This window comes from Melanostigma gelatinosum (genome assembly GCF_949748355.1).
Source record: "Melanostigma gelatinosum genome assembly, chromosome: 5".
Lineage (NCBI taxonomy): Eukaryota > Metazoa > Chordata > Actinopteri > Perciformes > Zoarcidae > Melanostigma > Melanostigma gelatinosum.
This window is the reverse complement of record NC_136638.1, coordinates 13,604,482-13,892,839: the sequence shown is the minus strand read 5'-3', so window position 1 is coordinate 13,892,839 and position 288,358 is coordinate 13,604,482. Positions and strand designations below refer to the sequence as shown.

The following is a 288,358-nucleotide window of genomic DNA, read 5'->3' as shown; positions in this document are numbered from 1 at the left end:
GCCAGCAGCCGACTAACTTAGATCAGCACGACTGAAAACAGGGGGATACGGCTAACCTGGCCCTGTGGACGCAGCTTCCAGGAGACCAGCGAAGACTACAGGAAGTCATTGGTCTTGGACAATAAATAGTCCGGCACACAGCCTATCTAAGGTGGCCCAGAGTGCACACTGCAATTTAAGAAAACACATGCAAATCGACAAAACGTAAGCAAATAAAAAAAAAAAAACACCTTCACCAATTTGACAACACAAGTTCAGCACTTAGAAACACTGCAAATACAGAAAACACAACCGAATACAGACACCAGGGGAAACTAAAAAGTGATGCAAATGGATAGAATTCCCTTGGCGCTACACCATCCCACTCGATTAGAACCACGACGAAGAGTAATCAAGGTGGAGTCACAGAGCAACATCGGGAGTGCAGAAGCTAACAAAGTCTTTCAGTGACCATCCACACAGATGTTGCACCGATCAAAATACCAGCACCAACATTGTCGGTCTGGAACACAATAACGTCGGGGGCGCAACCGCTGTACACATGTGAATAAAACGTAAATTTCTTCTTTTTTGGCAATAACAAGTTTCACCAAAAAGGTACACAAGCCAAAGAAAACACCAAGGAGAAGGCTAAGGTTAAAAACAACATTGCACACCCTGGAGGAGACATTTTGTGACGGAGAGGTGCTAAACCCTGGCTACAGTGACACATTAGAGTGGCTAATAGCAGTAATGAAGGGAGGGATGTGTCACACTGAACAGATGGGAGAGACCGAGGGAGAGCGCGAGAGAGGAGAGGATGTGTGAGAAAGTGCTTCGGCTTTTGCATATATCCCGGGGAAACGGGTTGAGTGCTCTCTTTCGCTGTTCTCCTCCGCAAGGCTTAGTGGTGGAGGAAAGCAGGGAGCCCATCCCCCAGTGGATTATTGCTACGACACTGCTAAACCCCCGTACTCCCACGTCCAGGCGACCCTTAAACACATGCATTCATTATGAGAGACATTGAATGCACGGAGGCGCACAAACACACACAGTGGCAAACATGTGTCTGCCAATCCCCCATCTCCTTTCTTTCTCAACGTCTTTATCTGCCCTTCTTTCAAATACCAGTACATGCCCAGAATATAACGACACACACACACACACACACACACACATGCAAACACCCACACCTACACGTACAGTACGCACACACGTCCTTACGCATGCATGCACAAACACACAAGATTCACTTGCTCTCACACACAGGCTTGTGCCCTTTCTGTCACAAACACACACACACACACACACTCACTCATACACACACACACATACTTGTATTCAGGTATCATAGAGCCAAGGCAGTGGGAGAATATTCGATGCCGCCTCCGTTTGACACAAGCAGCTTTTCCAGTTATATAAGAAGGTTTACCGTGACGATGAGCGAAAGAGCGCAGGGCCTTGTGCGTCTTCGTATGTCTGTGCACGTGTGTGTTTGGGTTGTGTGGCATATTGTGCCTGCATATCTCGGCATGTACTGCATGAGGCTGCTTCCCAGTGAGAGCGAGCATGTCTGACTGCTAGACGATGCCGTGCACGAGCAGTGGCTTGCACAAGGACTGCCATATAACTTGGTGTATGACCACACGCAATCTGGATACATTTGTTTATGTTTCTGTGTTGGAGTTTTTTGTGTCCACAGAGGTTTTTCTGATTGTTTTCTGAAAGTTCATCGCCCAGATTGAAATGCCACAACAACAAAAAATGGCTGCCCAGATCTCTTTTGTTCGGTGTTTGTAGCCGTAAAGCTTTGCACTGTTTCCACCAGAGGCTTTTCTGGAAATGCTGTTTATTGTTTACATAGCAGGCATGAAGACCAGAGGAAGTGAACATTTTCCTAAATGGATCGTATTTACAACACAAAAAGGGACATTTTCTAGGTTTTGTTTCTTCCCGTGATGTAAAACCCAGTATTAGTGAGTTAGGAGGCCAAAAACATTCAAAAGAAGCCTTTTAAAAGTATCCACTTTAGTGTGGATATGAGTTATGCTTGTTGTGACTTGCTCAGCCAATCTGAGGCCGTGTACTGTCACATAGACAGTGAAAATCAAAGGACAGCGAAAAGAGCTGTTTGTAAAGAGAGAGGGGCCGATTCAAAATGGTTGATGGGTTTTCAAATACCAAGAGCTGCAGAATGTGCATGTACCACTCCAACGATTCTAAGAAGTCGCACCACAGAATCCTGCTCTGTCCTCACACAGAGATGAGAGGAAAAATCAACATACCATGAAAAATGGCCTGTCAAGCTTCAGTCAGGAGGTTTCGCACCATTCGCTCAGTCACAGTATTCCTTCTTGGATAATGTACATTCAAGGTCATTCGGAAATGAAAAGAAACTGTCCTCTACTCTCTTTATCCCTCATTTCCTTTCCTCTCCTGCTGAGCTCCCTTTTCTATTCTAATTTATATTTCCATGGAGCTCCTAGACGCTCTTTTGCCAGCTTGTGTTTATTTTTGTACTCTTGGAGACGAGAACTGTGCTGCTCAAAGCTGAGGTGCTTGTTTCTGCGCCAGCCACACACTACTGACACACTTTGATAAGGCAAACAAAAAAGAGAAATGTAATCAATTCCTGTGTCAAGCTCCACTGTTTTGTTCGGACCTCAATTCAAACAGGCCGGCCACCCGAGTTATCCATTTTTAAAGGAATAATTTAACATTTTGGTGTTATGGTGTTAATATTTGTATGGCGAATAGAAAGCATCGCTGGTAGCCGGCTGGCTTAGCTTAGCACAAAGACTGGAAACAGAAGGAATACTGTTAGCCTGACTGAAGTTTAAAAAAAGCATTGCTACCAGCACACTAATTAACACATTATATCTTCATCTATACGCAATCAAACCCCCCAAAAATTGTGGTTTTAAAGGGAGTTATTTGGAACAGTTTAACCGTCTGCCCAGCACTTCTGTGCCGTGATGACACAACTGCAGGAAGTGACTACGACAGGCTGTTGTTGGGTAAAGAAATAGATCCACTGTGAGCTTTGGACAGGCTTGTTGTTTACCCCTCCTTCCAGCTAAGCTAAGCTAATCCATAGCTGGCTCTAGCTTCATATTTGATGCCGCACATTTGAGTGGTGTTGCTCTTCCCCTTTCAATCTCATCAAGAAAATAATAAGCATATTCCCCCAAAATGACAAACTATTCCTTTAAGTATTTGTTACTCTCAATAAAATGCAAATTTGAAACACTTTAATCTGTAATTATTTTCTCCTGCTGCAGGTGGTTCGTCAGTGGTTTCCAAGTCAACGACCTCTGACCCCCCAGCTCTCACTGAAGTGGTGACTTCTAAACCTGATGCTGCTCATACTGGATCCTCCACAGTGGAGCCCGACAGCACTGGCCGATCCCAAAGCCTTCCAAAAAGCAGCTGCATCACAACACTGGACATACGAAACCCTCTGTCCCTGGACGATCTTCCTCTTCCTCCTCCACCTCCTCCTGTTGCACACTGCCCCGCCCTCCCACCTCTGTCACCTCCAGTCCTGCCTCCACGTCTACCGTCATCCAAACCTTTTTCTACCTCCAGTCCCTCAACACCGCCTCCTGCTGAGAGCCCCCAGCGTCCGACCACCCTCCACCTAAAGACGCTCAGGGAGAACGGTGGCGCCCCGCCGGGGTTGGATGAGGAGGAGGAGGAGAAGAAGATGCTTGAGGAGGATCTGAAGAAATGCATTGAGGACTTCAAAAAGATCCGCTTGCCCAGAGAGTTTCCAGATCGCAAGAGACACTGGCAAAATAACTTGCTCAAGAAGTACAATGCGTAGAGCGCTTCGCTGCAAGGATTTTATAACTATGTTGTGAGCAGTGGACTCCAGATTTATCTTCACGTTGCTCTGAGTCAGCAAGTTTACTTTAAGTTCTAATGTAGTAGCTTTTGCATGTCAACACATCTAACATATTTGATTGAGCGTAGTACTAAATTAGGCTGAGCTCGCCTACACATCTACGATGAAAACACTGAGACTCGTTTTTTCCCATCATAGATTGTTAGTCCACACTTCTATCTGGAGACATTTAAAACATATTTAAATCATTTTATATTCACTCAGTCAAAGGATAATATATGTCGTGTCGTTGATTAGAGATGTCTGCCCTGCTCCTGTACTGTATCCACTGATCAAGCTACTGGTAAATGTAAGTGTGACATTTTAGGCATTTGACCTTGCTGATGCAAAATAAAAGAAAGAAGTGAAATCTCTGTTGCTCATGATCTAAAACATCTCACCTCATCAATATGAACTGTACGACTTCAAAGCTTTTCTTCTCCTCTCTGCCTGCGATTCAAAAGCTCTGCAGTTTGGTTCATTTTGTGATTACATTATCTCCGAGCCAGCAATGGAAAGAATTCAGAGGGAGACTGCGTGCACCGGGAAGTGAAGCGTAATTACAGACGGCGAGCTTTGTGGAATAATAATGACGATAATGACTACATGAACCAGTGCACGGTGCCATTTGTTCCTCTATCTGCTCTGCATAAACTGGTCATCCAGCTTCACTAATGAATTACCAGGCGTGTGTGTGTGTGTGTGTGTGTACCTGGTTCTAGTCGTCATTATTGGATACATGGGATTATCGGTCACCTTGTGAACTAATTATATAGTATTCACCCACTTAAAGTAGTTAGTTGGGAAATAGGCTTTACCTGCTCTTTTTCTTAGAAACTCACGACTCACGACTGTGCGTTAAGTACAAAGCTGGACCCAGGAGGAGGTTAGTTTAGCTTTAGCCGAGCATGAAAACTGGAAACCCGGCAAACAGCAAACCTGACTGTCAAAGGTTTTAAAACAATCCTACAAGCACCTCTGAAGCTCTTTCGTAATGAAAGTTATATCTAATTTGTCCCCACAAAACCTTGTGTAGAAAGTGTAGAAACAAGTATTCATGGTGGGAGTTATGTTTTGTAACTGTTTCTTGGCAAAATACAGCAGTGATATATACCCGAACACAGCTCTCTCAAAAACCACAAGTTATTGTTTCTACTTCTCCTTGTGCACAGAGTAATCATGATGGGAAGTGTTGGCAGCTGTATTTTTGCACTTTGGAGAGATGCTCGCTATTCCCCCCTGCTTCCAGTCTTTATGCTAAGCTAAGCTAATTGTCTCCTGGCTCTAGCGTCATAGGCTACTAAATGGACATGATAGTTATATTCAATTAGTATGTTCAAAAGTTTCTTCCTGACTTACCAGGTTTCCAGTAACAATCCATCATCTGCCCCCCCCCACCCAAATAACTGAATCCACCCGATCGTCAAAACATATTTACCGCAGTGACTCTTTCCTAATTACTTTCCTTCAATTTGAGCGTTAACAGTTAATGACAGATCAAGATGCAACCCAAAGTAGTTTGAACTGTTGAACCCTGTTGATAATTTTTCCCTTTGTGTTTCGACCAGCAGCCTCCTGTTTCCACTCGAAATCATAACTGAAGCAAGAGACCGTCAAATCGATGTTTCACTCAGACTTACACAAACAATCATGTGTCATTTTGGCTTCACATCAAGTTTCCAGAGAGCAACAAATATGACAGAGACACTAGACAAAATCCCGAGATAAATAGAGTGCTGCCTTATTGAATGCAGTCTGGCTGTCTCATTATGTCTGTTTTGGTCAGTTTATTTTCTCTATCTGTCTCATTTGAACAGAGCAGAACCAAAGACCAACCTCCCGCTCCCCGGTGGTCGTCCTAGAAGTCCTGATGATGTTGTCTCATCCCAGAGCTTTCTGTCAGCCCCGTGCCTGCAGGCCTGATGCAGTTCAGCTCAGTGTTGGCCCGGGTTAATATTGAGACATTAATCACCCAGTGTTGGCTGAGAGGGAAGCTTAATCTTGTGAAACATCAGATAAATAGAACAGTTTTACCAGGCACACTGGTAACCGCTACAAAGCAATGGAGATATCCTCTTGCTCTGACAAGAGGATTAATAACAGATGAGGGTTTGTCACAATCCTAAAGAGTCTCTAAACGGCAGGCTATTCCTCTCTCAAACTACACCACAGTGACAATTTATACCATCCAGTCAGTCTTGGCTGAAACATTCCACAACGTCATCAACACTCAGGTCGTTTTCCAACTGCCTGCTGATGGCGGAGAAATCGATAGAAAAGATTCTTCTTTGCAGCTCATTAGAGAGTATTGCCTCATCAGCTCCTTTTCTCGTATTTCTCATCTTTCAGCGTTGGCTTGGACGGCGACAGCGCGCTGGCTGGACTTCAGAGCGTGTCTTCAGAGCGCGTCTGAGTCAGGATGCATGCAAAGGATTGAAACAAGTCTTCCCAACTTAAAATTCCTGTTTACTGTGGCAGAAGCTGTGCAGTCTGCTGTGTTGGAGTGCTGTTAGACAAAACAAACATCCCTGTCCAAAGCCAGTGCTTGATTTGCATTTGTTGCCTCTCCGTATGATCCATTCACTTCTCACTGCTCTTTCACCCTTTGTCTTTTTCTTTTTTTCCCCCCGGTATAACCCTCTGAAGCTGGCCTTTTCACTTATTATGGATGCACTATGAGGATTTGATATCAGCAGCCATTCAATAAAGGGAATACGTATGCTTTGAAATAAAGAGGTAAAGCAGATAGTGGGAACAGGGCCGACATAAAAACTTCTTTGACAGAATATTTAAGCATGAGAGATCAAAGCTACGAATTGTAGCTGTGATGATTATCACTGGACGTAGGTGGAGCTAGCCATGGGGTCTGTCTTTATTCAAGTCACTTCCTAAAGTTTTCACTGGATTTGCAGCCAGGGCACAGATGAGGAAATCTAAATCAAGCCCTTCCCCTACGAACTGCTGCATCCGAGGCCGTGTCTTTGGCTAAGTTGTTTTCGGTGTCACTCGTTGAAATTAAATGCATAACTCTGAGGACTGACAGAGCAAGCCCTCCTTTGTTTCCAGGTAATGCCCTATTGACCACACTAGCCTTTAGAGAGATCGGGATGTCAAAGCAAACCTGCCAAAAGACATCCTGGGCACAGTCTCCTCGAATGGACTCCTTTTTTGCCTTTTTGCTGACACACAACACCTCGCAGATTTATTTCGAATGGCCAGCCATACATTAGCATCTCATTTCTTGGGGGCAGGAGTTATCTTCAGTACTGTCAGCCCTCCTGACAATTAAAGCTCGGCTGAAAGTGATCCTTGTGAAATACAGTGCTGCAGTTGGAGTCTTGGGATGTTTTTGTATTTCAGCAGTCAGGAAGAGTTTCACACTTAAAGATACACTTTGTATGCATGTGTTAATGGAACGGGGGCTTTGGGAGAGATAAGATACCTGAGGCCTAATTATTATGCCTGCAATGGGAGTGGAGAGCGGGCAGTCAAGCTGTCTAACACACTCACAGGTTCATATTGGTGTAAAAATGTAGCAGCCTGTAGTTTTCTCATCATCAATGGTTTGGTGTGACCGACTGCTTTGTTATAATGATTCTAAGTGGTGATTCACTGCTAAACTGTTATGCGTAGAACATATTAGTGAAGATCACAAATGATAAAAAAGTACATTTACATCCATTTGTCTTTTTTTTATATTACAATTGATTCAATTCTTCAGTTACTGCAATATTATTAAAAGCTTAATTCAAGTTAAATCCAAGTCACAACGACACTGTGTGCACCGTCTGCTTTGGTGTTGTGGATGCTGCTCAAAAGTACTGAATGCAATGATGCATGAGCTTCCTTTTTCATCTAAAAAAGGATTTATAAAAATAATTGTTGGGGAAATCGTTTTGCTGACAGAAAACTTCAGCTTTCATTTTTACGGCTAGCAAGCCACATAAATAATTTGAAAGTGTTCATAATAAGATGTCTCCAGTAAGCGACCACACAACCTTCCAGACGTTAAGCTGATCATGTAAACCCGGGTTATTGTGGACGTCGGATGACTGTAAATCATGTAAATGCTTTACTTTTACCTTAATCCTGTAATTTACAGTGTTTGAGTTATGCCTGCGAATGCAAACGTGAAATTTCCATGCATGTGTGTTTGTGTGCGCTCGCACGCAAAAGTGCACAGGCAAAAGCTGTGAACGTGCACATGCCAAACGTGCAATCCACAGAGCAGCTCGTTGCTTTTGGGAAACATCTGCTTGCACATAAATGTTCTTTCAAGAATTGCATGCTATTTAATGGAGAGCAGTGCTGGCTCTTCCCGGAGGCCGTGCATGCAATCAGCAGGAGACACATGCTCTGGAGAGAGGCAGTGGGGAGGAGAGGAGGGCCAGAGAGAATGTGTCAGACTCTGTTTGCAGCCTTTCCATTTCCATCATTAAAACCTGCGGCCTAATCCTGCAGCTACTTTAATCTCCTAATTCTGCACCCTGCTCTCTCTATTCCATTATCTCTCTCTCTCTCTCTCTCTCTCTCTCTCTCTCTCTCTCTCCCCCTCACTGATTTAAAATCATGTGTTTCCGAGTGAATAGATTCAGAGTGAAAGCTTTCAGAGCCCCTCCACCACAGACACACACACACACACACACACACACACACACGCAGACACATTTCCAGTATTTCAGTTGGGTCACTTTACTTGCTTTTAAAGCCTTTACACGCATTTGCCTCAATGTAATAACTGAGCATGGAGAGTTTTCATCTCTGCCGTCTCTGTGAACCCCTGATCGTGATTAATGGTTTGTAAGAGGATATACGGCAGCAACACGGGTAGTGCGCTATAATGGCGGGGAAGCAGGCATGTGGAGATGAGCAGTAGCATGAGGTAGATGGAAACATGAGATGACTTGATTACCAAGCGTCACAGAAAGAGTGACGATGTGGGATGGCGCGGCAGATGGCCTGGCAGTCCGATCTGTGAGCCAAGTGCCTGGCCCGCTACTTTCCTCTCTGGAAAATATGACATCTGAATGCGAGGCGCATTGCCTTGTTGCTGTTTTGCGTCACTGGAACAGCCTCTCTTGCTCTACATGGGAATTATAACCAAATATAGAGACAAGTATCAAACAGGCTAAGCCTCCTTCAGGGGAGTAGTATTACCACGCACGGTCGAGATATAATGTTCCTCACAGCTTTGATTACAATTCAGCCACGTCATTCGACCCAAGCTTTCTCGCTGCACATCACTGCTCGCTGTTGTATATTATTCTCTTCCTTTTTGCAGGTGGTTTGTATTTTTATTCATAGCAGTGGGTGCCCTGCTGCCACGTTACCCATGCAGGCCATCTGCTGTCAACGTGGAAAGGAGCGGCGCAGGGAACGCAGCTTGACGTGAGTTTAATCTACAGCATCACAGCCGTCTGGCTGAAAGGAGAGGACGAAAAATGATAGTATTGCAAATCACGTTTAAATCTGGTCTAAGCGTGAACGTCTTTTCAACGTCTACAAATAGTCGGCGAAAAAACTTTCACTTTTGAACCAATTCTGAACGTCTTTTCAACGTCGGGCATAGACTTTTAAACGTCTTGAACCAAAAAATGCTCACTGGGGAGACTTTGAAAAATACATTTGAATGAGTTTGTTATAAAGTAAAATCTCATAATTTCATTTGACTTGTGACAAGTTCTTCCTTCTGATCTTCGCCAACAAGTTCCCTCTTTAACAAACATGAAACACTGCTGTCACCTGTCACCTATGCTGTAGCATCCCACACAAATCCTTAATCGCACTTCATTAATTACTCATTCATATGCTATGAAACATTTTTCGATCATAAGAAATAGAAGAGTGGAGCATTAAAATATGGAAATACTTTACATGGCAATTGTTATTGTTTCAGTGAACATTGAGTCTACCCAAGAAGCAGAATTCATGCATTCTTTATGTGGCCCAAATATTTTAGACAAACTGAAAAAGCGAGCGATAGAAAACATTGCCTATTGCTGCGGTATTCTCAGACGATACTGACCTTATTGTCTGAAAATCCCCAGTGTGCAACACTGACATTATTAAAAACTTAAGTAAAAGAATTCCCAACGAAATGTCAGAGGCATTCAGCGCAAGCATGAAAAAATGAAGAGATTATTAGCCTCTTAGGAAAAAAACTCAGAATTGCAAATGATCAACATTCAGGGACTCAGGCAGCAGACAGACAACATCAAACAACATTACCATTAACAATGAGGCCAGGGAGGCTTTGAATACTGGGCTCAAAAAAGCTGCAAAGCGGCACTGTTTTCTGGCTGAGGAGGAGTTGTGGTGCACTGGGAGTAGATAGAAGTTTCCTCGGCCCTACACTCCCGCTGCGTCAGCCTGAGTCACTGTGCTCTCCTGGCATTGTGTACTGCTGAGGAGGCTCCTCAACACACCGAGGCTGTACATCATCATCAGTCCTTACGTATACTGCGTGTGTGCGTGTGTGTGTGTGTGTGTCTTGTCTGCGAGTCTCTCTTGAGACTCCACATACTCCTGAGCAACAAACAAACAAACACGCTGCAGCAACAACAGAGTCTGCTCAAGTCCCCCCGCTGTGCCTGAATAAAGCAGGAACATCATTGGCTTCCTTCCTCTTTTCATCCAAATGGGCCTCATGCATTAGGGATGCTGCTCCCTCTCTGGCAAACTGCCAGTCACACACTACACCACACCATAAGTTCACACCTCAAAACATGTCCTGGAAAAACCAAAACCACAGCTCACAAAATAGACTTTACTTAGTGCTTTGTTGAAATGTTAAAGGGGCTATGATTAATACATTCATACCAACAAAGGATGAAATTATTTCCACTGCATGGCCTGGCTCGACTAGCTTTTGGTACTTTTCCTCTTTTTAATTGCAAAACAGTAGTGAATCCAAATTGGTGGGGTTCTTAGCAGATGGTCAAAGCAACGCCACGTTAAACATCTTTAACGCGACACAAACACACAAGCACAGTTTGTTCTCTCGCTGGATCTTTTTAATCGGCAATCAAAACAGAGGGACGTCTGTGCTTCGTCCAAAACATTGCGGTCGCTGTTGAAATCCTGGCTGTTGAAAAATGTCCCGTTTGTCCCGTGTCGCACAAGTGACAATTTTAGTGACGAGTCTCTCCGACCGATCTGGTTCTGCGGGGTTTTAACTCCACACTCGAGTATCGTCTCAGCTCGCTTTGGAACCTGACCGAGGTGGTACCAGGTGCGATGCACAACTTTAGCCAATGGAAAACAAAAAAATAACGGCACAAAGCGAGGCCAGTTGAGCCTCACCACACAATGAAAATCATCACCACACTGCAGCTCCCCTCAGGACAACAGTAAACAGGCAACTGTGTCACCAGGGTTATCTCGGATTCGGCTTAATACAGAAAGCCTGTGATAAGAACATGGGGCCCAAGACATTCGTTCATTCGCCAAGCATGGGCGGTTGCAGTTTGGGAACTGTAGAATCCGGTGTTTGTGGAGCGTTAGTCATTTCAGTTTTTCCTCCGAATATTTATGTGCATGGTAAGAGTGTCGGCAAAAAGAGTAAGATTGACAGTGTTGCAGAGTAACACAGTGACTGGCATGTGAATGTCTCTAAATCTAGCAGTAGCAGCCGCCTCTCTAAGGGGGCCTCTCATCTTATTAAGGTGCCGAAGGAATAATTACCTCTAAATTAATTGGGAGGGAAGAACAATGCACTTCAGAGCGGACTGCTCTTGTGTCATCCATTATGTATAGGCCCTCCGACGGCTTTGAAGTGATCATCACACTGCTGTATTCTTCTCCCAGAGTTTTCTGAGGTCTCCGGTGGCTGTGTGTCTCTGTCTCCAACACATCAAGGTGAGCAGAGAGAGAGAGCTCTGCCCTGCAGCCACGGCTATTACAATGTAAGGACAGAATTCAATTAAAAAGCACCACTAACAGAACACGCTGGAGTTATTGAGATTCAATCAGTCCGTCGCACTGAAACCCTCTTGCCGAATGCAACCAATTAATGGAGGGAAGAATGAATGATGATGCGCACAAGAAAAATCCACATTTGAGGGCTCGCACCACATAATGGTCAAACTAACAAACTACCTGGTTGTTGTTGTTGTTGTTGTTGTTGTACAAGCGTTTTATGCATCTCTCCAGACTCAGGGGGCCCCAAAAACTCCAGGTTCATTTGTGCCATTTGTTTTTTTTTGGTTATTCATTTTTAGTTTTTCGGTCATCACAGGGACCATGGAGCTACCTAATCTGGCCACGATGGCAAGTCATGTCTGCTGTAAGTTGTTTCACACAGTCTGCAGCATGGCTGATGCAACCAGCATGAAACAAAGAGGCAAAGAGCAAAATATCGAAGACAATTTTATTCATTTTTACATAATATCTCCTAACTTTATTCATAAGTCCTTTGTCCCAGTTACATTCTATAATACAAAATGTATACTTGTTGTACTGCTGTTGACAGCTATGCCCCAATAGACATCAGTCAAACTGCGATGCTGGAACATTATAATTTCCAATTTAAAACTTTTCCAAGAAAAGATGTTTTTTAAAAGACTTGATTCATTTGTTGCTGAGCAGGAGAAATACTTGCACAGTCAGTATTTATTATGCAGATGCAGAAACAAGATATTGATCTGTTGCCTGAGCCCTGTCATATTTAATTATCTTTCTAAAGTGTCTGTTTTTCATTGTGTTGCAGGAAAATAGTGTCCCACAACGCTGCACTCAAAAACAGAGCGATTTTATCATGCTTGCATTATTAATAGTCCTTCCAGTGTCAACATTGCTCAAAAAATGCTTAAAATGACATTCTGGTTGTGTACATGCAATGCTGCTGCAATACGTCTCTGCTCAGCGACCTGTGCAGTGAGTCACAGCGTGTTTCAGACTTTTCACACCACATTTATCCGAGGACAAGGTTGTCGACAGAGGACACAAGTCTTCCTGAACCCGTTCATTAGCCCAGTGAAGGCAAACTTGATCTGTTGATCCTTATCTCGAGTCACTCAAAATTTCAAAAGGCCCATTGAATCATGTCAGTCATTTCAATATCATGGTTCTCCTGTGGTTTCAGTTGAGTTTTTGGGGCGAGCCGAGATAATTGGATTTTCTAACATCAGCCTGTTGGCACCGCCAGAGATGTTTCGGGAAATTAAAATCTTCCCTGTGCAGTGAATCGATATAAAAACAATCCCCACTCACTCTTAAAATGTGCTAGACATGCACAAAAAGCAATTAACCCACTGCAGGAATTGATTTGGTCCACTTCAGCTTCTATGTTTTGGCGTGGCCATGCTTTTACGTACCAGCTTGGAAGATCAAAAGTTGTTCTTGTTTCGAAACCTGACAACATCCTCGGATTAGCACTGATTTCTATCTTCGCCAAGCAATTACCTGCTATGGTAATCAATGCAGGGCTGCTGTCTTTAACAGTCTGTGGTATCGCCTCCTCTGCAGGCTGCGCAAATTGCAGTGATTCATCACCGCACTGCACTGGCAGCAATGCTGAATCTATACTGTATACACACACACAGACACACACTGCCACGTTGCTGTTGCTACTACGTTAGCCGCTAACTAGCTCTCGGTATCCTGGTGGAGAGTTCGCTGAGAGATAGTCTTTTAAAAGGAGGTGTTTCACAAAGACTATTTCAGCCAGGAATTAACACATAAGCAGCTTAAGTGGAGACATTCACAAGTTTTCTATCTCACAGCAGCAAATCCACAGACCCACAAACAGCTGACAACAGCAGTAAAGCATCACAGTCAAGCGGCTTTCCAAATTTCCAACAATAAAATGTACAATCCTAGAGTGTTAGCTAACATATTTTAGCACCTTAAAGCCAGTGTCTCGCAAACAAACGTAATCTAGATCCCACTGTAATCATTAAAGTGAACAGATGAGGAAACTATTTGAGAACACCATGGTTTTATTCGTGACTGCGTTTGGCCACTGCAGAGCACGATTGGTCTTAAATTCAAACAGCAACAGACGTCTTCATGAGATGGAGACTGTGAAAGAGGGGGGCCTCTGGCTCGTTGGATGGGGTTGGAGGTTAGAGCAGCAGCCTCAGAGAAACCGATGAACTCCAGGACAAGAGCTTCAGCTCCAATGAGCTGCAATGAACACATCTGGCCATTCTGCCGAATCGCTCGCTCCCTTAATCTTTAATGCATGTGCACCAGCTCACGGGAAAAAAAAAATCAATGGCAATCCCACCTGTTTCTGTCTCCAGGCAACACTTGCCAACTCCTGCAAATGTAACATCTCACATTGAGACATTTTAGACAAACACACAGCCGTTGAGCAGTGCTCAACAGGAAAGAGCAGAGACAGAATAGGTCCGAACAGGAAAAGATCTGTGTGCTTCGACGTCTGACAGGCTGGATACGTGGGGGAAGTAAGAGGGGGGTGCAGAGAGCAGTGCCGTGTGCTTTGGGAACAGGATGGAAGGGTGGGAACGAGACACTTCCTCTTCTGGTGTCACAACGTTATCTGGGTTATTCATGAGCCAGTGATGGGGAAAAAAACAAAAACAATTTAAAAACATTATAAAGCTTTGACACAATATGGCACGGACTGTGTTTTCAGATCAGTGAAGAGTCTGCACTGCTCTGCAGACTGTGTATGGGATTAGATTTCCTTGCCAATGAGCCTCAGACTTGTAGGTCGTTACAACTCTGTCAGCAACAGAAATGTGAACGACATGCAATCTGTGAAAAACGCAGTCATTATATGTGTGATGCTGAGTCTTACATCCCACACTAATTACTACAATATATACCATGTATTTATACTGTAAGCAGTAACAACGGGTTATTATTACACACTTACTGCATTTATCCTGTGAGTATATTCCCCTAAGAATAGAATAGAATAGAATAGAAAAGTACTTTATTCATCCCCAAGGGGAAATTTGTCGAATAAATATTACATTCATATTTGCATTTCTTTTTTCCTATAATATGTCTTTTATTCTTGTCCCACTTTTTCACACGACATGAGTTAAACTATAAGAAGTGCATCTCTCCTTTACCACTACATCACAGAGATTGGTAAATATTCATTTTTAATTCATATTAAAACAAAATGGTGCAAATATCCCCCCGTGCCCCTTCTTACACATATTTCTTTCCCATTTGATAACTCGCACGCCCTCAGACAGCAGTGACTCCATGATGAAACTCGCTCCTTGCTGCTTCCTGCACGGCTGGATTAGGCACATCTGGATTCCTGTCCTCCTCCTCCTCTGTGTGCTGACATGGGCTGAGCATGCAGACAGATGCATCTTATTCTGAGCTTTGTTGTACCCAACAGGGAACCGCATCTGAACAATATCCTCTGTGATGTTAAACAGATAAACAGACTAAATCCGTAGCTCACGATTGCAACATCTTCTTCAGTTCAAGCCCCAAGGGCAAGGGATCAGATGTGCGTGCATCAGCAGCCCAATTTGTTTCTTTATGAGGCAGATGCTGCTGATAAGAGGCACTTAAGATGCCCACAGGTTGTATGTCTCAGTATCACAGTCAGTATCACATGTATGCAGGGAAATTAATAGAAGGGATGGTTTGTTATAAACGAGGGACCTTTAGTGTCAAAACAGCTTTAACTCTTCTGTTTTGGACATAAAACGAGACTCTCGGCTGCCGTTAAATTGAAAATGGAGTCGTTATGATTGAGTGCATCTCCATGAGCAGAATGTAACTTCAGTTCCTGGAAGAAAAAAAAGTTTTAAGATCAGAATAATCAGATTGATGGTGCAGCGACATCAAATCATGGATTAATTTAATGACTAAATAGGTTGTGATTTGGACGATTTATTGCCTTGTCATTTGTTTATCCTTGTTGTTACTCAGCTCTCGTCTCAGACGCAGCCACTCCCTCCAGCCAGTCTTCTGCCAATAAAATCACCTCACCTGATTTACCACACTCACCTGGTTCTCGTTCCCTCATTAGCTCCTTAGTGCATATATATCGGTTCACTTCTTTTGATCGCTGCCAAATTGTCTTTGAGCCTTGTGGAACAGCTTTCTCGCATTCTGGGTTTCTTTTTTTTTTTGATACTGTGTCTTGACCCAGCCTGTTTAATTTGGATTTTGCCTCTGTTCATTTATACATTTGTTACCTGCTAGGATATTCAATCATTTTTCAATTAAGACTATTGCACTTACCTTTGCCCCTGAGTCATGCATTTGCGTTCTATTGTGATTTTTGTAAAAAAGTAACGGTGATTAAACAAGCTTTCAGATATTTTACTTAAGTAAGAGTAGCAATATTATGATGTCCTGCATTCAAAATTGACTGAAGAACCAGTACAGTTAAATGTTGCCTGGTTGATATGGATTGTAGATGTTTAAGCACTTTGAGGACTTCTCATTCATGTTGACATCTGCACAAATGAAGCTCCAGCATAAGTTCAATCAGGAAGACTACTCTTGCATGCCTCATACATCTGCCATTCACTTCTCATGCATGCTCACTCATTATTTCATTGCTCGGGGCTGTCAATCATGATATCGGCTGTTTAGAGCCAATAGCACAACGAAACAATTACATCGTTAGCCCATCATCTTGCTGCTGTCTCTTTTGAGTACGATTGTCTCTCTACCTTCAGTATGTTCGTGCTGCTGTTACGCGCCCCTCCACCTCCCCATCTCAGCCTAGTCTTCGCAGATCCATCAGCTTCATCAACTCCTCATCCTATGAGCCTCGTCAGCCACCACCACCAGTGTCTGGACTCCACGAGGGAGTATCATCACATACCATCTGTCAATAATAAACGATAACCTTTTCTTCATCTGACTTGTCTCTCCTGATTGAAATGCCATCTGCTGAGGAAGATCATGTGATGAGATCGAAAGCACCAGAACATAGATCAGCTATTTAATCAACGTTGAGTTGATCTGTTTTCTCAGCTGTTGTCCCCAAGGCTAATAATGAACTTTGAACCTTAATATACAGCATGTGTATTATGACATTCATATCATATTATTGGTTTTGTACACCTGATGCCGTAACATAAAATCAGTGATTTAGTTGCATCTGGTTGAGCTGACTGTCCAATTACACCACATCCTGTTGGGTTATTTGTATTGATCACTATAAGCAGATGAATATTATAACCCCCCCCCCCCCCCCAGAAAAACATTTTCCCTTGTTGCTCACGCAGATTACCATCTTAATAAAATTTGTATATTTAATACATAAATTCTAAAGCAGTCAAACGGACAGCTTCACGGTTTACAGGATTTTATTGACTGTTTCAAAATACAGAACAGCTGTTTCAAGCTTCAAATAGATTTGATAAGACCCCAAATGAATACTGTACTAAGTGGACTACTTGACTGCCATAATCAAAAATCGGCGGCCCAGAGGACACTCACAGGAATGCTAATATATATGCATCGACATGCACATTATTATATGGGGATGCAGCAGAGTGTCCAAGGGTCCTCAGAGTGTCCTCAGAGCCCATGTTCAACCCTTCTTATCTCCATATCACAGCTTGTGGATGAGAGAGTCTGTCGTGAAGTCAGTGTGTCCCTTTATGGGCAGACCTCGTTGTAAAAAGGGAACTAATTCTTGTTTTACTAACAGAGTTTATACTTCCTGTCAGCCAGGAGACAAACAAGAGGTTGAAAGCAGCTCTTAAACCTCGCCACAGGCTGAAGCACCTAGCCACTGTTTACAGAGACTCAGAGGGCCTTTTCACTGTTTAACTGTGGATTTCCGCTTGGGAGAGACACATTTGCTACAATGATAACATTTACTTTGCTGCAGGTGGGGTGTTAGCGAAACACTGTGAACAACGCTGCACTAAAGGAAAACTAGGAAACTGAGGATGAGATTTAATGGAACAATTTGTAATCGCATGGCATCACATCCGTTCCATGACAGGTGGCTTTGTGGGACTTTGTTTGAAGAACTCTGCGGTTCCGTCTTTGCACACAAACACCAGCATGTTCCGAGGCTTTCGCATGCCAGTGGGGATGTGTTGAGTGCTCAGATAGGAGCTGAGCATATGTCAGATCCTGCGCTGGATCAAAGCAGCCATCACTCCCGCTCTGCCAGGGAAGACAAACTGCAGACTGTCACATCTGGCTCGCTGGCTGCTGCTGCTGCTGCTGCTGTAAAAGCTCAAACCCGCTCCGACATCTTTGTTATCTCACTCATCATATACATGATTTCCATGATATGCTTCTCTGCTACGCTATAGCGCCTCTATGTCTCTGTCTGTCTCTCTTTCACCATGAGCTGCAGGGTGAACCTTGAATAACTTGTAAGCCCCACAGGGAGGGAGAAGGTGTGTCAAAAACAGGATGTCGGTGCCTCGTGTGTGTGTGTGTGTGTGTGTGTGTGTTTACATATTCAGGGTTGTGAATTCATACTGAATAAGGCCAGAGGTTACCTGAGACAGAAAAGAATAGCTTTGGACAGATTAAAAGCTTCTAAACATAAGGGCTCTGTTTGTTGAATTAAAAGACAGACAGCGTCCTCCAGCACTGTGATGTTAGTGTGTGTGCAGGGAATGTGTTGCGTGTAATACTAATAGGATTTGATTGCTCCTGATCTCACTGAGGTGGCAGAGTTTCTCCCTTCAAGCCAAGTTAATATTTCTTTGTTCAGTAGATGTGCATGTGGATGAACAGCTGACAACTGTCCCTCTTTCTTTCCTGGGCCACGCTCGATGACTCCATGGGAGCAGGTTTTTTTCGGGCTGTAGAAAAACATATAACAGCACTTTGGCAGCAACATGCATTCCTCCGCTTTTCAGTTTCTGCATAAAATGTTTATACAGACCACTGAAAAGCCACAAAGAAAGTCAGCATGGCTTATTTCCTGGCGAAATCATGTCCAGAAATACTTTTTAAAAATGTTCGATAATAGAAAGGTGACTTCATACTCGACCAGTCTCAGGGGCTCCGGCGACTGATGCATGAAACAAGCTCGTATTTGTTTTTGTTCGATGCAGGCAGCCTCAGTTCCCACGGGAGGTTTGCCGTTAATGACTTCTCAGCTGAGAAAGAGCGTGGGTGTTGGGTGGGTTGGGATTAAAGGAGAATGGAATAAAAGCACAAGCAGAAGCTAATTAGTCTTTCCATTTATGCAAAAGTGTTCGGGTTTGTAGTCTGGAGAGATTTTATGCAATCTGTGGGATTTCAAGGTAACTCAGGAAATGCCAGTTTGGTTTAATACTGTCAAATTATTGTTGCATCTGATTCCTCAAGACCATTTTAATCTAATGTGTCAAATGGTGCTTGAGGCTTTGGTTGAACTATTTCAAGGAATTTTGGGAAATCAACTGATTTGCTTGCTTCTCGAGAGTCCGATAGATGGATACTACTCCCACATCTTATTGTGAAATGCTGTGTGAAGCTGGAGGCCAGCGGTCTGTTAGCTTAGCTGGGCATGAAAACAGGAGGAAACAGCTTTTCCTAAACGCATCAAAATATGTGTTAATTAGTTTAATATAAAGACTGAATGTAAAAACGACACTTCAGCGTTTTACGGGCTATGTGCCAGACTGTTTCTTGACTGGGACAATTAACTTCCTTAGGAGTCTCCATTAAGAAAAAGCAAATGGTGGCAAATAGTCTTTTAATCTTTCCCTCGACAAGAAAGCCAATAAGGTTATTTCCCATAATATCAAATGAATTATATAACCATTCTTCATGTACTGTGATGTACTATTGATTTATCAATATGTTTGTAACTTAAAACCGGCTCTGCGCCACATTTCCAGCATGTGTTGTCTGTGACTTCATAGCTGATATTTAAGACCCAGGCCTTGTATTGCTTCTGGAGTCCATTCGTGAATCATTCTCAAACCATAAGCTTTAAACACGGCTTGTTTCCCCCAGATTGAATCCCTACCCCGCTTGTCACCTTGCCCGCCAGCCATTCGGGCCCCACTCAATCCTCAGCATCTTTATGTGTGTCAAGGCTGGGATGAAGTGTGCCTGCTCGCAGACAGACAGCCCAGTGGGAAAGCAGCGTCCACCCAGCTCCGGGCTTTATTACCTCCATCTGTTTCCTGTGAGCGAACTCCAGCTGTGACAAAATAACAGCTGTGCATTTGGGAAAAGCAGCAGCCTGATTTAGTAGTCGCAGCACTCCCTTCCACTCTCCGTCATACCGATGCTCCCTTTGCTGCATTTCACGTAGGCACAGTCCTACATTATTGGACAAATTACATCTCTTTCATTCTTTGTCTCGGTCTTCCTCTCTGCTTGTGTCTTCCTTTCATTTCCTGCTTCCATCATGCATCCTCTGACCTCACTCATCATGCTCCTGTTGCTCTCCTCCACCCTCTTCTCTCCCATCACCTTTAACCCTCTCTCAAGAATGCATGCTATTTGGGATGTTGCTCTATAGGCCCGAGAGACGCCCGCCCTTGGGCTTCGTTTCCTCTGACCAGCCCTTTATAGATTGGTAAACTTCCCGTGAGCTCATTTGCTTGCACACATGCAATAGAGAACTCAAGATCTGTCCCCCCCCGAGTTTTTCCTACTTCTCCTCTCAGTCTTATCAATAATTCAAGCCTCACTCATGGCGGCCCAGGCAGGGTGAGGTGGTGGAGGCAGCTCGGGGCTTTGAACAGAAGGTCAGACCTCACCAGGGCCTCTGAGATGGCATTAATTAGGTACTTCCTGGTGCCCCCAAAACAAACATCTCCGCACAACTGTTCTCATTACCCTTCTCCTCGCAGCAGGTCCTGAAGAGTTTGACATATCCACACAATAACACAAAACGCTTTCGCCCTTAACTGCTCTCCTTGAATTAAACACACACAGATGCATACTCACACAACCCGCCCTCGATCTGTTACCAAGCCCCCTGTAGCAGCTATTTCTGTCTCCCACTAATACCACAGTGCTTATGCTCTTCCTCGTCTCGTCATACCTCTCCGTTTTGATCTCCAGGCTGACCTCTGATAGGTTGATCCCTCCCCTCCTCCCCCTCGCCACTACCCACTCACCCTAGTTTGTGTCCCAACAACTCATTACAAGAGTGATGGCTCACTCACGCTCCCCATCAGGCTGCCCGAGGTTGCCGCCTCCATCCTGATCTGTGGCCGTCCATCTCTCTGGCACAAGGGAGAGGAAGGAGGAGGACTATAACAAGGAGATGTTAAGGCAGACAGATATATTGAGGGAGAGCTAAAGCGTTGGCCTTATAGCTAGACAAAGTCTTGTTAAGTCAGTCTTGTTAAATGGATGGTGGAATAGAGTATCTTTGCCTTTTTCTGTGACAGGCTATTTCTGCGTTTCCTACAATATTTCCCTTTGGAGTACTGAAACACCACAAATTCCACTGAAAATGTAATGCCTGTAAGCTGCAAGAGTAAAAGTCTGTGTTGCAACATTTCTGTTCTGCCTACATTAGGTCTTTGCTTTTAGAATATGCATCATTAAAATGTCTGCATCATGCTGGTTGAACAAGATGAATAGTCTCCAGCCATCACAGTGGCTGTGTGAGGTTGTACTTAAAGATAGAGCTGGTAACTGAAATAAAAATAAAAATATTACCATAGCTTTATCATATTTGCTCAAACTCTCACCTTTTAGTGCTTCTAATTGCATTTGCAAGAGTCCACCGTGGCTGAAGAATAACGACCAATCAGAGCCGAGGAGCTGCTAACGCTGCTGTCAATCACTGCTCATAAAGGTGATCAAATAACATATTTAGGTGTTTCGCTGTAAATTAAGAACGGTTTCTCTGGGGCTTGTTTTTTGGCTCTATACTGTCATTTTAGCTCAGCATGTTAGCATGCAAACATGTGCTACCCGGCTCATAGCTAAACATGAATGAGTATAAAAATACACATTTTCTACTCGTTTTTTCTTCCTTTTCTTCCAGAAGCATGACAGGGCTCAGGGCCAAGTTTGACACTGGAGGTCAAACCACCTGGTTTATTGACAAGACAACAACAGTCTATCTAGACATCTGACCAAAATATTGTCACACCCATAACTCCACCACAGGGTACGCACACGGTTTATCGCTGAGGCGGCTAGGTAGGAGAGTGCAGAGCACACAGTTTGCTTTGAGGCATTCCTTGGTCTTGTCTCTACAGCAAGATAAAGGATGACTGGGTTGTCATCCTTCGCCGCATAGTAAGTTTGATTTAAAGGGGAAACGGAGAGAAGCCAAGATACCTCTCCCTCCCCTGCTGCTTCTGATATTGATTGAAGACTAGCAGGGGGAATCAGGCGGCTGGCTATCCATTGGTGTGTCATCAAGAGCCAGACGGGAAGCTTAAGATTGGAATCTTCTGTTTGTCCAAACACCTGAGGCCTCCGGCATACTAAAGACCTCTCACATCTTAATAAAAAAACACCGAGGGTATTTTGCGCTCGTTTTCTTACACTCATTTTACTCACAAAGGCAATTTAGACCTGAGCTCTCCAGTCATTTATCTCTGACCTCAAACAGACAATGTCACAACACTAAATATTGGTTTTCATGATTCAATTCCCCCCGGAGCTCCTCATTTCTTTTTAAATCCACTACGGAAAACAAAGGCTGGTGGAATTGGATATTAATTGCGTTTCATCAGAGTTGATTACGATGGAGGTGTGCGCTTGTTTGTTTGTTTGTTAAGTGTGTGTGTGTGCGTGTGTGTGTGTGTGTGGGCTGGTGGATCATAATTCTATTTTGGTATCGGAGAGAAGAAACGCTGAGCATATAATTACAGTCATCTCTGTCAGTGACGGGACGTCTGATGGAGACCAGGACACGATGGGCCCGGCAGGTTGATTGAAACACACTCATGGAACAAAAAAAGCAATGAGCAATTACTTACATCTGAACTTTAACACAGGCCCATACGTGCACAATCATATAGAGAGTAAGACTCTGGCAGAGCAAACTAATTTCAAGATTCTGTTACCAGGGAATCCAGTGGGAGACATGAGGTGAAAATTAAACAAGATCCTGGCTTCTCTTTCAAGGTTTGCCCTCCAGGGAACTGCATCTCACCCTCATCACACCAGAGGCTTCATGATGAATTCCTCCTCATTTTTCAAAGTGCATTTCACACAATAGGTCCAAAGATGCCTTGCCCGTTATTAATCTTTGGTGACGAGAGACTGTGAGAATACAGGCCATTTCACATGGGAAGGAAGGCTGCTTTTGAAAAGTTTGGTCGCTTTCTCTAGATTATTCACCTTGAAAACCCCGCTTTTAAGTGTCAGGGCTTCTTCACAGGGATAACCCAGCACCAGGCACTACATGATACATAATGTAGGACAGGACTTATAGGGGAGAGGAGACTTTATTTCTTTAGCCATGCAAGCAGCTTGGTTCTAGGGATGGTATTGTCAGTTGTTTTTTATGATAAAAATTAATTTCTTTCATCTGAGTTTAGATTTCTGTTGTGGAATATTTCTATGAATAGTCGGGAGAAGAGTGTCAAAGTGTTATCAAATCAATGTCAAATGAAACAGAGTCTGGATGAACGATCAAAGTTGTAATAGTCAATTTATTTGCTTGCAAGCAAAGAGAACACAGTCTCACAGATACAGCACCGTCATCTGCAAGAGGTGATCTGACAACACATTCAAATGCATGGACATTTATACCCAGCAGCATGCTGTTATCTTGGTTGGCAAACAAGAATAAACAGAAGAAGGAAACCAGTCAAGGCAGATGTTTTTCTTTGAAGCATAGTGTCCTGTCTTTACGATACCCTGAAGGCACTTTATGGCCTGTTTACAAATCCCTTTGTTATCAGTTTGCCCCACAATAAACCATAGATACACCCAGTCAGATGCGTCCTTTGACGTCACTGTGACCTGGTCAAAGAGTTAAGTCACAGTATTGCAGAGACGGAATAAGCCTGTGAACCATCACACATCATATATGCCTGCAGAGGGTCATGCCCTTCAACTGATGCCCATCAAGGGAAATACTGCAATCAAGGCCTCTGTGTGTTTCCCCGTCTTTAAAGACAGAAACAATGCACAAGATGACATTTCACAAGATAACAGATAACAAGACACCTGGATCCGAAATTTACTAGAATCATTTAGAAGAAACAAGGTTTAGTGTCTGTTCTTCTAAAACTTACATTCTTTAACCCTAAAGCAGTAGACTGACATATTTTCCCATAACATTTCTTTTCTCCATTGTTTTCTGGTGCCAGCACCTGCATCTGAAAGTACGCATTAGTTTATGGTGAGTGTTCTCGTGTTCTATTGATATGTTATATCTTTTTAATAATATGTAATGTCAATAAAACCACTGTGTCCTTGTGGTCTTAAAGGCCGACAATGCCATGCAAACAGCCCTGTTTCAAGTTAGCCTTTGTGGCACGATATCCCTTCTCTGTCTCTCGTCATTTCCTGTCACAAAACTGCCAGATAACACAATAAAATCAAGAGTATATCTGTGAAATATTATTTCAAAATTTAAAAAAGAATCTGCTCTTATACACACACCGATAATACTTTTCAAACACATGGGAGCAGAGGGCACAGTGCCAGTGTCTTAAAGCGTATGAAACCGACTTAAAGAGTCCTAATAGATTCCTTTCTTGGTCCTCTTTTTACTTCTAAAGCTCAGCACTGTGGGCATTAGGGATTCTCACTCGATGTTTTATTCAGTACGAATCTTGTTCATTTACCAACGTGCTTTGTGCCAAGTAGACAGTGTTGTCTCCTCTCTTCAGCTGTGAAATTAAAACTGTGGAGAGAAAAAAAAGAAGACCCTGGAGGGGTCACGGAAACGCTTTGTGGGGGAAAAGTGTCGCTGACCTTATAAGTCCAAGCACATCCGTGTGCGGTGATGCATGCAAAAACAGCATGTCTGTGTCTGAGCAAATGTTTAATGCATGATGATTCTATACAACGTAAATACAGTGCACAGTATGCACTGTGGCGCGGTGTGTTTGCATTTGTTTTAGTGAGGCCTCTTGTTGTCTGAGTGAGCGCTGTGTGTGTGTGATTCCGTGTACGTAGTCATCCTGACCGTCATTATGGGAACAAACTGAGAAGGCAGGCAGGGGTCAAACACAACTGTGCCGGGTGGTGGCGGGTGGGGAGTGGTGGGGAGGAGGTAGACTTTATTAGCGATTAGTGCAGAGCCCCAGGGGGAGCCAGCTTCAATTACTGCACACAGCTTGCTTCCCAAGCCATCGAGGGAGCCTAACTGCACACTGCTAATCTGCAGACATCACATCTGGAGGAGACATCTCTCTCATCGAGCCAACCGGACCTCTGGTCGACTTCAGTAGAGAGGAGGAAGAGCTCGATCAGGAATTTAGCTGTGATTTGAAGCAAGGGTTGCATTGTGGGTTAAGCTCAAAACATGTTTCTGAGGGAAACGCAGATAGAAATGTCAACATGTGAAGCGTTATCTCTCATTTTAAAGTTTTTTTCTCCATCTCTCCTCATCTCTCCTCCCCTCTCGTCTCCTCCCCTCTCCTCTCCTCTCCTCCCCTCTCCTCTCCTCCATTACGCTCTTTAGGAAGCGAGTGTCTAAGTGTCAGCCTGCAGATTACCGTCGCCTGTGGACGCGCTAATTTCCCGTTTCCATGGTCACAGAAAGAGCTGTCAGTCTCAGTATGTCAGATGTTATGAAAGCAAACCATCTATTAGAGCACTTGAACATGCACTGTCTACACACGGCTTCTCGGGCAAACATCAACACAGAAAGAACACACGTTGAGCGCATCGCAGACAATCTTTTGCAAAGATTGTGACGCTGGATAAGTTGGGCCCGAAGATGTTTCCTGTTTACGGATTGCGAGTCAATGTTTCAGCAGATGTGCAATTTGTCAATCTCAATTAAGCGTTCATGTATTTAAGTTGAGTTATTCTTCCGACTCCAGCTTCTGGAGTGTGCGCGCGTGTGTGTGCATTCGAAAAACATTTATGGAAAACATGATATTTCACTTTTTTGTACAGATAAAACCAATATGGAGGACATGAGGCGGATCTTATCACAGTGTTCATCAGGACTTTCGTTATGAAACCACTGAAATGCTTTGGTATGGATATTTGCATAACATGTCACTGTCAAAACACATCAACAAAAGCCATATTTATATACAAAGTTTACAATTGTTTGTATTTTGTGCTTATGTGCATCAATCAAAACATTTAGTTCATATATTCTAACACCCTTAAATGGTTTTCTGAGTTTCTTGAGGTAGAAATGGACCGAGCTGCACAGAGCCCGGAGCTCAGAAAGCAGTGACCGACATCAGTAATGGGACGGAGTCACTGCAGCCAGTTTGTGATTGTTGGTGCACATACTGTACTTTATACTTTTTACAATTTAAAGCAGTTTTAAAGTAACTTCAGTCTTCAGTCTCTATTAGCAAACTGCACATTTGTCTGATCTGCCTCTTCCTCAAGGAAACTTCAGAAAGCTTAATTCTCCTGCCAAGTTCTTGTCGACTTTCACAGAGGAGCAATACAAAGCATCCTGATTGGAAGCATAACAAACGGGCATGGTCTGTGCATGGTGCAGGACAGAAGGGCTCTACAGTGACTGATTAAAGGGTCCCAGAACATCATTGGTACCCATCTATACCGAGCATGGGCGAGGAGCCCAAAAGAGCCTGTTCACCCTGCTGCTGTCTGGCAGAAGTATCATAAGTCATCCTTTTCATTCCACCATAAAAAAATCGTTTTGTTTTGTTTTTTATCGTGCATCATAAAGGTACTGCAGCTTGCATTTGTGCAATCCTGTGTTTTAGAATGAAAATAAATGAACTTAATGCCACTGCAAATGAACATTTTCCTTTTAAAGCTGCGATATTTCTTTTCCTTTTTTACATAATTGTCGCCAAGTTCCTTCAGTGATTACGCCTAATAATTTAATATCCAAAGTATGTGGAAATCAAATTCATTCTTCATTGTTCAGGCATTCAAAATCTCGAAACTACCAAGTCTCAAATCAAGTCTTCAGTTTAAGACTTGGCGCTCCAGCTTTATTTTACTTTGTTGGGGAAACAATCTTACCTTAAAGCTCCGTTTATAGTCATCATATCACATCATCTTCACCAGCAGATGGATTTATCGTGGAAGTGAAGACTTTCACTCATTCTTAACTTGAGCGCTTGAGGCACTGCATGTTGACCTAAAAGTTGAGTCTCAAAGTTAGTTCCTGATCTTTCTTGTAAGCTCTACTCTGACTCATTTTTAGCCCAACAATGGTTCGTATCACCCCAAACTTTTCAAAATATGAATCCCGCGTCTACCAAGGAGGATAGAAATATCCATCCATTCATGTCTGGATCCTTTGGGTTCAATGACCAGAGCCAGATGTAAATGCAAACATTTCTCCGCGGATCCATTGGAGACAGAAACAAAGAGGACAGGGCGAGATAGAATAAAGGAGGGAAGAGAATATAGAACGTCTCCATGCTTACTTGAACAGAAGCTGCTACCCCCGCGGGGAGAGTTTGTATTTTTCCTTTATCAGATATCGTCCTCACTGGCTACCTAATTGCAGCTTGAGCAGCCACTAATGATAGTCACAGTCGAAGCACTAGCTGCTGTATTCTCAACACAATGAGACCAACATCAGATATTACGCCTTGCGGGGGGGGGGGGGGGGGGGGGGGACAGCTTTTTTTAAATCAGCAGATCATAGTTCATTTGGTCTTTTTGTTGAAATGCAGCTTCCACACTGTCCAGAAGAGGCTCAACTGCAGAGAATGACCTCTAAAGTAATCCATAAAGATGTCAGGGAACACAAACACACTCACATGCACACAGAGAACCCAATCCCCTTTTCCTCACATGGGACTAAAGACAATCGGATTAACACTTGGACTGTGAGGACTCTTTCCTCCACAGCTTATAGCACCTGAAAGTGCCGTGACAGTGTCATCCTCGATGACAACAAAACCCTGACAGATGAAACCGAGCCAATGAGAGATGCAATGAAGCATCGAGACTCCAGAGGAACAGCCATCAGGTTGCACGCTCATCTGCCTTTATGTGTCGGTACCGGGCGGCCTATGTTACCGAGTGACCTTCTGATCGCTGCCTGAATTGGCAAGTTTGTGAAAAGGTTCTGCTCCGTTGCTGACAGATCCCGGGGATAGCTGACGAGAGAGAGAGAGAGAGAGAGAGAGAGAGAGAGAGAGAGAGAGAGAGAACGTGGAAATGTGGCTTGTTTAGACTTAACAGTGTTTGGTTTCACACTGTCTCGTCATTTAAGCGTTATGACAGCTCCGACAGAGCATAAAACCAAAGTCATAGCTGGTAATTGGGAAGGGCAAAAGGCTCTCTGTGTGTGGTCCGTCATATGTCCCATCCAATATTAATGAAGAGCAGCGAGGCTCATACTCCGCTCATCGGCTTCTGAAAGGTGTCAGAGTTGACTTGCTCAGGCACCCCGTGCCATCTGGCCTGTGCCCGCTGTGGCGATACAGACATCGCTGAATGACAGCGTGTGAACAGCCTCTTGTGTATTTAGAGGGTTTCGCACATCAACAATGGCCACATAACACAGGACATCAAATCAGCCCGGTTTCATTCTGCGTTTGTTTTCTCAGAAAAACGGGTTCGAGCAACAAGAACGTGAAGAGGGCACTCGAGGACTTTCTGTTCCCAACGCTGTTACTTCAGGACCTCGCAGACGCCAATTTACCACCTCCGAGCTGCAAGCCAACATAGTAGACCTGTGTGCCTGTCCTTTCTCTTCTCTCTGTTCGCATCTCTCTTTACTCATCATAGTTCAGCGCCTGCAGGTCTTCATTTGAGCTGGTTCCACTCTGTCCCCAGAGCTGTTGGCAATATTACAGCAAACATTCACATAAACTGCTCAATTATAGTTTGATGTTTTAGGAAATGATCCACTAATCCACTCTCTTGCTGGGAATAAGATTAGGAGATCGATGACACTGTGCGTTCAATTTGAAGCTACAGGCAGCAGCGGCTGGTTAGCTTCGCTTAGCATGATGGAACACAGGGGAACAGCCTGCCTGGCTCTGTAACAAAATCCACCAATCAGCACCTCGAAAGCTTGTTATTTGTATATATATATAATATATATGTTATTTGTTTTTAATCCATACAAAAGCTGAGGAGTGGAAACAACAAAGTATAGTTTTAAAGGAGGTTGTGTGCTATTCCTCACCCGGACACAGTGACTTCCTGGAGTCTTGTCTTCACAGTGAAGTTGCCAGGAAATCAATTGTTGTTTTTAATGTTTCGGCCTCAGGGGTGCTGGTTGTAGGCAGATTCCGTTATCTTTGGACAGAGCTACTCAATCATTCTTTCGGCCCATTTGCTGTCTTTCCGTGTCTCGGCATCACACTGTTTCTCCTCCGCTGAGTCCTATTTTGTTGCGAACACAGCTTACGGCCTTTACCCGCCTCTGTGTTCTTTTTGCAATCACATTTCCCCTCTCCCACTGCTGGAACAGTTTGATTTGAATGCAGAACTGCAGCTTTCGCAGTCCCCAGTCTTGCTGCGGGCCGTCTGCTAGATCAAGGCCTTTTGCTTTTTCGTCTTTAGACAAGCAGAAGAAGAGGAATCTTCACAGCTCCTTGACTGAATAATGCCGAGAGCTGCCCTTCCTTTTTGGCTTTGCCCAGAACATCATCAAACGGACAGCGAGAGGGAGGAGAGATAAAGGGAGATTCAGGAGCCATAGACGGAGCTGAGATCAAGGTCCCGACGGAGGCCAGCACTCCCACTCGCTCCACGCTGATGACTCACAGAAAGCATATCTGCTGGTTGTCTCACCCTGCGCTGTATATTTCTATCAACCAGGCGGAGATGCAGCACAGAGAAGAATCTCACCTTCTGATACATTCAAACACAAGGTTCGCGGTGTGACTATGCGGCATGGAAAACATCCACGTTCATCGTATATACAGTTGCACACCGTAAACTTAACGCCCTTTCAGTGTGGCGTCTGTCACAACACTGGGTTTGGTAGCAGCACATGAGAGTAGAGAGGCGTGTGTGTAGAGAGGCCTCTAGGGAAAACAACTCATGGACTTAAGTCTAATCGTATGTGTGTCCCTGCAGTGCTAATGCTATGAGTGTGTATTTCAATGCGCTCCATAATGTTTCCATAGTTTGCACACTTTCACGACTGACATAGAATTATTTACTGCGAGCCAATGTCGTCAGATCGTGAGCGATGTTTGTGCTGGATAGGCGAGCTTGTCTCTAATTTAACAATGAAGCAGCATTACTTACAATAAAAGCTAGCTCAGCTAATAGACCTTCAAGTAGCCGTATTTGATTATTCCCATCCAGATAAGTCTTTTATATAAAGATTAAATGATTGATTGTGAAGTCCAACAACATACAGCCTGCAAGTGAATGAACATGTAATACATTTTAGTACTGACAGGACAAAGTCCCCTCATAATGCCCTGGTTACATCCTATTTCCTTCTTGTTCTATTGGTGTTTTAATGGTTTGCTAGGTAATGTCTTTTTGCTCAGAGCATCCAGAACTAAATGTATATTCTTATGTACTTTGTCATGTACCGGTCATTTAAGTCTGTATTATAATTATGTAAGATAATTACACCACGTAGATGGTAATGGTAATTTCTCTCTGAAAAGGGGCGGTTGATGTCTGGGCTTCGCCCTCAACGGTCTCGGTCATGATCCACCTAACTGTGAATAAGGTTTGGGCTAATGGTCTTGTTGCTATGACAACAGTTTTGAAGAACTGGAGAAGCCAGGCTTGTGACAAATTATCAACAATGAAGTCAAGCTCCCTAAAAATATCCACGTAGACAGAATGAGTCTCAGTTCTCATTTAACCAGTGCAGACAAAAAGGAAAGCAGGAAGCTCAGAACACACACCTTTAAAAATGGATGACCTCAACCGGCCCGAGGCGCACTAATCCGCCTTAGTTAAGCACATTGCAGACAGCAACAGTAGCTCATCCTCTCATTTTATTTACCGGTAACCACCACACTGCTCAGTTGTGCCTCCTGAACGCCTTTTACTATCATTTCATACTTGGCAGAGTTCACTGAAACAATAGATCAAGGCGGTTAAAAACATTTACGGGCTGCAAATATACACTCAGCGTTGACTTGGTTGTAAAATAATTTGGACAAATCTCAAAATAAACGGGCTCTAAGTGTTGCTGCAGTGATTTTGTAATGAACCTTTGGAGGAGTTCAACACATCTGTCATTTGTCACAGCCACCACCCATAAAGGTCAAGGGAATCTGTCAGAATAAGCAGCACGCTGGGTTCTTAAGCTCCTGCGACTGATTGGACTTGTGGGTGTCGCTAGTTGAATGATGGCCCTGAAAACCTGGATGGGTATCGACCATTAACGCCAAACGTATGGAAAGAAAAAAAGAGAGAAAAAAAAAAAACTCTTTGAAAAATGGCACTGGTTCTGGATAATATGGAGCTGTGCCCATCTAGTGTTCGGACATGGTAATTGAGAAGACAGAGACGGGAGAGGAAATTAACTAAGTTACAATCAGGTTACAATATGTACGCTAGAGGAACGTAGTGTGGTTTGAACTGAGCTAAAAATACAAGTAGCTGTGAGTGAACGTGTGACTCAGTTCTCAGCATGAATGTTTTCTTCCATTGTTATCGTAAAGCTGTGCAGTAATGTGCTGATTATGCGTATTACTAGAGCTCTTTTGTCAAGTCACCAAACAGCAAGGAAATAAAACAATTAACATATTTAAATACAACTGTGTCCGGTTTAAACCATAATTTTATTTGGCATAATTTAAAATCATCTCACTGTTAGTTCATTCATACAAATATGCTTTTGTTATATATAAAACAATTACAAACAGATTTCTACAAATCAAGTTCCCAGTGTAAAAGCGTAGTACCACGCACACGGCAGCATACAGCTCCAGGACACAGACAGAGAGCCCACAGGTGTATGTTCCACTTCAACAGCACTTTCTGAGTGAAATCAGGACATGAAGAAAAAAAAAACAAGCTCACCACCGTTGACAGTTTGACATATTGTGCACTTACATTCAACCCTCCACACACACACACACACACACACACACACACACACACACACACACACACACACCCCCCCCCCCCTTTGGCAGATCTCAAATCACATCACTGTTGTTCCACAGAATCTCCCGCTCGTGCTGCGCTTCGGTTATGCTCGACTTTACACGGGCCACAATCTCGGTTGACTTATGAAAAAAAAAAGTAGTAAAAAGGGGATGCTGGTATTACTGGCAGCTGAAAGCACAAATGAGCAACCAGTCATTACTAAAATATTTTATTTTATATTTTATAAAATGTATTAAAAGAATCTTCAGATGTGACACGGCACGTTGCACCAACGCAGCTCTTGCTAACCGTATGTGCAAGTTGCGCTGGTGCCTTGCCTTCACTGCACCATTGCAATGCAGGGATGTAAACCACAATCTGTGAAGAGCTGCGGGCCACGAGCACTGCGTTTCATGTGCTCTGTTGTGTCAGTTTAACACCTGTGTCTTACAAAAGGGTGAGTGTGTGTTTACTGGCATAAAGTAGGGTGGAGAGCTTCAGAAAAAAAAAAGAAAAGAAAAAAAGACAGAAATGAAAGCCAGAAATGGTTGGACCTGGAATTGAATGTCTCGTGGCACCTTAATCACTATGAGAACTTTTGGGTTGAACAAAGGAGCACTGCTATGGTCTTTGGTTTGGATAAGGCACCTGACCAAATGTAGGGCTCCTTGTATATAGTAGATAACCTGCTAGTACAAGATGAAATGATTTAATGCCAGTTAGAACATATTCTGCTGTTATATGCTATACTGAAACAATTAGGCAGTGGTCATAGTCTGTTGAACTTAAATGTAAGGCAATGATGTAAATGACATGGGGAGCATTATGGAGTTCTGGTTTATCAAATATGAGTATTATCTATTACACACAAACATCTTACTGATCAAATAAACACAAGCTATTACAAAAAATATATTCAACTTTGGCCATAATCGCACTCGTAGGTTAAAAACATTTGAGGAAAAAAAAAAAAAAATCATTTACAGAGTAAATTCAACATAATTAGACAACATAGTCTTTTTGACCCCACCCTGTCAAAGAGACATTCTTAGGCATGTTTTAATGGCACTCGGTGTGAGCCTCAAGAGTTAAGACGTAGACAGAGGAGAGCTGTGCTACAACCTGACTTCCTGATATGCCAGCTCAAGAAATCCTGTACCAGTGTGGGTTAATTTGGCAGAGGCCTTATGACACCTGCTCCTCTATTACTGTAGAGGGCAAACGGCCAGCTGCTTTCAATGGGTCCCGCTTATCTTCAAAGGCCTACTGGCTCCTCCGTGCGTGGCAGTGAGAGAGAGCAGTGCAAGATCCTGGAAGGGCAGCCTGCCAGACAGCTCCAACATGCCAAACTGAGCACAAGGGGAACTGCAGCTCGAGAGTTTAACTTCTAATCTGTGCATATTGGTTAAGGGGTACTGGCATTTGTCTGGGAGTCACCACATCATGTCTGGATTCAAGCTGCTTGAAATTAAAAACTTGGTCACCCTCTACTTGGCCGTTTATTACATCTAGATACGCAAGTCAAAGCATTTTGATGGCGACGTTGCTTGATACTTATGAGATGCGGCCTAGGTGAGAGTATGAGGTAGTCATTATTTCTCCACCTGAACAAAAGGCAGATCTCTTCTCTCCAGTCAGTCAGGGTAGCTTGGTAGGTTGGTTCCGATGTTGTTATGGCTTGTGACAACCACGATCAGCATTTATAAGGCAAAGCAGCGAAGCTATAAATCTAGAACAGATGTAAAATTGGAGAAAAGTGTAAATATCAAAAGTTAAAATGTAAGAAAAATAGAAGGAGATCCGGTCTATTGCCCCCATTTTAGCATAGTCACTTTGGTGGTGATGGCAATGGAGTGAAATCCTCCAGGAGATGAATCAGGAAGAGAGGAGTAACAGAGGAGCTGAAATCAAAGTCTCAACTGCTGGAGGTGGTATTGGAGGCAGCCAGATGACGACGTTCATTCCTCAGCCTTTGCATCTGTGGATCTCCTTCATCCCTCTCCACAGTCCAAATCGGGGAACCGTTTATTACAACAGCACACACTTCTTGGGGTTCTTTTTCGTGACTGGATACAACACTGCCCTCACAGCTTCGGCAAAGACCTCCCTGACTCCATCCTGCAGCAGAGCAGAGCACTCCATGTATTTGACAGCCCCGATCTGCTTGGCCAGGGCGTTTCCCTGCTGCTGGGTGGTAGGAACCAGGCTCTGCTCCTTCAGCTTCTTCACTGTTTCTGCATCGCCCCTCAGGTCCCTCTTGGTGCCTACCAGCAGGATTGGCACGTTGGGGCAGTGGTGAGACACCTCAGGGTGCCACTTGTGCCTGACATTGGCATGGGAGGAGGGGCTGCCGATGGAAAAGCAGATGATGAAAACGTTGGTCTGAGGATAGGAGAGCGTGCGCAGGCGGTCATACTCCTCTTGGCCTGCTGTGTCCCACAAATTGAGGCTGACGGTGCGGCCGTCCACGCTCATCTGAGCGCTGTAGTTGTCAAACACTGTGGGAATGTACTCTTCGGGGAAGGCATTGGTGGTATACGAGATGAGAAGGCAGGTTTTACCGACTGCCCCGTCACCCACCACCACACACTTTATGGTCTGCATCCTGCCTACGACCACTGGGGCTGCAGCACCTGACAACAAGAAGAAGGCACCTGGGTAACTTATATTATTCATGCACCGATATGCTTAGTTACATTTATCAGCACCACTGTATGAGCAGGATAAATATTAATCTTCAAATAACAAAAGCTAAAATTGCCGCCATTAACTTAAGAAAGCTGTTTTCTGACAGTATTGCAACTTTTCACCCAATTAGCAGACGAGCTAATCAGCGCCAAAGTTAGCTTGTCGACGTAATTAACGTTACATTTGTAAGCTACAATCTCAGCCGTCCACAAATAAACATCGTCTAGAAAGTGTACAGAGACAACTATAGTCCTTGAACCAAAAACAACTAGTGAATCAGAAGTGAGACACTTGTTTACCAGCGTTTGTTATTTCGCACGGTTCACTTATGATACTAGGCGTTCCCCCGGTGGCTAGCATCAAGCTAAGGAACTAGCGCATTCAGTGGCTAACCAGCTAGCTAGTTAGCAAACAAGTTGAAAGTTTATTTGAAAGCCACTTCTCATAAAGGTCTGGTCCCAAAAACATACCACAAGTAACTCTAAAAATTACATTATGTTCCAATTCAAATGTTAGAAGTAGTTACTTGCAGTAACGGAGACATTTGAAGTATTTTTGTGACTTACCGCCACTTGGCTTTCGATCTCTTTTTGCCTGGTATAGTCAATCACAGCCGCATCCGGGGAGATGTCCATTACGTAAAAATCGCCGTACGGAAACAATGCAAACTGGTAGTTGTAGTTTCATTTTGTGATCGTTGTTTCCGTTACACTCCATGGACGCTAGATGGCGATGTTAAGCTGTTCTGTTTTCCTGGGATTTGTCTAACTTCTATGTGACCTGGGTTGACAACAGTCTGTGCAGAACCCAGGACCAGCACGAAAAAAGTCAAAGTTAAATATAATATTTATATTTGGCAGTAACTGCAAGTGTGGTGACATAATGTCAGGATAACAGAACAGGTTTTGTCTTTTCTGGTAGCTTAAATAGTGGCTTCTTGGTGGAAGAAGTATTGAGAATATTGTAAAAATGTTTGTGCAGAATAGACTCTTTGAAGGAGTTATATTTAGGTTTACTGATGTATTCAATTTGTAAACTGCATATTAATTCTGATTGAAGTGAAGCCCATATTAATGACTTTATATACTGTTGAGTAGCACTAACAATGCTTCATGTTTTATATATCTCAGATTTTGTATTTAGAATATAAATCTGCAAACAGCTGTCAAATAAATGAGGTGTAAAGTACAGTATGTGATACTGAAATTAATACTTCGGTATAAGAGTAGCAAGATTTGGAGAAACTTAACAAAAGTAGGCCTATATATACCCCAAAACTGTAGTTAAGTAGAGTACTTGGGTAAATGTACTTACTATGCACCACTGTCCCCAGTCACACACACACACACACACACACACACACACACACACACACACACACACACACACACACACACACACACACACACACACACACACACACACCTTTGCCTGTCTTCAAGGTCATAACTGACAGATTTATGAATATAGTTTGGCTTGATATTTACAACTTCGTTTTCCATGAATGTGACCCCTTGACCACAATTATTAGGTCTTTAAATACCGATATTACACCTTGCAAAAACCAAATATACTTACTGCTTCTAAATTTTACCGGCCTGTTAACATTTCAAAAGGAGTGTAAATGCATGAAAATACTTTTTGCTCTGACTTCACCCCTTCTCTTGAAATTGCCACATTCTTGCCCCTTAAATGTGTCACTGTGTGCATACATACTTCAGACAAGTCATTATTCTCACTAAGCCAGTGCTTTCAGATCAATGCGGGATACATGAAGGCAGCTAAAAGAGGGACCACTTCAGACTACTCTGTCCTGCACCCCTGGAGACCCGTTGATGATGTCACCTCTAGACACTCGGGCAGGTTAAGAGGCCAACGCTGGCCGACAACCGGACACTCAGAAACACAAAGAGGAACCGGTTTATTGCCTTTCCCAAGAGGTTCTGGCGTCACTGCAGCTTACAAAGAGAGAATTCCCACTGGGACCCTACACCCACAGTCACCCTCCACCCCAACCCTTGCACCCCACTATTCTGCCAGGAGATTCCCCGGGACGTCTGTGGCATTTCCATGACAACAGCCACTGACAAGAGTTGGGGGTGATTGTGTCAAGAGATGCAGCAAGTGAGAGTTCAGAGACGAGAGGGAGAGAGAAAAGTGGGGGTGACAGGAAGTCAGGACGGCAAGATGCAAAAGCAGAGCTTGAAAGTGAAAGCTCCTCACAGCAAGCGCTCGTCTGTATGCAAAGACTGAAGAATAGATTTGAGAATATATCAAAAAACACACAGGTACCGTTGAATACCATCTTTATTCATCGTCTCTTTTTTTTATAAATCCACATAATACAGTGAACAACCAATGCTATTCAATTAAGTTATAGAATCTTTTGATACAAAATAAAAACGACAGTAATCATCTCCTCGCAGTTTTTTTAAGTGCATCAGAACAATGAGGCCCCTCACCAAGAGAATAAACAGGTCAACGTTGTACCGAGTTGATTGTTGAATTCAGTTCGGACTGTACAGTAAGATCACTTAGCGGAGGGGTCACAGTATTCAAAACATTTGGACAAAACTACTTTTTTCAAGAGATTGAAACAGTTTCTCAAATAAAATAAAGACTCCGCAAAGTAATGTCAGTTGGTTGCATTTTACTGACCGATTTGCTACTGTTTTACTGGTGTTCTATCACTATATATATATGTATATATATATATATATATATATATATATATATATACATATATACATACTGTAGATATGAAGAGTTACTGTAAGATGGCTGGTCCTGTGGTGTCCTATTGCCTGCAAAGGACACAAATGTGTATAAAAAGGAGGTAGAATTTATTCTGCTATTGGGTGAAGCACATGAGATAAATTGTCCCCGGTGCTCCCAGTGCAGCTCCCTCTCACAAATGTAGAACATAAGCACTCAGAACTACATACAAATTTCATAAAAGTTGAGTTTTGACGACCGATATCTAATTAAGACCATAAATCTGACTGATGACTCACACTTTTCATGAACACCCACACTTTTTATATTAGACTATAATCCATGAAAGCGTGAAAAGGCATTTACAAGCACTTATTCATCATCACTTCCACAATGGCGAGGCTGCAGAAGCTCGCGGCATTTTGGAACCAGGTATCCGTGAAACTGTGGGGATTTTCGAGCTGGCAGGAGACGTGCTTGTTGTCTTGGCAGTTTTATTTCGGGCAGCAGAAATGACAGCCGTGCGTATGGTCTTGGCCGTGGCGGATGACGAGCTGTGGGCGGTTCGAGGCTGGTAGGGCGCCTGAGTCGCCGAGGTTGGGGCGACTCTTTTTGACACACGGAGAGGGGTTCCTCTGACGAAGGCTGGCTGGATGCTGCCTGAGACCTTCTCCGGTACGGATCTGTCTGAGGTCCTGCGGGTTACGGTGGGCTTCCCTGTGGTCTGTAACTCACTTATAGTCCTCTCCCGTGTGCTATTGCTGCGTTTCACATCTGTCTGAACCGCTGCAGGCCGCGTGATAGGCGACGAGCGCATGGATATACTGCGAGGACTAGGCAGCCGGCTGGGAGGGGATGGGTTAGCGGGGGTGGGGGCTTCATTTGAAGGCTCAGTCTTGGAGCGCACCCTGGGAATGCTTGTGCTGTTGGAAGATCCTGCACGTGACACGAGTCCCCTTTTGGCCCCTATTCCACTACGCACGGGGATCTTCACGGTTCGAGCCTCCTCCTTTGATGTGGGAGACCCTGGAGTTGCCCCCGCTCGGAGGTCACCCTCCCTCTCTTTCCTCCACTTGGAGCAGAGGCTCGGTGCGGGTCGTGGGAGTGGGGAGGTTGGGGGTGACGAGGCATCATAGGATCGGAGGCTTTTCACCAGAGTGTGGCACTCCAGTGTTTCGCCCACGCGGGAGAACGGCCTTGCCGTCTCCCTCTCGGGACATGGCAAGTCAGAGTACTCCTCTCGCTGTGATTGGCTGAACTCCGGTAGACTGGAGGGCATCCAGTTTTCCTCCACGGGTGTGGATGCCACCTCTGTGTTCGTGGGCTTTGTTAAACCTACATCAGGCAAAGGCATCACAGCACTTGCTGTTACGGTGGGCGTCTCTCTGGCCTGTGGTTGGGACTGGATCCTCTCCGGAGCATTTACACATGATTGCGGTTCACTCTCAGATCTCTGGTACCCTAACGTCCCAGTCCTGGTGTCACTGTGAGGAAGTATTCCACTTGAATGAAGAGTGTGAGGCACAGACTCATTCACAGGAGAGCTGTTAGATTTACTCTGAACTGGTCGAGTCTTGTCTGTACCTGGCAGGCCAAACCTCTGCCTGTGAGTGGGGGTCTGGTTTGTAACACAAAGGGCGGGTTTATCGGTAGGTATAGCAGCAGCGTTTTTACAAGATTCAGCGGACGTCGAAACCACGTGCTCATGTGGAATCTCAGCTTCTTTTTCAAGTCCTGTTGTCTTCGATTGGCCTTGCAGCACATAAGAAATGCTCTCAGGCCCGAGCTGCTTGACTGCGAAGTCACGTCTGTGCTGAAAGTGACCAAACATGGCGATGTGCGAGTCCTGAACTGCATCTATGCTCCTGTTCGTTGCTCGCCTGTGCTGAGACCTGCTCCCTTGACCCAGACCAGGTTCTTGGTCGATGGGGGAGCATGTGCCGTCAGTCTCTGGGGAGCTACAGAGCACAGCGGTGGTCTCGTGGTCGGAGGAGCTGTTGGAGTGATAACTGGTGGACGTGGGGCTGCTGCCCAGCTCGGGGAAGCTCTTGAGCACGGATGAGTTGTGGGGGTGGGCGTCGTTGTGGAGGAAATTGGAGTGTCTGCGGGACTCGGAGCTTCTCAGGCTACGTCGACTCCAAGTGCAGCTCAAGTTCTTCTCCAGCAGCTTCTCCAGCTCTCCTTGGTTCTCCTGACTCTGAGGCTCTCTGGCCAGGCTGGGAGTCACGTCCAGCCCCGTGCAAACAGCCAGGGAGCGACGCTTTTCCACCATCTCATGTTGACGCTCCAGACGTTTCTGCTCCTTCAGCTCCCGCTCCGCATTCTCCTGTAGAAAGGGGAAGGAATCAGTGCAGAGTTAAATCGATACTATGTTTGACAATATACAGGTTTTTAATCAACAGATATTTGCTTCATCTAACCTGGACAGCTCTTTGGAAGCGGAGGCAAAACGAATGGAAGACCTTGCACGCCTCCTCTAGTTTGAAGGTGCTGTCATCTTCACAGAAGAATTCCACCAGAGCCTGGCTCGACATCCTCATGCCCTCCACCTCATCCTCCGCCTCCTTCAGACGCTCCTCAGCCAACTGCACACAGTTCACACAGTCATCTTCAGAATTTAAGGCATTCGGCGACGTTTTCGACATACAGACTAGGTTTCATACCTCGAGGAAAAGTTTTGTGTGCTGCAGAATCTCTGCCTCAGTCTGGATGTGTGCTTTGAGGGCCACCACTCTGCTTTTTAACTTGGATAAGTCCTCCAGCACAGACTCCTCACTCAACCTGCAGAGTGAGAGAGAGAGAGAGGACATGTAATACACAATTAGAACAAGGACTGTAGAGAAATAGCTCTGTAAGATATCATGAGAGAGGTCTCGTGAACAAAAACAGTTGATAAATACATACAAATCATTCAAAGTGTGCAGGAAATCAGTACTTTAAAATGGACTCCATGAACCCAAAAACGAGATTTCAGTGGCATGCAGGAAATGCTTTCCTTTATAAAGTATAAAAATAAGGATGGTCATTCCTTAGCACCTTGCAGATAAACTCTCCTGCAGAGTTTAAATATTGGCTTGGAGTATCAATGTTGTCATGACCCACTTTCTCTCAGGCAGCTAGCTATTGCCAACAGCTGGGCTCCTTGTTCTGATACAAGAATGCAATAGATTTACGTTATGTTTGTTTTGTTGGGGTGTACTGATGTTGTTAAGCAGGGCTTCGATATTCCCTCGGACACAGTTGCTGTAGGATCTGAATTTTGGGAAGAGACTGACCTGGAGGCGGAGCCAACATGGCCTATTTGGCTGGGAAATGACAGTAAACTCTGGTCCTTTTTCACAGCTTCCTGGGGAGATAAACACAAATGATTATCCAGCTATTGTTTCAAAAGAACTAGCGCTCATTTGTTAATGTTGACAAAATAATGTGCTTGGCGAAGCAGGCTTGACAGGCCGCTGTTCTCAAAAACAATTGCAAAAACGGTGCTGTAATGAAATTCCCCCAAATGTTTTCAACCAGAAACACCTTTTTACTGTAAATGTGCAGCTTTTCACAAATACCTTTACACACAATATACAGTGTTCAAATGTCATAAAAAAGATATATTTATGGCACATTAATAGCTCTCTGATTGGATACTACATGTTGTTCATCTTTCCGATCTTACCATTGCAACAAAATGCAGTAGATTCATCCCCGGCTTGTTGGCTTTGGTGTCAGCCAGTTTCAGCAGAGATGAAATTCGGAAACCAGCAGCGTTCCCCGCATATCCTCCCTAAGAGGCCAAATACAAGATCAGAATAACACACACACACACACACACACACACACATACACAACATGGGACAACTTTAAACAAACAACGATACAAAACCCAGGTGCACAGTCAGAGTGACGCCCCTGAACACACACCCAGACCCAGACCTGCATTGTACACAGACAAAAAAAGGACTGATTCTGCTTTGTTGGGTTTAAGAAAAGAAAAGTAATGAAGAAGCGCTCACAGCGTTCATGTAGTTCCCTGCTTTCAGCACCAAACGAAGGATGGAGTGTAATTCAGGACAGCTCAGCAGTTCTAGGAGAGAAGACAGAGATTCAATATTGTGCCTCAAGGTTGAGGCATAATGAGGATGAACGTGCATGCAGCTGGCACCAAGGCCTTAAGATGAGTCAGCAACTTTGTTTTGAAGAACTGACACTAAAGCTGACTGGTGAATTCAACTTTTAGACCAAACAACATATAACTGATCGCAGGTTTCTCCTTAATCAGTCTAAAACTATTCTGAATACTAATTGCATTTGTATTCCGGGGACAAACTTTACCACTCTAGACAAATTCTGAATAGGAGCATTTAAGAGGGACCTAGGTCTTTATAGTGGTGGTGTACACAACTCCCTGCTGTTAACTTTACCTCTGGCCGCCTCCCTCAGACATCTGGCTGCCACACACAGAGAGGTCACAGCTGGGTCAAACTCTTGTTGCAGGATCATGGCATCCAGACGAAGCCGAAAACTAATGGAGGAGGAAAGAGGGGGACGGACGGATAGATGGACGGATGAATGGACAGGGGAGAGTGACGATGGCGACAAAATGATCAATCATCAGTTAAACAAGCACATGTCACCACAAAGGACTGAGCAGGATTAGTGTCACATAAATAAATCTAATGCTTAATACAAAAAAAAAATGTTGGAAAGTACTGGGGCTATTTCTGGTCACTTTATCCAATCTAGGACTAAGGGTGTACCTGGGGACTTCCACCAACAGCAGTAGGAAAAGATCAGGCTCTCCGAGCCAACTCCGCTCCCCACTGAACCTCCTCAGGCGGGACTCCTGAGAGAGAACAGATGCTAAGTCAAAACAAAAAACAAGCAGCTTAAATTGTAAAAAAAAAGAAAAAACATGCCAATAACAGTCAATTCCAATATCTTTCAGCGCGATCCTTCTCCGGAAACAGGCCACATCATACGACATGGTGTAATGGCAAACTTTTGATCATCTAACCAGAGCCAGATGACGAGTAAGAGAAGTGGAGGGGAAGGGAAAGCGGCTTGTCACTGTTGTATTTGTATGCAAAAGGCACTTTACCTCCTCATTGTCAGGCAGCAGTTTGCAGAGCTCTGAGAGCTTCTCTGCTCCGTAACGGTCCCCAGCACCGTGCCTGATATCCTCAACTATCTCCTTAGCAGGCCTGCGGAAAAACGATAACAGACATGTTTTTGGTATGACATCATTGTTAACGTGCAATGGGGATTTCAGCCCAGGACACCCCTCAAGAAAACCCATGTTATGAGCAGTGTCGGCTCTTTGTCTCGCCTTGATCGCACGGTGTTTAGGCTTATCCCATTCTTATCAGTCAAAGATTGTTGGGGAGTGAGGCTTGGTTGACGCCACACTGGCGACACAAGGTGGCATATCCATCCAGTGGGCAAATAAAAGGCAGACATGCAGGGAAAGCGTCTGAGAGGCCTTGGGATGTCAAGGTGAAAGAGCAGAAACAACTGACTGACCTCTGACTCACTTCCTCTGAGTGACACATCTGTCCAGCAGTTGTCCATTATCCTCTCCCCTCCCCCCTCATCACATATGCTCATACTCCATTACGCTACTGTGTGTGTGGCTTACTCTCCTCATTCATAGCTCAACGTTCACATCCATAGGCATCCAATCCTGTGACAACAGCACTTCTATCGAGATGTCCTTATAGCTCTTTCTAGAGAGATCCAGATAAATTATTCTCATCAGAACTCGCTTTCAAAACTGGAGCGTGGTTTAACACTCTTATTTGTGTGTTGTTATCTGTCCCACCTAGTTTTCTGCTGAAAACAAAATGCGTCAGGAAATAGCCTAGTAACTAATAAGTGACGACTACAATACAAAACCATATTTTGTTTGAACTACACCCACAATTCAGCAGCAGCTCTGTCTGTGTTTATAACAGCAGGCAAATAAGCGCTCAACAAGACACACGTTTGTGTGCACAAGACGCTCTGTTCACATAATGGCTTTCCCTACAAGTCTTGACAAATCTAGATTTAAAAAACAGAAACGCTCTTCCGTTAAGTCTCTGTGAACATTTCATGAACACATGACAACATAGCCACTCAGCACTTCTTTTCCATGTCTTTGTATCATTGTTGCAACCTGCAGTCTTCAGACATTGAACTACATGTAAGTGTGCTTTAACGATTATTAAAACAGCCCTATTCTTGACAAGAGGAGAAGCTTTGTTTGAGGCAGGCCGGCGTGCTAAACAGGCGTTAGGGGATGGGTGGATATTACAAGCCACCTGGGGTCTCTTTCTGTAGGGTTGCCTTAACATAAGACACTCTTTAGGGGCATCAGCAGGTGTCAACTGTGACTCCTCGGGCTATACTCGGCTACTTACCCCCCACCCTCCTACAAGTCCCCCAGTCCTGCTGCTCAGCGTGCACCCTCCCCTCCACCTGTCCCCCTGCAATATACTTGTGTCCCCTCTCCGACACCAGACATCCTCTCTCCTGATGAGACTTCACACTTCTGACACACACACTAAAATCTTTGATTTATGGCCACACACACTCGTTCAACTCAAGTGACGTACTGTTCCTCAGGCCACAGTTGTACACACTTCTGTTTCCTCCTCTTTCATTTTGACTGACGGTGACTAAGGATGCACTGATTCGACCTTTCCAGTCCCGATGACGACACCAATACCAATATATGGGCTTTTAAATGAAAAGTTGAGAAAAAAATGTCCATAACAGTTTCTCAAAGCCCGATGCAACGTCTTCCAATGTTTTTCATTTGTCCGACTAACGGCCCAAACCCAAAAATATTAAATTTACTATGATACAAAACAGCAAAAAAACAGCACTGAAGCTTACATCTTAAACTGCCGTAGAAATATTCCAATGTTCATGCTGCGTTTGGAGTCCAACAAGGAAATCTGTAAAAAAAAAAAAAGGCAAAGGGCACAATTAAGACAGGAAAAGTGCAAGAAATCTCCCTGTCTTTATAAAGAGCTGAACAATATCACTGCCACCCTAATGATCTGACCTCTTCCGAACTGTCCTGCGGGGATCTGCAGCGCATCAGAGAAGACCGGTGTCTCAGGGTGCTGGTTCTGTCCCGAGGCTTACTGTCCTTCTGACCAAACAGCTCATCCAGAGAATGGAGGTCTATGGGGAACTCGTCCTCGCCCGGAGCCGCCCCGTTCCACACACTCTTCCTCCCCTCCACCTTCTCTTTGGGGATGCGCTCCCAGTTCAGCTTCCTCAGCCGGCTCCGACGGGCACTGTCGGCCCGGCTGAAAGGCGAGGAGGACCCAGGAGGTGGTGGTGGCGGCGGAGGGGGTGGAGGTGGAGGAGGGGGAGGTGGAGGCGGTGGATGTGTTTGGGGAGGCGGTGGAGGGGCGACCAGCAGCGGACGCGACTCCATGGCTGTCACTCCCACAGTGTCAGGGGCAACGGCGGGGAGGGCAGGCTGTGTTCCATGAAAGGCACGAGATTCCTTGATGGCCACCGTCAGGTTGATGAGCATTGAGGCGGTATGGGTTTAACAGGGAGGGGGGGATGGCGGGTGAGCTGTCTCTGTTCAGTCGGTCAGTGACGTCTTATTCCGGTTTTCCAGTGAGTTCAAAAACCCATCAATAGTGGCAGCCTAGGAGACAGGACAACAATACATCTTATCTCAGGCAGTATTGAACACAGACACGGGAAATCCGTGTCATCCCAGAGTCATGTATCAGCAAGACGGCTGATGACCTCAGCAGAGCTCGTCTGACACCTGGCCTCACTTCTCCTTTCATTATCATGACTCCAGTGCATTGACTGGCCCAACAAGTGATTGGAGGTAAAAATGTAACTCCTGGCTCAACCTTCGGATGAAGTTCATGGTGTTTTGGGGAAAGTACGAGCTGAGCTAGAATGAGCTCTCCCCCCTCTGTTTGAACTTCATGTCCCATCCTGTTCAGCTTCACCTCACTGCACACACACTTCTCCCTTCTAATTAAAATACATGGACCTTGACACCACAGGCAAGGTAAGGTGCGCAGTTAATCACAAAGATGAGAAATGTCTGCAACATCCGAACCGTGACTTTTCCTCGTTATGGGAGGTGGACATCTGAAAGCTGGTTTGCACACACTCTTGCGCAAACAAGTTTTAAACAGGATTAGTGATGCAGTTAGGGTGACTCAGAGGTTTCAGGTGTCTGGTTCAAGGAAAAGTCTTTAAACACGACATGGATTAGCATTTGGCCAAAAACACAGCTCGTTCTGTCTCGCGCTCGTAGCATGAATCAGAACTTATGGGGAACTTTTCAGGGATGCGCGTGATTGCCGTGCTGTTCTGCCGAGCGCCGCACGAGCGCGCTGCTAAAACCGCCACCAGTGATGTCACCCCGCATATTTTAATGAGATCTGTATCTTGACAAGCGAAAACATTTTTTTTTTTTGATAAATCATGTTGCCCAAGAGTTCATAGGAACTGTAAAAAGTAGCGGGGAAAGTGACTTATCAATTCGATAAAAACTGCAGAGTGATAACTTTTAATTTTTTTTTACAATAACATTTTGTTTAAGATTACAACACCGGTTCTCATAACCCGGTAATTTATACCTGTACATTTTAAGTGTACCTTACAATAAAAGTTAATGCCGCAATTAAAGTTTGACATACGTTGTTCAAGTAATTCTCATGTCAGGATAACCCAGTCAAGTTATTTCACTTACCTGCCGTTACGGCTAAAGTTACTCTTCGTGGAGGTAATCCCAAAAACACAAACAAGAGCTCGCGACCTAATTGTATGGAAGACTTTGACGCATTTACGCTTCAATGCCAGGTTTTTGTTTCCTGTATCCCCTTTATCTCAGTGACCTGTGCCGCTCCACTCGCTGCAGTCCCCTTGTCTTTCTCAACTTGCAGGGAAACTTCCACACAGTCCACTGGGAACGCGCAGACGCGCGCACGCGCTACGCATATGCCTCATTGTACCCTCGCAGTTTTCCCATGGGCGGATTTAGGGGTTTTCAGGTGGGAGTATACTCGCTCTTAACTCCCTTTACTCCACTTTTAGACTTTGAAGATGTTGTGATGGGACTGAATGTATGGTATGTTTGCAATGTTGAATCATAAGTCCCTCAACACAATCAATAAACCTAAAATTGTAATTCCTGTGTTTCTTTCATCTTTTAGAGCAGGGATTCCCAAAGTGGGGTGCGCGCACCCCTGGGGGTGCGCGAGCTGCCTCTAGGGGGTGCGCGAGAGGAAAAGTGTAATGGCGGTCTGATGGTGTAATAATATTAAATATAAAAAAAAATGTAATTTTAATTTAAAAACTGTCAGGTTCATCTGAAGCTATCAGTCGTAAAAGAGGAGAGGGACAGAGAGAGAGAGAGGAATCGGAGGCGAGGGGAACGGAGAGGTGCGTTGGGGAGAGACCGGGAGAAGAAATCGAGCCAGAGTCAGAGGAAGATGAGACAGAGGAGACCGAAAAGGAGGAAGGGATAGCACAGACAAATCGGGAGCACATCGGCCCATCGCGGAGTCAAGGTGAAAAAAGAGGAAACGAGAGAGCATCAGACTGGGAAAAAAAGAGGAAATATGATGAAAAGTATCTGTGTCTGGGCTTCACTTGGATTGGCAACGCAGATTCCCCAAAGCCACAGTGCGTGGTGTGCAGTGAGGTTCTGGCTAAGTCTGAAGCTCTTATTTACGTCGCCACCTGAACACCAAGCATGCCAGTGCAAGTCAAAGGCCCCTTACATCGTTTATATCGAAATTGGAGGAGTTACAAAACAGCCAAAAACAACTGGAGTCTCATTCATGTGTTGGGTCTATAAATGACGCACTACGGGCTTCATATCTGGTTACAGAACAGCGAGAAAGGGGCTACCGCACACAATCGCCGAAGACGTGAGCTTGCCAGCTGCCAGAGTGATGGTGGAATGTATGATTGGGGAGAAAGAAGCAAAAAAGTTGGACATGATCCCGGTGTCCAACAACACTGTGTCGCGCCGCATCGATGCTTTGTCCGAAGACATCCTGGCTACATTAGTCGCTCATTAATTGTAAATTAAATGTGATAATCTGCCTCTGAGCCTGTGCGTGTGTGCTCGCATCCGTATTGCTCTTTAAAAGTGACGCCTTGTGTCACTGAAAGTTATTGAAACTTTGTTGCAGTGTTTCAGGGCGTTTTCACACCTTCAGTTCGTTTGCTTTGTTGCAGTTGCTCCTTTGTTCGGTTTGTGTTCACACTGCAACATTTAACAGCGGACTAAATCTTGTAAACAAATGCCACGCGCAAGCAAACTGTTCTCTCATTGGTCCGATTCTTATGCGGCTATGAAGGCTTAAAATGCTCTGTTGCTTATTTATTTATTTTTTTTATTAAGGGGGGGGGGTGCGCAAACCCGGTCGGGATGTAGAAGGGGGTGCGCGTCCTAAAAAGTTTGGGAACCGCTGTTTTAGAGGAATTGTTTTGATGGCAGTGATTCCTCATCTATTGTCTTTATAATAATGTTTGTCCAGATAAGATTGTGCATGAGAGCTTGCTGTCAGGAGCTGTACTGACAACATGACATGTCTCTATTTCAGGCTAATCATCATGGGCAGGACTCTGATCTGTAATTGGTGCAGAAGGCCTTGATCAGGCTATAAAAGGAGTATACTGAGAACCTGAGAGAGGGAGCAGATGGCTATCAGACATGGGAAATCATGTCTGCAGCTCCTCCCTGTACCATGAACGAGGCATATGAAAGCCGAGAAGACCAGAAGTCCCTCTGAGGTGCTGAAATGGCCCAGGTTCTGGGATGTAGACCCATAACACCGACCTTTCATCCGAGGTGCTGGAGCGCTCCTGGCCGATGTCACCTGGTGCAATCGAGTCCGGCGTAGGTAGCACATTTCACAGGCCACGCTGACAGGCAGTTGTCATCACTTCTGGGTTCTGCGGTAATTAGGGGGTTACGACCCCAACGATCTGGTTATTATTGTGCCTGTGCAGCAGGGCATGTTATAGTGTACCCGTGCCAGAATAAACCTCTCTCAGGAAACTTCACTTTCTATTCAGTCACTCACTTCTCGGAGTACAGTGCACTTCTCAGAATACAAGGAAATGCCAATGGTGAGAGAGGGCAGCTTTATAGTCCATAAAGGCTCCGAACAACCCTGCACGATTCCACATATTATGGCAGCATTCATGCAACACGTTGACGTTGTGACGTTGATTAATGAACGGTAAGGAGTTAACTTGGCAACCCTCGCATGTTTCACCAAGATACTTACATCGCAAGGAGACAAGACAGTCTGTGATGTGTTTACAGGCCCACTCCCAGATGGTACTTGATCTCATTTCTTGGATTCATTTCAAGTTTCACTAATGGTGCCTTGATATCTGCCCTCGGCCGAAAAAGCAATATGAATTTCTCATGAAAATAAAGGCATTACAATACAAGGTTGTCAAGTGGAAATGTCATTGTTTATTTAAAAGGTTCAGGTTAATATATATGTTGGCACAGTTCAGGCCATCACATTGGCAGCCTGTGTGGGAGAAAAATGTCTTTGTGTCTTGATGAAGAATCCACATTGTGGCCAGACTTCCTCGCCTATGAATCAGATCAGCTTTGTTGTTGGCATAATGAAGAGACCTCAATGTCCAGGTGGAGAAATGAAGCTGGAACCACAGCAGGCTCAGGTGTGGCTCAGTAGCTGATGACCAACATCCTGAAAACATTTTTATTGCATATGATATATTTCTTTGACATATGATACGACATTTTTACAACATATTTATGACATACTAGACTATGATATTTTTATAACTTATTATGCTAACAATTTTTATGGCACACTATAGTATGATTTTTTTATATTTGTAGAACGTTTTTATGGTATACTATGATATTGTGTATAACATTATTATTGCATACTATACAATGACATTTTTTGACTCATTATGCTCTGACATTTTTATGGCATACTATATTATGATTTTTTATTGAATGTATACTATGACATTGTTTATAACATATTATTGTATGAGATCTTCATAGCATACCATACTAAGCCATGTTGATGTGCGAGCACATTTGAGCTAACATTAGCTTTCAACTCGGTCAGGTTAGCCCTCTGCTGTTCGGTATTTCAAGACACAAAAACAACTGGAGTGTATGTTGAACAACAATATTAAGTTATTCTAATTATTATTTTCTGCTGAAATAAGTGATTTAGAGAAACTTACCACAGTCTGTCGAGTGCAAAATGGCGCGGTAAAACTCATGATCCGTTTGAAAGGAGGAGGTGGGCGGAGCTTTCCAGAGTACAGAGTACTTTCCAGAGTACACTTGTAGCAGTGAACAATGACATCAACACTGGGGGGGCGTTTTACTCTTGCTGTTGTTGTAATAACTCCGAAATAGTCAATGTACTTTGACACTGTATATTATACACTGAAAAGTTTAACTCTGATTATTTTCACCAACACTGGCCGATAAATTGGTAGTAATTACTCTGGCCGTTGTGGTAAGAACTCTGAAAGACTCCATACTTTGTACATATTTTGACACTGCATATTTGATGCTGGGGAATTTACTGTGTACCTTTGCAGAACAGTGAGCTTCAGAGTCGGCGCTTCACTCAGCCCATTCTTTAGTCAACGAATGTGCATGAGGGTGCTCATGTATAAGATTTGTGTGTGAACCTGTGTGAGGGGGAATCCATGCATGCAAGTTGAATTATGCTGCGTAGACATACGTTGGTAAGAAATAGCAGTTTTTCTTGATCAAGGATTTAAGTAAATGTCCAGAATTGGTAGTTCATAAGCATGAAGGAAGGTAACACCCCAACAGCAGCAAGTCCGTAGGAGCTCAGCCCTTAGTTTGGTGGGGTGGTTGCAAGTGTTAGCCCTTCTTAATGTCGCTTTGAAGTCCAGGAGGGGTTTAGCTCCCCTCCCCTAACTTACACACACATAATCAGAGCTGGACAAAAACACACAACAATTAATCTGATGCTGTACTTTTGCTACGGGTGTCAAATTCTGCGCAGTGGCCTCTGCTACAATTGGCTTTTCACACTGCAGAAAATGAATCCGGATGTTGAGAAATCAATACAATCGATTTTTTGCCCAGATGTCCCATTTATATAGCGTGTAAAAGAGGCTGTAAAACTATTCCATGTAAAACTATCGATATAACTGTATGGGGGCCTAGTGTTACTCTGCCACTCTGGTCGGCCTCTTGGGTCTCCTGGCCATTTCCATGGTTGAGTAAATAGGTCAGTGTGACTGCTGCTCTGCGGGGGTATTAAACACAAAGTGTGTATGTGTGCGTGAAAACAACATGCATGCATACCTACACCTGGGTCTGATCCCAGACTGGGACAGTAGGTCTGGGGAGGTATTCCTAATCGAACCCAGCTTCCTTAGATCTCTCTCGGTTTCACAGCTGCACTCAGATCACATGCATTTATCCAGAACAGCCTGACAAGGATCTCTGGCTTTGGTCAGACTGCCGGCCTGATAAGGAGAGACAGCAAGAGACAAGACAGCACAGACACACTGTCAGCGTCTTGCCCTCCTTTTCCCAAATTCTCTGGCAGACAAACACACATACGCACTCACACATGGCTGCTCCATACATGGGTGCTTTGAGTATATCCACTCCCACATATGTTATACATGATAATAAAAGACACACACTGCTGCTGCACAATGTGACTTTAGGGGTTCACAGACACAGGCCATTGGACCATGATACAAACATTATGGAGACAGAAAGATGAAAGGGCTGTGAGTCAAATCGTGGAGAAAGGAAACCACGCTCTGAAGAGCTATCTGTGGAAGCTTTCACTTGTTGAGCTTTTCATCTTTTTGTCTGAGAAGGGCTGTGTGTTGAGACGTCTTTTCTTCCTTTTTTTAAGGTGTCCTGTACATTTTGTGATTTTGTAAAAGAGTAAGTATTGAGAGAAGTATGACTGCACCTCACTCTGTTTTTGTCTTAAGTGACGCTTTGCTATATTTACCAAGCTTTCTACTATCACAACATTTTTAGCATTGGATGCATATGTGCACTTGTGTGTCTGCGTCTGCTGTGTTGTAAATAAGTTTAATTCCCTCAGGTTGGATGGAGGGGAAGCTTGTGGAGATGCTTGTGGTCAGTTGTCCTTGCATATTGTGTGTGTCTAAGTGTGTGTGCTGTGTTTAAATTAAACTCAGCAGGGTGGCAGGGAGGCCGCAGTGCTTGTGGTCAGTTGGGGGTTGGGTCGACTCTGTTTGTCTTTGCACATCTGGCAACTAGAGCCACTTCCGACTCCAATTAGGATTTCCTGAGACTCAATAAAGGGGATTATTGGCCTGCAAAAACACCAGCCCAGACTCTCCCACCCTGCGTCGCCTTCCTGCCCCAGCTGCTACGGTCATTACACGAGCCAGAACTACAGTCGCACTCCACTAGAGGCTCGCAATGACACAGTGACATACAGCGACATAGACAAATCAGCCCTTTTCTTCCCCTCCTTTTCTTGAATCTTTTTTGTCTCTTTTTTGTGAAATGAAAGACTCCTCTCATATTTGATCCGTGCTCCATAAATGATGTCAACGAAGCAATGGAAACTCAATGTCTCCCTAACTGGCTGATGAGAGACCACAAGAGTCTGTATACCAAGCTGTGGTTGGGCACAAAGCCCTGGAGCAGAGTGCAGGGGAGCTGGGCTGCGCTGATAGGGGGTCCTGAGCGGCTGCTTGTGTGGCAAGAGTGATCACACAGTTAATATTCAAAGGGCCAGGTCTGTTGTAAAGAAGCCACTAAATAGAGGTTGACAAAGCGCGTCGTACAAACAAAGGCTTCTCCTTAAGTAGGCTGTGTATATAGCACCAAGGGCAGTGAAGGGATGGGCTTTGCTGGGGTGGTCATGTATGGAGTCTATAGTGAGTTATTAAAGCAGGGCCTCCTGCTCTTCCTCCCCCACCATCCAAACCACACATTCTTCATTTCATGCCGCTCTGGCTTTAATGCATTCTTATTTTTTTATTTTGTCACAACACTAAACATTTTGCTGTATGAGAGAGCCACCTGTATTGCATTTTGTCGCATCAACTCAGAATTTGCTTATTAAATATGAACTGCATTATTTCTTTCCAATTAGAGCATTCAGATACATATTTCCCTTGGCTTCTGTTGGAGTAGCAATTGTAATGTCTACGTGCTTCCTATCGAGTAAACCCTTGCAAATTCCCTTCTACATCACCACACACACTCAAGATGCACGTATACACACACACACGCACGCACACACACACACACACACACACACACACACACACACACACACACACACACACACACACACACACATATGGTTACTTCAACCATCGAAACCTAATTATTCTCCCCCTGCTTCTCGGTGCCAACCAGTGATGTCACCCACAGAGAGACAGTGGGACGGTTGGCTTGGTGCCTGAGGGTGCCCCGATTTTTGGCTGACCCTGGAGTTTGGGCTGCAGGGATTAACCAGCCTGGTCTGCTGCTGCATCCACAGAACCTAACCTCCTCCTTTCTGCTCTCTCTGTGGCTACGACAGACATTCAACCAACACATTTAAGGCTGAATGGAAAACAGAGGAATTATGAGGGCCAGGCCCCAAGGGGACTCCCTCTTGGATTAACCTAGCTGCTCTTCCCATCATTTCCCCTGGCATTCACTGGGACCTGTGCTGGAACCTATTCATTCTCACTAAACTGTTGCATAACAATGCAGCCGGCCTTTTGCTGCAGCACTGGAGCTGTTGGTAAAACAAGGCACCCTTGGGCCCCCAGAACCCCCGAGCCAAAGGCCCAGTTTCTTGTGTTGTGTGGAGAAGTTGTGTGAGCGACTGGACATTTAGGGCACACGTCATAGAGACAGAACGCAATGCGTCATACTCTGAAAACCACGCCCACCGTGGCACCACAATATGCACCCAGGGGCTGAAACGCAAACAAAAACCTCAGATTTCAGCATGTCAAAGGATTATCTTTGTCCCATATCAAACACAGGCTATCAGGGGTGCACTTGATAACTACAATTGTGATGGGACAAGTTAGTTGTTACAAAACTACTGTAGTCAGCCAAGGCACTTGCAAACATAATACTGCATAGCTCTCTGATATAGCCACATTCTACCAAAACAGAAGTTGCATACTGTCAAAATGCTTCACCTCAACTTACCGACGTTTTGTTACCCTAAAATTGTCTTTGGATAAAAAGCTTGCTGCACATGTAGGCATACTGAAGTTCAGCATCCTGCCATTTTCCCATTCTTCCTGCTGATGCCTCACATCTGAATTCCTGAAGGCTCAGTTTTTTTTTTCAGTTTGGCATCTTATAAAAATTTGTTCTGGGTTCTTCCTGTTGGTAGTTATGTTATTTGCCAGCAAAATTGAAAAGAATTGCTTTCCCCTCCAGTGTGGATGGGCCTCTGTCTCTAAAGTGGTGGCAGGAAATAAGGAGATGTAAATTGTGTAATTGCTGAAAGAAATAGCTTGACATTTGGTAAATAGACTCTCATATCTGTCCATTTAATACAAAATGAAAGTGATCAGCCGGTTAGCTTAAGTGCTCCAAACAGGCCAATGAATGAACTGGCACATTATCCAGTAAAACCACAGATTTAAACATCAATTTTTGTACATATTAAACAAACAAGATCTAACATTTTAATCAGTGAGCTTAGAGGTGAGAGGGCAGACCAGACTTTGCTACCTTTGGACAGAGCCAGGCTTACTGTCTTCTCTTAATTCCAGTCTTTATGGTGCGATAAGCTGACCGGCTGGCTGTAGCTACATATTCAGCATAAAGACATGGGATTTGTATCGATCTTCTAACTCTGAAAGTGAATAAGCATATTTCCCCAAAAATCAAGGTATTCCTTTAAGTATTGCTGAGAGCATGAAGTCTTCTTCAACACAAAGGCCCACAGTCACCTTAAACGTGATAGTAACAGGCATCATCTGGTAGAACAGCAGTTATACGCATTTAAAATGACCAAAGCCGGTAATGGAGAGGAGCAGAATGAGGGAGAAATGACTTAATGTGGGTCAGATAAATGAGAAGACAGCATGGGGTTTATTCTGCTCTCTGGAAACCACGTGCAAACCCTCTCTCCCTTCCTTCCTCTCTCCCCGACACATGGAGATCTGGCATGTTTGGCAGAGGCAGAAAAGAGAGAGAACAAAAGGATGAGTGACCAATGTAGAGTTGCGATGGCCAGCTGAGTTATTTGGTCAAAACCCAGTAAAATGGAAGGACAGGCTGTTGCTAGGCTGTGCTGTGAGACAGAGAGAGCACTCTGGCAGAGCTCATTGAAAAGAACCAGGCCTCTGTTTACTCACACAGATATAGCACTTTAGAACCACTGCAATCACCACCAATTAGCATTATTACTCCCTCCTATCACTCTCACTGAGCCTTCATTAACAACTTTACATGATGAACAGGATCTGAAGGACTTACAAAGATCCTGAGACAGAGCCTACATAGCAGTGAATGATAGGTGGAAATAAACAATACAGATGGAAATTTACTGTGCCACGAATATATGGAAAGGTACGGCATCTCAACTGCTCAGGTTTTGATAGTGATGAATCAAAGGTCAAAATCAGGGTGTCAGTAGAATGGCTTCTCTGTCCCTGACAACCAAAGAACAACACACCAAAACACACACAACGCGTACATGGAACAAATCACACCCTTGTTTTGCCCAGGTAATTCTGACTGCAGTGGATTGTAAACATGAATAGTAACAATGGTAAAAACCCATATAAATATCGAATAATCTGGTTCTGCATGGAACCGAGGACTGATGTAATGATGAATGCAATTACGAACCACACACTTCATATTGTTTTATTGTATTTCATGAGTATTTTGTGCACATTTTTGCAAAAATTGTGAAAAGTTAGTAAAATGAATATCTATTTTGTGCATGACAGTTTTGTTTCTTCTCATTTCCTACCTGAGCAATAAGCTGGTGACCCACTAGATATATGTAGTGATGGAAATACATAGAGTCAGGGTTGGAACTTCACTTTTAAGCTCTATTTTTTTTATTTGTTACACACGACCATTTCTGTCACATTCCATGTGAAGTGGCCGAGTGCAACCATATGAATGTCTTCCAGGAGATCCACATATATAGATGATTATAACATCGACTCCCTCTCCCTCGATTATAACATCTATGATAACCTTTGCAGCATTTTTGCCTTCTGACATGGTTGGACAACACGACGTACAAACGAGTCCTTTTCTTGTATAACGCAGCCCAGGTTTTGGTAACTTTACCAGAAATAAAATATTAACCATCACCCGCCTTATCCTTTAAATGTTTCAAACCTGCTTTGTGTAATTGTCAACAATGGAGAAAAATTAAGCAAACAATTAAAAACTATTTCATCAATGACTGATATCTAGCATGAAATAAGGGAGAATCAAGTTTTTAGGTATCAGTTGTAAAAAAAACTATAGTGTGTACACAGGAGAAGTATCGCCCAGCCCAGAGAAGCTTAGATAAACGGATCTAGGCATTTTTGTTGTTTACTCCTCACGTGTACATCACAGCAGCCTCTGGCTCTGTGTTGTGAAAACTCAGGATGGGATCTGAAGGAAACAGGCTCAAAGGATTATCTTGGGCCAGCCTTAAACGAAAACCAGAGGGAGACTGGAGAACCAGAGAGAGTGTGACCCAAAGAAGGAGAAGGCAAAACAGAAAGAGAAAAAAGAGACCCGTTAAAGATATGTGTGTTGAATCCCTAGAGGCCAATGTCTTGTTTGAAGAGTCCCGAGGTTAAGGTCAGAGGTCACAGGTTAGGCTCAGGGGTTATCAGCAACTGTTTGGGGTTAACTACAATTGTCTGAATAGATGAACCCTCCTACAGTTAAATGGATTACCTCAGTGAAGGTATTCAGGGATTAAAACCAGAGTGCAAGCCCACATCTACTCAGACACAGAGCATATACAGTGACACTGTACACTGGCAGACACACTGGGAGTTGTGTGGCTTGTTGCTCTGGGTGTGGTTGAAAGTGGATCTGGGGCGTGAGAGGAAGTCAGTGGGGAGCAGAGGTGTTGAACCCTGTCATCCTGTTGTTACTGGTCACACCTGCCTGTTGTTCCCAGAGAGCGTAAAGAGCTGCTGCGTTTGTGTATTGCGACCAATGAAATTCAACAGAGAGGAACCACTTAATTATACCATAACCTAAATAGGGCATGGAAATAACTCATCTTGACTGACCCAAGGGCTTGGCAGAGTACACACAACCATAACAGACACAACGATCACCCATCACCCCCTGGTACACATTGAAATACACAAACACACATTTATGTGAATGGTAATGGCAGGGATCTTGTTTAACGCCCCCTTCATTCGGCATGCTGGGATGTACTATAGTGCATTCTCAATGGTCTTCCAACTGTGACCCCGAGCAAGAGTTGTGGAGGATGAGGAAGAGGAGGAGGGAAGGGGGGTGTTAAGAAGAGAGGGAGGCAAAGTCTATAAAAACAAAAAGCGTTGGCTCAAATCTGTGTCCTCCTCTGGTCTAATTCCAAAAAACAGAATATTCTATTTGCTCATTTGTTGATTGTCTTGGTTTAAATCATGAATCAAAGTTGTTTGTTCATATACTGCATCTGACTGAAGCTTGTTTTTGTGTATTTTCACGCAAAGTATTGCTTGTCGGTTGACAGAACTGCTGTCACTACACACTACATACCCACACAGCAGCTCTGTCCATGTAGGACATCCCCATCAGCTTCGCCTTGGCATCATCATTGTTTTGGTTGTTGTTGCACAGGAGGCCCCACAGTGAATTCTGTGTATCTCAGGCTGATCTCAGTCATCTCCAGTGACCCGCAGAGGAGTCTCATATGAAACACGCCGGTCGTAATGCCCTGCTCTCGCGGGTGCTGTGATCAAGCATAAACTGAGCATGCCTGATTACTTCCATAGGACTCAGTGACAATGTGGGCATAACAGTAAAGAAGGGTGCCACTATGGGGCACATCAGAGCTGCAGGGTCCAGGGGCACCGATCTGGGCACAGAGCGGGTCTTTCAGCGGCATTCTGAACCCTGACTGACATGGAAATTCCTTTGAAGTGCTGTTTGGTGAGGCCTTTACTTCAAAGCTGGTTTAACATGTTGAAATGGATCCTTTTTATTCCCACTCGATGACCACAGATGACCTTGTATGTTGTTTTTTACTGATCAAAGTAAAATGTATAGCAGAGAGGCATATACGAGGAATTTTAATGACATGTTGTCTCCTTAACGTTAATTCTTAGCCTATTTCCAACCAGAGCTTGATATGTGTGTAAAAATAGGAGAGGGACACACATTGTGTGCTCCACAGGCATAATAACATAGTGCTCCCATAAAAATAGCAGATAAGCTATAAGGGTACTTATTACAGCTGACAGCCATGATAAAGTCTACTATGCAGAGCCGTGGTATATGGTATTGCTCTTGCAGAGTATATAACCGAACCATGACCATTTCCGACTGGACAAGCCGTCCAATATTTTTTTTATTCAGTATGTAGAAGACCACAAACATATTTTATTTTATTTTTTATTATTTTTATTTTTTATTTTGCTCTGTGTATGTAATTTATTGACCCTAGGGTCACATTGTGGTTTTTATGCTTTTAAATGTCTGCTCTGTTAAGCACTTTGTGATGTTATGTCTGTGAAAAGCGCTCTATAAATAAATTGCATTCATTCATTCATATTGTGAGGTGGCAACAATCAGGCAAATCGCATTTATAACCATTCATCCATTTGTCCCTCTTCCACGCCCATATCCCCAGGTGCACTGGGCAGGTCTTTGCCAAGCAATGTTAATTATGAGCTCGTTGGTTTCAGCATTGTGTCCCACACAAAGGGGATTTGCTCCAAAAAAAGGCCATGCCAAAAAAAACACGGCCTGCACCCAATGCATATAAACCGCTGGGATGTCTGAATTACTGGTTCTGTCACTACATCATTTTTTTGTCCCTTCTTTTAACAATAATAACTACAGCTGGCAATTATTAAAAAAACATTGCTTTACAAATATTAAAGCAATGCCAGATAATAGTCAAACATGCAAGCAATGCAATATTACAGATAGAACATACTATATTACGGTATGTATTATTATTAGATTAGATAACAGTAAAGTATATTAGAACAATGATTGCAAGTCTTTATTATGGCCATACGCCTATATCATCCTGACAACTGCTCTGTTACCTAAAATCTATTCTCTACATCCATATGCCTTATGAACCTGTCTCACTCTGTAGGAATTCGTTAGAAAGAAAGCCAGTCAACCACACTGTAGCAAACGTTGTCCTTGAACTAAGTGTTTCTTATTTTGTTTTGGCCTGAAGATTGCCATACTTCAAAGGGACTAAACATGTGGGTCAACATTTGTTATCCGTCCTTTCCACATTGCTGTTGATATATTATGTTCTCATGTAGAGTTGCTGGAACAGCCAACATCCTTCAGATCTTTCATATGGTTGTGTTTTTCTCTTATTTTCAGCAGAAAAAGAATGGCCCTTATCTGGAACAAACATGCTCACTTGTAGTTGAGTCAGTGCTCTGTGCCAATATCCATTTCATACTGTATGCACTTCCCCTCTTCAGCACTCTCGCACCTCTGGGCCTTCAAAGCCTCACCCAACAGCCTGCTGGTGCAACAGCAATGTTGGGGCAGGCCCATGACAAATTGCCTCTGAGTTGCTGCCTTTATCTCACATTTTGTTTCCAATAGGTAAATTGACAATCGCTCAGACACAGGCTAGTGTAGATGTCCTGGCTATGCTAACATTGCTAGCCAGCTACATTAGCCAAACTGTTAGCAAACATTACAATTCTCCTCATGTCCCATTCCACCTTATTGTCCTCACATTGTCATTACAAGTGTGTAGCTAGTCAAATGCTTGTTCCTTGTGTAAAAATAAAAAAAGAATTGGAAAAATAGCTGCCTCAGGGTAGGAACAGGACTCGCGTTAGCTCGTAGCTTGAGTTAGCTAATAGCTACCTTGCAACTTTTAGTCAGCTGTTCTGCTGAAAACAGTGCATTTCGAGTGCACACAGTCTTTATCATATCTTCTTGATTGCATGAATTATATGTCTTAATTTAATTCAACACAGCCTTACATTAGTTCCCATGCTAAAGGTCCATGTCACAGCTATAACTTAATGTCTTGACACAAGAAAACAACATGGGTAGCCTACTTTTGTTTTCATTATTTCTTTATCATTTTACAATATCAGGATATCTGATCAATGTTAAATGCTGAATGTAGGCTAGCCTTAGTTTTGACTACGGCATTTGGAAATGTGACTGACAGTTCAAAGCATGAAAGGCACAGGTGTAATAAATAACATTAATAATGTTCATTTTAGGTGTGTCAGTTCCAGGGTCAATTTGACCTATGTTGTGTACACATAGAGCCATCATACATTTGCTGTACCTGCCAAAACAAATCGAAACGTCTGCCACACAAAAATCTGCCACATTTTAGCTTGATGGCCTTTATGCTACGGTGCAGTGGACTGATTATCACACATGACAAACTAGGTTCATTGAGTTCATTGAGTGCTTGTAAACTACATATATATTAAAATGTAATATACTAGAAATGCAAACATATAGTGAGTCATTTTAACATGATTGGTGGCCCAAGATTTGGAGACTGCAACTCTCTGCAGTTGTGATGTCAAAGGTCACCACCCCATACACTCCCTCACTGAACCTTGTTTCTGCATCAGAACCCCTGACCTTTCACCCCCATGTTTCCCCCCGGTTGGTCCCGTCTCCCAGCGCCTGTCTCTAGGGAGGGACCCAGAGCTGTGGAGAGAGGGTTAAAGATCATTCAAGAGTACAGAGCTGCTTACAAGGGAGGTGAGATTTTAGTACAACACCTGTGACGTTACATAGAAGCACACTTCTCAACACTTCCGTCAGATTTCGAATGTCACACTATATATTCACCATGGGTTGGACGTTTAGATCATCAATTATACTGCTTAATAATAAATCTTTATATGCAAAAGAGTGCCTGAACTTGCAGCTAGTTTTAATTCTTTCACTTTTCATTCAGTGGGACAGAAGCTCACACGATTCCTGTCATTGTTTTGCAAGAGATAACACAGGAAAAAGAGAGATTGTAATCCCCTGAATCTGAACAGCTTCCAGAGAAATAGAGGAATTATTCACTTATATTGTGACATTCCAGAAAATAACTGGATGTTACAAAGAGAAAAGCTTGCCTTGCCCGTACAGTAATTCAACAGTAGATTGCGCTACCCTCTGCTCTCATGGTGGCATTTGACCTAACCGCTCAATTTGAGGTGAAAACAGGGTGTGATCAGTGCAAATTTGAGGTGAACATCGTAAAAGTCTTCTTGTGCTTAAACAACAGTAGCCCGGTCCCACAAAGATTTGTAGTTTTACTCCAATTATCCGCTTAACTTCCCGAGAATTCACATCTACAGTTAAACCACAGCCAGCACTCTGTGGAATCAGCTCAAAAATATCCTTGTCATTTTTGCTGCAACATGACATTTTATAAGAGGAGGTCAGAACACGTACAATAATGGTCAGCTTTGTACTTTGTGATTATGGTCTCCCTGTTTATGAGTGTGCATAAGTGTGTGTGTGTGTGTGTGTGTGTGTGTGTGTGTGTGTGTGTGTGTGTGTGTGTGTAAGTGTGAAATCGTCTGGAGAGTGTTTTATTGCACCCTGTGGTAAGGGCAGTGAAATCGGTGGACGACAGGCAGCAGTTACGCCTTTTCCTCCCGACTCTTTCCCTGTTCCTTCCACAACCGCTGTGGTCCAACCCGTTTCCGACCTATGCTGTGCGCACACAGATACAGAAACACAGAATAAATATACAAATTGGCCAGATATGATTGCACATGTACACTCTTGTACGTGCATAAAGTAACACACGCGCATATTCTCAACAAAAAAGAAAACACTGTAAAACCCTGACAATCTCTTTAAGATCCAACTCGACAAATGGAAAGACAAAACCCTGAGCAAAGTGAGATTAGAGTGACAATATTTACAAAATATTGCCTTCATACACAAACTCAAATCAAGTGTGTATTGTATCGGGAAATGAGTCCCGGTTTCCGCAATATTTCTACAACTGTGTGTGTCAAACAGGATACATAGAGAGGAAAAGAACAGGGTGGGAAAAACTGACTGAGATTTTAGGTACACTGTTAAAACAATTGCATGAAAAAAATAATTGGACAGTTACTGTATGAATAGAAATAGTGAGTCACCTCCAGGGAGATGGGCAAATAAACTGAGCCATATGAGAAGAAGAATCCAGACTAAACTGCTTAAACTATGAATTATGGCTGGACTCTGCCACTGGTGATGGTGCATGAGATTGTAGATCAAACATAAACACCCCAGAGTTGAGAACACCGGCTCTGTGCTGCTACTGCTTATTATTTTTATGAAGCTTATCTCCTCAAAGTTGGTCTAATCCTTTATTGTGGCATAGTGTGCAGTTACATAACTTGGAACGGCATCAATAAGGCAGAGGGGGAAAAGTTCTCACACAGAGTGGAGGACCATAGTAAGTTGGTCATGAAGTCTGAACTGTCAACTTATAAAGCGAACAGGTGCAATAAGTACAGTTCAAACACGGGGGCTTCCTCTTTAGCAGCTTACACGAAGGTGGCAAGCGGAAACCTTTGGTTTTAGGGTGAACAGTGGTGTATTGTGCCCTGATCCTGGTCAGAGGCTGATTTCTACTCTCCGGCAGTGACCTTCTTTCCGGACAAAATGTTCCCCCCCGTCCATGGCTGACTCACAAGGTACGGCCGATTACGCAACCAGTGGGAGGAAAGGGGCTACACCAGGGGAGTGAGGTTAGTGATGGATGATCCATTTTTCTGGATAAAAGGTTTGACAAAGTGGATGACTTCTGCGTGAGAATGGGGCACACACCACATGTCCTATTTGCTCAAGGCTGGCCACAGGTCAATTATGCTGTAACTGTCACTGGTGAGGAAAGCCATTTGAATGATGCAGAGTGAAACTGAAAGAGGCAGTAACGGCAAGGTGAATGACAAGCCCCATCAATCTAAAGAGAGAGGACCATCGTATAGCTGGTGGGATATGAGTGTGTGAGGCCCACAGAGCAATCAACCTGAGATTACAGTGTTTGTGCATGTACAGTAGATAATTATAGGTTAACCTCTGACAGCTTAGTTGTGTTTTTCATGTCAGTTTCCACCTCCATTTGATCTTAGACAAACAAAGAGACAGGCCACAACAAGTGCTCTGTTTACAGTGGGAAAGAGGAGAGACGTCACAGAGGAGTAGGCCAGTGAGCATGTTCCCAGTGTTATGTCGTGGAGACGGCTGGTTGGTGCAAAGTCAACTTAATTTTGGATTAGAACCGGCAATAAAAAACTAAAAGGGTATAGAATAAATGCTGAATACCTAAACGAACAAGTTAACAACACTATAAAACAAATTGAGGACAAATCATGGAGATACGTTTTTTTATGTAGAAGTGTTTTAACAAGCAAGTGAAAGAGAACGTCACGCTCATAAAATACATTAAAGCAAGACTGAAGAAAATAGCTGCAGGATGAAAAAGATACAAAGAGTGTAAAACAGTAAAAGACTTGAAAGATAAACGATTAAAAACGAGAGTGTTTCTGCTAGTCTCAAGCTGTCTGATCTAAAGCTGCACGCTGGTTCAGGGTAGAGTACAATATCAAACAATCATCTGCACAACACACAGGCAGCCAGGGGGAGTCTCCTCTAATCCTTCCCCACCCCAGACATCCCGTCTCTGGGATTGCACGCCACTGGATGCCCCCTCAGGTGGATCTAAATGAGATCTGGCAAAGCCGGGATCAGTGGAGTTTTCCATCCGAGTAGACTTCTTACATGGGAGATTTAGTCTAAACCCTTGAAGATGTCACATATTCGCCATTAAAATGCACTGCAGTGCTCAGCGTATCCAGTGACTTCCTTAAAACATTACTAGAGGAAAAGTAATATTTGACAATGCACTGCTCTCCTGGGGTAGTAGAGGAAGTCTTGGAGAGAAATGGGGCTCTGCATTAGCGTGGCGATTACGCCAGAGGTGGTTGCTGTCATAATTGGTAGAGATTTCCAGAGGGTGAATGAAAGCCAGGATCAGGGTTGGAGAGGGTGTCAGTCAGCCGGTGTAATTGATAGCAGAGACTGACAGCTGCTGTCATGAAAGGTGTCACCAGGTCCTACACACTGCCAGTCGCGAGGGACACATAAGAAGAGCGGGCAGGGTGAAATGAGAGGGGTCAGGGAGTCAGAGGGACGGCAGGTGATGAATGCAGAGATTTGAAGGAGGATCCAGGCAGGCCCTGGCACCACACCAGCCCTGACCTGTCCCGTTCCTGCTCTCTGACACTGACGGACACAAGAGCAGACAGGGTTAAACCTTGTTATGTGACTTGAATGATGACAAACGATGATGATGTTCCAATATGTGTTTTCCCCCGTCTGCGCTCAATACCTTCAAATGAATGCCACTGGCAGAGATTAGTGTGAAACTGACTTAAAATAGAGACCATCTGTATTTTTCCACCTGCATATAATCACTTTAACCAATAAACCCGGAGAGATAAAATGTAACTTCAAACAGAAAGAAACATTTTACAGCAGTGCATTTTTCGAAGTAGTTATGTTGTTCAGACATAACTTCCAACCACAAAATGTGCGGCCATAAAACCTCAGTCTGCACCTGACAAATGTCTTAAATAAAGGCCTGGAGCATGAATCAAACTGGTAGTACCTGATGATTAACCTGGCTGGCAGCTAGAAGTCCAATATCTGCTTGCCTGTTTTCCACAAAGTGCTGTCATTCTTAGAACACAAAATAGGGATAATAATAACCTTAATCACAATATTTGTTGTAGCTTCACACATTTAAAAGTGACTCAACTTTGTCTCACTGTGTTAGTGTGTCAACAGTCACGATATGTATGCTGGTCCGTACCACAGCGTTAAAGATGCTCCTGAGGAAATGACTTTGTTCTGTCTGTTTTAAAGAGAGGAAGCTTAGAGTGACAAATATGTGCATTGCTGCAGGCTGTAAAGCAATAAAGTGTTGCACTCATGCAGGCACGATGGTTGTCTACGTTTTGCCACTGATGTAATCTGAACTTTCTTCTTGTTTACCATTTATTGACAATCTTGGAAGTGCAGCCATTAATGTTTTTTTGTAATTTTTTTTCACTGAATTCTGTGTGAAGACAGCTGATGAATTCAAAAAGCACACAGGCCCTTTCTTGAAAGATGCACTCGGTGCAATTTGATCAGTTATCATCGTCAGTTAGGTCCTGCCAAGTCAGCATCATCAAGTGAAATTCAACTTCATCATGAATTTCTAGTTAATGGTCTGTGACTATCTATATCCAGGAAATTAAATAAATACGTTTTTATCATCCTTATAGAGCTGAAGCATGATTTCTGTATTATAGTACCTTTGGAAAACACTAAACACAGCATAAAATCAGGAGGACTCATTGATCAGTATAGGCCTGAAACACTGAGATCCATGATGGCTGTTCCAGATGTGTGGCAGCAAGAGAAAATTCCCCCATTACAGTGAAATATGTTTTCACTGATCTCATGCCCTGTAAGACAGCTTTCTGTTATGAGTCACCGAACAGAGAAAAACATATATAACTAATGAACAAATAACTCCCTCTGTATCCCAACGCGACCCTATTCAGGTATTTTGGAAAGCATACCAAAACACCACAAACAATGTGGGTCATCAGCTTGCATTGGATCTTCTCCCAAACTAAATGGGCAGAAATAATTTCGGCCACTCATTTAGCAGCAGAATTTTCTGGCCTGGCAATTAAACGGCACAACAAACTCCCAATATCTCCAGGCTGTGCTGCGATTTTAATAAAGCCTAAATTGACCTGTGAGTGAATGGACCTCTTGCTCTCACATGCTTCCTAAAATAGCTTGTGTGAAAGCAGAGCTGTTGTGGAGAGCTGTCACCGACCCTTTAGGCAGGGGAAGATGAGTTCACCCTGACCGCCTTCCTAGTGACTGTAGCCTGCAAAAGGATAAAGCATGTCAGATGCAATTGTCATAGACACACAGTGCCCATGACATCATTCTGTGCACAAGTGACCGCTAAGCAGTGTGAAGAGTGAGGGCAAAGGAGAGGAACGCGAGGAAGAGTACACAAACCCTGCACCATAGGCATGCTTTGAGCACACAGAGCAAAGCCAACATGGGCAATGATGTCAACTACTTTCCCATAGAGGGACTATGGGAAAAACTGGGATGCAGCAAGCAGTAGCCCCCTTTTCAACATCTTCAGGGCAGAATGGCATGTTAATGACTATCACTTCAGGGGCCACATCCTTAAAACTGACGTGTTGACCATAAATGAATTGAGACCATACTGTGCATATGGTAGAATAAGATGAGGGCCTGTGTTGCCTTTAATTTGGGTTTCAAATTAATATCGACTGAGGTCTTTAATAAAACTGTGACATTGGCCAACATTTTTTATTTTATTACCAATGTTTTATTAACAAACTGAAGAAGGGTCTCTTTCAGTGGTATGAAATGTGCAACAACTATTTAATAGTTGAATACAAACCCCATATTATAACACAACCCAGGGTATTATATTGCTAACGACAGACAAGTAAATACCATGGATGTAGGACCTGCAAAAATAAGTAAATCTAAGGCAAAATCATGTTCAGAGCCACTTTGCATGACTCCAGAAATCTTTCTTTCGTATAGGTTTACAGAGGCTGCCCTCTGTTGGTGATTCTGAATCTTGCATACCATCTGTACAGAGGCCCACATACAGGAGGCCTATACTTTCACTGTATGCTTCTACCAGATACACATTTGGTCAAGCTACAAATCCCTGATACTAACGTCAATAACAGATCAAAAAAAATGTTACTCTCAAGTAGGGTTCTGCATAACTGGGCCAAGGGGATTGTTAGGAAATCTTTCTTTTCTATAATTAAATCTGAGAAATAATTTAATTGAAAATACTGTATTTCCCTGGCCATTGAAATGGCACATGTGCTACACAAAACGACACAACACAATTAAGTAATTACATTACCGTACAAAATGTATGAAGATATGTTCTCATTAATTGATTTGTCCTGTTCCGCTTGGTAAAAAAATGCATGGTTGGAAAAACAGTATACACTACAAGATGTTTGCCTTGTTAACTGTTGGTACTGTCTTGCATTCTTGTGCTGTTTCTCATAAAAAGTATGGTGCAATCTCTATTCCGGTGCTTTAATGCGTACAGCTGTATACTTAAGTGTTTAAAGGTAATGTACATTTTCCAGCTTGATTGTACAGCACACTTCAAGTTAGTCTACAATACAAGCCTACATACATTATTAAATCATAAAGTTATCTTGTATTATTCGACCTTATATAGACTGCAGACTTTGTGCATGTCAGACATATTTAGATGTCATGCCATGTTGTATTTGATAAGCAAACGCTGTCATGAATCGTGGAGGCACTGATGATGCCTCTCTCAAGAACACTCTGATATGGACGTGATTTGCACTCTGTCTCACTGCACCAATGTGTTCTTCCGCGCAAAATCATTTTATAATATTTTTTATTTTCCGTCATGAAACGTACAACACACGATTAGCACACAATACTTCAAGCCCACATCCTATGAGTTATTATGTTGCTAATACGACATTTATTACAAGTGTACATGCATGTTTCCTCGTAATGACGATGCGCGGAACTAGTTTCTCTCAAAAACTAGTTCCACCCATTCCGCCATTTTATGTTCCATAGCAGCTTTGTTGTGAGGCGAAATCACCTTCAACCATAAAGCAACAGCACATTTAACTCCAGTAAAAAGTTAGCTGTTAGGGATTGTAGCGAGGTTAGATGATTAATAATCACTCGGCTGAACTATATACAGACCACTGCAAGAGCGTCATTAAGTGCTGTACGGAGAATCTAATATTAGGGTAACGTTACTTAGCTTGTCTGGCACCGTGATTGCTAGTCGCAGCCGACAGAAGACGACTGCTCGTCGCATCATTTTTCTCTGAAACGGCAATCGACCAGGAGACGCATTGACGACCACCGTGCGAGACACGAAGACTGTGGAGATGGCGACCTCCGTGGGAAACGTGGCTGACAGCACAGGTTGGTTGATATAATTTAGCTAAGCTAACGGTAGCGAAATGGCAAGTAAGAAGACGTTATCGCGTGTTAAAATGTTAAGCTAGCTATTTCCAGCGACTCCCAAGTAGCTCATGTTTATTCAAATTAATATCGCGAATGTACTAACGGCTGTGCTTTCACCAATTTAGTCTTTCTCGTCACATATCGGAACATGATTTTATTGGTAATGTAGGCCCAGTTTATGCCTCTCCTGTCATATTATTGCTTTAGTCTCGAGCAGGTTGTAAGGGATATCCTAAAATAGTTAACGAATTTCTACTTGACGGCCTAAATTACCGGCAAGTGTGCTAAGATAAAGGGGTTTGCCCTTATATGTATTTATAGTGTGTGGTTTTGTCTAAAACTGTTTGCTTTTAAGCTAAGCTAGCTAGCATGTATGCTAGTCCAAACGGCCTTTTAAGATTCCGTTGTATTTTCTGATCAGTGAATGAGAGAAACATGTCCTGTGTTGAAAACGCCTCCATCTTTGGTTCTGATGACTGTTAACAGCTACGAGAGAAAGGTACTCGTCTTGACAACCACCGTAACGTGGGCCGTGCAGCGTCATGCTGTTAAAAATGAGCGCGTACACATCACTGCTTTGTTAAAACCACGTTAGAATGAATCCTAAAGGAGATCACTGATAGTACATCTTAATGTAGTCCTTAACGGCATTTCGCGTAGCCGAACTGATAATGTTGCAATACGACAGGGAGCTTTATGTAATCGAAACTATCCATCCTACATGCAAGTATTATTACGTAATGGTCGTGGAACCTGATCTACTGGGATCTTAGTGGGATCTTAGTGTGCTCTGGCATCAGTTTGCAGATGTGTGCATCCACTGTACGACAGTTGGAATGTCCCCAAAACATGAGAGCTTCGCCACCCTTGTGTTCACCATGCATGCATCTGTGGCATGTTGTTGGTGCCACACCCCGAATAATTTGACTTCAAGTGACTGTAGGTTCATCTGATATTGACTGTTTAATCTCATTTAGCATAGAGCCTTTAAAAATGTATATATAATATGTGAAAAAGACAAATATAACACGTTAAGTAATGAATACCATTATTTACAAGCGAAAGCTGGCTAATCATGCATTGCAAAATGAAAAGTAAATCAATATTTACAACCAACATATCTCTTATAATAAGACTATAATATTGAACAGCAACTAAAAGCTGTACTGTCAATATTTTTTGTTTATCTTTTTAAAATGTGAAAGCCAAAGTGTCGCCAGAACTTCTGAAATTCTGCCGGTATATCGTACCCTCCCTGTTTGTTTTTCATCTCATGCATCTAGTCAGGTTTACTTGAAGGAGTATCTCATTAATCTTTTTTTGTGAATCAGGATAACATATTGGAACTGAGCCAGGTACATAGCACGCTGTAACGCAGCCCTAGTTAGTCTTTCAGCTGAGTGTTCTTGTTTGCAATCATTATCCCGCTAAAACATCTAGAAATTAAACACAATATAGTGTGTGTGAGTATGCAGTTTCTTGTCTTCATAGGAGATACATTTTAAACTAAGCAGTCGTCTTCAGTCAAGGAATGTAATTTTGTGACCTTACATTTTGTCATACATAGAAAACAGTAAAACTGCAACTAGATTTGTTGAACAGAGAATTAATCTTCAATCCAATCTATGGCTTAAACATTGCAATTGTGAATTCTCTAAGAGTTGTCTCGATTGCAACATTTGATCTGAGTGCTCACTTTATTTTCCCAATTGGTTTGCTTCCAATTGAGTTCAAATTGATCGCTATTATTTGTCATTGACAGTATTAGCTTCACCTCTTTTTATTAAAATTTGTTTTCATTTGTCTGCTTTAATTTCTTCATCGCATCTAACGTGTTGTTTCCCCCCCCCCCTCCCCCTCCTTGGGATGTGTTGGTTGGTGCTCCAGAACCGACAAAACGTATGCTTTCCTTCCAAGGGTTGGCTGAGCTGGCGCACCGGGAGTATCAGTCGGGAGACTTTGAGGCAGCCGAGCGCCACTGCATGCAGCTATGGCGGCAGGAGCCTGATAACACAGGCGTACTGCTGCTCCTGTCCTCCATCCACTTCCAGTGCCGAAGACTCGACAGGTGAGGTGTGGGGAGCTGACTCGACGCACACTGAGCATGTGGCAGTGGCAGACAATAATGGGTCGTCTGTGACTTTAAGTGCACACAGCCGGTCTTGGGAGTCACTTGCAGCAACTGAGCGGTCCTCTGGAAATCCTTTTTTTGCTTGATCTGGTCTCACTCAGTTCCCTTGTGATTCTAACACTGTTTCGGTGGTGGCCATACCCTTGCTTTACAGGTGCCATGGTTTCGGGTCTTGCGAGTTACAGGTTTAAACATTCCACTTTGTTTACTCTTTCCTATTCCTTCAGAAATGTGGTGCATAGTCTTCGTCATAGATGTACCACTTACCTGGGCAAACATGGTTTAATTTGGAGTATACTGCAAGCGGTACTAAACTTTGTGTCATGTGCACTCAAATAATGGATTCTGTTAGAATGGAAGTTTGTGAACTGTGTATTGTATGTCATCGATCAATGTTTTCAGCATTTTAAGGCTATTCATCTTGAAGTGCTGTTTGAATATTTACCCGCCTCCCACCATCGAGCAAACACTGCCAGCCACTCCCTTCAGGATTCTGACCATTCTGTACCCGTTCTGGCTCTACAGGTCCGCTCACTTCAGCACCTTGGCCATCAAACAGAACCCAATGTTGGCAGAGGCCTACTCCAACCTGGGGAACGTGTACAAGGAGCGCGGGCAACTGCAGGAGGCCATAGAGCATTATCGCCATGCTCTGAGACTGAAACCAGATTTTATTGATGGCTACATCAACCTGGCAGCGGCTTTGGTGGCCGCAGGGGACATGGAGGGAGCAGTGCAGGCGTACGTGTCTGCCTTACAGTACAACCCCGTAAGTGCTGTGCCATTTGTGAAAAACCATAAAGAGTAACTTAACACCGACTGCAAAGCAAAGTGTATCTGCCCTCTCTTATTTCACCTCTGACCACACCCATCACTGTCATGTCATTGTATAGTGCGGCACAAAACAAATACGCTACCCCTGAAATCTTAGCTAAATATTATAATGGAGTAACAAAATATGCTCCCCATATTCTGCCAGTACACTGACCCCTGTTTGTAATCAAATCAATAGACTAGCATTTAGACAAGGCAGCATACATCTTCATAACATACCACTTCTATGTAACTGCAGCGCGAGTACCAGACAGAAGCATACATTCAAATGAGTGGCATCCCATCATGCCAGGTGACTTTGCAGATGTGGTGTGGGCGGGGCCAGGGGAGGCTCCGTGTGCATGAGAAGCTTTAACTACTTCTTCAAGGGAAATTCTTTAGCAGCTCCAACGACAAAAGATTGACAAAAACAAATTCTGCATAAATTTATAACTAATGTCAACACATTAACGTCGTTGATTACTGGAGTACAACTGTATTTCACTGCAGGAAGGTGACAAGTTCAACCACTGGAGGCCGGCAAAGAGGTTTTCAGGGGTGTTGAGTTACTCTTTAAATTTACAGCAATCATATTTGGACTGAAAACATTGATCTGCAGTTTATTGTAGCAGTAACATTAAAATGTTTTTGTTTTACCCCCCCCCCCCCCCCCCCAGGATCTCTATTGTGTGCGCAGCGACTTGGGCAACTTGCTTAAAGCCCTCGGACGTTTGGAAGAGGCCAAGGTATGTTACAGCGCGTTGCCCTTTGTATATATGTGTTTGTGTTTTATTTTTTTCCTTTTTCTAAATACTTTTTTGTTTTTAGTGCCCCCCCACAAGAAAAGCCAGAGATATTGTGCCTGTCTCCACTTTTTAAATTTTTAGGCCAAATCCAGTCCTTTCCCTTTAACCCCTACGGCCCAGTGAGGGGCGGGACATGGATGCGTTTCTCTCTTCTCTGAGTTGCAGTAAGCTTCTCACTCCTCACCTACTTTTGAAGGTATTGGACTAAGAGTTGACACCCGTATGAGGCAACCAATTTTACCTTATTAAAACAGAATCTTTTTCATAATCATAAAACACACTTTCTGGTGATTACTTTTTTAACGGCTCGATCAATTTAAAAAAATTTATATCTCATATTATCACATTTGTCCCCGACCTGTATCGCTTTTAGTACTGTATCCCCTTTAAGCCTTTGCTTTACCCTTACCGTTTACCAACGGTCAGCCCCTCTCCTTTAGGAAGAAAGGCTGGAGCTTTTTTAATCTAAACATTTGATCTATATTGTCAATTTTGAACCTCAGCCCGTGCATTTTCATATCGATTTTGGAGGGAAAATGCTGGCTCGGTCTTTGAAGAATATATGAACTGATGAGAAGCTAGTTTATCTTTGCAGTGCAAAAGGTAAGATGGTTTCTAACCTAACTACTACACTCCCAAAATGGTTTATCAAGTGCCCATTGACAAGCTTTTGGTCTCAGTTTGCTGTCAGCACAGTGGCTGCCAGTGTGGGTTTCACTTCCCTTTTGTCATTTTACGACTTCGGTCTGTGTAAAGGGGCTCCCTGGGTTGGGCCAAACGTGGAGTTGTCAGTGGTTACAGGCCATCTTATTTCGTGCTAGAGGGGGGTAAAGGAGTGGGGAGGAGCATCAGGGAGTCACAAGCTCCCCTGCTCTGTCGCTCCACCCCCCGCGCGCTCGCAAAGGATTGGTGGAGTCTGCGCGCTGAGAGCTGCCTTCCTGACCCTTTAGCTTCGCCCTGCCGGTGCTCAAGCACACCGCGACAGTGCTTTTCGTGCACACATGCATTAGTTATTTGGGCTATGGTTGGTAAAATGAAATTGCACTCAGCTGGCTATCTGACTGATATCCACTGCTGTTGAATAGTGTGTTAAACTGAGTGGGGTTATGAATGAGTGCTCATTCTCAAGTGCCATAAAATGGTTCCAAGTGTCGTCAGGCAGACAGCTCACAATCTGTACTCCACCACCTGCGTCAGATGCTGGGTTAAGAAGACAGGCCCGCGCAGCAACAGCGATGACTTCTTTATTTCAGAGCTTTGGAGGCTTCTAGATGCCAATAATTACACCACAGACTTTTCTCCCCACCCATTGGCCAGGATTCCAGAAAGCAAGCCAGGAAAACGAAATCCAAGATTCAAAAATATTTCATGACGATGCAAAAAGAATGACCGAAAATGATTAATACTTCTTCCCTTTTCCTTCAAATATGTAATACTATTCCCAAAGAAATGGGATCCGTTCATTTGGCCAAGATCAAGCCAGTAACTGCCCTCCTGTAGTTTCATATGAAACCTGAATTGATGAACAGCTGCAAATCTGACTTCAACCTATATTTTACTGATAAAACTGAACACATCAAAGCCTTTCTTCCCTCCCACGTACCGAAAGCATTTATTTTGTTTTCTTTGAAATGAACCAGTCATTGCATGAATGAAAGCCTAAGTATAGTCTGTTTGTTGTGTTTTATTTCCATATTTAAAGAGTATTGTATTGTTTGAAGACTTTTACTAACGATCTTGTTTTCTGATTTTGTCTCTTTTGGTTTTTCCACAACTGATATTGTTATTTAGAAGGTTTCAGGTGGGTGACAGTATTCCTGCGTAGGTGCCTGGCGGAAAGGAACACTAGGGCAGCCTCAGTCCTCTCCTCTTCTTCCAGCCAGCTGCGGCCACAACTCTGACAAAGTCCAAAAATATGGTAACGGGTTTGTAACTGACAAGAAAAGAAAAACCACCTCACTTCATGCTCCTCTGTCTTGTGGCTTCCTTTGAAGAGCAAAAGGAAAAAAAAGTAGCAAAAATGAATTACAGTAAGCATTCCCTACAATATGCTACACCAATAACCCAATTCTGTATTAAGTAAAAAGAAACTAGGATTTGGAAGCAATAATCGTGCAAAACAAGTAAGAACCCTCTAACTCTTACGTGTTTATTTTTCCTATTTTGTTTTGTTTTTCCTTCTTGATTTGGAGTTGCAGCGTTCTGATGATGATGCAGATAGTGCGCTGTGAGTCTACAGTAGCGCAGGGGCCGCGCAGCGATATCCTCCAAGAAACCAAAAGGGCGGAAAGCGCAAGCATGCGACCCACACACCCTCACTCCTTTTGGCCTGTTGGTTGCGGACCTCTCCCCACTCACAACCAGCCTCGCTCCCAAATGCCCCTTAATCTCAGACCTAATTGGCTGTTGAAAAACACAGATTTGGCCATACAGTAAAACCATTTTACCACTTCAATAACGAATGTTATTGTTTATTGGCTGTTCATTTCCAAATTCCCCCTGTGTTAACATCCCAGTGTAGCCACTGGGTGACCCCCTCAATTCTGAGATGTGATGGGTGCTGAGTGTGTGCTAGTCTGATGTTTCAGGCGTTCTGCCCGGGGTTGTTGGTCTGCAGCATCCAGCGAGCGCAGCAGCGATAAATGACCTTTGCCATGAGCGAGGTCATGCGAACGGCATGATATTGGGCGTTGTGGTGGGGGTGGCAATAGACACGCCATGCGCTCGCGTTTGTTGCGCACGCATTACAGGGACCATCACTGGCACGAACTGTCCAGCATCCCAGGTTGTGAGATATCATACCCACATTAAATTTGGGATTTCTTTTAGATCTTAGTATAATAGGTTGTACTCTTGGGGGGTTTAACTAAACAGCGTTGATTTGATTAAGGACAGCATGCTGTCCCTGATGTGGGGACCACTACATTTGGTGAGAATGTGGTTATAACTGAAGGATGCGGGCACAAGTGTGGGTTTTGGTTGGATCGGCGCAGCGTAGGAAAAAGCTATGCAGCTTAGCGCGGCAGAATTTTGCGCACGCGAGCCCATGCTGTAGACTCACTTTTTGCCATGATGGAGAACAGTCACTAATTCTGCTTTCTCTGCCCTTTTTGGTTTTTCTTGCTTTTATTCTCAATCTTCTATTTGTTTTTTTATTTTACCACCCCTTGTCCTCCCCTCTACACACTATACCTCTCCCATTCTACCTCTTCTCCTTTCCTATGGTTTTTCATTGTACACCCTTTGAAGGCTTGCTACCTGAAAGCCATAGAGACTCAGCCCAACTTTGCAGTGGCTTGGAGCAACCTGGGCTGTGTGTTCAATGCACAAGGAGAGATATGGCTGGCCATACACCATTTTGAAAAGGTCAGTTCCACACTTTGTTTTGTGCTATTTTTAGGGTTCCCAGTTGTCCCTGGACAACAGTTGACCCGTTTTCCAGTAATGGAAAACGTGGTAAATGAGAGAAAAAGTCAAATGTCCTAGAGAATCTTGTGTTGTCCTGAAAAATAGTTTGAACATTCTCTTATTTTACAGTCAACTACTAGTCTATTTACCAGCGATCACTGTAATTGTGGTAGTTTTTATGAATTATTCTATGATCAATTTGTCATCATTTCTAGGCATGTAAGAGATGATTTCCTTGACACGTTATTGCGATTGACGGCACGTCTTTTTAAATCAGACTTCCACAGAGAGGAGCGTACAGAATAAAGCGCGATTATCACTGAGAATGTCCTGGAAAATTATCTTTAGTGAAGATTGGGAACCTTGATTTTTGCACCCTGCTACACTCTGGTCTATATTCTTGTTGTCGCATGTTTTTAAGCTTGGTTTCAATTTTCAGGCGGTGACCCTGGACCCAAATTTCCTTGACGCATACATCAATTTAGGAAATGTTTTGAAAGAAGCCCGCATCTTTGACAGGTGAGTTCAAATGATGACATGGTAGACTGTATGATACTCTCTTTATACATTCATGTCTGCTCCTTTGTCCTCTGCCATACCTTGTGGAAGTTCAAATGAGTCAAGAACTTTTGTTCTGTCCATTCCACTACCTCCTCGTCGGTGTTGACCCCGGAGATGTTTAGGCAGGGTACATTTATTGCACCATCGTGGTCATAGCTGTAACTCAACTGCTGTACAGTGGGTTTATTTTTAAAGCAGAATTTGTACTTTAATAGTAGAAATTAAATATAATTGTGTAAAATGTAGCAGTTTGACTGTTGATGGCTTGTGAGAAGTTATTTAAAAAAAATGAAAACTACAATTTATACGCCCCTTATCTTTTGTTTCCAGAGCTGTGGCCGGATATCTGAGGGCCCTGATTCTGAGCCCCAACCATGCGGTGGTCCATGGAAACCTGGCCTGTGTCTACTACGAGCAAGGCCTCATCGATCTGGCTATTGACACCTACCGCCGAGCTATTGAATTGCAGCCCCACTTCCCCGATGCTTATTGCAATTTGGCGAATGCCCTGAAGGAGAAAGGCAATGTAAGGCAGCACATAGTTGTGAGGTCTCTATAATTCAGTCAGCACTAAATTAATTTCACTTTTTAAAATGCCAATGTCTTTCCCAGGTGTCTGAAGCAGAAGAGTGCTACAACACAGCCTTGCGTTTGTGTCCAACCCACGCAGACTCTCTTAACAACTTGGCCAACATCAAGCGTGAGCAGGGCAACATTGAGGAGGCAGTTCAGCTCTATAGGAAAGCACTAGAGGCGAGTTCAGAGTTGACTGATATGTTCTGCTGTGACTAGGTCTGTTTAACATGTTTGCTGTGAAAGTGAGCATGGCATTTCTTGTGCTGTTCTTCTCTGTAACCCTTTTTGTTTTCCCTCAGGTGTTCCCAGAGTTTGCAGCAGCTCACTCTAACCTTGCCAGTGTCCTGCAGCAGCAGGGGAAACTCCAGGAGGCCCTCATGCACTACAAGGAGGCCATCAGGTTTGTAGCTATATATTAGAGCTACCTGCTGACTTAGTTTGGATGAATGTAATATTATGTTACAATAGCTGAAGCAAAACCTTCCTAATGATATTGGTGTGAGGTCACGTCACTCAGATATTCCATCAGTTGGTGAACAAGTACACTTTCCATGCTCTGTATAGTTTAACCTGTGATGATCTAAAGTAGATCATCATAAACTAGCTACAATATTTACAAGACGTGATGGTGTTGTACACGTTTTAAACCGATTTCCTGTTTGGTTTTAGAATCAGCCCTACATTTGCCGACGCCTACTCCAACATGGGCAACACACTGAAGGAAATGCAGGATGTACAGGGAGCGCTGCAATGCTACACCCGTGCCATCCAGATCAACCCGGCCTTTGCTGATGCTCACAGTAATTTGGCCTCTATCCACAAGGTAGGAAGGATTCTTTGATCTTCGGTAATATTCCCTTGTTGTTTGCCGTTATGATGACGTTGAGCTCTACCTCTCCAGGTTCAGCCAGCAGCTCGAACAGCAGTGACATTGCAATAGTTTTTTCAATATCACTCAAATTATATTTGTACATATCTAGAGCAGTTGGAATTAGTCAACAACAGTGTAATGGCTAATTGATTCATATTAGATTAAATTATATACAGTATCTAGGATTTCACTTGAATTTCTATTTGAGACAACTGATGATGAACTTCTTGCTAGGGAAAGGAAGAACATGTAATGATTATTTTATGGAGTCACATCCAGATTACGCACTTGTGCATACGTTGCCACCTGTTTATGTGTGATGTAATGTATTTTTACTTCTGTATTCTAATGTTTCTCTTGACTCTTAGGATTCTGGAAACATCCCAGAGGCCATTTCATCTTACCGCACAGCCTTGAAGCTCAAGCCGGACTTCCCTGATGCTTACTGCAACTTGGCACATTGTCTGCAGGTCCATATATGCCAATGCATTTACAGTACATACCACAGTTATTTCTTTTTTTTGCTCCGGTTGAATTTAAGCACATTTTCTAATGACTCTTGTTTCTGTCACTCTCCCAGATTGTGTGCGACTGGACAGATTACGACGAGCGGATGAAAAAGCTTGTGAGCATCGTGGCCGACCAGCTGGATAAGAACCGCTTGCCCTCAGTGCACCCACACCACAGCATGCTGTATCCACTCTCCCACGGCTTCCGCAAGGCCATTGCTGAACGCCACGGAAACCTTTGCCTGGACAAGGTACACGCACTGATCAAAGCAAGTAAACTTTAATTCCTTTTTTTGGGGGGGGGATGGAAGGTGGCTGGTGATGGCAGTGGCTGTCTGCAGGGATATGGGGAAGGTAAGGGATGGACAACATACTGGATGTATTTAAGCTTTGTAGAAAAAGAGGTGACTGTTTGTGGTGCATGGGTTGCTTGCAGGCATAGGGGTATGGTTTTAAAGTTGGACATGACTTTAAATGAGTTGATGGTTGTTACTCTTGGTTCAGTATTAGTCCAACATTGCTGCAGTATGTGCAACTCAGTCAAAGTGGAATTGGCTATCCTGCTGTCGTTGTATTCTTACACCAATGTTAATTCCACAGATCAATGCGCTGCACAAACCTGCTTTTGAGCATCCAAAGGACCTGAAGGCCAGCGGTGGTCGTCTGCGTGTTGGCTACGTCAGCTCCGACTTCGGCAACCACCCGACTTCCCACCTGATGCAGTCCATTCCTGGAATGCACAATCCGGAGAAATTTGAGGTAGGAGGCCTTTTATTGTAATTTCTAATTTAGGAATTACAAACTTGACCTGACAAGTTGAATATAATGTGTTTTACAGAGTATGGGCTTGCCGGTAATTGACTGCTATAGTTGATAGATTGCGAGTCAAAGCTGTTTTTCTCCTCAAGGTGTTCTGCTATGCGCTCAGCCCTGATGACAACACCAACTTCCGTGTGAAGGTGGTAGCAGAGGCTCATCATTTCACAGACCTCTCACAGGTAACTGACCTGGGGATGCTTCTTGTGTGTCTATTAACCTTAAGGATCATTTGAATATAAGCGTCGCTGTATGCAATGTCAAAAACAAACTGAAACTGGTGCCTCTGTCCTGCAGATTCCTTGCAATGGCAAGGCAGCTGATCGTATTCACCAGGATGGAATCCACGTTCTGGTCAACATGAACGGATACACCAAGGGAGCCCGGAATGAGCTGTTTGCCCTCCGCCCTGCCCCCGTTCAGGTGATCAATACATATGATTTCTGATAGACACAGAGTTGTAACTCTGGGGGATAAACGTCGCCTGTACAAATGAGTAACTGCATCTTCACAGTCCCATTAATCTGATCTCAACAGACTATGTGGCTGGGTTACCCTGGAACCAGTGGGGCTCCCTTCATGGACTACATCATCTCTGACAAGGAAACGTCACCTTTTGAAGTAGCTGACCAGTATTCTGAGAAACTGGCCTACATGCCCCATACTTTCTTCATCGGAGACCACGCCAACATGTTCCCTCACCTCAAGGTTTGTCCATTCCAACAATTCTGCTCTTTGTCGGTGAGCGGAGAGTCTTGTTTAAATAGGAAACACTTTGACTGATTATATTTTAAACATTTGTTTTATTTTTTTGGCCCCACAGAAAAAGGCTGTGATTGACTTCAAATCGAATGGACATATCTTTGACAACCGCATTGTTCTTAATGGTATTGATCTGAAGGCTTACTTGGACAGTCTGCCAGATGTGAAAGTGATAAAGGTGTGTTAATGACAAACTAGGGAACTAGTGAATCCCAATTTTAGAGCAAAACAAAACGATATATCTCTTCCTTATGTTCAAGTTTTCTGGGGAAAATGTTTGCAATAAGTGAATATAAATTCTGAACCGATCATCATATTGTTGAATGATTTTAAGTTGAAACTGTTCTCTGTGACCAGATGAAGTGTGACATCAACCAGGAAGCTGTTGGGGACACAAATGGTGCTCTGACCATGCCAGTAATCCCCATGAACACAGCAGCTGAAGCAATCATCAACATGATCAACCAAGGCCAAATCCAGGTCACCATCAATGGCTTCACTGTCAGCAATGGCCTGGCAACCACACAGGTATGTTCAACTCGGACACACTACTCCATGTCAATCCAAGTCTTGATGGGTATAGCGCGGGTACAAAACATCAACAAGTGCAGAGACGAGGCGAGAGCAGCCATTTAATTTAGCCCGCTGCTTTTCCAGGTCCTTTCAGCAGATGAGCTTTTAGTCTCTGAGACTTTGGCCTTGCAGGTATGACGGCTTCATGACAGTAAGGTGGAGGTACAGAGCTGTTGGTGAGGGAAATGGTGGCACAATGGATTGGCTGTAAAATGATTAATGCGATCTTGGCTTTCCAAACACCATATTATCACCAGTAGGCTCGTACCATTGAGTTAAGATCTGTCACACTTGGTAACTCTTCAGGATGAAAGCATTACGATTACTCCACCTCTCAGCAATACTGTTTTGGCCCCCATTTTAGATCAACAACAAAGCTGCCACTGGGGAGGAGGTGCCACGCACCATCGTTGTGACGACCCGCTCCCAGTACGGTCTCCCAGAGGACTCCATTGTCTACTGCAACTTCAACCAGCTCTACAAGATTGACCCCCCTACTCTTCAGATGTGGGCCAATGTAAGTTGGATGAACTTTGGTTCTAGCTGCGTTGGGTGTTCCTTTTGTGTTCTGCTTTTAAAGCTCCCCTCTCCCTGCAGATCCTGAAGCGTGTGCCCAACAGTGTGCTGTGGCTTCTCCGGTTCCCGGCCGTCGGCGAGCCCAACATCCAGCAGTACGCTCTGAATATGGGTCTGCCTGGCTCTCGCATCATCTTCTCTCCTGTGGCCCCCAAGGAGGAGCACGTGAGAAGGGGCCAGCTGGCTGATGTGTGTCTAGACACTCCTCTGTGCAATGGTCACACCACAGGCATGGATGTCCTCTGGGCTGGAACACCCATGGTCACCATGCCAGGTTAGGAAACTAGGGTATCGAGGGGCGGGCTTACAACTGTTGGTATAAATGTTTGAGTCAATCTTACTGCAGTACTCAGAAAATACAATCATTTTACACATTTATAAATGCTGGATTTTCTCTGACAAGATACCAAGTACGCAGAGCACATTTCAAGTGAAGGCTGCTTTTTAATTGTAACACCTGGTTTTTAAGGTGAGACCCTTGCCTCCCGTGTGGCTGCCTCACAACTCTACTGTCTGGGCTGCCCTGAGCTAATAGCGCAGAGTCGCCAGGATTATGAGGACATAGCAGTCAAGCTGGGCTCTGACATGGAATAGTAAGTAGAATTTGATCGACTTCTTTTGAAAACACATCTTTGTTAAACTCTGAAGTCTTGACTATTTTATTTTGTCTCCTTTTTTTAGCCTGAAGATGGTCAGAGCGCGTGTTTGGAAGCAGCGGATCTGTAGCCCTCTTTTCAACACCAAGCAGTACACCATTGACCTGGAGCGGCTCTATCTGCAGATGTGGGAGCATCACAGCAACGGCAAAAAGCCCGAACCCCTGATCAACATCCATTCAGTAGAGGCCAGTGACAACGCCTGAACTGGAAGCACGCTGAATTCTTGTCCCTTTGTACCCCAAATCCTATCCAGCCCTCCCCACCGTCTTTTTGTTTTGTGAAACCATTGTTGACACTCTTGCTTGGAATGGTCAGTGTCCACTCCAGCCCTCTCCCTCAATGATTGTCTCCATTGCTCTCCTCTACTATAAATGGGACTCTAATTTGTGAAGGAGCCTACAGATGTACACATTTTTCCCCGTCACACCCGTTGTTTCCTCACACATCTGCATTTCCTGAGCCAGATGCAGCCTGAGACTTTCAGGCATCTCGTCTGAGACTCTTGTCCTAAAACACAGTATATTTGGTGAGCATGTGAATGCACTGCTAACCCTTCTGTACTTTGATCAGTGGATTTTTTTTTTTCTCCTGTGTGTGTGTGTACAGGATTATCTGCATCTTGTGGAGAAAATGCTCAGCTGTCATTTCTTGTTGATCTATTTATAAATGGATTAAGAGTGTTGTGTGTTTTAAAAGGGACAATGTTGCACCATTGAAATTGTAACTCTTAAGTTTCATCAGCTTTAACATGCAATTGTAAAACTTAGATCGCAACGGAGATTGCTCTTTAGTTTGTCTTAAACTGTTTAATTACTACAACGAGTAGATGTGGAAGTTTTGAGGAATGTGTTCTTCTCTTCACCAAATGCCAGATTTTATTAATTTTGTCAGTCCAGGAATATGTTCAATGGCTGTTGTCCTGTTTGATGTCACACCATGCTTGTAAAAATGATTCGACAAAGTTGATCGTGGGAGCTTCAATTCATTGGAAAGGGCCTAAATTTCAGTTTAGATGTCAAATTGAGCTTGTTTTTTTTAATCACACAAACCAGGAACGGCCTAGGTAAGTATTTTCTAAGCGTTTTTTGTTTTTGTATTGTCCGCTAACTGTATGCTGTCAATAATGCCGCGAGGTTCTAAATATAATTAAAAAGAATAAAGAGATGGCAGAACTCTGATACTGTCTTTTGTGCTTGATTCATTCAGTTGTTTGGAAAATAAACCTTTTTGTTGTTTAGACAGCTAGCATAGGCTTGCTTTGCTCTTTGTGGCAATAATTGTAAAATAAGTGACAAATTGAGTTGTTTAAATAGATTTAGTCTTTTTGGTGCATTGTAATGATATAAAAGATGTTTAATCTGCTGTGGGTTGCCAGGTATATGTGCTCTCAATGGTGAAAAAAAGACCACTAAAGGAGCATGTATTCATATCTTTCAATGAAGTAAACTTCGAGGTTTCACAATGCCAAAGTTCTGAGTAAAAGTTCTGAGTTCAACATTAACAAATCCATGTGCTCAAATTGAATAGTTCAGATGCTAGTGGTAATGTTGCGGCACTGTAGTGTTTGCTAGGGTCCGGACCTTTGAATGCGCCCATTCTGTCTGATATCGACAATTTTTACCATAATACAGTTGAGTAATTCCGCCAGCAATCTAATATTTAAAATATATATATTCACGCGTTTTCTGTATACAAACGTTAACTGTAGTCGAGCGCGCTTTGTATCTTTTTTATGTTGGTTTTCACACTAACAGCGGCGCTGTGTTACTGTGATGGTGGGCGTGGACATAACGTCCCGTTGTCCTATAAACCCGCTCCGATTGGTCGAATGTCTTCCCGACAACTTCCGGTCTAATGGAGCACAATATTTGAATTTACCATCGTTTAGCTTGTCGTCTCTACGTCTTTTATTTACAACAGCAGCCGCGATTTTGGTAATCATCTGTTGAATCAAATATATATTATTTTAGCAAAACGATTAATATTCAGTGTGAGGTTCATGCATACTAAGGGAAAGTCTGAACCGCTTTAAAACTGTTAGCTCGAGCCCACAAATAATGTTAGCTAGCAAGTTGCTAACAGTGACGCTAGCGTTTCTTTCTACAGTAAGCGCGTGTGTGGATTTAGAACCTGTTAATAGATTAATTGCATTAAAACGAACAGGTTAAATGGTTGTTTTAACCATAATTTAGCCGCACTGAATGTTTATATCGTTAGTTAATTATATTCGAAAGGTTTTATGTCAGCGCTGGACTTTAAATGTTAAATGTCGTGTTGACTTGTGTACCGTTTTCACAGAGCAGGGGAAACAATGAATGATGATACCCGCAAACTATTTCAAGGAGTTGCTAAGAAGATGGACTGGGCTGACACGGTTTGTTTCACGATATTTCAGCTATGTGTTTTTGGGTCCCTGGGATAAATATTATTGCTAGTATACCAGCATATTAATTGATAAGTAGAGTGAAAGCTATTAAATCTCTAACTCTTTTGAGAATGGAATCGTTTTAGTATTTTTTACAAGCAAAAGCTGTTTCCAGCTTCTTATATGTGAGGATATTGTGCTTTTATTGTCATCTATCACAGCAAACGGAATATATATATATTTATTTTGGACTCTTGGTCGACGAAAACAAGTAATAAAAAATACTATTTTGCAATTTCATTAACAAAATGATTAAGTTATCAATCAAGAAAATAAACCGATTCATTGATGATGAAAATAATTGTTAGTAGCATCTCTATTTAAATGTTGGGCGTGTTTATTTTCTGTCCATTATTTTTTGTAGCTGATGAGCTCGGTTGGTAAAACTCGACATACTGCCACGAATGGGCATCGATCGGTGGATCACTCGGCCTCTCCAGTCCAGCTTTCCCGCTCTGATAGTGAAGATAGCTCAGAGAAGGAGAACCAATACTCCAAGAGCAACAGCTACCGAAACAAGCCCTTGATTGAGTCCAGCGATGATGATTTTGACCAATGTGAGTTAAAGTGTATGAATTCATATTGCTGAATTGAATGACTCTGTTTATAAACACACTGTGTTCATTTGACCTTTTTATTCCTTAGTTCTTGTGGGAAGGGCTACACCGAAGACTAAACCTGCCTCACTGAAGCCACGTAGTGTTGCAAAGAAAGTCAGGTATGAAAACGGAAAATGTTTTCATGAAGCAACATCTTTGTGTTTTTTCTGGTTTCACTTTTACCATTTCATTTCTCTCTTTAAAGTGGTCTGTTTAGTTCTATGTTCTAAAGCATTTTGTTTGTTTGTTTAGTTTAAATGTTGTGGTGGTGAGCTCGGACGATGACGACGGTTTCGAGACATGTAAGGAACCTTTTTTCTTCTGGGTACAGTTCTCTGTATCTGTAACAATAGATTCATCACTTCGATGATGAGGAAAATATTTTTTACACAAATCATTTCCTCGCTTTAATTCTAATTTTGCACATTGAAGTTCTGCAACGAGTGAAAACTCCTAATGTCAAGCCTAAGAAAATATCAGAGAGTGGGAGTGAAGACAGGTGAGTTTTTTTTTCTTTCTTTAAATGTATTTTTCTTCTACTAAATCATTGTCAATGTCTGGACAATTCAGTTTTTAAAAATATGTTGTATCTTTTGTTTATGCTTAAGCCTCAAAAAGTTCATAGCGGATGACTACTCATCAGACGATGACTTTATTAAGACCAAACTATCTTTTAAAGGTAACTTTGAAAGACCCGATCAGTGCTGATGTTCTGTTATATTTCAAAGAAAGGACACTCAACACTATATATGTAACTGTGATGTTTTTGTGTCTACTCTCTTGCAGTGCCTAAGAAGAGCAATACTCCAGCAGCCCTGCTTCCACCGAGGAGACCGCTGTCTCACTGTGACTCCCCAGTCTTCGTTAGTGACAGTGATGATGATGATGATAATATTGTGGTCAAGAGCACTTGGAGGACTCGCCATTTAAAACCTAAAACCCTGCCGAAGGCTAACAAGAATAATGCTCTGCGGTGTGATGAAGAGGACAGGTCGCCACCGCTGCCTTTCCCTTCCGTCTATTCTCATTTTCCTTTTCCTCCCCACAAAACTCTAACATCCCTGGCCTTTCCAAAATGCACTCTATCTGCACCTTCTAAGCTGAATGAATCAGACAGTTCTGAGGAGGAGTTCACATCCCTGCTGGAGAGACTGAAAAATAAGAACAAGTTCACTGGCACGACATTCTCACCAAAGAGCACCCATGGTAACTTGTTTTGTTTGGATTGTCGCATTTTAAACAAGCTCTAGGTGTTGTTTTTGTATTCTAGTTGTTGATATCTGTTGTTTTGTGATTACATATTTTCCTGTGTCAGTTCCTCCTGTAAAGACACCTGTAACGCCAGCCTCTAAATCATTTGGGGAAACCCCTCTGAGTGTGAAGACACCTGGAAAACCCAACATCTTGAAGCCCACAGTGAGTCAGACAGAGCCCAGACACGGCCCCACCAGCAGGTACATCTACTGAGCAGCTTTCACATACAGACTCGAACGTCGCTCACTCCAGTTTGTCTTTCATACACAGACGTTTGTCTTGCGTTCAAGTGTTCTTTCCCTTCTAGGGTAGCACCGTGTAAGACCCCCGGGTGCTTCTTGCAGTCATTGTCGAACCCTGGCTCCAGCTATGGCCGCAGTTTTAAGCAGAACAAGGAAGAACTCACCAGTAGACTGTACCAGCTGTTCAATACCAGTGTGTTTGACAGTAAGGTGATGAACAACAGTGTTTTCCCTTCTTTTGATTCTGTCAGAATTTTCACCTGATTTTGATTGTATTCATATTTTACATTGTATAATTGCTTTAACATGTAGAATGTATTATTTTTCCTTGTCTGACATGACTTCTAGCTCCCCATCGATATGTCAGTGACTTGGAATAAGAAGATGCGGAAAACAGCCGGTTACTGTGTCACCGGTCAGGAGCGAGGTGGAGGGAACCGCTATGCCCGCATCGAGCTGTCGGAGAAAGTCTGTGATTCTGCAGGTAAAGCTTTAGTAAGACAGATACAGTAAAGTAATAAACTGTCTGCTTGAAAGTCCCTGACTGTAAATGTGTGATGTCATGCATAGCAGAATCGTCTTGTCTGTTTATGCTGGATTGAATCTTTTCATCACAATCTCCTCGTTGCCCCTTCCTAGATCGTCTCAGGGACACGCTGATCCATGAGATGTGTCATGCTGCAACCTGGCTGATCAATGGCGTGAGGGACGGCCACGGAAACTTCTGGAAGCTGTATGCTCGCAAGTCCACTCTGGCGCATCCTGAGCTACCCATGGTCACCCGCTGCCACAGTTACGCCATCAAGTACAAATTCCAGTACCAGTGCACCCGCTGCCAGAACACGTACGTCTTGACTCTTTGCACATTGACTAAAACCATTCACCTCCTGTCGCTCTTCACTAGCCACCTTTTGCATTTACTGAGTTTTGTGCCGCTTTCCCACCGGGTAATATAATTCATGATTCTTCACAGGATCGGGCGTCATTCCAAGTCACTGGACACGCAGAGGTTCATGTGTGCCCTCTGCAATGGAGAACTTGTCTTATTGACGTCTGCCAAGCCGCGGGCCCCCACACCTTTTGCCAACTTTGTCAAAGAGAATTACAGGACTGTACGACTGGAGCTAACGGGACAAAGCCACGGCGAAGTGATGCGTAAACTCAGTGTAGACTTTGCCTCCAAGACTAAACTAAGTCAAGGCCGTGTCAAACAATGAAATGCATCCCTGGTATCTAATATTTGCTGGAATCTTCCAGTGATTGGCATTGTACTGTACGGTAAACGTATGATTTTTATCCATGTATTTGACTGGTTTTATCTTCCTGTTAGGAACTCTATAAATAAAAATGTAATGGTTTGACATTTTGATTTTAGTTGCGTGTTTGTTCATGTTTGACACAGAAAACATTATAGATTTTGGAAGTTACTTTTACATACAATTTGTAATTTTCTGAATCCTGTTTGGTTATAGAGGGTTCATACTGATCTACTCTTTTACGGGATTGTTGGGTTACAAAATTACTTTTTCTCGTCCAAGTTTGAAGCATCTTTTTAAATATGTTACAGAAATGTAATGTGTGAGAGGATGGCGTTATGTTTTCCATGACTGCACCTCTGCTGTCGGGCAAATATTGACCGGTAGAATACAATTCTGTACAAACGCGTTAATATTGTCCCAGACCATTTCAATAAATAAGCAAATGTGATCCTGATAACAAACACTAGCTGTTGCCACATGGCCGTCCACAGGGATGAGGTTGATGTGGTGGAGCTGAGCAAATGGACAGCCTGTGATGCTGGCACATGACGAGAAGATTCAGTCTCGATCAGTCATTAGAATGAAACTGACAGTTGACCAGCAAGACACCGATGTGAGGGTGAGTCTATAACATCTTTATTTACTCATTTGCGCACATGCGATTTTAATTTGGTCTTTAAGCTACGCAGGTGCTGACGCTTGTATGTTTTATTCATTTTTTACAAGACTATCTGGAAGGCAGATCAGAGGGAGCTTCATGTCATGGATATCTCCTGCGATGTGACCTCACTAGAGACTCTGACACGGATCGACTCCACCGTCTACCACCTGGTGGAGATGGTCAGCATGTGTGTGTGAGCTGCACCTTGAAAGAGACTAGCGGTATCTTCCTGTTCAGCACAGCAGCTTATCCACATTTATTGCATCACGCTTTGAATTTACTTGATTGTTTCTAACAGTGGGGTTGGATAGCTGAGTCAATATGCTGTGGTAAGGTAGCAGCATCTTCCTGTAAATAATTTAACGGCAGCAGTACAATGGATGATGTGAGTAAAAAGAAAAAACAGGAGTCAAGCTGTTCAAACACTGATAACTAGATGAGTGATGAGGGATGCTTATAATAATAATAAATCATAAAAGACAGGACAAACTGCTTCAAGGTATTTAATTTGTACTGTAAACACTTATATGCTGTTTATCTACTCATTAAAGTCACTATGCATCTTACAAAACATTCAAGAATACGGAGTATTTTGTATATTATACATTAGTTCTACACAGAGGGATACATAATCAATGCTACAAGAAAAATGCATACAATCAATCATATTCTAAAGATAGTGGGATCACCCGTTTAAAGCGGCACACATCCACAGGTAGCACTGAGGTGAGACAGCGTTTACACAAGCTAAAACATGAAACACTGGAGTTACCAGTGCAAACCAAATTGAATGCGCATACTGTACGATCAATCAAAGCATTGGAATGTAGTGTGTTTGTCACCGTATTGACATAGGCACTGAGATTTCTTGACAATGAATAACTTACATATCCTTAATACAACAAATGTATTCTCCATGAAAGTATGCAGCATTCCAAGCAGGAAAGAGAGTGATCTCTTTCGTTTTTTAGGCAAATGTAATGAAGATTATCATGTAAGTCAGAGGATGATGTTTTGGCAATTGACCACGAGTCTTATACAACTTTCTTTCAGTGACAGTATGTGACAGTTAAACCTTTTTGTTTGACTGTAAGTGGAAATGAAAACAATAATAAGGAAAGGTAAATTAGATACACGAGCAGCATTACATGTGACACCACTACATCAACAAACCTCAATGTCATGCACTTCCTTCAGTACAGGCAGGTTTTCTTCATAATGCGCAGGAACTCCTGCTGGTTCACTTCTCCATCTCCATCCCTGTCTGCTTCATCTATCATTTCCTACAGAGGCGCACAATATAACAGGAGATGAAAAGAAGAATGTGGGAAGCAAATCAAGGTAGTTTAGAAGCATTCATTTGCACACTTGTGTGTTGACCTGATCCAAAACCATTGTCTTGGAAACACAACCGGCCTGTGAGCTTCAGTAGTCTGCTGTGAGTCTTCATGTATCTTAATATTGTTTAATTCCATAATGGTGTGCTTTACCTGCAGCTCTTCATCTGTGAGGTTCTCTCCGAGCTCTTTGGCAACTCTCTTCAGATTCTTGAATGAGATCTTGCCCGTCTCGTCATCGTCGAACAGGCGGAAAGCTTTCAGGATCTCCTCTTTGGAGTCCTTCTCGGCCTAATATCAGAAAAGATGGAGAGTAGATTTACCACAAACAGCCATTCTGCAGGAGGTATGTAGTCGTCAAAGAACAGACAACAGAAATGTGGCCCGTTTGTGTGTGCCAATGAAAAGCAATACCAGTTAACGGTCAATCTAAATGTGGCTAACGGTGCAGTTTGTGGGCTCTAATAAATAAACTGGTTTAAAATCTACTTTCTGCAGACTGCAGGACAAAGCCAGTAACTCCTTTTGAAAGTAAAGACAAATAAAGGACAGTTGGGGTTGCAGATTTAGTATATTTCATGACAAATATCTACCATTTTCTGTGTCATGACAGAGAGGAAGTCAGCGAAAGAGATTTTCCCTGTGCTGTCCTTATCCACGTCGCCAATCATCTTCTTGATCTCCTCTTTCTTTGGTTCAAACCCCAGAGCTCTCATTGCAACCTGGCACAGTGTGAGAAACGTGAGAGAGTGAAGCACACATACAAGCTCTCCCCCTCTGACACCACACGTGAGGTCGTGATCAGCGTCCGGGCACTTTTACCTTCAGCTCCTTGACATCGATGTATCTGGATCCATCGGTGTCAAACAGCTCGAAGGCCTCCCTGATCTCCTGCTTCTGCTCCTCGGTCAGCTCTGGTTTGGGGGTCGTCTTCTTGCGAGGAGGTGGCACAGGACCCTGCAGGGATGGTCTCTTGGCACTGGTTGCCTGGTGGGGACACAGGAGGGGAGGCAGAGGGAAACAATTCTTAATGGTTGTAGACTAGACACAAGAGCCATTATGATGACAACAGAATCAGAGAGGTGCCTGGGTAAACAGTGGCACCTCCCCAACCGATAAAGGAATAATGTGTATTCCCATCACCTCCAATGCAACACACTAACAAACATTCAGGTTAGAATGAAACATTTGAACTCACCATCGGTTGCTGTTTATTTGATTGACAAAAAGGAGCTGCAGATCTATTAGGCAATATGTTGTCCTCTGGTCTATGAAGCCTTCCTATCATTTAGGGAGGAGGAGATGATCAAACGGTTTGTACTTTGCATCAGTTGCTCGCATTACCTGTTTAATTACCCGGACAATAAGATCGTCTCCTATTCCTCAAAACCTTCTATTTATTTCGCAGGAACGGCTGCTAAAACGCGCGGAAAATTGACGTTTCTAGCTAAAAACATGCACAGGTTTGACCGTCCAGGAGCTGCCGTTATGGAGCCCCAGGCGTTTGATTTGTTCACCCTTTGTGCCAGAAGACAAGCCGATTATTTTTATCTGCATTGAGCAATTAAAGCAGGACACAATCAGGCACAAGCGGGAGTAAAAATCAAACGCACCAGTCGGGTAAAAAGATGATTGGCTGCTGAAGATCACGGGGTGCAAGGCACGATCAGAAAATGCAGAGCTGTTGGAGACTGAAATGAAACCTCCTTTGATTTCCTGTAGAAGTGTAAAACACTGAGACAGAAAGTATTTGTTTCATATTTATTGCAAAATACATCATATTACACATTGCATAATATAAATGGTGCATTTGCTACATCCGGTTTTCAAAATAAGATGTCAAATAAGCGGGAAAGATTGCCGTCAGACAACATCCGGTGTTCAAAATAGGATGTCATCTAAGCGTATACAAATTGCATTTGTGGAAATAAGATTAAATTAATTTGATCAACATTAAGTATATTTCTCGTTCACCCTCTGTGTCATTGGTCTGACGAATACCAGGGGGCGTGGTCTTTGAGCGAGGAGGTGGAATGAACCATTTTGTGGGCTCCGATTGGTTTAAATTGTGGCGTTCTTTGACGTATCCTGTACACCATTGGCCACTCTCAAACACATCCTCGTGCTGAGCTTTGGCTCCACCAATCACAGACCACTTCTCACTCAGCTCATTTAGACAGTTCATCATTTATACGTGTTTTCGTTGCACGCGCAGGTAAATACAGTAGCCTATTCCGTGCGTCTTGTGTTAAAAGTTGTCACATTTAGGTACTGCGTTTTATATAATTCGGAAAACTCTTCGCGACTTCCTATTCCACTTGTAAGGGAACATATTTTCACCACGGTGACTGACACTTTCGCTCACCTCATCATCATGGCCACGCGCGTGCGACCGGTGAGTTGAGACGTTTCTTTTAATGGTGCAAAATCAGTTTGAACTTTTTCATGATGCCAGTGCTGTTTGTTCGCTTGACATGTGTCAACCGGTGTCATACAGAGCAGTAAGCGGTGTGCAGTCATCGGGGGCTCTGGTTTCCTGGGCAGACACTTGGTGGAGAAGCTGTTGGATCGAGGCTACTCTGTTTGTGTGTTCGACATCCGCCAGAGCTACGAGCTGCCTGGCGTCACCTTCCACCAGGGAGACCTCTGCGACAAACAGGTGACACTCGCCCCCTTCGAGTACCACATCAGTCACACAAAATGTGGACTTGACACATGTGAGACTTGACCTGACTAAACACAAGACCAAAAACTGGCAACATTCTGGAACAATATAGATAAGACGGGGACATGTAGGTCTTGCATGGCACCTTGAGTATTTAATTAAGGGCCTGCACATTTGACCTCGTGTATATTAGACATGGAACAACAGTCAATAGCTGTACGGTGTGTGTCACATTCTGCTCCAGGCTCTGCTGTCAGCTATGAAGGATGTGTCCCTGGTCTTCCACTGTGCCTCTCCTGCCCCTGCCAGCGATGACCGCGGGCTATTTGAGAGGGTCAACATTCAGGGCACACGCACTGTCATTGAGGCCTGCATCGAGGTTGGAGTACAGGTGAGGCAGTGGGGGGGAGATGCTGGGCTGTTCTTTTTTTGTTTGTGCCTGCTATTCACTGTTCAGGGATGAGAGATGCCATTGAAGTGGCTTAACTGTTTTGTGATTTTTGTTGCCAGAAACTGGTCCTGACGAGCAGTGCCAGTGTGGTGTTTGAGGGGACGGACATTAAGAATGGGAGAGAAGATCTACCATACGCCAAGAAGCCCATCGACTATTACACAGAGACCAAGATTGTGCAAGAAAAGGTTGGAGAGTGGTATTTTTAATATGGGTTTCACCAGTGTAGCCCAGTGTGTGCTGTTGCCCCACAACACTTTAGTATATGTGACCTTCCTCAAACCTCAGTTTGAAATGGAGCCTCTAAATTGCACATCGCCGTGTGTTTTAGCCCTGTGATATACTGATCCAGTGTCTTCAGCTCTGATTTTGAAATGGAATAAATACATGTAATTAATCAATGATTTAATAGTTCTTACAATTTACTCCTTACTCACGAGTAGCAGATTTAGTTTTGTACACTTAGCTTTATTTTTTTATCAGCGTCGTACAACAACACAATATAATCTTCAGCAGCAGTGAGTACATCTTTCCAGGACTTCCTCTGTTGTTTGCACGTCATCTGATCCATGCTCTTCACAATCAGCCACACCCACGAGAGAGATGAGAGGAATAAGGATGCAGAGTTGGAATATTTTCTACTGTCTTTGTGTTTCAGCTGGTCCTTGAGGCTTGTGACAAGGAGAAGGGTTTCCTCACAGTTGCCATCCGGCCTCATGGCATCTTTGGCCCTCGAGACCCACAGCTGGTTCCTATTCTAGTGGACGCGGCTCGCAGGGGCAAGATGAAGTTCATCATCGGGTAAGTCGTAAGGGTTTAACCAATGATGCCAATCCAACTGGTTTCAGCAATAATCACTGCAAATAGTAAAAAATAAGAATACGTATTGAGGTACACGCTGTTGAATCATCAATGACGTGTGAGGCTCCAGTATTCAGAGGCTGCAGCTTGTTCTGCTAACCTTTCTAACATGTTTTTACCATAATACTTGTCTAAAATCATATTTGGATAAATTTATGTTTTCACGCTGTAGTCAAATACTGGATTCAGACTTTTTTTTAATCTCTCAAACCTACTTATACACCTCCACTCTCCCTCCTCTTAAACCTCTCTCTCACTCACTCACTCACCGGCCACTTGAAAAGTTTAAATTACTTTACAGATAGTCGCTCAGACCCACGGACTGCTGTACCAGTGCGCTGAATGATTAACCTCCTTTTTTATATTCTTAAGTGTATTTCTTAAATTTTAATTCTCTGTCTTTGTTCTCTGCAGTGACGGGACCAATCTGGTGGACTTCACCTTTGTGGAGAATGTAGTTCATGGCCACATCCTGGCTGCTGAACGCCTGAGGCCAGACTCCCCCATATGTGGACAAGTGAGTGAGAATAAAATCAAACACAGAGCCGGTTTAAACAATGCTGTCCATACAATCATGTTGCGAGTCACACACCGTTATCATTTAACTTGTATCTTCCGCTTTACTTTCAGTCATACCACATCACCAATGACGAGCCAGTTCGATTCTGGGACTTCATGTCTGAGGTGTTGGTGGGACTGGGATACGCCGCTCCTCGCTACCAGCTCCCCTACACTCTCGTGTACGGCCTGGCCTTGCTGCTCTGGCTTCTGGCCCTGATCCTGCGCCCTCTAGTGTCCTTTAAACCCACTTTTACACCAATGAGAGTGGCTCTGGCTGGAACCCATCACTACTACAGCTGTGACCGGGCCAAGCAGGACCTGGGCTACAAACCGGTGGTCGGTCTGAAGGACGGCATAGCGCGCACAGTGCAGAGCTACCCTCACCTCAGACAAGGAGCTTGAAGGGAGATGAAGACTGTTGAGACACGTAAGGCTGTGCAGTTACACCCACTCTAGCAATAAGGGGACCCTGAATGGACAATTCAAAATGAGGGGACAGAAAGTTTAATTTAGTCTAAACCTCCCAATGTGAAGCATATCAGTGCCTTTTCAGCAGCAGATGGCAGCAAGTTCCTCTGATTTTGGTCCACGCACTGCAGTCTGGTCTAGCCAACGTTTCAAAGCACTGAGTGAACAGTTAAAACCACCGTTTGTGACCACATAAATGTTCTGATCTTACACTGGGAAAACTGCAAAGTCTTGTATTGGTGTATATTTTCATCTTGTGCTGTACACACATTGAGATGCTGCTGTTTATGTCAAAATGCCTTAATTCATTCCACTAAACCAAAATTCTCCCACAACTTGCCTGACAATCGTGTTTATATGGTCATAAGTATGTGGACAGAGCTATTACTGCCCATGGGTTAGAGTGTAGGCTTACATTCTTCAAGTGTGTCCTAAGACAACACATGTATGTATGCACATTAAAACTATTTTTGGTTGCTGTAACTCTGCCTCTTGTCCACACTGACAATGAAAGGATCTCTTCCTAATGTGATTTCTAATGCAAGAAATGGGTGACAAATCCACAGTCTTCATTCATTATATGCACAAATTGATATCAAAGCCAATATGAGGCAGTTTTTTTTTTTAGATCGACACATCAATGGGTAACATCCAAAGCTACTGTGTACAAGTACAAAATTCCCTCTTTGGGTGATTGTCCCTCGAAGGAAGCTAAAGAAGGAAACTCTTTCCTAAAAACACTTGCTGTCCTCATACTTTTGGTCACAGTGTTTTTCCATAGATACATAATTGACACACTTTTTTTCCACATGTTCCAAACACATTTTACCTTCACACCGATACTGGAGTCTCTCTGGTATACTGTATGTCATCCTAATGGCATGTGTTTCTAAGTGTTAAAATACTATTCAAGGGCTGTCATCAAATACAATAATGGGATGGGCCATGCAAATGAATTGGAAGCTTTCTTCACCTTTTTACATGCCAGCTGTCATTCTGTTGTTTTAATGAAGACAGAGTTACGAAACGGACTAACTTGTGACTGCCAGAGTGCTTCATTTTCAAAGTATTTGTGTCAAATGTATTCATCAGCTGCCACACCTATTTTGCCTTTCCGAGGTGAAGCATTTTTGTCATTCCGTGTCTTGATGTGGTGACAACAAGGTGGGGGTTACGTTCAGATAGTTTGAATTCTCGTTTCATATCTGCGCCAGCAGCACGCGCATGATTCACTGCTCGCGTCACAGGCAGGGCCGTCTGACTGGTTTCTTCAGGGGAGCGAGAGATCATCCAGGTCGATAATGGAGCCGAGCTTCTCACCACAGTGAAACTTTAGACTCCCCGACATGCAAATCCTTTTGCACTGAAACACTGGTCGGCCAATCCGTGCTTACTGTTGGTTGCTGATCAATGGCAGGAGCGGAGACGCAGTCACTCACATTGATCAAACATTTACTTTGTGCTGCGCTTTGTCTGCCCTCCGCCCTAGAATATGAACTAGAAAAGGTGAAACTAGGTCATGATTGACTTTACTACACTGTGATTATGTAAGATATGATATACTTTAAGGTGGTGGTTTCAGTTTTCTTCGTACAAAAACAAATGAAAGTACTCATTTCCGATTTCAAATATAAAATTAGAATTCAATACCATCCAAATGAGATTGGCTTTGATGTTATTTCTTATTGACGTGTGGCTCTCTGTTTCTGTTTGTCTCACTTCGGTTGTGTGTGTGTGTGTTGTTCTTGATCTCATTTTAATGATGTGTGTGCGTTTGCTTCCTGGGGGTTTGCTAGCCAGTGAGCACGAGAGGAGCGTTCCCACAGGACATGTTGCTTCCTTTATGTCTGCTGTGCACCTCGTCGCCCTCTTCCCGTTGCCTCGCGCCTTCTCAGAATTGAATGTCAGCCACCTTGTACGACAGGTATGTGCTTGCCTACTCCCATGAACACAGTGCAGGTGTAGTAAACAAATGAGCTCTTAGCAACCTCTTAATTACGCACACACTCGCACAGATAAACACGTTCTGCTCCACCCCACATCTATCTTCCTTGAATGACTGGGCTTGGTGGTGCTCACGCCCGTACCTGTTTCATAGCACAGGGACCGAGACACCTGTCACACAGAGAAAGCCTTCCCCTCTGCTCGCACCAGCCACACTCACAGCGACACACTAGTCGCAGACTCTCGACTGAGCTTGGTGGCCATTTCTCTGCTGGATACAAAGTGAAAGCAGGTAGGTGCTCCGGCTGGCAGGTGTGCTATTATTCACAACATGATTTAAAGTACATGGATAGATTCTGTATTCAGAGTGTCAGTAATCAGCAGCTGTAACAACCGAAAATCTAAAAGTAATCAATCATGCGACACAAACTGTTTGTTCAGAGTGTTAACAGGCGGTTGTCAGTGTTTGCCCTCTCCTTTTCTCTGGGTGTTTCCCTGTCGTGATTGCTCGTCTATCCTGCTCCTTGTTTGTCTTAAGTGCTATTGCTCTTCATCAATCATTTATCCTCCGTGGACCGATGTGCTAAACCGAAGATAAATATGCTTTCTGAGCCCTCGGCGTATTTGTTCTGTCACCATTATTGTGGACAATATTCTCCAGATATCTCTGGAGAATATTGTCCATATTGTGGCGACATGATTTTGAAGGAGTGAAGTTCCAGCCCCAGAAGTTTTACTCGTTATATATTTGCATCCTGAATTTGGTTTTACAAATTAGCATGAGCTGTAGTCTGCGTCTACTTTCTTCTTTAGTTCCCAGGGGAAGTGGGTTTCCCCCTGAGTAGTTCACTTTTGACCTTTTTAAATAACTGAGTGGTCATTTCATTTGCATATGTATTGAAAGAAGCAATATTTACCGCATAAATCATTCTGTGCAAATGTTTTTTGTCTCCAAACACACAGGATCATGAATATATGTCGTGGTCTGAGTCCATTTGTATTTAGGCAACACCAGTATTTTTGCGAAAGTGGTCAGACAGGAACATCTACATGTCTAAAGGATGACACAGCACATGTCCTTCATTGGGAGGGAACATGGCGTGGGAAGGGCCATTTTGAGACAAGACTGTCATGATCAATTTCAATTTTATGCAAATCCAAGATGTGTTTTTTTCCTTATATTTGTCAGGTGGCTTGTAGAGATAACAGAACAAAGAAGAGAGAGACTCAGCTAGAGCAAGCATGTCACAACGTGAGTAGGCTGACTGGTGTGATCTGAATGCGAGATGACGTGTTTCCTCCAATGAAAGCAGAGCGCGTCCGCCTGCGTACCTCAGCGCCAAGCTGATGACTCTGTCATCTCTGATCTGTCATTGCCTTGAGTAAATGCAGAAATACAAGTGGTTGGTTATGTGTTGTGTGTTTGCCCAAAGGGGACTGATTATCACGCATGCTACCAAGCATACAGTGATAAAGATGTCCTTATGATGCAGCCTACCGTGTGTGTAATATCTCAGATGGTGTGTGGGTGATATGTGACATGCACGTGTTTGTGTCGCAGTGGTGGGAAAAGAATCTGTGTTCCGAACCACCAAAGTGAGGACCAAGCTGAAGGGAGACGGCAGCTGGTTGCAGCGCCGCAGTGAGGCTGAGCCTGAGGATGAAGCCGACAAGGAGAAACCATGGTGAGACACGTGTTCAAGTCGGGTTCTGTATGCATTATCCATTACTCGGTCACTTGAATAGACAAAAACCAAGTTCCTGTGAAAACATGCAGGTTAGCAGAAGTCCGGGCCAGCCGCTTGAACGGAGCCCCCATTGAGACCATTCCAGTGTCGTCACCAACAACACCCACACCGCCAGCCACCAAGTCTGACGCTGAGAGGTAAACACAGACTTCTAATGTCAGAGTTATCTAACGAGCACTTGGAGACCTAACCCCAACACAACACCATTGTGCTGACATTGAGTTTCTGTTTTGAATTTAGAGCACCGTCATCAGGATACCTGATTAGGTAAGAATAACACTTGCACATTTAGAAATCCAGTTTGGAACCAAAATGTAGATTTATCTGAGTGCTTAAAAATGGGACCCAAATGGGGCGTTTTGTAATTGAACTATATGTTACAATGATGAAAAAAGAATGAATTTAGTGCCATTTTTCTTTCAGAGGGGTTTTCACTGAACTAGACAAGCCTGCTTCATCTCCAACAACTAACAGCTTTAGGTAAGCGCTTCTTCTGCTTAAACAAGCAAAGTGAGTCGTGAGACTCGACATTCCGGCTTTAATGAGAGCTGTTTTTTTTGTTTTCACCACAGTCGACCAACGACACAATTTATCAAAAAACCCTCAGAAAGCTACAAGAAAATGTGAGCAAACACGAATCAGATTCCCAGTTGACCGCCAGGCAGATGAGTGAGAGCGTATTTTCACGAGGTGTGTGTTTTGCGCTTCTGTTCCTTAGAGCCCCCTACACTGTGAAGCCCACTCTAGAGAACCAGGAGGACCAGCTCAGCAACGAGGAGCAGGCGAAACGGTATGACTGTCCTCACGCAAAAGCACGCCATCCAATTTGAACTCGCACGCCCCGGAAAAGAGATTACATTAACATCATCATGACTCATTTTGTAGGACGGAGGCTGCCAGTAATGTTCTGAAGAAGTCTTCAGTCAGGCAACGGTCTTATGTGCTTTCTGCTGCTAAGAAATACGAGTATGTATGTCTTATGTCACTCTCCCAATGCTCATCTTAACACTCAAATGGAAGTGAGTTGCGTGTTTTAAAAAGACATTGAGAAATTGTGCTTTTCACTCGCACATGAAATATTGGGCATTTCTGGAGGAATTTATGACAAATGTTTGTTGAAAAAACCCGCAGGACTCAAGAAACGGAGCCCGAAACCTCTTTGGTCGACAGCATTCCAGCATTCGTGGCTAGAAGGTAAATGCTCCCTCTATCCCCCCTTTAAAAACAACAGACAAACCCGTTAGTCAACGTTTTCAAATGTAACTCTGTCTGTCAACAATGTGTGTGCACGCCCAACTCCACACACGCATTCATGTGTGTGCGCACTTGTGCTTCGCTACAAATGTGCAGGGTGGAGACTACTGATGATGATGTGAGCGCTGCGAAACCAGCACCTGCCAGCCCTCTGTCCCCCTCCCCCGGCGTGCCCGTCACATCTGTTGCCTCCGAGCATGAGGCCAAGCTACAGAAAGTGTAAGCCCTGCGCCGTGTTTCTACATCCAGCGCAACCAGTGCTTTCTTCAAACTCATCGATTGCCTGTGTTGTTTACAGAGTCGACGCCAGTGTTAAGACAGCTGTTGACGTTGCTGCTAATGAGCCGGTGGCACCAAAGGTGGTGGAGCCTGCCCCAGAGCCTGTGAAGGATGACCCCCCACCAGTGTCTGTGACAGAAAAGGACTCATTTGAAGGCATGGAACCAGGCTACACCAAGGAGGCCACTCCTCTCCCTGTACTCATCCCAGAGTGTTTTAAAGCAGCTCATACAGAGCCAAAACCAAAGTATTCAGACGTTTCTTGGCGGGTTAAGCCCCCTATGGTTGACCTCGCCCCAGTGTCACCAACCCCAATATCACCTACTCCAGCAGCTCCTGCCCCGGCTTCACCCGTCCCTCTGTCATCTGCCCCAGAGCCTGTGAAGGATGACCCCCCACCGGTGTCTGTGACAGAAAAGGACCCATTTGAAGGCATGGAACCAGGCTACACCAAGGAGGCCACTCCTCTCCCTGTACTCATCCCAGAGTGTTTTCAAGCAGTCCGTACAGAGCCAGAACTCAAGGATTCAGACGTTTCTTGGCGGGTTAAGCCCCCTATGGTTGACCTCGCCCCAGTGTCTCCAACCCCAATATCACCTACTCCAGCAGCTCCTGCCCCGGCTTCACCCGTCCCTCTGTCATCTGCCCCAGAGCCTGTGAAGGATGACCCCCCACCAGTGTCTGTGACAGAAAAGGACCCATTTGAAGGCATGGAACCAGGCTACACCAAGGAGGCCACTCCTCTCCCTGTACTCATCCCAGAGTGTTTTCAAGCAGCCCGTACAGAGCCAGAACTCAAGGATTCAGACGTTTCTTGGCGGGATAGTCCCCCTATGGTTGACCTCGCCCCAGCGTCACCATCATGGCGGAGCATCACCCCCCCGGCTTCACCCGTCCCTCTGTCACCTGCCCCAGTGTCTGCTGTAACAGAGATCACAGTGAACACCGCACCAGAACCTGAAATGGCACCGAAACTTTCTCAAAAGCCAAGGTCAGATTTCCACTAAACAAAATCACTGCTGTCAGATATTTTAACATCGTATCAGCGGTGGAAAGTAACGAAGTACTTTGTGTATTCATATATTCAATACAAACTTCAACTAAATACACACTTTTACTGAAGTAAAGGATCTGAATACTTCCACCACTGCATAGTGTTTTCATCAGTATACTTTATCTCTAACTCAGTGGTAATGAGCCTCAAACATCAACATAAAGTCTGCCAAGATATGTTTCATACAATACAATGAATACATATCATAATTCCTAAGCAAAGCTTTGAATATGCCTTCATGTGGTTTTCTTTGTGCATGTTTGCTCTTGTTCTTTTCACGTGTATGATTGAAAGCTGACCTGGAATGGCATGTGTTTGTTCTCCATATATTTTCACAGCTCCAGTGTTGACACGCGCACCACCTGGTCCGACACTCTCATTTCTTTCGACTCAAGTTCAACCAGGTACTGGAAACCAATGTGGGGAAAAAAATAGATTTTTATGTTCCAGCCTCAACAAGCATCTGATAATAAGAGTGTATTTCCTCTTAAAACCAACAACTTCCTCATTCATAGCAGGATTGGCAAGAAAGGAAATAATGGCCAACTGCCACTGTGTTCACTTTAACGTAATCACAAAATATTCCACATCTCTATTTCAGGTGCCTTAAACTACCTCATACAAGAGGGTCTCCCTAATTAGACTTGATTACACGTGGTACTTATGAATGTAATATATAGAGATGTACGTGCCAAAGCAGTTGCACTCATTTGTTTTTCTCTTTCTGTCAGCAGTGTTGAACAGGAGCCAGCTCCAGCGCTGCGCTACGGTATACCATTGACAGATGATCTCCTGGCTCTCACCAACGGGTTAGTTAGAAACGCATTCTTGCCATTTTGAGAAAGCCTCGCATTAGAAATGCTGTGAATATTACCCACAAGGTGGCACTGTTGGACTTCTAATGACCCCCCCCTTCTCTCCTCTACCTCAACTGGCCTGTTCTTGCCCTGAAATCTCCTCTGAATTCTAAACCCCCCTTTTGTTCATCGCCACCATCTCCTCTTCCTCTCATCCTTCCGCCTCTGCAGTCCAGAGGAGTCCGCAGAGCCCGTCCCCCCCAGTACAGGAGGCTGGAGTCAGGATCTGCTTAGTGGACCAAACAGGTATAGGAAGAGAGCTATTTCCCACCCAAGCCCCAAATACAGATGTTATGCAAAGAATTATCCTTTCATCAGTAGAAAATCAAGAGCTCCCTTGTCCGTAGCATGCAGAGGCATTACCTTAAATTACTTTGCCAGAGTTGCACGGTTTAGAGGAAGCGTGCGCACAAACTCTGCTCTGTATTTGACTTTTGTGTTTGATATTTTTAGTGATTCAAGCCCAGCAAAGACAAGTGGCACCCTGGATCTCCTGGCTAACGATTTCATTCCAATCTACACCGAAGCACGCAGGTGAGACAGAGACAGGCTTGTGATGGCCTCTGCTCCCCATACCTCCCATCTTTGTGTACCATTAATTCTTACCGCAGATGAAGGAGCCAAGCGTCCCAGCTCCCTGAGGTGTAAGATTTTTAATAAACCCCATCCGCCTCAAGTTTGATCCATAAATCAGGGCTCCTCCACTTCCAGCGTTCTATTTTAACCCCTGCACCGTGTTAGATGGAAACAAAGTCGCAGATTCCTGAAGCAACCAAGTAAAGCTTTGAAACCGAAAGCCACGTCTTATCTTCGAACGCGACTGGAAATAGAAGAGAATGTTCTGTACTGATTAGTATTGCTGCTTTGTTTTGTCTCCGCCAGCCGCAGCGTGCAGCGAGAGGAGAAACCGACAGATGAAACACAAAGGTAGAAGGCTGCTCTTAAACAATAATCTATCAATGCAGAGCTGTTCCTGCTAAGAACTGCATTCTATCCAGATATGCCTTGTAATGGTTTATACTAACTCTGTCTGCAACTATGCTGTGGCTCTCTTCCCGCCAGCCTCACAGAGACCGTCACTATAACCACCAAAACCGTGATCATTACTGATAAAAGGTATGAGCACACACACACACACACACACACACACACACACACAGAAAGTCTGCTCTGTGCTATATTCAGATGTTTTTCATGCTCGTTAAATTGTTCATTGGGTTCCAATCTTTTCTAATGGACTGGCATTGTAAATAGTGTATGAGAAGAACCACACTCACCTTTACTTGCCCTCTGTTCCCTTCCCATCTCATGCCATTCATCTGTACCACTCTCCTTACTTACATCTCGCGCCTCCAAGCAGCCAAGAGGACAATGCAGATCCGTGGAGCTCACGCGAGACGACCACAGTCACCCAATCAAGGTAGTTTATTTGCTGCCATGTCACATCTGGACTGGTGTTTTAAGAGGTCTGTGTTAAAGTGGATGCTAAATGTGTTGAGGAATAGTTTACTCCACTGATGCTGCTTAAAAATAGGATTCAATTGTAAAATAGATTCTCATTCCAGTTAAATAGGCAATTTAATGCCATAAATGTTTTTTGATTAAAAAAAAATAATCATTGTTTAGGAAATCATTTCATGTTTGTAAAAACATCAGAAAACAGATTTGATCACATTAATGATCTGTTTAGTTTTCAGCAGTTGGTGTAGACTGAAGTCAGGGTTCATTTTGGGTGAAAGTAGCTTTAACTACACTGGTTTTGCCATTCAGCAGCAGAATAGTCTTTCCATTTGTCAAAGACATTCAGATTTTGATTGCGTTTGCCCCCCCTGGTTCCTCTGTGTGTCTGTTTACCATTCAAACTGCATTAAATCTTGCCATTAGTCAATGTGATCAGAATTCCTTTGGCACAAGATGGGCCATGCTGACAATTGCGAGTGAAATCAGTGTGAAATTGTTTTTCAGCTCGGCTGATCCGTTTGATCCATATCCGATAGGGACCACATCCTCCAACAGGTAATCATATTGGTTTGGAGCTGTGACTGTTTTCCAGCCAGCCAGATAGCATCTCGGCATGCATAATGCAGCAGTTTCTGATTATGAGCCACTTTTCTCCATTGCAGCTCTTCTGACCTGCTCCAGCCTACCTCTGATATTTCCAGCAACAGGTACTGGAATGATAATGCAAATCCCCCTTTTTCTATATTGCAACCTTTTGCTTGTATTATCATGTTGTGACATAATATTAGAATATGTTGTGATCCAGCTAACTAGGTGAAGTGGAGCTGTAACTTAACAATTGTTTTCTTTACCAATTCACTTTTTAAAAATGTGTTCTTTTTTAAATTAATTTAGTTTGAAAATCATAAAAATAAAATAAGGCCTCTTCAAATTGCTTATTTTGTCGGACTAACTAATGTAAATTATGATATAAATCAGAAATTATCACATTTGAGAATCTGGGCTATTTTTGTTCGATAAATGACTTGAAATTTTGAATCAACCAGCAAAATTACTGGTAATTCATTTTCTGTTGATTGACCTTAAACTGTAAATGCTCTTTATATTGAGTGTGGCAGTGACATGTTCCCTGTGTGCACCTGTAGTTTTGTTAGTGTGTTTGGGCACATTATGTCTTTATTAGAGAGTTGAGAGATGACAGAAAATGGGCAACGACGATCCCTAGCGGGGTATTGCGCCTCATAGTCGGCGCTTTAAACCCCAGGGCACCCCATTTCCTGAAATTCTAATGTTTTACTTCACGGCATTGTCCTCTTTGTGTGTGTGTGTGTGTGTGTTTGACAGTATTAGCAGTCATGCGTTGGAATCTCCTGCAGACAGCGTCATCCCTATCAACGCTGACGCCACAAAGTATTAAACTGAGTTTAGTGCATACTTGTGTTATGAATGTATGAGTGAGACGCATGCAGGGAAATGGAAATGGTTGTCTCAAAGTGCACACATTACGGTCTAATATGCTTGATGTGTCATAACTTCTACATCTCTCTCGCTCTCCAGTCTCAGCACTCGGCGGTCATGGGCACGCACATGGGAAACCAGCCCACCTCAGCAGGCTAACACTGAAGAGAGGTGATGAAACACCTTGACTTACTCTTATACTTCCACACAATATCGCCCACTACTACACGCGTCCATCCATGTCCATTATGTGCTGAAAGCCTTTCAATGCATGTCCCCCTCTCAGCCAAGAAGCTGCACCAGGTGGCCAAACTGTAGATCAACAGACGATGGTCATGTTTGAGAGAAAGTAAGTCGTCTTTTTTTATGAAAAGTCCTGTGTGTGTGTATCTGTTCCTTTTAGTCCCATAACCTCCTAACGAGGCTTTTGCAGCAACTACTCATTGAGCCAGAACACATTGTGCACTGGTGCCGATGAAAATAGGTCAGACGTATATTTGTTACCATTTTTCTTCACAACTGCGGTAAACAGATCCCCTTAAAGGCTTTTATGAATTTGTTAACAATATTAGGAGTGTAAATTAGTCATCTTTTCATGCTACAACATGATGTCTTTGTTTGTGCTTAAGGTCCTCTGAGAATGACTCCCCATGGGACAGGTGGACATCACCCACTGTCTATACTACCACTACAGGAGAAGAAGAAGAGGAGGAGGAGGAGGAGGAGGAGGAGGAGGAAAGGTATCTCCATGGTGGCTGGGCTCATTAAATGCATATTAAACCACTTTATTTTTCACAATTCCAGCAGGAAGTCATTACAGCATCTTAAAAGTCGAGGCCTGTCAACCATTTAATTGAAAGCAAGCTCAATGCAAGTTAAAACTTCTTCACAGCTTAGTCTGAGAATCATCAACTCCTTTTCAACTTGTTCTTTTTTACTTCATACCGTCACTTCTTCACCTGTCCTGCCAGACTTGTTTTTATAATACAGGATTGTCTTCTGTTTTGCAGCACAGGGTATACACAGACGGAGACCGTCACAACCGTCACCACTATCAGGTTTGAATGATTGGTTTGATTCTTAAAACTCACTTCTTATGATGAAAAACTGTGGAATTAAGAAGGAATTGACCGGGTGAGAAGCATTTGGGTGATGTCATTTGGGTGATGTTTGCAACAACAATGCATGGGAAGGAGAGGGCTCAGAATGAGGCAATGCTGCAGTACAATAGAAGGGAGACCACACCTGGTCAATAAATCCAGCAGAGAAAGAAAGATCAGCCTTGTACATCTATTAAAAACTGCACAGTTCTTGCTCACTGGATTGAGTCCGGCTTGTTGACTCCTCCAGCCTACACTTTCAGTCTAATAGAGTTTCTTTACTTTCCAGGGACATATACAGTGACCAGCAGCCCGCTACGGATCGGTAAGTTTATGATCTTAATGTCAGACACATCATAATGCAAAGATACTTTCTCCAGAGTGTTGTTTTCTACTGGTTGGTCTGCTGATTTTCTTGCTTTTGGATGGACAGTCTCCTTCAACTGGAGCTTTTTGTCTTTCGTTTTAAGCAAGGATGTGGTACTGCATGGATATTTAATGTATTTACAAACACGAACCATCTAATATTTAGGCCATCTGAGCTTGTTTTTACACTTTCACCACCTTTTCTCTGTGTTTGCAAGTTAGGGAGTGAGGAATTTAGGCCGAACCCTGTGGGAATGCAGCTGTATCTGCATAATACTGCAGTCTGGGCCTTATGCTACCTGCAATTCCTGGTTAGACAGACGCCTGACTATTACTGAAGTTAAATGACAAGATCGGCTCTCCCATTGTCTTTCAATTTGCCCTCATTTCCTTCCCTCTAATTATCAGTCTCCAGATGTCAGATTAATGATGTGTATTAGGGATGTCCTTTTGTCAAATCACAGCCCGTTAAACAGCACGCCATTAACAAGCGATGGCAGAACATGATTACCTCCTGAGTTACATTTGACAGATGTAGAGTCCTTCTGTACAACCCATCACACTGCTGTTGTCAGTGAGTGAACGATGAGGCTTACGCTGCTTGCACTCTGTCTCCAGTTATGAAACCTATACCAGGGCCGAGACAGAAGAAGACCAGCGTGTCCAAACACCAGAACCTGGGGCCAAGAAGTGAGTGATTTCAATGAAAGTGACAGCTAATATTTTAACGATCCATATTAATTAACTCAATCTTTCTTTCATCTGCCCACTGCTCAAGGGGTTTCGTGTACGTGAAGGAGTATGTCAATGCAACAGAGCTGTCCTTACATAATGCCAGAGACAACACCGACCGGTAGGAACGATGCACGATCGTTTACACAATCAAATAACAAAGTTTATTGAGAACAAAATACGGCTCAATAAACCTTTCAGCACTGCTCTTACGATGACTTTACTAACTGCTCCTTTTACTATAGTGGGTCAGATTATTTGACATCCAGCTCCACCAGTTACTCTTACGGCAGCCCCTCCACTTACTCCAGGTAATAACACAATTCCCTAAAGGATTATTACACCTGCATTCAGCTACTTTCATCGCTTGCTCTTTAGATGACGATTCAACTGACAGTTTGACTCCTTTTAACCTTTACACTTCGACACACACTTCAAACCTTTTTACATCTTCACCTTTTGGAAAAAAAGAACTTCAGCTCTTCTAACTCCCACAGCTGCCCTTGTTTATACACAAGTTACTTAAACTGCTCAGTTACACTTCAGTCGACACTTCTAAGCATTTTCACTTCAACCTAAAAACTCAACTCGCCTTTACTTTTCAGCACCAACACTTTAGCACTTCTATTTTAAAGTGTCATTTCAATTACTTTCAACGGTTTTCTTGTGACTGCCACATCAGCTATTTTCAGTTTGTATTGTGACTGCCAGTTCAACTTTAACTTCAGCTATTTCAAATGATTCAAATGCAAATTCTCAGCGGGGAGAATACACACATTGTCTTCAGATTTTTTCTTTTCTAGTTGCTCTTGTTTTAGTGAGTGAGATTATTTGACATTTCTCTGGCGCAGCTTCCTCCACTTACTCCTGGTAACACCACAATTCCCGAACCTGCTTTAAACCAGCCATAAGCCCCTTCTCCCCCTGCCTTGTTATTTCCACTTCTGCCGGAACTAGATATGTGGAAGCAGTAGGGCAGAAATTCCAACAAGTCAGCTCATTAGGAGGCAAAGCGGGGACATCAAAGGATTATTTACACTTATTAAGTTCCCTCGCACAGGACAGAAAGGGCTCGCAGGTTATTTTTCCACACAGAGCTGCAGTTGCATGAGAGCTGCTTGAGTCGTGCCCAAAGTAACTCGTCTCGATCGCTGTGTCTCCCCAGTGGCCATCTGTCATCCACCTGTAACTTCTGCGGCGAGACGGTGGGTAATGATGCCAAGATCACCATCGAGCACCTCAACATCAACTGTCACCCCCACTGCTTCAAGGTAGTTCATCCGTCTGCTCCTATGAAGATGCAATTTGGTATTTATTGGACTATAAAAAGTCCTTGAAGGGTCTGACCTGGAGGAAGTGAGCTTTTGTTCTCCTTAAAAAAATAGTTTGACATTTTGGTAAATGTGTTTATTTGCTTTTTGTCGAGAGTTAGAGGAACACGTTGAGACTACTCTCTAATGTCCGGAGAGTTGATGTGATGTTACAGACGGCAGCGAGCTATAGCTTTAGTCAGTGTAAACACTATCCGTGTTCAAGAATCCACCTACCAGCAGCGCTAATGCTTCATAAATGCTGTCATCTTTCCTCTATTTATGCTAAGCTACGCTAACCAGCTGCTGGCTGTAGCGTCGATCTTCTGATCTATTTCTTGGCAAAACAGCCAATAAGTGCATTTCCCAAAACTACATATAATACTACATATATATAACTACATATATATATTATATAATAATATAACTTAAATGTGCTCCTTAATACTTTTTTTACTTGTACGACATTAATACTCTACAAGTCTTGAATACAAATTATATTTAGCTATTGCATATTGCCAGTGTATGAGTCGAGTGTTGGACCAGTTTATTGTGTATATTGTGGAGCAGTAAATTATCATGAGATAATGTCAAGGATAAAAACACTGCTCTTCACTGCCTTTTCTCACGAGTACATTTTCTTTTACGTTCTCCCAATGTTTCAGTGTGGCGTCTGTAGTAAGCCAATGGGAGACCTTCTCGACGGTATGTTCCTACATGGTGGGAAAGTCCACTGCGAACACTGCTACAACAAAACCTTTGACTGATTATCGAAGCCCTTCTGCAGCCGCTTGTCCTCGTACCCTTGCCTTCATGTTCATTTGCATATAAAGTGGGAACTCGCATCTTTCTCATAGTTTGGACTGTGTTTGGTTTGAACTCAGGGATAATGTGGTTTAGGGTGATCATAAAGGGTGTAATTGTTAACAATATGACTATTTGATGTTGATTCTTACTTTAGGTTAACTTTCTCAAACATGTTATACAAGCTTGTGTTTTGTTTCCCCCGGTGGTGGAAGCTGTATCTGCCTAAACTATGAAGGATATGTATTGTGAACAGACTAATACTGGCTAGTGGGCAACAACAACTTTAGCCAGTCGTGCAAAAAATGACTTTATGACAACATGTTTACTTCTTTTTCTCTTCTTGATACAAAATAGTGTGTTCACATGTATGATGCTTTGTTAAAAAAAATTAAATGATTCATATAATCCTGTTATAAACGTGTGATGCAAAGTCAGTGTGCCAGCAGTACACACACAGGACTGTCATGGGAGTCTCAAGCAGTTCAATGTTTTAGAAAAGCATTTTGAAAAACTATTTCACATAAATCTTATCTTAGCATCATGTAACAGAAAACAGGTCGGCCATGTTGTAAAGTAACCGCCAAAGAACTGCATTAGATGAGATGTTCCTGAGCAAAAGCAGTGGTGAATTCCCATAGGGGAGTTGGGCGTAACTTCACATTTGCCTTTTTCCACTTCTTGGTGAAATAATATTTTCCTTGCATAGACACTTAAAGTACTTTAAATGTGACTTTAGCTAATAACCATCAGCAACCTGCTGAGTAACTGTAAAAGAAGCCAATGCACTTCATTGGCTACTGTCTTGATGGTCTTCACACACAGTTAGGCAGAGCTTCCTTGGCTCTGCCCCGGTCCAATGAAAGTCTGCCTCCCGTGAGAATGAGCCTCTGTGGAAGAACTGCACTGCATCCAGTTAATGTTAACAATGCAAGGCGCAGTAACGGCACCTCAGTTATAGTAATAAAAAGACTTGGAAATATTAGCATCTAGAACATTATTTCCCCATTAACTTGAACTTGGGATAAAGGACAAACCTATGATGTCAGCTGAACAAAGTCTATTGTAGTATAACTAAATTGCTCATACGGGTAAAGACGTTTTTGGCTGAGGTGCTTCATTCAAACAGAGGATGCATAATATGGGACACCTCGGATTATAATCCTGGATGTGCTCCAGCCTCCCGTTTGTTTCAAGGCCTGTGTCAGTGTTTTCCTCTGGCTCTGCTCACAGCAATGTTTTGGATGTGCTTCCACAGCAGCGACGGGTCTGACTCGTTATGTCTTATCAAAGACTCCAGCCCCTCTGCTTGGTCCAGGCTCTGCCAGTAATCCTGAGGCCATATTTGCAACCATCTGCAGACAGATACACAAACAGATCAGCCTCACCACAGAGGATATTTTAATTAGACCATAAAAATAGACTGATGTCTCTCCCCTCGGGACATCGTTATTCACATTAAAAGTACAGGAAGTAGAAGGCTTTCACACCTGGCACAGTGAATAACTTCAGACAAACTCACCCATCATCTGCAGGTAAGTCTTTGACATTTCCGTACCCCGGGCTGGGCAGGGGGCACCCCATGTGAGAGTTGTTGGCCATTTTAGACTGAGGCTGTTGGTTCTTCTTAGGGGCTTTCCTAAATGCTCGTTCTGCTGCCAGCCGTGCATTCTCCTGGTCACACACGTAACATTCAAATCCATTTAGGTAGTTGGGTTTACTCATGTCATTAACCCCCCACTCACGGGTCTCCAGAGCCTCCAACAAACGGGGGTTGGTAATGCGGCTGGGGTTTTTGAACTCTATATATTTAGCATATTCACCGTCGTTCTGGTCAAGATGTTTGAGGAATTCCCCGAGAGCTTTTGGCGAGGGGAAGTTATCGATGATGATTGCGGAGTGGTCGTTGGGCATCCAGTCTGCCACCACAGGGGAGCCTCGATAGACCGGCACACAGCCCTGGTGGAGAGGCCGCCACAGCTTCTCTGTCATGTAATCTGGACACAGGCCGTTCTCCAGCGCCAGGTGGAACTTGTAGCGCGCAACAAAATTCATAAAGTTGGCCTCTTCGCCGGTAGCTGTGGCCGTGTCCTCCAGATGTGCAGGCAGAGGTTTGTTGTTCAAGCATTTCCCGTAAGAGTCCACCTATGGAGAGAGAAATAATGAGTGAGAAAGGAGAGCGATGGGGACCATACTTAGGAAACATTCAGGAGATCACAAATGCGATACTCTCACATTCTTAAATGGTCTATTTTTCAAGAAATCCTGATTAGACATTCCTAATTGAAATCTAACATTTCATTCCTCAATGGGGATTCACAAAAATCACACACGGGCTATATTTACGAAGCATTTACAGGTGTTACTGCAGTTGCATGCGTGAGGATTCATATTTTTGACCTCTTAACCTTTGTGCACAAGTATGTGCAAGTGGAGACGAAGAGCTACAGATTTTCAGTGCATGTGATCCAGTCGAGGTTTAACATAAAGAATAGCTATGGCAAGGTTCAAAATTGAGGAGACGACTGAAAATGGTATTTAGCACCAAGCAGCAATGTGTCATATGTTTTCATAACGGGTATAGAGGCAAAAAAAATACCAACAAAAACATATTTGAGAACAAATGTTGGAGGATGAGAGCGAAATGAATAATACTTCAACAGACCTTACTTTTAGTATTTGTTTCCTTTTTTAAAATGAAGGAATAACAGACCATGGAGATGTGCCTACCAATACTTTATATACAGCAATGTTACAGCGTGTGGATGGTGGAACTATAATCCTCCTCGGTTATGATAATTGGAAAATTGCTGCTCACTATGCAGCATACAAGTTTGATTTAGGAGTCTTAAGCCAGGTGCTAAACTGGAAACGGCTTCACTCTTCAAGCATGCATCTCTGTACTGTACCTGAATATACTTCATGAGCTCCTGGACATATCTGTTCCTGTCTGATGGTACATCGCAGTGAGACTGCATGTAGAGCACAGGACCCAGGCCCTCCCTCCTCAGCCGGTTCTTCTCCTCCAGGGACACGACCACCGGCTCCAGCAAGTAATCCAGAGAAGGCAGCCACTGCAGGCTCAGCGGATAGTCGGACTCCCTGCGAAACGTGGCAGTGTAGTTGAACAGCCTGATTCCCGGTCCATGGGAGAGGATGTAGTTATTCATGGGTGACTCCTCATGGAACAGCGCCCAGGTCTGGTGGCGGAGACGAGGGAGTGGCGCCTCATATGCCCGGAAGTCTGTTCCATAAAAGATGATGGATGCGGTCCGTTTGTACAGCTGGACCTTTCAAGATCAAACTCAACGTTACTGGCGGTCAGAACAACGTCAGATCGTGATTATTATTAATGTGAGCATGCATCTTCTCTCCGTCTGAGCCAAGAGTTTCATTAAAAGGCTTCATGAGGTTATACATCTCTGGTACCTTGCGGTTGCTCGTGACCAGGCAGGAGGATGTGGCACAGTCGATGCGTTCAGACTCCCCAGGGAAATGTGGGAACAGACCTCCACTCCACCAAAGGAGGATGGGCAGCTCCTTGTTGTTGCGGCGGTCACTGTTGCCAGGTCCTCTGTATGGACCGATGGAGGCAAACTCCATCTCTAACAGAGCACTCTGAGGCTGAAAGGCTCCTCGGTCAAATGCATTCAAGGCCTCCAGGAGATGTTGGTCATCTGGATAGGAGGCAAAAGAGACCCAGACCCAGCACAGGACACCGAACAGCCCCAGACACGCACAGGGCACGAGCCTGCCCCTACCCGCCATCTACAAGGGTGAAAAGAGCAACACACAATACAGCGATTACAAGTAGGTCACCATTCAAAGGAATAAATCAATTAGCTTTTTTTTTATGTGTTTAAAATAGGCGTGATTCATAAGTGTCGCAAATAACCCCATGCTGTGTTTTGGCGCTCATCATAACCCACATTAAAGTATTGTGGATGTTATTATTTATCCTCGCAGCTAAAGTCGTTGAACAAACATTAGAAATATTGACTCTGACGTTTTAATTATGCGTGTCAGTGCTATCTGAGCAACTATCGAACCAATATCGAAACATAAACACTGTTTCCTACCATCACCGCTGCATCAAACACATGAAGGTGCGTTATTCTTGATTCTTCAAACAGTAAAACATGCAGCTGTTCTCCTTTTGAGGAGCAGGGATAACAAAGTGTAGACTGTTCAGCCAACAGTACAGAGGGAATGAAAACAGCTGGATTCTTCTTCTACGTTTCAGCTTTTGTTCTTCTTCGGGGAGCAAACTAACCCACGCTGCACACCGCCACCTACAGGCCCGGAGTGTGTACTGCTCTATTGAATGTCCGGACACTGCAACCTGCAATTTGTTCTATGTTCAGTTTGGACAAATTCAACCCTAAATGTACCAGAACACGATAGGCACGTAGGGTGTGAACATAATACAAAAGATGCTCATTGTAAAGCTATGACAACAAATAGTTCACCAATACATAAACTTTATTTTTAATAAATCGAGCCATAAGTCAAAACAGCTTTGAAATGTACTAATGCAAACCAGTCTGGTACATTTATACTACCAATAGAGTCACATCCGCAGAAGTAAATGTCAAAAGCCTCTAATAAAAAGTATCCATGTCATTCCATCATTTGATTTCCCTAATTGGATTGAACTAAATAATGCAAATGATATGATTTGTCAATGTATGAAAGTTGTTCGACTAAGTTGTGTATAAATTATGAATTTCGTATAGGTCGAATACTTTTTTCACCCTGTGAGTGTTGGACCCTATTATTATAAATTGTGTTGAGGTAGATTTGATCTATGCACTGGTGGGTGGTTTATAACAATACATCATATCTTATTAAGTCAAGATCTGCTTTGCACACAATCTTAATCTGAAAAGTGACTAGTGGCAGCTGTCACATAAATGCAACTGAGTAAACAAGTACAATATTTCCCTCTGAAATGTAGTATAGCAGTATATGTATATAGAAGTATAAAGTAGCATAGGTGAAATACTTCAAAATGCGCTTTGTACAGTAACCACACCTCACAGTGACACTTTGTTGTCATCGTTTATTTAAAAAAGTGAACTTTACGGGTTTTAGGACCTAGGGTTTGTGTGGGCGATGTGCACGTGCAGCTTCTCGATTTGGGGCGGGCACGTCACGACACTAAACCTCGGTCAGATGTAGGGTGGACCACGCGATATAAACAATCAGGAACAGGGTGAGGTCACATACATGCTTTTTATCCGATTTGTATTTAATGCATTACATTATAAATACATCTCCTCACTGCAACGTGCGTTCTTTTGTTGCTTTAAATATAGTTTTGAGTCGCAGATGCACTGAAGCTAACTGTTAGCCTGGCCAGGGCAGAATGTCAACAAGCCGCCACACTAGCCGGCTAGCTTGTTAGTTGGCTGAGATGCTTGCTGAGCCGCTGCACTGTTAGTCTCTGCTGCATTGTAGTTTTTTTTAGAAGCCTCTCACTTGTTTCGGTTCCTAGTTAACTTCTGTTCTGAAGCACTTCATGAACAGTTTTCACAGAGACTCTCGACGGAGCAGTTTAATCAGAGTTTTCGCCGCCAGTCACAACAAGCTTGTAACATGTCTGTGGTCTGCGCAGGTGCAGTGGTCAGCCCATTAACTTGACTCGCCCCTGTTACTGTGGCGTAGGAAAAAACTAGGATGAAACTAATGTATTAAGTTCTGTACGATAATGTTCATGTCCTACGCTATGGCTGTCAAACATAGTACACGTGTAGTATTGCTGTGTCATGTAGTAAACAACTAGACATACGGCCCAGAGCTTCAACCAGAGACCTCAGGCAGACTTCGCGGTCCTTCACCCCTGTTCTTGTGTCCCTGAAACTAGTCAACCATCACACATCTCCCTTTCATTTGTCGCCAGTAAGGCCCTTATGAGGTCGAATACAGATGTTGCTAGAACAGCAGTCTTTCCCCCGAGTTATCTACACTGAATCATCCACAAAGTCAAGCCCTCAGACTACTTTGGGTGTTGAATGTTTCCTGAGAATTGTTTAATTTCCAAGTGATTTTGTTTCCCTTTTGAATGTGGAGCATTTCTCACTCTTTCTAGGTTAAATTGACCCTGGTCTGCCACCTGGTGTGGAGGCCTTGCTGGGTGGAAGGAAACATGATGAGCGGGAAGAGCCTACTCCTGAAGGTGATCCTGCTGGGGGACGGTGGAGTGGGCAAGTCCTCACTAATGAACCGCTACGTCACGGACCGCTTTGACTCCCAGTCCTTCCACACCATTGGCGTGGAGTTCCTAAACCGGGACCTGGAGGTGGACGGGCGCCTGGTCACTCTTCAGATCTGGGACACAGCCGGCCAGGAGCGCTTTAAGTCTCTGCGTACGCCCTTCTACCGAGGCGCCGACTGCTGCCTGCTCACGTTTGCTGTGAACGACCTGCATAGCTTCCAAAACCTCGGCTGCTGGAAGAAGGAGTTCATGTACTACTCGGATGTTAAAGACCCGGAGCGGTTCCCATTTGTGGTGCTCGGCAACAAGGTGGACATGGAGCAGAGGGAGGTGGGGGAGGACGAAGCACGGGCCTGGTGCGAAGAGACCGGCTGCTGCCCTTACTTTGAGACCAGTGCCAAGGATGACACTAACGTCACAGCTGCGTTCGAGGCAGCTGTCAGGGAGGTTCTGGCTGCTGAGGACCAGATTGACCACGCACTACTGGGTAGTACTATCGATCTACATGGCAACCGCAAAAAACCCCGTGCGTCTTGTTGCTGATTGGTTCAGGTGTGAATCCACCTTGTCTTAATCTCTCTGGCTGAAACTCGCCCATTGTTATAATGGTAAACGTGCTGTAGGTACAAGGTAATATGTACGGTATCCCCTAAAGATAATGTGGATAAGACACAGCTGCTCTGTGGAGCGCTGTGTTGGGGTTTCAGCTGGAGTCAAGGTTGAATTATTGCTCTAACCACGGTACAGGCACACTGTAACGGGCACTCACTTCCTCTGTACTCTTATCTGCTTTCAGTTGTGTTGCACAAAAACATTTTCGCCCAGCTTCAGCTTGGTCTGCCTATGCAGGAGTTGTACCAAATAGTGCTTTCAGAGCATTTATTTTTAAATGAAATAATGAAACTGTGGATGGGAGAATACGCCGCCACTCTCTTGATGAGCACACTCTACAGCAACATACAGTCAGACTTGTATCTGCTCAACAGTCTGTCCGTGAGCTGGTTTTCCTGGGTTTTAGAGGTACAACTTCACATTTTCTTGTTTTTAGATCTTTCAGCAGAGAGATGTCTGTGAGTGACAGTGTTCCTAACCCAGGCAGATATTATGCATGAGAACTCCCAACATGTGATTTTAGGTACGAGGAATTTCAAATGATTGCTACTCACAAAAGCAGGATGACCTTGCTTGTCTTCAGTGGGGAGGGAACTGTAAGCTTTAATTTTGCAGCTCTTGCTGTCAGCATTGGGTACGTGCTTTTGTGGTGCCCTTATCCAGTTGTCTATTACATGTATTCGCACAGCACTAGTGTGTAGCTGGAGGTGTCAGGTGTACGAGTTAGGCATTATCAGATTATTTCCCATTATTAATGTACATGGGCCTGTTTACTGTAAGTAAGGTTCAGTGTTTCTCGAAGTTAAAAAATAATACTGCTTTTGCTGCTGTTGTTGATAAACTGCTGTTTATTTTTCTGTGAAGCACATTTTGATCCTATTTGTTTTTGCTGACGTGTAATATTCAGTTTGATTTGATTTCTGGGTTGATTTTTGTCTGTTTTCCTGATGTATGGACGCGGTTATAATTTTCATCATATTGGCACGTTTGTAATCCTGTGATTGCTTCATGATGGCGTGGCAGGCTTTAACATTCCAGTCCTTTAGCTCTGCCTCTGTTGTCTGCCTCCTGTGCTTCACCGATACATTACGTACACCTTGTGCTGTCTGTCTGGTTATTCCAGGGCTCAGCTGAAGGTGAAGTAACCTGAGCACAAGGATAAGGCCGTTACTAATAATGCATGCATTGTGCGTCACCTCTCCTGTCCATTCATAAAGTATTGAGTGAAGCATATATATTCTGACAATTGAACAATGTTTACTTGTTTTCACCTTGGTGATACTTTACTTTCATTTGAATGTGTTTACATACAGGCTTCCTTTGGTTTTACTGCTATGGGCCATACAGGGCATTGCCTGTGTAGTCAACAAAAACAAATCAGCTGATATTCAGTGCCTCAAATTCAGTTTAACGTTGTCGAAATTCATCCTCATCAGTATTTTCCTTGCTGCTGGAATAGTGTTTTATATTGCGCCTAGTGTTGGAGATCTTGTGTATTCTCTCAGCCTGAGATTTGCCTTTTCAAGTAAAGATTGCATCATATTTCAATGTGTGTGCAGACTAATAGGGAACGTTATAAGAGCTTCACTGTGAAAGTGAACCTAATTGAATCGGGTACCATCATTTTTACTTATTACATGGTTCTTTGCTTTAATGTAGGCTTCTAATAAATGGCTTGTTCGTGTGATTATTGTACGTGTGTTGAGTTCTAGTACACACGGCAGTATGAGAGAAACTTAAACTGTGAACTGACTAGGGCATTTTAACTAAATCAAGCTGGTAGCCTACATTAATTCAAAGCAAAAATGAGGGCTGTTAGCTTATCATTTGTCAGTGTTAATGTTTTGTCTCTTTACCATTTGTTCAGATAATGTAGCCGATCAGTGTTTACCTGAGAACTAGTGGGTAGCATAACCACACATGTTGCCGTCTTATGTTACATTTTTTTCTGTTGCTGTAATATTTATGAATGTAGAAAGTAATTTCTTTGGGCTGTCCATATTAATGGATTATGTAAATTGCAAAGGGCATTAATTTGATGTATAAAGTGACACTGAACATCTGTCTCACGCTCAGTGCTTAACCCATGAGTGTGATTTAAGCTGTGTGAAAGTCAGACTGTTCCTCTTGATTATGTGTTGATCTGATGGGCAACTTTCCTCTCCCTCTCTTTTTGCACTACGGGGGATACAAATGGTTGTGCCAAATGCTGGCAACGCGGTGAATACTCTCCAGTGCTTGGCTACAAATAAAACACGCAACATACCAAATGCAGAAACTCTCCAGTTTGAAATTCATGAACGTGTGTGCCTTGAAAATGACTTTAAAGTTTAAAAACAAAAGCTCTTCCACTATTTTTAAAACCAAAATAGGTCACTGAAATGAATCAGTATACGGTACCTCAGCTCTCCAGCATTCAGTCATTTTACCATCAGGGGGGAAAAAACAATATTTGCAGTAATAAGTGTTAAAAATAATTATTACCATATTTCTCTGCAAGATCTTGAGTAAAACACTGGTCACCTTGTTTGAATTTCATCACACAAGACCCTCAATGTTATTGAATGATCAAGAATGTGCGGGAACCCGAGAGACGGTGAACACTGTTTATTTCCTCTTCATTAAAAAGGAAAGCAAGCATGCATCGCATACTGTAAAATTAGACCTGGCAAGAAGAAGAAAAATAAATCAGGTCTGCCTTTAAAACTAAATGTCTGATTTAAGGAAATATACAGAAAGAATAACATTTTAGGAAATAAGCACATGATGTTATGACTCCCTGTATTTTACAACATTAGACTTGAACACATAATAGCCTATATTTTAGTGAACACCTCAAAAAGAATGAAGGGAATCCATTTGCTAAATAATAATCCAGATGCACACTTCACAAAACAGAATAATATTGATGAGCAGCTCAGTTGTGATCGTTGTCATGAAGCTCCTGCAGCAGAACTAAAGGCGCTGTCAGGAGATGTCAGATGGGTTTGCAGGGTATGGAGAGCACAGTATCCCCCCCCTGTCCCTCTGCAACCTCCCATACAGGTCATAGCCCTGCTCTTTTTCCCTGTGCCCCAGCCTCCTCAGGTACGCCTGGTTCACAGCCAAGTGCAGAAAACAGTGCACCTGTGGACACAAGAGGAGAGAATACAAAACACCTTACAAAACACCTTGGCCCCTAGACATGGCGGAAAGCCAGGGATGGAGCTCCAGTTTAACACTGACACACAACACCACACAGACTACAAACAAATGTTTTCAGAGGCAGTCTGCACAAATACTTCAAAGAATATTCTTTTATTACCACATTTTACAAACACAAAAAAAAAAAATCAAAACAGCCAGCTGCCATTTGACAAATCCACCAATCACAGCTGGGTAAAGTTCACACCAAATGGAATAATAAACTTATGCTGCAAAAAGATTGTTAGTGTAAAAAAAAAAAAAAAAAAAGTAGTAAATTCAGCTACAGTAAGTAAAAAGGTGTTATACAATAACTACGAGAAAATTCCCAAAGGATTAGAAACAAAACAAAGCTGTCCCATCTCTATAAAAGTACCTCAGTCATGCATTAACAGCAGGGTCTAGTCACACCTCAGTGTGTTTTAGGTCTAATAATATGAGGTCACTCCATAAGTTAGCACCGAGTGCTTTTGCCATCTCAAAATGATGAGAAACAATTTCAGACCTTTCTAGATCAGAACTAAACAAGTATGTCCCTTTGTCAGAAAGAAACTACTTAAAATCATCGAAAATTCCTTCAGTCCCCTCCCTCTGAATCCATCACTTCAATTATTGGGAGGGAGGTGGGGGTCATGCAGCAGCCTGTGGATGGTGTGTGTGTGGTTGCTGTCCCAGAGGAGCTGCATTGAGGCTTTAAAGGGGTCCAACCCTCTCTTTGTCAGGAGGACCCTCTCCCTTGACATGTAATATAACCCTTGGCAGAGACTCGTAGCGCAGGTGGCCCCCACAACTGGCTCCTTATTGGCTAGCTTTTAAAAACAGGCATGACTCCATTGTTGACTTTTCTCCAGCCCGTGAGAAAAGTCCTGGAGGTCAGCGTGAGACCGCAAATGCATGCTTGTCTGCCACCATGGCAACCAGATGTGAAGGATGGCAGCCATGGTAACCTATAATCCCTTTCCTCCACAACAGCTGCATTCTAGCAGCACATGTGTTGCAAATTGGTGGTTAGTTCTATGTTAATTGATTAGGGATGTGTTATTTGTATTTTGAAGGCGACGGGAAGCAGAAATAAATTTTAGGACACTAACCGCCGCAAGAAACAACAATATTTGACAAATATTTTGGCATAAGACGAACTGCATGTAAAAGCAGTAGACAACCCCACACACACAAAATAACAAAACGAAAAGGATGAACAATAAAATAACATTGTTCCCAACAAGTACAAATATAAAGACATTATTTTTAAGAGTCCACAAGAGGTTCTGTGCAGATGATGTGGAAGGAGAGAATTGTTGCCATCCCCATGTTGGTGGTGGAGCAGTGATAGAGCAGACAGGAAGCGGGGGAGCCTAACACCGTGCAACTATGCCCTTTCTCCCCAGATACCGAAGAACCGCAAAGTTATAGGTGGTTGACACAGTATAGGTCAGCTATGGAGGAAGCAGAGACAGGAAATTTCAGAGCAGAAGTGAAGAGAATACAAAAAAATCTGCCACATCCAGAAATAAGAAGGAAATATGATTAACTGCTAACGGCATTGATTTGATAGCAGATTCCATCCGTTTAACAGCTTCTGTAATGGAGCATGCTGGTACAATGGGTGCACCATTTGCCTGGATGGAAAACCACCAGACATTACGGCATTATTATGATGTTTGTGTCAGCTGAGAAAGAGGAACAGAGAGCAATAGTATAAAAGTCATCAGTCATGGAGGTTTCGGATGCCTCACCGCCTACACTTTGAGCGTCACCGAGTCACATGAGCCACAACACTATTGTGCCCCACTGTGGGAAAAGAAGGCAAATTAGCCCCGTCTGAAGCATAATCACTCACCAGAGCCAAGAGAGTGATGCCCGCACCGGCAAAGGCAGCAATGTAAAGGTCATAGGTCATTCGGTACTGAAAGGAGATGGGAGATTTTGCATTAGTGGCGATGACGTGCGTCTTCATTTCATGTCAGGCAAACTGTAGAACATGACGACAGAGCTTTAATCATGCCCTGGTTCTTACTTCTCTGGTCTTGCAAACCGTGGACAGAGTCATGCCACAAGCTTTCCCTGGCACTGCATTCCATGGCAGGAGCCCTGTTAAAAATAAAAAATGTCCCCGTTCAAGTCCACTTCTTACGTACGGTGACAATCAAAAGCAAAGTTAGCAATATTCTATATTTTTCTTACTTTCCACAAATCGCATGAAAAGACCAAAACCATCAATGTGTCCTTTCGTTTGCAATACTATTTGACTTTCCTACATTGTTAGTTCTTACCATTGAAGATATACATTTTTTTAAAACATGTCGTAGTTTATCCAAATGTTGCAAAACAAGAGTAAACTGTTGGGAATTTGTTGGGAAATATTTTCAGCTGTGGAATAATACACATTTAATGAGGTGGTGAATATTTACACCATCAGTACAGTGAATGTGGGATAGACTCTACAACTGCGTGTCCATGTCCATGGTAATGAAAGAACATGTCACCCAGTGCAACAGTGTTGCTCATTGTGTGGCAAATGTGATATTGGCCACACTCAAGGAGCTCTAGAGATGTCAATGTCGGTCGGGCTCACCGCTTTAGTCCAGACTGAAAGATCTCAACAACTTTTAGCTGGATTGCTGCAATTTTTTTACAGAGATTCACGGTGCCCAGAAGGTGAATCCTATTTAACTTCCGTGATCCCCTGACTTTTGCCTCAGCTATGGGATGGATTGCCATGAAATTTAGCAAAAACGGTCACATTTTTATTTGACCAATATCTTTTGACCAAATACCTGATAAACGAATGACATCCCCGTCAGTCTCAGCTTTACTTTGTGTTAACTGCTAAGTATTAGCATGCTAAATAAAGATGGTGAACATGGTTAACATTAGACCTGATGAACATCAGCGTGTTAGCATCGTCATTGCGAGCGTGTTAGCATCGTCATTGCGAGCGTGTTAGCATCGTCATTGCGAGCGTGTTAGCATAGTCATTGCGAGCGTGTTAGCATAGTCATTGCGAGCGTGTTAGCATAGTCATTGCGAGCGTGTTAGCATCGTCATTGCGAGCGTGTTAGCATCGTCATTGCGAGCGTGTTAGCATCGTCATTGCGAGCGTGTTAGCATCGTCATTGCGAGCGTGTTAGCATCGTCATTGCGAGCGTGTTAGCATCGTCATTGCGAGCGTGTTAGCATCGTCATTGCGAGCGTGTTAGCATCGTCATTGCGAGCGTGTTAGCATCGTCATTGCGAGCGTGTTAGCATAGTCATTGCGAGCGTGTTAGCATAGTCATTGCGAGCGTGTTAGCATCGTCATTGCGAGCGTGTTAGCATCGTCATTGCGAGCGTGTTAGCATCGTCATTGCGAGCGTGTTAGCATCGTCATTGCGAGCGTGTTAGCATCGTCATTGCGAGCGTGTTAGCATCGTCATTGCGAGCGTGTTAGCATCGTCATTGCGAGCGTGTTAGCATCGTCAGTAGAAACAATTCATTGTTGATCTTTTCATGGGATTTGTTCATAGATTTAGTGCAAGAAGCTTGTCTCACAGGTTGCCATTAAAAGAGGCCTTGTTACCGTATTGCCTCGCATCAACACAGAGCTGGTTGATACTCGCTGGCGTCTCGGTCAGCACATCAATGGTGTGGCAGGTGGCATCCATGTTGTAGAAGAAGTAGACCGGCAGGGCCGAGAAGGCGAACACCAACAGCCACAGCACAGCTAGTATGTATGTCATCACTATAAACTGTGCAAGGAGGGAGCAGAATAAGCATTAGGCTGCATCATAATAAACCGATGCACATAATCAAAGAGCGATTGTATGAGCAGTGACTCACTTAGTGACCACATTCACTTTTTTTCTGACAGGCTTTACTTATTATCTCTCTCTCTCTCTCTCTCTGTCTGTTCGCTTCCTCGTCTTCCAACCACTCAGCCTTTTCCCCAACCGCTCAAACACACTGTATGCTTATCTTTGCATGTCCCCAAAGGTTTTTAGCAACCTTAAGGTTTTCAGCTCAGCACCCACCAGGGAGTGATATGTGTATTAATCCCATCCAATCCCCTTTACTTGTCCAACTGTGGGCCCTCTCACCGAGGAACTAAGGCAGCGGCCACACATGGTGCTCCTGAACTCTCCAAAGGTTTGCTTGGCAGCGCTCGTGGTGTAGAAGCCCTCAGCCAACAGCACGATGCAGTAGAGGAAGAAAAACGAGGCCAAACCATAGATGACATACTGGAAATATTGGATGCTGAGGAGGAGGCGGAGGAAAAGGAAAAAGTCAAAATTCAGGGTTACAAAACCCTAAATCTTCTGAATAGAACCTGAGAAATCCCATGACAGGGTTAAAAAGATGTCTCTCTAATGATGGAAATGCTTAGGTTTAGCACTCACATGTAGGCGAGGGTGATGTAGTCCTGAAGGTTACGGGCGAAGTAAGTCTCGATGAGTCTCTCCGTCTCTGTGAGTGCCTGGTGCCCACAACCACAGAAGAGGGCAATGCCAGAGAAACACAGCAGTGTGGCGACCAGGGAGCAGTACGGCACCCCACCCAAACAGCGCATACAGCAATCATAGCAACCTGACAGACAAGACGCAGCAGCGTGAAAGTCAGGGCGCATAATTAAACTGATGCAATATGACAGACAGACGTCGTTCCAATGGGCAAATCATGCACACTAGAATTTAGAGTAGGTGCTTTGTGAAGAAGGAATGGTTTTTTTGTTTTTTGTCAATTCTTTCCTCTCAGTTAAATTAATGTGGACATGTGCTACAACCTGTACAAGTACAGTTCACCCAAATCAAATGTAAGAAAAACTGTTCAGATAGTTTTGGGTGTGCACTGGTTTGGAGATATCCTTCCATGGGATTTATGCCTCCAAAACGTTACAGTGAAGGTGAATAGAATTTTGTTTGCGCTGCTTGTATCTATGGTTGCAACTGAATAATATTGTCATTATTGATTAAGTCATTGTTTATTTAGTCTAAAAATGTAAATTAATTGTCTACCACAGTTTCTGACAGCCCATGTTGGCATCTTCAAAATAATCAAAGAGATGCTCGATGTTGAATAAATTATTGGAATTGTTGGCGATTCATTTTCTGTTGATCTCCAAATCAATTATTCAATGATTTTTTCTGTATGATTCAGAGAACTCGGTGTCAACAGATCCATAGTGACTGTTTCTTTGTGAAAAAAGGAAGAAAAAAAAAAAAGGAGAGCACAAAGAGTTGGATTATCCAGATGCGCTCTGTCGTTTACTTTAATGGTGTGAACACCACACACAATCCATTGAACTGGAGCAGAGGCAGAACTCTTAGCAGTGGGTATCTCAAAACCAGGCCACATGAAACCGAAACCATCTCCATCCTATCTAGATAACAACCAGAGGTAAGCAAGATTTCATTTTAAATCTGAATTGATGTTGCGTTGACACTGTGGCCCGAGCTGCAGCTGTTAACACTTTCATTCCCATGGGAAAGCGGTGCATTCTCCTGAATAGCCATGTGCCTGTTGAATGGATGCCAAAGGGACAAGGGCATGGGGATGTGTCTGCTCTGACCCCAGCTCACACCCTGACTCCATTCACCAGCCAGCATGGAGAGTGTGAGAAAAGGGAGAGGACGGAGAGGAGAGACAAAGTGAAAAAGAGAGATGCAGCTTTTGTGACTGCAGAGACAACAGTCTTTGTCCCACAGCATCATGGGGGTACAAGGGCCACCAATGTCAAGCAAACAAAGACCAGAGGCACCTCTATGCTGGACACACACGGACACACACATGCACACACTCGTGGACTTCCTTCTGGGGAGACACGGGAACAAGAAAGTGATAGTGGGGAGCTGTCTGTGCTGGAAGAGGATGGAAAAAAAAGCAAAGCTATAAACAAACAATGCAGCTGTGTGCATGTGTGCCATTACACGCTTGCATGCGTGCATCCACACAGACACCCACAATGAAGGCAGACAGACTGTGGTTGGTACCATTACAGTAAACACAGATGGCAGGAGGGGCAAATAGATAGCTCTTTAACTGAGCGGTGTATGTGAGAGACAAACTGTGATCACTGTCATTCAGATGGCATAACTTTACAGTGGTATGGATGAGGGAACTGTACTGAAACTAGCAAATAATAGACAATATGTTTCAGTGTTGTTAATTTAGGAAGGAGGTAAATTAAAGTCGCAAATAAATCTGGTCACCACGAGTAATGTTAGGCCTACAAGTAGCAAACGGCATGCACAAAGACCAGAACTTTAAACACCACGCAGTCTAACCAATACTAGCCCCCATGCCGTCAGACACACCTTGTGCCAATTAACTAATTAATGAGATTACCAGCCCGAACAAAGAGCTAAAGCCCTCCGTGCCAAAGCTGCCCACAGTCTCTCGATTGTGACTCAAATGAAAACAGGCCTCGTTCTGGTAGGAAATGCAAAGCTGAGGCCAAGTTCGGCTCTTTAAAAATTGAGAAAGATTGCGACCGAAAGCAAATGCGACAAGGCTCCTCTGAAAGTAGCCCTGCCATCTCAAGCATGAAATAAATCTCATAATATCAATGGTGCATCAGCCGGTGAGTAGCCGACCTCTAAACTGACAAAAAAAACCCCAATAACTTCTGATGCCCTTTCACAGTCCCATTCATATATCAGCGTGCAATCGCATGGCATAAAATGCAGATTTCATAAAGTCTATCTTCTAAAGGCTAATAAATGGCTGGAGTTCCTTACCCATGTCTGGAAGGATGCGTTCAAGTCGGCTACTGCTGCTTGCACCGCAGCTGGTCCACTGATGATATGCGCAACTGGTCGCCGGCCCCCGTATATCAACCTCAACTCGCGTTCTGTTCCCCCAACAATGGACAGACCCGCTGATGACTGCAAGTGCAATCTTAAAGAAACAATGTCGCTTTTCAATGAGCTTCAAGGCGGAGAATAATGAGGAGGTCAAGGTTCTTGCGCTTGCAGACATGCCCTTATAGGTCATTGTGGACGCATATTTGCATATGGAGAGAGCGACTTGCAACTTCATATGCAAATACAGAAGAGGGAGCGTTTTTTTTTTACTATATTAAAAACACTTTTCCTCCTCTGTTAGGGGCATTCAGTCCATTTTCTCCAAGGCCTTCTGTTTTTTAAAGTCCACGTTTTCAGCCTGATAAATCAAAAGAGGAATTAGCTGATGGATTATGGTTTATGAGAATGATAAAATGCTGTATGTCTGTGCTCAGTGAAGAAGATCTGTCTGAAGTTACACCATCAATATGAGCCTGTGGACAGTCAGGTGACGCTCTCCAGGCTTCGGAAATTGTCAGATACTATCTGTTTGACTGCAGTGTTTGAGATACCGAACTGAACATAAGAAGATCCCAGCTGGCAAAACTGATATGAGCGTTATCATTTATCTCTTAAATGGGTCTATTTAGTCCTGAAATGTTCCTTTTTTTTCAAGCAAGTTTAAAGTGGCATTCACAGACCATGAATATGTGGGATAATCAAGTGAGATAAAGCCTTTTAAGCCGGATAGTTGAGGGGCAAAGAGGGGTATTTCTCATCATCACTACACAGAGTTTCTTTGATAAGAAAACCATCACAGCTATTTTAATTAGACTGGATTGTGATGTAATTTGTGATCATAAAACCCCTGATGTGTATCTCGGAAATAATCCATGGTATTTGGGTCGATGCCAGCTGGGCTCTTTGTCCATGTCAGCTCATGCAACCCCATAACCCACTATCAAATGTTCAGCTTCAGTAAAAAAAGAAAAAAAGAATTTGATTAAGATGAGATGTAGCAGGGTAGCATGCAGCAGGGAACCATCACTGATCTCAGGTGACCTGACTGTGGCAGAGTGAGAGACTGTCCTCTGATTCATCTACTACACCCTCTGGCAAAATCCCAGAAATAAAAGGACCAGATTTGGCTTCATCTGTGTCCAGCAGATGGCAGGCTTTGTCTTGCCACAGCATTTGTACATCAGCAGACACACAAGTCTTATCCCACCATACGATTTCTTTCTTGAGAAAAATTTAGTTTTGTCAAAAAAGCAAATTTAAACCTGATGGTCCTAATATCTAGTCCATAAGGATGTGAGACATGTCAACCAGGTCAAACATGTCTCTTTTGAACCACTACAGTTTCATATACATTTGTACATGTTTTAAATCCAATATAATCTGAGATTTCTTTTGTCAAAATGCCTCTTTAATGTGTAACTTTGTTATGGAGCACTTTATTTCCTTTAATTGAATGCAGTTAGTGTCACAGTACAACCCTATTAGATTATTTATTTTGAGCTGCTCGCTCAGAAATCCTCAGAGAAATACCACTCATGTTATACAAGCCTTGTTCTCTACTAACCAGCTTGTTGTACATTGTGTTTTACGACTCACGGTGTTCCTCCTTTCGTCTTACACAGGTATATCTTAAAAGGATCACTCAATAGTTTATGATGTCGTAAAGATAAAAACCCATTTCCTTTGGTAAAAGCTAAAACAATTATCCCACCCTCTTTGTGGAATTGTGTGTTCACAGATTTGTAAACATTTTTTTACCCTGACTCATTCATATTTTATGCATCACTCAACCTGGTTTTGATATCTCAATTGTTCCCCAGCACACAAATGTACCAGTAATAACTGCCCTTTGCAACGATTACTTTGAACACAGCGTGTTTTCACTCCAAACAGCTGTCATCAAAACAACAAGCCTGTTGGCTTACCCGGTGCAGTACAGTAGGTTTCTTTTCTGCCTCTTGGGTGCGATCCAGCGCTGTCGGTGAGTAGCAGCGCGATCGGGTAACAGGTGTGAGGCGGTGACTTGAGATGGTGGTGTCCCTTCCCTCTGACGCCTCTCACCTGTCCACAGCTGCGCTCCGCCTCCTGTGGTCGTCTCAGAGCTGCTTCTTGAGAGACTTTCATCACCTCCCCAGTGGAGGAACATTAAACCCTTTTGTATGTCTAAATACTTTAGACTTCCCATCACTAAGTCAGAAATCTGAGAAAGACACAATCAACTTATTGCGGACCATTACCCCCAGTCTTCTTGTCACTGCAGGGGTCATGGAGAATAATCCCTGATCATAATGACTGGTATTTTAGCAATGCCTCACTGTGATATGCTCCATCTTGTGATGACTACACTGTACACATCAAATATCAAATTACAGTGTTCTACATTTGTCTGCAAGTCTCTGCTGGTAAATACTGCATTTATCAGATCACCTTTTAATACGCTTTCCAGGCAGTTTATCAGAAAATGGATCTACTTTATTTCCACAGAATGTTGCAGTTTTACAATGTTTGAATACACTGTGTATCTGAACATTTCAACAAATTATCAAAATGCAAGAAGCCTTCGACAAATATTCAGAATGTATTCAATTCACAGTCTGATTTCATCCTTGACAAAGTGCGACTGAGGATTACACACATTGCCTGATTTATTCTGTTAATCATCAGATTAATATTTGTCTTTGAGCCTGAGTGGAATCTCAATTTCCTCAATGTGCCCGCTCTTGTTCTGTCGTAGACTTCTTCTCTTCTGTTTCAGGTATAAAACAACTGTCGCCACAAGCAAACATGTGGATACCAGCATCATACCCAGGCCTACTAACAGCGTCAGCTGAGCAGATCTGGTGTCCTCCACCTCGCATATGGGGGCCTTTGAGGGGGTTTGCTGCAAGTCAGATGTCCCTGTCCAGGTGGGCGCCCTGTCTAAGTTGCAGGGCCCCACGCTCTCATTGACCAACAGATTAACCCAGATAGTGGTATAAAGTGGAGCTGGTTTCCCCCCATCTCTGACCACAATGAACAGGTGATGCATTCCCAAGTCTTTCTGTAGAAGTTGCTGAGCTACGGTGATGTTCCCTGTCCTTGAGTCCAACCGGAAGGGGCTGCTGTTTTGCACTGACTCTGGCGCCACAACAGTGTAGGTCATCTCCGAATTCAGCCCCGAGTCCTCGTCGATGGCATAGATCTTTGCTATTATGGTGCCTGCAATGGTAGCTGGAGAGACAGTTTGGCACGAGGAGTTGCTGCTGGGAAGGATCACTTTTGGCTGGTTGTCATTGATGTCCTCCACAAAGATAGTTACCCTGGCAGTGGAAGTCAAAGCGAACGGGCGCCCGTGATCGCTGGCCAGCAGGTAGAGTTCATAGCGATCGTCTGTCTCGCGGTCCAAGTTGTTGGTGGTGCGCAGTGTCCCGTCGGTGTTATCCACAACAAAAGGTCCACTGCTGTTTACAACATGCAGCTCTGTGTTCCCATTCTCTCCTTCGTCTGGGTCTGTCACCCCAACCCCCCCTACCTGGGCGAACGGTGGTACATCCTCACGGATAAAAAAGATGAAATGAGGGGTCAGAAAAACAGGTGCATTGTCATTCTGGTCCAGAACACGAATGGATACTGTGGCCACCGACTCCAAGCGAGGCGAGCCGCTATCTTGTGCAAACACAGTGAGTTTGTACACACCCTGCTCTTCCCTATCCAGAACGGCTGACACAGACAGTTGACCTGTCTCTGGGGCAATGTTAAAGATGGTAGATGTGTGTTTGTCCAGTCTGTAGGTCACCCTGCCGTTGTATCCACTGTCTGCGTCTGACGCTGAGACCCTCAGCAGTGACATCCCTGGCTGGTTGTTTTCCTCCACCTCCAGCTGGTAGTGAGACTGGAAGAAAAGTGGAGCATTATCGTTGACATCTGCCACCAACACCCTAATCTCCCGTCTGGAAGAAATGATCACAGAACCCTCAGCTGATCTCCCCTGCACTACCACATAAAAATAATGTTTGCTTTTCATCTCATAGTCTAGGGGCTTTGATGTGGAAAGCAGATATTTGCCAGTCTGTGGGCTCAAAGTGAAAGGCACCTCGCTCTCAATGGCAAGAGATGAGCCTTTAAAGCTGCTGTCACCCTCGAGCTCTAAAACAGCTAAGACGGTGGGGGGCTGGTTCTCTGGTAACACCATAGTCTGGTTTTGATGCTCTGCTATGAACCCGATCTTGATGGTCAGCTCTTGGTTCACCTTGGGGAGGATGGATACGGTTACCTGAGTGTCTGCTGGGGGGCAGTGATGGCCGCTAGCTAACACGTTCAACAGCAGCACCTCGGAGTTGTCACTCTGGAGGTCCTGTGTTAGTCTGATGTACCCAGTGACGCTGTCGAGGCTTAAGAGTTTCTTGGCCCGCTCTGAGACTTTGGGACTGAGGGAGTAGACGATGGCAGCATTCGGGCCTGAATCTTGGTCTGTGGCTCTGACCTGAGCAACCAGCATGTTCTTCGGGGAGTCTCCGGGGACGGTGACATTGCGGGGGCTGTCAGCGCTGAAGCTTGGACAGTTGTCATTAACATCTATCACTGTGACTATTAAAGTTGCTGTGGCACTTAAAGGCTCTGAGCCACAGTCGGTGACCACCAGTGCCATGTGATACATGTCCCGAGTCTCCCTGTCCAGAGCTGTTTGCACTACCAGCATGATGACATGCCCGTCTTCTTCCACTTTTAAACTGAAAACTCCATCAGAATCTTCTAGGCGGTAATGCAGCTCACCATTTGGACCAGCATCCCTGTCCTGAGCCTGGTCATCTAGTATGAAACTGGTCCCCACAGCCATGTCCTCAGACACCCTCAGGTGTATTTCACTGTTTTCAAAATGAGGTGCATTGTCATTGATGTCCTCTATGATCACAGGGAACTGTATAAGGTCTCCCGAGGGCCCGACGACGGCATTGTGTAATATAATGCATTCCTCAGCTTTTGTCTCCTCGGGACAGAGGGTCTCACGATCCATCCTTTGTTCAGTGGTGTAGAAATTGCCTGTGTTTTTGTCCATCCACAGATACTCCTGGGTCAGGAGCTGGTACTGAGGTGGAAAGTGTTTACCAAGTGACCCTGCCAGACTACCAGGCTCCTGCTCCTCTGGGACAGAAAATCGGACAGAACCACATACGAACTGCTGCAGATGGACCACAACCAGCAGATTCTGGCGAGAAAAGAGACAAGCTGTGAGCAGTAATTCTTTATTTTTTAAAAGAACCAATTTCTTTTTAATTTGGGTTATGATTATACTTTGTTTGATTTGTCTTTTTGTTGCACTTCAAACTGGCAGAACATAGAAGTTTTCCCTGGTGGTGATAACGTTTAAACTTAATGACGCAGTGAGCTCTTCTGAAAGCAAGCGACTGTACAATGAAGCTCACTTATCTCCAACCAATTACTCTAACACACAAACATGCACAAAAGCAAAAAGCAAACGCATGTGCTTGGCTTTACAAAAATGAAAAAAAATAACATTTGCATATATATCTGCATTTTCACAATCGCATCAGTTTTTCTTTCAATCTTTACGAAGGAAAATGTCATGTTTAAAAAATGAGAACATTTTCAGTGTCTATCCAGCTCCTTACTACAAAATTGCACAGAAGAACAACATTCCAGTTACACCCTTTCACTCTATCAGAGGCACTGACACAGTATAGACACCATCAGAATGGAAAATCCTTGCATTGCTTTTGACTCACTGACCTGCAATAGTCCAGCCCAGTTCATATTATCAGGAGTCCCATGGCCCATCGCCCTCACACATGTTACCCAAGTTCCCCCGTCAGTGAGTGAATGCGGAGGACAGAGGCAGCAATGAAGGCATAATCCATTACATGCCCCTCCCACAACACTTACCTAGCCTGTCAGACTGACACAGGAGAAGGCAGGGGAACAACAGGTTTACCTGCATGAGTTGGAGACACTCATGCTTTGTTCAATAATAAAACAATGAGCAAGCGTGGGCTTATGTTTATGCCCACATCTTGGCACTAAACTACACGGGACAGGATTAATGTTCTCTTCGCAAATGTGCTAACACACCTGTTTTTATTCGCACACCTGCCTCCTGTTTACTTCATAATGGTCTCTGAATCAGCTTTTCTCTCTCAGATTGTTTTTCAGGTTGTTTCTCTTTTGTTCTGTCCAAATTACCAGAAGCCTTTAGTCTGTAACACCTGGAACTAGAAATCAAATCCTTAGATAATACCAACACAGTGTTAACAATGTTGGTTGCACAATAGCGGAAGGCAACCCAAAACCACACGTCATTAGGGCTATACCAAATAGATCAAAGTTTAATTTATAATGTTGGCATTCAAGTTATTATTATTTATAACTTACAAAAACATTGCGTGTTGTAGCCTCAATCTTTCTCACACAGGTGAGCGATGTGGCGCTCAGTCAATTAACTGAGTCCAAAAGTCAAAATGTATTGAAAAAGAGATGGATATAATCATTTCGAAAATTCACTACATATTTCATCTAATCAAATGTTCTGCTTCAGACCATATTTGTTGGTGTTTAGCTTTTCAAAAACAACAGTTTAAAAAAACCCAAGGGAAGCGTGCAACGGGGCAGTCTAGCAGCAATAACAGCTTCATAAATTACATTTATACAAACACAGTAACCCAAAATCATATTTTCCCCATGTTTTAAGGTGATGACATCGTAAAATATAACGAGTACTTTGAAATTATATGTCCTTTTATGACTTGTTAAATTACTTCCATTTTCGGCCTGTTTCGTTCTCCAGATGCCATGTGCAGCACAGTATTTATATTTAGGAGTGAAAACATTCACCTTGATTTGAATAAAACCGACAACAACAAACCGTGAAAGAATAGACGAATGTACATCAAATTAAGTACAGAGCTATGGTGCAGAGCCATATACGACCACACACAAACGCAGTGAAAACTATCTCCTACCTAACCGCCGTCTTTCTTCTGGACTTCTTTGAATAAAAAGTCATTGATCAGGTCGTCAAAGTCCAACTCCCGGACGAGATCCGATTCAATTACCATGAGTGACAGCAGGGAGAGGCGTCTCTGTGTCATCCTTTTTGGTTAATTTTTGATCCTGGACATTCGTGAAAATGACCGTACTCCCTCGCAGTTAGTGACAGTTAGCGTCAGTAGCAGTAACAGCATCACCTTCCGCAGATTTTTGCTGAAAATGTTGAAACAGAGGGTATTTGCAACATCTTTAGCTTCTCTTTCTTTTTTCTTTTACGCTTTGCTGACCCTCTATCTCGCTCCTCCATGTTGACAGAGAGAGATTGACCTTTGACCTATGGCCCTACGTCTCTAGGCCTACCACATTATGACATTTGTTATTTAGTTGGCTAATTGACAAAACATTCAAACTATTTCATAATCATACAACATCTTCAAAATCACATTTACTCATTTTTTTTTTTTTTTTACAAAAAATACTTTACCCATGCCGTAATCCGTCTGTGGTCAAAGCCATTGTTGGTCCGCCTGGTCTCCTTTTGTTATACACGGAATGCATGTGTAACCTCAACACTGTAATGCACAATCATGTTATTTGCATCTCTTTTTTTCAGGAAACAGAACTGAACAGTGACGTCACATGAAGGTATAAATGGTTATATCACCATAAATTCAAAAGATAAATGAAACTGGAAATGTAAACTAAGATTTATATATATACAGTACATATATATATATACTGTATATATATATATATATATATATATATATATATATATATATATATATATATATATATATATATATATATATATATGTATATATAGCAACAACAACTCCTTTCAACACAGATACATGATAAATTCTCACATTTATTTTGTTTCATAAAGTCGTTTTAAAGCTGCAAGATCCGAGATTTGGTGTAAACAAAGCAAGGAGAAGAACACACACAGAGGGAGAATGACTTTATTATCTGCTCAGGTAGACATTACTTATTGTCTTTACATGACAACTAGTTAAATACAGCTTCTTTAAAACACATTTGGCAAGTGGAAAATGCATTTTATGGGTTGTATTGTCTATTGAGAGGTATTTCAACAGGTAAAACGGACTGGGTGGGCTTTCATCTTTCGTGTGTGTGTATGCATTTTTGTCTTCTTGAGGCATAGATAACAATTGGCAAGATATCTGTTGTTGAGAAAAATCTCTTCTTTTTTAATGTGATACAATTGGCCACAAAGTCTGACTTTTATTTCTTAAATTGTAGGCAGATGCCAGGTCGCAATGTCACTGAATTACTGAACACAGCTGGAAACTGCAACAGTCAAATGACATGATTCTTATATTAGAATGATTTTTTGTTTCTAATGTATTGTTTTGTGTCTTCACCCTCCTGACAACACCGGAGGAGCAGCTGGAGAACCACAGGGAGGCTCATCAGAAGCAGCTCAGTGGACTCCGAGACGAGTTCTAAGACAAGCGGAGGATGCCGGATGATCTCAGAGTAAGGAAACACCAGCTAAGCAGAACGTTGTCTTTTAACTTTGATTATATTATCATTATAGTTACAGCATGATTCAGTATAGTATGCCATATCAAAGTCAGAAAAATGCAATGTAAAATGTCATAACAAATGCCATCAAAAATGAAAGAATAGTTTGCCATAATGATCTAAAAGAATATCATCATCATATGACATGTCATAAAAATGTCACAACAAATATAATAGTATAGTATGTCATGAGAAAATCTCATAACATAACATGCTACAAAAATGTTCTATCAATTATCATAGTATGCCATGAAAGAGTCATAATAAATGTCAAAAATGTCATAGTATAAAATGCCATAAAGGAGTCAGAAAAGCATCATGAAAATATGATATCAGATATCAAAAAGTAATAAAAATGTCATGGTATAGAATGCCATAAAAATCTATAAAAATGTCAGAATGTATACTTTTCCTGTCCGGCTCTCGATCGCTCCCTAAATTGGCAGAAAGTAATTGAAACCTTGAGAACCCTTCTAGAATGTTAGTAATAGTCGTTGTTGTAGGAGCTGTTGAAGAAGTTGTTGTTGTAGTTGTTGTTGGCACAGACGTGTGTGAATGGGATTCAAATTCTCATGTCGTCCTTCTCTTCTTTTCTCCCCAGATGACTGCAGAGTTCCCAGACCAAAACTGAAGACGAAATAATTTCTCCGCGTCGTCCAACGTCTTGTGCTTCATGAACTCAGAGGGCTGAACAACCCCTTGTCGGGTTGGCCTGCCGCATTTTCATAAAAATAGTTTGTGGTTTTCTGTTTCATAAATCCCTCCTTCTGTCTCTCCAATCCAACAGGAAGGTGACTCAGTCTCATGCTCCTTTGTCGTCCTCTGGACACTAGTGTGAGAACTCTTAACCCGTCCTTTGCACCTTACAAACCAGTTAACTAACCACTGAACACACACCCTCAAATATTCAGACCGCCCTTTAATCTCCCTGAGCTATTTCATCTGACACACAAATTCAATCTCTCAAGCATATTTGACTTTTTCACGTTCAGTGTTTGACCTTACAATTCTCTGCGCCTCATGGGGATCTACCACAACCTCCAGTTTTCAGAGCAGTCATCTATCATCAGAGCAGTCATCTATCATCCGGAGCCATTTGATCTGAGACATTTGGATATTGTTTCATAGAGCTTTTGGCTAGACAGGGGAGCTGAGATTTGATCTTTTCACTTGGGACTTTTGTTGTAGTTTTCTTCCTGAGCCACTTCTCTGGTCAAAAATGAGCTTTTCATTGATGTCCCTGTCCACATTAATGAGAAACGATATATTGAAAACTGTAGAGAGTTGATTGGGGGGAAATTTGCATTTTATCGTACGACTGGGCCAATATATCCTTCCTACCTGTAGACAAACAAGTGATAAATTAAAGCTACATTATTGTAAATAGAGACACATCTCACTGCTGCTGCTGGATTGGTCCAAAATGATTCCAAAGGTAAACAATATTAAATGTGTGATTTATACAGCAGGCTCTACAAAGCTCAAGTTCTAATCGAACCTTTAATTTATACTTTATAGCTCTAAGATTGTTTGTTTCTTATTGCAATGCACGCTGGGACTTGTATTTGACGCCTACGTGCATTTATTAAAGCAAACATGTCTGATCTTTCAAACTGAGGAAGTAAGGAGTTGAGGATTGTCAACTTGTTACGCTCTGTTTCCAGTTGACCTGAGTTGTATGTGGAGTGGGCTTTGTTGAGAGCACCGGCTCCTTTCACTTCTTGCTGGAACACTCCTGTTTTGATCCGGTGCTCATTGAATAAAAGTTGTAAAATCAATTGGTATTTTTGTAATGTCATTTTTAGGATTTGGTATGAAAGATTTGTTTGAGAGAAAATCGGGAAGTGACTTTTTCATGGCATTGTTCAATATACTAAACTTTAACGTTATGACTTTTTTGACATACAATGCGATGACATTTTAAAACCTTTTTTGGCATCCTATACTAAGTATAGGATGTTATAAAAAAGTAATAAAAATGTACACCATATTTTACACCATATTTCCTATTTTCGACGTACTATATGAATTTTTTCAAATACTTTTTCAACTTGCTATATTGTCTTTTTTATTCACCTTTTTTCAACTCAAGTTTTTTGTCATATTATTCTGTCCCTTGTTTCACATGCTATACTGTGACTTCTGTATGACTTTTGTCGACATACTATACTATGACTTTTTATCATTTCTTTTGACATACTACACTGTGATTTTTTTCAACATACTATACAATGAAATTTTCTTTTTCATGACTTTATTCAACATCGTGTTCTGTGATTTTTTTACGACATGCTACTATGACTTTTTTTGAGCTGTTATACTGAAACTTTTTCCGACATACTATGCTAGCACTTTGTTTTGGACAGACGGTTTTTTTTTCAGCGAATTACGCTACGCCATTTTATCAACTTCTTTCAGCATAGGCCTACTATATCACTTTTTCATGACTTTTATATAACTTTTATTTTATTAAAATATTTTATATATCTTCTTGGACTGTAGTTCAATATTCTTTCTGAATAGGTGTGTGTGTGTGTTTTAAAAATGCAAACCCTAAAAAAATACTATAGGCTACTCTAAGGGGCTATTCTGCATAATTACAACTTTTGATGATTTAACCTATACTTTGCGGTATTGGAGTATGTTACCCTCTAGGCCTATTACTTTTACCTTAAGCTAAGGATCAAGAGTACCACTTCTGTGGGAGTTTGAACAGAAATTGCACTTGAGGGGCCTCTGTTGATGGAGCAGAGAACTGCACTGTTCACAGCAGAATTATGAGCAAAAAGTTTTATGACAAATGGAAACTTTTTCAATTCGAGTTCACTCAACTCAGAGTAAAAAATGAGTACAAATTCCCCCAATCAAAACTTTGTGGCTAAGTAAAACATCCCAGATGTTTTGATACGATCTGACTGCAGTGTGAGAACACCTTTACAGAGGTTGAACATCCTCCCAGTTTGTATTCTTCACTAGTTCACTCAAGTTCACTCAAACTCAGATTACTCTTTAATGTAAAATCACAGTTTCTTTCTCAATTTCAAACCGGGGGGGCGGGGGGGGGGGGGGGGGGGGGGGCACTCTCGTCAGTCTGTCTCAGTTGTGTATAGTTTTCCTTTTAACTTTCCGCCCACTTTTTCCAGTCACAGTAGACCGCTGAGGGTTTTCTGCGACGTGATTGGTTGTTTGGATCCGCTGGCTGAGCACGTGTGTGTGTGTGTGTACGTGGTTATGTGTGCGTGTGTGGAGGGCTTCATAATAAAACTAGCGCCCTGACTGTCAGCTTTAAACCGCGCTGAATCCAGACGCACAGCAGCCCGCTGGTGTTCCATTTCCCTGTTCCAGCATGACCTCAGACATGACCACAGGTGAGTCTTAGACTGCTTGAGCCGTTCGTTTTAAGAAGAGTGATAGTGATCACGGGTCTGTAACAAACAGCTCGCGCCTGTATAATTATTTATCAGAGGCTGTACACCATATTTTAACTTCTTCAGATCCCACACTTGACTAATCCCTTTTTATATATCACATAAAGTTGATACACATTAAAGTTACACCTATAGAAAGTCAGCAGTTTTGTAAATCATGTTGCCTGTTGTGTCTTACATCATGCTTTCCTATTTGTTGATATATTTTGAACAGACATGCTTAAAAAACAGCACAAGTCATTACTTCTTGCTGGCTGTCTTCTTTCAGAACAACCAGACATTGACATTTTTGAATGTGTGCGTGTGCTTGTGTTGTTCTTGCTGCATCAAACCTTTTGCTACTCCTTTTGCTTCCTACTCCATCAGGGCCTGTTAAAGCTCTATCACCATATTTATTAAATGCAGTTAAACAGAGGTGTGGTCATCCGTTATTTAATGACATTTATTTAAGGACTAGCAAAAAGTGTTGTTTTATTGCAGCCAAAGCACAGAACTTGAATTTAAAATGTATTATTTATGTATCACAGTGAGCAGACCAGGTGTTTTACCGGCTGTTCGATGTTTTATATGCCTTATGGGCTCTTATTTATTTTCACACATCAAGTTATCTGATTCAACCCACTGACAAACTTCAACTGCAGTTTACCTGCATTTCATTTTATTATATGCCAGGATACATTTTTGTTGTTTATTATTATTTATTACATTCAGAAATATCTAAGAGATTTTAGTTGTTGTCTGTTGGTTTGTTTTATTTCAAAAATATATGTGTAAATGTAATTTTGTTCTGTACTTCTACTATTTTTTTTTTTGCTTTCTGCAAAAATTCAAGAAGGGCTTGAGAACATTTTCTTTTACTGCAATAATGTGGTTTCTCTCCAACTGCTGTCACATTTTCCGCAGACTTGGAGCTGGAGTTGGGCGAGCTGCTGCAGGAGTTCCAGGATGTGGTGGAGGAGCTGAAGGCCCCTTCTCAAAGCAAACCTCATGCTTACCAGCACGTCCTGCAGGAGGCCAAAAGTCGCACGCGGCTCAGGGACGACAGCGGAGTCGAGGACTCTGATTACAGTGAGCGACAAAAATCATCACACTAAAACAATGTGACTGTGATTAAGATGATATTTGCATACTTCACAAAGTGTGGACATTATTTAGTGCATCGTTTGCTGGAGAGTGAGGTTGTCTGCAGCTCCCACGGGTGCCGGTTGAGCCGCTTTATCAGCCCAAACAACTGCAGCTTGCCGCTTTTGAATTTGCATGAAATTAGTGTTACAAGAGGACACATCACGGTACACTTCTATTAAAGTGGCTGTTTTGCTCATGAGAATAGCGGTGTACCGGAATGAACTGCAATTACGCATAACCCATTTCCTGGAATTGTCTGGAATTCTTTTTTTTGTGTTGCGTGTTTTGTCGACGGTTGTGAGATAAAAGAAGATATTGTGTTTCTCTGTTCCCATGCGTCGTCATTATTGAGAGCATTTTGGCCCCCTAACGTTTCAAAAGCTGACACCTGGGAGTCTCTAACAGAGAACACACGTTTACCTTAATGTCACTGCGTGTTATCATCATTATGTGCAGCTCATGCATTGTTTTAAAGTGGTTGTCGTTGTTGTTGTTGATGCTAATTAGCATGGGCTGGCCTTAGTGCTTGTCTGTGTATTATCTCTGCTCACCCTCTCCTCTCCTCTCCTCCTTCTCCCCCCCAGGCAGCGAAGCTTCTTTGGGAAACAGTTTGAACACCAGCGAGGAAGAGCTTCACACAGCAGGCATAACACAGGCACCGAAAGGTACTAGAGACTCCCATTCGCCTATCTCCATCCAAATAGCCCACGTTCTTACAGTGATCACTATCGCTTTTGCTCTGATCACTATCACAACCACACAAACACCCTTTACATTAGGCTGGGAGCTCTTTTGTTTTTACACAACAAAGCCCTTGCCGCTGTGACTGTGACGTCTCAGACCCCCCCCCCCCCTCCAACACCCACACACATACACACAGTCTTTCCAAAACTCACAGAAGACTACTGTTAAATCTCAATGAATGAAACCAAGAAGCTGTCATTCACTCTGTCTGTGTTCACGCAACATACCTGAAGATATTCACGAGAGAGATCATGGTAGGAGCCAAGCTGCCTGGGTTGTACGGCTTCATCTCAGATTGTAGGAAATAATCTGAATTTTTTTATTTTTTTGGTTTGGTTCGAATGTAATTCTGTGATTTAGATTAGTTTTCAGCTTTTGGTCCAAAGGAAATACCAATGAACTGAGCCGCATTTCTCCACAAAAATGTTCCACTGCTTTTCTGTAGTTTCTCAAATTCCTTTTCTTTCTGTCTTCTTTCTGCAGCCAAGCTGGGAGACACAAGGGAACTTGAGAGTTTTATCGACATGTTGGACCGGGAACTTGCAGGTGCGTATTTAAGAGAATTAGAACCCCCCCTCCTGCTCGGTCTTTTCTTTATTACTTGAGCACTTAAGCTGACAAGCCACTAGGCAGTCGTTTGTAATGGTTGCAGAGACCCAGATGGAGTGCATGTGTTGTTACACATTGAAAAACAGAGTCCCTAGTAGTAGCCAGCTTGTTTCTACCCTGTACTAACCCCCCCCCCCCCCCCTCTTGTGTGTAAATGCCATGTCTGGGGACTCAGGTGGACTATCTACACAACCTTTTGTGATAATAGCATGCTTGACTGCATGAGCACCGTGGTTCTGCTATCAGCACGAAAGCAGTGGTGTTTCTGAGGCCTGTGAACACATGCATGGTCCTGTGCAGGCACACAAACCACGAAGAACAAAGCATACATCCGCTGCTATCAGAGGTGTTACCGCAGAGAGAATGACTGTTGCAAATGAATCGTAACCCCCTCCTGCATCTGTACAAAGGCTCACCTCGGTGCATGTTTCTGTGTGTGCTTCCTCTTATTCTGGCTCCTGAGCTTTTGTAGTTTTGTCTTCCCCTCTCTTTTGCAGAGATGTGAACAGAAAGAGAAAGCGAGCCACGTAGAGGGGGGAGAAACAGGCCAGGGCTAGCTATTGCCGAGCAGACAGGCAGATCTACACCAGAGCAGATCTGACGGAGCAAATGCTCCCCTGGCTGCTCCAGGGGAAAAGGTTAACGTCAGAAATTAAAAGGCCACTCCATTCCAAAATGCAAGAACACCCTTACAGACCCCTGGCGACGCTGCGTCCAGCCGGCAAGACTACATCCCCGCAGCATCAGATCCGAGATGTGTGACATATTCCAGAAGCTAAGCAAAACTTCCATCTGTCCGGCCGTACAAGAAAGACGCTGCTCAGAGTTCAGAAAGCATTTTGTGCAACATTTAAAATGTTCATAAATACTACGTCAATAAATACACCCATCTTTTAAAAAGGAGATTGTTACAGATTACAGATGGCACTTTGATTTTAAACAGATTCTAAGTCCAAGAGGTTCAGATCTGCTGTGTAAATCATTTGTAAAACATTTGTGTGCTGCCATTTCGTGTACAGTTCTTGTTAATATTTGTGTTTTCTTTTTAGATAAATGTACAGATGAATGCACATAAATAAAGCTACACTTTGATTTAATTTCATGTACATTTCCTTTTTCTTTTTGATATATCTGATAAATTCAATCTCGTTCCAGAATGAGTGCAGAGAAACTGCTGACCATGCCGTCTGATTCTAAACACACATGCAATGTTGAAAGTCTTTCACTTTCCTCAAAAAAAATACTCTTGACAGTAGTGACAACAAATTGTATTCCACGTGCCCACACCTTCACTGTCTCCTGAATCGACTGTTGCTATACTGTCACACCACATGTCTCAGGAGCCCTTCACCCATCCTCCTTAGTGTGTGCCTACCGGTATATGCTTCCTGTATGTCTGTTCTGATTATGCTTTGCGTTTCACTTCTGCCTCCAAATCAGGAAACTCACAAATTTAGCTCAGACACCATGTGAAGACAGCTTAAAAAGGAAGTGCGTCAGTTGTGCTTGTGAGAAACAATGCTCATTCAGACTTTGTTCTGTAACTCTTTTTGTGTGGGCTTTGACTCTGCTGTAACTTCTTACAACAAATCCAAACTTTGAACAGAAGGAAGGAAGTTGTTCTGCTTCGTTTGAGTCGCCTGTAAAAGAGCATCTTGCAGTTTCCTAGCAGAGACTTTTCCACCATGGTTTAGTTGATAGCCCGCTGTCACTTCCCTCCACTGAGTCTCATCCATTTGCAGGCGTCTCCTCCCTGTTGTCAGAGCAACAGTGCTGAGGGAAACAGACAGGGCCGAGGTGAACGTTGTGGTTGTACGGTGTGCTTTTTCACTTGCGACTTGTGATTTTACATGAAGCGACATGTGCTGCATAATCCAGCTGAAGTATGCAAAATCATTTTTCGTCCGCGAAAGAGCTGCCAGATTTCACTTCAGGATGCGGTCGAATGAGGAGCTACAATCAGCAGGAAACAATCTCTGAAGTATTTAGCTGCACAGTTTATTCTCATCACACATACGACTCTGGTTTCAGGGTGTTGAGAGTCAAGAGAAAGTATTGCCCTCCTAGAAACAGAGATGTCATGAACCGGCAGTATATTCAATTGTAATTGTTTTCTCCTTAAACATCCCTGGACAGGTGGTTGATACGGCCCATCATACCACCAGCCCTGGTGACATATTACAGTTCGACTGCTTGGGTGGACCTGCTTTTTGACTTTGTGTCAGTGGCAGCGGCCAAAGGAAGGAAGGCTGGACATTAAAGACACTGTTTCCTGTCTGTTTTTCCGTCTCATTAAAAGACACTTTGTACAGAGAGTTCACTGCTCTGAACTCTGGCCAACTGTTTAACCCCGGTGACTGGGATGAGAGTTGGCGCAGGTTTTGGGAGGAGAAGGGTATAGTGGTGGAATTTGACATTACTGTAAAGCAAAGAGGAATAATTGGAACAGAGAGAGTTCAAACAATGGGGAAATACACAGGGGTGGTATAAAGTAACCTGCTCCTCCTGTGTTGTCTGTTCCACTTAGAGAAAGGCGAGGATGACTGATTGAGGCCACAGCTGTTCAGCATGGTAACAAACAAAGTTTGCTTTGACATGATGGAACTTCCCTCACAAACGAAGGGCACATCCTGTTTTTCAGAGGAAGAATGCAAGAACGCAGGAAACGCGACGGTGTAATACAGATGAAACTAAAAGACATTTGATTGGAATTCTCCCTTTGTGTGTCCCATGGTGGTTTTGTAACAGTTTGTTTCAGATTTGCAGCTCTGTAATCGGTCTGGCTCTCGACATTGCTGCCGCACTTCCCTGCTCTTATTCACACTCATTTCTTTGTACGCGAAAAGCTTGCCGGCCGCCAATTATGCTGTATGGCTTTCACTAGATTGCTCTTCATTGGGATGTGACTCTGAACTCCCCATTGTTTAGCTAATTACTACGAGAACACTGTTTGATTGGCACGGCACCAAAGTAAGAGGCCAACATGTCAGCGTCTTGTTTAGATAACAGACTAAATGAGGAATGAACTGAGTTCATTCGCTGCTAAATTAGAATGAATTAATGTTATGATGAGGCAGTGAATGGTCTTGAGAGTAGATGAAGACATAATAAATATCACGTTACGCCCCTTTCGGCCCGCACCGATATAGACTCAGGCATCTTGGTGATAAATGTCACATCGACTTAAAATCTCCACACACAATGCTGGTTTGTTTTAAGTTAGTTAGCAGACTAATGAAGATGTAATTGAGTGAATCAGAATAGAGACACTTGTTATGATCAGACAATGAGTAAATGAAGCAGCGATATGGCCTGTGCAGTGAAGCTATCGTGGCCTAGATGAGTGCAGCATGCAGAGCACGCAGTCTTCTGTCATCTGCCTGATGAGAGAACAGAGCAACGCCTCTCTCCTGAGAGATCCCCAAATGGTCCAGGCTAACAACGCTCTCCCATGGAATTAGCTGGCTCAACCGCCCAACACACACACACACACGCACACGCACACACACACACACACACACACACACACACACACACACACACACACACACACACACACACACACACACACACACACACACACACACACACACACACTGAATTGTCAGATTCTGACTGGGTGTTACATAAGTGAGGCCAGTCCCTGAGCCGGGATCAAGGATGCTGATCACTGCTTTGTTATTCTTGCACAATATCATCTCTCATATGACACCACTTCAAAGTCATGTTCCCAGTTATTCATGTCAGCCATAGATACTGTAAAACCATTTCTCCGTTATTTTAATTTCATGACATAACAGGGCAGTAAGCGACTGACTACAACAGTCTTGTAAAGTTTAATTTGTCAGCCATGCTCGCGGCGCGACTCTAGGATGGCTGTCGGTTGGTTGATTGGTCGGTCGGTGCACTACCTTTCTCAGACAGTAATAGCAGGCATAGCAGTTTTTGACATGCTACATTTTAATTGATATTTGTACACCAATTAAACAGTTTATCTTGATGATGCAAAATTAGCATCTTGCGATTGTAAACTTATCATAATTAAGCATATTGAACAGTTTACAAAATTACTGTTGTAAAAAAAAATACTTTCAAAGCATCAGGAAACATGACTTCCAGTCCTCTGTGGGTCATGAAATGAAATAGATCTATAGGCCAATACTCAACTCATTCACGAAAAGTGAATCACTACTCCCTCATTTTAAAGGGCAATGGACACATATTAATGGCTTATTTGGATTTTTGTGGTTGCTGTCAGTCGGTACCTGTAGCCCATGTAATTTCCTGTTTTGGTCTCTTACTCTCCAGACTTCATTGTATAAAACAGGAAACCAGTGTAATTACTTTCAGAGGAGTTCATTCTCGAAGAATGTGACTCATCCAGCCTTCACTGGACTTCAAATGAGCCATTGCGTCACTGCTGACTGGGGATTTCTCGACTCCACTTCACCCTTCCTCTTTCAAGTCAGACAGGCAATTTACTCGAATTTATTACTGAGTCAAGCCAACAACAACAGAGTTTATCAAAGAGCTCAAATGTTGTTTGTAACTATCCGTGGATTACGGAGCCTCTGTATTTTTAAATAGTGTCCAATTTAAGCTCTAGTTATATATTGAACACTGGTGAGAATAGGGAGTGAAATCAAGCTGTGAGAAGATGCGAACGTGTGAATGGAAGTGACAGTGAACATAGCTTTTACAAATGCCATGGGCCTCAGTACCTAGTGGGCAGGAATAACGATGTTCTTTATTGTGTTGTACCAATGTAGTAAGCTGTCAGTCAAACAAGGACGTCTCGGTGCGTCTTTACAGCTGTGGGAATGTTTCCAGTGTATCAGTAGTTTCAGGAGAGTGAATAGAAACAAATGTGTACAATCTTTAAGATCCAAGAGAAGACTTGACTCTTTGGTAGCCAGACTAACGTTTTATAATTGTGCAAAACGTTTTTGTGGTTGAGATGATACTTCTTTCGAATTGATCAGCTGTCATTTTTATACCACAACTAACGACATAACAGCTACTCTAAATCTATTTTAACCTCTTAAGGCAGAGGATGTGAAATGTATTCGTTGAACACTGAAGGCAGACGGACCTGCATTTTTAAATACGGTGGTCTTCAAATTAGATCCCCATCAGCAAAACTATTGCATCTTTAAAAAAGAAATTTGTAAAAGTTTCATGAGGTCAGACATTTATTAAACTTTCTGATTAAGTTTGAACAATATCTGGGTCTATTTGGGTTTAAAAAAATGACCATGCAATCATCTATTCAATTTGTCAGAAAAATTGGAGAATTCACTTCACAGGAGTAACATTTAGGCATCACTGGCGAATGAATGTCTCTGCCTCTTGGGGCAAAAATAAGCTTAACTTCAAAGGATGTTTCCAGTAGTTTTCACATAAAAAAAAATGGTGCTGCTTTTTTTTTGGGAGTAAGCTCAGACATTGATGTGAAACTCACAGTGCATTTGATCTGAAAGATCTGTGAAAAGCCTGGCAGCCTGGATTAGCACTTACGATCAAATTGGTGCCACTGAAAGTCATTGTAATGTGATCGAAGTGATAAGATACTTTCGGGACGTCCTCTGGGAGTCCTCTGTAGTCTGTGCCGGAGCACCAAAGGCTGGTGAGTTCATACACGAAAAGGTCCACTGACGCAACCTTCCACTGCCACCAGTAAGCCACATCTGAGAAAGGCATTAGTGGACTGCCATCTGATGGTGAACTCCAGCTGATGCAACGAAGAGATAGCGGCTTGGGTCCGGGCTCAGCTGGCTATAGGAATGCCTTTTCAAAATAGCTCTGCATCTGCAAGATAATGCTGTGAATAATGAGAGCAGTGAAGGAATGAAACACTCTCGAAGTTGTGAATCTTGCCTTGAAACTCCCGCTGGAACCTGGACTAACAGGTATAGGAAAAATTTGCTGTCAAACAGCATCTTGTGGGAACAGGGTTTTCTGGACAGGAAACAATAGATACCATGTAGATGCTTAAAATGTGCTCGTTGCCTGCTTGTTGTTACTTCTCTCACACACACACACACACTTAGAGGCGTGCAGGCTTTAGTCTCAGCAGCCTCAGTGGTATCTCCGGGCCATCCATCTTACAGAGGGCAGATCATTATGTAGTCGACAGGCAGCTTTCGGCCGGTTGCAGGTGGGACTGCTTGTACTAGATGAACTATGGGCTGCCGTTGTTCTTTACTAGACCTCCGTAAAAAACAAACCGGCCCTTTTTACTGTTGAATAGTGCATTACACTCAAGCTTGTTGCACTCTTACAGTGCTGCTAAAGTTTGTTGCACCCAAAGCTGCGGTAAAGGACCAAGTTGGTGTTACTTTATCTTTTTTTATTTTGACCAACAAATCCCATTAAAAGAACAAAACACAGCAATGAATTGCTGCTAACAAGCGCTGTCTGTGCAGCCACAGCTTGTAGCTTATGCCTCTGTGCCACAGATCTCCATCGCCATCCAAAAACCATTAAAACCATATAAAACAGCCTCACTGTTGGGTGATGATCTAGTTTATTTTGACACAACTCTGCAGCAGCATCTTCTCTGGACAGAAGCTCCATGTTGGGCAGACGGGGCATGCAGGGGGATGTGGCTCTTTGCTTTGCTAGTTTGACGAGCTGTGAGGAAAGAGCTACACTGTCTTTATTCACTGGAATTAAAGAATGTGTCGTCTGGCTCTTTTTTCTGTCTTTTTATTCGTTTTTGGACTGCAATGAGTTCAATGGCACAGATGGATACCCTATACCTCTGGCTGTGAAGTCTTGTTTGCAGGATACATTCATTGTTGCTTTAGATCTGTTGGGGGGATTTGTTGTTAAAAAAATAAAAGATAAAATATGCCAGTCTTATCCTTTAATGCAAAAGCTGTGTGATTTATTTTTTGGAGGAACAGAGCACTCAAATACACTTACAAAGATGCTCTCCTGGATTGCAAAACACTCTCCATAATCATTTTGTTGAATGGAAAATATACAAAACCACTATTATCAGCGCCAAACTTCCTGGTCTCACGCCCAGTGAAAGTGAATGTCATGTTCTATATTCATGAGAACCACAATAAGATACAGAAAGAATAGATGTTTTATTTTTGATTACTCCAGTTTGCGAGATTATAAATACATTCTATGGACACAAACATGGAAGTAACAGGGCAAGTAATCTGTACAATAATACTGAGATAACAGAGATTTATCATGATGTATTTGGGCTCAAACACCATCGGTTTTGTTGTATCAGTCCTAGTTTCTGGTGAAAAATGAGTGTCTGGGTTTGATGGCCCCAAAAAAAGCTCCAGTGCAGGTTGGCCCTTGTTATATGAAATCCTGAAAATATGCCAGTGATTTGTCGATGCTCTGTGGGTACAAAGGAAAATTGTCGAGAGTGTGTTTTTCACATGGAAATAATAGATTATTGATGTTTTGACAGAAAGGAGAATGATTCCCTTTGGAGAAAAACAGGCTATTTACATTTGAACTACAAGAGTTTTGGTTCTATTTGGCTTCATAAGTAATCTTGATTAGCGTCTTAGTCAGCAGAGAAGCGTAGTACCTCAACAAAACTAGACCTTAAATGATTGTAAATGAGCAGGGAGTCCACATTATAGCACTTACAAAGCAGAAGAAAAGGAAAATGGGCCAGTCGTTTCCATGTGAGTCAGAGGTAGAGCTGCTCAGATTGCATTTGGAATTGAGGAAGGATAAAAAAAAAGAAAGAAAAAACTGCATGAAAGAGGAAGGAGAGAGTAAAGCCGCATGAGACGCAGGAAGAGAGAGCAATGAGGGTGAGTGAGAGGAAATATAGGTAACAACACGTTCGCCGCGGTAGAAATAAAATTCTCAATTTCTGCACACGCACACACACACGCACACACCTGCAGCTCTCTCCCAGCGGGTGGCACTGTGTAATTTGGCACATCCATTTCCGAGGCTGGGTTTGTCTTCCATGCTGTCGAGGCAGGAGGCAGTCACAAACCCCATCGGGGTATTCCAGCCAATCTCTGAATGATGTCACTTTCGAAAAAACACACTCACTGAACTGCAAACAAATCTCGACTGTGGAAAAGTGTCTCACTCATAACTGTCCTATTTCTCTACTTGTGGTGATTCTTGTCACAGGAGGTTTGGTCTGATTTCATCCAGCCTGCAGGTGTCTGATTGCTCAAGGAGTTCGACCCCGTTTTCTCTCACTGCACCTTACATGGTCTTCCCCCTTTGGTCAGGCACTTTATGTGGCTCTTCACAGGGCCATGTATCCCAGACCGTGTCCCAGAGGCCACCAGGTCTAACCCTGCCAAAGTGAAATCTGTCTGCTTTGACAGCGTATGGGAAAATGACATGGCAAAAAACAAGTTGCCCTCTCATGACATTTCTTCCCTTTGATACTTCACTCTCAACTCCGCCACTCGATTTTAGCCCTGTGCCACAGTATGTGTGTGTGAGTTGGAGCCAATGGAAACTGACCTCCCACCACGGCAGACAGATCAGAAGTGGGGACTACTTAGATTCATATTCTTTAAGGTCTGGGTCACTCGAATAGAAAAAGCAACAACATCAACAATAAAAGAAGGAATCAATAATAAATTGAATGGCAGATGACATCTTGTTTGTGGCGCAAACAGCACAACATTGTTTTTAATCTGAACTCAACAGATTTTTTGAGCCACACAACACTGACATATTATCATCCTTCCAGTTGATAAAGTGTACTTGTTAGCAAACAGTTGCGTATTTGCACATCCAGGAGCTCTATTCACTCACTCACACCGATATTGTCTGTCTGCTGTTTGGTGTTGGTCAGGTAGCGTGCAGTGGATTAGTGGCTTTTTTTTCCATTCTGGAAATACATTTCTTCTTTCATTAAATGTCATATTTCAATGCTGTGAGCACCACAAACTAAATTCCTTCAACTTCCATTGTATTGAGGTGGCTGCTGAAAGAGACACATTGCTTAAAAAGCTTGACGAATTAAAAAAACCCAAACTTTCTGCATGGTTAGAAGCAGAAAGGTAGAAACCAGCCTGTTTATCTCATAGCGGCTGATGCTCAGCTGAAGACGGTAGCTGACTAAGAGGTGAGGCCATATAAGGCACGATGAGCAGAAACAAGATGACTCACATGGATCAGTCTCCGAGCAATTTCCCTCACATAACCCGTCTCTCTTTCTGCGACTGGCAGGATCGGTGATGAGCTGACCAGGCTGTGCTTCTCGCTCTGCTGCATCTCCGATCATTAAATACCAGGGGAAGTTGTAATGGAATACTTCATAAAAATGTTGAGGTCTATGTGCATGAGCTATCTAAGGATTGCAACACTGATCTAGGATCACTGGTCAGGTCGCATTACTGCACTTCGCTGTAGGACAGGAGACAATCTGTGCTACGCCAAGTCACTTAATGAAAATTGTCAGTTTTACTCGCAGAATCAATAACTCCTGGTTTTGTCCCCGAGAATAAAATATAATAGGATGCAATATGAGTACATCAAGGCAATCTTTTCACAATCTCCCATTGCTGCAGCACTACTTTGCATGAATTACAGTAAAATCTGGAGTTATGCACGCAGAGAGGCCCCAAGCCTGTTTTTCTCAAAGGTTTCAGCAAGTGAAGAGGAGAGAGGGAGGGGGAGGAGGAGAGGAGAGAGGAAGGGGGAGGTAGAGAGGAAGTCCTGGGGGGAGACTGGCACTTGCTGCAAGAAGGTTTCTTTTTAACTCATTCAAAATGGAAATAATAAAAAGTCAGAAAAGGGATGGAAAATAACTTTGATCAAGAAGAGAAAAAAGCATTGTAAAACTTTATATTATTCATTTTTTACAGTTTTAATTTGGCACATGGCACAATCAGCATGTATGCATCTGGTATACATAAATAAATATTAAATATTTTATACATAAATATACATATAGAGCTCTTACAAAGACACCTGGAGAAGTCTTGGCTTAGGATGTTTCAAATGACAACAATACATAGAAATTATTTGTGTTGGTGCTTTGCAGTCTGAACATTGTTTGAATTGTTTTTTAAGTGGGAGCCCTATACATATATGTATGTATGCCCATATTTATATATATATTCAAAGAAATACAAGTGTGCACTGATGGAGGTTTATTCAGTGCAAACAGGCCACTGTCTGCTTTTGAAGAGGAACTCTTACAAAGTCAATGGAATCATGTCAGTTAGTTCAGTTGAATCTTTAGCTATTTTTTTTTTCTCTTACACGTAAAATAATATATTTATTTTGTAACCTTTAAGCAAAATTAGACATATATAACTTTGAAAATAACGAAAGTGCTATTTCGCGAAGACATACACCCAGAGACGCAGCAGAAACACTACTGGTGGTGAACGGAAATCAACAACATGAGAAAGTACTCAGCCCCCACCCCCCACCAACCCCCCCCCCCCAAAAAAACACATTATTCAACCTACAAACAAAAAAACAGGTGCAGCGACACACACACACTCACTCACACACACTCACTCACTCACTCGCTCGCTCGCCACTCTTGCAAGTTCCGACAATGAGTCTCTTCCTTTATCTTGGCCTCTTAACCACGCTTGCGCTGCAAGGAACGAGAAATCATTTTCACATGCACACAAACACACAGGTGCTCTAAGCAGCATGTGTCCGTGCACACTTTGTGGAGATATCAGATAGCTTAACAGATAAATTGGCTGTAAAATATGCACTTTTTTTTCTAAACAAAACAATCACAGTAACATAGCATTTATCTCTGCCTTCTCATCTCCCGGCAAGAGCTGTCCCAGACAAATCATTTCTACACGAGATAAAAAAGAAAGGAAAAAGAAGATAACACCATTTGTGTGGCTGTTGTGTTGGTACGCAACAGAAAGAAAAAAATGAGTTGCTGAAAATGGGTTTAAAATCTCTACATCTGCATATCCTCCAGGTTCCCATCCTGGATTCAGTCTTTCATCTTTGAGTCATATCGGTTTCTAACACACTCCACTTGGAATAGTCTCAGGGAATAGAAATAATGACAAAAAAGAACAAGCGTCGTAAGGCATTGAAACGTAAAAGAAAACAAAGAAGCAATTAAAAACATTTTGCGAGTATTGACGGAGAGGCCATTGTTCGAGATGTGTCCCCCGCAGGAGGAAGGGATGGGAAATAAAAAGCACTTCTCTTTGTTTTTGTTATGAATTCAAGATAAGTGTTGATATCTCCTTAGTCTGCTTAAAAAGGCTTTTAAAATGATTATTTTAGAAAAGAACACTGCAGAAAGACCCCCTCCCCCGATCAGGAGAAGGGAAGCAGTTTGATTTTGGCAGCTCTGCACAACTTGACATCCGTAGAGAGCTCTCAGCAACTCTCCTCGTAGTAAAAGTCGAGTTAAATCTCTTCACGTTTTAATCCGACTCATGCCCTTCCCCGCCCCTCCCCCTCGCAGCCCTCCCCCTCGCTGTGATATTTATAAAACACAATCCTCTCCTCCGTTCGTTCATCCTGCTTCTCCTCCTCCACCGCCGCCTCCTCCTCCTCCTCCTCCTCCTCCTCCTCCCCCGCCTGAGCCGGCTGCCCCTGGCCTCCTTAAAGCTATACGCGGGTGGTTGAGTGGGAGTGCGGCAGGCCGGTGGAGTTGAAGCCGGTTGTGAAGGTGTTATAGGGGTGCAGATTGGGCATACCCACCAGGGAATTGGGGATCATGGTGATGGTGTTGGGGGTCATGAGGGGAATGTCGTCCGGAGAGCGCCGCAGAGTGAGCGTGTAGTCGGGCAGCGAGGCCAAGCGCAGTGCCCCCTCGTTGCTGTTCCCCGCCTCGCACTCATGGTGCGTCTGGTTCATCTGCAGCGACATGATCTCCTCCTCGGGCGCGTGGTGGCCAATGTCGTTGGAGGTGGTCTGACGTTGCGGGCTGGGCTGCCCGTGGCCGGAGTCCTGCCGCCGCTTGTCCTTGCGGTAGTAGAGGGCTGCGAAAGCCAGCACATTGAGGAACAGCAGCGAGGCTCCCACAGCGATAGTGACGCTGAGCTCTGTGGAATAATCCCGGTGGTTCTCCACCACTAGCGGCCCCGTCTCCTCGTCGTCACCCCAAGAGTCTTTGTCCTCACTGTTGTAGGCCGGGGACATGGGAGGCTGCTTGGTGTTGAACGGCCAGGTTTTCCCGTTTCCCTTGGTGGACAAGGTGTTCTGGGTGGTCTCCGGCGGGGGCACTTTGGTGGTGGTGGAGGTGTAGTGGAACATGTCGTGGAGGTTGTACAGGTGGGGCACGAGGTGTTTCCAGAAGGCCACTTTGGTGGCACGGTAGTGGTCCCGCACGCGTGGCTTCAGGCCGATATGCAGGTAGAGCTGGTCCTGGGGGTTGTACTTGGACCAGGCCACCTCCTCAAAGCGGTTGGCCTTGGTGTGGATGAACTTGGTGTCTTGGGGTACTGGCTTGTTGGGATCCCTACAGAAAGAGAGTTGACAGACATGATAAAGTGTTAAATGGGATTCTGACAGTACGTTTATTTATTCATGCTCCCACATTCATGTGGGAGCATGAAGCGCATGAAAATACTCAAAACAAAACACAACGGTATCTGTCACAGTTAATTCTTTGGTGAGAAAGAGGTTCAGCCACCATTGGAGAATTTATTGATCATGCTTGGCGAAAGCACAAACCCACAACAGCAACTAACAGGCTGCAGGTAATAATTGATCAAGGTGTGCACTTTCTGTCGCTTTCTGACACCGATTTCAATTTATTTCCCCAATCCACGAACATTTTTGTTTGTACCACAAGATCTCCATACAGCCCGACCCAATCCTCTTTCAGCAACCTCTGCGTGGGCATAATGTGTCTCAATGTCTGTCTCATCCGCCCCTACCCTCTCACCCCAGATGCTGTTCTAAATTCAGTTCTGATGCAGCCCACCCACAAAAACCAGGGCAGAGGCTTTTATGTAAAGTAAACACATCTGAATAAGTCAGCAGGCTTTAGGGCTCGCGTCAGGAGGCATCTTGTTGTTGATAATCCAACGCTGGTGGAGCCCCTCTGCTAATTGCTTCGGGAAGGCAGCACAGTGTGCATTGGCATCCAGTGTACTGATGTAAAGTGGACCATATTAATCAAGACAATAAGAGGGAACTGCAGAGTGTGTGCTTGCATTTTAGGATGTTTGTGTATGTTTGAGACTGAAAGCGAGAGACAAAAGGGATGTGTGAGAGTGTGTGAGAGTGTGTGAGAGACTGAGCGAGAGAAAGAGAGATAGGGAGAAAGAGAGAGAGAAAGCAAGAGATATTTTCTGGATGCAGTACTTCTTTTGATCCACAGAGGTCACTGTTCCACTTTTCAGTTCTTTGACACGTTGCTTCAACACCGGATGGCCAACCATTTCAATTACAGTGAAGTTATTGATTTATTGAATGAATTAACATACAGCAGGGTCACACAATCACACAACTCCATGTTGCCTTGTTGCCGTACAATGTCGGGAGTGGGAGTTCTGCGACTCATAGCTATAGCCTTTGGTACTGAGGAAATTACTTTCTGCAAAAGAAACAGAAGAATGGCGCTGCGGCCTTGAAAACACAAGATTTGATGCAAGGAGGAAAGGATCTTTGCAACATTTCTATAAATGTCATGAAATATCCCTTTGTGGGTCTGATTGCGATGTCAGTGGCAAGCAAAGTTTAAATTCAATTCGGGGTTTAGGGATATGGCGCCTACAGTGTTTTTTTGGCACGGGCTGAAAAACCTCTAAACACAGCCAAGAGAATTAAAAGCCATGCCAGAAGAATTCACCCTCCATCCTCTCTCCTGTTCGTTGCTCTGCTGTCATTTTTTCTTTTCCAGGTCAGCGCTTCAGAGAGAGAGAGAGAGAGAGAGAGAGAGAGAGAGAGAGAGAGAGAGAGAGAGAGAGAGAGAGAGAGAGAAAATAGGTAAAACAAATTGAGATGGCTGGAGCTGAATCCCTGGACCTGGACCGGTGTCAGCAGAGCAGCCCGTAAATAACCTCTTTTATTAGGCCCGTAATGATCCCCAATGAATATTGACAGCTATGCTATGATGACTTTGTAGCTGCATATCAGTGATTAAGTTTCAAAGGAGTGGGTGGTCGAGGTAAGGTCATATTGATCTCCCCGTGTGCAACATGCCAGAGAACAGGACGTCAATGGAGCAGCCTGAGACGTGGTTGTCTGCAGCCTGCGTGCTTCATGAATTTGCACAGCGGTCTTGTGCATCCTGTCACACACAAACACACACACACACACACACACACACGGAATGCAAATGTTCTCCCCCTCTCTTTTTGTCACACAAGTATACATACATGACAACAATGGGTCAGAGTAATCTCAGTTCATGGGAAATTTATGGGCATTTCCAAAACACTGCAAATGCTCTCTTTTCAGGAGGGTCTATTTGCCCAATTGTTAGAGCAAACATATTGAAAAGGTACATGGATGGATCTCACAAAACAATCAGTGTGTGCAGGGAGCAAAGGAGCGGTGGTGTGGAGGAGTTCGAAAAGCTCTTTGGTGGCTGGCTGGTTCAGAGCAAGTGAAGATGAATAATTTAGGGAACACAAAGAAATCAATGTGGCATCTTTAGTTAATTTGATTTGCCGCATTAGAGAACAACTGGCTGCCTTATCTAATTACACACACATATGCTTGGGTAATTGTTGCAAAGTCAATAGTAAACAGGCTACATTCCTTTGAACAATTTCTACCACCGCTGCTCAACTCTGGGCTGCACGCTGGCTTTGAAGTCCTGCCCTGAGCTGTGGAGAGAGAGTGTGCTGCTCAATGTGGTGAGGGATACCAGGTTACTGAGGCTTACTGGGCGCTGTGTGATGCGCTGTAGTCAGATCCACTTTATAATGGCTCCTGAGTGCTGCGCTGCTGTGTTTTCCATCTCAACGTGGAAAAAAACGGAGATGCAATCATTGCTGACGTTTTCTGTAGGTGGCGGAAATTGTAGGCGGTTCATCTTTTAACTGTTCAATGTGATCCAATACAATGGCTCTATGATGAATAATGCCAGAGTGGAGCCGATGATCTAGAAACCTTACAACAACCCAACATGAAAAACTTTCTACATAATTAAGAACAAAACAACAGCAAAGCCCACAGACTTTCTTTGCAACAGCCACAATGTGACGCACGACGAATTATAAGCTGCACAAGATATTGTGTTCAGGCTTTGTAGATAATAAATAAATAAATGAATAAATAAAGAAAGGTTGAAGCTGTGATACCGAAACTGTGCCGAGTGTCTTAATCTCTACAGTGAGCTTCATGGTTGTGTGAACAGCAACGTTTAGTTTGGGCTCTGTGCTCTTATTACTTTCACACAATGTTCTGACTATGACGTCAACTGGTCGCGGCTGAACACTCAGACATACCGACGGAACTAAATAGAATTAAATCGGCCGGAAAGATAAGCTCGGAGATAAGATATCAACAGTCGGCTGATCTTGATGGGCTGAAGACTTTTAGAAGTCACTGCACAGTAAAGAGTTTTTGTTGGAGATTTAAAAAAATAAAAAATAAATAAAAATGAAAGCACTTATTGAACATTATCTTGAGCTGCAAGCTGAAAAGAAGAGGTGTGTCAAGGGTACAATTACAAAATAAAAGGCTACATTTGCGTTGCCTGTTCGTTTGAGGTGCCTGAATAGCCTCAAATTACAGCTGCCATTCGAACACGCTGGTCATAATTTCACATTCAAATATTCCAACCGGGATAAAACGCTGAACACTCAGCTCTGTAGCAAACGCCTCGCTGAGACGTGTATGAACAGCCCTGGCATTATGTGATGTTTGTGGTCCTGCTGGGCTCTCAGAGCTCCCAGAGCTCCCCTGCATTAGCTGATAGCTTGCCTCCTGTCAGACCTCCCACTTAATCTGGATGGTCATTGGAGCTATGGCTGGACTCCCAGGCAGAGGAGAGGGATTATTACACCCATAAAAGCAGGCGTTTTAATGGCCTTTCGGATTTCCCCTGATGTGTTCATATGACTGCGGTACTATAAACCATCGCCTTCATCTCCTCCTCAGCCCCCCCCCCCTCGCGATGACCTGCTGACCCCCGCTAACCTTGGCCTGCCTTGCGTGTGCAAGTGCTCCCATGTGTTTGTATCTGTGATTGACTGGGAGTTTATGTGTGTGCTTTTCATTGTGTGTGTGCTCTTCATCATCTGTCTGTCAGCCTGTGTACCTGTGTGTGTGTGTGTGTGTGTGTGTGTATTTGTGACGCATCATGGTTTGAGGACCTCTGAGGCGCTGCACTTGAACACAAGACACGTCACATTTCACAAAACAGTACATGTCGTGCAGTGATGATGACGAGCCTCTCCAGGCTGATATGAGAAAAAAAAACAAGGCTTCTGTAGGTGTTAAACTGCTCTTCTATAGGATGCTGCAGCACCGGGATGACAGACACGACTCCCAGCTCTACCCAAACGTGTGGTAGGACGGGGGCCTGAGCTCATTACCTATTCTAAGCCCTATCTTCACGCGTTGATGTATAAGGTAGATAAGGGGGAAGAATGAATATCATTTTCTTTCTTTTTTCATTTCCCATGTACCTCCTTCCCCTTCTCATCCTGATGTAATTTGAAGCGCTTGAATGATCACAGACCTAGCCATCACCAAATCTGAAAAGACACGTTTAGGTGCCCCAAGGCAAAAGACAAGAATCTATTTTCCCTACACTCAGGGCCTCTGAATTTGCAGCTATAGCTCCCAATACAAAACAAGGAAAACGCATTAATTCAGCGGCACTGAAGCTCATTTTGCGTAGCTGCTAAAATATGTGAAGTTGAAGCCTGTTTTTGAATTTTTTTTCAAGTTATTATTGTAACTGTTGTGGAACAAATGAATCCCCTGAAGTTGTTTCTCAATTTACCAGGTAACACAAAATAAGCTGCTAATTGTAATTTTCAACTCCAACAGAAGGTTCCCAACACCTCTCGCTGCACTCGGTGTACATTTTTAATAAATACACTCTTCGTAATTCTCTTTGTAGACTTGGTCTCGGCTCGGTGTAGCGGGCAACTTCAGCACTGAGCGGGCAAATGATCAGGCTGTGCTCTTTTACCCTTCATGTGGTTGCACGCTGGGGCAGAGGGCTGACTGATGCGTGGTTCATATTTAATGGCAGCCTCCGGTTCAGCAGGCTAAGTGATGCAGGGCGAGGCGCTGTGACTTTGGGGCGTGCCCAAGCGTTGGAGGACACATCTCTCGGACCACTCCTTATTATGGATGCTATTGATTTGTTTGATTAGATGAGTGGCAGCCACCAAAACACCTCCCACACCTTCCTTGCATCCCCATTCTCCCTGTTTAAACCAATTAGCAGCTTTCTACCTCTACCTTCTAATGATTTTAGCATTTGACTTACATTTAGGTTAGATCCCTATTTTAATCTGACAGCAACATACACATGCAGATCTACTTCCTTTTCTCCTCCTCCCCTGCCGCCCTCCTCTCATTACATGCAGCTCACAGCATGGACACCGATCAATGGAAACCAGGCCCCTTAACAAGCCACACCACTTCCTTACCTTCTCTAATGCAAATCAGGGTATTGGCTACAAATCTCCTATCAAGTGAGTGCCTATTTAATGGAGTAGCTAGGTGAATGTGCTGTTCCACAATGCCGAGCATTCACAGACTCCTGGTACAGGTTGAGTCGGTCCTAACGGAGGAAGCTGAAGGGAACAGGGGATAATCTGGAGAAAGGACAAGGAGGGGGATCAGGGATGAGTGATGTAACTGCTAGACAGCTGAGGTAAAAAAAAAAAGGAGTGTGTGAATGAGGTCAAACGGGAAAAACAGTTGATGTATGCATTGCTAACCCGACAGAGGAGGGGTGTTTGATTGACAAGCGGGAGGAGAACAAAAAAACATCAACTAGCAGTGTTGTAAATCAAAGAGGTGGCTGTTTAACTGCACTGCAGACACGCTGTAGTTACTTCTATCTACATTTGTTTGGGCGACAGCCATTGTCACTGAAGACAAAGCAATCCATACTGCATATTTTAGCTTATGTTGCAAACGTAAAACATGAGTAGACCTTCTTTTTTTTGTATAGATTAATGAAAGAGAGGGGGGATGGAGGAGAATGAGGAAAAATATTCAACACATGACATATGTTATATGTAATGACATATAATGATTGATCTTTTCTGGGGCTTTCATCACTTTGTCTGTTTTGAAGTGTTCTGCCAGTGTTTTTGTGTGCAGTCGCACTGCTGTGCTTGCATTTGTGTTCCAGAAGGTGTGGAAGTCGCAGTATTTGGACTTGCTGCAAAACCTTCGGAGAAACTGTTCAGAAGAAGTTGTTGTGGCAATAAAGCGCAGGCAATTTTTGCCTGTCAATAGTAAAACAAATGTTACAGCCAGAAAAATAACTCTGAGCTGAGTAAATCCCCGGCTTCTGAAACATCCCGACTCTCATACTGTAAACACACACTCTCACAATCCCACTCACACACACACACACTAAGAAGATTTGACAGCATGCACTCTCTGTATGCTTTTATGCTTCACTGACACTGATGGGAAAAAAAAAAAAGCGCATTGGGCAGGGATTTGCCCTGTAAAGATGACACATGAGAGGCCGGGACAGGAAGAGCTTTGGGGGCAACGCTGCTATGATATACACTGTTGACATGCAGTCAAAGTGTCTCAACATCATGTCACACATGTTTCTACAGCCGATTTAGAGAAGGGGCAGGAAGTGCAATCTGGGTCAGTTCATTACGAACATCTGGAAGGGGAGCGAGAGCTGCTTTACAGATATAGGGAAGATGGTTGTTGGACGGTCTGCGAAGGGAAGGGAATTCAACTGTGTCTTAATTAAAAGGATGTCCTCTCGAGCCAGACTGGGTTGGGTGGTGTTGGGGGAGAGATCTATATCCCCTAGTGTGGTCTAAATGAGGAGGATGAACTTCAGAATCGATGAGAAATATCTCACATCCTCACCCCCCACTCCCCACCCCCGAGGCGTTGATGGTAGATTCCTATACTTGGGCTTGGGTAAAATGACCCATTGGAGCAGCATGGCTGGGTTTTCTATTATCCTGGAATCGAATCCCAGTCTCTTTACCATCCCCAGTCTGGAATTATGCCAAGGCGACACAGCAGAGATACTACCCTTTACATGTTGAGGTCTAGAACCACTTTACTCTCCCACAACTCTGTTTCTTTTGTCTCAATAAATCAGTGATGTGGAAATCTACAAAACGGACATAGGCTACATCCACACGACTACGTTTCCATTTTGAAAATAAATGTCTTTTGCTTTGTTTACTTTGAGTGTCCACACTAAGTTTTAGAGCACCGAAAACGAAGGAGTTGTGTGGATAGGCGTAACCGCATGAATTTTTAAAATGATGACGTAGACACCCGCATTCGCCACTTGATTGGGTCTTAGCAGTCACGACGTGTTCTTCCCTGATTCGTCACGCCCCTATCACATGACCCTTTTCTGGAAGAAAACAAAAAAACAACAGACTTGATTGACGACCAGTGGTAAATTCAACATAGATAACGGATTATAGGCATTGCTGACCTTGTCTATACTAGCAGCTGTTGTGCAGTTAAAGTCTGCATTTCATAATTCTCCCACTGCCGACATGCGGAGCAAGCAAGCTGTTATTGGAGCGATTAGCGAGCGGCATGTCCAGCGGCATTATCAGCCCTACAGAGTTTGAAGTCACAGTTTTGCGGCTTTGAGGAGGGCGATGGACACAAAACGTAGAACTATTGTGAAGTCCACACAGAACTGTAAAGGAACAAAAGCATGAATGCTCTCCAGTGCAACAGAGACTTCAGCCATCCGACAGGGCAACGAGTGTGAGAACAGACAACAACAAAACAGGAAACAAGTGAGACGTGTGCTGTCCAAATCGTTTTTTTTCTTTTTAAGCGTATTAGTGTGGATGTAGCCATAGGGTCAGGAGTGAAAGTGCTTTGTTTTTTTGACTTTTGACGCTTGCCAGGTTGAAGGACAGGTCAGGGTTACGAAAGGCGTTCTGCTCATGGCATTGTGTTGAGTCTGAATGGTTGTGGGTAAGACAGGCAGGCTGTCTGTCATCATCCATTAGTATAAATTTCACTGATGTCGCAAGATCCAAGTTAAGCACCGTGCATTGTTACCTTGAGGCCTCAACGTTTCTCATTAAAACTAAACACACTCACTCTTCTTTTAAACAGCAGATCATATTCTTGAAAGAACAAGTAAGAAAATTGTATGTGCAAATTGCAGCCTTGTATGTGTTGACACAAGATGGTTGCCTGGCAGGCAGAGGAGACAGCTGTTCAGTCCCAGCATCACTGATGGACCTCAGTGCTTTCCTTGAGGAGCCGACATCAGTCCATCTGCACTAGTCTGCCGTTAGCAGTTCAAGGAACTAGCAGAGCCGGCGGCACGGGGCTCAGCCTGTCAGACAGATGTAAATGCCACCTGATTGGACAGCGGATGATATAGAGATAGATAAAAAAACAGAACAAGATTTCAGGGTGCCTCCCATTCAGGATGGGATCAATACCTCTCTGGTAACGGGGAATGTCAAATTAAATTTACGTTGTAAGAAATGATTACTAGTAGTCATACAAAATGGCCAGGCATTGTGATGGGTGGGGGTGAAATTGAGCATTGTGGGGAGCGGGACTCACCCAGGGCACGGGTGATCGACTGGGTCCACGGTGAGGGAATCGATACCACTGAGGGCAAGAGTTTGATACGTCTCCCTGATAAGTCTCTGTGTCTTTTGAGCCTTGGTGTAATAGAGCATAGATAGTATTTCCAGCCAAATACACACACAAGCACACACACAGAAGGATACAGAAAGGCAGGCAGCCGTGCACACATACTCAACCCAAACAGGCAGCCAAGCACAAATAGCACACACTCTGGAGGAACATTTCATCTTCCTCAGATTCAATATGTCTCAGGTTTTCAGACTAGGACCCAGGAAGTCCAGGCAAAAAACATCTCTGAAAAAATTACATGTTGAAAAATGCCTTTTCTGTCCAATACCATCCATTGTAGACCTTCGTTTTTCCTGCAGCTTCTCTTCTGTACCACAGACGTCCTTTTAATAAGGCTGAGATAGAATTTCTCTTTGTGACTTTATATTTGTAACAAGTTTGTAATTGTGTGATCACTGGTTTTACTAAATTGCAAGTAATGCTGTTAAAAGTAATTTAAAAGACAAACTATGTGTGAATACATTTTGTTACAACTATTATTAGACCCAAGATAAAAATAAAAACTAGTTTGATCGAAATTGGTATTAGGGATGGATAGTGATAACAGGTCTTAAATTGGTATTGATTGGTTCCTGATTGCTCAGATTCATAACACTGTAATGATCCTTCAGCAGTCAGTATGGCTAACAGTATTTGAACGTCATTCATTCAATCGACATTTTCAGTTCGACGACCGTTAAATGATTTTTTCCTGGCATGTAGCCATCCGCTAATGACGATGGTCTTTTGCATTGCGCAACTCCATCATGGTTGCGTTACCATCGTGAGGACTGAAATACCATACGTATTCACCAAAGCATCTGCAGCTCCACCATCACTGCAGCCAGCCAACTACCCCTGATTCAATACATATATACCTGCTGTTTTGGAGGTCTGGTTGCTGGTTAATGTTGGTGAGAGGCTTGTCACTAAAACAAGTACAGCTGTCCACCTTATTATAGGTCATCCCACCTTAAGTGAGCCTGGGCAGAAGTCATTGGCCTCGGACTTGAGGAGTTGTAGCATTTAGTCACCAACAATTAAACTGTACTACTGTGCTATAACATCACTGATACTCACGGTCACACAAATGTTCTCTTTCTCTCTCTCTTTGCCGACCACACACTCGCTCATATTACGCCGCTAACCCCGCTCGTTAACCCCGCTACATTGATCCAGACTGATGGATCATCACACCCTTAGTACCAGCCATCGATCTCACAATTTTCTCTTCCTCCTGATGGACTATTAAAAGTATACTCAACACTGGTGCGTCCAGTTACACATTTGAATCCTATTAAAATGAAGGAGGATTATTGATAAGATTACCAATAAGTATTGATACCGATAAGCAGTATCGGTATCAATACCAGTTGGGATAACTGATGGAAAAATGTACTCACCCAGTCTTGGCAAAGTTGGTCCAATAGGTCATGACCACAGCACTGAGCATGACATCATTCTTCGAGAAATTACAGGGGAAAAGGTCAGTGGGACCAATCATAGGAATTCCGAAAACATAGGGCACCTCGTCCCCGTGGGCGGAGTCTGACCAGGCGGGCTTCATCAGGCTCTGGCAGTGGTGGTAAAAGGCGTAGAAGTAGGTGGGTGAGCCGTAGCGAGCGTGGAGATCAGCCGTCACCACCGAAGGCTCCACCCACTGGTGGTCGGTGAACAGAGCCACCAGCGTCTTGCGCCTGGTCTCTGGATTGTCTCGGTCTGCCCAGTCAGTATACATGAACTTAATGGTCTCCCTCAACGTGTCCTTGCCCTCCGGGTACCCGTACAGACTGTCCACAAAGTCTGACACTGAGAAGTCAAAGTCATTTCCAGACACGCCATCCTCTGAATCCACCACGTTCTCCACAAACCGCAGCCCTTCGCCCTGGTTGACCCCCAGCATGATGTCGTAGTTGAGGAACTCGCCCTGCTCCATCAGGATCTCGGGGTCGTCAGGGATGACATCCCCGTCGATTACAGGTCCAAAGGCCACGTGGTACCTCGCTGGTTGTATGTCCTGCTCCACCAGCTCCCTGGAGCTCTTCTTCCTCAGACAGTCCACCATGTCTAAGGTGTCCAGGACATTACAGCCCACCTTCTCTGCCAGGAGACGTGTATACTTGACCGGCTGGTAGTTCACCGCCCAGCTGGAGAGGGCTGACCCGCTCTGAATGATGGCTCTGTGGAACAGACCTGCACAAGGACACAGGAAGAAGAGACAGGATGTGTGTCACTACTACGGAGGATAATTCAGTTACGTGCTATACTACAAGAGTGTTAATTTTGTTGCTGCCATGATCAAAAGGGGTCTGTCAGCTACACAGTTGATAAGAATAACAGAGGCCAGACAGAACAAGTCCTTGTTGCCACACAGAACAATAATGGAATCGTGGCTGTGATCATGACTGTGCAGATGGCCTGGTCTCTCTGACAGCTCGCAGACAGAGAAGGGAATCAGTACTCTGTCTGTCATCTTCCCTTCTTCCATCCATCTCTATAGGCTCTCTCGATATTAATCCCTGCATGTTAGTCAGGAGCAGATGCTGCCAATTTGGCTCGATGGGTTTTGTTGCAAATAGAGGATGGACTATACCGTACCAAAAAAATCAAGTCATATCCTTGAATGAAATGCAGAAATGCAGTAAGAGTTCTTATATAAACCCTGCACACATGCCATCCCCCCTGTTAATGTACTTTTCAAGGTAGCTTGAATTGGATGAACCTCAAACATTGCAATTATAGACACAGATGCTCCCTTTTGCAGTCATTACATACACACACACACACACACACACACACACACACACACACACACACACACACACACACACACACAGTACCTCTGCATCAGTTATGCCTCTCGCAAATTAAAAGTCATTTTTACCTGAAAGATCACTAAATTCTACAGTTTGTGGGTGGATTGCTATAAATAAAACTAGACTACTCGCTACATAAGCAGAAGGAACGGAGCTGCACACATTCACCCGGCAACACAATGCAACATAGTGGCACACAATGAAAGAAGCTGAGAAGAATACCCACGGTTTCCTGCATCTGATATACATAAATAGACTCATGTTGCACTCAGAGTCAACAGACCATTCATTATGTGAATCTACATAGGAGCTTGGTGTTTGTGCGTGGGTGGGCTTTAAAGTGGGGCGGAGGGGGTTCAGAGACGAAGGCAAACAAACCTACTCATCAAATTCAATTGCATTTTAGTCGCAGGGCAGTATGAAGGAAATCTTCAATGACTTTTCACCACAAGGAACAGATCCCGAACAACAAACATAATTTCCTTAGAAATAATTGAATTGCTTCCCCTTTGAAAAAGAACCCTCCCTCCGCCTCACAGACAGTAGAGTGAAGGTGACTTGGCATCCTCTTTGTCTCGGGGCCCTCCTCCACATCGTCGGTGATGCCTCGCAGTCTCTGTTTGACAGCGCCACTCATCCGTCCTCCCGGGTTTTCAAAATCACGAGTGCTGTTTTACCAATCTCAAGGAAAATCAGAGACCACTTCACCATGCCACTTTATCGCTCATGGCGGTTTCACTGCCAGAGTCATGGAATACCACTGAACTCATGATATTGAAAGCCACAGCAGATGAAATGCTCCAGGAATGGCACGCAGACATTCAAAAAAAAGAAGAGAAAAAGTCACGAGAAGATCACACGTTTAAGCCACAAAGACGAGCAGAGCAATATACAGGCACGCAGACTCGGTTTGTGATATTTCAGCGTCAGTGTGGGTGGCAGTGTTGAAGTCTTTGTGTTTATGAGGTAAACAGCAGACGTAAGTGCCAGATATATCACTTTGGTAGTCTTAATCAGAGGCGGTGGGGGGGCTTATTTCTTCTTGGCGAAGATGAAGCGTTTATTTACAGAGCTATTTACATTTATTTGTTCACAAGTAGTAAGTAGAATTAATGTGTCTGGGTGAGTGAACTGTGAAATGTTTCTGTGGTGAGTGTGTTTACTGGTATAAGCCACAATTTGTGTATTTGAACAATGAGTTTGGGTCTGAATGCGGCAGCTGTTGGCAGCGAAGATTGCACAACATGTCCTCATATAACTTTTTGATTTAACCGCAATGAAAGAAATGTGTTTTTGTGTTTCTGCATCTTTCTACGTGGAAGAGCTCGTCAGCGCTCAGTGGCCTGGCCAGGACGCTGACCTTCAAGACGTCCTGCGGTTGTGCATCTCTGCAGGACGGTGGCCTGTGCCGTGTCCCAGGGAGCGGAAGCAGATGTCGAGGGTTTCACCCACTTCAAAGCATTAGAGGGGCAGTCGCGAGATGAAAGATGGCCGCTCGGAGGCAGAGAGGGGGGCTGGGGCTTAATCCTGCAATCCCTCCCCTCTCCTCCTTCTCTCCCCTCCCCTCGCTCTTTTGTGGTATTGCCTCGCTTCACATCTCAACTCAAGATTGCGCTCTGCAAACAGAGCCAGTCATGGTGCAGGGACTCCGTCCAGAATTCCAATGCCGACAGACAGGCCACAGGCACTTTCTAAATGGCTTTGATCAGAAAGTTGCTAGAGGAAAACGTTTGCCATCAGAACCCTGTGATTGGCAAGGCGATTTTGACAGACATATGTACATCAAATCCCTTTGCTGTAATTGAGGAGAGCGGCTTGAATGCAACCCAAAGATGGCCGACTGCTGAGGAGGCTGCAGCCAGGTTGACAACGTTCGATTTATCTCCTGCTTTGGTTGATGAAAGGGAGGACGAGCGACTGAGGCTTTACTATTGTTTGTCCAGAAACATAAATCCAGCGTACATGAGCTGTCACCGGACCGAGGAATATGCATGAGAGCTGTGTGTGATGAGCCCCACTGTGGCAGGAAGCTCACAGGGGACGGTCAGGGAGAGAGGAGAGAAGAGCAGGCTCTCTCACCCACTGAGGGAATCCACGAATTATCCACACTGGGAGGTGTACATGTGTGTCTGTGAGTGCACGTGTGTGCATGCACGTGTATTTATGCTGACGCTGATCGATAATAAACGGAGATGATGAATGGACCGACAGACGACAGGCATCATCATGATTGGGGTTAACCGTTTGGGACATTGGTTTGTATTCAGTATCTGCTCACATCCCGAAAAAATTGAACAGAAAGGGCATGAGTGTCACATTCATATCTTGCATATTTCACTCTGTAAAAGCAACAGATAGCCCCCTATCATTATCTGCCTGTGTTTGACATGCGAGAATCCGACACCCAAACTGCGAGCAGATCCATCAAACCACAGTGTTGTTGGCAGATTGAGGTCACGCTGAATTATGAGCGGAGCTCCGAGGTGATCGCTCATTGGATCCTGCTGAAAAATGCTGTCGCGTCACTCCGCAGCCGCCTCTGTGCTGCGGTTTGCCGACCTCGACCGCGCCGCCCTCTCGCTAGACGCCCGTTAAATGGGCATGCGGTTCAGGCCCCGGATTAGCCGAGTTGCCTGCGGAGATAATTCACAGCTGATAGGGGAAAGAAAAAAATTAACTTGACCTTGAGGGTATGACGACCGCCGCATAGGTGAGAGAGCCACAATCCACACAAACACACACGAGCTCAAACGAACACAAGTCGAGGCCATGTTTTGACAACAGCAATATGGATGAATTGCTGATATAAACAAGCCAATGCCGCACCGGTGGAGAGAGAGCAACACGACGTGGCTGGATCACTGCTAATGTATTACATGGCAACTGTGGGCATGTGAGAGTGTGCAGTCCGTGTTAATGGACAAGGATGTTCTGTTGGTGATGATGCCAGTAAGCGCCGTAAATGACTGTACTTTGTAATCCGGAACAGCTGGCAAAAATCACAGAGGCATCAGCGGTGAGTTTTATCAGTCTGGCCCGGGAATAAATGTGCCTGTAAAAAAATGCACGCTGCAGAAACCCCACTACAACCTCAACAATGTCATCCGCATGAAAAAACAACTTCACAAAGACGTCTGTCAGATGGCCTTGAAAGTTTGGATCAGTCAAGTTTCATTTGATAGGTCAGTGATTCATTTTCTTAACAGCATTCCACATGACTTTAAGAGGTAACATGATAGAAAATATGCAAAGCAGCAAAATCTTATCGGAATTCTTCTCAGAGACATAAAAGCCATCGCAAGAGAGGAATAACGTGGCCGCAGGGACACGTCTTTCTCTTCTCTCCCCCCGACAACTCCTCCTAGATCTCGTACATGCCTTTTCCTTTCAATCCTTCCTCTGCTCTGTTTGTCTGTCTCTCTCTCCATCTCACTCTCCGCGTCTCTTTTTCTGAGGGACCATGCTGAGTCCCTCCCTGCTGATTATTAGACATAAGCTCGTGTTCAGCAGAGCCTGAATCCTCTGAGCCATCTTACCTCCGCCGTCACTTCACTGTAAGTAAATCTCCACAGACCCGTGGACCCGTGCAGAGCTCCCTCTGTTGCAAACATTTCTCTCCGTCTACAGTCAAACTCGGCTGGCGCTCAGTTGGACACACTCAATGAATGTCGCTCTGCCTCTGTTGCTTCATTTCACTCTTCTTTATTTTCTCTTTGTCGCTGCTGTTTTCCTCATTCTTCTTAACTCAAGCCACAGTGTTTTTTATTATCTAAAAGATAAATATAATTGTACTTTTAATCCAACCTGAAATAATTTAAGCCCGCTGGGAGATGAACACTTATACATTTGGCCTAATTATACATCCTTGGCCACTTGCAGTCTCATAACACAGGGTTAAAGCTGCTGTCTCCATGACTACAGCCTACAGTACCACCGGCTGCATCCACTTAAACACAAGTGCCTTTGGTCTGATCATGCATTAGTCCATGGATAATTTCACGTTGGTCTGGCAGCCCTGAAACAACACCTACATAGTTTTTCTGTTTCATAAAAATGAATGCCCAAAAGCGCTGATGGAATCAGCAAAAGGGCAATGCTCTGCTTTCTGAGACAGTAGTGCCTTTGAATACACTTCCTGGATTGCCTCGGGCTACAGGGATATACTGTAAATTAAAGCACAAAAGAATCCAGGCAGTGTGTGTGTGTGCGTGAGCTTTAATCCGAGCAAGGCTGCTATTTGCTGCACTTGTTTGCTTAAACATTAAAAATGAAAAACGACATAAAGCGGCCCAAATAGGACTCAGTATTGTGATTCATCGTGTGCAGGATTTGCTGTCTTGCTCTTTTATGACTGTTCTTGTTACCTGGCTTCACATGTTTCCTCTGAACCAGATTTCCACTGGACTGATTTCACAACAAATTATCCAAAAGGATAGCTGCCAGAGAAAATGCATCTTCATCCCAGAAACTGACTGTTTTGTTTTGGGTGGATCAGAGCACAAAAGCGACTGTTGCCTAATTCCTAGAAAACGTAAGTCTGTCTTCCATCCACGGGAGGTGTTGAAGCAATCTACAAGTGAAGAGCAGTGGGCTTCAAAACAGAAGGACTGCCCTGCTCATGTTACATCATGTCCATATAGAGTGTCTGAGGGGCCATCAGTGTGAGACATGCTTCATGCCAGCCCGATATAATGTTGTTTGAAGCTGTCGGTCTTCTGCTCCAGCCTCTGTAGAGACTGCCTGCTTGCCTGCAGGCTGTGGCTTAGGCCAGATAAAGAGTTTGATCCATGGGGGTGGATTGAGGGAAGAGGGAGGGAACGGGAAAGCAGAACAGAGGAGAGGCAGATGAGAGGGGGACTAAAAGACAAAGAAAGGATGGGATGGGAGAGGAAGAGATGAAGGTATGAGTACGGGAGAGGATGGAAAATGGCAAGTAGCAGGAGGCAAAAGGGGAGGAGAGGAGGATAAAAATGACCCCCACTGACTGTACCCAGGTTGCAGGATCGATGTGTATCTGAGCCCAGCGAGTGTGATACCTCCTACTAATCACGACATGACATCCACTGGTCAATACCACACACTCCAGGCGTCATCGTCGCACGCATGCCGGCCTCCCTCGGTCTGCACGCACAGCACAACAGGGCCACTGCTCCTCCTTGACCTCATCAATCTGGCTGCTAATCAGAGGCATGCACACCACACCTGTGCCAAACAGCATCTGTTGACTAATTCTCAGAATGCATTTTCAGCCTAGAAATTGGCGTCGGCGGGCGGGGGTTTACCTATCTGCATCAGGACATTTCAGATTAGTGCATGTCGTCGTTCGCTGTAAATATAAATTGTCAAAGAAAATTCCCTTCTGTGATTGTCGAAACTTTTTGGTCCTTCTGTGTTGTATTGTCCAAATATGCCAAATTGGATCTGGTACTCTTCGTCGGATAACAATGCTATTTATTTGAAAATCCTACGTGATCCAGTTATGGTGCCCACCGACTTATTCATAAGCGGGAATAAGGCATGAACCCATTCACTTACTGCCAGCGAAAAAAACCCGTCTTATGACACTTAAATGAAAGTAAGGGCAGCTTTTACTGTACTGTAAGTCATTTGCTGGTAAAGTGTGTTTAATTGCAGGGTGCTAGCAGGTTCTCCTTTCTGTAGTTGACATTTGGTGACTGACAGAGTCATGCAGAATATTCAGCATATAAAACATACAAGTCACGCCACATCTATGAATAGCATTGTTATCGAGGAAAAACGACAAGATGGAAAAGTTTCAACAAGGGAAGGTGGAAATCACTGAACAATTATCGATCATTATCGATCGTATGTGCAACAAAATGCCCTTTACTGAATTTACTATTTCTTCAGCTGTTTCCTGTATTTTTGGGGACGTTATCTGTGCATTCTCACGACCACTCACGCCTGCACATATACAAACCGAATTGATTCCTGTCCTCCTCTCCCCGCGCAGCCTCCCTGCCAAACCAAGAGAAACAGAGAGCCTGCACGGTGATTCTTTTTCCATTTGCACTCATGCATGTGTCACTAATGCTGCAGCCTCTGAAAAGCAGAGAACGCTATCTCCGTGTCCTTCAGCTGCTAGCTCTCGTTGTGCTGTGGCATTCGCAGCAGTATATACACCGAGCTCACTCCACGTTGCTGCAGTGCCTAGATTGGCCTGATAGCCATGTACGCACAACAACACGCACTGTCTGTCGATGTGGAAATGGGAAGAATAATGAGTTATTACAGGGTTATCTGTGTGTATCTCCATGTCATGACTGTGTAAGCGGCTCGGCTAATCTCATTAGATGGGACAAGTTGTTCAAGATGTTTGCTGATTTCCTCTCTCTTCTCCTGCTGCGTCCACAAATAGATTGCAGATCAGTGCGCTGAGAGGAAGTGCCTTTAGCTCCCAGAGAAGCTGGTTTTCATAGGAGGAGTGTGGCTGCTGTTTAGTAACCATGCAAACATCTGACTCCTGTTGTTTCTAAATATATGCAACCATGTTTTACACCCCATGTGCATCGTATAGCAGCCGCAGCGCTTGGTTCATTTTTATATGTGCAGCAAGCAGTGACAGCAAAAGACAAAGAGTGCACTCACTTCAAGGAAGCAACGCTCCATAAGTACAAATCAGATGTAAAATATGTCTAGCAGGGGCGGGTCAGAGATATAAGTCACACACAAATATGACAATTCAGCCATGAAATGTGGAAGGATGGGAAGCTTCTATTCTTGGCGACATCTTGCCCGTGACAGCCAGATGGGATGGCTGAAACTCATTTATGGGCCGAGCAAAGCCACGGAGAGGGCGCAGTTGCATTTGTGACAGACAAATTATCCCAAGGGGTGTACACACACCCCTGGGGTGGAATCAGAGGAATTCAGAAGGAAGGAAGGAAAGAAAGAGTGACAGAGACCGAGAGACCGAGAGAGACAGAGAGAGAGAGAGAGAGAGAGAGAGACAGACCTCGGCCTAAGTGCCTAAGTCTTGCAGAAACAGATTAGCTGTGAGCTGGAGGGGTATAGGAGGTGAAACTGAGATGGATACACACATCCCAGTCAAAAGGAGGAGGTGGGTGGAAGCTTACTGCTTACCCTGGCCCTTTTCACAGTCTTCCAATACAGAAGATCACTTGCTTACAAGCCTTTGAGTCTGGTTCAGAAAAGGACATGTTCCCAATTTACATCTGATTGTAGCTTACGTACAAAGGCAAACAATTTAAATGTGCATGCAGACGCAGAGCATGAACATTTTGGCTTTGCTGCACATGCGCATCCTCTAAATACAGACTGTTTCTAGAGGGAAGTCCAATTCTACTGTAGCTACACAGAAAATACCAACATGTAATAAATGTACTGTATATTATACAACCCACCCACATAAATGATCACAGTGTGCATGCACACACACACACACACACACACACACCTGCACACAAACACACGCTCATATAATTCAGGAAGCTCATTAGGCGCCACACACACAGCACCTAGCAGGCAGCAACCTTTTTTCTCTGACCAAGAACATCAGCAACCCCTTTAATCTAAACCACCATTAATGAAGCAGAACCAGAGGAGACGTTAGGGGGGGAAAAAAGTACTCCCCTGAATGTGCTGTAATTCCTGCACCCCGCTCGAAAATATAGCGGCCTTCCTATTAGCCCCCCCTGTTACCAAAGCCTTTTTAGGGTCTGTGGTCACATCAGCAGCAGCGTCCGAGCTGATTAACTGTTGTGCGAAGCGTGAACGTGCCAGGCTGGGCTCGGGCTCCAACAGTGTAAACATGTTCTTCTAGCTGTGCCGATGACACTCTGTGTGTTCCTCCCTCACAGCGCCGGACACCACTGTTCCTTGCTCTTGCCCGTTGTGCCAGCAGCCCTGCAGCCAGAAGCCACACAAGCTCGGCCTAATTCAAGGCGGCACACCATGCAAACAGCGGACCAAAATAGGATGGATACAATCCTCGCCCTCGCCTCGCCCTCATTCTTGGGCGAAGCTCAGGCTCGGGATGGGACGGCGCTCCCAATGTGATCCCAGCACCTGACTGTGGAATTACCTGCTCAGCGGAAGGCTGCTGTGTTTGTGCCTTTATTGAGCATGTGTCTGTGTGTGTGTGTGTGTGTGTGCGATGAGTGGCCTGTATTCTGTGTGCTGAAAGAAACACAGTTGAGGGATAGCAGCACTGTCACAACAGCCCATCCCTGGAGAGCACTATGTCTACCTCCCCTGCCTCATTCTTCATACTGTAAACTCCCATTGAGTCAATTACTGTGGCAGGAGCTTTAGTCACCACAGCCATTTACTGTAAGTGGACATTGAGACAATTGGGTTATGACATGTCGTACTGTATGTCCATTGGCAGCAGCGGCTCCCAGTAATTCGACTTGAACAAATCAAGTCGACTGTAAATCCCAACAATTAGGAGCTATTTGTGCAGCATATCTGAACTCTGTATTCAGCCACTGAGCATCGGTGTGCTGCAGAGCTAATCTAAATCAATTTGTTCAAATGTTTTTTATTTTTATGAGGGAATACGCTGGCCTGCTGAGATGTTGACTTTAGCAATAAAGACGAAAAACGTGTCGACCAAAGTGTTCATCAGTGTGAGATGCTTCATTTCTGCCTCCTCTGAACAAAAGCGTGCTGACTGCACATTTATCTGCGCTACAAGCTAGAAAATACATCTTAGCAAGACAAACAGACAGTTGTATGGATGCACTAGGCTGCACACATCTATTCTCATTGTGTCACCGACTGAGAGAGGGGGGGAGGAAAAAAAAGGGAGGTCGTGGGAGGATAAGAGAGGAGGAGAAAGTTAAAAAAGAAAAAAGCGAGAAGACTCAAAAGTCCTGAGTGGGTGCTATTGTCCCAGTGGAGTATTCACAGCAGGCAAAGGCTCTCTGCATAAGGAAATGGCACTCTGCATGCTAACTGTGACTTCGCATTCATTGTGAGGAAGACACAGGCATTTCAATGCACTGGATGACTCATGCAACCATTTCATATCCAAAATGCTCGGTTCTCGAGCTCAATACCCAAAGCTCTGAAATGATTTCAGAGTGCGATTTGGTTGAATTAAACGTCTTAACACCAACATTTCTATGCATGATATACCACAGATTCAGACGTACATTTGTCAGACCTATTCAACAACAATTTGATAATTGTTGCATCGAAGACGATGACAAAAATGTGTTAACGGGCTTTTGGCAGTGCATTGGAGAAACTACATTCTGAGCTCGTTCATGGCTAAGAAGCTTCAACGGCTTTCGGAACAGTTTGCTCAAAGCATTTTCATTTAACTGTATATTGTGCAGCTCCGCCACCCCTCTATAGGGTCATATTGGCTTATGACGCTCTGCAACTGTGAGTAAATATAAGTCTGTGTATTAGATCTGGGGGCCTGAGATGAAATCTAATTTCTGTGAGCTCAGAGAGAGAGAGAGAGAGAGAGAGAGAGAGAGAGAGAGAGAGAGAGAGAGAGAGAGAGAGATTGCTTGCTGAGACACATCCACATATCCAAGGCCACATCTGGCAGGCCCTATCAAATATACATGGACCTCAGGAAATCACGATATGACTGCACTCCCATTATTTCCTCAACGCCACAACACATTCTTGTTCCTTGTAAGGTGTTTGATACCAACACCGTCCGACCTCGTGAGGATACCGTTTAAGAAATGAATATTGTAATGAAGGCAATAAAGCACGAAGATGACTTGGCTGATATTGAGAAGTGACAGTTCATTTCAGTCATTGGGGTAGCTGATAACAGATTGATAGTGTCACAAACCGTAATGGACAAGTAATTAATATCTATTGCACAGACTCATTTGGGACACTAATGTATCATATTGAATTTTAGATTCCACACAACCCCCCCCCCCCCCCCCCCCCCCCTCACCCCCCCCGAAGTGACAGAAAACATCTCAATGTCTGGCGCCGTGTCAAACTCATTTCAGACCAGCCGGCCTAATAACAAGGCCGATATACATTCCCCTTTCACAGCAGCACTCCAGCAATTTGAAATTTTGGCAGCACAGAATGCAGTGTGTGTTTTTTTTAGTTTTTTTTTACCTCCGGCCCTTTCTGTCAAGCTCTGAAAAGGCCAAATGGGTAGTGGAGGACAGTTTCTTCACCATCTCAATACAAAATTATGTTGGTTGCTTCCAGAGGAGTGGTGGCGCAGGGAGGAAAACGCAGAGTGACATGGCCGAGATCCCCGGCACAAGGGCAGAGAGCTGTGAGCGTCGCTGTGGTGCCCCCGCCCCGGCTGCCTCGTTCTCCATTCATTTTTTAACATACTGCCAATGCTAGCTAGCGTCCTTCTGTCAGACCACATTGTGTGGGTCCTTGTGGGTTCACACACGTCTGCCATCCTGGTGAACTCTGCGCATTGCTCGTGGAGCCGTGCGATCGCCTCGCAGAGGGAAGAAAGGCATTCAATAGCTGCCTTTCCGCCTCATCGGTCACACTTCAGATTATCTTTTACATTCAAACCAGGCAGTAGGCATGTGGAAGAGAGGAAATAAAAAAAGAGCAAAAAAAAGAATCACAATCGTCCAAGAGAGTGCACAAAGTTCCTTTCTGATGTTGTTGTCCTCTTTTCCATGGTAACATGCCTTTTACTGCAATCCGCCGATTTCCATATCTCCCTCTATATTATCTTGTCTTTGTTGTGTCTCTTGCTGCCAGTGCCAGTAGGCACACAGCTGTAGCCACATGAAATCCCCTGGAGTGGAAGAGTATGTGGACGCACATGTACACATGGACTGTGTGTGTGTGTGTGTGTGTGCGTGTGTTTGCTTATGTGCAGAGCTGATCCGGTGTATAGAAGTATTTGCGCAAGTGCGTACATGTTTGTGCTGTATTGATGTGAGTCTGTGGAGATGAGTTATATGTGTGTGTGTGGGTGTGTGTGTGTGTGTGTGTGTGACTGAGTGTGCTCGTCTATCAGTTAGGCTGCATGTTGGCACGCTCCACTTTCTCAATGTCAAGCGAACACATATTCAACAGCAACTAACGTCACAACACTTGACACATATCTCACCCATTCTTTTCCGGCACACATTCAGAGTGCATTGGTAAGACTATTGCCATTATGATACAATGTGTCATTGTCAGCTTCCATCACCACATAAAGAAATGACACACAGGTCTGGTCTGTATCACAAATTAGCTCCTCAGCGTGAGGGAAATATTAATCTATACATCTAACAGCAGGAGCTCACTTTGTGATTTAAAGTATAAATATTACAATTGTTTATTTTACATTGATTGCAGTAATTTATATTACTTTAAATGTAATTACTTTTAAAGGTTTTACATGATCTGATCGTTATGATTGTTATTCCTTTTGTAGGTATTTAGGGAATATTGGTTGGGGTACTGACATGTTCTCTATGTGACAATTTATTGCAACAGGCTTTTTTTTCGTACACATTGACATGGAACAGGAGGAAAATCATCACAGGTGTACATCATAAAATGAATGGTGACTGAATTCCATTTGGCTGCTTTGGTTTCAGGGTCCTATTGTCATGCTGGCTTATTGCCACAACTTAACGGGACACTTAAACAGAACGGAGCCATCGTTAATATTACTGGTAACGTCTGGGCTTTTTCAACTGTGACAAGTCAAAATGCCTGCTGTGAAAAAGGCGTATCGTAGATTGTTTATTTTCAACCAACAAGGATCTAGAGATGTTCACACAGTTCTAATGAAAATGTATTGATCTATTTGATTACAGTGTGAACTCTGTTCATACCAATGCTTACAGATCTCATTTGGTTTGACATCTTTTCAATGTGAAATAAAAAAGTTTGACAACAACGAACTGAATGACGTACAACTGTAATTGGAGTGGTATCATGTTGATTTTCTATTAGCATACTGGCCTAAATATGAGGCCGTGTGAAAAACTGATGTCCATCTGTGCCTCTCGGACTCTCTCCCTTCGTCTTCTCTTGGTGGAGAAAAAAAAAGCATTCGTTAGGCGGGAAAATATCTGAATAAACTCCATTAACTGAGCACTGATGACGGTTAATAAACACATAATTAAATTAAGGAAACTATTACTAGGAAATAGAAATCTGACAAAACAATCCCACCGTAATGTCCACTAAGTTGCTTTTTCGGCTGCACATCAGATTTCATCCAAAAAATGATATTTGTAAAATAAATGTTGTGGTTTATTGAATGCTTGCAACACCCCTATGGGACATTTGAGACTTGAACAAGAAAAAATAATGGTAAGGACCTCGATGACAGCGGATTTCCTTATAATTTTGACAAATAAAATTCTTTCTTCCAACTGATGTCATAAAAACTATCACCGTCATGATGCTTTTTTATTTTCTGAATTCCCGCACCCCATTTTTGCATCGCACTGGTGAGAAACGACTTTTCAGATCCAGGAAAGAGCTAGTTAGTGGACCTAGAGTTGGGATTGTTTTGTCAATAACAACTGTAATCTTGTTTTTCATGATATTGGCATTTCATTAAATATGTAATCACCTTATTTGAATGTATTTTCGCAGGTATACTCTATTTTATTTTTATGAAATATGTCCATATGGATGAAATCCAATATCACTGTTTATGTCATTTTAAACTGTCATATTGATTTTTATTGTGATGTAGTCGAAGAAAAAATATACTCAGAAAGTGTTTTGGAGTGAAATAGCTGGACAGGAATGTCTGAAGGCAAATAAATAACTGTCACAGCACTTCATCACATTTGAGGCAAAAATTATGAAAAAAAATCCACTTTGACAGAAAACATTCCCGCTGATTGATTTGCAACATTGCCCACAATCGTCAAATAACAATATGGACTCTCTGACAGTTCGTCTAATCATTAACCAACCTTAATTTAAAAGATTTAAGATATAAATCTGCCCACCTTGTCTCATTCAGAGTGCTTCTTATCTTACAAAAAAGTATTTATCAACAAACAGTCAAAAGGGAGCATTGTCTCATTATCATGGTCGTTCTATATTTGGCAAATATGGTGAGAATAATTGGTATTCTGTGTACACTATTCCCCGAGTACATTTCCACGTGACAGCAGAATCTACAGTTGCTGTCATTTACTGTAAATAGCTTGGAGCATATCAGTTCTAGCGCACATTGTCCCCCTCCCCATGTCGCTGTGCACTTTGTTTGCCTGCATTTCTGCACGGGGAATGTTAGCGAATGGCCTGTGTTTATTCAATGAAGTACCTCCATGGAAACATGTTTTCCCGTTTGGATTTTAATCAAACACGGGCCACCCTCTTTCAGCCAGGGATGTGTTTTGGCTGTGACGGGGGTGCAGTGTTTCTGGCTCTGATCTGTAGCTGTTCCCATGAACACCATCAGATATTCAGAGCCAGCTCTGATGTCGCAGCGTTCCCTCCTCCTCCTCCAGCTTCATCGGTTTTGACACAGAGAAATAGACTGGTGCTTTTGGGTTACTGACAAATTACGGCGGCACAATCTACAGTGTTTGAATAATTTAAAACCGTACCGCTTGGGGACATTTTCAAAAAGAAAAAAGAAAACCTACACACCAAACTAACCCCTTCTGTCCTCAGGGTTTGAAGCAGGAGGTGTCATCCGACTTTCCTCTGGGATTGTTTTGGATCTACCATGTTTTGGAGTCACAGAGGCTGGAGGCTGTCTCAGAGGAGAACCCAGGTATCCATGCACACCCTGTCTTTCCCAGGTGGTCAGGGTGACAGGTAAAGGTGGGCATATTCACAGAGGGAGGGTTTATTTTATACAGTGCTTTAATAGAGACCAGAGGGAGAGGAGGAGTTGTAGGAGCTGGTAGGACTGCAGCAGAGTGGCGCTGTCTCCCTCCCCTCTCCTAATGAGCATTCTATTAGCAGCTAAGGGACGGATTTAGGCAGTTAGGCATACGGAGAAGGCTGGCTAACAATGCGAGTGGTTAGCTAAACAGCTGTTCTCTCTCTGCTGCCACCTCCCATCCCCGGCTAATGAAGCCTTCACCGATGAGCAGGAGTCCCGGGACATGCGGTAGAACAGCCACAGACACCCAGTCAGGGAACCTGAGTCACTCACAGGCCTCGTAAAAAAGTCTGTGTGGAGGATAGCTTCAACGACAGGACAAGCAAGGCTCCAATTAGATAGTGGCTCTAAGGGGAACCCTAAAAATAGCACATTGGGCAGTGAAGACATTGTTATGAGCACTCTGCTCTGTGTTTGGAGATTAAACACTCTTTTGCACTGTTTTCTTTCCGAGTGCAAAACAGCAGAGGCCATGATGCCTTTCATAATGGATAATAAACAGATCACTGTGATGATTTTTTGTGAAATGGTGCATCGCTACACTTCATTATCCTCTACAGTGGGAGAAGTGTTCGCAGTGGTGGGCATCGATCAAGATTAGTGGCATGCCATATGGGTATGTCAACATCTGAAACACTGCGGAGGATGCATGCTCTCCAAACAGCCTTCACTTAAACAAGGAGTAATGTTTCAGCAGCGATGCCTATTTTTCATTGGATGAACTTGATACAGCGTTGTATTTGACTACCAAAAAGCCACATTTGTTTTAGTTAGATGTCGAGTCTGTCAAAGGAGTGATTTTCTGACGGGGGCTCAGGTCACCTTCAAATGATACATGCGTTCACTTTGCAGCTCTTCTCTATATGCCACAGTTGAGCAGCCTCTTCAGCTGGCAGGCATGCTGCATGCTTTGAATGAAGAGCTGCTCTGAACGTGGGACCGCATCAGAGCTTCTGATTCTGAAAGTCTACACCTATATTTTTGCAGCAATTAGCAAGGTGTGCTTAGGTGTGAAAATAGGCAGTTTCCAGAAGTTAATTTCGTTTTTTTTGTTCATTCTTCACACAGATATACGCCCGCCACTGTGTTGAATACTAAACTGCTCATCATGAACAGCTTTGAGGAAGCGCTTTCCTTTTAGTGTTTGCTTTAATCTGCATTTGTTAGCTCATGGATATCTTAAGAGTCGCACTGGGAGTTGTGCTTTACTCCTACATTCCTGTTCGTACCTTTCATCTAACAGATAGCAGCCTCACTGGTTTCTGATCCACTTCACTGCTGCGCTTTGTCAGCAAACACTTCCTCAGCACTTCCTGCAGCTGCTTCACAATAAAAGCCTGCAGGCTGCATAATCAATTTTTTGAGGGAACACTATTTTTCTGGTTGCTTGATTGCTGTTTGTATGCCTACCATTGTGTTCCTGTTGAAATCATGAAATCTGACCAATACAAAAACAGTAGTGTAGACGTATCGTGTGATTACAGCAACTTAAAATGACATTTTGATGGTATATGTTTTTGTTTGTTGAAAAATGGGACAATCATTGTAAAAACAAATTGTTGCATTTTTATTGTTAAGTTATTACAAAGGAATTACTCTGCAAATCAACAGCTGCTTATAAACTCAACCAACTAAACTATAATTGCCTAAAATAACGATCTCTCTCTTGCTTATAATTGGCACCAAATTACATAATTCTTTCCAGAAAACCTCGGAAATGATGGACCCAAAAAATAAAGCGTTATGATTTCATCTCCTAACATGAAGATCTAAATAATGTTTCAAAACCCTCTCCATGCTGCAAGAAATACAATTCTGTTAGAGAGATACTGAATTATTTAATTTCTTTCTTTTAGCAGAATAAGCTTATAAAATAGCCATCACATTTTTTTTACTGTAGAATAAGTTAAATAAAACAACCCACAATGACGTGACCTCAGTGTGGCGGTCTTGGTGCCTTCAGACAGGATTCTGCAGTTACCAAAATTAGACATTTTTACATCCGACACATGAGGGTGTAAGGTGCCATTGGAGGCCTTTTCTGTCAAGCTGTTGCAAGGATAGCCAAGAATGTAGAGCTACAGTTAAGTTTGTATGTAGTTAATGCTACAACAGCTCGGCATTTTGGGACATTTCTTTGCAGGCAGAAGACAGTGAGATTTCTATCTGACCAGGAAACACAGTGCACAAATCTCCAAAAGGAATCCCGGAGCTGCTCAGGTTCAATACCTTTCCTGTTTACAACCCAACACCTTTCTATGTCAGACAGCTTCTCACCCTGCACCTTCGATCCAGCTGTGGAAAACATGTCAATGATTTGCTGCCACGCGTGATCGGTGGTGCAAGCGAGTTTGTTAACAGCTTGCAGGAACCCTTGCACCCGAGATAATACTTCATTTGTAAAATGCTATTTCCAGACTGTCAAACTGCATATATGTCTTTTCGGTCTGCAGCAGCAGGTAGCCTCTCTATCCAGGTGTTAACCTAATATGAGCACCGTACCTTGATGTTGAGTTTCCAGGAGAAGGAAACTGTCTTCAAGTTGTGAAATAGCACTTGCACAATATTTTTCTCCGACAGTTGCAGACACATTGGCGAGTAACTCCCTTTTACCACTGAAAAAGGATCTACAGTGTATGTTACCTCTCTAAGCTAAAAAATCTATCACAGCCTTGCGGCCCTGAAAGCTAAAGATTTGGTCTTTTTGTCAGGTTGCACAATGTTGGCCCTTTATAGTAGAGGTTTCTGCTCGTCAGCATGTTTGCTGAAGTTCCTCTCATTGGGGATTTAATTGTGCTCAGACTATGCAAATTTCACAGCTAAGGCTAATGCATTTGCACTGCCCAGAATTGAACGTCTTGGTAGACAGGCTACAGCTTGTGACTGCATGTGCACACGCACACACACACACACACACACACACACACACACACACACACACACACACACACACACACACACACACACACACACACACACACACACACACACACACACACACACACACAGGTAGCGGACAGTTAAAGTGTGCACTTAGCGCAGTGAGAGGGATCCAGATGGCATACATGAATTCCATTCTCTATATTACATTGTTATAGGCTCTCACCAAGCATATCACACCAGCTTAGTCCATACAGCAAAGTAATTGGACTGATGTTTTTCCTATGCGACATTTCTTATTACACATTGAAAAAACTATTTTCTTTCCATATCATTCTGTCTGTAAGCACAGACTGTAGCAAGCAGACTCTGTGTCAACAGAATGATATATTCCTGGATGCCTATAATCATGCAGTAAGTATTTGTTCCTCTCTGTGCAGATGAAGCGGTTGTACAAGAATTCGGTGAGCACAACTTCATACATTTCCTGTTTCAAAAATAATTCTGAAGTTTCCAAAAACACCACCCGAAACAGTTTAAGACAACCGGTAATGTTCCCTTTCCCGCTGCAGAAGATGTCTGTGAATCACATATTATGCAAACCTGTGAAATTGATGATGAGATGGTGTGTGGCGTGGCTTCATAGCAGCTCTCGCTCTGTGTTATTCATGCAGAGGCTTTTCTCTCAGCACGGATAAACAGATGTACGGAAAGTGAATGACTGACCTGGCTCGCCGCAGAGGTGAGCTGTCAGCAACAACAAGAAAACACAGAGTGCTCGTGGTCAACACTAAAGGGCAAAGTTCAGCTAATTACGCTGTAGTTGTTCATCTGGCAGACAAACAGGGAAACAACAGTCTATTTAACAACATATCTAGCTGGCTGTGTTTCCCAGTGCGGAATGCCTAATGAATACACACTTAATCGTGGGTAAAAAAAAAAAGCCCAAACAAATAAAAATGTGCAGTGAAGAAGATGGTGCAAAAGAAAAGATGGATAGACATGATGAAATGTGAAAATAGCGAAAGGGAAACTCATGAGTGGTGGCAGAAATTGGGCCAATATGTGTGGAACAACAGGGAATAAAGGGAGGGTGAGAAAGAGAGGGAGATGGAGAAGGTGTGAGAGGAGGAGGGAGGTCAGTAGAGATGTGGAGATTGGCGGAGGAGGAGGGAGAGAGATGAGCCCCCAATGTTCAGCTGTCAGTGCTTCCTCTGCAGGTGGGGCAGGACGAGTGCCAAGTCCCTCTCTCCCACTCACACAGACACCCATGCATCACTCTATAATGGATGCTTTACACTGGTGCCAGAGAGAGAAAGACTGAGGCAGAGAGAGGGAGACATGGTGAGAAGACGAAAGAGAGACATGGGGGAGGGTGAGTACTGGAAAGAAAAAGAAAGAAACTGCTATGAGCAACAGGGAAAAGGAGCTAAGGGAAATGCCACCGAGGATTATGGCAGTGGAGTCGAGGCAGCAAGGAAACAGACAGAAACCTCCATCAAGTCATTAGACCAATCAAGAGAGGAAACAAACGAGACCGTCTGGGAGAAATATGATGCAGCTATTGGTTTAATTGATCTGAAGCCTAACAGGATCAAAGCACGCTAGCCAGCCAGGAGCTGCAGCCACCGTCCCCCCTCCAGCATCCTACTGGCACTGTCCATTAGAAGGTGTATGAATGCGCCCATGACAATGATTTATCAAGAATGATTCATAGATGGCATCTACCTGAACTAATGACTTGCCAGCATCTTCACTGGGGATTGCAGGTCATCAACAGATGACATATTCTGTAGTCGCCTCGTTCATCAGCTGCGATTAGATTCCAAAAGCAATCTCAGCGATACATCACCAGATGGGGTCTCATTGTATTGTCTTGGAGAATATTGCTGAGGCAGCCCATGTGTGCTACATGTCGCTCAAGCTGACGAAGCCCATCCGTACGGCCGTGGATCTGTGGCTGCAGGTATATGCAATGCTCTGAGATATTACCTCGGTTGATGGAGGCACGGATTTACTAAAGTACTCAATTATCCCCTGCTTCTTTCTCTGACCTGCTGCTCGGCTCTTTAACACCTATAACTCCATGCTTTATAGGCTCAACTACCTGCTGCAAGCAGAGACAGACTGATGGCTGGACTACCTGAATGAACTGCCTCCGCCGTTTTCAGGCCATTTGTCAATTCTTCATTCCTCTGCTCTCTTCTGGCAAGGGATATGTAAAGCCGCCACACTCTGATGGACAGCCCAACTGGATATTATTTTCTAAAATGTGTTACCTCAAACTGGCTATCTCACCTCAGTGGAGTCATCTTTACCCCAACAACACCCCTCCCACCCCACATTACTCGGCGGGGCCCCCTTTTTTGTTCTTCTGCTCGATGCAACTTTTCTCTTTGCAACCGTGAGTAGTGAGGAGAAAAAAACCTATTTGCTGCTTGAATTAGGCCGTTTCCAATTTCTTACGAGCCCAAAAGAGAGTAATGTTTTTTAGTTGGTGAGTAATTTAATATAAGGCATTTTTTCTCCTGCTGTACAAAGTCAAGGACACTGCTGTTTCAAAGAGTGTAAAATGCCACATAGTCCACTTGTTAAGAGCAGTTTGCTTTTTCCACACAGTGACGGCCACACTATATGGCAGACAACAAAGCTGGATAGTCAGCGTAAATAAATACAAGCATTCTTGCTCCGCAGAGATGACATCCCCCTGGTTTAATTATCGCTCTTGTCAATCGAGGTGGAACAATACGGCACCTGACAAGGCGCGTCCCCTTTCTCTCATCTCTCATAGGCCTTTTTCACACCCCGAGATGCACAGACACCCTTCAGCAAACAGCCAAATCAAACCTCGAGATGGAGGCATTCTGTTGCCCCAAACACCCATGTAACTTTACAGTGTCGAGTTGCTGAATGCCTTTGACATCTCAGAAATAGGGTCTATTCAACTCCGACAATTGTCCCCGGTTTTTCTTAAGCACAAGGCATTTGCACAGCAATGGCAGCTGAAACGTGTATGAATAACATCCCAGGGATGTGGTTGTGCAGCTATCTTTTCCCGGTGACTCCAATTCACATTGCAGCTCTCGCAAGGTGCCTTTATTTGATGCTGAAACTCTACAGGAGATGAGCGGCTGCCACAGGATGACTGAGCCAACAGAAATGAAGTCGACATCGAATGTGGATGGATCGCACCTCCATATCTGTACGTTAAGAGCTCAGCACAGGGGCACTATGGAGTCGGGGTATGCAGCCCTGCAGGCCATTCCACAAGGAGAAGCTCCCACGGGTCTCGTTTCAGAGAGGAAACCCACACTTGTTATTTCCAAAGGTCATAGCCCGATATAACATTACGGTTGAAGCAGTGATGTAGAGTAACACTCGCACATTCTTCATCTATATGGCCTGCTGGCCTCCTTCCCCACTCCGTAAGATAAGGTAATTTAGCGCAGCATTTTACATGAGCCTTGGATTACCTGGCGGTATCTCAAGATACGGCGATGAATGAGTACACAAGTTCTCAAAGCTCAACACACCCGCACAATTCCCAGCAGCCTCACTACAACCGTTTGTTTGTAGCGTTCCCTCTCAGGACAACTAGGAGCCTACATGTACATGGTAACTGATTGACAGAGCAGAGGTTAGGCGCTCATGGCAATGCAGGCTCTGAATCCCACAACGACAGCGCGGTATCAGCCAGATTGACAGAGGGAGATTGATTTGAGTTCCAATAAACATTGTTGTCAGTCTTACTTACCTCCTCTCGAGGTCCACGAGGTAAATACATGCCAGAAACAGCACCGTAGTCATTTGCACTGATTTGTGCGGTGAAATAACAACGGGGCCCAGACAACACCTTAACAAAGAGGTCTGTTCCAGATGATGTCCACCTGATGTCACACACAACGCCATCTAACCCCCAAAATATTAAGCGATTCAAATATAATGATCAAAACAGTCATGAATAATGCGCCGCTTCACGTCAGGTGGCGTGTATACAAAAGTGTGACACGCTAACTCACGCTAAGTTATTTTAATCATTGATTCATTTGACAGTTGATCAATTTATAATTTGGTCCAAATATCCCAAAACGATTTCCCAAAGCCCAAGTTGACATGTTCACATTGCTTGTTCTGTCCGACCAACAGACGGCAACATATGAGAGTTACCATCATGGAGGTTAACAGCAAATATTCACACGTGTTGCTCTGGAAGCAGTCCATTTTAGATTTTGATTCTCAGCCAACTGACTCATCGACTAATTGTGTCATCTCCAGACATATATTAGAAAACATTATGTTTGTGTGTGTAGCTTATAAGTGATCGCTGACCACTACAAAAAAGTCAGACCAGCGCAAACTCAGTGCCAAATGTTGATGTACTGGTGTTGAACATCACAAAGTTAATAATAAAATCAAGATAAATGTTCAGTATATATTTAAATAAGTCTTCATCAAATGAAATGTAGCCATTGGATAATCCTTTATCAACTCTGCTTTATTATATAACCAACCAATCCTCTCATACGTGCAAGTCTACATCTCTAAAGATCTGAAGCTTTTCTTCGCCAGCCATTTTGCCTTCAGATGATTCACTGACTGCACATAAGAGTACTTGACCATACTTGATGATAGAGGACACGGCAGTTTGTGCCTCCCTGTAATCACAACATCACGCTGAAGTCACTCCAACAGAAGCTAGTTTCTCACCCAATCAGCAGAGGAAAGCTGAACAGTAATACATCAATTCCTGTGACTTCCGAGTCAGATGCTTTCCAAAGACTGCATGAATCATACATTTTTAGTCCGAAAATCCAGAGCAAGAAGTTACTATGGAGAGCAGCCATTAATAAAGATACTATTTCAGATTTGATTTGGGAAAAACGTCCTGCCACGCCATTTTGTTTTTTTCAATCTCTCTGATCCTCGATTTCTACACATCCCACGTTGCATTCCTCCACTTAATCAGCTTCTTTGCTATCCTTCACTCCAAATGGATTCAAAAACTTCTTACCCTCAGCTGAAAACAGAGTACCTGTCACACTGCCCTCTTAACACTCGTGGTTCAAGCGGTTTCAGCTGTTTGCTCGGTGGTGGTCTTGCATTAAAAAGCCTTGGTACTCATTGCACTGCTGTAATAAAAGCCAAGCATTTAACATGAACATTTATGGTCCTCAATAACCCAGAAGTCTTAATAAAAATGAAAGCTGACATTGACATGAAGGATCCTCCACACTAGCTGTCTTTAATGTCCAAGACATTCCATTAAAAGGAGAGCACTTCCTCAGAAGCGGAGCTTTTATCCTGATTGCTTACAGGAAGAGAAGAAAAAAGAAAAGAAACCGAACGACCTTCAGCAGCTCCACAACTAGCCCTTCCCTCATGAGAGCTCTGTGAGTAGAGGCGTGCACAGCCGGGACGCCAACGCCGAAACATGTGCATAGATAGACAGTCGGCTTTCTGTAGGTTGTCAAGAGAGAAACAGATAAATAGGCTTCACCTCTACGTCATTGGCTACTTGGTATTCTTTTCAAGTGCGGAGAAACTATCTTCCATTTTATATCATAATGATTATTACGAGATAAGGAAAAAGCCAAATCTGCATGTTCAATTAGTGCCTGCGCGATGCCAGATAGATAATACATGGAACTGGCTAATGTCCTTGCTTGTGAACTTCTTCAGCCGTTTCCTGTTTGAAGCCCGGGCGAAAGAAGATGGGGACAGAGATTTCCATCTGTGATGAACACAACTGTTGAGCTATATTTAATAAGCTGGTCAAAAACACTCTGCTGCCGAGAGGGACTGCGTTTTTTAATGACCATTCTGCTTCCAAAGTCTCAGATGTGCGGCTGGATTGCTTGCCACATAGCAGACAAGGCAGCCATCTTATTAATAGCAACACACCACACATGCTGCAGACTAGGGAGCAGAAACCCAGAGAGGGAGAAAGGGAGAGAGAAACACTGGCACATGGAGAGAAAGTGTGTGTCCCGTGCATGCTTTTACTGTGTGTGAAGGCAGGGAGACAGATGGGTGCAGTGAGGAGGAGATTAGATGGAGGAGGCAGGGCACAGATCGGGGTCTAAAATCCAGCCCTCACGAGAGTACGGCCGAGCCATGCCTCCACACAGGCCAGAGGAGGGGGGAGGTGATGGATGTACCCTGTGACTGGAGCCCTCGGCACGCCCACATGGAGACGCCACCAAGGCCAGGCCAGAGGAGCAGGCAATCAAAGAGAAAGGCCAGAGGGCTAGGATGATGTAGGAGGATCCAGCTTATTAAATAGGCTTCAGGAGGAGCACGGAGCATCTGAAGTAAGTTGTCACTCTGCCACCAACGGGCATAAAAGGAGTCTCTGTTAGATGGAAAGTCTATGTACTGTAGGCAGCGATGACAGACTGTGTACAGTAAGAGTGGGAATACTGTCATTAAATGCACCGACACACCAGGGAGCTCCAGAACAGTGTGTCACCCCGCTGATTTACTTCTTTTTTAGCCGGCGCCTCGTTATCCCGCATCTGAGCAGCAGGTGAAGGGAAATGTTTGTGTGAGACGCATGAGAACCCGATCCATGCTATGTCATCGTATCCTACCGTGTGCCACTCCTGAATTCAAACGCGCCGCATTCAATGTGACACCACTGCCTCTATTTCTAGGCGCAGAGTATGAATTTATATTCGCGAGCAAGTCTAAATGAAAAGCCAAATCAGGAGATGAACAATCTTGTTTCCTGACTTAATTTCCATTCAGAGGGCAAAGTAGAAAACTGAATGTAAGATTCTCTTCACACAAATCCTTGACTAGAAGCCACCTGAAACCAGGTGTGCTCACGCCACAGTGCCGCATTCATTTGATTATAGATGTTTGCATCGAGGATCACCACCAAGCAGATCCAGACACTTTGATTCCTTTCTTGTTTACTGCGTTGTCTTGGCAACAAGAACGTCCAACCAGGTTTCAGCTCAACATTTAAGACTATAGGAGAGGAGGATGAGGAGAGGAGGAGGAGGAGGAGAGGAGGGGTAGAGTACAGCGGAGGTTGTGAAAGCAGGTGCAAAAATACTTTTCTTCACTTGGATTTCCTGTCACATCCTGCAGCCCACTCCAGTCCTAAACTTTATATAATTACAACAATCTGTGCTCCGAGAGAGACTGTGTGAAATCCGATTCATTACGGTTGAAGCAGTGATGTAGAGTAACACTCGCACATTCTTCATCTATATGGCCTGCTGGCCTCCTTCCCCACTCCGTTCGCAGCAAGAGTCCCGGCGTGATAGAAGGCTTCCTGTTTCAATTTGCTAGAATCTCTCAAGTTTTCGTGGCTTTTTTATTTTTTTTTTATCACATCAGCGGGGCATACATTTCCATTCACAGGGAAAAAATAGACCCGGTAATATCCAATTTACTGGGAGGCAGAGGATATGGTTTCACTAGCAGTATAATAACATGCTACATGGAGCGTAACATTATGGAGTATGAATAAAAAAGGCATTTATGGTAAAAATTCAATCGAAAAGCAGTCATCATTCATCGGAGGAAATCAAGGCAATTAGTAACACTTTAATGCAAATTGGAGAACGCAAAACAGATCACAAATCCCTGGCACTGTATGAGGGACCGAAGAAGAGCAGCTCAAATGACCTCTTTCAAATGCACGTGGGCCTACCAATCAAAAATCCAAGAACACAGCATCTCCTCTGCCTAGTGACAAGAAAATGAAATGTGCGTGTATGTATGCAATGCCTGATTTACCTCTCACGCACGCCAGGCATACATACTGCGGTGGTAGCATGTCATTTTTTTAAAATTTCAAATCCTTTGTCAGGCGGTCTTTGATTTAAAGTATTCCATTGGCGTGATACAATAGTTCCATATAAGTTTGGCCCAACACAACTCCACGGCTGTAAATAAATTGATGGAAGAGTTGGATGATGAGGAGGGGCTCCTGGGCCGAGAATTAATAAAGGAGGTCGTTGTTGAAACAGGATGTGAGGTACTTATCGGGAGAACCCATCTCCCGGCTCTGATGTCCGCATTGCATGTTGCGAAAGTCACATTTTTCAGGAGGTGCGGCTCTCTGCGAGCTCCACAAACCCTCTCTGCACAAGCTTTTCCGCAGAAGTATAAATTAGGCATTAGTGTGTGGTGTTTGGGAGTGTGCCACTTAATAGCTTCCTGACAACAGTACTGCCTTCGACCAATCCTTTATCTCATGCAAGAGTGATTTCTTCAATGTAATTCACTTATATGTAATGTAGAGTAAAAGCCACATGTTAAATGTCCAAAGCAGCATGTTTGTGGCTTGTTAACATGTTCACAAGCAGCCTTCGTGAGTGTAAAGATTTTCCATTTGGAATATTACCACCACATCAACAAAGTAGAAGAAGATAAACATTGCTATACACACCAACACCTCAATATCCTAATAGCCTGTCATGTACATTGTACACAACACCGCTATCAATTAAATGCTAAACAAACAAGCCAGCTTTTTAAACGTACGGACGAATACGTGACTGACGGTCATAATTTCAGCTTAAGGATGATGCTGTGTTGATTTGGCTCTGCAGGCTGCAATTCATGGACGGAGCTCAAAGGACCAGCTCCTGAGCCAAAGCACTCCCTGCAAGAACTTACCAATAAGGAGTAATTCAATGACGCATTAGAGGAGAATGAGTATGACGAATGTTTTTCGCATGTCCGGGTTCACTGTGCATGCTGCATTCAGTATTTAAGACATGAGGGTCAGTTAATCATCACGAAGGAGCACGAAGGTAGCCAGCAGATAACAGACGGTGTGTTATTTAGAATGCCACTAAAAAGCTCTCCCTAGTACACCATGTCCCTTTTTTTATCTTGCTTACAAAGACACATTATACATGTATATTTCTGACAGAGAGGGATACGAGGAAGCCAGCATAGTACATCAAGACTCATATGTGGTTTGGAATCTGCCGTGCAGTTTCAATTTCTGGATGGTAATGAACATCGCAATAATTGAAATGCAAACACCTGCTCCTAAAGCATTCGTTATGCTGTGCAGTACAGTAGAATACATTAGTCAATAACTCTCCAGCTGCATCGCCAGTTTCTGAAATCAAGCAGCCTACACACCAGCAGGCATGAGCTCCACAGCTGTATCACCCATCCCCCTCATTCCGGCTCTACTGTACCTTCAGAGTGGTGGGAGAGGGTGAGCAGGCTGACGCAGGAAGCTCCAATGCCGGAACCGAACACAGTGATGCGGTTGGAGTCTCCTCCGAAGAAGCCGATGTTCTCGCTAATCCACCGTAAAGCCTGGATCTGGTCCAGGAGCCCGTAGTTCCCTTTAGCAGCCTGGTCACCAGTACTGAGGAAGCCTGCAACACACACAGACAATAAGAGGTTAAAAAGTCACCCAGAGACAGCTGATTAAAAGAAGAAGAAAAAAAATCACATTTTACACCAATATATGCACTTGAACAAAAATAAAAGAGTAGGTGCTCTGCAACTTGCACGTGCAATAGGCCACAGATAATTATTTTGCATGCGCACCTGCAGCATAAAAGGTTTTCTGCAGGGACTAGCCCCACCCCAAATGTTTTCAGAAGAACAATCAAACCGGGTGACAGCGGCGCTGAAACCATGACTTATTGGATGACACGGCTGTTGGTCAAACCACATGTCATCTGCACCTTATGGGAAATCAATGGCATATCTCCCCGGGTGAGCACCCATCATCGGATGTATTGAGCAGTCCTGATGAAAACCGTAGGAATTTATGAAAATTCCACAGATGGAGAGAAAAAGGTGATAACAAGATTTACAATCATTTTGATGCTGCAAACACCCTCCATATGGACTGCAACCTCATTATATATCCCATCAGAGATACCACCTTGCTCTGACATATTTCAATTGTCTCTCACGCTCTGAAGTCCCACATACTTCAAGTCCAAACATTCACAACAGGCACTATCTCTGCACTTTTTCCCTCCGTGTCTGTGTAATTTGCCATATGATGTCTTGAGTTGCACAGTGAGTCTCTCTTGGGTACATCATCGCTCATGTTAACACCCCACCCTCTCCCAGCTGCTCTCCAGGGCCTCAGCCCTGCTGAATGATGGGTAATCGAGAGTCGTGGGAGAAGATCAAAGGCAAGCAATCCCTGAAGTCCCCACGGTGGACTCAGTGTCCATCAAACCCCTGAACATGCATACGAGCTGACAGCTATGGAGACGTGCGTGGAAACCGAGACCTACGGTATATGTGGTTTGAATTCTGCCGTGCAGTGGCAGCACTTCACCAGCAATAACTGTGTTGGTATCACACGATTGTTTCTAACATCTATTTCATGGTCGATGCCTCATATAATGATAAGCTCTCTGTGTTCAAGTCCTAAGGGAGAAAAAAGGAGTAGTTTGGATATCAACAATGCAAAAATAAATAAATAAATCTTTGTTTTTTTGACTCAGCACCGCCATGCTCACTTTAGATAAACACCGATTAGATTAGCAGCTGCTCTGGTCTCATGTATGTACGAAAAGGATGCATGTCCGCCAGTCCCCTGTTTTGTCTCTTTGTGTGAATCAGACACTACACAGGGCGCAGCCTCCTGCCCCACCCCGAACAGGACACCCGCCTCGCCCCGAGTGCCTGTTGGCAGCAACCAAGAGGGTGGGCAGGGAAAAGGCCAGGCCTGATCATCGATAGGAGAGAGGCGGTGGCACAGTAAGCAAAGCAGGAGACAAATGGATCAACAGATGGTCTCCTTCAGACGCATCCCTGAGGATGACAGAGCAGCAGGGCACATGCAGAGAGAGAGTGAAAGAGACGCAGACAGAGGAAGAGGGAGAGAGGAGAAAGGAGGACTCCAATTGAAAAGCTTTTCTTTTTCTCTTGCGGCTCCTCCTTGTGTCATACTCATAACTAAAGAACAACAGCTTTTACAACCCTCTCCCGGGTGCCGTGGAGACGTGACTCTCCCAGAATAACCCTCATTTGCGAATTGGTTCACACTTCACCAAGGGCATGTCAGATGGGTTGAGAAATGTCAGGAGACCGGCATGAAAAACGGATTTTGTGCAACTGTTCTAATTGAAAATATATAGCAAAAGCATTTTCCGTTTGGCATTGTAATACGAGGCATTACTAAGTGACAACATGTAAATCATTGGCGCTGGATCCCCAGCTGGCAGAATAAAGCACTGCTCAATGTTCCAGTTTGTTTTGTGATTTTTTTTGGTTTTGTTTTGTTGAGCAGTGTTGGTTCCTCTGCATCTATAAATGAAACTGGTCATTAAAATGTAGAGGTGGAATCCAATATCTTAGACAACAAGACATGCTGCAGGCACCATTTTTAAAATACATCAAATGTAGCTGCTGGTTATGTTTTAATTGGAAAGGTGACAGAAAGTATTTTCTATGGAAAGCAATTAAGATAGCAAAGTAATTGTTTTCATGCATGGTTATTTCTATTTTTACATTTATAGCAGACCGTTGACTTTACGCTTGTGCTGCGGAGATATTTGGTCTTTTTAGTTTCCTGCATGACCTTTGGACTTTCAGTCTCCTTTGCTAGAATACGATACAAGAACAGACTATTTCAAGAATGTCACATATCACGCTATATATTCCCCTTTTCTCTGGATTGAGTGATCTAAATTTCCAAACCTCACTCACCAGGGATTGGGTTATAGATTTCCAGATCTAGCAGATGATCCCCTCTCATCAGCACTGCGTGGGCTTTGGCCACACGTGAACCATGATGTGCAGTGTTCACAGCTCCCTCCTACACAGGACCTTGGGATTCTGGGCTGCAGCTCAGTGCTTCTGAACTATTTGGTCAGGCTGACTCTGTGCTCGACTTCCCTACTCAACCTGACATTCAATTGAGAGTTTTAATACACACTAGGTGCCGCTTTACAATAAGCATTTAATTATGAACTGTAATCACATTATATCCATCTTTGTTTGCGGCCTGAACTCAAATCGATATGCAAATTCTCTTCTAAATGATCTGACCAATTAACTTTGGCACAAGCAGTAAACGCAATCACAGTGTCCCAGTCAAGTTAATTCAACCAACATGAAATAATCATTAAATCGTAAAGAGTTCTAGTTGTTCTGATACTTTGAAAGTGAGGTGCATGCAAATCAATTTGTGCGAATTAAATTTTCTCCGCGACATTATTGTGGCTGTTACTTGTTCCCTAACGGAAGTTTTTTTTTTCAATTCGCTCTCAATAACTGCGGCAAAGCCCAATCCTTACACCTTCAGGCGGAACACCGATGTCGTTCTACGGTACTGAACTACGCTGGAGAGAATAAATCCCACAACCGGCTTGAATCATGTTTGTCAAATCCAAAACACATTTAATAAGATCAGTTGAGAAAACCGCTTGCATAAGTTGCAAACAGTCATGCCAACCAATAACACCTCAAATTGTCTCGACGCTTGAAACAAAGACACTCCAAAATGGAATCCAACCTCTCTACCCGGCACCTGGATATGATGTGAAACTTGCAAGAGAGTTCCTGATTCAAACAAACCGCCTGAGTTAATAACAGGGATCCTGTGCTCTTTCTCTGCACTCTGAACTGTAATTTGTCCTGAAGGATTACATGATGTCTTTTTGTATCGCGTCTCAGAGCTGCCCGTCCGGTGCACTGTTGCTGTATGAAGACCTGGTATTTTGTTGTTGTGGCAGCACAGAGTCAGAGATTCCGGCCTGATCTCAGTCGGAGTGGCAGCGGCGGCCGTGGTCAGGTCGCACCTGTCACCTTGCATCGCCCATCGCCGGACGAAAACATTGTGTGTCTGCAGTGTGGCTCTCCCTACGAGGAACTGAGCCCGCCCTTGTCAACTTAACATGACCAGAGGGTAAGTTAATGCATACAGCACGACAGCGTCCCTCTCTCTGCCGTGTTTGAGCTTCAGCCAACGTGCAATACACGAGCAGCAGAGAGCGGGAGATCGCCGCTCGAATCCAACACCTTCCCAATTCCACACATATTCACACACCAGCCAGGTTCGTTGCATCACCGTCATATCAACGAAAGTGAGTTTATTTTTTCAGGGAAAAGCCAGCGCCGAGCGTGATGCCACATAATGCATTTCGCGGCTTGATTGTATTTTATCAATAAGCGAGCACCACGATCTCAGTCTAAACTGAGCGTCTCCGTTTCCTCCTGAGCCGCGGCAGTGATTTCCTTTAGCCATGCCTCTCAGCATTGATATTGCTCTATTGATTATGATTTAAATCTCTGTTTCCCATACGGTGGGGCTATAACGCAGAGTGTTGCGGAGAGAGAGAGGTGATGATAATGATCGCTCCGACCCCAGACATCTCTCTTAGCCTGGTCTCCCAGATAATGGAATGTGTGCAAAGTAATGGCGGCGGGTGAGAAGGGGGCGAGGAAGGGTGACGGGGAGGGCAAAAGCTTGTTATTGAGCTGAAGAGTTAGCTTACATAGGGACAAATAGAGGGAGCGGATAGGGAGGAGTGGAGGAAAAGAGGAGGAGAAGGAGGACGGGAATAACAGCGGTGACGTAACGGAGGGAAACTTTTTTGGCTTTCATTCATTCTCGCTGTTACTTTGCCTTCTCCCTGTTGCTTTCTCCCTCTCATCCTCTCCCTCTTTGGGGGTGCCTGTTAACAAGGCCGTCTGTGTCCAAACTCTCCTTTGGAACCCCCCCCCCCCCTCCTCGTCTCCCTCTTGCCCTCTCGCTCTATCGTTTCTCCCCCCCCTCCTCTTCTCTGGGGAAATAAAGGTCCACACAGTTGCAGCCTTGACAGCCTCCCCTAAGAATCCCCCACGACAAAAGAGCTCCAACTTCCCCCCCAGCCAAGCCCGGGCTGAATGGGACCCTTTGGGGTGTGGATGAGAAGCAGAGGAGGGAAGGGGGCCACCCTCCACACAGCCACATCCACCCTCCACACAGCCACATAAAGGGCCTGTGTGTCATGCTCCCGATGAGCAAGGGACATACCCAGCGATCCATCCTCCACACAGGGAGTCATTCCAACAAGATTTTTCATCCTCTTTTTTTGGGGGGGGGTGGTGAAACATATCAAAACAAAAACAAACAAAAAAGCTGGGTGAAGGAAGGGAAAGGGGGGCAGGAGGGGGGCGAATGAAGGTGATTGCCACTTGGATCAGTGTACAGCTCCTGTTTACAGCTCGCTGCCCAATAGCATGGCTGGAGCGCAGTCTGTATCTGAGGGCAGGAGAGCGAGAGAGATAGAGAAACAGAGAGAGAGAGACAGAGAGAGAAGGGCAGGCAAACACAAGAAAGGCTCTTTATGGTAGCCTGAACACTGAAGGCCATTTACCCAACACCACATCCTTGTTTCCGGTGGAGGAGAAAATAAAGACTTGAGGGGGAGAACAAAAAAACCCCAACTTTTTGATTGTCATCCCTACTAGTTCTGTATAAAATGAATGTAGCGTAGAAGCAGTATCAAACAAAAAAAGAATGGTGAAAAAGAATTTATGCATGAGCGCCTGATTCCAGCTGGCCTCACCACCGATCAATAATTCAAGAAAATATCAGACGGCCTTGAAAGGAAACAAAGTCACGCCATGTGTCAGGGGTCTGCCCCTCGACACTGGGCGTGCTCAAACTGAATGAGAACACGCTCACTAAACTGTAGGTCTCAAATAGGACTAAACCGACGACGAACAGAAACCTAAATAGTTCAGCTTGAATATTCGTCCCCTGTGCACACAATGACACGGACAGATGAGGCATGCGAAGCGTGAACCAACACTGCGGCTCCATTTGTGTGCGCTGAAAAGGTTGTGGGACAGTGTGACGCATGATGCTGGAGATAAAGTTGAATGCATACTGCGCTGCTGTATGAAGACTGAGCCACTCGAATGGAAAATGTGGTTTGTGTGCAACAAACCACTGTAGGGAGAGAAAAGCAAAAAAAAAAGCAAACAACAAAATGTCAAGAGTAAAAAACCTGCGCCGCACAAACTGACACATGAGCCCCGAAAACCCAGATCTCTTCCAGACAGACAAGGGCCTGTTAGAGCAGACAGGGATGAGGAACAGATACTGGAAGCAGTGCTGGTGGTGCACGTGGCAGCTGTTGGTCGTCCTGCATGTGACTTTGTGGCTGCTTAATCTGATTGTTTGATGTGTCCCGGTGGTCAGGCGACACTATTCAAGTGCTCTGGTGAGCAGCAGCACTGGCAGCAACTACAAATGAGCAGTTTGCATATGTATGACCCCTGACACCTGAACGCCACTCAATCAATCACACATCGTCTGTAGCTGCTGTCGGCTTTTTTTTTTTATCTTCCCTTCGCTTCCCTCCCACCCTCCCTTCACTATCTCTCCCGTCATGTTTCCCGTCGTCCTTCGCTCTCAGTGTCTCTCTCTGTTCTCCCGTCTCTGCCTCCATCCTTTTTCTTTCCCACTTATCACCTTCTCTCTTCTTTGTATCTCTCGACATCTTTTCCTTTCAGTGAATAGCACAGACAGTGGATTCTCAAAGACAGAGAAATGCTTTTACATTAAGGAGAGCTTTGCGTCTCACAGCTGGTGCGGAGGCGGGCCTGCATGCTCCTTCCTGCAGAGGGAGAGGGAGACGCTGGTGCTGCAGAGTCACACCTGTGAGGTCAAGCAGCTCTTTGGTTCCTCTTGGAGGAACATGCATCGTGGGGAGATTCTTCATAAATAATAATTTGCCTTTACTTAATTCTCGAATTTAAAGGAATTTACATTCCTAGAGTATACTCTCGATCCTTTGTTCAAGCGCAACACAACACTCTGGCAAGGTGTTCCGTCTCAATTTGTGGCCAGTGGCTGCAGAAGTTCAAAGGCATAGTGTGAAACATGTGACGGTGATGTGAGGGTGATGTAATTTGAGGGCGTGGTGGGAAAGTTTAGCACCATCCAGCTCGGGGAGGCCGGGGCAGTTAGTGATGCGCCGTGATCCCACGGAGGAGATCAGACGCCGGCTTATCAAAGCACATCAGCGGAGCAGAGTAGGACAGAGAGGTCATCAGTTAACGGATCTTCAAAGCCCGGCTGCTCAGATTCGGGGAGCCCTGATAGCTGGCTATAATGAGTTTAGTTTAGGTTGACAAGAAAGAAGCCCAGACAGCCCCGTTCTACAGCTTCCATTCCTGCTAGTGTAAATCCTTTCCTCTTAAATTAGTTCATTTGTAAAACCCTGCCAACTTTAGTTGCAAATCAACGACAGCAGTTTCAATGAACATCTGTTTTCCTGAGGTATAGCACTGTGGTGTGTAACGTGTGAGTGATGTTTTATTTGTTTTCGGAAGGGTATATAATATTTCTGGCTGCAAAAAGTGCTGCTGCTGCCAGTGAGGTTGTGTTCCTATTTGGAACTGGCTCAAAATTTAGAAGAAGCAATGATTAGTAAGGAAGCGTGCATTTTGATTCTGCTCATCATACACGGAAAGTTTGGACCTGCTCCGATTTTCACTCAATCAATGTTGTTCGTGTACAGCGTTTACACAATGCCACACAATAATGAGCACTTAAATAAAAACCTGTAAAATGTAGGTATGGTGATGTACGTATATGATTCTATTTACAACAAATCAAATAACGTTGTAGCCAAAGCCTAATATATCTTGTTCCTATGTGTCATAGAGCTCCATTGTTGTCTAAACACTATGAAAAACACATAAATCAGACACAGCGTAGCACTGGATGACATGTTCCTCCATTATGATGAAAACTGACACTGTCGGTTTTTTTTGTCAATCTCACATAAACTGCACCTCTGATTTTAATACCAGCGCACAAAATCTTTGGCTGAAAGAAATGCCCCAACACGTTTCACTCCTGTGTAACATCTCCTAAAAACAACAGTGTCACCATCTTATGAGGAATTATTTGGTATATTCGTGATCTTTTTTTTAAGTGATTTACATCGTCAATAGTCACAACTAGGCTGGGTGTTGGTGGCAGAGGTTACAGCTTTATATCATGACGTGAAAATAATGACATGGGGAAAGTTTATCTAACATGACGGGAGCATTTCCTGACAATATAAGAATACAGTGTTTTGATGTCCCCATCTTAGTCATAATGAATCAGCGAATGCTAGTCGCAAGTACAACTTAAGTACAATCAACAATTGCCGATAATTTCTACCAAAAATAATCCATAATTATCGAACTAGTTATTACACATGACTATTTATGGCAGCCGAAATATAAATAAACCTAAATAAAGATGCTCTTTGCTTTAAAAAATATATAAAACGTTATAATAAAATATTGTAAACCAGGATTCAATAATCACTGGAATTAGTCAGTAGAACCAGAATCAATCAAATGCATATGCAACCAAGGGGGGGGGGGGAGGTGTATGCAGTGCGGTGAGGGAGGTATGGATATTAATCACCAGGAGGAGCATGGTTCTGTGGCGCCGGGCGGAGATGGATGGGGTGTGAGTGCAGTGATGTCACCCTGACAAATGGACCGGCCATGTTGGCTGAAACTCGCACATCGCCTCTCATTTCAATTAGTTCCTCACACAACAACCCACCTAACCCACAATCTGCAGGTGACACACGCACAAACACGTACACTTTGGCCACACAAACACACGCACAACCCCCACCGGTGCCCCTACCCCACAGCACAGCCCTCCAACAAGATGCACTGATCTGCAGGAATACAGTGGAGCTCCACTAATTAATCAAACTCAATTATGACAGCAGTTTTGCTTTCAATCCCAGCAGCCAGTCACTCATTACCATTCATATTATCAGCCAAGCACACTGACTATGTCTACGGCCAGCACGCTAGCCAGTGGGAGCTGGCAGAGGGTCTGGGTGTGTTTACAGACTGAAGATTGGGCACTGCCCGTGTGTTACGCCACAATATCAATTTGATGAAGTGCCGGCGCGATGGCTATATGCGAGCGGTCTCCTGGGCCCAATGGTAACGGCGTGCGTCTGCTCTCGGTATAAGATCTGTACCAGCCGCCACAGTGAGCAGTGGTGCTGACTAACTGAGTTCAGGTATAAAAGGCCTCGCCTCCTCACGAGCTGTTTATAGCCTTGTTCTTAAAAGCCTGACACCAATAACGAATGGAGCCAGGGCTGATTTTAAAGTGTCTGTCAGCTACACAAGAGCTGTTAAGGCCTGTTTTCAAAGGTCTGATGCAGCTATCTGGAGCCAGTGAGCCTCATTTCAAAGTCCTTCCCGTCTCGAGTGAACTTCGACCCTGGAGGACTTCACTATGCTGTGGACTTTCCTCCTCGCCCTTCATGTTAAACTACCTCCCAATCACCATCTTACTTCTCCCACACCGTCTCTCTTTACGCTTCCTCCCTCTGCTCCATCTGATCTCTGTCTGTCTCCGCTGCGATCCTCCTCTTCCTCACTCCGGTGGGATGGTGCAAGAAGATCACTTTGGTGTAAGCTAGGGCAGGCTGGGCCACGTGAGGCTGAACTGGGCTACGCAGCGCACACTTGAGAACTAAGTTGGGGATTTGATCAGAGCCTCCGGGGGTTCCAGCTCCCATTTCCAGCTTAACGTCAGTGGTGGGTATCTCTTCATCTGCCTGTGAAAGCGTCAGGAGGTTAATACCAACCCTATAGAGAGGAGTGAGAAAGGGAAGGAACTTCATCGTGCTACAGATCGAATTCGACCCCGACACATCTGTATTTATAGGTCCATCTAAATCTGAAGCTGGAGAAAGAAATGCATGTTTAGGAGCTCCATAATTACGGGTGTTCTATCAGTGTGTCAATGCAGCAGCCCTTCTGTGAACTTTGATCAAGACCGCAGGTCTTCATCACACCATCAAACGATGATATATAACTCCAGTGCCACCTAGAAAAGCAATCAAAGTGGGTGACTTGGGAATATGAACCTGTGGTTATGTGGTTTGTTAACAACGCTCGCCAACACTGCACATATTTGACATGTCGATATTGGTGGTCGGATGAGTTCCTGTCTGCTAGAAACTGAAACCACTCGGTTTTGTACATGTGCAGAATTTATTACCTTCTACCTTGAGAGGGTGCTTGGCTTGCTTGGCTTCACATAGTCCTTTGTTGATGAAACATGCCTGTTCTCTCGCCCCGAGAACAGTGGGAAATGAAAAATGGATGAAAAGCCTTTGAAATAGTGTGTATGATTACCACTTCTACAATAGGGGGAGTGTGCCTGTCATGTATTGTTGCACGTAACACAAGGGGCCCGCACGATACAAAAGACACTTGAACCCATGTCCTACAAAAGATGACTTATTTGCTTTATTTTCTTCCCTTTCAATTGATATTGAAGTCCTGTTCCCAGCGAGGGTCTCCACAATTGAACAGCTGAAGTTCGTCAGTATTTCATTTCACTTTGCCGTTCTTTCTTTTAATCGAGCAGCACTAAAGGACGAGGTTCCAGCAACAACAAAAAAGGTTAGATCTCGATTTCCGTTTCATCTTCGCCTCCTGCAATCCCCGGGGACGTCTCTCTGTGCTCGTCTGCACTGCTTGGCGATGGGAGATTGTGCCAGGGCTCTGTTTGTTTGGCTTTCTTCCCCTTCCTCATCGCGCTGAAATCTACCTGACAGTTTCGGCAACATGGCCCCGGCCCCACAGGAGCTAGCGTGAGATAAAATGTCACCGTGGCTTTGTTCCAAGTGCCCTATAGGCTGGCCAGATGCACTGTCCACCCGAGAGCCCGAAAGCCAAAGCACAGAGTGAGAGAAGACGGTGAAAGAGAGCAGCATCCAGTCTTGTTAATGTTGGCAGCAGAAAAACGTATTTTAGCCACCTAAAAAGGAGTCTTGTGGCGTTAAAGACAGCTTAGATAATGGCTCCCTGTTGGAAAGGGTGGTCTGACGCAAGGCAGAGCAGTGAAAATGCTCTAAATATAGTGTACATTTAATCTTAGTTTTGTATTTTTTAGGTGGGCTTTTCCAAGCTTTTACTCCTGCCTGCCTCTCAAACCTGGGGTGACTATGAATTAGTACCTCATAGGACTCCACTTGGGAAACATCTGAACTATCCCTTTAACATGACAGCTTCTCAGCCTCAAAGTCTTGACAGCTACAGTCAAACCTGATCCATTTGTCTCAGCAGCACCAGAGCCAGCTCCCATTGTCTGCGCCTCAGATGACTCTTCTCACAGTTTCCCTAAAGAGGCCCGAGCGGAAAGAGCCGACTGGTCCTCTCACAGTCGAGCAGTAGGGCGGTTGCCGCTGTCAGCTCCCGTTAGCTCGGCCGTCTCTGGTACACGTTTCAGAGAGCACAAACACACTCATCCCAGAGGAGCTCGTCCGTGCACCCACCCCAACTCCCCTCACCCCGCTTCAATAAATTAATAAAAGGAAGGAGCAGCTCTCGCAGGTAATTTGATTAAATACGACATCCCTGCTTTAAAGAGCATGCTGACGAAGCACAAATATGATGGGACATTGTCGGAAGAAATTGCCACGGTACTCGTACGTGACCCCAGCCCCGGCGGCTATGCTCTCGGCCCTCTCTGTCACCTGAGAATCACATACATACCCCATTTTCCAAGGACATCTCTGAGTTTTATCGTATGAAAAATGCTTTGTGCTCCAGATTTCAGGGTCTGTCAGTCACCTAATTTGATGCTATCCCCACCAGATCTCTTCCCTTAATTGAGTTTCTCTTGCTTTATTTGATAGCCGACGTCTATAAATGGATATGTTTGAACCGGGGCTGCATGCTGCGTAAGCCTCGGGGCTTGTCTGGGACACATGCGCACACTTTTCAGACAGTGTAAACAACAACATTAGCGCAGATATTTATTATACACCAAGGACGTGAATAATTGTAAACAATTTCTGCCAAATATGCAAAGGGCACTGTATTAGCGTTTATGAAAAAAAAACTGAATTCAAATGATAAATTCTCATATGTCAGTTAACATGGTTGCTCTGTAATTGCAATATAATCAAAGCAACTGAATCAGTGTGATCATTTATTTCATTTAAAGACATGTGTATGTTGCTCTGTCCGTTGGTGAACACTTCATCTCTCTCTGTGTGTATATGACGTCCCCACTATCTTCTCTTCCCCCCTCAGGCTTAAGAGGGCTGACTAGAGCGGTGAAGGATGTATCGAGCTACGACGTGTGAATGGAATGACATCTCAGTCAGAGGGGGAAACCACTCATTATACAGATTGCTTTGTGGAGTTTCTGGGTAGTCAAGGCCAATGTCACCTCTCCTGAGTCCAGCCCAAGCCTGACAAGCATTGACCCCCCCTCCCCCCCCCCCCCCCCCACACGCTCGCCATCTCCCATGTGACACACTTTGGTGTCAACTCTATATCCTTCAGAGTCAGTTTGCCGAGAAGTTAGGCGGGTGGATTACTGACCCGACAACGATGCCAATAATGGGAGGGAAACAGACATGTTCTAATGGAAGGAAGGACTGTGAATCTTATTAGTGGGACATCTTGTTTCAGTCAGTGCTCTGGTATCCCCTCTGGCTCCATGATAGCATCAGCAGCAAACAGTTAGCAGGTGCAGAGCAGAAATAAAGCCGATTGTCTTGATCGAATCATCCCCCGTTCTGCCACCTCACGTCTATTCCTTCACTTCAGTGTCCACTAACTGGCTGCTCTGTGGATAATGCTCTATCATGTCTATTAATGCTCTCTGTGGCGCTATCACGACATATGCTGATGACAATACTTTCCTCTTTTCTTTGATTGGTTAACTACGCTGCAATAGCTCCCGTGTTATAAGACAGGTGGTTAACTGCTCTTCGTGTCTGGGAGTTGTTGCTCACTGTCGGTAACGTCCCTACCTGTGGCTGGAAATCATGCAGCCCTGCTACCTGTCAGCCGGTGCAACGGTGGCAGGTTTGTTCCATACCGAGCGTCTGAGTTGAGCCTCATCTCCCCCAGCCTGAGAATCCACCTTTCTGTCCTCAGGATTGGCGTGGGGAACAGTCCTGAGTGGCAGGCTCCTGCTCTAATTAAACCAGCAGAAGCATTAGTCCCGCTTGTGAGCAGTGTGAGAGTTTTCATAATTAACCGTGCAATTCATTCATGATTTAACTTAACGAGGTGGCTCAGTGGCCAAACATACAGTGGACCGGAGGCCTAATTTGGGAAAATGCCACAAAGATATTGAATATCTGAGATTTTATATCGCAGCCAGCTGTAAAGCTCCCGGATAACGGGGGATCAGGAATAACGACTGCATATTTGGTCTTATTAACTTTGAAAGTGTCTGCTGGTGTGTATAAGCAAACACAGCAAAGCACTCGTATTTGCAATGTCTATTAAGTTCAAATGAAATGTAATTCTAACCTTTCTAAGCTCCTCAATTCAGCTAAATTGGCTCCAGGGGAGGCTAATTTACAACACGGGGGGAAATGGGCATTAGAGCAGTGGTGCCACCAGCAAATGGCACTGGACCCAGACTTGTTTGCATAGAAAAATGTGTTAGCTTTCTATCTCAAAGAGGTGGGACTTTCCCTGTTCTTAAAAGCCTTACAGCCATTTTTCCTCCAAACTACTTATTCACACACACAATTGCTGGCATTACCATTATCAGTTTGACCACCGTGGTATTGTTCGTAAATGTAAATGAGGGGGGGGGGGGGGGGGGGGTTGACATTAAAATGCAAATGCAGCCCGTAAAAGCATATGCAGTCAGCATTTTATAATCCCGCATGAAAAATGTTACCTTAGGAAGAGCATGCATTTAGATGCCAGAACTATGATACGAAATGAAATGATTGAGTCAGTCGATAATCTGTTTTGATGCAGCCCTTATACCACTTATGATAATTCATACCGTTCCATATTCTCAGTCATACATACATAACAGCTGGAGCCACTGATCACAGGCACAGTGACTCATCCCGCCTATGCCCTTTGATATTTCACGAAAGGGAGATATAAAACGTGTAACATCCTCCATATGTTGTTGTTGTCGGGCCAAAACCTCGTACAGCCAGCTTTGGGGATCTTGAGGTTTCAAGGAGGTCAAAGAATTGCACGGTCCTGTTTGAGTCAGGGACAACAAGTGAGACACAACTTAAAATCTGAATGCAGCTTACATGGTCTGACACTTTTAACAGTTCAACTACTATGATCTGTGTCATTGAATTTCTGCCACTCAGGAATCCATATCCATTTGAATCCCTGTCAAGCATTGTTAACTTGTTTACTGCTATATTAAGCACCCGCTATGCTGCCTCAGAGAGAGGTATATAGCCCGTGGCAATTTGCTTCCAACGAAAGCATTAGACTCACAGCGGTGTTACAGCAACAATGGATTGAATTACACGTGTGTTCTTGTGTAGTGGAGTCGGCAGACCCTGTATTTTAGATTTCATCAAAAATGTATGGAATACTGAGGTCTATTTTCGTGGCAATATTACTCAACACGGTACACGGTGCACTGTACTGTGCACATGGGAAATGTTGGCCTTCCTTGTAGCTGGGTTACTGCTCATGCATTTGTATTGTCACTGCTGTGTTTGCGGCACAGATTTAAGGACTGCTGAGATGGGGAGAGCAAGATTAGAATATACAGTACAAAGTAAAAGCCTGGAAATCGATGGTATTGTTGCGAGTGTAAACCAGTTCAAACAAAGCAGCAGGCATGGTGTTTCCAGCACAGAGATATCACAACACAAATCAGACAAAAGCCAGAGTAAAGCCACTTCCTCTGCCTCCACTGTCAGGGAATAGAATCGCAATACCAGACGTGTAACTGTGCTCCACTAACCCAGAAACACATATTTCTAATTGTTCTAGCTGGCCTCTGGGGCTCCCTTCACAAAGCTCTGACCTCTTTGCAATCGGACCACGGCGCACGGCCCACCAGCACCCACAGGAGAGCCCGACTGAGTATATACGCTCCCCTTCGGCATGGGAGCCCTCCCCTGAGAGGGCAAATCCAAATGCCACCTCCATATCTGTCTGGGAGTCATGTTTTATGTGGCGGTGCACACACACATACACACACACACACAAGTACTTGTACACGCGTCAACATCAAACACACAAACACACTGTTGCACGCAAAAGTCAAACACCCTCAGACAGCTCTATTTGTTCTACGTCCCCTTGAAAGTGCACCAAAGACCAAATGAAAGGCGATATGGAGCGCATATGCTTTTTCAACCTTTCTCCTTCCTGGACAATCTAATAACATCAGACTGCGGTGATGCAGCAAGGTCGGCCCCCGGTCCAAGGTCTCTCTCTTGCTGGGTCCACGGCTGTGGAGGTGTGCAGGGAGGGGAGGGGAGGGGGGCGGCAGGCACACGAGTTAGATGAGGTCTGATCCCGGATCCAAGAGCCCTTGTGATTACAGTACAATACCTTTATAATTGAGAGCGATAAGGTCTGTGCCATTTGAAATGTTGCGCTGTTGATGATTAGTGAGCCTGGAGAACAGCTTAGTTTTTTTTCCCACAGTGCAACAAGAAGCTCTTGGTGCTTGTGATGAGGTCCATGCTGATGCCGACAAAATAAAAGCCACCTCAACAGCTGAGCGATGAAGAATTACGCACTTATCAACTACGATCTTATCGGCGGGCGAGTGTGATTTGAAAGCAGAGCCACGACTTCTTATGCAATGCTGTTTGGGAGTTTGAAACAATAATCTCTGTACTTGCATTCTATCTCTATCCACTAGAGTCCTCTCTATCTGTTTTCTGGGGGACATGTCAGGGGCTAATTGTTAAAAATTGAGTTATTGAGCTGTATGCCCTTCTTCTGCCCCTGAAGGACTAACACCAATACAAATAGCTTCTAAACGCTATTGGAATTCCAGCGGAGTGGCCCTGACTTTCCCCCGCCATAATATTGTTCTGATAATTGGAGCTCACAGGCCATCAAATATCATGCTGGTTTGTTCAATTGATTCAGACAGGCTCAAGAAGGGGGGGCGGGGAAACACGCATTTGCAATTTTCCCATTTGTAATCAGAATGTCATTCTTCTGCTCTAATTTGTAATGATGGGACATTTTGCGAGGCGAAAGCGGTTTGAAATGTTGTCCTTTGGGCTAACTTTGGCGTAATATGGTATGCAGGGCTGTACAGGTTTTGACAGGCCTACAGACAAGAACGCATTCAAACAATATGCACAACTAAGCTGTATAATTTGGCTCTAAATACAAGGTTGACATTCCCCCTCCCCACCTGCCATTGTAAGTGCCTCGATGATAGCCGCATCTAACCACTGTAATTGGATGTAGAACATAATCAAGTAATTAGGTAGGATTCACCTTGATAGTGTTCTGTTCAAATTTAATAGTTAACAAGGCGGAAGCGGGGTGTCAAGCGCCTGTTTGCCACAATCTGTGGCCCTCGCTGCAGCACTGAGACGATGAGAGCCATATCACAGCCCATCAGTAACGGCAGCGGATTACTTTTTGTGCGAGACTGCTGACTTGGCGCACATCAGAATGAGGGTAAGTGAAGGTAAGTGCCAGAGCCGCATGACAATGAAAAATAGTTGTGATAAAGATATAATGGATGTGGGATCGGGTTAAAAAAAAAATGCATGAATAATATCATAACGAAAGAGTGTGACGTGGATTGACTTGGTTTGGAAACGCGCAGACAATCTGCACTTTCAAAATACATCCCTGCCGACTTCTGTCGCGCACGCTGCTCTTATCACCTGCGAACAGGACAGAAGCAGCAATGTGTCCTATCAAACAGTTGTCGTTCAGAAGTGTTTGAACATGTTTTGAAGCATTTTAAGTGCAAACTGAGTTTAATTAGAATGGCTGCTGATTAACACTGCCGCGGAAAAAGACGAGTGTCGAGAATATCAACAGTGCCTCAGCCGCAGTGTGCGCCTCTCGTCTGGCTGGGCTTTAAACATCAAAGGAAAAAACGCTGCTGTATGAAAGAAACTGTGACTACAGTGGAGAGATGAGACTAATCAATAATATAAAAAAAGAGCAGTTAATGTTTCAGTTTGTTTGCGTTTATGTATTATTTTCAAAGCATGGTACAATATTGTGCTGAAGCCAATGCATGTGGGTGTGTACAGTAGTAAACAGGGATATGTGCCCGTGAGATAAAGTGAAATGTCTTTCTGCTGGTATGTTGCTGCATGTATGAGAGAAAACTCGCCTTTTTTTTTGTATTTCATGCATTTGTGCGCTTGAAAATTCCTTGTTGGTTTCCCTCAGCAGCGACTAAGTGCTGTAATTGCCGAGTGCAAATGTGCGAGCAGCCCTCCTCCGTGCTCCCCGGTATACAATATACCCAAAGGGAAGCGTGAATAATAAAGACTTCAAATGACAAGCACGCAGCAGGGTTAATGATAAAGGTCAACTTGCCAGCATGCAGCCAGTGAGTGTAAAGGACAAGTGGCATGGGGTCACAACTCACATGGGCTCCTGGCCAATATATGGGAGCAGGACCCACAATTCTCCCGAACCAGATGAGAGCTGCTACTCTGCAGCAACCGTCCCCCGAGCGGCTGCCATGTGCTGCACACTTCACTGATGCTTTTATTAGCCTGCTACGTCGCGTTAGCGGTGATAGAAATACAGTTTGATATAAACACAGCAAGGCTCATATCTGTGTCAACGAAAAAAGCAACAGACGATATCTCGGAATATAATGGGTGGGGAATGTGGATTTTCGGTATTACACTCATATTGCTTAAGAGCAGCAGGATATTCACGTGCAGCGATTGAAAAATAGCACGGAAAGAGAGAGACGGTACTCCAGAGGGCCAGCATCGGTTTGACAGGCAGCTCCACGGAGAGAATGTCAGCCAACACCTGAAGCCACGCAACTCCAACAAGACATTCAGGATTTATCAACACATTTCGCTTCTATTATTCATGAGAAAACTGGCATTCGCTCACATCAGTCCGGAGTGATATTTACAAGAATCCCTTGAACTTCTTTTGCCTGCGAGGAACAAAGCCTCTTCCTGTTCTCTGTTCTAATCTCAATTAAGCCCTGCTGTTGATTGAAGTACCCTGTGCGCAGTTTTTTTTTGAAAAGAATAGTACAGAATTAACACTGTAAAATAAAAAAAGGTTTGAAGGAAATCATTTTTTCCCCCTCTTCCTTGTTTTAATTAAATTGAATTATATTTATGTAGCTTACTATTTCATATTGCTATGTTCATTCTAGTATTTGTTTTTATCTAAAATGGAATATCTGGTTCAAAATGTACCATTTCATCCCCCATCATCACAGTCTTACTGTGATTTACACAACAGTGAGTTATATTTGTGGTGAACCCTCTCAACTCTTCTGCTGTTCAAACAAACCCTTGATCAACGTGTGCAATCCTCTGATAAACATTACAAATCAAATTAAGTGACAAAAGCTTAAAAGGTAGAACTGTAGTCGTCAATTTTGACAGGACCATTTCCAATTCACTTCCCTGCATGCATCACACACACATGCAACCGCTCAGACCATGTGCAGGGATTCAGCTTCCTTGGTTGAACCTGATTCCGTCTGCATATCATGATGGCATTTTAATTTATTTCCCATGATTTTTCTTTTCCAGTTTATCCACAGGCATGTCAGACTTAAATATGTCACTTTCAAATGAATTGTTAGATATCTTCACGACTTTCCTTCCTCTTTAAGCTGCTTTGTCATGCTGTTATTTGATATCCTCTCTTCATGCTGCTGTTTCTTTTGTTGTTGTTTTCTTACGTTAGAATCAAAACATATCAATCCTCAGCGACACGCTGATGAGACATTTTGAATTTTGGTCATGAAGCACCAAAAGGAAGGTCAGTCTTTCGGGATAAGATTCCGGTTTCAAGGATTTTCTACAAGTGCTGAAAATGGACTCTGGTGCAATGTTTTATTCTATTATGCACAATTATTTCACATTTAAACCTTCAAGTATGCCAAACTACCCTGTAAACATTTAAAACGGACCTATTTCAAAGCATCAAATGCTGCTAAATATTCTGTCTGTCTCTTTCTCCATATCAATAATCATAATTCATACAATAGTGTAGCCACCCTTACCTGAAGTAAAATCAGTAAATGTCATGACCGCTGTCCAAGGTGCTGAAATGGGGCTGTCCTGGGTGTTCACCGCAGGGATCCCGCTGCTGGGGACGGATGCTTAATAGTTGCTTTGACTGATCGGCCTCATCATTTGCTTCACCGGCACAGCTCCTTATATATACTCCTTGCTGTTCCAGATCCTATTTGCTGAGTCTTAGAGACGCCAACGCAGAGCTCCCTCCACTCCACAAACTCCTGCCTTGTTAGGAGAGTTTTTTAAAGTTATTTTGATGCCTTTTGTCGGTGGCCCCTTCGGATATTTTCCCCTGCCTATTGTGGAGGAAGACTCTCCTGTTTTTTGTTTGCTTGAGCAAAGAATAGATTGACCAAGGCTGTTTGAAGTCAGAAATGATGCATGTGGTGTGTTCTCTGCACTCGGGTCATGTTGCGCAGCATTGCGCTGTAACAGATACAGTTATGTGTTATTGTAATCAGACACCTGCTGATGGGGTAGAAACTATATTTACATTGTGATTTTAAGTGGCAGAAATTTCACTGGTTTTTCTTACTTTAAATCGACCAATTAGCCGGCACCATTCCCTTACAGTTTTGCACATTAGACCTTTACTATAGGTTTATTTCTAAGAGAGCCAGTCCTAAAAAAACCCACTGAAGTCAGACTCTGTTTTTCATCCACATTTCCACAAAAAAGAACAACTGATCAGGCTCATGCAATGATGCCTACAGACAGGTACAGCCCCCACTACCTGAAATGACTGCAGAAGTTACATAAGCAGAGGGCACTCGGGCAAAGGCAGTGCCTGCAACAATTCCTTGTACACTGGCTTACTACAACAAAGCCCTTCCAGTGTGTTCTAATTCTCTACATTTCCCTGCAGAGCATCTCCTCGTTCCTGGGGTTGAAAGGAATGGACGGGCAGAGGAGATGGTGGGAAAATCCCGCTTGGATCAATTTTATACCAATCAAGGCTCCTAAATACTGACGGAGATGAAGTTGGACTAAGTAGAGCTGCAGCCACGGCTCAGTTCGCTGCAGAACGTAAGGATAAAGAGCACCGTCGAGGAAATTATTGTAGTTTCCTCATAGCAGTCAGTTGAGTAGAAATGCCCTCACACGGTCCTCCCTGGGGTTATGACACATTCAAAATCATATATAGCCCTATACAATTAACTCTCATTGGAGAAAGATGGTACTTGCCGGACGTGTAATATAACCTGTCGTGGATATATCTATTTGCTTACTATGGCCCTTCTGTGGATACTTTGTATTAAGTGTAAGCACTACACTGGATAGCTGGCTCTGTATTATGCTACATTAGCAGCACCTTTATCATCTGGCAACTTTTACAAAGCTCCAAGCAGTCACGATTCTCCCTAAATGGGCATTCATTCTCACCTCTGTCCCGTTCTAATAATACCAGACTCCTACTCGAGGTGTGATTAAAAGCATTGTGACCAGACCTTGTTCACACGCTGTCCCTCCCAACCTTCCTCCCTCTGACTGGTGCAGTTCCACCCACTGTACAAGTGCATCGCATGCTGTTATTGTGCTCCCCCTCCCCAGTAGTGCTGCCCACTCCAATACATTATCCCAAGATGTCCACCTACCTTTGCTTAGCAATCTCCTTCACTACCGCCTCAGTTGGCACTATTTACCAACCCCCCCCCCCCCCCCCCCCCCCAGGGTCTTTACGAATTCAACTATGTTCTACTCCCCTTTCGTCTGGTCCTACTTTCACCTTGTCAATTCAACACCCTACTCCTCACCCTCTCCAGACTCCTGCCTCCCGCCTCTGTTAGCCCCTCTGCTGCAGTGCTGTGTGGTGGCAGCTGCCTCCCACACATGCTAAGACTGCTGACCTTGGCGGTTAGGCTCGGCCGCTGCTATGATTAATGCCTCGACAAGACAAGAAGCAAGTACCTCTACCTGCCTGGCCAATATATATCTTCTTACGCATATCATTCCTGTCTCAGGACACACCTGATGATGGACAAATATTTACCTCCGGCCTGCGTCCTGTTGCTCCCCCCCCCCTACCCGTGACAATGCTGCTGAGAAGGAGTAAGTAGGAGGGAGTTTTCAATTCAAAGAAATCTTCTTCTCTGAATGATCAAACATGCCGCACTGGGCTCATCTGGAAGGTGTACATGCTGGCTTCCGTTCGTATTCTGTACGTATTTGTCCCTGAGGAAGAAGAAGCGCTTGTGTGTTTTTTTTTTTTAGTTGTGAAGTTAAAACTCCCTCAAGGACAAATGCACTAAGAAGAAAAGCAGGGCTGCCATTAGAAGCCACATACTCCCTCCTAGAGCCGAGAATAAAGCAAAACAAAGCATTCACGCAATGAATCACCACAGATAGATCTTTCAGGCGCCATAAACAAGAAGCCCAATACGAGATGGGAATATACTAAAGTTATAAAAGTCTCAGAAATACAAATATTCACCTTCGGGGATACAATATATCTCGCTTGTGTCATCTTCTGACAGTGATATTTGTTCAAAGACCTCGTACAATGATATGCACTGTTTTCATTTCATTGATTTTCGTTCCCACAGTCGATATCTCAGTGGAGAAACAAAACAGTAATTTGCAGTTCCCATTACCCAGACTGCAATGCTTTTTCTCTTTCGGTGGCATTTTGAGCCCCTCAGTGTACTTTAGTTTGGTAATGCTCTTGATTTTGCATTCTTTAGCGCTACAATCTGATCAATTTACTGTTTTATTGAGAGTCTGGAACTTTTCAGATGTGTTCAGAAATCTTAGCTCAGTATTTATGTAGTTTCGTGTGACCCAGGGGAGTACGCTAATACAACAACCATAACAGCTACACGTTGAACGGCGGTGATGTTATAAAGCTCATCTTGCAATTGCTGGGCAATAAACCAGCCCAAACACAACTAAGTATAGCAGGTCACACAAAAGCCCCTGTTGGTGTGAGTATATTTGGGGATTTACTGGGTTGGCTATTAACAGGGCATCTGGCTCTGAAAGCAAAGGCGAAGGCCATGCCGGGGATTCACAGAACTCTGAAACGTCTATTTGTGCGAGTTAATAGCCTCTGCCACGAAAAACCTAAGGTGAGAGAATAGCTTAATCACTACATTGGCAACACCTGCCACTGTGCATGCATTGCATTATGAATTGCCTCTTGGGTAATTGATTTGAGGCTCACACTCAAATACACTCAATTTAAGGACCACTTGAAAATATGTAAAAAAAAGTTTTGGCCCACAGGGTCACACCTGCACCTTGCAGCTCTACCTCTGGATCAGTGTTAGGTCAGATTTTGCTGAGGTGGGAACATAAATGCCATCTCTTGTTGCTCCACCGTGCCATGTCAGTGCAAGAGAGATAGAAGCTCAGTAAATACTCGTCTTCTTTCTGTTCGTCTTCCACTCAGATCCCCCCCCTCTCTCTTTAGTTCTCTCTTTAGTTTTGCCACTAGACTGAATAAGAATAATGTTTACTGATATTTAGGAATCAAATGACAGCTTCACAAGAAGCACATCTTCCATCACAAGCAGTAAAGGTCAAACATCTATCAATAAAGCATCTGAACCACAAACACTGACACATGGTTGACATTTTCCTTCAGTGATCCGCCGTTCCATCTGTGCACTTCATAACGGGTGAAGTGCTCCGTTCTTACATGAGACGCTGCAGAAGACCCCTTGACCAGATGAAAGCAAATGTTCGGCTGAGCTCTTTGATGTCTTTGTTATGCATATTTGCTCTTTTGGTGGAAGTACTGCAATAATCTAAAGATGTTTTCATCTCAGGGCAGTGCTACGGCAAAGCTTGTTTTGCACAGTGAAAATCACTACTGTACCGTAGAAATTGATTTCTTAATGTCACAGTTTTCTGAAATGTCATGGTTGTGAAATATAATGAGCTTTGTTCCTGTTTCCATTTGTTGTAAGATGAAAAAGAAGGACAAAGTGTCATTAAAAAGACATCAGCAATCTGAGTTCAAGTCACACCAGCGAGGGGACAATTTGTTGTTCGTTCAGTGTAGAACATCTTTACACAACGCTGCTGTGATGATTCTGAGCAGGTGGTTAGACTCAAAGAAACAGTACGTAAAACAAGGTATTTCTTCTACCAGCCATTCAAGATATCACAGCTGGTTATGCCTCATAGCAATAGAAAATGGAAAAAGTAATTAAGCATTGTGTCCGTCAGCAGTGGGGCGGACCATGTCAAAGTTGGAATTGAGTTAATATCCATAACATCGGCCCGAATACTTGTTTCTGAGCGATCAAAGGTGAAATAAAGAGGTTTTTATTCTGCTGCCTCTCTGAGTCCATATTTCCTTTTCTAATTTAGTAAGTGTGATTTGTTTTAGCAGATGTAGCCAATGAGACGAAATGAAAACAAAGGAATTCTCCACGACTGTGAGCTAAAAGGATGTGCTGGTCATTTTTTGGGGGGAAACACAAACCAACAGAATCCAATATGCAGATCTTCATGTTGCCTGACCATATGTTAAACTGATCCCTCATCACAAAATGCCGCGAATGACAACGTCTTGTTTTGCATTTCCTGTGCCTGCTTCACATACGTGCCACAGCAGGTTTTGCCAGTTAGTTGCTTTTGATGTGAGCTCGTGGCAGTAGGAAATATTCGGCTTGCATGTAACTTAATACACCTCTGATATGACTTCAGGATCCTTTTGTTTGAATACTGTGCGTGCGTATCAATCAATGAATGAAGTTGTACTTATATAGCACATTTCAAACAAATGAAATGTAATTCAAATTGTTTTACAAATGATTGACACAAACAAACAGGATGTTAAAAGAAGAAAAAACGAATGGAAAACAGGAAGGAAGATGAAGAGTCTACTGCACACTAAATTAAATACAACACTGAATAAAGTGATGATGGGACATCAGTAAAATGTTGATAAACTAAAATAAAAATTGAATATGTAGAAATACCAAAACCACAGCATAATAACACATAAAACACTTTATGAAATACCCGTGATGAACACCTTACAATTATAAAACACTACATAAAAGCCAGACTGAATAGATGGCTTTTAGTTTCTGTTTAAAATACCAATGTTTTGAGCAACTCTCAGATCCTCTGGAAGGCTGGTCCATCAGCTTGGAGCGTCATGGCTAAAAGCAGCATCACCAAATGTTTTTGTTCTGCTTTGTGGAACAGCTACAAGAGAAGAACCAGAGGATCTGAGGGGCCTCTCTGGTTCACAAACTAAAAGCATTCTGAGAGGTAGCCTTGTGCACGGCCATGTAGAGCCTTATAAACTCGAACAAGAACTTTAAACTCAATATGAAAACTATCAAGGAACCAGTGTAGAAATATAAAAAATAGGCAAAATATGTTCTCTCCTTTTGGTCTTAGTTAATACTCGGGCAGAAGAATTTTGAGTACCGGTATATTGTAGCTGTCTTTGGTAGACCAAAAAGGAGTGTTGCGATAGTCCAGCCTGCTAGCTATAAAAGTATCAGTCTGTCTATGTTCCTCAGAGGGAAATGGCCTCACTTTGGAGATGCTCTTCAAATGATAAAAAATGATGTTTTTATGATACGCCACAAGTGAGCCTTGAAGTTAAAATTAGAGTCAAAAATCAATCCCAGATTTCTTGCTTCTTGGCTTGGGTTGAGACCTAGTGCGTTCATTCATGACAGCCAGTTTCTCTCACTGAGCCACTGAACCAATTATTAGTACTTCTGTTTCGTCCAGGTCAAGCAGCCCCAGAACTGCTCGTTTCGGACCTGTCCTGACATCATTCACTACTTTTAGTCGGGCTGTCCGTGCTGTGATGAGGCCTGGAAACTGATTGAAACATTTCTAATCTAGTGTTTACATTAAAAAAAAGGTACTTAGCTGACTTGAAACCAGTTCATCAAAAATGTTGAAATCGGTTAAAATGGTTTAAAAATTGAGGCTGGAATTGGGTCAAGGGAACGTGTGGAGGGCTTCAGCTCATTTCCTGAGAGTTTCAGCATCAAACATTCAAACCTGACGTCATTGTGTATACAAGACAGATTAAAAGTACCCTGTGCCCTTCCAGATGCTACATCTCATGATTGTTTTCTATCTGCAGTAGCAAACCCATCATTTTTAGAACTAAGAGTCTTGACACTGTGGTTCGTTGTGGTTTACGAGAGACTCTATTGCACTGCGTGTTGGTGTTTAGCAGATTAGAAAAATGTTTGCTGTGATGTTTGAATTGCACTGTTGTAGTTTTAAATTTCTTTCAATGGGCATATTATGATGGATTACTCATTTTCTTGGCCGCCATCTGCGTTCAGCAATTCAGCAGTCTCTTTTGAGGTCCATTGTTTGATTATTTTTCCAAGAGGCAACATTTTGTAAAGTAGCATTAATCTAGTCTTCACAGGACGATGGTGAGACGTTATTTTTTCGTAGGCTGCAATATGTGATGTACGAGTTACTTCGGGGGTAATGTAGCGTTTTCTGATGATACGTTCTGTGATGCTTTGAGAGGATGATCAAAACTGTTAAAAAAACACACACACAGTGGTGGTCAGAAAGAGCCCGATCAAAGACTGAAGATATACTAATGTTAAAGCCAAAATGTACAATCAAATCTAGGGTGAGTGCAAGCATTGAAGCGCGTGTGGATGACAGACAGTGGGTCTGTAGATTACAGCTGTCCCTCCACCCTTATTTCCCTCACGATATTGCGGCAGTACGGCAATCTGGGAAGAGACAGGAGAGGAAGAGGGTTGTGTTGTAGTGGGTGTGCGTCGTGTAAATGGTCATGCGCATGGAGAGGATTGGACAGGATGCCGAATGTTACCCCGCTTGTTTGGATGAATCCCGTCTCTTTTTAAACAAGGAGGCACGGCCCCCGGAAGAAGTTATAAATGATGGTTAAAAACCATGTTGTGAGATTTGCAGCCTGGTGTGCAGACGGCTAAAACGTTTGAATCAACGATCGAGAAATGGAGGAATGGGTTCTGAAAAAAAAAAAAACACTCTCTTTCCTTTAAAATAATTTGTGGTGCACTCAGACTCCCAAAGGGATGTTTCGTTTGCCCCCACATGCAGCATTGTTCTTTTGATGGAGCGAGGGAGTGGGGGCGGGAGGTCCAAGAGTTTATCCAGTGTGACGGGGATTGTGGTACGAGGAAGACGGTGTGTGATGGCGTTTGTGAAGAGCATGTCCCTGGTTATTGAGTCTCCAATGATCAATGTTGTGGGGGGGAGAGAGAGGTCTAGGGGATGATGTGTGTGTGAGCCGTATTTCAGTCCTGGTTGATTTAGAGTTTTTATTTGAGTGAAAACAATGGAATTGTACTTAAGTTTAGCGGTCTGGAGTATTATATATACATGCAGGAATGGCGCCACAGACACAAAGACGCAAAAACATAAATATTGCAATACTTTCATCAGTGGGACGCAGGGTTAATCACCTTTGTGTTACCTCCTTCAGCGATAGTGACTGAACAGACATTTATCTCAATGAACATTTTCAAGATTGCCACTTTAACTGTGAGAATTGAAGTTTGCAGTCCACACACAGCCATTGTAGTTTAGAGAACAGACGTATTCTCTTCAAGAGGAAGGAAGACGGTCTTTTAAATGAAAGAATAGCATTAAAAACATGTTTTGCTTCGCAGTAGAGAGTGGCGTTCTCGGACGTGTGCTCTGGCACGAGCAGAAGACTAAAAACAACTTTAAAATCCACATCCGATGATTAAAATCTGTTTTCTAGTTAAAAGATGTGGTTATGCAAGCAAGATCTAAAAATGTGTCATAAAAGTATATGACCTAAAACTGGATTAAAACTGGATACAAGCTGAATCACGACAGAGCTTCTGACAGGTGCACAAACTGTGGAAGTGGACATAAGGCTCATGCACGTAGGACATAAGGCTCATGCACGTAGGAGAGGGAATCTGTATGACTGACTATACCACTAGCAATGAAAACTACAGCGAGGTAATTATGGATGTAAACATTGAGAATACATTGAGTGGCTAATGCTGAAAAAACACAGACTATAAGTAGCATCAACAACTTTAACCATATTACCCTGATTTGTTTCAAAATGTCTACTTATGTTGTTTCATGTCTGTATGGCTTGAAAAATGAAGGCGATGCTGCGAGAAACCCAGTTGGAGGTCCCAAATTTTGGACGTTCCCATCAGTGTGCGAAAACACAATTAGTCTTGATTGGTTCCCCTCCCTCAACAGCCGACTAAATCCTTTCAATCAGGGAGGTCTCCAGCATTTGAAATTGCACACCTTCTGGATGTGGCGCATAATTGCTTCGTGAGCCAATCAAAGCACAGCGCCATGACTGCAACTGAGAACTCACTTTATAGAGGATTTAATATAGTAATAATTATTATAAAGTGCGATTTGAGAAACAACATCATCAAAAAAAAAGTCATGAAAAGTTGATAACACACACTCTATCGATTTCTGTTAAGTGCTGTATTTAAAACTCCTACATGAGGAAGATTTTAGTTCCTGCTGTGTAAGCACTGTTTGACAAGGAACTACTCAGTGGCATTTCCACTTTATCAATGAATACTTATCCAACAGTTTTAAGCTGAAAAGCAAACATCTTCTTGGGGGACGGTGAAAAGCCGCGCACTGGGAAACAATAGGCCCCATCTGGGCCCTGTCTTGCAGAGCCAGACGTTTGTTGCAGTGTGTCTGGCAAGAGCGGCTTAAGAGTTAATTTCCTGGCAGTGATTTGTAGGAGAGCAGCATCAACAAGCGGCTGCAGACTGGAGCATGAAAACCATTACTTCAATCCCTCACTCCCTGACATTAATAGGATGAAGAAATGTTTTTGTTCTCTGCTTAATTTGGATGAATTCATCCAAATGGCAATGAAAACAAGTAAATATCCATAGAAGACAAAGAGAACTCGCTCTGCCTTCGCTTTTTCTTCCACCTACTGCAGATGATAACCGAAATGACTGTGACTGGGAACACTTACCGAGGGAGGCTCTTTATTTTAAGTTGATTCACCCTCGCCACACGGGAGGTTGTTATGCTGAACTTTATTCCGCAGTAACTCACAGGGCGATTTTTCTGATCCCAGACATCCAATGTGACAAATTAGATGCACCCAGACAGATTATATCCCGCATATTAACTTGTAGTAAAACAAAACAAAACAAAAAATGTCCATACTCATTTTATAAATGCAATGATACAATAAAATCATGGGGGCCAGGAGCATTTAGCATTTTGCAGTTTTAAAACAGCCTCGGGTGCATTACAGCTCCTTCTGGACTGGAGGAGGGCCGAACCTGATTTGCCTGTAGCTTGGGAAAACCTCAAGATTGCAATGAGATCTGGCCAACCGAGACGGATATAAGTGTCAATGGAAGTGTATTAAATCACATCTGGACTTAATCCGGATAGAAGGACAGTTGGAGTGACAAGTGTAAATGGGGCCAATGGTTTTAAACCTCAGACAAGTCATCCTATAGCATTACTACTTAACCGGCATCCAGCAGACTACAGCATCTGGGTCAGGAGGCCGTGAGCACACGGCGCTCTTCAGCTCTCAGTGGACCTCTGCAGCAATTCTTCAGTAAGTGGAAAACAACTATACACACTTGTGCGACAGACTATCTTTTGCTCTGCAATATTGCTCACACGCAGCCAAACATATCCTCTGCTCCCCAAATGCCTGGCTGAATTACCAACAGTCACCATCTTTAGTTTGGGAGAGGGACAGGCCAGAAAGTCAGAGTCCCTTACCACACACAGAATAACTCCGGCCAATGAACAAATCAATGCTACAACACCTGCGCTGCTGCTTCAGCGTTGCTTCCACGTATATGCTCTTACAGTAGGCCGAGGTTATTTTGATTGGATCTAAAACTATTCCTTTGAAGGCCCGAATAACTCGGGTGTACTGAGGGTGACAGTCCATAGCTTTGTGACGGTCCCACCATAAAATGGCTGTGATCAAATAGATATGGGAGATAGACATCAAAGGTCACAAATGAACCCCGTCGAAGGGTGACAACTCTCCACAAGTGCAGACTGCACTTGACCATTCTCCTTTTTTTCAGAGGGAGGACAAATCTCACCTTGAGTTTTGGCCGGAGAGGCAGCCTTTGTTAATTCTTAATGCATTTGGAAACTAGTAATTCCCCCCCCCCCCTCAAATCCCCCCCCCCCCCCCCCAATGGACTGGGAAATAGACATGCTCTGGAGAGCCAGTGAGTAATTATATTTGTAAAGAGCAGTGATACAAGATACTCCCCTCTGACTGGGACTCATTACACATCATTAGAGAGGCGCGGCAACCAGGCACACGCACGTGCACGCGCCTCACACGTACATATGCGGGCGGTTGAAAAGTCACACACACATACAGATCAATGAGCAGAAATCCAAACACTGTTGCTCTCTGGTAAAACAAACTCTGCTCCTCAGGTCCACTGACCCGAGCAGAGTGTGACAAGTCCTGACAGGGCAGTGAACAACTCTTCTCATCTCATCTGGTGATAATCATACTGCAGTGGGTCAATTAGTAATTCAAGATACAATTTAAAATGAATCCTCATTCATATAAATAGTTAAAGGTTCAGATATGAAAGTTTCCAAATGGTGCCTCAGGAGAATTGTGGTCCACCCTTTGAAGCAATAATTACCATTACAGCAGCGTAGGGCTAAAAGCTGCAGGGGGATGATAGAACGGCACTGGGGACTTCGTGGACTGCTCTTTAATTGGAACTGCGAGTGGCCGAGGGTCTCCGAATACAATTTGTCTCCACCATGTTACCTCTTCTTTCTACAGTATTTCTCCCCGCTCTCTTTTTTTTCCCCCTCTTTGCTGGTGTTTGAGTTTTCACTGTAAAACGTGAAGCCGCCCATGCACATATTACAAAACCACGCTGAAAATATAGACCAGATCCACTGAGGCCTGTCTTTTGGAAAACACCAAACAAATGCTAAATCTATGTTTCATAACGCACTGAGCACCATCTTTCAATAACTTTGCTCCATTTTAGTGAAAGGTTGAAAAAAAGGCACCGCAACGCTGGAAATAGTGTCGCTACAAAAAATGTTAGATTGAAAGTGGAAATGAATGCAACAGATATATAAAACATTCGTCACGGACATTTACCAATGTTTCGGTTCGGTCCGATTTGTTGAATTTGCTGGTGAAAATGCTTTTTGTTCTTCGGATTAAAAAACTGCTTTCAGAGATTTGCTCGTGAAGGCTGCTGTTGCGTAATAGTTCTGGGCCTATTGTTTCTGTGAGTTACTGTTCAGATTGTTGTGTGTATTTCAAACTAAGGTATTTAATGCATTGTTAATCCCATATTCAGATTGCCCAGGGATGGTGGGAGAGCTGTATTAGTGTCAGAAAGCGTAGTTTGTTGCCTTGTCTGCTTTCCCTTTAAACTCATTATCTTGTCTAATTCTCTCAGCCGTCATTATTCACTCATCCCTTTCAGCAGTCTAATTAAAAGAGCTTTCATTTTTTCATTAATATTTATTTATTTATTCTGCATTTCTACATGGAACTGCGTCACCCAGTGTGGAATCTAAATGACTGACTTTTCCTTTCTTGCACAGTACTTGAGCTGAAGCCACAGAGGAAGTAGAAAGTGGAGAAAGTGGAGTATTTGTTCTCATCTAGGCTGACCTGATGTTACACTCCGTGTGCAGTGGCTAATGCACAAAATGCTAATCTACTCTACACGTAATGCTGTCTAGACTAGATTAATGCTGAAAGTGTTAGCGGCACCCATATTCAATTAGAAACTGCAAAACAAAAATAAAATAAAGGACATGTAATTACAATTTCTTATGTTCTGAGTATTGCAATTCACACTTTATGACTGTAAGTCTTCAGACAGCTTAACATTAATTGGCCCATCATGGTCTGATTTCTCTCTGGCCTTGGTTTTATTTGGTTATTCGAGTGTATCTGTAATAACAGTTTAAAGCCGTACCATGGGGAGATTATCAGTCCATGCTTCAGCGGTGGACATTATCGTTCAGCTCCATGCATCGCTTCTTCTCTGCTCATTTCTCAGAATGGCTGCTGGGGAGCTTCACCACGAGAGCCGCTTTGTGAACTGTACAAATGTGTATGTCTGTGCATGTTTATGAAAAAGAAAAGAAAACGCAACTGTGTGTGTGTGTGTGTGTGTGTGTGTGTGCAGATTATTTTTGCTTGTGTCTCACACACTAGCATGTGTGTGAGCATGCACACGCTCAGAGCACTCGTATGTGGCGTTCGAGGGTGTGTGTGCATGCATGTAGAGTGACATTTAGTGAAATGTGGCAGCGAGAGAAGAAACATCTGACTCATAATTGAAGTGCCATGAAAGAAATATGATCATGAATCTGTGTTTGGCTTACGTGCTCGGCTTTAAACCCAGCAGCAGTGGCGGCACAAGGCAGCAGGCTCAGCCAGTACGCCGACTATACCTTACCACCCCGAAGGCTGATTACAACGCTCAAAGTGATACTGCACAAAAATGACAGGAAATGAGGAAAACACTGCGCATTCAAGGCCAGCAATCCTGATGACAAAATCGATAGGCCGTAGCGCTCTGATCTCCATCAAAAAGAGCATCTGAGGATGAATGAAGCTGTGCCTGCGTGAGTCAACCCCACCAGTCATCTCAATGTCCTGAAGGGTAAGGAGGCATCTCTCCTCAGTCACCCTCTTGCTCTCAACATGTGGAGCAGCAAGGCTCTGCTCCTTTAAGGATAAGGCTGGTCATATTCAATATTTCAATATTTTTCTTGCTGTCACCAAATGCCACGAAAAGACCAATGTCAACAACGAACTGATCCTAACAACGAGCATGTGCAGCCGTCTGATATAGCGCAGTGCCCCCCATCCTTTAAGACAATGGCTCGTGATGGCACCTTGTCACGGATTGTTTATTTCGTACATTTTAGAATTCTGAAAAAGTAGATCTATCCAACGTATAACAAGAAAAATAAGAGACCGGAAAAAATGTAACACACATCTTTATGTAGCAGACACTTCTCTTCTTCTTTCCTGTGACCTTTAATTGAGCAACCTCTTCTGGGGCTCCGACCCTCAGGTTAGGAGAGACTAACTGACCATGGACACTGTCGTGTGTTTGAGTCAATGCTGCATACAACCGTCCTCCTGCTGTTAATACTCGTTAGCACACAAGTGAATACTATGTCACTTTTAAATAAAGAGGAAATAGCACATTCTTTCTCTTACAGATAAAATACAACCTATTATAAGTAATAAAGAACACTCTTCACTGCACTCAATGTACTCCTCTCAGTAGGGTACAGTGGTTCATGTTAGCTTGTCCTTGCAAACTTTAAATAGATAGTGCTTTATAGACAGTACGGAGTCGCTTCTCTGCTGCTGCTCTTCTCAGCTAACCTGACGCGCCGGATGGTTTGTCACACAGAACCATCTGAGGAGCCGTCATTTGAAACGGTTTGGAAAAGGGCAGGCACTTTAAAAAAATACATGGCAGGTCATTGGCTGAACAATCTGTCAATCAAACTCTGACCGAAGCGAGTCGTGAGAGGAGCAAAAAACATCTTTTCCATTTGGGGAAAAGATTTCAGTGCCGTTCTTTGCTCTTCTATTAATGAAGAAAAATTCCTCAGTTCTGATAAAACTGATGCTACAACAGCATCTACGCTAACCTATTCCGGAGCCAAACACCTCCAAATCGAAGGCAATATTCTCTACAAATGCAGACAACAACTCGGGGAAATTCTATCTTATATCCAAACTGTTTGTACTCAGAACACAACCTAAACCTCTAAATGAAAAAAAAATAAAAATCATTGAGGAGCGAAATCAAGAGATGGATGGAAAAGCTACAAAGCTTGGGTATAGTGTGCTAACAAACTCCATTTTGTGTTGCTGCAGCTGTTTCCATGGAGCTCCCTCTCCTTCTCTTTCGCTCTCTTTCTCTGCCTCTCCACTCTTTTCTCACACTCACACACACACACACACACACACACACACACACACACACACACACACACACACACACACACACACACACACACACACACACACACACACACACACAATCCTGAAAGAGGATTCAGCTGTGTGAGTCAATCTGCAACCAACTGCAACTCAGAGAGAGAACCCCTCGTTCTCTCTAGCAGACTCTTCTCCTCTCTTCTATCTCACCAGCATCACGCCCATCTCATCATTTATTTTGTTTTTCAAACGCATTACAATAATTTCTTAATTTAATTTATTCAAAACCCCAGTCACAACAACAAACCCACATTCAGCACACTCAATTACTGTGATTTTGATACACGAGCACCACATCAAGAAGAAGCACAGGAACCGGTCAGCGTATTTACAGTGCCGTGTTTTTCCCTCGGCCTTATTTGGAGTGCATGCGGCAATCGGCGGCGCTCATTACACCTAGCTGCCCTATTAAGATGGCCCAGAAAAATGTCCTTGAAGGAGGAGCTGAAGTCAAAAAGAAAAAAAAGAAAAAAGGAAATAGACAGGGAACGATGCTTACCGAGGACGCCGACGCGGTAGTTGATAGTGATAACGATGACATTTCCGTAGCTGGCCAGGACGCTGCCATCGATCATGTTGCCCGTCCCCTCCATGTAGGATCCTCCGTGGATGTAGACCATCACAGGTTTGGCCCCGGTGTCTCGTATGTCTGCAAGAGCGGCCATCATTAACACATTCACATTGTGGTCCACCCACTCCGATCAAGGGGTCAGCTCAGATTCAGACACAGCAGATACAGCGCATGGGGGCCACAAACAGACAAGCTGACGGTCACCTCTCAGATACCAGCTGTGGGATGATACAGTCTCTACCTGCTAATGGAAATGGAGGCAATATTATCTCATATCTGCTCTATGAGATACAAATTAATGTCCACTCATTATGTCGACTCAACTCCATTATAGTAATTGGCCATCTCAGCTGAAAATGTGGCTTGCATTTACAAGTTAAAATATTCATCATGAACCAAACTATTCGGGCCGTATTTAGCTTTGTGTTGTCTTCCAGGAGGCGGACGCACTTTTCCAATATAGACACGCAGGAAGCCATTAGGGAGGATAAAGAGAGAGGTACTCTGACACATCTCCGAACCGGGGAGAAGGCTAATCTGGCTCGACAGTGAAAGGGGAAACGCACCGGCTAATTACACAATGCTATCACGTGCCTCCTTTTTTACACAGGCCTATCTCTGTGCAACAATTTATTTGCACAGTCTTGCTTGGCATTGCAGGCAGTTACATTTGTGCTTTAGTTTTGGTAAAATGTTGTTTATTCTATTCCCAAACCAGGGTTTGATACCCAGCTGGAGCGACACTCCAGCCAGATAAAGCACATCCAGAGGTAGCGGGAAGAAAAAAGCCTCTGTTTGAGGAATAGACTGAATTACTGGCCGGCGAGCTAGAGCTGGGAGACAAGACAAGAAACTCTCTCTCATTTTCACTCCTGCTCCCCCCGTGTTCTGTGTAGCTTCTCGCCTTCCCCTCCCTCACTTTATATCGCTTTCACTCACAGACTCTCCCCTGTCTCTCCCTGTTTCTCTCCCGCCTTCCCTCCATCTCTGTCCAACTCCCTGCCTCTCTCTTCCTGTAAGCCCTGAGAGTGGTGAGAATGAGACGGGGTGGGAGGGCAAAGAGTGAGGAAGACAGAGAGAGAGAGAGAGAGAGAGAGAGAGAGAGAGAGAGAGAGAGAGAGAGAGAGAGAGAGAGAGAGAGAGAGAGAGAGAGAGAGACAAAGACAGACCAGAAGGAAGGAAGATAGAAAGAAAGGAAGGGACAGAGAGGAATAAAGATATAAAACAGAAGGAGAGAAAATGGAAAAAAGAGAGAAAGAAATGGGCTCAGATTTAAAATGGTGGTGTTGTATTCTGGTTGCTATGGTGACTGAGACCCAAAATTCAAAATCCTCAAGAACAGCTACATCCTGCACAGCCCAATCTGCATCTATCTGCAGGCACCGCTCGTCGTTATGCACCCCATCACATTAGCATGCCTAACACCGAGGACAACTACTTAAATGCATTTAGTAGAGACACGGTTTGTCTGTAACCTCTACAGCAGAGCTCAGCCGTGATTCACAGGTTTGTGTTTTTTCTATTATTCCCTTGGTTATTCATGGCCCCGTTACGTTTAAAAGCAAAGCCATAACTTGCATATGATGTGGCCTTATTTATGGCTTTCTTTATCTTGCTGGTATCTGAGAGGACTACACAGTGAAATGTGATTTACGGCTGACACTTCTCTACGCACACACTTATCTTCTACAAGAGGAGGAGGGGGATGCATGGGGTGAGAAAGCATGAGGTTCAGTCAGAGAGGGGAACAGGGGGGGGAGAAAGGGAGAAAAACAGCATCTCCTACACAAGCTACTCAAACAAATGGACCACAGATACAAGGGGAATGGCGTAGAGGAAGACGGAGCAGGGGGCAGAAATAAGAAAAAGAGATTAGTCATGTCAATGTTATCAGTCACCTCTTTTGTTGATTCACATCAGGTCTCCATGACAACAGTTAAATCCCTTTTGGAGAGCGATACAAAACATCGGAGCTCCACTTGGTCTAATCTATTTATTGTTATGTGGGCGGTGTCACACAGATGTAATATAGAGTTCCCACTGACTCTGATTTGTGTCAGAGAAAAACGTACATGCAACAGATCCAAATTGGACTTAAAGTGAGCAATAATAATCCTTTCTAGGTATACACCCACATGTGGGCGGCAGCACAGCATGATGTGGAGGTAAGGAGGTGAGTAGCTCTCCTTAACCAATCAGATCAGAGCTTTTGTCGGCCTAATCTGGTGTAACAGGTGACTAAGTGGCTACCTCGAAGAGCTGCCTCCTGATTCACTCACTTCTCCGAGGCAAACACATCATTACATCAACATAAGTATTCACAGCGTCAACATGTAGCACAGAGCTCTGTGCTAGGAGAGAAACAGTGATAGGGTCATTAATGCACACGGTAGTATATTTGCAATAAAATCAACATGCACGGGTTGAAGATAATAACAAATTAAAAAAAGACAAATAAACTCGTGTTTTGGTGATGAACAAAGAAATCTGTGCGTGACAGAAATGCAGATGAAGCGGTTGTGCAATGAGGAGTGAGCTGAACAGAAACAAAATTCATAACAACACATCATTCTCTCTCACATGTTTCGCTCAATCAGATCACGCAGCATCTGCTACACAGTGGCATACACTCCCAGCAACATGTCATACGAACAGCGACGACTTGTATCGCAGTAGAGGAAATACATATCAAAGTCCTCAGTTCACTGCACCAGCTAGAAAGGCTGGGGACAGTCACACCTATACAAATCACAGGGCATGCATTTTAACAGGACCTGAGGAGCACAACCTCTCACAGGTGCATCACAGTGGCTCTGGACTGATTGGAGGCATAACTCAGGCCTGAGCTGAGCCTCTAAGTGTTGCTGCTGCAAGTGAAACCCACCAGGAGGGCTGGGAACATTCGCTCCTTCCTCCTCTATCATATTTTGTATCCCCTACTGTATCTCCACCTTTTTGTCGTTTGCCTCTCCCTCCATTGAAAACAGTCGGTCATACATCTGACATTAAGCGGCCCCCCAGAAGCGGCCTTGACACTCCGGATCGGGACAGGAGAAAGGCGAGTGTGGAGATAAGTGTCGGTGGCATTCACTGTGTCAACACTTGGTGAAACATGGTGGCTGTCAGCAGCTATCAGTGAGGTCTGAGGTAGGGGGGGGGGAGCGGGTGACAATGTCCTGATGTGGCAGGACATGACATGCACCCTACTGTAGTGCTCTTGTCAGGCCAAGCTTCACGCTTCACTCATGACAAGTCCATTACTGGCCATGTTCACATGTAAGACGTGCATTTCGTTTTAACGGGAGAGCTCCTTGCAAAGCAGGCAGTGTAATTACACCGAATTACACAGAAGCTTGTGCCGCTGCACAAGTCCCTGGCAGTATTCTGAATGTCACCGAATGTCTGCTTAACGGTCCCTTTACATTGAATCAAATGAGCTAGCACGGTGTGGCCGGGCCTCGGAGGCTGCGGTGAAGGAACACACAGGAACACATTTTCTATTTTGGACCTGCAGAGGAGAGTGGAAGAAGACAATGGAAACAAAAATATGCTGTTGCATTGCTGCTGCTATTTTAAGCCAGCGGACTTTCAGAGCGTGCACATCCTCAGGAGTGATGGGATGGACATGAACAGAGCACCTTATAGGTAGAGTATGTCAGGCTGCGCAACACTTGACATTTCTGAGAGCAACTGAGGTATGACACGGGTAAATAAAGAAAATCTCAACGTGGCATTGGGTATATGAGAAGGAGACGTGTGTGTGTGTGTGTGTGAGGGTGTGCACGTCTGCTATGAATCTTGACATCGCTACAGTAAAAAGTAATGGGAGGAATGACCTTTGTGTGAAGGTGACTTGCGGCTCCCTCGCTGGTGTGCTGTTAAATATGATGTTGGCAACAGGGCAGACAGAGTGTGTTTGAGGATAGAGAGAGAAGAGAGGCGGGGATAGACGTCAGCTGAGTAAAATAAAAAGGAAAGACGCGGTGAGAAGCTTTTTAGGCTATTAGCCAAAGCCCCCGGCAGCTGGCCAGGATCTAGATGACAGGAGGGGGCTGTAGAGGTGCTGTCATCTCTAAGACTCACGGACAGCTGTTTACTCCTTGAGTGAACGAAGACTAACCCTTTAGTCTTTCAGGGAAGCCTGCTGGTGCAAGCCACGAAAGCTGACGTTGTACTGTGAAAGCCCATGGAAGCGTTGAGGACAGCACACCAATAAACCCGTTACAGAAGTGCACACAACACGAACCTCCGCAGACGTGCAGTGGCATAACACGAAAAGTGCCTCAGTGGACTGATCTTCACTCCTGTTCACTTCTCTAGATTTTTCAAAAAGCAGCAGTTTTTACATGTTTTCGCCCTGCCAATTATTTCGTGCCACTGAAGAGTAAAGGACAAGAAAAAGAAATTGATGACAGCAACAGTCTTGGGTCTCCCCGTCCTTTGAAATGGCTCAAATGATGCCCTTGTGGATCAGCCATTAGCAGCAATGCTTATCTTGGAAAGAAGCTGAGCAGCAGCATTCCACATATCTCTGCATAAATGGGCTTCAAAGGGACATGATTCCTCAACCCTGCCACATCACAGAGAATAGGCTAGTGGCAGAACGGAGAGAATGGTGTGTGAATTGCCCCCACTGTCGATTCACCAGTCTCCAGCCTGCCTGAGCTGAGCTGAGGGCTTTGCTGGATGGGGATCCAGTCAGGCCTGTGCAATGGAATTAATGGTAATACCCAGGCAGGTGGAGCTCAGCTCTGCTCCCTGGCACAGCAGCAACGGAGAGGTTCTCCAGGGGTTGGGGTATGAGTGTGTGAGTGTGTGTTCTCTATTCAGTGCTTGCGTCTAAAACTTGGACGCAAGCATTGTTTATGTGTACGAGTGCGTGTGTGTGAGCGCGTGCTTCGCTGGTTTAAAGGATGCGGGTGTACATGCCTGAGCGTGTGTGCACGCTCAGGCTGGGTGGAGGCATTCCTCCTGATTAGAGCTGGAGTCTCAAAGTGCCAAATGACAGACAGACATGTGGAGGTGGAGAAGGGACGGCTGCCTCTCTCTCTCTCTCTCTCTCTCTGCCTCACACTGGGCACAGTACCTCGGCACCACTGCCATGTTCCACCTGGGAGATTTAGCTCCTACACAGCCTGACTCACTCTATTTACATGCCCACCTTTATCTAACGACAGCAGGTGATTGAAAGCTTGCGCTCCTTTTTTCTTTTTCTTTTGCAGTGTAACAACTGCCTCGGTAAAATTGAGTCTGGATTGTGGGCTGATGTAAATCACAGCAACTTGGCCCACGCGCTTGCGTTGCTGGAGGGAGTGTTGCGTAGAATTTGAATGCACTTTGGGGGCGACGGGGGGGGAGGGGGGGTTGACTATTGCTCATACAGACAGGCGGACACACAAAGGGACAGATAGAAAGACACATGAAGAGACGGATAGACAGCATGGCTAAGGACAGCCAGCGGACAGAGTGAGATACAGTATTAAAATAAAGGTAATTATATTCCCAGCTACAGTGAAGGTTTTTATTGGCTGTTCCACTGCCTTTTATTGTACATTTATACATTACTATTCAGTTACATATGCCACTTACATTTATTTGGCGTTGTGAGAAATCCTTTATTGTTCCAATAAAACTTATTTGAATTTAAGAGGCTGTCTGGAGGGTTATAACAGGCAGGAGGCGGGAGGGAGGGAATTAGCCAAGGATAGACAGACTGCCAACTGAGACAGCATGGTGATGTTTGGATGAACAGACTGAGAGATGGAGGGGGTTAGACGGAGAAACGAGACAAGACAGCAGCTCTCTGCACAGAATGAGAATATGTGGATAAGAGGTGCATCAGCGAAAGAGTGAGAGAGCGAGGGGGGGGGGGGGGGGGAGTACTGCCTGGGCTCTGATTCGACTTGGCCTTTAACTTGAACACGAATGTCTGATTGTTATTGGTTCGGCGTGCAGTACATTTACTGTAGACGAGGAGATTGTTATTACCCGCAATAATAGTACAGCCACTAGTGAGAGCGGTAGTGTGTAAGACAGCTTACAAGGACTTTGTGAGGAGTGAAGCCGTTTTCCTCACAGAGGTAGCAGTCCTCTTTGGGGGGAATTAGGGAGGGTGCCACTGAACACCGACTCCACGTGCTGGGCCGTGTCGCTTCAAAACCGACACGTTCACCAGAACAAGCAAAAACTTCTGGATCATGTTTAGGGATTGATGGCCAACTCTGTCACACATGCATTAGTTACAGCACTCTGGCAGAGACTGCTGGGGCTGTATTGTGCTTCTACGGTGATGCTCCGTAAATAGCATTAGTTGCGCTCAGTAAAGAATAGACTTGTCACATTTTCAGTGAGGCTAGTCTTGCACAACAGCTTGGAGGCCAAGCCACTGTGAGCGCACGCAAAGACGTGCCAGACAAAGGGATCCACACTTGTCAGCAATTTTGAACGGACTTAGGGCTACACACAGCGACGCATGCGGGCTTGCTTGAGGGAAGAAAAACATACACGTGCGCGCGCAAGTGTACAGAGTCAAGACAAAAGCTGAAGGCAATTTGGCATCAGTTGCAACAGCTCGCCCTGGGCTTGACTGAAGAAACACCTGTGTGTCAAAGTGGTGCCATGGCAACGCTTCCCGTTCTGTGATCAAGGCCCAGCGAGAGGCTTCCTTCTCCAAGAAGAGCCCACCGGCGACGAGGAAGGAGCTTCGCTTCAAACCCTTAAACATCTGGAAAGGAGCCGGGCCAGCAGGCCTCCAGTGGCTCTCAAACCGAAGGCAGGACCCGCAGCAAGGCCGGCATTAGGTGAGCCAACATGGGTGAAAGGATATCTGGCAACTTGTGTGTGACGTGTCAGCTTTCCTGCCCAGTAGAAGGTCCAGCATGCCCTAAATGCGCTACGATCCCAAACGGCTTCGCTCCAGACACGCAATCTTGCTCACTGAATATACACGTGATGTGCAGAAAATCCAATCTGTCCATAGCAAACAGAGTGTGCATCAATGGCTTTACCTTGATACCTTGGTACATCATGCTTGCATCACCTGCCCTACTGTGGCAAAGGAAGACAAGGGCGGGGCGATATCAAGGGGTTTGATTTAGATTCAGAGACTTAAGCCGTTTCTGTTGCAACACAAGAATCGTCTCTCACTCTAATCTCGGCAGAGATCCACCCTGAGCCAGGAATATCCCAAGATAAATATGGAAAGTGAACAATGCGATTGCTGAGCAGCAACTTCCCATTTTCAACACCTCTCGCCTCTAATCCTCTCCAGCAGCACTCCTGAACTGCCGCTCCTCATCTAAATCTGCTGGCAGACCTGGTGAACAGCCTGATATTACACTGCTGCTTCTCTTTCCCTCTGCCATGAGAACCACAAAGACAGCTGCTGGCCTCACCTTAAGAAGGGGCTCTCACCTCTGCCTCTGCCCTCATTGTCAAAGTTGCTCCAGTCACCATGTGAGATATTAAAATGAGTCAATCTGGGCTTCGTTATCTCGACAGCTACTGGATCCCATCTGACTCCCAAGCCAAACATTCTACTCACTGATAGAATTTTGATGCTTCGACACAGGAGACTTCACATTCACTCACACAGTCAAACACTTGATCAAAGACGACATTGTTCTACAGACTGCAATGTGACCGGAGTGCTTGATGATTGCATTTGCAATTAGAAACAAAAATAAATCAAAGAAAAATAAGAAAACTGACATTTTTTGAAAAATAATAATGAAATAAATCATGCACCATCTTTGTTCACCATGGAAAATACCTTCATCTTCATCACCGTCGTTATCCGATAAATCCTCGCCCTGTTTTTTTGCATGGGCCCCTGTTATTGAAGCAGGGAGAGACATAGAGAGGCACAGGGACATTCAAAATAGCACGTTTGGCAACACAGAAATGGGAAAAGAGGCAATTCAATAAAAATCAGTATTTGAGACCACATGTGAGTGATATACAATGCCAATTCAAATGCACATTTCCCATTAGAAAATTTGACAGTGGACATTACAATACAATACAATTTCTGTTCACACTTTCAGCACAAACAAAAAGAGAAAAATAAACATTTTTAAAATAATATATACAGATTAAAAAAAAGACTACACTGACTACAAATCCATTATCACAACACACAAATCAAAACGTAGAAGGTAACCTAAATAGCATAGCTGGAGCAGAGTCATACACCACTGGCAGTTTCAGAAACATTTTTTTATTTTTTTGATTTAGGAAGTTTGGGGAACAACACTACCAGCTTAAAAGCTTTTCTGAAATAATGAATAACTAATGTTTTGAGCAGGGTTTTGATGTGTTCAAATAAGATTCAACTGACCTTCTACTCTCTTTGGAATATGCACCTATCATGCATTTCTAACTTGGCCATCCAAAGACCATCAAAAGACAAAGAAAATGATAATGTGGGGATTGGCAAGTTAAAGAATATAAAAATCAGGATGCAGGAAACAGAGTTTTTAAAGTGAAAAAAATGCATGTGCAGGATTGCAACTTCCCCGGAGGTGGTAGAGATTTCAATAAATCATAAGACTGCGTGTATTATGTATACTCAGTGATGTGTGCAGTCACTTCAGCTCGTCTCTTTGCCCAAAAGAGTACGTAAGTAATATGCTGTTGTCCTTGTGCTACATGTTGGTATGAAAATCTAGAACCCTAGCGCGCATGCACACCATGTACAGATTTAGTGAACAAGTCCTATCTTGACCTACTGCTCACACAGTGCTATAAACTGGTTGGTCTGATATCCATGTGTAATCATTTTTAATGCCCACTAGCAGCAAGGCCTAAGGATTTCAACAGTTGGTTGAACCCACCAGTCTATGCATTCAACAATTGATCATCTTCTGACAAGAAGAAATATGGTATTTTTGGAGAATTATCCAGTTTTGGCGGTACCCTGAGCTTTCATCTAGCACCACTGTCAGTTCAGATTTTCCTCCTGAGCAATTCTTGACACAGTAAATCCTAATATTTTTGTGACCTTGGACTTTTCCTCTGGTATAATGACCAGGCCACTATGAATAATTAATATCAAAATTATAATGGGCTGACTGTCAGGGGATTTACTGAAGCATTCATGATTTCCATAAGATGTCTAGCGTTTCCCAAAGTGCTGAAACAAACACCACCTCATCTCACATCCTGTGGCTGTTGATTAAGCCGTCATCTACAAACTATGTTGATGACGGGACATGATGCAACAGGGATATTCATGGTCCCTATGAGATGATGCGCAAACAGGGCAGTGTGGGGAAATCATTTTGGCCCATGATGCGCTCAGGCCCGAAGACTCTTTGAATGATCACGATGTCAAATGTTACATTTACTTTAATTCCTTAAAAGTCTTTAAAACACTATTTCATTCATGTGGGCAAGCCAACCTGGCATAGGGACCAGTTAAACAGCTTATGTTTGAATGAATGCGCCTCTCTGTTTCAACACCTCATCCATTGTTAATTGAAAGATGCAATATATTGCATTATGTAACAGGCTGAGTGTCATGACATTTACTGAGTAAATTCAAGCTCTTTAAGTGGAGAGGCCTGAATTAGTTGACTCCGCAGTCTGCGCGGTGACCTTGTTCAGTCTAATAACTGGGCATGATGAATAATGCAGTCTCTATGGGCAGCTGTACGAGCTTTAGATAGACCAACATAATCATACGTCGATGACAACTTCAAGCTTCTACTTTGGCTGAAACAGGTTATTGGACATAATGTTGCAACAGCAAGTTGTGGAAGATGTTGTGGAAGGTTGTGCAGAAGTGGGCTTTAAATCTGTATTTGCCATTGGGAAGGGGAAGGTGAACGGCTTGCCAGGTGTGAAAATGTAATTAAAACGTATAATTCGTTAACAAGATACCTCTTAATGCCTGTCATTTTTGGACCATTGAACACATATTAATGATGAAAATGAATATAATGATGTCGCATACCACGTGAAATGTCAGAACCTGGGTTCAAATAATATGAAAGCCATGTGAACATACTCCAAAAACAACTCAGTCACCAACCTTTAGCATAATTATAATACCATATTCATATTTCGCCAGGAGTGTACACACTCGGGACATTTCCGGACTTAGCAATCGTAGCTTGATGCTAACAAACAAAGCGAGATAGCACAAAGCACGCCACGAACACAACGGTTACGGACATAACCGTAACATTTCTCTCCGTCATACTATCGCTGAGATATGAGCCAACAGACACCAGCAACACAAATCGCATTGTCGAATTATGATCATAATTCATGATAAATTTTTTTTCTAAAGATGGATTTGATTTTGTAGTCAGTAACGAAGGTTTCAGGGGAAATGTATGGGAGTAAAAGGATCAGTTTTCTTTGCAAAATGTAGCAAAGTAAAAGTAAAGGTCAACAGAAATATCAGTAGTAAAGTAAAGTAGAGATACCCAAAAAAACGACTTAAGTACAGTAACGAAGTATTTCTACTTCGTTACTATACACCACTGTGTGTATATATGTATATGTATTTCTTTTCGTTTGGTTGTCGTATTGGAGTCCTTAGTCCACACTCCAGATCAGTGGGAGGCGGTAAGGCACCCGAAAGCTGTTTGCCAACCGCCAAAAAAAGCGGAAGAAGAAGAAGAAGAAGAAGCAGAAGAAGAAGAAGCAGGCGGGGGGGAAAACGGGCCGATTTGAACGCAGTTTTTTTCTACGCAGCATGCTCTCGGCTGCTTTCCAGGAGAGGCGCAGTTCAACTCAGTGCAGCACAGCACTTTACGCGAAGCTTCAGCTTGTTTTCTTCTGCTTGTTTTAGTATCGTTTGAGTTACTTTCACCGTTCGTTCATTTTTTGGATTCATTTGTAAGATGTCGAAACAACAGAAGACACCTTTCAACTAGGAGGAAGCCATGGAATTCTCTGCTGATTCCTCGTCGGATGGCGAAGATTTAATTCATCACGAAGATCCACAGGGCAGCAGCAGCAGTAGTGAATCTGATTACCGTGTTGCATCATCGCCGTCGTCATCATCAGAAAGGTATGATTGTCTTGTAAATGTTATATTTATTGATCGATTTATTGGTGTCGAATTTTCTATCTATCTAGATTTCTCAGGCCAAAATCTGTGTGTGTGTACTCATACAAGTGTGTGTGTGTGTGTGTGTGTGTGTGTGTGTGTGTACGTGTACTCATACAAGTGTGTCTGTGTGTACTCAAATGACGTGTGTTTGTTCATAACCACATGGTGTATACTTTCATACTCTGCTTTTTCTGTGTGTGTGTGTGTGTGTGTGTGTGCGCTTACATGTATTACAATTTCAGAACCAAACCACTGAATGCACAAATTTCTTTTTCTTCCATATTCTGGTTTACAGTGATGAGGATTACGAGCCCCCCCATGCCAGTGTGCCAGGTACTTCAAGCGCCTCACAGCCAGCACGACGAGGACAAAAGACAGCTCAACGATCGGCTCCAAGACAAAAGAAAGCTCAACGATCGGCTCGAGGACGTCCACAGCCTCAGCCAGCCGCATCACCTCCCCCCATGGCTTCACACCCACAGTCGTTTGCATCTCATTCAGAGTCGAGCCCTGGAGCATCACCCCCGACCACTCCACAGAAGAGACGGCGCGCCTCTCTGGGAGCTTCTGCTCCAGCTACCAAGCATGGAAAACCAAGGGCAGCAACACCAGACAGTGAGGAGGAGGACGACCGGTGGCACAACAGAGAGGAGGAGTGCATCCAACCAGACCCTCTCAGGTTCATGCCAGCCAGGACCCCAGGACCCACATTTAACACCACCACACCATGGTCTCCCCTTGGCCTCTTCCAGCTTTTTTTTTCCTTATCTGTTGTCCGAAAAATCATTGAAAACACGAATGCCAATGCTGCCAAACGAAAACTAGCTGGGATGAAGTTCCAATGGGCTGTGCTCACAGTGAAGGACTTTTATGTATTCCTCTCCATCATCATCTTCACTGGCCTTGTGACGGTCCACAACAGGTCTGACTGCTGGAGGAAGAGCTGGCCGTACAACTTTCAGTTCCCTGGTGACAGCATGACGAGGGACCGCTTTAACACCATTTTGTGGTCCCTTCACCTCAGCAACCCAGAAGAGGACGAGGAGAACGAGAACAAAAGGAACACTGCTGAGCATGACCGCCTGTTCAAAATAAAGCCGCTGTACACGGACATGGTGACCGCCTGCAAAGCCCATTTTCAGCCGCACCAGAATGTGTCCATTGATGAGCGGATGGTTGCCAGCAAAGCCCGCATGAGCATAAAGCAGTACATGAAGGACAAGCCCATAAAGTGGGGTTACAAACTGTACGTGCTGGCTGACTCATCAATTGGCTACACCTGGAATTTCTTTGTGTACAAGGGCAAAAGTGAGTCCACCACAGGCCACGGGCTGAGTTACTCAGCAGTGATGGACCTTTTGCCGTTTCCTCTCCTCGGTAAAGGCTACCATTTGTACACAGACAACTTCTATACAAGCCCTGCTCTCTTCACCGATCTGTCCAAAAAGAACTTCGGCTGTTGTGGAACCATCAGGAGAAATGTTATTGGCTTCCCTAAGACTCAGACCAACAACCTGCCCAAAAATGCTGTGAGGGGAGACATGCGATGGATCCAGAGTGGCAAACTCCTCTTCGTGAAGTGGATGGACACGAGAGAAGTCACGATGTGTTCCACAGTTCATCAGGCCTATAGTGGACAGACGGTGAAGAGAAAGGTGAAGACGGCTGGGGTGTGGCAGCACAAATCAATACCAGTTCCGGACAGCATCGTGGATTACAATCTCAGCATGGGGGGTGTGGATTTGTCCGATTCCCTAATCGCATCGTACACCGTCCGCCGCAAGACCATGAAGTGGTACAAGACTTTTTTTTACCACTTTGTGGACATCGCTGCTGTGAACAGTTACCTCTTGCACAAGGAGCTGTTCAAGTTGAGGCAGACAAAGCCCCTCACCCACAAGACCTTCAGGGAGCAGTTGGCCAAGGAGATGCTGGAGTTTGCTAAAGGCTCAGCAGCCCCCCCACCCCCACCCCCGACCACCTGCATGCCCATGTTTTTCGAAACAGGGCAAAGGAAACATTGCAGGAGGTGCCGCGATCATGGAGTGCAGAGGGTGAAGACATCTACTTATTGCATGAGGTGTGATGTACCTCTCTGCCTCAACTCCAAAAGCAACTGCTTCCAGCTGTGGCACAGTGGAGAATAACCCCCCCCCCCAGACCTTCAGGGATACTAGAGTGCATTGACTGCTCAGTATCGTATAGTTTTGTTTTTTGTGTGGTTTTTACAGTTTATTGTTTCAAATTTACAGTAAAAATAAATCTCTTCCATTTGGATTCAATATTCTGTTGATTTGTGTGTTATTTTGAATGGGAAAATATATATATATATATATATATATATATATTTTTTTTTTCTCTAAAAAAAAGCCAGAAATTGCTGCATTTGGATGTATTGACCACCATTAGTAATATATCAGTGAAATATGTAGTTTAGTACATGAGGACATTAAAATGGCACACATGGTGCCCAAATGCACATTTTGGAAATCTCGCCTAAACCTTCTGTACTAAAACCTCTCATTTTGTTCTGCTTCACTTTATCAAAGTACAGCTTTGCAGTGAGACTGTTCACATATATGTGCTATGATTTGGGAGATATTTTAGGCGTTAGGGGTGGGGGGGGGGGGGGGTCGTGTCGTTACTGGATTTTACAACTCTGGACTTTTTAATCTTTCGTCAGAGACTGAGCAGAAATATGGCGTCCACGTTACAAAGGGATCTACAAGGAATGTACGCTTCCAGGTATTTAATGGGCCAACGCAGCGCCTTTACGAATAACGCTGCAGCTCGAAACAATAAAAGAGCCAGCGTTTACTACTGAGGCCCTCTGCATTTGACACCACTGCTAACACAGTGGTGTCATTGAAGTGATGAGGCGGCTGTGTTGTTTCACAAAGTGTCAGTCTAAAAATGGCCTCAGTCTCAGAGTTATAGCGCTTTAAAGCCGAAAAAAGTTCAGAGCAGCAACAGTCAGAACCAGCTGGATTTTCCTAAAAACAATGTATCGACTCAAACTAAAATAATCCCTCTCATTCATCACTTATGAAGTGTGTGGCGGTGTCTGTATCTGCAGGGACCCTGCCCTCTGCCTGTGCTTTCTTCGTGTGCTCTGTTTAGGTCGTTTCTGGGCATCAACCTCTATAAAAATGGAGCGACCTCGTGCCAGATTGTAAGCAGCGCACGGCAGACACAGCGCCAACAAACAAATGAACAAATATAGCAAGGCAAACCGCCAAGCGGGGGGGGGGGGGCTTGTGACAAGGCAGGTGACAAATCCTACTCATTCTGCCTAAAAGCTGTCAGGTGTCATGTCTCTCATGTGGGCTTCAAGGGAACCTCCAAAAAATGGTTTAGCAGAATAACAGCCAGCACCCTAACAAAGATGCCTCACCTGCTGAAGCAGGCTTCTATATGGCTGGTTCGTGATTACGGTTATTCTAGCGTTCGCTGTGCCGTTGACGTGGTGGTATCGAGCGCTTTAGACAGGCATAGATTGGATGGCAGGTGTCGACAGGGAAGCTCCGTCACTTTGAATCATGTTGTCTGTGAGCCTGTGTGTGTCAAATGCTGGATCTATAACAGGAGCTTCTAACGTAACACCCTCAGTGACTCAGCAAAAAAAGCCTATATTTGACCGTGACTCTTTTAAAGTGATGCCGCAGTAAAAGACTGATAACATCAAACTACAATGATTTGACAGGTTTCTTCGCATAGCGGGCCTCCAGGACATTTGCATCTCTTCAAAACAGGCGGCATCTAGAATAACGGCTTTTATTCATGTTCCTTGACAATCAAAATAGAAACCTGTTGCATTCATCAAACCAGGTTCAAAGAAACTGCGTTTGATGGGCTTACTCGTTACATGAAGGCTGCTGAAATTTAACATTTCAGCAGGATAGAATTCCAAACAAAAGACACAAGTATGTGGCTGTTGAGTTTGACATGAATAAATCAAAGCATGCACACACACACACACACACGTGAAGATATAGAGTTCTGTGAGACCCTAGAGACTTCCTTGAACTAATCCAAAATTCACTCAATACATCGTGGAGGGGCTGAATGTTAACTGCCTTTCCTTTGCTGGAAAAAGGTTCGCTGACAATAGGTGGGCCTTAGAGTTAAATATCAGAAAGGTCAAAATGTGGAAAGGGACTTGGTGAAATGTTGCAGCCTTGACAATTTAGAGCAGTTATATTCGGTCTCCAATCCTCAGGTGGCCATTTTTCTCTTTCAGAGTGCCCGGATCCGTCTCTCTTCCTGTCTCTCTGCTCTCCGTGTGTCTCTCTCTCCCTCTCTGTGTCTGTCTCCAGCTCTCTCAATCCGTCTCCCAGTGTAGAGGTTAAGGAACAGCTTGGGAGGGACACATAAAAGAGAATGATGGAGAATACAGTTAAAAGGTTAAGGGGGCTGTAATCCTGCAGTAAAGGACAGCCAAAACTCACACTGCGCTTCAGCTGTTCCCAAAATGCAAAAAAACCAAAACAAATAGAAGGCCGCCAAGTTGTCTTTCTTCCTGTCTGCCGCTCGATAATGGAAAGAGACATGTTTAACAGAGACCACAGGCTTCTGAGTACGGTGGCAGCCTGGGACACACTGGGGTGTCTTACCTCTGTTCTAGCTCCCTAATGAACCATTTATTCCCCATATTAGGGAAAAAGGACTACGCTGCACAAATATCTAACAGAAACAATCAAGACTCACCAGGCTTTCGGCTTCCTAATCTTCTGTAAGACAAAACAGTCATTTAAGTATCTGCTGCACCACGGTTGAATACTATATGCATCATTACGCAGTTCCGATGCATTCGACGCCATTTGAAAGCCACAACAATGCAGGTTTGTAGCCTTCAACACAGTTTGTGGCGGAAACACCCCGAGGAAAGGCAAAACACAGCCAAAGGCAGTGAAGAAGAATACTGTTGGCAAGCAAACATGGATGTCAATTTAAAATAGGAAAGGAATCGGCAAACAAATGCTCTCAAAGAACGTGTTGAACCTTGGGGATGCAACGCTGCGTTTTGGTGAGAAACACTAAATGTGTAGATAACTTTTATTGGTTTACAAGTGAACTCCGTCGTGCGCCTTAACCGCCAGGCCAAATGTCAATTAATCCCAAAGATACCAAATATATGAGCCTGAATTGCAAGAGGATTTGTATTAAATGATGCATGTTGTGGTGCAGATTTGTTTGGTCAACTTAAAGGAGAAACTTAAAAGGGAAATTAGGACTCAAGAACCTGGCTCTAAGCTATCAGAGATACCAGAATCAACAAATAGATTGTGTTTTCAATTTAACAGGGCTTTAAGACCCCACAGCCTGTGTCATCTATTCCTTTTTACTTTGGGATAAACAAGAGAGATATTGAGCTGGAAGCTGGACAGCACAGCGGCATGAGGCTTCTGAATAGGGACTTCCTGCTTGGGTCGCGTCTCGCATCTCAAATTAGAGTGAGTGACTGGATCCGCCGCTGGCCGGTTACAGCCCTCACTCGCCGGGGTCACAAACAGTCCCGGATAGCTGAATCACAGGAGATCGTGGAAGTCATTTTCCATCAAACAAAAGCAGACATCTGCTCTGTTTTCAAATCACACAAGCCAATATTTGTTCTCGTCTTCTTGGAAAGTTTTTTGCGCTGTCTGCTTGGCGTACAGATTTCCTCGGGGGGATTACCATGGTGTGTTACTGACTGCCATGGCCCAGACGCGGCCTCCCCAGGTTCGGGGGGCTCTGTCTTTCACAGCTCTCTAGCATCTGGAGGTCATCTGTTAAGATGGAAAAAAAATGTCCAGTGTTTCTGCTCCGGGATACTTAATCTACAGGTTTGGCAACTGATGGGGCTGTTCAGCGCTGGCACCGGGCTGCGTAACACATGGCAGCCTGCTGCCTGTGAGGGCTGCATAAGAATGATATTTGAGTGGTCCAAATCAAGCCAAAATGTACAACAGATTTTGTTGCACTTATCTCAAATAGGCTCATGATGAGGGATGATTTTAGGAGTCAGGAAGTGTGATCTCAGAGTGTCTCTCAGAGAGGCCAGGTTGAAGGACTCTTCGGGCATTTATTTACGAGAGGGTTATGGGCGGTGAAAGAGGCATGCTGTAAAAAGCCCATAGAAAATATTCTTTGCGTTGCATAAACAGGCGGCATGCAGCACAGTGAGTGCACCTAAATCACCGGATCCTCAGTGAGGATCTCATCAAAAGCGCGGGAATCTACAGGTCTCCTTTAAAGTCTGTCAATCAACTGAACAACGTAAACCTTTTTTGAAAGCTAAAGATTGACCTCATCAAGGTGCGTCCTTGCAAAATTGACCAGTCTCGAGCCAATCCAGCACTCTGAAGGCTGAACAGTGCTCAGCTGTGTCCCCCGCACATCATTATCCCTTTCTTCACTCCATTCACTCCGACTCAGAGAGGAGAAAATGACCGAGTGATAAAACCAAGGCTCCAATGTCTGCTGCTCTGTGCTAGAAGGCCACTTCAGAGGGAGCAGTGGGCTACGGTGCTGAACTTGCAAATTAAGACCATACCTGTGAGGACATCTTGGACACACGGTGCTGCACGAGTCGGGCAGAGGGAAGGGACGGCCATTCTCTAAAATTGCATTTTAGTCAGTGCAAAGAATAATCTGTTTCCTGAACAAAGAGCAATGCTCTGTTGATTTTGGACAAGCAAAATGATCCGCACAACAACCCCTAGCTCTGAATACCAACCAACCATCCTGAAAATAGTTACATCCACTGTCATTTTGTCTTGAGCCTTCCATTATTTTCTCAATGGGCGTGTCTTTGATCTTTTGTCAGGGCACTACTGAGCGGTTTAAGAGCTTTCCTGCTGTTTCATGGAGGAAAATTATCCACAGCTTTGATATCAGCGCATTAAGTGGCTTCACAATGCCAATAGGATGGTAAAAGCACAGGATCTCTCAGGCAGATTTTCTTAATCATTTTCAATCTCTAAGTAAGATGAGAATTATTTCTTCAAAACCAAATTCTACATTATATATTGTTACCTCCAGAGTTACACAGGCTCTACACATCATGGCACACTGGCTTCTTGTCTCATGAAACAGAAGAATCACGTGTGATGCATTTGACTCTTTCTCACTTGACAAGCATCACCGGTGCAACAAAGGTGCTTCACACGAGGTGAGAGGGCCATCTACTCCGCTCCTGTCACAACTGCATACTGTTGCTTGGCCAAAATTACACAACCGTTTCATCAACAGTCAAATGCCCTTCTCCAGAGGAAGCACGTTGATAGATGTACAGAGAGGTGTTATTAGAATATGCACAGTGTGTGTGTATGACTCTACTGCCGTGTAAAGGTCTCTATTGAAAGCATTGCAAAACTTTAAATACAAAACATACCCCTAATTTTATGACCAATTGTATGGATCTAATTCAACTATTAAAATATTTAATAAGAGAAGTTATTCCCGATTCAGGCAGAAAAATAATTGAACTTTCTTTTGTGGAAACATTTAACCAAAAAGTATAAGGCAGTGCTTGCTTTGCCTATGAAGGATAAATTATGCTTAATTTGCACTGCTAATTCAACATAAGCCAAGATTAGTAGAAGCACTTCAAAAAAACGGTGCAATTGAAATAAAAAAGAGAGTTCCCAGCAACCTTTGTGTTTAAAGCGACAGAGGAACCATGCAACAATCATCTTTCTGCACAAAAATGTGTCACAAAACCAACATATAAAACAGTTTTTCTCATTACCAAACATGGGGGAGATAATTGAAAAATTCCAAGTGGAAGGGGAATATTAAAGAGATATTTCTGTGTGTACTCCACAGCTGGGACTAATTCGGAAGCAGATGTGCCTGGAGGGCCAGTCTTTCTCTCACGAAATTGGTTTACCAAAGCAGAATTTATGAGTGCACAGAGGGAGGCCAATAGCTGCCTCTTGCCTCCATGGAAATCAACAGCAGAGGTCTCGCCGCTGAAACAGTATAGCTGTACTGTGGAGCGAGATACACTCCCTGTCTTAAGGCTACTCGTAAGGTCCTCTATTAGCCTTCTGTTGTTACCAGATTTTAGCCGCTGCTAATGAAATTGGACTGCGTTTGTGTGAGCATTTGCCACATGGACAGATGAAAGCTGTCATCCCAATAAAATACCCCACCAGCCCCTATTTGAACAATTGTGAATCATAAATTCAAGAGAGAGAGAGAGAGGTGGCCCTCCACTTGTTAGTGTAAATTTAATTAACGGCTGAGGCTCCGACGCTTTCAGGTGTCACGTTTGACAAATACTTCCAATAAGCTGGTGTCTTAAGTGCTGTCAGAGCCGTCTGAAACATGATTCAAGTTCTTTGCTTACCGAGTCAGATTTTATCTTCTCGTGTTTCAAAAGCAGCACTCGTACCTCTGATTTAATCAACAGTTGTATTTGAATTAAAAAGGATTACACTTTAAACCATACAAGCATGTAAAAAAATAAAAAATAAAACAGATGTTATTCTTAGACATCACGATCTATCGCTTGACAACGCGTCATTATTTATTTAGAGACCTGCATTGTCGCTCCTTGACACACACTCATAGCAAAACCACACTTCAGCATGCGCACACACACACACACACACACACACACACACACACACACACACACACACACACGTGCAACACAACCACTCGCTCATCTCTCACACTGGTGTCAAGGTTGATCTGAGTCACAAGTCCCACGTTCATCCCAATTAGCACTTTGATTTGGGAGTTGACAGGTGGTGATATTGGCGGCTTTGGAAGGATGCACCCATCACTCTCCTCTCTCTTTCACTCTCTCAATTCCTCTCTTTCGTTCCGTGATGGCTTTCTCTTTGTCTCTTTTTCCTGTTTTTTTTCTGTTTTTTTTTTACATACCTCCTTTTCTACACATTTTCTTGTTGGGTTTCCTGGCACATTCCTTGGATATTCTTTTGACTGTAAAATGAATGGAAAAACTACAAAATAACAGAGAGCTCTGGAAAAGATCCCATGTGACATGCAACAACTCAGACTGAATCAGACCCCCCCCCCCCCCCTCACCTCATCCCACCCTCCCCCAGTCATCATCAACAACAAGAACAACAACAGAGGACCTGTTGAGAAAGTAACTGGGGTGTTGCTGCAGAAATATTCCAAAATGGTGGAATGAAGTTGCTGCACCCTGAGACACAGGAAGCCCATATTCACATGCACTTCTATTTAAGACCCATTACAGCCACACAGTAGGCAGAGAGGCTACATTGCCAACGTTTTGCAGTTCGCATTGTAATCTGATAAGTGAGAGTGTTATTTGACATTGCCCATTTGATTCTCAGAGCACTTAACATTTTAAGCCTTTTTTTTTTCTGTGTGGGTCTCCTTCAAGTGGTGAAATAATGGTGGCCATTTAAAAGAGTCGACATCAAGACATCTGAAACTTGTGAGACTTTTAGTCACAGTGGAGCCCAATCTATTGTTTGCCTTTTGCACAAAACCTGCTCTTGCTTTTAGCTTTGTGCAAGGACAAACCGGATGAAGCAAGGAGAGTAAAGGGTCTTACATAGGTCAGGCTGATGCCACAGGCCTCTCGTGTACCAGACAGAATATTTCACCAACCCTACAGCCGTAGGTCATTCACTTATGAGGCAGGCTACTAATCGCTAATGGCTAACATCCCCAGAACAGTCAAGACAGTGAGGGTAGGAAGGTGCACCAAGTATTTCCAATCTGCTCTTTGTATGATTAGATTTCTTTTGTTTTTTTGGGGTCATATTAATAAGTCATTTAGTCATCAAAAGAGGAACCTCTAACAGTGGCATGGAAAGGGAGAGTTGATGAAAAGACTAAATGAAGGATCAAGTCAAGATGGGAGGTTGAGATGATGGACACAGACACGGCATGCGCCACACAACAGGTCATGCTCCGCGCAAAACTACAGCGGTGACACAAAATCTAAGAAGAAAGACAGAGCGAGGAGGAGGCAAGAGACAAGAATAGTAGGAGGAGAGGTTTGTTTTCATCCTGTTTACTCGACGCACTCACCATCCTCAGTTGGAACATAGATGTTTAGATAAAGACAATCCTCGTGTTGATCCTGTATGTACGTAGTAACTATATCCAGGTTGAAGGAGAACCATACAGGCATCATGATCTCTGGCACCGAGTTGTGAATATTTTGGGGGCAGACGGGAGCAAAGTGAGTGGCGTTCTTGATCCCTGACCAGGAGGAAGGAGGCTCCGGGGGCAAAAAGCGTTTTTCTCCCACTGGGGAGGCGGCGTACGGAACCCCTAGATACTGGTCCACCGGCCCAAGAATCTCACTGGGCAGGGGCACCCTCACCCCTCGGAGTTTGCCATACTGCGTGTTCACAGTGGGGTGGTAGTTCTCACCTCTCACGGCCGGAAAGCACCAACAAAAACTGAACACCCACAAGGACACGCTGAAACCGGTGCAGCCGCCGGCACTGAGCCAGTTCTGCGAGGGGAGACGACCTCTCCTTGGAGAGAACCACATGGTCCTTGAGAGCGAGTGCGACTGTAATTGACCAACATATAAGCTGGGGCCCCCCCCCCCCCTCCTCAGTGAAAAAACTTCCCGCTCAGCCCTGCAGTCCAGCCACCTGAGGGACAGTCATCAGCTGGGATACTGGAGCCCGCCGGCTTGCAGACGAGGAGAAGCAGTCACGGTTACGCCGCGAGTTCCTGATTCGCCGCCCTCTCTCCGCTCGTCAGATCTTCTATCCCGTGCTGCAAGAGAAGAGGACAGGAAAATGAATGACATTTCCCTGACAGCCCACCGGTTTTGCAGCTACCATTTTTCGTCAGTCATTTTTATTGACTTGTGGAGTTCTTGCCTGGTAGGACATTAAACAGGTCACATAAACATGACAGAGCTCTCGGTGCTATCATCAATCCACATAATCAAGGAGCTGCCTTTGACTTGGATATTGCAATTAACTTGCAATTAACTTGTCAAGATGTTCCTAATAATGCTGATGGGACAAGTGACATGTGAAAGGCATCAACTGACAGTAGGTACTTATTCTTCAAAGGCCAACGTTTACAGTAACAGTTAAAGAATAGGTTAACAATGTTTCAAACGTCAGATGCAAGTGTGAACACGAAAACAGGTTCGCTGTAATATTGACCCATTAAAAGATCCCACTCATGCCGAGATCACGAGACACAAATTAAGCCCAGATGTTCCACTCGCCGACAGCTTTTTGAGGGTCCCGGTTAAAAGCCCCAGATGAACGCCAAATCTGCATCGGCATGTCGCTCGCACATCGGCGCTCGAGCGCTATGGGTGAACTGTTACGGGAATCCTGGCGAAGGGGTTGTCCCGTAACAGCAGGAACTTTACTGCATGAGTTGCATTTGCAATACGGACCAAAGTTGCACATAAGCGTATTGGATGTTTTCATAACACACAACACAGTGACTGATCTACGAAGGGGAAATAGTAACGACGTGTGGAAGCAGGCAATCAAGGAAACACGTGTGCTGAAGACGACATCATCTTTGTGATGAAACACAGTTCGGAGGCCAGACATACTCATTGGGGATTCCTGCTGCAGAAAGATCTTGTAGTGTGTGACCTTCTGTTGCCAGTCAGTCATGTAGTGTGACAACCCACGTCGACTTAAAGACTCCCGGTTACAAGACAGCACGTGTAGTGTGAACAGTACAGCGACCTCACGGCTTTGAGAGTCGTGTAGTGTGAACTTGGCTTAACATGCTTCCAATGGAAGTGATGGTGGTCAGTGAAAATACATGTGTCTAAAAGGTTTATGAGGATTCTGCAGTCTGAATGAGTCAAATCAAGTGGGTGTCGTCCAAAGTTACAGCCTTTTTAAGTTTCACTTTAAACAGACGGCGTAAAACGTTTCCTGTTGAGCTGCAGTGAGAGAATAGTAACAAAGAGAGAAGGGTTTTATCGTAAAAAGACGCCCACTTGATTCAACTAACTCAGAGTGCCACAGCCTCATCATAACCGCAGAAACACTTTAGGATGTATATTTGCAGAGAGATAGGACTGTGGATTTTGTCCGCCATCACGTCCATTGAAAACACATGCGGAATGGATATTAGGACAGTACGAACGGATGCTTTAAGATTATCTACATTTACATGAAAGGCACTGCTAAAACCCATCAGCAGGAGTCATACACAAGCACATCACAACATGATAAAAAAAAAAGGCATGCCCTGTTTAATTTCATGCAGCATTTCCCTCTGGCTACAGATATGAACAGGGCAGAGTTTAAATGTCATCTCCCTTCTTGCTCCTACAACGGGAGGATGTAGCTACAGGCGGCACAGGTACGTCCAGCGGCAGCGCTGTAAATGCTAATCAACAGTCCCAGGGTGAACCTGTGGTGCCAGTGACAACACCTTCCCACACTGCCTGATCAATTTTCAATTTCTGTGGCTTAGTGTCCCCCTCAGCCTTGTGCGCCTACTGCAGTATTCGCTCTAATAACAATGGAGAAGAAAAGCCAGCATTTAGAGGAGGATATTGCATTCCAAAATGACTGCGTAAATGATTTATAATGTATCAGCAGCCGTTGGAGGGCCACTAACCACTGATAGAAAGTAATCCCGACATTCCTGGAGGTACCGTTATCGCTATGCAGCTTTCCCATTTGCTGCAGATGTTGATCAACAGAAAGCCTGCCTGGTGGAAGTTGTACATGTAAGCCCTCCCATACAGTACATATTGTAAATACTGCGGATGTGCTCACCTTCCCTGATACTTGTGCAAATGAAATGTGTGTGGTGGACTATTCCCGAGAGACTTGGCACACCGAGCACCCGCTCAGTCATAATACATGAAAAGCCATCCATATCCAATCCGGGGACTAAAAGGCATGCATTGTTGGGGGCTGGCAAAGGCTTCGAAATGCAGAAAAGTCACATTGACAAAGTCCCTTCCATGCTCACGAGGCTCTCTCTAGCAGGAGCGGAAAACCTAGCAGACTTTACTGCCACATCCCCAACTTCAAATACTCTATGAAGTATATTATTAAAAGATAAATATATATTGTTAAAGACATATAGCATCGACCAGTGCCACAAACCACAGCCTTTACAGCAGGGGTCTCAAACTCATTTTCACTCCGGGCCACATCAGCATCATGGTCGCCCACAAAGGGCCGGTTGTAAATGTCACTACTCGTAACATATTGTTAAATAACTCTCTGCATTCAGTTTAAAGTAGTCTTCAATGTACTCACAATACATTTCCATGTTAAATGTACAGTAACCAGCCAAAGAGCTGCTTCAGTATCTCATAATTTTGACTTTCAATCTCATAATTTTGACTTTCAATCTCATAATTTTGACTTTCAATCTCATAATTTTGACTTTCTAATCTCATACTTTTGACTTTCAATCTCAGAATTTTGACTTTCAATCTCATAATTTTGACTTTCAATCTCATAATTTTGACTTTCTAATCTCATAATTTTGACTTTCAATCTCATAATTTTGACTTTCAATCTCATAATTTTGACTTTCAATCTCATAATTCTGACTTTCTAATCTCATACTTTTGACTTTCAATCTCAGAATTTTGACTTTCCATCATAGTTATGACTTTCTATCTCATAACTTCGACTTTCTATCTCATCATTTCGACTATGGGGATATTTTTATTATCAAGTCGAACTTAAAAACAAAACAAAAAAAACAATGAATTTATGTGGCCCGGATTCGCGGGCCACATAAAATGACGTAGCGGGCCGGATTCGGCCCGCGGGCCGGGAGTTTGAGACCCCTGCTTTACAGCCTTTGCTAGAGGGAAATGCTTGAACCAAGACGGACCTTTATCTGAAAACACACCTACAAACACCACAAAACACAACCAGTAATATATAAACCATTTAATGCACTCTGTTGCCAGCTTATTGGCTCCTTCTAACTAACTCTGTTTAATACAACAGGCCTGCAATAAATCCCACCAACATGAAGGTTATACAGTAATGTTAAGCTTTTGTTGAAACCGTTTCAGAGAAGTGTTGATTGAACTTTATGGTCATTTTTGAACCTGTAGTTTGTTGTGCTGTTGAATTATATTGCCTCACACTGAGAGGGTTTGCTAATAGTTTGTCCACCCATTTACATCCACTCCATTTCTATCAAAAAACTATTCTCCGTATAGCAGTGACTAAATATTGGCAACACCATCCAGTATAATGCAATACAGTTCAACAGAGCCATAAACTACAGTATAACATGATCATGAAGCTGGTTCTGGAAGTAAAAGTCCCATTCATTTTTCTCATAGACAGCATGACATTGTCCAGTTAGAATTATTATTAAAAGAGATTAAGAACATATCTGGTTCTTTGATAGAAAGTCAAGGGTGGAGCTTGAAGCTTGGAGCTTGAAATTTAGAGGAAGCTAAATATTATTGCATCTGAAGCTTAGATAAATTCACTCTTAACTGTTTCGACGATTGCATTTTCAATTTGCTGCTGCTCTGGTTCGTGCCCCGGAATGGCCTCCTCTCCATGGCAACCGCAGCCAAGGCTCTTGGGTATTGTGATGTTTTGACCTTTGACCTCTCCTCTATGCCAAAATGACGGACAGAACAGGATTTCTCAGAAACTAATTTGATATCATGATGGCAATTACATACATACGTATGATCGTGACATCATCCGTTAGAGTCCTGTGTTTCTATGTTCAGTACTGAGAATATAGTTTAAAACCCTTTCATTCATAAATATAACTTCATAACCTCAGTTCGAAAGTTCATTCCAATTGAGGTGAAAACTATAAAATAAATGTTGCACTCGCTCTTGATACATTTTCTACGAAAACAACGGAAACAAATATTGTTTTTGTTACAAAAACTGCAATAACAGAAATCAATTGATTTACAGCCCAAACAGCAGATCAAGTATTTTCAAGAACAAAGTTGCAGTAGTATTATTAATTGTAGTTGAAATATAGCCAGCAATGCATGATGCCCAATTTCGTGGACCGACCATTCATCACAATTTTCTCTCAATATAAAATAAATAGTTGGACATTTTAACAATTTAAATACTCCTTTGTTGTTACTTGCCTTTCCCAAATGTTATTTACCTGCGAGGGTCTAGTACCATCGAAAGCTTGGCAAGAGATCATGGGTTCACGGTTTCAGGCTGTCCGTCGGCCATCTTGGCTTTCAGACATTTCGTGCTGCACTTTCAACAGCTGGCCAGTGTGTGGCAGTGTCTGGAATAACGCAATGGTGTCCATTTAGCTGCACCATCAAAGCCCATGCATAAACAAGAAAACAGCTTTTGAATAGCTGTCCACTGTAGTGACCACTATGCCTGAAATGGTTTTAAAGGAAACATTTAAATGGGAACACAGAATGTGGGAGTAGATAATGCTTAATTACCACCAACTGACGTCAGGAACTTCTTCAGAGAACGCTCAAAATGTTACTTTCAGGCAATTAAACATATGTTCATGGGAGTATTATCTAATGTGCGGACTACTTTTTCCATCTCTTGCATGTTCTTTGTCCAGCACCTGGCATTTATCGTCTGGATGTGCATTCTTTTGGGGATACAGAACGGGGATAAACACTTCCCGAACTACAACATTAAAGTACCTTAAAAAAACAAAGAAAAAAAGGCTATGAATTTCTGATCCCTCTTCAAAAACAGTTTCAACAGGAATTTAAACTTCTCATCACAGTTGACCATGACTGTTCCACATATTTATCCCCCGAGCAGAGACACAAGATTTTCAATTTCAAGGTTAACTGAGACCATTGATGTTTAGATCTGCACACACAGTGTAATAACACTAATTCTTGTCGAGATAAACTACATCAGGTCAAACTTTTTAATCAGGACACAGCAAGGACATAGGACAGTGTGATGGAGTGTGTGTGTGTGTGTGTGTGTGTTTAGAGGACACGCAGCACAGAGGACTTCATCTGTCTCCCCTCCAACAGCATCTCAGAGGTCCTCTCTGCTTTGATCTCTCTACCTGCTGAAGCACTGCCAAGGGAGGAACAGAGAGCGAGAGAGAGAGGGGCAGCGATTGCATGAGTTCTTCCTCATCATCACAGAAATATTGATCGTCTCATCACCGTGGCCTTGCAGCCCATAATAAATACAACTGGGGTGATGGAGGCGGGGGGAGGAGAGAAGGAGGAGAGAAGAAGGGGAGAGGGGTGCCGAGTCTAAGGGAGGTTATTAGCCCTTAATGCCAGACGGCACTCCACTAAGTACAAGCACAATCCTCCCCAATTCTCCAGACCCTGATTAACAGGACATGTTAGATTCTGCCAGTCCAATCCCTATTCATCAATATTCAAAAAGACGCCATTGGTACAACATGTGAGTTGTCCCCATACAGATCCCATATTTAGAAGAAAATACATAAGACTTCATTCCTCTTTATTTTGGTCCGAGCCCACAGCCGTGTACGCTTATTGTAGAAGACCCTTTGTTCTCCCGCAGCGGAGAGATCTCTGCATCACAATAAAAGTCTGAGCACAGAGCCAAATGTACTCCTACGCCCTGACATCCCTTAGAGGGAGGCTGAATGGGCTCTGTTAAAAAAAGGAAGCAATAAGAGTTCTGAGTAGATGGAGTTTCTGACTCTCTCCCCACTTATTATTGCAGCTGGGCCGCAACAAAAGCATTCACAGGGCTGCATTAGTCCTCCATAACATCTAACTTCAGATGAAGTGAGCCGCCCTGACCTGAGAGTGTAATCACTGATTACAAATGCTTCTGGTGCTGTTACATTACAAGAAAAGGCCGAGAGTGCCATTATAGAAACGATAAGAGACAGGCAACAAGATAGGAAGCAGAAGACAGAAACCTATGTGCCAGGGCGGTTACCTCGGCTGAACTCATTAAAATGTGAGTCAGCAACGGCAAAAACTTCATTTGGTGTCTTCGCCTCCCACTTGTGCTCCAGAAAGACACCGATCTACATCAGTGCGAAGGCTCCATTTTGAGACGAGCTCAGCTGATGATACGATTGCTCCCTGGCCTCTGCGTGTCAATAATGTGGAAATACATTGTCTGCTTACACGTGTTTATTTCGAATGGGAAAACATGGATTTCAGCACAGCAAAATCAATAATGAATGTACACACATAGGGTACAGCCCCCTTCGCACCGCATGCTTTGTATATAAGCTCCTGGGTTTGACGAGCAACAGCCCCGCCATATCAAATCAAGGAGATTGGCATGTTTCAGAAACAATAGTCAGAAAAATGTCAAATCAAACCGCGGCTTCATGAGGCTCCTGCTGAGAACCAGTGGCGCTATAACAGTGAGGGATGAGGGCCCACTCTTCCTTGCCTTTTTCCCGTCAGAGACAGAGCCTGTGCAGTGGTTATTACTGAGGAGATTTGGCATTAAATCAAGGACAAAGACGCAGCACATTCTGACTGCTAATCACGGCGGTGATGCCGACATATTTCTAAAAGGAGCAAAAGGGAGATGGTAAGGAATGACGGCGCCGGCGCTGTGGCCGCCTGCTAAGCCGTCCGTCTCCACCCCTTCTCCTGGCTGCCGGATAAATGCTGCCCGAGTATCATTACCAGCCAAGCGGCCGAGGAAACACCAAGAGGTGAGCTTGGCAGGCCAAATAAAGACAGATTCCAGGTGTTGAGATGAATTCTGTGGCTGCGCAGCAAATAAATAATGGCAATTCTTTTAACTGCTGACGGCGCTTGAAACAACTGTTTCCTCTTCGTGACTAAAATAATAGGGACAGATTTGATCTAGAAGTCCTAAAGTGGCAAGTCGAGGCAGTGGCCCGTCCCCACACCTATGTTGCTTCTTTTTCTCTTCACCGGGTGTGCATGCCTCTGAGTGTCAGATACGGTTGAGGCAGTAATACGATGTGTGTAACAATATGTGGGCCATCAATTAGATGGAAAAAAAAAGAAATTTCCCCAACAGTTCATCATCCTAACTCCTATCGATCCACCGCAGCATCCCACTAGACAGTCCTACTGGGGGAAAAAACTCAAACTAGCTAATCACTCAAGCAGCCCACAGGGATTCCATGAGAAACCGCAGGGGCAAGTATTGGGTCCGTCTCTAATCTAGCCGTATGTAAACACATTCAGGCTTTACACATGGCATACTCATTATCCACCCTCCCACAGATGCCGTTTGCAGAGTGGGATCAGTTCTCTTGACGAAGTGTGTTTTGTGTGCATTTTCTATCACCCTGCTAACGCAGCTCCAAAGTGCTGCTAACGAAAGAGCACAAGGCGAGGATGGCCTCTGTTGTGTTTTTAGAAGTAACCAAATTATGACTATAACCAAGGGTTCATTTTACACATCCCGCATCATCCATCACAAACTATTTAGTCTGACAATATCTAGGCTATGTTGTTACATCTCTGCATTAGTATCACACTACACATTTTGGGGATTTCCTTATCTACACTGACAGTTTGGCTCTGCGATTGGCAATGTCAGTCTGGTCAGAATTCTAGTAACTTTGGTGATGTCCTGAGTTTGTATCTCGCACCACCATGGGTGTTGGGTTTTTTTTAGTGAAGTATTTTGACATGAAAAGGTAGGAAAGAAATGTGTGTTCCCCACAGTATGAACTGGAATAACGTTGGTGATAGCTGGACTTTTTATCTCGCACCATCATCAGGTCAAAATTCCAATCTGTCCAATATTTGTATGTACTTATATGATGTATACCCAAATACCTGCAACACAAATGACATTCCCATCAGCATCAGCTGTACGTTGTGTTCAGTACTTTGGCAAATGATAATATAATAACACGCTGAACTATGGTGAAAATGTTAAACAACATACCTGCTGTAAATCAGTGTGTTAACGCACCTCTGTAATCGAAGCCTCACAGAGATGCTAGCATGACAGTAGACCGTTCATTCAATTCAACGTTATAAAGCGTCAAATTATAACAGACGTTATCTTGAGACCCTTTTCATACAGAGCAGGTCTAGACAGTATACTTTGTAATTTACAGGGAGCTAACATTCTCTTATGAACCAGCACTGGGTCAGTCGCAGAAAAACAAAAAGTCCCCTTTAACGGGTGGACACCTGGCGCGTTGCTATTTTACTGCCAGATTCAGACAATCAGAGAAGCGAGCAGTTTTCTGCAGAGAAAATGTTTTTCTGAAAGGCTAAACGTCAACAAAATGGATTAATACAAAATATGAACATATAGACAGAGATATGTAACTGGTCAAAAATGTTCTCGGTGGTAAACAAATTTACAGTTAAATGTGTTTTTAAGCTATGAACTAAAATATATGGCTGTATTGAGAGGGAACACATCAATGCTGGTGTGAATATTGACATTTCTTCCTAAGTTTATAAAAATGTGCATTTCATGGTTGAAATAGAGTTGACCGCTTGGACTAATCCATTTCATGAAATCGAAGAATGTCAAAGCCCTTAACCCTGCAAAGACAGCAACGTGTATTTTTGTCCTTTTCATCTTTGACACCACTTTCACAAGACTGTTCCTGATGAGAAACTAGAGGGAGAAATGATTCAAAGTAAAGAATGCTCGACCAGAATTTCTATGGCTTCTGTGTGTTTCATATTCAGCATGACGACTGGGTCAATATCCAAAAAGAGCATTTTCATCAGGCGTGTATTATCACATGAGTGTCTGCCATCAGCTGATTTTACTTGTATGTTATGTGTCCTAGTTGTCATATCATCCCACAACTGTGAAGTGGCAACGCATTTGATTGGATATGGTGAGCACATGTGAAACATGATTGAATTCCTATAGAGAGGATACACTCGAGCATACCAAGGAGAATTCAGCAGATATTTCAAGCCGCTCCTCTCATCTCCTCTACTGTGAGGACAGCACGTATAACATGGCAGCACTAACAGCAATTTCTGGCTTACAGTTGAAAGGAGGATGGATTTCTAGCCTTCTGGGATGCATCCCTTATACAATTCAGGCAAGTGCAAGGAACGTGAACAGCGCTGGCATGCCACTACATATATAAAGCCAATCAAAGTTTATGACAATCACTTTAAATGTGAACTGGTGTGAACTGTGAATTTTTGTTAAAGCCGCTATTAACACTTCACAAACATATAGAGTTGAACCGAAAGTTTGCTGTGAATTAATTGAGGTCTGGCTGGTCATTACAACAGGGAGTTGATCTCTCGCAATCAGGGCTCCAAGTTCATTGGCAGTGCATTACAACATCATAGATGGATCAGCTCCTATGGCGAGTACTGAACCTTCTCCTTTCGGGTTAAAGAGGCCGAGCAGTTGTCCTTGGCCTGAACAGTCATTTGCAGAGCCAGTATCAAAGGTAGATATGCAACTAAGAGCAACGCACATTTAGGGGGCAATTATTTAAACAGAACCAAAAATAATTCCCCTCCGGCCAGAAGAATGGTTCGGACGATAACGTGATTTACATCGTCTTTGCAGTTAATAATAGCACACAATATAAATCTCAAACTGGGATTATGTGGGTCATTTACAGTGCAGTGCTGTCTACAATTTGGTGGACATTTCCTGCTAGGAGTGGAGAACATAAATTCTTGCGACACCCCTTCCAAAAAGTAAAACACAAACAGAAGTATCCTCATAAACCACACAAAGCCAGGCCTTTGAAGAGCCGATCATCCTGAGGACAACACTTAGCTATGCACCATTTCCAAAAGCAGCGAAGCCTCGCAAAGACTGCATGTAATTCACCACTTTCAGCCACTGCATTTTGAATTATGTTTTCTGCAGAGAAAGATAACAAATTCAGATCTACTTGTCCAGAAGAATATGAAATTGTTATAAAAAAAATGTATCATAAAATGAAAGCTTTCACTGTGAAATGTAATTGCCTTGTGCATGTGTGTGTGTGTGTGTGTGTCTGAGCATGTACAATATGTACTGTAAGTATGCTGAGAAAATGAATCTATCCATGGCCTAATAAGCCAAATAACAGCTTTCATTTAAGGTAAGTAGGCAGCAGTTGTCAGTGACAATTAAAATATCAGCTTTATCATTCGGTGTGAAAGGGCTCCACATAATAATACATATACCAGGGATGACCCAGATGCTGCCTGTGAAATTAATGAGGTAATAATGCATTAGCTGCCTTTGCATTTGCAGCAGTTACAGTAATGTGCAAACACAGAGCTATTCCACATTCAGGTAAAATATGATGTGAGACTGCTGGAACGGGAATTAATTAATTTGATATGATCTAAAAGCATCACAGTGTGTTGCATTATATAAAGCACTTGTGTAGCTTCTCCCTCTCCCTCGAGGCCTGCACTTTAAAATGTTGCATGTACTTTTATAACTGAGTTGCACGTTGCAGCGTGCTTAATTGTGATCGATGATTAAATGAGCCGAGATGATTTTTTTTTTTTGAGAAAGTAACGTGTTAATGAAGCCAGCGACGCCCCAACACATTATTCTGATGTTTCTTTCACAGAGACCTCCACTGCACTATACCTGGCTCCCTTTCAGACTATTCACAAATGCCAAAAGCACAGTGGTAGACTGACGCTATTGACATGCAAATGCCTGGTAGTTGCAGAGAAGTGAGAGGTGCCAAAGTGTATTGTTGTGTGACAAGCAGGATTTCTGAATACATAGCTGAAAGCCGAGTCCTACACGAGTGCACTTGACACAGCAAAACCCTCGGCATCTATTTTCTTATATAAAAAAAAAAGGCGGTAATGGATTCATGAGCATTATGGTGCGGGCCCTATCTACAGGGTTACTGTAGCCTAATGACAACAGATTAAATGAGGTCTGTCCACTGCACATGATGCTGGGAGTTTTATGGGAGCATAATTAAGTTTCGAACCGACCCGACAGTGATGTGCTTTTAACTAAAGGTCAACAGTAAACAGCGATGTGGGCCACACTTGATTACTATGTATTTCGCAACATCAAAAACAGAGGCCGCTGCACTAATGAGGGGGTGACCTTCATCTTCAGCGTAAACAAAAAACAAACACATGCCGCGCCACATGGCCTCTTTCGGCCATTAATGAGAGGCGTTTAAGAATTTGATAGCACTTTAATATCCAGAAGGGCTATATATGGCATACAGTCTTTGACATTTCCGAGAAAGGTTTACTGTGAAATGTAATCCGATCTTTAACGTGTGATGTATAATACTTCATTTATAGCATCAGGAAAGCCTGACAGAGGTATGAATGAAAATAAACAGCTACAAAATATGATGAAAAATAGAATCCTGACTGCTTTCATTTAAATAATGTATGATTTTATAAAATATGACAAATCGGAAATGTAAATGCGGTCTGAGCATTTACATCTTAATTCATCACTCTACAGGCTCATTCAAAGCTGCAGCCAGATGGATTTAGAGGAGATGTGGAGGGATTAGTGAGATGATATCAATCACCACATGTGAACCTCCCGTTTATCCAGCAGCATTACAGCCTGTTTTCTCCAATGGTCCCAGGATATAGGGCTGAAGCTGGAGGCGAGGGTTTTCCTTCAGGGAATCCTAAAACTTTGTGAAATAGTTCATAGTGGTTGTGTGGGGGGTGAAGCGTAGGCATGCCTCAATATGACACATGGAGTAGGGATCACTTTCCCCTGACAACAGTCCTTTGGGCTCCCCCTGGCACAGGGGCGGACTGGCCATCGGGGATACCGGGGGAATCCCCGGTAGGCCGACGGGGTTTGGGCCGGTCTCTGACATCGCCGGCCCCGACTATATTATATGCTTCACAGAACACGTTCAATTGACTCTAATACCGAAAGTCAATAATCAGTGAAAACTGCATCAACAGTATAAACTGACATTATACTACTCCTTGCGATCCGAGGACGCCATAGCACGGCTGGACACTACGGTGCTTTTAAAAACTTTTCTCCATAACCGCGGTCTGCGCCGTGCGCTCGTGCCGGGCGACGGTCGGGGCGGAGCCGGCGGAGGTGCGAATGGCCGCCATAGACCGGCGAAATACAGGGGCGGCTCGACTGTCACGGCGTCCATGAATCGAGAAGGACTTCTTACTGGAACTGAAACGATGTACTGGGATTAAATTCTTTGTCAACAAAGAATTTGGTAAGTGACAAACTGCGTTTGTTTTTTTACATCTGCAGTAACGTTTTTATGAATAATATTTGATGGCTCGTGCTCTTGTGTGGTGGAATGCGTGGATCCGCTGCAGGTCTGCTGGATTGATGTGCTTTGTTGTCATATGAATATATGTGACTGGTTCTTATGACTTTGTGGCTGTCATTGTGTTAATTACGTTGATTTGACTATGCGAGTTACAAAGCGAGCTCAAACGTCTGGCACGACAGTGGGATAGGCTGAAGGCATCAGTATTTGAGGAGTACACAACCAAGACAACAGAACCCGGGCCGGAGGATGCTGAAGATGAGGCTGAAGATGAGGCAGAGATGGTTTACAAAAAGTGCTCATCTTGCAAGGACTGTCCAATCTGTTGCTACCGAGTTCTGAAGCAGTACAACATCCTGACAGATGCATACCACATCATAGGCCTTGCATACAGGTTCCTGATTATCCTCTCTGTCACACAGGTAGCATGCGAGCGAAGCTTTTCGACGCTGAAATATATCAAAAACAGGCTCAGGAGCTCGCTCTCTCAACAGCACCTGGAGGCTTTTATGTTGATGGCTACTCAGACAGATGTTTTGCAGATGCTGGACAGTGAGAAAATCATAGACGGTGTTGCAGAAAAGAGTGAGCTGCTGCACAAACCGTGCATTGAGTGGGCAGCGCGCCGTGTATTGAGTGGGCCGGTCTGACAGTAACTCCCGGGCCACTTTTTCCCCCCAGTCCGCCCCTGCCCTGGCAGATATGGCCACTCTCCATTCACTATTTCTAATCCTGTCTGAAAGCCTATCTTGAATGTCAGGCTTCTTCCTAAATTGGCTCGTGTTCTTAGTGATTGATTAAAGTACTGTAACCCAGCTTTATCAGAGCACCCTGAACCCTGCATTTCTGCCAAATCTATTAGGTAATGCATCTTTTGTTATTGCAACCCCCCCCCCCCCCCCCACCCCCATCTTTTGGGAAACGCACAGATCCATTTACTATGATGGAGAATACCGAGTCGTACCTGTCCCTGTGTTAGCGCAGCAGCCTTCAGATCAAACAGGGCAGCTGCTATAAGCTCACAACCGTTTGTGACTAATGTGGCATCATAATTCATGTTTCACTATTTGTTGAAATTGGCTTAAAATTCTCACCAGAGTCCAAAACAGTGTGCACAGCGACATACTCACACACACTCCCCCCCCCCCCCCTTTTCTAGCTGCTGACCGATGCCAAGGTGGTACCCGAAACACATCTACGTCCCACGACATTGAGCTTACAATGCGGCCATAATTCACGAGTTCTAATGCTGTAATATCCCCCATTGCACACAGAGGAGAGACCAGAGGAGAGGTTGCCCTGATATTACTGCTGACGCCTGAGTCCTAGACGTTGCACTTAAGAGTGTCTCCTGCAGGACATTATTCAAACGCACACGGCCACTACAAAGTCCAAGAGACGAGAGTAGGCCGCTACGGTACCAAACACTTCCTCAGACACTGCGGCGTACTGAGGGTACTGAAGGCCATGCAGCGAGGAGTCACACGTACAGGTTGCTCACTTTTCTCTTTTTTTTTTAATCCAGGTTATCTGAACGTCATACGCACATTGACATGGTGAACTGCAGCACTGAATTTAGTAGGATGAAAAGACTCGGCACAGACACTCTGCATACGGAACTCAGGGAATTAAAATCCCATTTGTGTACTTTAAACAGAGTAGGAGACCACATGAATGACTGCACGCTTAGAAGTAGGCCACGTCCAAACACTGGAGGCAAATCTGGCCTCGGGTTGTCTGCACTTCCTCAAAAACTGCACACAGCACGCACTGTGAGCTACAACTGTATCTTCGCTTTCAATTCGGTGCCTACTTTGCAGCAAAGGAGCCCCGAGCAATGACAACACATACTGTAGATACTGTATGTACTCACACTCACAGTGATCATGCATCCAGACTTACACATGATGCAACATTTCCGAATCATTTTTGCTTTCGTGAGACAACTTTTCCCATCTGCCTCATTTTCTTAACACGTCCCTCGTAATGTTTTTGTGGGCGGAACGACTACAAACATCCTCCCTGTTCCATGTTTCTTTAGCAACCTGAGGAGGAGAAAAAAAGGGGGTTTCCTCTAACATCTGGATGTTAGCTACCTTGAGTGAAAAGTCATATCGGATCAGATCCCGCTACATCAAATGCAACCTGAGGGCACATTATTTATTCATTTAGCAGCTGACATCCAAACCATGCCCTGAACGGTGACACTTTGAAAAACTATTCCTCTGTGCCTTAACTGTGCCGATACGAAGGCAACTAGCAGGATCTGGCAGGGGGACGAGTTTTATGTTCCTTTTAGCTGGCATGAACGCAGATGAGACGGAACAACGAGACCATTGTTGTTTTCTAGCTGAGGAGCCTTGGAGCTTCTGCGAGGTTGCAAACACAACATTGAAAGCGCCTCCATGCCTGCTGTAAAATTTCATGTGACAACAAGGCCCTAGCCGCAATTTTCATATCCACTAAAAGCAAAGCCCTCGGAGCCACAATGGCACGTCACATATTACCAATATTTACCCCTGTGGCGAACAGAAAGCCTGGCTAGCATAAATACTGGCCTGTGTGTCTCAGTTTGTGTTTACGTCTGCGGGCGGGTGTTTTTTTTTTATTGTCCTTTTCCGAGTTTTACGAGTTGGCAGTTAAAAAATACGGAGATAAATCAGGAGAACTTTTTCACTAAGCCGGAGTAGAATCCAGGTTTATATTCAAAGCTTGACTGTATGACAGAAGCAGAGTGGAATGCTTTCTGGAACAAAAGCATTGGTTAGTGGGACACATTCTCTTTTCTATCTCAGCGCAAGACTTCTTTTCACTTTTCTGATCTTTAGAATAATTTAAAACAGCATCTGTATTCCCCGCACCCTTGCAGTGGCCTACAGAGGGGCGCGGCGGTGAAGACTGCCCTCAAACTCAAGAGGTTAGCGTCAGCGACTTGGTATGCAGACTTACTCCGCGAAGGGAATCCATTGGTGATGGACACAACGAAAAGGTTTTCAGAGGAAGAGGAGAGCCGCCTCTGCAGGATTAAGTGCTTTAGATCTAATGATGAGAAGGGGCCTGTTTTTATTTGTTTCCAAACAGGCATTTTGCTCTTGATGGAATGCCGTCTGTGCTCCGTCTCTGGAGGGTACAAATGCTCATCAAAGACCTGGCTTTGTCAAACAATCCATAAACTCTTAATGCCACATGGCACAAGATACTTGCTCGACAAGTTCAGGGAAAGAGCAAACATCAATGAGGGGCAATTTATCCCAATTTACAATGTGATTATGGTACATACCGTTTTATGTCATACGCCTTTGGTGTTTGATCGCGCACCATGAGGGGACAGCTCATGTTTTGGGAAGTCGGGCCCCTCCAGCTCAGAATTCCTTGGTGGGATTCTCGCTCTTCCTATCAATATCTGCGGCAGTGGCTGCCAGAAGATTTGATGGCTCCGGATGCCCGGGGCTGTAAATCTGGGCCAGGGGTTGTGTGGGATGCTCAGATAAATGGGCTGGGCTTTGTTTTATTGCAGCACTGCTTGTCTTAACTTTCTGTGTCTACCAGGGATTTAGAAAATGTGCTACTGTCCTTGGGCCTCTCTTTGCAACAGCGGCTCTGAGTCGGGTTTGAGTCAGCCCTGGTGCCCCAAGATTACATAAATATCCTCTATGAGCCATTCACCACTATATCCATGCTCTACTGTTTTCGTCGCTTTTCATCTTTAGCAGTGTGTGTTGTTGGGGGGTTTTTTTTGCACGGGTATGGGGTGCAAGGCTCAGATTATTTGTGTGCAGCAAAGCATCAATGTGAAGGAAAAGTGGGCCACCGAGACACAAAGCAAAATTATCCCCCGAGGAAATATGTCACATTTCCCGTCATCTTTTGTGATAAGGTTTCCTCATTCGTGCTTCCTAATGTCTCCTTTCAAACAGCACAGCGGGAAACAAAGTCAAAGCTATGGCTTATTAGGTCAGTCCTGGATTCCTTTTTACACACTGAGCATGGATCTGCTGGGTAAATCACATGGGTATCATTAGAATCGACCCTGAGGAGTCTCGGTGTGCCGCACGTAAGTGTGTGTGTGTATGCTAGATAATGACTCTCCTTTGGGTGTTTTTTCAATCGCCAATCAAGTAAAATGATGTGCAGCAGTTGGGCAGTCTTGCTGAAAAATATTGTAAAGTTCGGGATGCCTTTTTTGCACTGTAAAATATGAAATACTTCTTCCTTTCAATTATATATTTCTGATGAAGTCTTGGAAGGTATCTTGGTCATACAAATCAAGAAGAGACTCAAAGAATTTCAATTCAACATCCTTGGTAAATTGTTATTCCTCAGCAGCAATAGCAAATACCTCCATTCGACATCCCATTAGTTAACATATTACTGGATGCCACGCCACCGAAAAAGCTTCAACAATAAATGCTTATTGTCGCATTTTTTGCTTTTGGAGTTGGGGCTCCTGTCGAAAATTAAATGCGTGAATGTGTGTGAAGCAGGTTTGGATTGAAAGAGGATGCGATTAAAAAGAATAAGAGATGGGAATGGCAGTTGATTCTGGGGTTGTCAGAAAACCTTGAATCATTTAGTAATTTGCAACATGGCAGAGAGATCTGCCTCAATCAGAAATCTTCACATAAAAGGAGGAGCGCAGAATACAATTCGGTAGCATTTGTATTCTGCTTGTTGTTTGTGTACCACTGTAAAAAGAAGACCAAAAAAACAGATAGTTAAGCTGCAGTTGTCCACAGCATGAATAAAACAAACTTGGCAGATTTTTGTTTGACTGGCTTTCTCCAGCCCAGAGCTCACTTGTCAAAAGGCTTATCCAGGCTTACCTTTCTCCAACCTAACCATTTTCCTCTTGTTTCCTTTCAATCTCGACTCTTCCTCCTGTTCTTGCACTTATCCGCTCTGATCCCCGCTCCATTCCCGCTACTCTCCGGGAACCATTTCTATCCAGCAGTATCATTTCACTCTTCAGCTTCAGGACCCAACTGCCCACCGTTATTATGTCATTCAACACCTGTACTTAAACCTGGCTGAACTGCACAGCGGGCGCCAGCTGAGAGGACCTATGGGAGAAGCTACGACTCTGGAGTCTCTCGTCTCCAAATCTACCTTCCTGTTGTATTGACTCCAGAGACGAGACAAGCGCCACTCAAAAAAAAATACAAGTTGTATTTAAAATGTCTTTTAGCCCATGAACTGCAACGTATTAAAGATCACGGTGCATCCCACATAGTGTTCGCATTCTCCAAATACTATGCGATTATGGATTTTGGAGCGCACAACTTGGGCAGTTTTAGCATAAACCCCTCAAATCTGTGCTACTTAAAGGATCAGAAAAGGGCCTAAAGGATCCCTCCAGTGTTATGTGTCTTCGCCCACATCACCAAACTCCTCTGGAACAAAACTTCTTTGCTCGATTAAAAAAAACAAAAACAAGAAATGAATCAAAAATCTCGGGCTGCTGCCCCGGTGCTCACTTTTTCACTCAAACTTTTGTCATAGTGACCCAGAGCCACCAATTCATCAGACCTGCCTTCTTGGGAGAGCAAGCCACGGGGCTATTTCTGTGGTGACCCAGATTTTTAGGTGAATCGGGATCCATATCAACGTAATGAGCTGCAGCGAGTCAAAGACAACGTATTAGGTCAAATCAACTATTCAGCGTGGATTTCAAAGCACGACGTGTATACACTCTCACAATATCTGGACTGATCAATGAGCTACGTCTTCTATTATTTAAGCTCTGAGGGCCATGCGAAGTGTGCGTCTCGCCTTTAAAACACAACACAGAGAGAACTCCCCAGTCTAATTTCCTTCGATGGTCATTTTTGTCAGATTATGATCAAGTCAATTTCCTGGAGCCTGTTCTTACACAAAGTGATGATGGAATCATTGGAAGGACGCCATAATTGTGGAGGATGGCTGCTTTTGGGAGGAATGCGGGCACAGATGGGCCCCTGGTTTGATGGAGGTATTTTTCCGTCCTCAAAGGCTATCAGGAGGCAGTGCCAAGCTGGCAAGAGATATAATTAGACTGCAGTCAGGAGCAGGTCTACATGTAAGCACCAAAATAAACCAACCCCAAAGCAGGTAGCGACCCATTAAGGGAGAGGGTTTACAGTGTCATTATGGCACATTTAAATGCTTCCACACTGTAAAACACATTCCTATTAAAAAGACTCTGTGTAGATTTGGTTGCTTGTTATTTACTGATCCGTATTGCTTTACTCCTGTTACCCTATTCAGGTTACTGGAGACTCTACAACTACCTCAATCAAAGGGCTAACACACACACACACACACATCCACTCACTCACAATTCATACCTGCAGGCAAGTCAGAGTCTCCAGTCAACCTGATTTGCATGTATGTGGAATGTGGGAGGACATGTGCGTATGAGTAGGGTTAGAGATGTAGCTACCACTGAGGACACCAAGGACATGTCCTCGGGTCATCAAAACGGTAGTTTACATTCTACCGTATTTAAAGCTGGTTCTGGTGATGTTTTTAGAGTTTATATTTTTAAAAATGGACGGTTTGAGGCCAGAGAAATGAAAGGGATTTAGGATTTCTCCACCAGAATTGTATCCCTGGCATCGGGGAGAAGGTTTTGAAACATTTAAAGAAATACAATTTCTAACACTCCAATCAATGGTAACTGCAGAGGAAAATCATGATTTGCTAGGGGTCTAGTCAAACAATTGTAAGAGGGTGGGGTTGCGGTGGGAGAATTTGGACTATTTCTATTCTGGCTCTGGCCCTGAGTAAAAAACAACATAGTCCACACAGGGAAACACCAAACACCCTTTGGTTGACTGAGCTTTACATTTACAGAATGACACACATAATAATTTTATTTGGTCTCCTGGATCCTCAGTAGCTAAAATAGTGCGATTAAAAAAATTAAAAGCTTTAAGTCGGCAACATCTCAGAGAGCAAGAGCTTTGAACAAGTCCTATCTCCTCCTAATGCCTTCTCCGTGTACTGTCACGAATACAGGTGAAAAGTGCAGTCGAGTCTGCCTCAAAACAGACTTAAAAAAAAAAGAAAAGATACAAATAAACGCTTCTCCATTATTTACAACTTGCCTTTAGACAGAAACAACAAGATAAAGCAGCATGGCACAGCCGCTGGACTCAATTTCAGCACTGATTTGGTTAAATCTAATTTCCAATCACGAATCGTCAACAATGGCAAGGGGAGAGAGAGAGAAAAGGCAATGATACAAAACAAAAAAAGGGTATAAAATAATATGTAATCCTTGAGTCTACTCGTGGTCAACCAGTTTCAGAGGAGAGTTTATGTGTGTGTGTTTAAAGTATGTGTGTGTGTGGGGGGGGGGGGGGGGAGAGTGAGGAAGGATCTCTATTAATCTCTTGCATTACTGCAGTTTTTTCCACTCTCTTCATCACTAGCAGCATGTGCTCTGTGAGATTTAAAATATTTAAATCTGTAATCTGTCAGCATTATGAGGTTAACACACACACACACATCCGCAAGACATGCCGTCCCATCCGTCGCCGTGCCTCGCGCTTCCCGTGGCCCCCGCAGAGATCACGAGGACTTGACGCGGCCTTTTAAGGTTCGGGCTGGGAAATACTCAGCGACCGGTGTCTGTAATTTCTCAACAGCGGTAAAGACATTGCTGCTGGACCCTTGAGGAAATTAAGAAAAATGCGTGCAGATGGAAAAAAAAAAAAAACAAGCTGCGGCACTGCGAAGCGAGAGGAAGCCTCTAATTGTTTCCCCAGTGTATGTGACCCAGTGACTCCAGAGGAGCTCTTCCTTGTTCCTTTACTACAGATAAACCAGCATTCATTATTGATTCGGTGGCACCGACTCTTACACAACATGGTCTTATGAGTGGGCCCAAGTGTTTTCTTAGTTTGGTGCACAAGTTGCCATCACAGCCTCGCTAATACACCCTCTTTCACCTCTCTTACACACAGGGCCTTATTTTCCTAAAACTCTGAATAAATAACCAAGACTGAATAAATTGAATGGGATTAGAGCTTGAACGACAGTGACCCATATATGAATATTAGGTTGATGGAAGACACTCCAACGTAGCCCATTTAGCCAGCTCCATGTCATGTCTTCATGCGACAGGCTTTCACTAAGCTCCTTAAGAGCCTGCCCCTGGGGATCCATGGTAGGCTGGAGGGACTGACTCAGGCCTTATCTTCACTAATTTACCCCACGAATTAGACGGGCCCCCTCGCTTCTGTGTCCTGGCCAGACCCACAAAATACTCACTCCACGCTACGAAAATGAGGGGAAGAAAGGGGCTTAGCGATTGCTGAGTTGGATAAGAAGCCGGGGAATCGACGCACACTCTGCCACGTCTACTTTACCTGGACAGTAACGTTCATCCCCGGGATTTGAAAGTGTTGACTCCCTGTCACTTGTCTGTCTATTCTCAGGGTGGATTCAGCGGAATAAAATGCAATTTGAATGATGTGGATTAAGGTGAAGTTTTCGCAAACAAACAGGCGGGGCAAACAGACTTACCTTAAATTCTTTTTGACAGACAATTTAAAATTCAAATGAGATGGCAGGCTGCAGATGTGGACATTAAAGTGCAGGGCCACAGAAATCTGTACATCAATTGAAGAGTTAGTCGTTTGTCATATCCCACTGCGTTGTGCAAAGTCTATGCAAATCACAGCCTGCAAATAAGTGTGACACTTTCCCGAAGCACAATCAATGGAGTGTTAACCAACTTGCACACACTGCTTCAGCGGACTGACTCCTGTACTCCCGTTAAAAAAAGGTCATTCATGTCTTTTGCATGTTCCACATGAATGAAATTAACTGAGCTTCATCCCAATCTAAGCTTATGTAAGTCTAAGTACAGCTTTGCAGCCGAGAGCCTCTCCCCCTATCATGGCAGCCTCCCACCCCTGCCTCTCGTCGTCACTCTCTCTCTCTCTCTCTCTCTCTCTCGCTCTCTCTCTCTCGCTCTCTGTCTCTGTGATGCATTTTTAAAAAGTCTCTTTTAAAAGAGGAAAACAATTGAAAATAGCTCCTCGCTGCTGCTGCATATTTGGTTACGTCCCTAATTTCAACTCAGCAGGCTTCGTCCTGTCTCGAGTATGAGTTTTGTAATTAATAAATAAATAATAAATAGATAACTTCTGGCAGACAGTGAGTGGAGACATACTGTGTGACATCTGCTTTGTAGTTAGAACGGCGATGTCCAAAATAATCTTGTTTTTTAAGCAGACATTGGTCTTTGGCAGGGAAACCTGTTAGTCAGGGGAGATGTTTTTGGGCCATGAACAATGGAAAATCTCTCTTAAATATCTTATGTACAGTAGACTTGAGGTGCATCTCTGCGCCTCGGGCGAAAACCATTTTGTTAGTCCAACAAAGACTCTTTCATTTTCTCACAGATTTAACAAATATGTCTTATTCATCATTAAAAGGTCTTGTGAAATGTTGCTTGTTATATTTAAAACAATCAGGGTGGTTTTGTGTGATTTACTGCTGATGAAAGCGCATCCTCCCGAGCAAATGCGAAGAGACAGGTTTATCCTCCATCATTAGTCACCGTACATCTACGTCTGTACCCGGATTATGAAAGGACTCGGTTGACACATCACGATACACAGTTTGACTTGTGTTTAAAATACGCCTTTGTTGGGGCCAATTACAATCCTGAGGGACTTTCAATCATTTACATTTAAGTGATAGTAGCGTTGAAACTGATTTCTTTCAGCAAGCAAATCTCTTCTCTTGCACCAACAGAACAGGAATATACTATATACTATAATATACTGTATGTCTGCTTTGTAAGATATTCAAATTGTTAATTTTAAGAGCATCAGCCATCAAGGCCAACACAACCCTGTGTCTTGTTTGCTTGGATATGTAGTAAAATAGAATGTGTATTAAATCCAAATCCTGCCTTTTTCTCTTCTTGTGTGTATGACATTGCGACGCGGTGAAAAGAGTGCTCGAACAGTGACAGACTTTTCTCCAGCTGTGGGATAGGCAGTGATGGGACATATTTTCAGAAGGTCAGAGGTATCCATTTGGGAAATTACTCAGCTCCTGCTCCTGCTGCCTCCGAGACAACACGTCAAACACAATGAAGAATATTAGAAGAACACAAATAACCTTCCGCAGCCTCTCTCATATGTGCAACAACACACCTCTGCATATACACAGAGGAGCACGCCTTCCGTCCACGCGTCTGGATGTTGAGAGCAATAACGGGAGCACGCAGGGAGAGGCTCTCAAGGCTAAAGAACAAGAGGGCTCCCGGCCAATGAGCGCCTCGTCCATCTTAAGTCAGGCCAAGGCGTACTCAGGTGTATACACTTTAGGTCAGGACGAAGCCTCGCTGACCTTTGCAAGCAGACAGGGAGTCTCACGGAGCTTTTCCTGAGCAGCCCTGAGACTCACGGGGTAAACAATCGACTCAGCGCTGCACTTTGAAGCGCTGTGTCAGCGCGTGCGCCTGTCAGTGATCACATGTTGACCACTTCGCCCGTCGGCCCTCAAGGCTTCATGTCCAATATGTCCGGCTAATGAACACCTTCAGCCAGCAGCGTTCTTGGTAATTATTCTGCTGTGATTTTAGCTGCCCTGATTGTTAAACAGCTCAAGCACAACGCCATGAAAATTTCAGAAGAAAATTAAAAAAAAGAGAGAGAGAAGAATGGATATTAAAACAACAGGGAACTTGAAAAATAGCACTTTGCTGGACTGGAATACAAAGTCTGAAGGGCCAGAGAGAGCGAGAGCGAGAGAATTCATAAACAGCAGAAGCAGCAGCAGCAGCAGCATGCATAATCCTTCGGATGATATCGAAGACACACATACAATATGAATTAACGCAATTTGGCGGCAAATCAAAATCCAGAGAGTGCCAATCAAATTCCATCGGGTGGTTTTGAAATGCGTGCAACCAAATAACTAGGAATTGTATGCGTCTGCGTTATTATCACTCATTAAGGGTCATCAATAGTGTGGCACGCATTGCCAAATAAAAGATTGGATCGTTTCCTAAACGCTGAGGGTTCAGGGACACATCGCTTATTCAAGCAATCACCATGACAACTCTTGCTTGACGTTTTCCCTCCCTCTTGCCTTTTCGGGATTTACCTCTCACAGTTAATTATTCTCTCCGCCGTTGACTACAATGAGACCATTCATCTTGATGGGGAGAAAGTAAACTCAACAAGGGGCCTGCAGGATCAGCGCAGCGCTTTTGGATTCATACTCTCTTCTTCCACGAGCCGTGTGTGCATGTGGTTTCTACAGCTGTCAGGAATTAGGGAGATGGGAAAGTGAGGTCGTTCACGATACGACGAATTGAGCAGTCATGGAATAAGTGGAAAGATCAATGGAGAGAGGAGGTAGATTTATAGGCTGATAGATCAGAGGAAATCTCAGTGATGAGTGGGCATGGATATCATATAAGTGCACTCTTGTTGTCGCTATATGACAAATAAATATCCTTAATCAACCTCATTGAACCCCACGCATTGTGATTAAGTATTCAAATTGAGCGATTTATGTATTCCCCCATAACCTCCAAAAGAACCAATTCATGTGCAAAACTTTGGAAAAAACAAACACACAATATGAAAATGGGGATCCCCACGTACGCTTGTGGTGGATCCTGCTGGTCCTCCGCACAACAGATGGAGGTAGCCTGCTGGTGCCAGACCCCTCTCATTACAGAAATACAATCTTATCTATCCGGGGCGATTTCATTCAGTAATTCTTCTGTTTAATTTCCGTTCAACTTTAGAGCTCGCAATTTCATTTGCCTAAAGCAAGTCACCGGGCTATTTCATTTTCGTTTAAGGGAGAGCGCAATGAACGGGAGAGGGAGAGAGAGAGAGCGGAGGAGAGTGAGAGAGAGAGCGAATGAGAGAAGGAGAGAGAGAGGGAGAGAGAGAAGGAGAGAGAGAGAAAGAGAGAGAGAGAAGGAGAGAGAGAGAAAGAGAGAATGAGAGAGAGAATGAGAGAGAGAGGGAGAGAGAGAGAGCGGAGGAGAGTGAGAGAGAGAGCGAATGAGAGAAGGAGAGAGAGAGAAGGAGAGAGAGATAAAGAGAGAGAGAGAAAGAGAGAATGAGAGAGAGAATGAGAGAGAGAGGGAGAGAGAGAAGGAGAGAGAGAGAGAATGAGAGAGAGAATGAGAGAGAGAATGAGAGAGAGAGAGAAGGAGAGAGAGAGAAGGAGAGAGAGAGAAGGCGAGAGAGAAGGAGAGAGAGAAGGAGAGAGAGAGGGAGAGAGAGAGAGAAGGCGAGAGAGAGGGAGAGAGAGAGAGAGAAGGCGAGAGAGAAGGAGAGAGAGAAGGAGAGAGAGAGAGAAGGACAGAGAGAGGGAGAGAGAAGGAGAGAGAGAGAGCAAAGGAGAGAGAGAAGGAGAGAGAGAGAGAGAGAGAGAGAGAAGGAGAGAGAGAGGGAGAGAGAGAGAGAAGGCGAGAGAGAAGGAGAGAGAGAGAGAAAGCGAGAGAGAAGGAGAGAGAGAAGGAGAGAGAGAGAGAAGGACAGAGAGAGGGAGAGAGAAGGAGAGAGAGAGAGCAAAGGAGAGAGAGAAGGAGAGAGAGAGAGAGAATGAGAGAGAGACAGTCTGCCCCTCGCTGCTCCATCACGCACACAAGATGTCTTTATGCCCAAGTAACAAGTGCTCAGACCAATTTGTCACAATATTTTCGTCCTGTATTGACGTTTGCAGTGCGGCGTTGCAACACGTCACATCTGGCAGCGTGGGTAAAAGACACGCACAGTTATCCAGCGGGCAAATGCATTGCCTCTAATGAGACTCGAGGTAGTCCGTCCAAGTCACCCAAAAAAAAAAAAATCAGAATGCATTATGGAAGTATGGAGCCGACGTGGCTTCGCGCGGGTGTAAATGCGCTGCGTCGATGTAGCACCACAAATAACCCACTCTTTATCTTTACGGGGAAAGAAAAATACACAAGTGGTATAAGTAGCCCGATGTGCCCCCCCCCAGAACTCACTCACCGCGCACGCAGCCTTGAGATTTCTCCCCCAGCTGCTCATCAAGTATCATAAAATGACTCACCTGTCTTGTCGAGGTGTAAATCCCCCCATGCCTTGCTCTTCCGAGGATAAACAGCCGGGACAAAGGTTTCACTGTTTCGGGGTGTTCACTTGCGGTCGGGTATACTCCAAATATCCGTATAGTCTGCGCACTGCTTATGTTGTTCGGGAATGACCTTCCTGTGAAGCGGCAGCGTCTCTCACTATCCTCCTCTCATTTTAACGGATTTCTTAACGTTAACGTTATTGTTTTTATTTTATTATTTTTCTGCGGAAAGCTCTCCTCCTAGTCCTGGCGCGTCTTGATGCTTTTTGCCTGGACTCTTCGGCTCAACACGAGCTTCGCGGGAGCGCGCGGCGCGATCCCGGCTGAGTATTCGGGAGCGCCGATTGGGAGATGGAGAGGAGAGTTACTAGGTAACCAAGGGCACACGCATCATACATGAAAAGGAGCTGAGGATGTATACCTCCCGACTGCTCTGCCCTTCTGGACTGCCGTATTTGACAGGTCATCAAAAAAAGGGCTTCTTTCTTTTCTTCCTGTTTCACTGAGGGGCCACACTTCACTGTCTCTCACAAATAGCACCCTATTAAAAGGCATCGTTCTTTATAGGGCAGTTTGCTCCAGGAGGGATTTAGTTTTTTTTAGAATTGCGTTTTCTAGGACTTTCCCCTTTAATGATATAAATATTAAATAACATTAAAGATAAGCCGAGTTTGCAAAGCTGAAGTGTTGAAATGAGGGAAGAGGACTTTACCGAATGAAGATGTGATGCAAAAGTTCCTTAAATGCTCAAATAGGCTACTTGATAGATAAAGTAACAGAAAAGTAATGGGACATTTCATTAACGGTTAACTCTTTAAAGACAAGTTATTTGGACAGGTGAGGGAAAATATGAATCAGTTAAATGGATAAAAAGAGATAGCCATCTCTTTAATGTGACTCTATATGTGATTTTAGAGCCACAGCCGCTTGATACTATGGAACAGTTTATCCCCCCACACAGAAGTCCGCTCCCTCTGTTGCCATTTTGTTAATCTTGGTTGAAAACCCATCTCCACTCCTTGGCCTTTAAATCCATTTGAGATCAATATTGCATCATTGGTGCTTTGTCTTTCTGCATTGTTCCTCTATTGTCCTTGCGTTTAAGTTGTCCTCGATGTGTTTATCTGTTCACTGAAGTTGTGCAGCACTTTTGTCCACATTATCTGTTTTTTGAATGTCCTCTATAAATAAAGTTGACGCTATACTTTTGCTGTGAATCTGAGCAGCAGCCTTTTAAATATCCCTTATTGTTGGAAGGTGTTCTTTATCAAGATTAAGTTAAATAGAGCTCATTGTGCAGTCAAATACAGTAAGTGCATTTTAGGAGTTGGAACGCATAACAACATTGCTTTATTGTTTAAACATAATTAAAGCGCTGAACTGTACAAACATTTACCACAGTAAATGCGTAGCAATAAGTGACCACTAAAGGCAATTTAATGCAACTACAGCCGCTCTTACCTCTTTAACGTTAAGCATACACATCATATATACAGTATATATATATATTTATAAATGGCAATCTGCGTGCTCTGCATGAAAAGTCTCCAATGTTAACAAGAGTCAGAACTGAAGAGCAAGGGCTGCCATTTATTACTGGCATTTAACACTCACACAGTAGAAAACAAATCATAAAGAAGGCAAGGACACTGACACAAACCTCCAGACAACGATGCAGCCGTAACACATCTCGTGTTTTAGCAAGAGGCTCAATGAACTTTCTAGAGACATATTTATAATAAAACAAACTGTGTCTGAAAGCAGCAAGACAGTCAGTAACATCACAAACAAACTAACACAACAAAAATAAAAACAAACGAACATTGAGTATCTAAAAGTGGACTAATGTCCCAGAAGCAGTGCTGGGCGTGTTGCAGTTTTACAGGTGGGCACAAGCGAGTCATTCATACTCAGAAGGACTATTTTTCTCTCAAGGAGGGTGTCAGCTCAGTCGCAAACAGATGACTGTTGTGCCTGCCCTGAGGCAACTGGATGGTTAGTTCAAAAGCATGCCGGAGAATAATATTTATGCCTCGGGAGTGAGCTTGAGCATCACAATGTCAAAAATGAAAACACTGGATGCTGTCTGAATGCTAGTTTTGGCCAAGTTTAAATTTGCTGGACATGAAGCCCAAATGATGGCCAGAGACCCCCATCTACAACCTTTATCAAGGAAACTGTCACATCTGAGACTCATAAAACTGTAAGTAAAAATAACCTGCTTGATAACGTTCAGTCAAGCAATATTACTGCAAAAAATACCCATGAGGGTAGCACATTTAAAACAGGTGGAACTGACTACAGACAACTTTTTAGGGTGAACTGGTGTGAAACTGCTCTTACTTTGAAGTATTTGTATCCTACAAAACAAAGACACACTGCCAGGATAATCATTAGCTTTGCTGGGGAATTCCATATTTGGATGCAATTTATTAGAATTTCTTAACCTGGTAATTAGGGTAATTAGGGATGTCCATTAAAAAACAATACAAATGTAAATATGTCGGAGTTACCTCAAGACCTAAATGGTGAATCTTTTCAGTTGTATCTGGCCAGATGTAAAACAAACAAACATTAGACGCGTGTTAAAAACTCTAAAAACACGAGTCGTGAAACCGACAGGTAGCAGCACAGACAGCAGAGACGAGGACGCGCAGACGAGTAGAAAAGCAGAGCACGAAGCAAACAACATAGATCAGATCTGTTCAATACTGTACAGTCAAGATTAAGGAAGAAATGTCAAGCGGGAAATGCAAGATGGGGAAGATAAACAAACAAGACAGTCCAGCAGGACAAGAGAGTCAGAACAGTGAAGGAGATGACATGGTGATGACCACGACTGTATATCAATGAAGAATCATTTCAGCTGCACTCGAAAGAAATATGAAGACCTTGACAGTGCCTTCTGAAGGGGTCCATCCCTTTGCATTCTTCTGAAGAAACACAATTACAGAAAAAAACACATATTTCCCAGATCTGCAATCGCTCTCCAATAACTCTCTGCTTCTGCATCAGTGGTGCTATTCATTTAAACCATTATTGTTGTGCTGTTTTAACGTGCCAATCTCTTACCCAGCTGAATCATATTATTTCTCCAGCTGCCGAAACAACAACCGTTTGCGCGAGCGGATCAATAATTCAAACGGTTAATGCTGCATGTGGTTTTTACCCTCCCCAATCTCTTCTCATGTAAATGACCTCAGAGCTGGATCTGAAAAAAAACAACAACAGACGATGTCGGGCTTAATGAAGCTCAGCTCGACAGCGAGAGTTGGACTCGAAGGAAAGAAGCAGCACTGAAGTAGATGCCGAGAGAAAACAGAACACTGACACTTTTAAATCCACACAAACATGTTCTCTTCTTTATTACTGTCCGACATCAGGGCATAGAGGGAAGACCGCAATCTGCCTCTTCAGTGAACCAATCACTGCAGAGGAAACTATGAGTAACTTCAGTGCAATTATCACAGGCACCTGCTATTTGTTAGAAGCATGTTTTATAGTAAGAGTGAGTCCTTCACCTGACATTCATCACACCTCTGATGAATTATCGTGGAAAGCAAAAGTTTGCAATTTGCATCCTTTATTTTTTACAATGCCCAGTGCTCTGCTGTTTGCCACTTTAATGAGAATGTGTCTTCATCCATTAAAAACGTCCTGAGGAAATTCTGAAGTCTTTCTAGAGAAATCAGGCTTTTCCTATAAGTCGATCTGTCCGACCACCGAACCTGACTGGAAGCAGGTTAGCCAGGCAAGATGGTTTCCATGGAGGTCGACCCGTCTTAAAGTGGGCTTTCTTTCAAATTTTGTTTTTGTGACACCGAAATAAAATTTGAGATTTACCTAAGATTATCCGGCTCGCTAATCGCATTAATCTCCGTTTATTAAACTGCCATGAGGTTGATTCTTATCAAACTATTGTTTTCTATTCGTTTTCAGACCATCGCGCTTTTATTCGATCACATAATCGCTGTTTGGGTCACAACCGCATGCTACTTGTTACATGCATATATATATAGCCTGTAGGGAGTTTATGCTGAGTTTAGCCTGCTAATCTACCAACAGAGTTTTTTCTTTCCAGTTCTGCCATGTGCCTGGGTCTTGTGACGCCTGTGGCTTTCAGTTACCCTTTTACTTTTCAACATCTATCTGCCTCGGGGCTCTCGCCGTGCTGTTGTCCTCACTCAACATTCCTGAGATCAATTTAAAATTGTTAATGGAGTGCACACTTTGCCTTGATAGGACTACTAAGAGTATCCTTTTTTTTCATGCACTATATTCAAAGTGGCTTTTTGCAATAACGTTGTGCAGAACGATTTATTAATAAATAGCAAAAATGGATGGCTGCCTCTGGTGTATCTGGTTTAAATTCCGTGAAAGTCCTTTTCCACAGAAGCTCGTAATGTACTTTAGCTTATAATAAAATCATTAAAATCAATATCTTTTGTGAAACGTTTAACATGTTTGATAAGTAGACGTGTAATGAGGAGGATAATGCAGCTTCAAATTGCTAGCGATCACAGATAAAAGCCCTCGGCTCACACCGCTGTGTGGTCAGGTGCTCTCAGAGGACTTGGACAAATGGTTTGTCAAAAATACACGAATATATTTGAGATCCCCGAAGACGAAGAGCAACTCTGTGTGTGTGTGTGAAAGCCCAATTCTTCCTCAGCAGGCCGCAGTCACAGCGCCTTGTTTTATCCACGTGACCATAGAAGCTAAAAAAGAATCAGATACTTAAAGACATACTTAAAAAAAAAGGCAAGACGTGGCTGGTGCAGACCGACCACAGACAGAGCCTGTGGGGCACATTGTCAGAAACAGAAATCTCTGAAGCATGACTGTTGGTCCATTATTGCCTCTCGGCTCCATTAATTCACAGAATAAGCAACGTTTTTCGGGGTACGGGGCACAGCTAACTTCTTGCAGACATCTAACAGATGCTGTAGGCTTCATCAATAAACTCTGACTCAACTAGTTTTATGTCATTTTGATGTCCTCCTCTCCAGAACATTCACACGTCAGATGTCTGTTGCACAATGTAACGTTAAAGGGGACATATATAAGGCTCATCTCCAGGTTCATGCTTGTATTTTGGATTTCTACTCGTATTTGTCTCATGCTGACGATCTGAATAGACTTGAAAAAATTACATACATATTTTTTACGTTTGTAGTTTTCATATTTTATTGTCTTACAACAATGCAACGAAAATGATTTATTGTGGAGTTGCTTGGAGCGTTGCTTCGTCATTATTGTGTAGGTTTTGCTACAGCACTGACTCACCTAGAGTGGGACCTTCAGGATACACACAGGTGGCCTCCATTTACTCAAAACGAATTATGTGACTTCTAAAACCCACCGGCTGCAACAGCGTAGTTTCTGCCGTTTAACAAAAATAAGACGAAATAAAAGCCAGATCCGAGTTTGACCTTGAGGATACTTTAAAGTCGACAGAATGTATTTCAGTCAAAGCTGTTACAAATGAATCATCTCCTGATCTGCTCTGCTGAGTGCTTCTGTCAGTTATCTGTAACAGCTGTCCAGAGTGCAGAGCATTACACGGCTCCCACACGGGCATTATAAAATACTTCCGGCTTTATTTTGAGTCATTCTCAGCGTGTTTATTTCCCTGATTGTAACATTACCCCAGAGATCGACACGCGGTAATCCCTGCCGAAGCTCGAACAATTTACTCTGCACCTTTCAACCTTCGGTTTTGGATCAAGTATCAAAAATAGAAAGTGAAGAGCGGGCCGAGGTAACCGTGGCAGGGATTTCCCATAGCACTCTATTGATATTACATCCTTATCTCACTGTGAAAGTATGCCAGACAACTATTCAAATTACATTTTCACTTTAACCGACAATCTTCTCATCCTCGCAGGGCTGGAAATGTGACGGGATGATCACCTTGTACTTTATTACTTTGCCATTAAGCTTGTTGTTTTCCTGTTCATCACAATGGCTGTTTAACAGCTCAGAGTGTACTGACACGGAAACCCTGCACTTCTAAAAGACATTAAGGATCTATTAACAGTCCCCAGGTCAAAGGCACCATGCAAAATATGGTGCTGACAAAAACCCTAAATTATCTTGAGATAGCAAGGTTAAAAAGAATGGCGAAATGAATAATATATATATATATATATACACGTTTTCCCCTTTCAAACTGCATTATAAGAGGCTGTTTTTGTAAGTCATAAAATTCAGCTTCTCAGTCTTTTAGGGAATCTTGATGGTGCTGGAGTACTTTCATGGTTTGCAAATATACACAGTTCAGTTCATGTCCACAGTCAACTCACGTTACTCCCGCTGTATATTGTACGTATACCCTTTCATCAGTTCTCCTCTTAAACATCCATTTTCAGCTTGGTTGAACTGCTTTCTGTGCTTTCAGAACACATTTATGGTATTTTGAGACCGTCTCTTCTCGCAGTGATTGGGTCTCAGACAGAGGCTGATTACAGTGCGCCACATCAGGCACTTTCCCAGGTAGCCTGGAAAAATCAAGAGATCTCCCCAGGACCCCAATAGTCGAAAAAAAAAGAGTTCTAATCAAGCTGGTGATGCATCCTTTTAATACTAATGTCCTCATCAGACACACTTTTTTTCCCTGGTTTAGTGTTTACTACCACACTGTATTTATTCGGACACGCTTTTCTGTACACTAATCTTAATGCCATTATCGCAGAAAAGGGTTAGTCACAGCATGTGTCACTGCCCAGGGGTGGGAGAGGGGATTTAGGGATATTTTTGTGCCAAGCGCCCAGGGCTCTGTTGGTCTTTCCCTTACACAAGCTGAATCTAACATACTAAATATACTGTGCACAGATGATTTCTCTGGCTGTTATTATATCTGTTATGTAGAATTACTATGGAAACCTGAGGTAACCGGTAATGTTTCTGAGTGAAATGTTCGCACAGTCGTCATGCTGAAGTAAATAGTTGCCAGTTGAGAAAGCTCCAATCGTACTGTTTGCTATCAGTCTGTTTATGCTGAAGTGATACTTGACTAAGCTGTGCAATAGGCAAAAAGCAGCTAGACAAGAGCCTGGCTCTCATCCTCAGATTTCCATATTTATTGCCTGAAATCCTGCAGGGAGTTCAACTGCATGCCAATCGTAGAGCTGACTCACTGAAACAAATGTGCATCTGCAGCCTGCACACTACAACACCGACCCCATACTGTATGACACTTGATTGATTCAAATCTACCTTTTCAAGCTAAATGTTGTCGTATAAGTATAGCTCTCTGTGTCAGCACTGAAACAGTGATAAAAGCCACCGGTGGCTGTTCTGTCTGAGTTGTAACGAGACGACAACAACAACAACAATCTCTATTCATAGAGCACTTCTGAAAACCAATGCGTCGCACAAGGGGGCAAATTAAAACCAACAGATTATAAAATCATTACAATTTATAGCAAACTAAATGTCAGTAATCCAAAAAAGAAAAAGAAACCAAAGCAACATATAAATAAACCCACGTCAAAGTATGTTTTAGGAGGACATTTGAAAAGATGGTGACTTGACCAGATGGTCCACATGAGATATGAGATCAGTGTTTGTGGTCGAGGTATTAGTTTATCAGAGCAGTGGTCGCAAACCGAGATGATACACTTAAGCAGTCGCAAGATGACTGACAGAAGAAGCAAGCAGAAAAAAGCAGCCTAACATATTGTAAATGAGCGATTTCATTTGACTTCTTCTGGACTCTAATCGGTGCACACGTGTAAACTGATGACGAAGGAGCGAAAGAAGTTTCATGTCACGAGCCAAAAACGCTGGAAAACACTGAATTACAAGACAGACGAGGAGCGTTACGTCTAAATGGTTCTGATTTTCATGAATGTGTGAACTGTATGTTCAAGGACAACGTATGTATTTTTCTCTGTGGTTGATTTTCTTGAATAAGTAGCACTTTTTCTCACAAGAAAAGAAAAGGAGCAGGAAGAAAAGGGATAAATCGAACAGCCGTGGGTACTTACAGTCTGCCCTCAAAGCAAACCTATTTCTATCCTCAACAACTGCCTGGTGCATCAAGTCCCTCTTCTTTCTCCGTAGTGCAGACACAGGCACATGAACACACCTCAGAGCCTGTCTAATTCTATCTGATGCAAATGTATGCATTGCCATTGTGAACTAGGAGTCAATTATAGCACCATGGTTATTCTGAGCGGGCTGAAGGTGGAGGCACCTCAAGACATTAGTATGCCAATGTGTTTAAAGGCCAATTTCACCCTGCATGCCTCTGGAACAAAACCCTCAAAGAATTTGCATTTCAACAGAATATCACTTTTCACTGCCTGTTTATGAATCTGCGTCCCGTTGGTGCTCCTATTTCACGTTGCCTAGCCTGGATGCATAATCACTTTTGTGTCAAATTGTCTTCATTGAGTTGCATTAAGCAGAAAAGATGCCAGCAGAAAACTGTTCTTTTTTTTTTTTTTAATTATACTTCCTCAAATTTAACTGAGAGTTGGCGTTCTTGTTTCTTGCATTGATTGTTTCTTGCATTGATTCCCTCAGGTGTACAATGTAGTGTTTTTATGCAATATAATCCTCATTAAACACAAGATGACAGGAATGAATAGACGGTATTCATCGTTCTCCGGACTTAAACGTGGGCCTCCTCGTGCTGTGTGAGGAATTATTGTGAAACTCAATCATATGTTTCACACCATTGTAAATGGATTCTCAACTCTCCTCGTACAAAAGGACAAATTAGAGCACCGTATCTCCTGTGCGGCCCTCCATCCCCCCCCCCCCTTATCATTGGTGGTAATGACAGCTTTACAGAGGGAACTAATTAGCAGGGTTCCTCCTGCAGTGCCACCAGATGAGCGTAAGCAAGGTTTCACAGGTGGAGAGGAAAGCATTGGTCTCTCACACTTCTGCTTTCTCAACTATTTTGGTCATTTCAAATGTTTGCCTGCTCTCTCTCTCTCTCTAAAAAAAAAAGGTGTTTCCACACTTTGTACCCCACATAGTAATTGAATAATAGATTCAATCTGATATTAAAATGACAAAAACCTAAACATTTCAAAGGCTGCTCTCAAACTGTTCTGAGTGTACGCGGTGTGCACTCTATGTCAAGCGATTCTATTAAAAATACAACACTTCCCAAAGCAAGCAAAAAAAAATGAAAAAGAAAAAAAACCTTTCCAAAAGACAATTTCTCACTTTGAAATGTTTTTTTTGCCTGGAGCGTACAATAAATGAGGCTCCAGTGAGCAGGCAATGACTTTTGTCAACAATACACTAAATGTTATGGGCTGTAGATGTACAGTCGGTAGTTTAACAGCACCCTACGAAACAAACACACGAAACGCATTTTGTACCGACAAAAATGCAATGTACCAGGTATAAAAAGAAGTTGAGAGAAAGGCACTTGGCCACTGTTGCTTTTGTAGATTAGCAATACTCGTGTCACACCGGGCATGCAATTTATGTTTTAATGTTAATCTTTTTCGTTCTGAAAATGAAGGTGGAAAAAAAAGATTGAACTGTATGTGAATATTAAATTAAAGAGGATGCCCCCACGAAATCAGTGACTGTGCCGATGTGCACTCTAAAGTCAGCAGGAAAAGAAGCACTATAAGTTCAGACTTGTACAAGGTTTTGGTGGGGAAAAAAGCATTAAAGGACATATCAAAGGAGAAAAGCATGTCAATTATTTATCAAAGTGAGGAGAAAAATCACAAGGCAGACGAGTAAACAAAGGTAAGCTACAGGATGGTGCTGGAAACAGAACATGGACAGGGCGAATCAAGGCCAGCTCTAAAGCAATGTCCGACAATCAGAACCACACAAGAACAGCAAAAAAATATGTAGAATTTAAGTACCGGCAGATACTCTGACAAAAGAAAATCTAACTTCCAAGTCATTCTGCAACCGAGTTGAAACGATTCATTTTTCTTATATTTGTTTGACACACACTGCCGCCAGAAGCCCTACCGCTTCTAGATCGTCGTGTTCTTTGTGACCCGTAAAAGCTGCGGGGTGTAGAGGACTCTGCAGCATCTGTGGCTTTGTTTATCTATGGAAAAGGTCAGCGTCTGCACATTTACAATGTCCATGGTATTTACCTCAATTTGCAAACATGTGCGCAAGCAGTCAAACTTGATTGCCTGCCCTCACCGTAATGCATATACAGCCTTGTGTTTGCATACATTAAAGGACATTTACATGAGATTCACACACTGAAGAAGAACTCATGTGAAAATAGGATCTATTCTGTTTGAATGGACACAAGAGGAAAACCTCTTCACTGAGTGACCGAACCATTGAACTGTGATAGTTAGTGTCACATTTGCAGTTCCATTTATCACCTTCAATACTGTGATAGTAGGAACCCTGAAGGGACCATATATAAGCAGCAGACACAGCTCCTCCTCTCACTGCTTCTACTGACAACAGAAGCCCGATTCTCCCACCTGCAAAGGCTCCATCTGCTCCCGCTGCACCACACAACGACAGAAAGCAGCACAACCCAACACACCGCCAAGCCAACCATGACTGTAATACCCTGTGACGGTTTGTATTCGACACAGGCGCATCCGCTTGATGCTCTGCAGTTATTTTCAGAGGCTACGACTGTCTACAGAACAAATGCATTCGATGGTGCTCTAAGATATTCTTTCTGTCTTTCCAAATTACATTCTGTCCGTGTTCTTTTTCTTTTATTGCGTCTCAACTCTTCAAGCTGGAGGTCTGCAGCGTAGCAGTGAGAGATGGAGAGGAGAGAGGGTGAGCCTGGGTTTCGGTACGGTTTTAGTTATTCATGTGTAACTGGCTGAAAGACAAAAAAAAAAAAAGGCATTCTCCACCATCCCACACAGCAAACGTATAGGAGAAAAAGAAGCAACGCAGACCCCAACAACCTCTAGAGAGGAGATTTATGGGACCTCCATGAAGTGAATCTTCCATACAGAAGGTGATGGAGGAATGAGGGCACTTTAACTCCCATTACTATGTGATCAAAAGTCGTTTCTCACTCCAGATTACCCAGTGGAGGCGCAGTGGGATCCTGTAAAGAGGAACCTGAAATCCTGAGAGATAAGGTATTGGCGGGTAACAATGGCGCGAACTTGAGGGGCACATATTTCTCTTCATTAAACGATAAATAATGCAGGGGGAATCATATGAATAATTTTCTCCCTAATGGATATTGCATGCTGAGAAAGGATTTCCAGTTCCAGTTTTTAAAAATTTAGCATGTGAAACGATGCGTCGCTATGTGACAAAGTGATTTCTCAGGGCAAGAAGAGAGTAGCGGAAATGCATCAGAAAGCTTCAGGAAAGGGAAAGACGAAAGTGAGACTGAGAGAGGAGAGATGCTGGGACTTTTCCCATCGAGTCCGACGGCATCAAATGACTTATCCTGCCAGGCCTCGCCTCAGATGTGCTGGTAAACGCCAATATATTTGATCTAATTGTTAAACATTCAGGGTGCTATAAATCATTTCTACAGTGCTCTACTTCTCCTTTACTGGGAAGTCTCGAGCTGTGCACAACTGAAACTCATTCAGACACCTTCATATCGCCCTCACTGCATGTAACTCGACATTTCTTTGGTCTACTTTTGTTTGTTTTTAATCGATTTGTTCTGCGTCATCGACTTTGTTTAAGTAGCCCAAGCAGGTGACCATGACAATGAAATACTATTCTGAACTCTACTCACTATCTTTGAAATCAAGTGAAGAACCAGCATCAGAACCCAGTGGAGACTTTGATTAGAAATCAATACGGAAAGAGCTGAACATATGGTCGGCAAGTGTGGCAAAAAAAAATGAATTTCCCATCTGTCTGAATATAGAATTCCTCATACGTTCTCATAAGATCTCATCTCTGCAAATCTGACCCAGTTTCTGTATGGACCTGGTGCATGACAACTCAGAGATCAGACCAGGAAGCAGAGTTGCAGTCTTACACACTCCTCTGAGCTTCCATTAGAGCAGTTACTCACGCAACACCACATAGAGACTGTGTCTGCCCCACGGCCACTTAAATTAATTGAATCAAAAATAAACGATCGAGGAGTTAAACAAAATAACTTAATCCAAGTTAAAACTACCGCAACAGTACAACAAAATAGGATAATTAAATGTGGACTCTTAAATGTCAGATCTTTGTCATCTAAAGCTCTACTAGTAAATGAGCTGATATCAGATCATCATATTGACTTATTTTGTCTTACTGAAACCTGGCTGAGTAATGATGAATATGTCAGCCTAAATGAATCAACTCCTCCAAGTCATATCAATACTCACATTCCTCGAGGCACTGGCCGAGGAGGTGGAGTAGCAGCCATCTTTGACTCCAGCCTATTATTACACCCTAAACCTAAACTAGACTATAACTCATTTGAAAGCTTGGTTCTTAGTCTTTCACACCCAACCTGGAAAACAATACAGCCAGTTATATTTGTGATAGTGTACCGGGCCCCGGGTCCGTATTCTGAATTTCTATCGGAATTTTTTCAGTTTTTATCAAGTCTAGTCCTTAAAACAGACAAAGTAATTATTGTAGGTGACTTTAATATTCATGTGGATGTCGAGAACAACTGCCTCAGTACTGCATTTATTTCATTATTAGATTCGATTGGTTTCTGTCAGAATGTACAGAAACCCACTCACTGTTTTAACCATACTCTCGACCTGGTTCTGACTTATGGCATTAACATAGACGATTTAATAGTCTATCCACAGAACCCTCTTCTGTCGGATCATTATCTAATAACTTTTGAATTCTTACTAACTGAGTTTACACCGTTAAGCAAGAGTTACTACACTAGATGTTTATCTGATGGTGCCGTAGCTCAATTTAAAGAAGCGATTCCGTCTGTATTTAACTCAATACCATGCTTCGATGTGACAGAGGACTCCTGTGCTAACTTTAGTCCGACCCAGATTGATCATCTTGTCGACAGTGCTACAAGCTCACTGAGAAGGACACTAGACTCTATTGCTCCTTTAAAAAAGAAGTTGGTAAAACAAAGGAGATTCGCTCCATGGTATAACCCTGAAACCCGCAAATTAAAGCAAACATCGCGAAAACTTGAAAGAACATGGCGTTCCACTAACTTGGAACAATCTCGGTTACTCTGGCGAGACAGTCTTAAGACATATAAGAAGGCCCTCCGTAATGCCAGATCAGCTTATTACTCATTGTTAATAGAGAAAAATAAGAACAACCCCAGGTTCCTCTTCAGCACTGTAGCCAGGCTGACAGAGAGTCACAGCTCTGTTGTGCCGAGTATCCCTATAGACCTCAGTAGCAATGACTTCATGAACTTCTTTAATGATAAGATTATGATTATTAGAGACAACATTAATAATCTCCTGCCCTCGACCGATCTTTCCACAAATAGAGTAACCTTAGAAACAGCTGTAAACCCTGATATATGTTTAGATGGCTTTACTCCCATTGACCTTGACAAACTGACTTCAACAATTTTTACATCTAAACCGTCCACCTGTCTCTTAGACCCTATACCGACTAGGCTGCTTAAAGAAGTGCTACCATTAATTAGCACAACTTTATTAGATATCATCAACCTGTCTTTAGTAACAGGTCATGTACCACAGTCCTTCAAAGTAGCTGTGATTAAACCTCTTCTTAAGAAGCCCACTCTGGATCCAGAGGTGTTGGCCAACTATAGACCGATCTCGAACCTTCCCTTCCTCTCTAAGATCCTTGAGAAAGCAGTTGCAAATCAGTTATGTGACTTTCTGTGTAACAATAGTTTATTTGAGGATTTTCAGTCAGGATTTAGAAAGCATCATAGCACAGAGACAGCTCTGGTAAAAATAACTAACGACCTTCTAATCGCATCAGACAAAGGACTCGTCTCTGTTCTTGTTCTGTTAGACCTTAGTGCTGCGTTCGACACTATAGACCACTACATCCTGTTGCAGAGACTGGAACATTATATTGGCATCAAAGGAACCGCACTGAACTGGTTTGGATCCTATTTATCGGATCGATCTCAGTTTGTTTATGTAAATGATGAAGCCTCAATGAGGACCAACGTCAGTTATGGAGTTCCACAAGGTTCTGTGCTTGGACCAATCTTGTTCACCTTATATATGCTTCCTTTAGGCAATATTATCAGAAAACACTCTATAACCTTTCATTGTTATGCAGATGATACTCAATTATATATATCGATCAAACCGGACGAAACCAACCAGCTTGCTAAACTGCAAGCGTGTCTTAAAGACATAAAAACCTGGATGACCTGCAACTTCCTGATGTTAAACTCAGACAAAACTGAAGTTATTCTACTAGGCCCAGAACACCTCCGAAATCAGTTCTCTAATGATATAGTTTCTCTAGATGGCATTGCGCTGGCATCCAGCAGCACCGTCAAGAATCTTGGAGTTACCTTTGATCAGGATTTGTCTTTCAACTCTCAGATAAAACTTATTTCTAGGACTGCCTTTTTTCACCTACGTAATATTTCAAAAATCAGGCACATCCTATCTCAAAGCGATGCAGAGAAATTAGTTCATGCATTTGTTACCTCTAGATTAGATTACTGCAATTCCTTATTTTCAGGCTGCTCTAATAAGTCTCTTAAATCTCTCCAGCTGATCCAGAATGCTGCAGCTCGTGTACTAACAAGAACTAAGAGGAGAGATCATATTACTCCTGTATTAGCTTCTCTGCACTGGCTCCCTGTAAAATCTAGAATAGAATTTAAAATCCTTTTACTGACCTACAAAGCCCGAACTGGTCAGGCTCCATCATATCTTAAAGAGCTTATAGTACCATACTGCCCTACTAGAGAGTTGCGATCCAGTGATTCAGGGTTACTTGTGGTTCCTAGAGTCTTAAAAAGTAGGACGGGAGCCAGAGCCTTCAGTTATCAAGCTCCTCTTCTGTGGAACCAGCTTCCCGTTTCTGTCCGGGGGGCAGACACACTCACCACATTTAAGAGTAGGCTTAAGACTTTCCTCTTTGACAGTGCTTATAGTTAGCGCTTTATAGTTAGGGCTGGCTCTGGCTTGCCTTGGACCGGCCCATGGACAAACTGGTATAGGCAAAAACTACAGGGGGACTTCCTACACTGAGCACCTCTCTCCTCCTCTTCTTCACCTCCGTCTGTATGCATTGATGTCCCATTAATGCTCATTACTAACTTTACTTCTTCCCCGGAGTATTTGTGCTTTCTCGCCTCACAGGATGACCGCAGTTTTATCTGGACACTGGTTCTTCAACCAGCCATGGCCCTGCTGACATCTACTACGATCTTCATGATTAACATTATTAATCCTATTACCGACACCATTAATGCACAGTACTGATTATTAATCCTATTACCGATACAATTAATGCACGGTACTCATTTTGTCTCTTCCCCGGAGTCCTTGTGCTTCCTCTCCTCACAGGTTTCCATGGAGCATGGTTTCATCTGGACCCTGGTCCTTCCTCCTACCATGGCCCTGCTGACTCCAACTGCTAATATCACTTTTATTATTACTCACATTACTATTTCATACTACCGATACCATTAATGCACATTATTGACCTGCTTCTTCACCAGAGTCTCTGTGCTTTCTCGCCTCACAGGTTCCTGTGTTGGGTTTACCTGGACCAGGTCTTGCCTCCTGTCGTGGTTGTGTCATACATTGAATGTGCTGTAATTACATTGAATGTGTTGTAATTCACTATCCTGTTCTACACATGACATCATTGCACGCCTGTCCATCCTGGGAGAGGGATCCCTCCTCTATTGCTCTCCCACAGGTTTCTTCCTCTTTCCTCCCCGTTAAAGGGGTTTTTGGGGAGTTTTTCCTGTTCTGATGTGAGGGTCCCGGGACAAGAAGATGTCAAACGTGTACATATTGTAAAGCCCTCTGAGGCAAATTTGTAATTTGTGATTTTGGGCTATACAAAAATAAATTGAATTGAATTGAATTGAATTGAATTGAATTGAATTGAATACGTTATTCTCCTCATCAAAATTCGGAGATGGTCATCACCCGATAGGACGGGAAGCATGACAAACTATGGAAATTCAAACAGCATATCCGATAACGTGCCGAGGCTCTTTCATTACGGTTGAGCGTTCGGATGGATGAGTTTTGACATCACAATGAAATGTATCTTCTTGCTGTCAAAGCGTGTCATAACTTGCAATGACACATCTGTAAAGATATGAAGGAAACAGCAGAAGCATATGACACTTTACAGAGGCCGGGAATAAAGGATGTGGACTTCTTTCAGGCCCCTGTGATCCTATACCTGCATTCAGCAGCATACAATATGCATATGTTAGTAAAGTAAAAAATCTGGCATGAAACTTTAATGAACTGTGCAACAGAGGGAGCGTTGTGAAAAGAGAAGCCGATCCGCTGAAGGCAATGTGGAATTGTTTTAGCGAAGCGTAACGGACAAGACGCAGGGAACCTGGGAGAAGGAGAACAATCGCTGTGGGCATTTGCATTTCACATGTGAACGTATAAGAGCCACCTCTGCAATTATACATACCAGCGAGTTAGGACATGGCTTGCGATCCACAAAGCAAATTCCCGCGCTTTGAACAGAGCCACCACAGCTCGCCTGCGGGACTCGGCAGCTCAGGTGGCAAGCATGGTTCATTTCACCATTTGGGAGAACTTGTAAGCTTTAGTTTACACGGTTAGCAGCTAAACGTTACTCTCCCGTCACTAGATGCTCGATCTCATTTGTTGTCCTTGGACTCGAGTCTCTTAATCTTACTTAAATTGCAGAACACTTCCCCTCGTGAGCTACACCCCCCCCCCCCCCTTTTGTTTTCCAGACAAACAGCTCAACAAGATTCCTCCACCAAATTGGGAGAACTGTCCTGGAGCATCAGCAAAGTTTGACCCCCCGCCGACATGCAACCTATTTTGAAATCAGATTGCCCCCCGATTTACCTCCACACACACCAGACAGCAATAGTCCGCACCAGGGCTGGAGTTGCTAGGCAACTGAAGACACTTGCTGCAGACTGAAATGACTCTTTGATTCAAGGAAAGATCTTATATAACGCCTTACAGGGGAGACATTTTATTTAATTGCACAAAAATTGTCTTAGTAATTAGAATGGATGTAATATTATGTTCGTTGGCGCGCTGCAACACAGAACTCATCAAGGAACAGTCTTCACTGAAATGTGTTCAAGTTCAAGTTCACGTAAAGTAGTTCTGCTGTTATGAATGGGAATTGTCCACCCCCCAAAAACAATGTGCACACACACACACTTCATGCATAATGATTTACTGAATATTAATTCACATATAAGTTAATGCATGGTAAGGATTCCATGTGTGTCGACAGTGCCTTTGCTTAAGGTCAAAGAAACATCAAAGCGTTACGAGGAGACGCCACACATGGTGCTGCAATTAAAACAGACCTTTCTAATTACCCCCTAATTTCCTCAAACACATTTACATTCCCATACAGTAAAAAATGACCTGGTACACGAGCCGTCACTCTTTGTCACATTAGTTTGCTTGTGCTAAAACAATAAAAGAATAAAAAATGCTGCAATGCTGCACTATCCACTGTGCAACACATGAGACTATTTCAGTAATATGTTGATTGTGTATCATCTAGTTCACATAATATGTGGGTAGTCAGCAGTAATTACCATTTCCTATCCGCTTGCCCCCTGGGAAATTACCTGGGTTAAAGGTCGCGTGGTGGGGAGCTCCGTGCTGTGGGTGACCTAGAGAAGCTTCCTGGAAATGAAGGCAAACTGGCTGCAGGGAAATACATCACTTGCATGTGCTCGGATTATCTAAATCATGGGTGAGGAAGCTCATAAATATGCACACTCATTATCCAGTGCTGCATCCTTCTCATAATGAATATTATTCAGTCATTCATGACTTACTGTAAGCAGCCGTTTCAAACGTGAGCAGACAGCGTCACCTACTGACTAAAAGCAGGACTCAACAGCAGACATGTGCCTGCTCGCTGGAGGGATATCACATTCTACCTGTATGCATTGATTCTAGGTTCTTTTGTGAATTGTTTAAAGCAACCTTTACTGTTGTGATCCTAGTTTTAGCTGCCATTTCTATCTATTTCATCATCTTCATAGCCTCAAGGTAATAAAGTCTGTTCTGAAGAGAGACTGAAAGTGGTTACAATTTAAGTGTATGTTGCCGCAGCTGCTATTGAAAATTGATGTCGGTGAAAAACAAAAAGATGAACCAAGTGGATTTTCATAATTATTTAACCTTTTAGGCCCAATACCAAAGTCCCCCCAAGGCCTTCAGCACTGAACCCTCACGGACTGATGAGTGTGAGAGGCTGCAAAGGGTTTGAAATAGTATAAATGCGAATGGGACAGCACTTGGCAGTGACGCATCATATTACCTTGATGACAGCAAAACATGTAATCTACAATTGTGGGTTTTTAATGTTTTTTACTGCCTGATTTGAACGGATTTCAGGCTCTTGCCTCTCGAGACGAGAGGTAATTGTTAACATAATCTTGTTTTTGTCAACAGCTTTAATAAGCATAACTAAAAGAATTGCTCGCTGAATAAACCAAGTGTGTAATAAAGCCTCTGCTTGCGTTCCTTTGATTTCATGTGTTTTATGTACAATCTTAAATCCTTAATGTGAATTCTTCTGTGTAAATTCAACACGCCAGGCTAAACACATGTGCTGACCTCTTTGTTGACCTGTTTTTTACACCTCTCGGCTTCCCCCTGGCAGCCCCGTGTTTAACGGCACAACGCTATGAATTGGGATAAATTCCCTCTCATGTTTGCAGAAATGCAGACTTACGGAAAGTGTATAAAGGGCTGAACATGTCCGTGAGAGAGCCCTCAATCACTCAACAAGTTGACAGTGGGACAGCCCTAAACCCTCACAGCCTCAAAGTCTGTGAGTCTGAGAGTGTACACATTAAGACTGGGCCATACAGCATCCACGATCTAATGAGTGCAGTAGATGCAGTCTAGTACATCACCACTAGATGTCACTGCATAACCATTGATCAGGCATGAGCAGCGCTTCAGTTGTGTGAATGCAAAACCCAACTGGTGTAAATCATGAATAAATACAACTTAGACATGTTGATACGTAACACGTGGGCGGTAATGTTGGTCTCATTGAGCCTTTAAAGGAGGTGGATTTACAGTGAGACACACACACACACACACACACACACACACATGCATACAAAAATGGCACAAAACAAAACCTTGTGTTTACTTCTTCTTTGATATATTTGTTTGCTGTTCGTTTGTCTTTTCTACTTCAACATACAACTCAACGACAAATTGCAAGGCAAGTTAATGAGGGACAACAAAATGTAATAATTGTTTTTACCACAAAAACTTATAAATCACAATCGTATCAATTAGGAGTGACAGACGTCAGTTTCTCCTGCAGTCAGGTTCTTGTGCTGCTCGTCAGTCTTGCTGATGGATCTTTTCCCCATGTGG

The 288,358-nt window shown here is 43.7% G+C and overlaps 14 protein-coding genes across 28 annotated transcripts; 7 read left to right on the top strand and 7 right to left on the bottom strand.

The window, feature by feature from the left end:
• Nucleotides 1-31,535: 31,535 nt before the first annotated feature.
• On the bottom strand, nucleotides 31,536-35,153 carry rhogd (ras homolog gene family, member Gd). Its single transcript, XM_079269408.1, has 2 exons — nucleotides 35,119-35,153; nucleotides 31,536-34,497 (listed from the first exon to the last, which is right to left on the bottom strand). Exon 2 carries the CDS (start codon nucleotides 34,466-34,468, stop codon nucleotides 33,893-33,895), a length of 576 nt encoding a protein of 191 aa, XP_079125534.1. The 5' UTR covers nucleotides 34,469-34,497; nucleotides 35,119-35,153; the 3' UTR covers nucleotides 31,536-33,892.
• Nucleotides 35,154-37,649: 2,496 nt separating this feature from the next.
• Nucleotides 37,650-44,789, bottom strand: fhdc2 (FH2 domain containing 2; the record flags this gene model as incomplete). The annotated part of the gene is made up of 11 exons (XM_079268307.1): nucleotides 37,650-39,593; nucleotides 39,688-39,852; nucleotides 39,931-40,048; nucleotides 40,543-40,613; nucleotides 40,935-41,042; nucleotides 41,272-41,342; nucleotides 41,680-41,780; nucleotides 42,016-42,101; nucleotides 42,357-42,459; nucleotides 44,135-44,196; nucleotides 44,307-44,789. 11 exons carry the CDS (start codon nucleotides 44,787-44,789, stop codon nucleotides 37,650-37,652), a joined length of 3,312 nt encoding a protein of 1,103 aa, XP_079124433.1.
• Nucleotides 44,790-67,129: 22,340 nt separating this feature from the next.
• On the top strand, nucleotides 67,130-81,759 carry LOC306777430 (UDP-N-acetylglucosamine--peptide N-acetylglucosaminyltransferase 110 kDa subunit). 5 transcript variants are annotated; one of them, XM_079268530.1, is made up of 22 exons: nucleotides 67,130-67,478; nucleotides 69,438-69,588; nucleotides 70,177-70,420; nucleotides 71,142-71,210; nucleotides 74,520-74,636; nucleotides 75,118-75,197; nucleotides 75,570-75,765; nucleotides 75,852-75,992; nucleotides 76,115-76,215; nucleotides 76,485-76,638; nucleotides 77,055-77,156; nucleotides 77,267-77,446; nucleotides 77,796-77,954; nucleotides 78,104-78,193; nucleotides 78,309-78,434; nucleotides 78,549-78,719; nucleotides 78,835-78,951; nucleotides 79,131-79,301; nucleotides 79,711-79,863; nucleotides 79,944-80,196; nucleotides 80,392-80,515; nucleotides 80,604-81,759. In XM_079268530.1, exons 1-22 carry the CDS (start codon nucleotides 67,442-67,444, stop codon nucleotides 80,782-80,784), a joined length of 3,117 nt encoding a protein of 1,038 aa, XP_079124656.1. In that variant the 5' UTR covers nucleotides 67,130-67,441; the 3' UTR covers nucleotides 80,785-81,759. The 5 variants fall into 5 exon arrangements, with proteins under 5 accessions (XP_079124656.1, XP_079124655.1, XP_079124654.1 ...); XM_079268529.1 differs by having other exon boundaries at nucleotides 77,267-77,464; XM_079268528.1 differs by having other exon boundaries at nucleotides 69,408-69,588.
• Nucleotides 81,760-82,434: 675 nt separating this feature from the next.
• Nucleotides 82,435-86,391, top strand: gcna (germ cell nuclear acidic peptidase). Of its 2 annotated transcripts, none has more exons than XM_079268228.1 (13): nucleotides 82,435-82,515; nucleotides 82,880-82,955; nucleotides 83,371-83,563; nucleotides 83,652-83,724; nucleotides 83,858-83,907; nucleotides 84,038-84,104; nucleotides 84,214-84,284; nucleotides 84,392-84,811; nucleotides 84,921-85,059; nucleotides 85,167-85,311; nucleotides 85,450-85,585; nucleotides 85,741-85,945; nucleotides 86,075-86,391. In XM_079268228.1, exons 2-13 carry the CDS (start codon nucleotides 82,893-82,895, stop codon nucleotides 86,316-86,318), a joined length of 1,806 nt encoding a protein of 601 aa, XP_079124354.1. In that variant the 5' UTR covers nucleotides 82,435-82,515; nucleotides 82,880-82,892; the 3' UTR covers nucleotides 86,319-86,391. The 2 variants fall into 2 exon arrangements, with proteins under 2 accessions (XP_079124354.1, XP_079124355.1); XM_079268229.1 differs by having other exon boundaries at nucleotides 82,444-82,515; nucleotides 82,885-82,955.
• A 1,164-nt stretch (nucleotides 86,392-87,555) lies between these two features.
• Nucleotides 87,556-89,824, bottom strand: cetn2 (centrin, EF-hand protein, 2). Its single transcript, XM_079269106.1, has 5 exons — nucleotides 89,557-89,824; nucleotides 89,181-89,345; nucleotides 88,952-89,080; nucleotides 88,512-88,649; nucleotides 87,556-88,304 (listed from the first exon to the last, which is right to left on the bottom strand). The coding sequence occupies exons 1-5, from the start codon at nucleotides 89,644-89,646 to the stop codon at nucleotides 88,215-88,217; spliced, it is 612 nt and encodes a 203-aa protein (XP_079125232.1). The 5' UTR covers nucleotides 89,647-89,824; the 3' UTR covers nucleotides 87,556-88,214.
• Nucleotides 89,825-90,579: 755 nt separating this feature from the next.
• nsdhl (NAD(P) dependent 3-beta-hydroxysteroid dehydrogenase NSDHL) lies at nucleotides 90,580-93,740 on the top strand. The gene is made up of 7 exons (XM_079269129.1): nucleotides 90,580-90,753; nucleotides 90,856-91,017; nucleotides 91,268-91,414; nucleotides 91,534-91,662; nucleotides 92,133-92,275; nucleotides 92,750-92,852; nucleotides 92,966-93,740. The coding sequence occupies exons 1-7, from the start codon at nucleotides 90,733-90,735 to the stop codon at nucleotides 93,296-93,298; spliced, it is 1,038 nt and encodes a 345-aa protein (XP_079125255.1). The 5' UTR covers nucleotides 90,580-90,732; the 3' UTR covers nucleotides 93,299-93,740.
• A 1,726-nt stretch (nucleotides 93,741-95,466) lies between these two features.
• znf185 (zinc finger protein 185 with LIM domain) lies at nucleotides 95,467-107,730 on the top strand. Of its 5 annotated transcripts, none has more exons than XM_079268605.1 (32): nucleotides 95,467-95,600; nucleotides 96,498-96,560; nucleotides 96,870-96,993; nucleotides 97,086-97,193; nucleotides 97,297-97,323; nucleotides 97,480-97,536; nucleotides 97,629-97,679; nucleotides 97,775-97,846; nucleotides 97,942-98,022; nucleotides 98,188-98,250; nucleotides 98,407-98,529; nucleotides 98,609-99,580; nucleotides 99,982-100,047; nucleotides 100,378-100,452; nucleotides 100,672-100,746; nucleotides 100,954-101,034; nucleotides 101,383-101,427; nucleotides 101,563-101,616; nucleotides 101,858-101,920; nucleotides 102,466-102,516; nucleotides 102,624-102,668; nucleotides 103,306-103,371; nucleotides 103,519-103,590; nucleotides 103,706-103,768; nucleotides 104,049-104,159; nucleotides 104,430-104,477; nucleotides 104,809-104,844; nucleotides 105,504-105,575; nucleotides 105,664-105,738; nucleotides 105,863-105,928; nucleotides 106,783-106,888; nucleotides 107,593-107,730. In XM_079268605.1, exons 2-32 carry the CDS (start codon nucleotides 96,551-96,553, stop codon nucleotides 107,692-107,694), a joined length of 3,060 nt encoding a protein of 1,019 aa, XP_079124731.1. In that variant the 5' UTR covers nucleotides 95,467-95,600; nucleotides 96,498-96,550; the 3' UTR covers nucleotides 107,695-107,730. The 5 variants fall into 5 exon arrangements, with proteins under 5 accessions (XP_079124731.1, XP_079124730.1, XP_079124729.1 ...); XM_079268604.1 differs by having other exon boundaries at nucleotides 100,375-100,452; nucleotides 101,861-101,920; XM_079268603.1 differs by having other exon boundaries at nucleotides 100,375-100,452.
• Nucleotides 107,731-108,925: 1,195 nt separating this feature from the next.
• On the bottom strand, nucleotides 108,926-111,925 carry pofut4 (protein O-fucosyltransferase 4). Its single transcript, XM_079268608.1, has 5 exons — nucleotides 111,811-111,925; nucleotides 111,161-111,499; nucleotides 110,641-111,021; nucleotides 109,254-109,876; nucleotides 108,926-109,086 (listed from the first exon to the last, which is right to left on the bottom strand). The coding sequence occupies exons 1-5, from the start codon at nucleotides 111,811-111,813 to the stop codon at nucleotides 108,936-108,938; spliced, it is 1,497 nt and encodes a 498-aa protein (XP_079124734.1). The 5' UTR covers nucleotides 111,814-111,925; the 3' UTR covers nucleotides 108,926-108,935.
• A 986-nt stretch (nucleotides 111,926-112,911) lies between these two features.
• rab9b (RAB9B, member RAS oncogene family) lies at nucleotides 112,912-116,817 on the top strand. Its single transcript, XM_079269105.1, has 2 exons — nucleotides 112,912-112,946; nucleotides 113,823-116,817. Exon 2 carries the CDS (start codon nucleotides 113,880-113,882, stop codon nucleotides 114,489-114,491), a length of 612 nt encoding a protein of 203 aa, XP_079125231.1. The 5' UTR covers nucleotides 112,912-112,946; nucleotides 113,823-113,879; the 3' UTR covers nucleotides 114,492-116,817.
• A 501-nt stretch (nucleotides 116,818-117,318) lies between these two features.
• plp1a (proteolipid protein 1a) lies at nucleotides 117,319-124,504 on the bottom strand. Of its 2 annotated transcripts, none has more exons than XM_079268894.1 (7): nucleotides 124,457-124,504; nucleotides 122,120-122,306; nucleotides 121,820-121,976; nucleotides 121,303-121,471; nucleotides 119,761-119,834; nucleotides 119,584-119,649; nucleotides 117,319-117,686 (listed from the first exon to the last, which is right to left on the bottom strand). In XM_079268894.1, exons 1-7 carry the CDS (start codon nucleotides 124,458-124,460, stop codon nucleotides 117,528-117,530), a joined length of 816 nt encoding a protein of 271 aa, XP_079125020.1. In that variant the 5' UTR covers nucleotides 124,461-124,504; the 3' UTR covers nucleotides 117,319-117,527. The 2 variants fall into 2 exon arrangements, with proteins under 2 accessions (XP_079125020.1, XP_079125019.1); XM_079268893.1 differs by having other exon boundaries at nucleotides 117,608-119,179.
• A 2,683-nt stretch (nucleotides 124,505-127,187) lies between these two features.
• pcdh20l (protocadherin 20-like) lies at nucleotides 127,188-130,297 on the bottom strand (the record flags this gene model as incomplete). Its single annotated transcript, XM_079269066.1, has 2 exons — nucleotides 127,188-129,707; nucleotides 130,250-130,297. The coding sequence occupies 2 exons, from the start codon at nucleotides 130,295-130,297 to the stop codon at nucleotides 127,188-127,190; spliced, it is 2,568 nt and encodes an 855-aa protein (XP_079125192.1).
• A 5,982-nt stretch (nucleotides 130,298-136,279) lies between these two features.
• On the top strand, nucleotides 136,280-140,039 carry LOC306777207 (regulator of cell cycle RGCC). Its single transcript, XM_079268241.1, has 5 exons — nucleotides 136,280-136,422; nucleotides 137,386-137,550; nucleotides 138,192-138,272; nucleotides 138,835-138,897; nucleotides 139,458-140,039. The coding sequence occupies exons 1-5, from the start codon at nucleotides 136,401-136,403 to the stop codon at nucleotides 139,463-139,465; spliced, it is 339 nt and encodes a 112-aa protein (XP_079124367.1). The 5' UTR covers nucleotides 136,280-136,400; the 3' UTR covers nucleotides 139,466-140,039.
• Nucleotides 140,040-150,528: 10,489 nt separating this feature from the next.
• Nucleotides 150,529-242,898, bottom strand: LOC306777519 (neuroligin-3; the record flags this gene model as incomplete). Of its 5 annotated transcripts, none has more annotated exons than XM_079268675.1 (7): nucleotides 242,778-242,898; nucleotides 241,632-241,691; nucleotides 229,449-229,520; nucleotides 221,618-221,767; nucleotides 188,352-188,537; nucleotides 161,085-161,874; nucleotides 150,529-151,381 (listed from the first exon to the last, which is right to left on the bottom strand). In XM_079268675.1, exons 1-7 carry the CDS (start codon nucleotides 242,881-242,883, stop codon nucleotides 150,529-150,531), a joined length of 2,217 nt encoding a protein of 738 aa, XP_079124801.1. In that variant the 5' UTR covers nucleotides 242,884-242,898. The 5 variants fall into 5 exon arrangements, with proteins under 5 accessions (XP_079124801.1, XP_079124798.1, XP_079124799.1 ...); XM_079268672.1 differs by having other exon boundaries at nucleotides 229,461-229,520; XM_079268673.1 differs by lacking the exon at nucleotides 241,632-241,691 and having other exon boundaries at nucleotides 229,461-229,520.
• On the top strand, nucleotides 232,317-234,901 carry LOC306777535 (piggyBac transposable element-derived protein 4-like; the record flags this gene model as incomplete). The annotated part of the gene is made up of 2 exons (XM_079268700.1): nucleotides 232,317-232,712; nucleotides 233,050-234,901. Exons 1-2 carry the CDS (start codon nucleotides 232,585-232,587, stop codon nucleotides 234,899-234,901), a joined length of 1,980 nt encoding a protein of 659 aa, XP_079124826.1. The 5' UTR covers nucleotides 232,317-232,584.
• Nucleotides 242,899-288,358: the final 45,460 nt, after the last annotated feature.

Bases quoted from the DNA above. Each gene is read 5' to 3' on its own strand.
- LOC306777207 (XM_079268241.1), top strand. From the start codon at position 136,401: ATGACCTCAGACATGACCACAG. The intron at 136,423-137,385 runs GTGAGTCTTAGA...CATTTTCCGCAG, and splicing joins GACCTCAGACATGACCACAG to ACTTGGAGCTGGAGTTGGGC. The intron at 138,273-138,834 runs GTACTAGAGACT...TTCTTTCTGCAG, and splicing joins CATAACACAGGCACCGAAAG to CCAAGCTGGGAGACACAAGG.
- plp1a (XM_079268894.1), bottom strand. The intron at 121,977-122,119 runs GTGAGTGCTAAA...CCTCCTCCTCAG, and splicing joins TACATCACCCTCGCCTACAT to CATCCAATATTTCCAGTATG. The intron at 117,687-119,583 runs GTGAGTGATTAT...TTGTGTCCACAG, and splicing joins GCATCACTCTCTTGGCTCTG to GTGCACTGTTTTCTGCACTT.
- nsdhl (XM_079269129.1), top strand. From the start codon at position 90,733: ATGGCCACGCGCGTGCGACCG. The intron at 90,754-90,855 runs GTGAGTTGAGAC...GGTGTCATACAG, and splicing joins TGGCCACGCGCGTGCGACCG to AGCAGTAAGCGGTGTGCAGT. The intron at 91,415-91,533 runs GTGAGGCAGTGG...TTTTGTTGCCAG, and splicing joins GCATCGAGGTTGGAGTACAG to AAACTGGTCCTGACGAGCAG.
- cetn2 (XM_079269106.1), bottom strand. From the start codon at position 89,646: ATGATAGGAAGGCTTCATAGACCAGAGGACAACATATTGCCTAATAGA. The intron at 89,346-89,556 runs GTGAGTTCAAAT...TGTCCCCACCAG, and splicing joins CAAATAAACAGCAACCGATG to GCAACCAGTGCCAAGAGACC. The intron at 88,305-88,511 runs GTAAAGCACACC...GCGCCTCTGTAG, and splicing joins TCACAGATGAAGAGCTGCAG to GAAATGATAGATGAAGCAGA.
- rab9b (XM_079269105.1), top strand. From the start codon at position 113,880: ATGATGAGCGGGAAGAGCCTACTCCTGAAGGTGATCCTGCTGGGGGAC.
- znf185 (XM_079268603.1), top strand. The intron at 100,048-100,374 runs GTACTGGAAACC...TCTTTCTGTCAG, and splicing joins TTCGACTCAAGTTCAACCAG to CAGTGTTGAACAGGAGCCAG. The intron at 100,747-100,953 runs GTATAGGAAGAG...TGATATTTTTAG, and splicing joins CTGCTTAGTGGACCAAACAG to TGATTCAAGCCCAGCAAAGA.
- pofut4 (XM_079268608.1), bottom strand. The intron at 111,022-111,160 runs GTACCAGAGATG...TGATCTTGAAAG, and splicing joins TGGTCACGAGCAACCGCAAG to GTCCAGCTGTACAAACGGAC. The intron at 109,877-110,640 runs GTACAGTACAGA...CTCTCTCCATAG, and splicing joins AGCTCATGAAGTATATTCAG to GTGGACTCTTACGGGAAATG.
- rhogd (XM_079269408.1), bottom strand. From the start codon at position 34,468: ATGCAGACCATAAAGTGTGTGGTGGTGGGTGACGGGGCAGTCGGTAAA.
- LOC306777430 (XM_079268527.1), top strand. From the start codon at position 67,442: ATGGCGACCTCCGTGGGAAACGTGGCTGACAGCACAG. The intron at 74,637-75,117 runs GTCAGTTCCACA...TTCAATTTTCAG, and splicing joins CCATACACCATTTTGAAAAG to GCGGTGACCCTGGACCCAAA. The intron at 75,766-75,851 runs GTAAGGCAGCAC...TGTCTTTCCCAG, and splicing joins CCCTGAAGGAGAAAGGCAAT to GTGTCTGAAGCAGAAGAGTG.
- gcna (XM_079268228.1), top strand. From the start codon at position 82,893: ATGAATGATGATACCCGCAAACTATTTCAAGGAGTTGCTAAGAAGATG. The intron at 83,725-83,857 runs GTATGAAAACGG...TTGTTTGTTTAG, and splicing joins AGTGTTGCAAAGAAAGTCAG to TTTAAATGTTGTGGTGGTGA. The intron at 84,105-84,213 runs GTGAGTTTTTTT...TTTATGCTTAAG, and splicing joins GAGAGTGGGAGTGAAGACAG to CCTCAAAAAGTTCATAGCGG.